Genomic DNA, 288,358 nt, shown 5'->3' on the forward strand with positions numbered 1-288,358 from the left:
GATACAACTGCTTTGCAATTTATTTAGTTACAATCAATTCACAGTTGGTATCAAAGCAGTTCACTAGAAAGAATTTATTAAAGAACAAAACTAGTGGATTTACTGATGTAAATCAAAGTAAAAAGGTCAACATAGAACAAGTTCAGTCCCTCTCGTGGATACCATGTCATGATTTCATTATTGGACTTAAGTGCTCAATCTCTCTCTCAGGGAAATTGCTTTAACTGACTTTGTATTAGCTAAAATGATATGAAAACATATTTCTTTGGTGCTTTTGCTTGTAATTTTTTGCTTATATTTTCAAAACTTCCTAGATGCTACTGCTGAGAGCTGTCAGAATGCAAAAGAAAAGCAATGAAAAGGTTTGCAAAGTTACTGGTAAAGATGCTCACTGTGCTAATATTATCCAGTCCCCAGTGATCCTATCCTTGATCAGAAATTGTATCAAGAGTCACTTTGTAAGAAAATCTCATGAAATAAATTTTTTTCATTGAGATTCTCACTGTATTACCCGATTGGGAAAGTAGCAGCAGTAGGTAGGAGTTTATAGCAGGAGTTAAAGAGCAATAGCTAATTTAAAAGCTGCTGCTTTGATCCATGAAAAATGGATCCATTATTACACTGAGAAGTACCCTTACTTTTTCTTGTATGCTTATGTGTCCAGAAGAAGAGTAACATGCTCATACACCTATAATAGTTGCCTACACTACCTCAAATTGTGGGTCTTAAAACTGAAGATCAAATCTGTTGCAGATGAACTAAACCTCAAAATGTTATAATTTCTCTACAGATGGATATTAGTCAGATTTTAATAGACAGTGGAAATAACATATAAAAGTTTAAAGGCCTATCTAATAAGAAAATGGGCAATGCTAGACCTCAGTAATTCTCTTGTAAAAGTCAACATTAGCATTCATGAATCTCTCTGTGAAGCCCTACCACCTCTTTAGAATGGTTTCATTGCTTGAAGGTCCCTCTGAAATAATCTGAACAATTAGAAATTCAAACTGAGTTGAGCAATATGTCCAAGACAAGATTTTTTGTAAGGCAAGAATATGCTGCCTGAGAAGATGGAACCATGTATGTGAAATGCTATTTGTGCTGACTGTGTTAGCCACAGTATAACAAAGAAATGGAAACATAGGGCAATGTGGGCAACAGAGTACTCAGTCTTGAGCTAAAAAATCAATAATTCTTTTAGGGAAACTAATCCTAGCTTATAACTCCTGACATGATTTTATTTTTCACATATTGAATATTTTAATAAAACAGTTTAAAAAGAATATTTTAGTATTTCCCATCCTTTCAAACCCATCTCCTTAGTTTTATCCTGGACTCATATTCAGAACAAACACAAGCACACAAAGCATCAGTTTTTAATAAGAATAAACAGAATAATAGATAAGCAGTCACAAAAAACTGTGGTGTTAGTCTGTCTCAGGATATGTTGACATAAATCATTAGCACTTTGTTTTTAAGTTTGGCTTATTTGTTTATTTCTTTAATATTTTAGATTCCTAAAATCTACATATAACCTTCAAATAACTACAAAAATAAAGACTGGTTTTACTTTGTTTTTCATCCTTGGTGATTATCAGCCTTCTTATTTTCTCATAACACTCTGTCCCATCTTCCTCTTGAGAATAATGCCCCTTTTTTTAACAGTTGGTTTTGTCCTAAGGGGACAAGCACTTCTGCAGATAGCAGTGGACACTGACATTTTACATCTGCTCACTCCAAGGGAACTGACTTCTCTTTTGTTTCCTTCTTATGCATTCCATCTTCAACCTAATAAAAAGTTTGGAAAGGATTGTTGCAACTACCTGTTCTAAGCTTCTCCTTCTTTTAGTAGCTGGGGATCCAAGACTCCAAGGATCAACTTGAATAAGATGCAGCATTGATTCACACAGGAAGAACTGTGAGAAAGTCTGCAGAGATATAAGAAAGGTCAGATTACAGAGTTGGGATTGTTAAAATGGCATTATTTGGTTCAGATGGATTCAGGAGAGAAAAGAACGTGCATAGAAGGTTATAAAATGTTAAAGAAAGGAAGGGTAGTTGAGCTAGTGCAGAAACAATGACTGGGGTCAAGTTATTGGTGTTAACAGATAGTGGACGATGCCAGATGAGCAATATTGAAGTCTTGGTCTGGTGTTTGCAAAGGCTGATGCTTCACCACTTAAAAGATGCCAGTCAGGGCAGCAAAGACCACTTGGATACCTGAGCAGGGTGAAAAAACCATTAATCCTAAATCCAACAGCTTCCTAAAGGGTGGAGTAATTCTCGGAAGAGGAATGAACACTTATGTTTTTATGATCTTTATGTGCTTTTTATCCCAAGATTTCAAAAGTGTTAAGTTATCCTACTATAAATACTGTGCCACTGAAATAGAGCTAAAATGTTCTAAAAAATATAGGAACTTACTAGAAATCAAGCAAACAGAAGAATCTCCAATTATTATGCTTAGGAGGTTGCTGGTTCTTTCCTAGTTTATCTTAGGGCATTTTTTTTGGGTTCATTTGCTTTGCTGATCCACCACAGTCTTTCATTTAACTAGGCAGTCTTCCTCCTGTAATTACTACCTTTTTCTGTCACATATTTTTCTATATTAATTGCTAGGCATACAGATAGCTTTACAGGGTTTCAGAAGGGGTCTAAAAACCCCAAATATTCCTTTACAGGATGAGGCTAGACCTGGAGGCATATATAGAAACTATTAGAGGTTCAACTTTCAAAACCTGAAAGTCTTCAGCTGTTCCTATGGTAACCAATTAGATCACTGGATTGAGAGGTACAGCTTGTTCTGAAAAGGGAAAGTTTTAAAACCAGGGATTTCATACCAGTTTAAATACTGAAATTGACTACTATCACAAACAGCAGGCAGGTACTCTGTGTTGCTTTCCTCTGCTTCTCCTGTTGAATTAGTTTTTTCTCTCTTTAGAGTTGTGGCTTTGTGTGATTTGATCATGCTTTTGTACTGGATTGGTCAGCCTTTGATATGCATATATAAAAATCCACAGATCAATTATATGAATTTCCTTAGGTAAGTCTTTCAACAATTCTAAATCTGAAGGAAATAGTTTTAATAACACCTTTGCATATAAATATGTACTAAATTTATTCTTATAATTCAGCTATACTATTGCAGTTTTTTTCTCCTCCATTGATTAATGAACTACTGCAAAATATTTCTCCACTTCAAACTTATCCAAATCCATAAACAATGTTAAGAGGGTTATTTTTGCAAAAAAAATCTATTTAGAACTGTAAAAGTATCTTTTAATACATAATTTATTATGAAAAAACCAATTAATAATTAAAATATAAGATTATATTTTAGAAAGATCAGAAGATTAATTTGTATTTTAAATACAGAAGTCTCTCTGTGTGTCTGCAATCAAATAGTCAGGCTTGTTCACCACATGTGTATGTGAGAGAGACAACATTCTCACCCGTATGGTACAATCTTAAATGGTCCATATTTATCAAGTAAACAGAACTGTTAAATCACACAGTACAACAGCAAAGCAAAGAATAACTCAGTTATATTGAACAGCATTTTTTTACTTCTTGCGTATGACCTTACATTTCTCTGTTCTGGTAATATACTTGAGGATGAGTATTCTCTCTGTGAAAGACTACATAATTTGCTCCCTTAACTTTCTTTTGTGCTGAGTGGCCCCACAAGATGTTCCTATGGCTAGTAATTTTAGGTGAAATCCAAAAATGGTTTTGGAAAAACACACAGAGTTGCTGTGGATGCTTCTCCTGAGATATCTGATGAACTCAGGTGGTTAGCAGGCACATGCAGTAAGCCTCTTTAGGGAAAATCAGTTGTCAGAGATGCAATGCATCTATGCTAGGGTGATGTACAGTTTAGTTAAGAATTAAGAAGACATTAAGAGTGAACAAAATTAGATTTTAAGAATATAGTCCATGTGCTCACTATCACTTCATTGGTCTTATTCCTTTCTTTGCACCATGGTTTTGATAAAGTGAAATGAGCAGAGCTACATAGGAGTGAAACTGGGTTTCACCATGAATTCTGGGAAACAGAATCACTTGCCCAGAGCCGTTGTGTTTTTCTGATTTCTTAAAAGGCAGGGCAGAAAAAAAAACGAGTCTGTACTACATGGGAAAACGTCCTGCTGTTTCTAAGTAGTGACCTTGTAGAGAGCTTCAGGACTTCTGTAAGAAATTCTGTTTAATGATTTTATACATTTTTTAAAATTCTTAATTGGGGTTTTTAAAATCCCTAAACGTTGTACATACGCTAACTCAATTTAGGAAAAAAACCCAAAAATCACAAATTAGAAAGCAGACTTTTTCCATCTATGACCAATTTGACAACTGATAAAAGCATATGCATATGAACATAGAAAAAGGAAACATTAATGAATATGCAGATTTCCTATTGGTACATTTTTCTATTCCTTACATAGCAGAAAAGGAAAGGGGAATGCAGTCTCCTTCTATTGTGGAATCTCTTTAGTGCAAAAGATAATCTACTGGGTACTGGAGTTCTCATAATATAAGCAACCCTTTTGTGACTTTCTTTTGCTGCAGGTTTGTAATGGTCCAAGGCATTTTAATAATTAGTCTACAGGGAGCCTTAATAGACTAGGGCAACTCTTAATTAATTTAATCCCCAGTACATGAGTTGACCAGGAGACATCAAACCACATTTTAGCTTGGAGGATATGTGAACTCAGAGGAAATCTCATTTTTTAGCTACTGTGGTGCTGCATTTTTTCCTTCTAGTATAGCGTGGTTGTAGCTAAACACTTTGTGCCTTCTGTCCTGTATTAACCAGAAGCTTTTATTTTCAGTAGAATTAATAATAAATGAAGATGGCAATTTCATCATATTTTTAAGGTGCAAAAATTATCATAGGATGATGTTCATATTTGGTTAGAACAGTAAGTGATTTTACTTAATTTTTGATATTTCTCCATTGTGTATTTCTGATGCTTAAAAACTATGGACCTGTTTAAAATACATGAAAATATACTGATCATCTCTTTAGCTACAATAGGTTTTAATTAGAAATACTCTGTACTCCTATGATTTGGTACTGAGGACAGTATTCTAGTATATGATTATGCTCCAACTATGCTTTATAAGTATTCAGTTTGTACTTGATATTCTATTCTTGCTTCTTATCAAGATTTGTGGTAAGTTTTAATAGCAGAAGAAAAAAAAATCTTCCTGAGGCAGCCTTTCTCCTTTCATTTCTATGTTACTATTCACATATGCAGTAACACTTTTAATGAAGTGAATATTGCTTTAGGAATATAATCCTGAGGTACCTAAAGCTGTGTAAAACTAATGATTATTACTGAATTGCATGTAGTGACACTGTGGGCAGCCTAGCAGTGATGAAAGAGAAAATGTCAATATAATCACATAGCACCCATGTGAAAGACAAAGCTATTCTATGAGGTACGTTTGCTTCTGAATAAACAGTGCTAGCAACAGAATCTATTAAACACACCTATTTTTATTCTTTCAAGTGAGTTGTTTTGGTATTGATATTTTTAGCATTTGCAGATGATTTTCAACTAAATGTATGAAAGACACATTTAAATTAAATTATTTAGGAGAAAAATCACTGGGTAAAGAATTTTAATCTAAGCTGTGACACTAAGATAGTGTTTAGCTCTTCAGGGATGCAATTTGTCTGTCCCAGTTGCTGAATGCTTTGGGGAACACACTTTCTTTAATATGCATTCCATTAGAATCTTAATCAACATCTCTAATGTTACAAATAACTTCACAAATAGTTGTAATCAGGTTAACCAAACCTTCAGCTGGACACTTACAGATCTCACTGTCAAGGAAAAGATACTAATTTAACAGCTGCACAGGATCTGTATCAGTGAGAGAACTGACAACATAAGTGCTTTTGTGATATATAAAATTATAAAGCATTAGGATATTTCCTGAAAATGGATTTTTTTAGCATTATGGAAAGAATTAGCTATATCTATGTGTATTGCACAGTGAAGCATTATAAGAACTCAAAATTTGTATCATTAGTAAAAATGCACACACATTTGTTCCTGCTATTGATGTCCAATTTAATTCACCTCATTAAAACACTTCCCTTCTATTTCAATAATGTTGCATGTATACAAAAGCACTGCATTTTACAGTGAATTCAATTTCTTATATTATTAATCCCCTCATACAAAGGAAAATTCAATCTCTTAAAAAATCTTGATGTAGTCAGTTTCATTTCCATAACTATAAATCTTTTACAACAAATGAGTTTTAATTAGTTGCTGTCCTTGGCCATGTACAAGAGGAAGGAATCATCTTTCAATTAATCTATTGTTAGGTTATAATGAATTTAAAAGTTCCATATGCTTAGAATACTGTCTTTCCAACTTAATAGACATTGACTCATAAATTTCTAATATTTTTCAAGTGTTTCCCTTTGTTGCTGTTTTAGGAGACAGACCAGTTTTTTTAACTTGATGGGTGGATGGGATAACACTAAAAAATAATTCCAAAATTTTCCCTAGATATACTCAGCTATAAACTGAATCGAAATCTTCAAACAAATATGCCCAAACTTAGATTGCTTGAAACTTTTCAATTTTCCAATTCCCTTTTATTTGGAGTATAAAATTAATGGGTGTTGGGTTGACATATGGTCCAACTGAATTCAGGAGTTAAGGAACAGGCTTGATTAATCCCCGTCTTTACTTCATTTTACATTTTACCATTCTAAGTTCGTCTGCAGTTTCATGGAGTAATGTGGGTTGTAAGATACCTCAGGAAGTCATCCAGTCCAGCCTTAGGCCCAAAAGAAGGCCAGACCAGGTCTCTCAGGTCATTGTGCAGTCACTCTTGCAAACCTCCATGCATGGAGGCATGGAGACTCCACAACCTCCCTGGCTATCTGTCTCACTCCCCATCCCTGGCAGTGTTCCGAGCCAGGCTGGATGGGCTTTGGGCACCCTGGTCTAGTGCAAGGTGTCCCTGACCATTGCCAAAGGGTTGGAAGGAGATGATCTTTAAGATCCATTTTGACCCAGGCTATTCTATGATACTGATCAGGAAATTCCTCCTTTCTCCCCAGTATTTATCTGAGATTTTATGTTTGGTTTTGTTGAGAGTACCAAGAAGGAAAGGGACAGGAAAGATATTACATGTAATTTATTCTTACAACACTGAAGGGAAAATAAAGGTTTTACAGTGGCATTTCAAGAAAGAGGTGTTTCAAATTACCTGGAAAAGAACAATTTAAAATTATCTAAAATTCTGTTTATCTAATCTTTCCTTTCACAGGTGGGGTCACTTTTTTTAGTGGAGGAACCAAAGACTATGTTTGATTTTTAATATAATAATATTGACCTAATTAAGCAATGATACAGCAGGAGTTATAATATTTGAGTAGGTGATTGTTGGGTTATTTTCTTCATGGAATTTCCAACAAGCTAGCTCAATTAGATAAGCTGTCTATGAGCTAGAAAATGTAACATAATGTGCTACAACTACAGTTTTTGTCAGGGTGGCAAGTGAGATACTGCATAATTAGAAAAGCAGCACAATTGTCACTCTTTCCTTAAAGGCAACAAGCTTTGTCTGCATGGTGCCAATGGGCCCCATGCAAATACTTGGTTCACAGCCACATCATTACCACAAAAATGTGTCTACATTACCGCAAAACGTGTCTGAGATGTGAAATAAGACAAGTAATGCTACAGGTTTTCTTCTTATGTGAAGAAGTGAAAAAGGATTAGTTATGTAACTTCTATTAAAAATTATTCAAAAGCTGAGACTAACTTACCCTAGATTGGCATCTCTGCATTATTCATCTTGCCACCTCTTGTGTGATCCTCCACACATTAAGCACAAAGGAACCTAGTAGAGCTGTGAATTTTATATATAAAGATCCCTAAATGTCTGAAGTACCTCTCCTCTGCTTGGACAGCATAAGTCACTTAAGAAACCAGGGCTCTCACCTATTCCCAGTTAGTACTGGAATGCAGTGCTTATTTTCAAGAGATTTCAAGTTGGCAGTGCAACCTTGTCACAATGAGGATAAGGCCATATGGGGCTCTATTAAAAAGAGTGCAGACAGATCTTCAAGAGACATGGTTATTCTTCTCTATTGTGCATCTTGAGAGGCCATGCCTGGGGCACTGTGTTTGTTTTTTGGCTCTTCAGTTGAAAAAAAAAAAAAAAATCACATCCTGGAGACAGTCCTTCAGAAGGTAAGCAAGATTGTGAAAGGGACTGGGCTACATAAAGAGTAAGAAGGTGCTAAGGTAGCTGGCTTAAGTAAAGGGGATCTTCTTGGTCTCTTTGGTTACCTAGTGGGAGATTACAGGGATGACAGAATAAGCTCCTTGTCAGAAGTACACAAAAATTGATTTTTTGAGTAATAGACAATAATTGAAAAAAAAGAAAATTCTAAGTAGGTATTAGGTGGAAAAGATTGCAGTGAAGGGAAAAAATACTGAATCGGGTTGTCCAGAGACATTAAGGAATATTTATCCCTGGAGATGATCAGAACTCAACTGGCCAACGCCCAGAACAAGCTGTTCTGACTTTTCAATTGGCTCTACCTTGAGGCAAGACCACCTTACAGGATCCTTCTCCAACATTTTTCTTTTCTTGTGAATGGTTATTATAACTCCAAGATTAAATTATTCTATTTTTAGCTGTGGTTTTAGCCATTACTGACCCTTCCTTATCCAGCTTAATAGGTTAGCAGTAAGGCTGCTCCAAAAGTTAAAAGGTTCCCACAAGATTTATAAATCTACTGGTTTCACGCAAACTTATTTGATCTGTTGAGTCAGCAAATAGTTAGCAAAAACTTTGAGAATGCAAAAGCCTTTTTCATGGGAACTTTAGATTAGATAGGTATGGACTAGCTGATGGAAAGAAATAGACCAAGGAGGGAACTCTAGAAATAAGGTAGAAATAAAGCTAGGAATGGTTTGAATTGGTATACAGGAAACAGGCAAGGAGCTAAGCTCATTTAAGTAAGGGATGGTCTAAAAAGCGTGGAGAGAGCACTGGGAAGACTTCCTCCACCACTTAGGTGAAGGCACTGCAGGATGGGCTGTCAGAATTGAAGGAAATCACAGACAAAACTTGAGGAAAGTCTCATAAAGCGTAGCAGCAAGAAACCAGGTTGTGTACTGAGTGACACTGAACTGTGAATAAAACATCAAGGCATCATACCCATTATCACCCTGCCACAGGCAGTTTTATCTACAAGGGACTAAAAAATAGCACAACTGTGTTTTGAGAACTATGCTAACAAGAACAAATAGCAACTACATGGAGATATTCTGTGTTAAATCACCTGAGCAGTTAGTCTAAAGTTAAAAAATTGTTCTGGTCACAGAGTAACATGACCTAAAGAGCTAGTAACACAGAATAAATCAATCAAAATCCCATTTATATAGAATTGTATTCATGTTGCATCTTTCTGTTGGTTAAATGCTGTGAGAAGGGAAAGATGATGCAGAAGAATCTTATAATACAACTTAAAAAGGTGGTAGATGGCATCCAAGGTATATAAATCAATAGTAATGAAATAAGTATCAAGTAATGTACTAAATTAAAAATAGAACCATATAATGATTGCGGTTTGATCATCCTGTCCAAACCCCTGATATAGACAGGGATTTTTCTACTAGACCAGGTTGCTCAAAGTGCCATCCTACCTGGCCTTGAACACTCCAAATGATGTCCACTACTTCCCTGTGCTCCCTGTTTCAGTATCTCACCACCCTCATGGCAACAAATTGCTCCCTAATGTCTAATCTAAATTAATCTCTTTGAGTTTAAAGCTATTCCCCCCATCCTATCTCTATATGATCTTGTAAAAAGTCCCTCTCCAGCTTCCTTGGATGCCCCCTTTAGGTACTGCAAAGCTGCTATTAGATCTCCCTGACCCCTCTTCTGCTGGCTGAACAGCCTCAACTCTCTCAGCCTGTCTGCATAGAAGAGGGGCACAAGTCCTCTGATCATCTTCTCTTAGTAGTGTCATTAAAATAACAAGTCTGGATACATTAATTAATTGGGGAGAAATAAAAAAAGAACAAGGATTACCTAGTGGGAGGTTACCTAGTGGAGTACGAGTCTCAGCTTTAGTGTAAGGGTAGAAAACCTTATATTTCTCATGTTATGTATGGACCACCCTCCAAACATTTTGATTAGCCAAATCTTCAGAATTAATGATTTAGATGCTTTGAGGCAATGGTAAATAAAAATGCATTCTTTTGTCTCATAATTCATAGCATAGATAGGAAAATAAGGAAAGAAATAATTTATTCAGCTGTAACTGGCATTAATGCTATTATGAATATATTTCAACCCAAACAAGAAAAAACTACAAATAAGTCAGAGCAGTCCATAAATCCACACACAAAATTCCTTTTTTCACTATGCTTAGCAAATCACCTGTTAGAAAGTAGCAGTTCTCATTATTATTCCAAGAGTTTTTGGGAATTAAACTATATTAAGTTTGGCAATGCTGATTTATTAAATAAGAAATCTATTTACTGCATTAAAATAGAGACACAGGAACAAAGGACTGCATTATGTGGAAAGAAGAGCAAATGAAAAAAATAGAAGAAAATTAAATTTCTCTGACAGATGCATGGAGAAAATACATGCTATCTACTGATATCAGTATTTGAGGTGAAAAAGCATTTAATAGATTGACTTAAACATATAAAGACCAGATTTTTTTAAAAGTCAGTATTTTTTTATTAAACATATTTTTGCTTTAACTTTGCTTTAAAATTGTTAAATCATTCTGATTTTAAGCATATATTTCAGGTTGAATCAATAATGATTAAATACATTTGTATTGGCAAGAATATAGTAACAATTAAGTTATTATCAGATTTTCACAGTATGAAATAAAAAGAGAATGTCCTTATTTGGTTTTGCCCATTTCTGTGCTTTGCAGTGCACATATTAGACTAAACACCATCAATAATCACCTGCCATACTCTATTCATGTCTTTAATATAATTTTTGGTCTGTAATTAAAGGTTAATGTACTTGTATAGTTAGTAGTGGAATTGTGGAATGGAAGAATTTTATTCTTGTAGTATATTTGTCTTTACTCTGGAGGTAAAATTCTAGATATATTTACATAAATGAAAATATTAGTTGGCAAATTTTGAAACATTTCAGCAAAATTCTTCAGCTAGTATTCTAGTTAGTTAGCAATTCACCAATATTCACCTTGATCTAATTGTGAAGTATATCTATGCATTTTACTATTAGTAATAAGATTTAGATTGCTTTTATTTCTATGAGAACTGTAGAAACAATAAAGTGAAAAGAAAATGAATGTAGACTTTTTCCTCTCTCTTACCCAGTCAATGAAGTGATTTAATTAAAATGTCTTTAGTCAAAATCCTCTTCTCAGCCAACTGAGAGCTGAACAGCTTCACTCCTCTTACAGAGTTAGGTCAGTTAAACTGATAGTGATAGTGACCAGCTGGATGGAAAGGAGTTTATTTCTCAGATTCAAAGAAATAAGAAATATTAACTGAGATAACGAATTAATCTAGTTTGTTCACTTTTGCTAATGAATGTGGTCTGTACAGCTTGGATCAAGACTAAGCTATTATGGATGAGCTGGATTGTGGAATAATGGCCATATTAAAACAATATTGAGGCAATAAAACAGAATTGCCATAACACTGTTAAATCTATGCTTTAGAGCATATAGGGAAAGTAAAGCAACTAGGAATTCAAAAGTCTGGTCTGTTATAGAGGATTCTATACTTCTGCAGTCCTAGTGGTAATCTCCCAGTTCATAGACCTCAGCTCTCTGATCCACTCTGAGCCATTAACATAAAGGTATCAGATTAATTTTACTTTTCTTCAGGAGGATTATTCAGTGGGAAATTATATTTCTGTGGCTCCTTCGTATCTTTTCTACACCTAATAGCTTTTCTTCAGATTATAGTATTAATCATTTCCATAAAATCATAAAGTCTATTATAACCTAAGTTATCTGAATTACTGAAGAAAAGCAGACTGGGTTTAATTTATATTCCTAAAGAAAAGAAAAACCTTCTCTTTCTGGAACAAAGTTTATGTTCTTTATAGAATTTAAGGAACTGTAAATAAATACATTCAAATAATTTCTAGTGTTAAAAGAAGTACTATAAAGATGCTTATTTTAAATTATTTTATTTACGAAATGCATTTTAATTTTTTTCAGCATTTTATAAGTCATGACTGTTAGTATTTCAATGTTTGGGGATTTCTCCCTCTAATTCAGCCATAAACCCTGTGTATCTGTTAACAAAGCTATGTGGAATGGATTTGAATACAGGGGCACTGACATATTTAGTAATGTACTAAGTATATCAGTACAAGTGAATACTGCCCTGAGCCTATCTCCATCTGACAAAGCACCACCCTGACAACAGCCATGGCTCAGCAGAATGCATGTTTGCTCTTGGGTCATCACACTGTGCAGGCAGAATATTAAATTAGCATTGGTCCTTCTTAGTCCACAAGCAGATTTATGTCAGCTTCATAATTTTTCATAAGTAGATTACATTAATATTCTAGACTCTAAACGTGTAAGGAGTGAACAAGTATCCCATTCTGGATGCATTCAAATATGTATTCAAGATAGATTCAGGATGTTTTTACATTTGGAAAAACAAAATTTGTCATATGGTCAAGGTAAAGAGCTAGGACTGATTACCATTTCAGTCATGCCAGATACATCTTGAGAAGAATTAGTACCTCTCTTTTCATAAGACATAACACCAGAAAATTCTGTAGTTCATGTTCAAAGTAACCAGAACCCCCTTAATGTCAAAACCACAGAATATTAAACCTGCAAATTAACTCTTAGGAACCTAAGTATACGTCATAGAGTCTAGTTCTGCACTAAGACCAAACCAAAAGTCAAGTCCCAAGGGAGTGAAAGACATGAGGTTCACAATCAAATTTAAATCACAAGCAACAAGATACCAATGAGGAGAGGAGCACTCACAAATGAGAATGATCATGCTATCAAACTATTCTTTCATCTCTGTGATTCAAGCTGGTTTGTTTGTAATACCACCCAATTTATTCTTTCATTCTTTCTTGTTTTGTCCTTTTCTGAAAATTAAAATTAAAAACTTTTTATCTCAAGAAGAAGATTCATTTATGGTTCTATTTGTCAGGGGGGGAACTAGAGAAGAGGAACAGGTAGAAAGAATAAAGTTTTATGGGAATGTAAGTGCCATCTTGTGAGTTTCTGTGAACACAGAGCAGGCAAACTTGTTATATTTTCATTACTTTGTAAGACAGTCAAGAATAAGTCCTAGAAGAAAGAAAAAATCAGAGTAGGTCAAAGTTTCTTAGTTAATCTTTTCATTTTCAGATGTACTGAGCCTTAAGTTATCTTCTAAGATCAACACAAACCTTAGTTGACTTAGTTATTGTGAATGATCCAAAGGTACATATACAAGCTTTAGTTTTATTTTGTTCTTTAATTCAAGTTGTCAAAACATGTAAAGTGGTAGTGGGATGCCAGGAGCAGATACAAGACCACAGGCCTTTTTTTTTACTTCATAACCTCTCATCTTCAGGTGACATCATAAATCCTTGTCACTGTCAGAAGGCTGCAGTGAGCAGTAACATTATTTCCCCAGCTACTGTAAAATACCAGCTGGTATCTTGCATAAACTACTCAGTAAATCATGGGAAAACTGCAATGTAATTTTACAATAGGGCTGTAAATAACCTGTGCCTTGATCATAAATCTGTATCACCAGCAACAGCCCCAGTCAACAACAGCAACTTTGAAACTGAAAGGATCTTTCTCTTTGCCTGTAAAACTGTTCTTGTTATTCTGGTTTTGCCTAGAGTCTAGCAACTATATACTCACCTGCTCTGTGAAAATGAGCTTTGAATAAATATTTGAGATGTGTAATTTAAATACATGGCAGCTTTTGTACTCAAGACTCACTATATTTTCTGATTCAAAAATGAATGTATGTAGGGGCATCTTCCTATACTGTTTTTTTATTATTGCTTAAGTGGATTCCAACAGTACAAAACCAACCATCCATTGAGCTTTGATACAAAAGCAAAAGCAAAATATATAGATTTCTCAGGTCTCGGTCACAATTTGTTTCTGAAGTTACTCAGAGTGTCAGAGGAATAAAAAGAGACAAAAAACTAAATGGATGGCCACAGATAGAGCATGTGAGTTTTTTCTATGCATTGTATTATGGCTCACTAGGGCACTAGCAGTCATATTGCCTATCTTTATAATCCTGCCCAGATTGCCAGTACTGGAAAATAATTACCTCTACACAAGATATGGTAACCAGGGGATATGACTTGCTCATATTTAGTATTCTGTTGTGTTTATTAAAATCCATATATAAAAAAAACCTTACACATTTTTAAGCAGGAGGAGTTTCAACTGTCTTGTTCAAAATTTAATGTGTTTTTCAATGTGCTCCTCAGAAAGCTGTTAAGGGAGTTATTAGAGCAATACCTGCCACTTTCTTACTGTCATTCTATTCAGTATCCCTTAAATACTATAAAAAGTATCTGCTAAAAATTCAGAACTGTGATAAAATTGGCATGTCACCTTCTTCTTTGCCCCTTTCCACCACTGTATATTTTATTCACAGTTGCTTCATCACTAGTCATCACAGAAAGAGTTAAATTTTAAAAAAATACAGAGATTTAAATTATTTCATGTTTCAATTTGCACATGAGATACCGACTTTAAAGATTCATGCATGCTTTTACTGAGTGGTTATATATTTTTTCCATTTTTTTACTTTCAGATTTAGCAAAGCCCTGCCAGAAGACATTTAATGCTGTCATCGATATTCACTCTACTGTCAGGGATATTAAACTGAGAAGAAAGACCTGGCACACTGACTTCCTCTTGAAGCTTTGATAGTATGTTGGCTACAGCTTAGCAGTGTGAAGAATAGTGTTGCACTGCAAGCAAAACCAGGGAATTTTCTTCTTGTCAATTTAGAAAAGTTGTGAGGAAAGTCAGCTTTAGACCACATAGGCTTTGCAGATTAGAAGGATTAGAGGTTTTGTTTCATTTGCTAAGTAAAAAATTACCTCATTTCTTTTGTCAACATTGACTATATTGTTACAGGGCACTGGACTTTAAGAGGCTATTTTAGTTCCCAGAATCCCAAGAGCTCTTGTCCAATTTCATCCCTTTGCCTACTCAGTAGTATTAATGAGAAAATGTGCAAAATATCTAATTTTAACATATTCAGTAGACAGCAATGAACCTGGAAGAAAGGAACTGATTTATAAGGAGTGTATATATGTGTAAGACTTCTAAGTATTAGAAACTGGAAAGATAGAGATTGAGACAGGTGATTTCATCTATTTATCCCTGGGAAGTCCCCACATGGAGTGCCGTGTCCAGTTCTGCAAGGGAGACTTGGATGCAAAGCAGTGAATCCAGTGTAGAACCAGAAAGGTGATTAAGGGATAGAAGAATGTGTCACATAAGGAGAGGCTGAGAGAGCTGGGATTCCAGCCTAGAGGAGACTCAAGAAGGGGTCTTATGAATGTGTATAAATACCTGATGAGACAGGTCAAAGAAGACAGAAGCAGACTCTTCTTAGTGATGCCCAGTGAAGGAATGAGAGGCAATAGGTATCAACTGAAACACAGGAAATCTGTTTAAGTAGTAAAAAATAAAAATAATCCCAAAAGTGATTAAGTACTTGGGCAGGTTGTCAAGAGAGGTTTGGGAGTCCCCATCCATGGAGATTTTAAAAACCTAGATGAATATGGTCCTAATCAATGTACTTTAGCACACCTTTGTGCAGAGGAATTCAGGTAGTTTATGTAGGTCCCCTTATGCTTTTGCCCTTTCTGCAATTCTTTGAAAAAGGGAGATGTTTGAGACTTGCTGAGTGACAGTTTTAAATCATTACTATTAGTGTGGATTGGCTGTAAGTAGGAATGAATGAGTTTAAGTACTGCAAGTCAGCAGAAAGAACTGAACCTTGGGTGGAGGGTAGGAATATTCCTTTAACAATCTGACAGATTTCCTTGACAATTTGAAAGATAAGATTCTAAAATTCTAACTAAATTGAGATGAAAAGTATGCTGGCTGTATCACCTAGCTAACCACTCAAAAATAGTTAAGAGTCACATTTAACCAGAAGCTGAAAGTCATGAAGATTGTAACAATTAACCAGATAAGTAACCTCCAGAAATCATTTTTCCTTAACCTATTATCAAGTTTCAAATACATCTGTGGTTTTCACACATACTGCTCAATGTTCCCACTGCCTCTCCTAACTTCACATTTCTATTAGACACTGGTTATTTTCTGTCTGGTGATAAAATTTGTGAAACCAGTCAGAAAGTTTCTCAATGTTTTGTTTCCCTGCTTGGAGTTCATGGGGGATATTTCCAGAACACTCGAGTTGTGCTGACTGGTGACTAGGAAATGCTTCTTTCCATGCTGCATTGTGTAGAATAAAGCATTCTCATATGCTTTATTGCTATCTCTTCACTCATTTATATTGTTTAAGATACTGACATCAAACTCTTTTTGTGGACTTTAAGTAACATTTAATAACATTGCAGTCACTTGTTTGACTTTTCACTCTCAGAAGCCAAATGGCTGGCTAATGTAAATTGCCATGGCTCCACAGTCTTCATTAGCAATCATAAAAGTTTGATCCTGAATTTTTTTACTACTTTAAAGCAGAAGAAATTTTGCAAGCTTTATATTTTTTTTAAATAAGAACTTTGAACTGCAGCTGGAAAACCTTAAGTTTGCACTGGCTTTGTAATTCTGAGTTTTAACTGAAAACTCTTGGAAATATGCTGCAGCTTCTAGGGTTCTATGATAATATATATCTTACCAATTTTATTGGAATGCTAATAATGTCACATATAGAAGCCTTCAGAAACTGAGAGTAAATATGGGTATTAGTCATCTTTAGCAGTTAATTATATAGTTTAAAAGCTACAGAATTAAAATTAGTTTGTTAAATTCATTACCTAATTGAGTTAATTTTTAAATGAAAGCTGTTAAAGTGTTTAGAAAGAACAGCAGGTTTGTAATATCACAATCATACCAGACTACAGAGGATTTCCTTTTTTTTTTTTTCAGTTTTGCCAGAAATAGGTGTGACATGATCTGACTGATCGAGGTCCTAAACAACCTGAGTTACATTTTGGGATTTGAGCAGATTATATTCAGAGATTCTAGCATCATTATTTGCTCTATTTAGTTTAGATTATTACTGAACACAAAGAATGAGCAAAGAATTGGCAAGCTGTGCAACACATTTTTTGCAGACACTTGTATAGAGATGGTTGTGGTAGTTAATGAGTTAATAACATTCAAAAATAGAGTTGTTTCATTTGGGATTTTTTTAATGTATTGTTCATATCTATTTCATATAAATGACAAATAAATTCTTTTACAGGGTGGGGCTCAGGGGAGCCAGATTCAGAGTGGCAAAATTATTTTGGGAGGCATTTGCATTCTAAAAGGGCTGTTTTTTGGAGAACAGTATTTGGAGTTCATGTGTATGCAACAGAAGTTGAAAGCTCAGAAAAAAGATAGACAGAAAAATTATTACCTTCTAGGGAGATAGTCTGAGCCACTATCTAATCAGGACATTTTAAGTTTCAGCTGAAGAAGCTGTTGGGAAAGTGGTAGAATTTACTTAGCTCTTTTCTACTACAGTGGGCTGAAATAGTTTGAAAGTATTTTTGATTTCTGTTAGGCTGAATTTTATAGTTAATATTTGAAGAAGAAAATGTGTACCGTTTCTTAAATCTCTTGAAAAATTAATTTTGGACAAGAAAAATTAATTTATCCGACAAGAGAGAATTAGTACAGAGTTTTATCTTTACAAACATCTTTTTCTCCTATGTCTTCATAGAGTCATTTCACCTGCATATGTACACCACCATAACTGAGAAATCACAAATGGATATCTACAGACTGGAAAACAGGCCAAGAATTATGCTAAAAAATCTGCCTCTCTGCCAGGGGTTAGAAAGCAATAGGGAAACAGAAAATATAGAAGCCTAGGATCTGGCTTAATTCAAATTAATACTGCAAAGGTTTAAATGCTCCCTCAGTTGATATCCACTCAGTTGTAGACACTCAACCATCTTCCCACAGGCACGTATAGAAGCTGGTGTTAGGTTGCAGAGTGAAAAGACAGAGTTCCCTTCTAACTACTTTGTTCAGGCAAGGGCTTTCTCTCTGCTGTAGTAAATCAGAGGGACAGTGATAATTAAGGAATTAAGAAACTGTCATTCCCTATAAAGGAAGTCAACCTATGGGAATGAGATAGTAACAAATGGGAACTGTAGGACACCACTTATTTAGAAAGTGTCTGAATGTTAAGGATCAGTGAGATATAGTTCCTAGTGTTCAGACAGAACTCTTGTTTCTCTTGTTGTTTCAGAGAGATGTTAAACTACAGAGGAAGGGAGAAAGCAAGGACAATAGAAATTATAATCCAAATTGTTTATGTCAGCCTAAGCCATGTTCAGTTATTGAATTTGTATAAGATCCTCACCAGGACATGAATAAACTGTAGATGGTACAAGTTTCCTGAGCACAAAAGATTCATAGCCATGACCAGAGAGCTTGAAGTTTGTGCATGGGCAAATATTCCTCCTTGTTTACAACCTGATAGTCTTTTCAATTAGATGCAGAAGTGCACTGAATGGGAGTGTGAGTCATATTTATTCTCCAATAAGTCATGAAAATAGCTTCAGTTCATCTGCAATAGTTCTATAAAAATATAGAAAGTTTTCAGCTATGGACAGATCATAACTTTTGGATTTCCATATGCTTTGGGTGACATACATTTTGATCACAATGAACTCATTGGGCACAGAAACAGAAGCTCTTCACCCAAAAATTACAAATTGAGATCCAGAAAAGGGGCCAGTTTTATGTATGTTCTTGAATTTTTCTTGCACACAGTGAAGCTGAAACTACTTTGCTTGTTACCCATCATCTCAAATCCCACAATATTTCATCGATGCATACCAACATCTCTCATCCAGAACTAGACCTAGAGAGTGGATCTGTTCTTATAGCATGCTATGCTCAACACTTAATGGTCCATAGCTGACAGTGACTGAAAGCCACTGAAAGCAAAATGACTCTAGTGTATGTGCACAGAATACTCCAGAGATGGCTACTGTAGGGCATTGCTGGGTTTTCAATACCAGGACATAAATAAATGTACAATTGTAATAAAATAATATTTAAAGGCAGAGGGAAGGGTGTCTAATTTGGCTTCGTTTCTGAGCCTTTAGTAATGTCAAGCATTAATTTCTCCACATATATCTGAACAGATATTTTACTAGATGATGGCAATGCCAATTATTTTTAAGGCAGTCTGATTCTTTTCATTACAAGGTTCTACTTTCATTTGTTCCAAACATCAATAAACTTCATCTATTTGGGTATATGTTTTTCCATTGCAAGTGATTGCTTCAGATTGATTTTCTTTGTGGCTTTTGTTTTTTGTTTCAGCTTTAATGTCACATAAAACAGCTCATTTATTTCTGAGAATTAAAGCAGAAAATAATATATTGTTTTCCAATGTTAAATAATTGCCAGACTTTCTTTAAAAACATCACAAAACATCACATTTTGGAACAGTTACATAGAAACTGGTTGGAAGGGGTCTTTGTTTAGAAGATAGTTCCTTAGTCTTCTATATGAATATCTGATCCACTAAAAATTTTTAAATCCAATGTTAATACGTAACATAAAGATGATTAACAACACATATATCTCTGCTTATGTAGAACATTCTCTGTTCTAGTGTAAAGGTGGACTTTTAAATTTGAAACTCCAGGACATTACTAAGTAGAAATTACAGATTGTTGATGGTATTCACTGGGAGATGTGACAGAAGGCAACTGACCAGTTTAAGTGAGATACAGTCCAGTAGAGGCCAGAAAGTGTAAATAGGAGAATAGAATGGAAATAAAAATGTGAAGTTAGCAGTGAAACATGCAGCCTGATAGGAAAACTCCCAGTCTTCAGTTTCAACTTAAAGCTGATCTTGAGTTTCAACAACTAATTGGTCATAGAGACTAAGGATAGAGATGGGAAAATTGTGGAAAGCCAAAGATATTTTTTCACAGGTAACTCTCCATTTAACATAAAACATACTGAACAAAAGACCCCTATTTTCTGCAAATAAAGTTATGCCTGATTGTCAATTCCCATTTTTATCCTTAGACCATGAAGGAAAGTGAAGTCATGGTGAAGTCTCTTTTAAAGTATAAACCGAAGCAGACCAAAATAAGATTAAGCCTGAAATTATCTATAACCACCTGGATATTGTGAGACGGGGTATGGTAGAAAATAGAAGGTTTCACTTGTAATACTAGGATACAAAACATCTAGGCACTTATAAAGGAGGAACATACTTTCTGTTCTCTGAGATAACACGCTGGTACTAATTTCCACACTGCCACTGATAGACTTTACAAGTCCTGTTTTTATATGTATGGCTGAGCAAAACTGTGGGGAGCATTTAGGATTAAGTAAGAGTCAATAAGTTAAAAGTTTAATACACCTAAAATTATATAATTACTTGAATTAGCAGCATAGGTTAATAGGACAATTCCGTCTAGGAGGAACCTGAAGAGTTTTCTAATCCAGCCTCCTGCTCAAACCAGGATCAGCTGATAGATCAGACCAGGCTATCCACGTGGGTCTGGAAAACTCTCAAGGATGGGTATTTCAGAACCTCTCTGGTCATTCCAAATGCTTGGCTCTCCTAATATGGAAAAAATTTGCTTTATATTCAGAACTTGACTTCAAATTATGACTTTTTTGTCATATTTTTAGACAATAGGTGATTAAAGAACAGAAACATTTTATAGAGATAATTGACATCTGGAAAACAGGAAAGATTTCAAATGTCTCAGAAAAACATGTTTAAAAGCAGAAAATAAGACGTTGGTCTCATATTACATGTAGATATTATCTATCTAGATGACAGCTATACTGCCTATATTTAATCTCTAGCACATTATTTGTTATAGTAAGCAGTGATTTGAAACAAAATTAGAGTATTTGGTGATAAGGTATGAGGGGGGAAACACATTATAGATTGTAAAATTTTGAAATGTTTCAAAATGTTTCACTATGTATTAATAAAGATGATAGAAAACTTGAGCAGAATATAATTCCTTTTTGTGTGGAAGAGTATCCTGCCCCAAGAAAAAACATCTTGCAGGAAATTCTTTTGACCTCAGGAAGATGTCTGAGATTACTAGATTGAGAAGATTTGGATCATTAGCTTCAGTGGTATAAGGCTCAGTTCTTCATGGACAAGGACACCTGCTTTTAGCCCTGAGAATGACCTCAAGACTTCTTCACTGAAGAATGGTGAATTTAGTAAAACTTGATGTTATCAACACTTACCTACAGATTTTATTATTTTCTTGTTCTTCCTGTTAGAAATATCTCAAAGAAAAATATGCCATGCTCTCTCCAACATGTACTGGTCAGCTGTGATGGTACCCATGCTTTATCATAATTGAAGGAAAGCAGAAAAGACCCTCAGGTTTCTAGAAATTGTTATAATTAGGATAAGTTTATACTTCTGATTCAGAAAAATAAAACAGAATTTCATAAAATGGAAATTATTAATGGATTCTATATTGCCATCTTACTGCTAATGATTTAAATAAATTATTGGTATAGAGATTCCCTTAGCTGTTTAAAAATAGCACAAGGATCTCCAATTATTCATGTTGAATGTTGCTCAGTGAATGAGAGTGAATCTTTGACCCTATTAATGCCTTGTTAGAAATGAGATGGATGTCTAGAATTCTGGGGATCATACAGTTCTATTACAGCAGCTATATAAGACTACTTAGGCAGCAAGAGTTATAGAACAATTAGAACCACTTAACGTGGAATTTTTACTGGTGCTCGACAAAAACTTTGAAATACTCTGTATGTGTCTATATGTGGATGCACATATATGTCCATGCATATAACACAAGAAAGGTTTAAAAAACACCACACAAAACAAGATCAGGGGAGTTTATTCAGTATCAAGGCAATACTAAAATACAGACAATTGTTTGTAGTGTGTTGGAAATGGAATAATCGCCTCCTTGTTGAAGGACCTTATAACTTGCTCCCAGACATCACTTTTTACACTGTGCCTGAATTATCAAATGCCTAATTCTGTTAACTTGGGTATAACCAGCAAAATCCCAGTGCTGGCCTATGGCACAGGCAAGTTTTTTCACATTTCATATGCATTGGGGTAATTTTAAATAAAACCTTATTTCCTAGATCCTGCACAATTTTTGAGTTTGATTCTCCTAATATTCTAATTCTATCAGGCTATCCCTCTCCAAGTTGTATCTTTTGGTAGAAGAGTAGTCAATGAAGTGGCTTGATATATAGAGTTGAATGAAGCTGTGAGAAAAGCCAGATCTGTTTTGTAGCTGCTACTTTAGGCTTTGAACTGAAGCTGTAACCTTTGTACTTTACATTTTGGAATCAGGGTTACAAAATCATTTATATCCTCTTTCCTCTATGCCTGTCCTGTCCTGTTTAATTATTTAAAACTCAGATATACATATATATATATAAATAAATATATATGTATGATAGATGAGTATTCATGAGAAATTGTGTGATGATACAGATATGTATTTAGGTGACTGAAGAGAATTACTAAATTACTTAACAGGAAAAAAGAACAATTAATTTGTCTTGTTTATTTTTTTAAAATTATTTACCATTCCTGATTATGACAACCAAATTCAGAGATGAAAATATTCTTTCCATGTTTGATATAACTGACATCTTAAATGTAAGAAAAAGAGTAAATAAACCTTGCACAGTATTGCTGGATTCACCAAGGAAATAAAGATATGTGACTTTCAGAATTGCAAAAGTTTTCTAACATTTTCTGTCTTCTCTCTACTCTTGATCCAGTTCCCGGGATGTTTAGGACTCCCAGGATTCACCTACATCACATGCTAGAATAGAAATCCCTCAGCAAGAATAAACTTTTTCTGCTGTAAAACCAAGTGGAAGCAATAGAACTATCATGACTCCCAAATCAGAGGGTGCTTCTTATTTCCCTATTTATGCATTATGCTACAAATGTTGACCCCCAATTTAACCAGTGTGAGAAAATGCACGTCTTCAGATTAAATCTAGTCAAATCCTAGTTTCATATTTTTTCCTGCTCCATAGCCATTTTAATGATAATCACAAAAAATTAAGGAATCACTTTCCTGTTAGGTTTTGTACAATTTTTGTGGAATTAACTGTGTCTCAAAGAATAACCTCCCAAAGAATATTAACTAGCTTTGTAACTACAAACAGTTTCAAAGAGAAAAGAGCTTAGAAGACATTTACCAGGTCTTTTAGATGGGGCTTATTTCTTTTTTTTTTAACTTACATGGAATAAGGCAGCATTCATTTATCTTCTTGACAGGTATAAAAAATATATCAAAAAGTTATCTGCAAAGGCTTACAAAATTTCTGAGCATCTGCATATTTCTAAAGCACTCCAATTCAACAAGTAATTAACACTCTTAGCAAAGAAACTTGTTGAAGGGTTAATAGCTTCTGCTACTGAAAGAATATCTAATGTGGCTTTAAACTATGAATGAAGAACTATCACAATTTGAGTACCTAATACTTTTCATGTTTTCATTATATTTTATGTACTTTTAACCATTACAGAATGATAGGAGGTTTTATTTCTTAAGGTATTAATATTTATGCACTTTCATTATTGCCAGAAAGCCAGCATCTTCTCAACGGTCAGATGAGGTTGTCTCCAAATTGTAAAACTACAACATTAGTTCATTTATTATTAATAGAGCTCATAAATACCCATGCCATCCAAAATAGCCTTAAACAATTTCACTTGAGCATGATCTGAATTATTTTTTCCCCCAGGGAGTTCTATTTTCTGGTGTATAATTATGTGTCATCAGCTGTGACTGGAAGAACTCTGCTCCACCCCATTTTTTACAGTAAATGACAGATATTATAGCCTACAGCTAGTAAAATATTTGACTAACTAGAAAACAAAAACAAGCAACATGGAGTGATTATTATTTTTTACACAAATATAACTAGCTCATTAATAAACTTTTAAAATCTGCTTTATATACAGTTTGAAAGACTGCTCTTGAAAGAGATGGAGTCCAACAAAACCCCACAGCAAATTTAAAGTCATTGGAGAGAAGAATGTGGTGAGTGACCTTTAAAAATATTTGAACAGTGAATTATACTAGCCCTTGTATATATGAACTAACAGATTTATAAATAACCAGAGAAAACATTTTCCACAGCTGTATACTCTGCTTCTAATTTGGAGATTTGCAATGAGAGCAAACTACAAACTCCTAGAAAGAAAGAAATTTTCACTGGGCTGTCTTTCCATAATGTACCAAACTCTGAAGTAAAGATATTTCATTATTTTTTGTTGACTGGCCTGTTTATGCATAAAGGAGACAGATCAAGGCAGGCCCCACAATGGGTTCAAGACTTTCTACAGCAACTCAAATACATTACCATGTTTGTGATTCAGTGTCCTAAGATGTGATCCACTGGAGAAACTTCAGTTTAACTCCAAACCCAGATTCCTAATTTTGCCCTCTATACCCTGTCTTGCTGCTTTAAAGTGACTGCCTTTCAAATTATGAGCCATGAATTAATAGTACAATGGGTCATACACATGGAATATTATCTGTTTGTTTGGTATTTAAAAACATATACATTGTGGCTAAGACAGGAACAAATGACATTCACAGAAAAAATTAAGTCAGACAAGATGAAAATAAAAATGGCTAAGATAGAGCTGAGGGGGTAAATATATCTCGACAAGGTGCTAAAAGGAATAGCACTGTGATGGGTTGATCTTGGCTGGATGCCAGGTGCCTACCAAGGTATCTGCCCACTTGTCACTCCCCACTTTTTATCTGGACAGAGAGAGAAAATAAAATGGAAAACCATTCATAGGTTGAAATATGGCAGTTTGCTAAAGCAAAGGTGAAAGGTCATGCATGCACAAGCAAAGAGAAAAAAAAAATTATTCTCTCCTTTCCATCTGCAAGCCATGTTCTGCCACTTCCCAAGAAGCAGGGCTTCAGCATACAGAAGCCAAACACTGTCAATAACAAATGCCACCTGTTCCTCATCCATTTGATAGATTTGTATCTGAACTGTGTCACATGGTATGGAATATCCCGTTGGTCAGTTCTGGTCAGCTGGCCTGGCTGTGTCCCCTCCCAGGTCTGGCCCACTCCCAGCCCTGTGATTGGGGTGAAATATTGAGAGACAGCTCTGCTGCTGTGCCAGCCCTGCCCAGCAGCACCCAAAGCACTGCTGTGCTAGCAGCACCTGTCCAGCTACCAATGCACAGCTCTGTGAGGGCTGCCGTGGCAAAAACTAACTTAATCTCAGCTAGACCAAATACAACCACATATGATACCGACTATTCAAAATAATATTTAAAACCAAATAGATTCCTGGAAGCAAAAGTGGCAACAAGCTCAGGAGTGGAATAATGACTTTCAAACCTGACATTGGAATAAATATATGAGCAGTTTTATTACAGAGTAATCATGAAGCCTGTTTTTAAGCACTTGAGATGGATGTACATAGTCCTGTAAAGTGGTAATTAAAACAATACCGAGGAAAACAAACGTCCTTTTACACGGGAATTTGACTTAATTCTGCTAATGTAACAATGAAAATTTATATTTACCTAAATAAAAAATGGTTGTCAGAAAATTTCTCCAATTTAGAAAAGGACGCAGTTAAATGACAAATGCCTGTAAAAAGCAATGTTATTTCAGAATTTTTCCTGGTCCTGTTGATGTTGATTTTTCTTTCAATTGGACTCTAGGATTATATTTCTTAAGCTGCATGTACACTGAGGTGCAAAATTACATGTGTTAATTTTCTGATATTTTTATATAAAATTAATTTTACATTAAAAAAAAAACAAGCTAAAAAAATCCCAACTTGTGAAAGAATGACAAATGAATAGGGCACTACTATATAGAAAAGTAGACATAGTTTTGTCTGATCATATTTTCAAAAAATTAAGTTGCCATGCAAATGGGAGAAGAAGGAGCCTGATGGAGAAAAAAATAACTGAAAAAGAGATGTACCTGGCATTGATTGAAAATGCTGAGGAAACTCAAACAAAAATAAATTAATAGTTTCTGTTACTGAGATTAAAAAGAGAAGATAGTTGAGATAGTACACTCACAATCTGCAGACTCCTTTGTGCACAATTATATTTGTTATTGTATTTCCCCTTGTAAAGCATTCAGTGACTAAATTTTAATTAAGAGAATCAATAACACTTTTATCTGTTTTTCTTTGGAAAGGATAAGATCTTAAAACTAAGATCTTAGAAGAACTTGGATTAGACCTTAAAAAAATAACTGCATCCATCTATTTTTCATAGGATCATAGAATCATGGAACACCAGGTTGGAAGAAACCAAGGCTCATCTGCTTCAACCTTTCTTGGCAAAAGCATGGGCTAGGCAAGACAGTCCAGCCTCCCATCCCACAAAAACCTAGGCGTTCAGTGTTGGGAAATCCACCTCTTCCCTGGGATGATTTTTCCAATGGCTGATTGTTCCTATTCTATAAACTTTTTTTCTTGTGTCTTGTTAGAATCTCCCAAGATACAACTCCTACCTCTCATCTTTTCCATGTGACTCTTGTAAAAAGGAGTCTCCATTTTCTCTGTAGCCACCCTTTAATACTGGAACAAGGTCTCCCCTAAGCCTCCAGTTCTCAAGGCTGAACAAACCCAGCTCTCTCAGCCTTTCCTTACATGTCAGTCTTCCCAGTTCTTTGAATATCTCTGTGGCTCCTTTCTGGAGCCTCTCCAGTCTGTCCACATCCTTTATTGTACAGTGGGGACCAAACCTGAACACAGTACTCCAGATGTGACCTGACATGTGTTAAGTAGAGCAGGACAATGACTTTATCTTTGCTGTTGATGCTCACACTGATGCAACCCAGTATCCTGCTGCCTTTCTTTGATGCAGCAGCACATTGTCCACTCATATAGAGCTCGTTGTCCACCAGGTGCTTCAGGTGCCTTTCCACAAAACTTCTGTCCAGCCAGGTAGATTACTACCTGTGTTTCACTCCTGGATTATTTTATCCTATGTTTGTCCCTTACATTTGTTCATAAGGCCCACTTTTCCAAACCATCAAGATCTTCTTACAGGGTGCCTCTCCCTTCTGAAGTGTCCACTTCCCCATTCAATTTGTTGGCAAATTCCATCAGGGTACACTTGATCCCATCCAATATGAACAGATTAAACACTTCAGGGCCCAATATTGATCCCTTGGGGGCAGCATTTGGGACGCGTTGACAGTTTGAAAAGCAGATGTGTTCCAGCATACTGTGGGTGTGTCTGGTCAGTTTCCCACCCACAGCACAGACCACTAGACCACAGTGCATCAGTTTCTTTAGGAAAAGGCAGTGGGAAACCACACTGAAGGTCTTGAAGAAATCTAGAAAAAGGTCTTGAAGAAATCTAGTCCAGTGCTTGGCTGAAGTGGGACACAGAAAGCAATCAGCTTTGTCAGGTGCAATTCACTCTTGGTAAATTTGTGTTGGGTTTTCCCAAACACATGCTTCATCTGGCTTGTGGCAGCCCTGCAGGGGTCAGGGCCTGAAGTAAGACTACATATTAGAAAGGTTTTATATTTTGACCACATACCATGCTGCATCAACCTAACATATCTTGATAAAAATGAAATAATGCAGTATAACCCAAAATACAGTTGAGAATTAACTTCTGGAATCTGTTGGGTTTAGCTATTAGTAAAAGAATTTTTCAGGTCACATTTTTCTTGTGAGAACAGAGGCTCCTGGTGAATCTATTATCCAGTTTGTGTGTATGTTCTGCAACTGATAAGTTATCAACGAAGCCCTTTCATATGCAAGAAATTCTATTAAAGACTTATTGAGGTTATTAAGGATCATGTTAAATCATGCCATAGGAATTCAAGAAGAAAAAAATAATAAGCACTCACAAGACACATACACACACAAATAAAATTGAAAATTGCATTACGATAGTTTCTACCTATTTATTTAAACATAGAAGGACAGCTTAATAATGTTTTCCTGGATAGAACAAGTAGCTGGAGTTAAAATAGGACTTTGTTTCTTATCTGCTGGGTTTCTGTACCTAAAAACCCAAATAAAATATGGTTAATATATTTATAATTATAAAAAAAAGAGAACAGGACGTGTACTACAAGTGTCAGGACTGCAAAAAAGTTAGTAATACACAATAGAAAAATCATTAACTAGCCGTTTCCAAACAGATTTTCCTTTTGACTTCTTCATATGTAGACACAACAGAAAAAGTAATTTTATTTAATGTATGTCTTTACCTGTATTTTGAAGAACATTAACACTTTTTTCAGTATTAGTTTGTCTTAAGGAGTTCGCAGCTCTTAGTGTAGTTCTTATGCCATTTTCTCAGTTAAGTTAGCACAACTGTTTGCAGATCTGGACTGTGAGATTGAGAAATTGATCCAGAGCAAAAATAAACCATTTTTCGTAGTTATTTTTAACAAAGGAAAGAGAGGATAAGGAACATCAGAAATGTAGGGACTGCCTGAGACAGTACAGATGCTGAAAGGAGTGTTTATTAAACTATAACCTTTCATGTCTTATTCTGCCACATAGGTGCAAATCCTTGAATTTAGAGGTAATTCACTTGCGAATCCTCACTGACTGCAGTGACTACATCATATCCTTTTATTTTTCTCCATTCTGTCTATTACCAGGGCATGAAGGAGGGTCTTAAAACAAATGTGGAGGTATCTAATTTTAAAATATATTTAGTAAAAATGTCATTTGGGCTGCAAAGCATTGTGATTCATTACTTCTTTAAACGGAAGGAGAGACAATAGAAATCCCACAAAACTACAGATACTATGATAAACAGAGCTGTCTCAGGGTAGTGTTACAGCAAACCTGACTATGTTTTCAATGTATCTGTTTGTCTGTTTTTCCAGAACTACAAATAGGTCTTGAAACGATGTCTTACACATTCTGAAGAATTTGACAAACCACCTTCCTTCTCTCAAGAAGTGTAATTATAACTCATACGGTATGAAATTGAGCATCAAAAATCCCTGAAGCAGAGCCCTGTGTCAGCCTCCCTTAATGCTAAATACATTCCAGGCTGTGGTGATGTGACAAAGCTAGCTCAAATACAAGAAGTGCACACTTCAATATTTGGTAGTCTTTCAACATAAAACTGCTTAAAAAAAAAACCGTGATAGAATTTTAAAGGTAGCATTTTTATGTATTTTGTACTACATGGACACAACATTGGTAGCTGCCAATGTCTCAAATAATCAGGAAAGTAATTAAGATTATTTTTTGCTATTTTATAACATGTAAACTTGGTGATTAAAAATACCTATTGCCTGAAATCTAATTTAACACAAAATAACACATGCTGTTCTCGTTGCATATTTTCAGCAAGGGATGCTAAACAGATTGCAGTAGTTTGCCTGAAACTAAATGAGGAATCTCAAAGACAGCATTACCAGTATATAGATAGCAATAAATAATGATTAGTAATCACAATAAAAGAATTAAAAATCCAGCAGGAGTGTATCTATAAAAGAAATTTCCAAGCCTTATTGTTTTGAATTTCTCAGAAACTTGGTTTCAAAACACTTTGTGGAGGATTAAATTATTATCAGGCTTTGCCATAAGCAAAGTCAATAACAATTTTGACCTTGCTGACTGATCAGTGTGATTGCTTTTGAAAATCCCATATAATTATATTATAATTACAGTTTATCAAAGTAATATCTGAAACACTTTTTTTCTAAATAAAATGAATACTCATGTTAAAAAATTTAAATAATTTTGAGACTAGAGAGGATATAGGGAAAATGGTGTCTCTTATTCAGCTTATATGCATAAAATACAGCATTTTTATTCCACCGATGTTTAAAATTTATTTCATAATTTTTTTAGGGGTCAAGTCATATACGCTCTGACAACAGGTTTTTGGGTTTTTTTACATTATTTCTATTATTCTTTATCCCCATAAATTTAGTTTTAATGTTGAAGAAAGAGATGAGAACGCTTGACATTTTCATAGATTCAAAAGAAGATTCAACCAACATCTCAAATTTTGAATCGGTCTGAACCAACAGTCTGTGCTCAGAGTCCCATGTTAGGAAAGCAAACATCAAAGCCTGGCAGTGACAGCAGCAGGTGCCTCCTTGAGGTTTCCTCTATGTCAGCCAGCATTGGTATTTAACCTGCACTGACTTTAGCACCTGAGCTATGGTCCTGACCACTTTGCTGTGCCAGGCAGCTACCCTGACTGGCTTGACTTTAGGTTGAACCAGGGTATAGAAACACCCACTGGCCCTAAAATGGTTGCTGGAAACATCTGTGAGATCCTTCTGGAGCTGTCCTCCCTTAGAGCCTCTTCTCCTGAGCCTCCCCGAACAGCTGGAGACTGCGTGGACAATTGGCACAAATTAGTCAGGCCCTACCTCCCAGAGACCAACGCAAGTGCTGGTTTGTCAGTGCTTTCATGCTTCCATTGATTTTTCTATTATGTTTTATTATGTAGAACAAAGTTATCATTTATTATTCAATAATTAAATCATGTCTTATAAATGGAAACATTTTTTGGAACTTAAAAAACTTGAAATACATTTTAATACTTAGTGTTATTTTTTTTCTTATTGTATATTCTATACTGCAAAGTATATTTCTTGCTTTGAGACACATTTCTTCTCAAACTCCTACATAATTGCAGTACTTAATGTACCATAGAACAGCATTGGAAAATATCTCTGTGTACATGACAGAGAAATCCATACTGAAAAGTCTAATGTGTCATTTCCATTTTAAGAGATTTTTCAAAAGAAACATGTTACTAAACAAAATATATTACCCATGGTGTCCAAGACCCAGCTGTAAATAATTGCAAATTTTATGAATCTACTATGTCTTTAAACTGTGGTTTTTTTCTAAAATAAATTTGGGATAATGAATTAAAAGCTCCATATAATCTTTCAAAAATGTGTATTTTTAATGTTACTATTTTTCAGTAGCTATTATTATGCCAAGTGCTGTCCAAATAAAAACTTATAAAGATTGTTAAATGGCTTTTTAAAGTATGAGGAAGTTGGTTGGGCATTATCTTTTCCTTTCTTTTTTTCCACTGAATGACAAAGGAGTGACCCTACTGCTCTTTGCAACTACATGAAAAGAGGTTGTAGCAAAGTGGAGGTTGGTCTCTTCTCCCAGGCAACCGGAGACAGGACAATAGGACATGGCCTCAACTCCACCAGGGAAGGTTTAGCTTGGACATCAGGAGGAATTTCACCACAGAAGGGGCTGCTCAGTATTGGAATGGGCTGACCAGGGAGCTGGAGGAGTCACCGTGCCTGAAGGTGCTCGAGGTGTGACAGGATGTGGCACCCAGTGGCGTGGTCCAGTTGACAAGGTGGTGATTAGTCAAAGGTTGGATTCGATGATCCCAGAGATCTTATCTAACCTAAATGCTTCTGTGATTCTGTGGCTACAAATAGATTTCATAGAATGTACTTCTTACACAACCTATTTAATTTTCAACAATTTAAAAAATTGGTATAATTTCAATTTATTGAATGTACAGTATAGAGTTGAATAACTTGGTTTTCACAATATTCACTAAAAATTCAATATATATTGATTAGTAATGATTGTTACAAAAGTATATTGTATTTTGGTCTCTTTTACTTATGATTTTAAAGAAAAATAATTTTATACCTGTTTATACATTGTTTCATAAAAAGGAGTAGGCAATTTTAACAAACATCAAATCTGTTCAATCCTTTAATATTGTAAGCCAGAGGCTTGGACCAGGCTACAGCAAGATACACTGGCCAGGATCACCACTTACATTTAATTGCATTTGTTGTGTTTCTACAGAGCAATTAATTTAATGTGGAAATATTGTATTCACAGAGAACTGTACACTCAGATCTCTTTCTGACTTATTTAATTGCCTAAGAGGAAAGTTAGGAGGTTGGAAATTCCTGTTCCTCACTTGTATTGTAAAGGAAAACTTAATTTTAATAAAGTTACAATTTCTTTTGTGAATAATCACTCAGATTAATAGTACTTTATTACATATTATATTCTCTCCATGTTTCTTATTATATATGTGAATAGGGACTGAATAATGTCATTATTTGTACCCCCATCAATAACACATCACATTCAGTGAATGGTAAATCCACCTGTATAATTTCCAACATCAAAAGGGGTAAAATACAATATTTATTCCCTTCAAAATATGTACTCATTGGGTATGTGCTGTCCAGATTGAGTTCAAGCAATAATCATAAAAACCAAATCCAAAATTAGGCTGCATTGGTATGACTTGGTCATTCTCAAGTGTCTGATTAATGCTAGAACCTGTTAAGATGGCAGGCACGTCTAAGGGACTCCCCAAAGAGTGAGGCAGTTTAATGAATTATTTTTCATTTTGATTTCCCTCAGAAATAAGTCGTGAGTTCACTAAAAAGTGTAGGGTAGTCTGCTCACTGTAAGGAACTTGACATTCACAATTAAGGCAGAACAGATCTCATCCTGGTGGAGGTGTCACATTGCAGGTCAATGTCAGGTGCATAGTTTGACAATGACTAATTGAGAGAAGTCAGAATAATAATGAAATTATGTCTGACTCTAAATATCCCACAAATACCAGGGATGGAATGATAAGCACAGCTAACTACACCTGAATGTAAAGAATATCGCACATTCCACTGTCATTATTAGGAATTATTTGATATTTATGTCATTATTAAAAGTTTTTTACAAAGTAAGAAATACTTTGCATTTTTTATATTTCTTTTTAACTGCTCAAAAATTGAACTATTTTTTTTTCATCTTGAACCCATGTGTAAAGAGTTCGTCTCCTCATGATTAAGTCACCAAAACAAAACCAAATTCATTTTACCTTCCCACAAATAGGTAATATTTTTTATTTTATTATTGCAACAAAACCACCTTTAAAAACACTGATTAATACTTTCAACCAAATCAGGGTTATACTGACCTTCAGATAAGTTTTTCCAACATTTTATCCATTCTGATAATCCTTAATTATTTAGTGACCAAAGGTTTTGATCAAAGACTTTTGTCTCTTTTGCACACAAGTTATCAAAAGTCAATTCCTGTCTCAGTGACCTTTAATATGTTTGGACACTGAAAAAAGTTATAAGTACAGGTAATGTGAAGGTTTTTCAACAAACCTCAAGATCCAGGTCACTCAGAAAAAACCTTTTACACTGAAGTATAAATAAATATATTAGAGAAGATATGCTGAAGTAATGATTGCTTTTGCTACATTTGCTATGCTGTAAGATTGCACCTTTCATTTAACACAGTGAGAAAAAAAAAACTTATTAAACTCTTTTACTGAGAACTTTTTTGCTATAGTATATGGAAAATATTCATTATACACATTGTTACACTAAATAACCAAGTAGAATAACTCTCATTTTTTTTATTATCAAGGATGTAAATTTTTAAAAGATATTTTGAAAGTAACTGTAATTTAATCATTATGAAATAATTTAAGCTGGAAAGACTTGTAGGATAGTTGAGTGCAATCTTAACCTACCACTTCAAAGTTGACTACTAAGCCACATCTGCAAGCACCACGTCTACAGCTCTTTCAAACACCTCCAGGAATGGTGACTCAATCTCTTCCCTTTGTAGCCTGTTCCAGTACTTGACAAACTTTTCTGCCATTAATTTTTTCCTAATATCCAATCTAAACCTTCACTAGCATGACTTTGAGGAAATTTTCACTTGCCCTGTAAGTCATTACTTGGGAGAAGAGGCTGACCCCCACAGCCTCCTTTCAGGTAGCTGTAGAGATGAAAAGGTCTCCCCTGAGCTTCCTATTCCCCAGATTAAACAACCCCAGCTTCCTCAGCCACTCCTCATAAGTGTTGTTTTCATTAATGCTATTCACAGTTCCACTGCCCTTCTCTGAATGCATTCCTGAAGGGAGTGACCCAGAACTGGACACGCACTCGAGGTATGGCTTCATCAGTACCACGAACAGGTGGATGATCAATGCCTTTGTCCTGCTGGCCACACTACTTCCTACACAAGCCAGGATGCCCTTGGCCTTCTTGGCCACGTGGGCACACACTGGCTCATGTTCAGCCAGCTGTCAAACAGCACCCCCATACAGCTTTCCAGCTACTCTCTCCCAAGGATGTAGCATTGCCTGCAGCTCTTCTGAGCCAGGTGCAGGATCCAGCACTTCAGCTTGAACTCATCAAACTGGACTTGGTTTACCTCCAAGAGGTTGAGATCCCTCTGCCAAGCCATCCTACTATTGATTCTATGCAGATCAATACTCTCACCCAAACTGATGTCATCTGCAAATTGGCTGAGGGTACACTTAATCCCATCATTCAGATCTTGATATAGATATTAAACAGAACTGGCCCCAGTACTGAGTCCTGAGGAGCACCAGCTGGATGTAATTCCACTCACCCCCACTCTCTAGGCCCAGCCATCCAGCCAGTTTTTTATTCAGTGAACAGCTCACCCATCCAAGCCACAAGCAATCAATTTCTCCAGGAAAATGCTGTGGGAAACAGTGTCAAAGGTTTTATTAAAGTCCAGATAGACTGAATAGGTAGGCAGACAGTCTACAACTGATTTAGGTAAGCTTCTCTTAATATAAAAGTGTTCAAAAAAAATACAACAAAAATCCCTCCCACTGCAACCAATTATTTTTGTTTTGTGTTTGGTGGCAGCACTGACAACAAACGATTGTTCTCCTTGCAACAATTTGTATGTTGGAAGATTGTTAACACATGACACCAAGGCTCTCTTTTCAAGATTAAATAAGAAAGGCTTTTAATATTTCTCACTCGTTCTCTGAGAGTGGTCATATTTTCCACATCTATTAACCTTTTCTTGCTTCTATCTCATCCCCTCCTTTCCTTAGGACTTAAAACTGCATTCAGTAATCCTCTTAATGCTTCACAAATGCTGACTGGAGTGAAATAGTTACTCCGTATGTCTCAGGACTTACATATTTTAAATCATACTTTTTCTGCTGGTTTTGCAATATTGGTTAATGTTCCATTTGCAACCCATTGTAATCCTGAGCCCTTTTTCAGCAGTGTATCTGCCTAGCAAGACATTCTGCATTTTACATTTTCCTTCCTAGGCAGTTTGCATGTCTTTGTTATATCCTATTTTATTGCTTTGTGCCATTTCTCCAGTTTATCGTGTTGAATATAATTCTACCTTCCAGAATTTCTATAACCTTACTGGTTAATGTAATCCACAAATACTGGTCCTTTGATTTTAATAAAAATATTGCATAATGCTGCACTCCAGTTATTTCTTTCAGACTGTCAGTGAGCAGATGCTAAGACGTTTCTACTAAGTGATTCCACTGACTTTACTGTAATTTCCAATGGGAACATATTACCATACTTCTAACAGTGTCATATGGAATTGTCACATGTCAGCAAAGAAAAAGTATGTAAATACTTTCCTGTTACTCACTTACTTGTGCTGCCATAGAATGGTATCAGATTGTCCTGTTGTGATTTGCAGCTCTTTTGTGATTTCAGTGACTCTCTTGTGGTTACTTTTAATCAACTTCAGATTTTCTAGGTGCTCAGAGAGAAAAATCACTGATTAATAATTTATTGTCTTAACATTCTAAGTGTAAGCTAGGGATGATACATAATATTGTTTTTCTTTTTAGTTTATGAGTTGTGTTTTTCCATTAGATGACCCCTCAGCCTTTTTCTGTTCTAAAAAGTTCTCAAAGGTGACTGCTAATGGTTCAAAGAAGATTTCAAATCATAAATACTTTAGGGAAAAATGTTGTTAAGTTGTGGTGGTCTAAGAACTTTTCTATCTGTTAACCAATTCTGGCTTAGAGTTCTAGCACTTAGTTGTTAATGCTAATTATTTTAAGCTTCTGGTCACAATTAACCTCTTTGGTGAAGAATGAAGAAAAAATATAGTGAAGATTTTACACTTCATTATGTCATCTATTATTTGGTCCTTATTTCTTTTAAATAATAGAAATTTTATTTCTTTCATATTTTCATTATTTTTATGAATTTGAGGAACTTTCTCATATTTCCTTTTACCCAAGTTTCATATGGTGTGTATTCGTTCCTTGGCTTCTTTTCTTTATAGTTATTTATTTATTTCTTCTTTATTGTTAGAGCACTATAATACCCATATATAGGAACAGACTCTAAAACAGGTCAAACTGAGTCCTGTTAAAGACAATAGGAATTGTCACCAGTGACTTACATGGAGAAGGAATTTTATCCTAAAAATGCAAATGTTTTTCTAGGGCTTGGATTTGGCTGGGATAAAGATAATTTTCTTCACAGTAGTTTGTATTGGGCTATGTTTTGGATTTTGTGCATAAAACATTGTTGATAATAGAGGGATATTTTCACTACAGCTGCTTGCACAGAGCCTTTTCTGCTTCTCCACAGCAGCAGTGGGGCTGGGAATGCACAAGAAGTTAAAGGGGACACGACTGGGACAGCTGATCCAAACTGACCCAAAGGGGTATTCTACACCACATATGCCCAGCATACAAAGCTAGGGAAAGAAGAGAGAGGAGGGGTGGTGACATTCAGAGTGATGTTTTTTGTCTTCTCAACTCGCCCTTCTGTGTGATAAGACCAGATTCTCCTGGAGATGCCTGAACACCTGCCTGCCAATGGAAAACAGTGAATTCCTTTTATTGTTTTCCTTGCCTGGACAACTTTTGCTTTACCTATTGCCTCAGTCCATGAGTTTTCTCACTTTTCCAACTCTCTTCCCCATTCCACTGCAGGGGGGTAAAAAAAGCCCCTGAGACCAGTTTAGTTGCCAGCAGGGGTTAAATCACAACAGCCCTTGGAGCAGAGAAGTGCCGTGCATAGGGTTCCAATCACACCCCAGAACTGAAGGTAGCTGTGGAGGATTGACCATGGTTGGATGTCAGGTGTCCACTAAAGCCACTCTATTACTGCTCTCCTCAACTGGACAGGGAAGAGAAAATATTTAAAAAGGCTTGTAGGTCAAGATAAGGACAGGAAGAAATCACTCAGCAATTACTGTCATAGGAAAAAGAGACTCAACTCGGGTAAATTAATACATTGACAGTCAAAACAAGAGTAGAGTAATGGGGAATAAACCCAAATGTTTAAAGCATCGTCCCCCCCACCCTTCCCTTCTTCCTAATCTCAACTTCAGTCCTGATTTCTCTGCCTCCTCCCCTACCAGCAGTGCTCAGGGAATGAGGGTTGTGGTCAGTTGAACACGTGCTGTTTCTGCCACTCCTTCCTCAACAGAGAGAGGATTCCTCATGCTCCTCCCCTGCTCCAGTGTGGGGTCCTTCTCACAAAAGACAGTCCTTCACCAACTTCTTCCATCTGAATCCTTCCCACAGGCTACAGTTCTTCACAAACTCTTCCAGTGTTGGTCCCTTCCGTGGGATAGAGTACTTCAGAAACCAGCTGCACTGTCATGGATCCCCCAAGGGCTCACAAGTCCTGTCAGCAAACCTCCTCCCATGTGGGTTCCTATCTCCAAGAGTCCACAGGTCCTGCTAAGGGCCTGGTCCAGTGTGGGATTCCCACAAGGTCACAGCCTTCTTTGGGAGTCCATGGGCTGTATGTGGATCTCTGCTCCACTATGGACTCCCATGTGCTGCAGAGGCACAACTGCCTCACCGTGGTCTTCACCGCAGGTTGCAGAGGAATCTCTGCTCCAGTCTGAAGCACCTCCTTCCCCTTCTTCACTGATCTGGGTGTCTGCAGAGTTCTTGCTGTCCTGTCTTCCTCATGCCTCTCTTCTTACTGCTGTTCCACTGCAGTTTTGTTTTTTTTTTCTCTGCTTAGATATGTTATCCCAGATGCCTTGGTCAGCAGTGGGTCCATCTTGGAGCTGGCTGGCATCAGTGCTGTTGAACATGGGGGAGCTTCTGGCAGCATCTCACAGCAGCCAACCCTGTAGACCCCCCACTACCAAACCTTGCCATGCAAACCCAATACAGCAGCACAGCCATGTTAGTGCAGCTCTCCACCTGTCTAATTAGGTTGCCTCTCAGTGGGAAACTGATTCATAGTTTGTCAGTGTCTCTGCATGAGGCTACTATATTTCACAAAACTTCTTAAAATTTGTTAACAGAAATTTTATTCACAGCTAATTAACTTTATTCAGAGCTAATTTCTGAAAGCAGTGCCACTGAGTAACACATTCTGAACATATTCAAAAATAATCACTTAGAGCCCTAAAAAACTTAATGCATATGATAAATACCCTTTATTATTACTTTCAGTCATGTTTTTCTGCTTGTAAATTTCAGTGATCCTTTTTTTCTTTTGAACACTTCAGACATCAAGATCACTGCTTATGTCCCACAAAGCTAGTCTTTCTTTAACATTTCTGTTCAGACTAACTCTTTTCCTGTTCAAATATTTCAATACCTAAGTTTTCTTTTTGTTTGTGAAAGGAGTCAGATAGGCATACATTAAACAAGCTAGAGTTTAAACCGTCCAGATGTTGTCTTAAGAGTACGGGTCCAGTTTTCAGGAAGACTCATTGAGAAGACTCACATCTCTTGGCCCCCAAAAATATGTTGATAGGAAAAGAATTTGCAGTTTTATATACTACAAACCTGGAATTTGCACCATATGATCAGGCAAGTTCCAATAAACCCTTTTGAGATGGTGATATTTAAATAAAAACCTTTATTTATTTACCCTGATGCTACTGGAAAATGAAGTATACATATAAAGTCCAGCTCCATAACTATTATAAATTTGCAAGCCCTCAGTGGCTCTGAGAGAATGAAATGTATTAATGACAGTTGCAATATTGCCCTAATAAGAATAAAAGTTTTTGGACTTTACACTGATTAACCATGTCCTATAAGGAAACATGGATAGTTAACATCTATCACTATCGTACAGCACTGCTGTAGAAAACACAGTACCCAAGAGTTAATATAATTATGAAAGAATAAAGTTTTCCCTCCTAAACTCTAATAATGCCAGGGCTTTGGTGCAACCGTCATGTATATATCTTTTCACTGTATCCTTATCCTTATCAACCTGTAAACAGCATCAGAATGCTATACATATACATGATGGATTATTGCTATTATGCTTATGAGAATGGCAGGCATGGAGTATAAGAGCAGAGTTCAGCCAGGAAGTATGACATAAATTATGTATAAGTAGCTTTTAGTGTCGAGCACTTTGCAAAGTTCAGTAAGTGCATGTAACTGAAGTTAATCACCCAATGTCAGCACAGGACTGTTCCTTTTGAGAGTGTATGTAAGGTTTCTTTCAACATGCTTAAAAAGTGTATCATTTTAAGAAAGTATCTAATTTTAATTATGTAAGCACAACACTTCTCTGGACATAGAAGGAGAAAGTTTACAAGATCTTTGCAAGTCCTGAGAACCTAATTACAACCAAAGTCTGATTTAAGGTCTAATCTAAGATTTTATGACTTGAATTAATGGGGTTCAAGTTTTGAGTATCAGCCCCATCTGTTTTCTGTACTGTTACTGTTAGATTGTACAGAGATCCTTTGCATGTTTTCCCTTAACTTGAATTTTGAGGATGTGCAACTTGAGACAGGGCACAGAACCAGGATTTTTTTCCCTCCTTCAATCACTGTGTCTGTGCATACTCATGTTGCATTTGTACATCCTTCAGAATCTACAGACTACTGTTAAGGTAGGAAGTGACAGGTTTGTACCGCCAAGATGATGAGATCTGACCGCTTCCTTCTTTAATTGTACCAACTCCTTTAGTGTATGGCCAACATTATACATTAAATAATTACAATCAAACATTTTTCCCAAGGTATTTTAAAACATTCAGGAAAATGAAGGGAGTACGGGTTCATTATTTGTTGAAAAATGAACAGAATTGCATTACACTTTTTTATGGTTTATTTTGCTTTTCTTGTTTTATTTTAATATAATATTTGATAACATTTTACTGTTGTTAATTATTTAGTATATAAGCAGGTTGACTGCCTAAAGTAACAGCATATAGATAACCTTTCTTGCAATCTTCATAGTGATTAAAAGTGAAAGGATCGCTCTAGCATACACACAGGCACAGGCACGCCAGCACACCCACACCCACAGAGCCCAGTGGGATTAAAAGCACTCGATCTGGTGGAAAATCAGGAACTACAGAGGAAAGTATTTTCTTGTTTGAAGATTTGAAAGAGCCATTCTAAGAGAAGAGGGAGGAGGCTTCTGATGTTAGGGATCTTGCCCCTTTCATGTTTCAAAAAGAGTAAAGGAAGTTCCTCTTTTATCAGCCTGAGGTAGAAAAGAAGTGGCTTTTCTAACTCTAAATATTTAAAGAAGCCCTCATAAAACTTGAAAAAGGTTTGAGCTGTTTCTTTGTAGGACTAAATTCCTAAGGGTATAGGAAGACATACATTGATATTTACCTCTTATGATATTTTACTTCTTCTACAATAGATGTATTATGGGACATTGGTATTATTTTCTATACTTCATAGTCATTTGCTTTTATATATTCTCAAGGAATCTATACAGTGTAAATTCTAAATAAAAAGATTTGTAATACTCTTTTCTGAGGGAACATAGATATTAAAAATCAAAGGTGAAAGGCTACCAAGATATATATTTACTGGCAGATTTCACTGTTGACCTGAGACAGCCAAGGTAAGGCTCATCATGTAGCAGAGCTCACAGAGCATGCCAGGTCACACGAGGGATTCCACTATTGGATTTGAATGGTTACAGAAATGGGTTGGAAATAGCTGAATTTGAGGGCTAGCTCATCTTTGAGCTGAAATCCATCAAACTAAACATCCCAGAGTTTAACTTAAAGAAGTCTTCTTTTTGTTGAAAATAAATCACTGAAAAATGAATCAGTTTGCAGTTCTTAAAAAGCAATTTAAAACATTATCATATGACTATTTAAAAATATCCGTTATTAGAAAACAATATAATTGCAGGATATTTTATAATATAATATTTAAATATTATAATTTTCTAAATTTTTAAGCAAATAATTCTGTCTTGACTTGCATAGATATTCTCTTCATGTGAATGTCAATTATTCTCAGAACAGTCAATATCTGTAAAATAAGAGAGTTCATTGCTTGAATACTGAGGAATATTCTCTCTTGCCCCTATATATTTAGTATAGCGTTATTTATTTGTAGTACAAGGGTACCTAAAGGCACCAAAAAGTGTCAGACATCCATTCTACAAAGCAGTGTACAAATACATGGGAGGACACCAGCGTATGTGCTGGTTCACAGGCCAGCTGACAGCCTCCAGTCCTTCAGGCACACACGACTATCAGCTCTGTCTGTGACACCCTTACATGCCTTGAGCAAGTGCTGAACTTTTAAGGCAGGCTCCTCAGCTGGCACAGCTGAGAAAATGGAAACAAAGCCATACTTTATTCCCCTGACTTTAGAATCAGCCAGGGGCAATCTAATCCATACTGCAATTTACAGCAGCCTGGCTGCCCAAGAAGTTATTCTGGCAGCTGAGAAGCACCAGAGCCTAAGGTCATTCTCCACTTCTCCCAAATGTGCCTGTATGCAAGGGCTAGAAAAGTGAACAATACTAAGCATTGCTTTTGCTTTTTCAGCTGAAGTGTCTCAAAGCAGCTAGAACAGAATTGATGGATGTCCTGTTAATATTGTTATTTCTCTTAGTTTCATTATTGGAAGAGAGTAGCCTTTCAGAAATAAAACAATGCTCTATTTTAATAGTTGATTTATTTTTCCTATATGTGTAAATGTCAGTCTGTGGTAATTCCACATATGGGTATTTGGGTTTTTTTTTTTTTTGTTGTTTTTTTTTTTTTTTGTTTTTTGTTTTTTGTGAAATGCAAACAAATTATTTCATTGGTTTTAAAAATCATATACTGCAGCCATTTTGTCTCATATTTACAAAATATTTTTATTGCTTGCTCCTGTGTGACAGTTTGGAAAATCTGTCTCATAAGAGGGGATGATTTTTGGTTGATGGCTGGGCATTCTTAGTCCTTGCATCAGGATACAGTTTACATTTAAATGAGGAATTTCATTTTCCACTCTTTCAAATTACAGTGTTATCAAAAAATGCCAGAGAAATTTAAAGTAGAAATCCTTTCAGCTCCAAAAATATTCCCTACTGTACTTTCAAAATGTTCAGAGGTAAAATAAGCTACTTTCTCAAAAATCTAACCACCCACAACCCCTTGTAGAGAGAAGAGTACATTTTGAATCAAGGTGATGCAGGTAAGTAGTGAATCACACATTTCAGGGGACTGTCAAAAAGCTCTCTCAATGGATACATTAGAATGAAGGAGCCTCAGGCCAAGCCCAGAGCAGAAGGCAGACAGTGGAAATAGTGGATGAGATAATATCTCTTGTTCATCTGATGAATATACTCTCCAGAGGAACCCTACTCCACATGAGACAATCTAAGCTGAAAAGACTAGAGAAACTTGTGAGATAGAAGTTCTAAAAATTTCTCTTAAATGTCCAGATTTGATTTACCAGCAGAAGCTAAGTTATTAGCTCATTAACCTGTATGGCATTAGCTGTCTTAGAGGCACAAATAATCTACAGGTTTGGCTGGGATAGGGTTAAGTTTTTTTGTAGTACTTTGTACAGGGCTATGCTGTGGGTTTGTGACTGTCCTGGTTGCAGAGAAGGGGAGAGGAGCTCAGTGCCGATGGGAACAGTGCTGATTACTCAGGTTTGGTTTAGTTTAGCACTGAGCAGTGCTGACACAGAGCCAAGAACTTCTCTGCCCCCAGCCCCACCCACCAGTGAGGAGGCTGGGGGTGCACAGTGACTTGGGAGGGGACACAGCCAGCACAGCTCACCCCAGCTGACCCAGGGGACATTCCATACCCTGTGGCATCATGCTCAGCACACACAGCTGGGGTGAGAAGGAGGAAATGGGGATATTTGGAGTGATGATGTTCGTCTTCCCAAGTCACTGTTAGGCATAATGGAACAATGCTCTCCCGGAGGTGGAAGAGTGCATCCATTGCCATGGGTAGTGGTGAATTAATTCTTTGCTTTACTTTCCATGCATTCAGTTTTGCTTTACTTATTAAATATCTTTATCTCAACGCATGAGTTTATTCTTTACTTTTACTCTTCTGATTGGTCCCATATCCCACTGGACAATACTGAGCAAGAGGCTGTGTGGTGCTTGGCTGCCTACCAGGGTTAAACCACAACAGCCCAAAAATGAAAAACTCTAGAAAAGACCAGGAATAAGCTACTGAAATGCTGTTTAAGTAAATGCCCCCCAGAGCTACATGAAAACTGAGCAGAATCCTTGCAGACATAGCTTAAAATTCAATACCTAAATCTAGAAGTAGGCTTCCAAAGACAGATTTTAGACCACCTGAGGGTCAATTATATTGAAAGCATAAAAACATCAGCTGGGCAACTGATATGACACACTGAAGTGAATTGGAAAGACATAAGATACTACTGCATGTATTCAGTTGCAGTTATGAAGTGGAATACAATGTAAAAGGCTTTTGGCCTTCTTTTTCTTTCTTTATCCCACCCATGCTTTACTTTTCAAGTTAAATATCATGGCCATTTTAATTTGGAGAAAGAGGAATTACTTTCTGCAAAATTTTCGTACAGAAACGCTCCTGGAATTTCAGTAGGGTTTCTTCTGCAAACTGGAGCTCATGTGGATTCTGTGCTTAGAGCAATTCTTCAAAACTGAATCTTTAAAGACTGCAAAAAGGAAGAAGATGTCAAGAGGAGGATGTGTGAGGTGTAAATGTAAGGTGTTCTTGTCTTCTTTACTGAGTGAAAGTAAGTAAGGGATAATGCTCTGTTATGAGGCAAGGCAGAATGTTGTCAGTGCAAGTCTGGAAACAAGGATGCCCTGATGTCGCCACATCACCATAACTGCAAGTCTATGATTTTTTTTTTTTTGCAAAAACTTTTTTGAATTAATTGATATAAATTTAAACTCTTCTAATATAATATCTTTCCCCTAAGAATAAACAAAAATAAATTTCCGCCACCTATAGTAAAAATTACTAACAAAACCACCAAGTTTGGTGAGTCAAAAACTAAGTGAAACGAAACTATAGAGTTCTTGTTGAAGTCTAGAGACCCAGCTTTCCTGCATCCCAAAACTGTTTGATTGTCTTTTAGTGAATGTCAGTGTATTTGACACAGAATATGTCAGAGTACTAGTGGGCAATTTACAATATTTCCAATGTAAAAACTTTATTTTCTGCAAGGAAAATACTACTGAATATTTCTAAGTAGAAAATGAAACCACTCTAAAACTTCTCCTTTTCTTAAATATTCCCAGACTCTATGCATTATTAAAAAAAATATTTACTTCATATCACGGGGGACAAATGTAGTAAATTATACTAAATCCATTAAATACAAGTATCTGCCTATGTAGGTATAGAATCAGAAGCATTACAGAAGTGTTCTCCCTATATTGAACCAAAGGGTGTTGTTTCAGTTGTTTTCTTGTTTGAGGAAAATGGTGGAGGAGCTAGAAGGCATGTCAGAATATCAATGAATTCAGATTTCTGTTGTTCCCATACAAAGTTATTATCCAAACAGAAAATCCTTATATTCATAGTCTGAAACACACATTTTACTCCTGTTCAGTTCTTGGCAGATCTGAGTAGGTTCTTGCATAATTTTCCAGGATGAATAAATCTCTGTGTTTAGGATCATGTTAGGATGAACAATCTCAGTTTTGGCTGCTGTCAGTTGTGCTCTAAGATAACAGAACCTCTGTGCTACGCCAAAAGACATTCATTAAAATGAAAAACACAAACAAGCAGTCTCTACCAGCTGATGAAACGCTACCCAAGGATGATGGTGGTGATTTACCTATGGTGAAATTAATCTTCCCTAGAATGTCTAATGATATCTAATACTAATCTAATGCAGGTTTTTTTATCATAGCAAATTGAATACATTGTTAATATTTCTACTTGAGTGGTTTGGTTACAACATGCATTATTGTACATTATAAAACTAACAATGAGAAGGGTTTTGTAGGGAGCAGAATGTGAACGAAGTCCAGACTGAGAATTACTTAAGAGTCTCACAGCAATGACAGCAGCCTCCAGACCTGTTTGGTGTCTGTCTTTCAAAGCCTTACTATAAATAACTTATACAATGATTTACTGCTTATGAATATGGTTTCTGGGATAATGCTGGAGGAAGCTGAGATACCCTACTCTTAGCTGAAGGATTGGGAATGAATATTATATCAGTTTGGCTGAGCTTGTTAAGGCCAGATCTCAGATATTCTCAGGATTTTCAATCTTTACTTTGTTTCCTGCAGTAGTTTTCATGGACTTGCTCTCATGGGAAAGAGAGGCCAACAACAGTACTTTTAGCACCTCAAATGGCAGCTTCAAGTGTGCGTGACAGGAAGATGAAAAAATCAGGTGTCCATAGCCTGCAATAAATAGTTACAATAACAACATTGCACATCTTTATTTGTACCAACCCCAACTAATATTAATATTAATACAAAACTGAGCAGTTACTAGACATATATTTAGTCTAGATAGCAGCAGCAGTTTGATCCTGTATCACTGCAAGTTCTCTCCAATTCATAATGATGCCATCAAGCAATAAGAGCAAGGTTTTTGCATAGTCCATAGAGTCTGATAATTAGCCCATAATTTCTGATGTGTGACTACCAAAAAAGCTGCATTTGCAATAGCCAGCAAACTTCCCTTCAGTTTTGTACTCTCTCTATGCTTGTTATTTCAAGAATTTTAATTACATTTTGTACAGCCACAAAAATATTCAAAATAATCTCTTTGAATGGTTGTCCCTCGCCAAGACTGGACTTCATTTAAAACAATCTAATGCCACTTTGAAAGCAAATAAGTGAACTGAGCCAGTTCCTGGTTTATAAGCCACTTCCAGTGATGTACTAAGTGATGTCCATGTAGAGTGGTGGAAGTTTGAGTTTTTAAATTCAATGCAGACTATCTCTTAAGCAGAAGCCTACCCCTTCTTTCTGATCCTCAACCAAGTACAAGCATTGGTATGCATAAAATGGACATTTTAATACAGGCTTGATATATTCTGCAAAATACCCTGTGTATAGAAGGAAGGATCATCTGCTCATCCTAAGGTCTTGCACTACATACTGAGGTACACAATACCTACCGGTCAGACCAAAAGCAATCAGTCAGTTCAAACCAAGATGCAAATATGTTCCTCCAGAAAGAAAGAAAGAAAGAAAGAAAGAAAAGAAAGAAAGAAAGAAAGAAAGAAAGAAAGAAAGAAAGAAAGAAAGAAAGAAAGAAAGAAAGAAAGAAAGAAAGAAAGAAAGAAAGAAAGAAAGAAAGAAAGGAAAGAAAGAAAGAAAGAAAGAAAAGAAAGAAAGATAGTTTACCTTTTCTTGTGTTATAATTCCCTAAGAATAGAAAGTTGAATCTCTCCATTTACTTCACAGTACATACATTCTGTTTGCTGTGTACAGAGAGGGAAACATTATTTCCTTGAGACCCTGTTCTTAATCTATACTTTGAAGAGGTTACTTTAAACATGTGTTAGTGTATGAATGAGGGGAAAGAAAAACAAATGAGTCAGATTTCTATTTTATATTTTAGCTCTATTCCTTGTTTTCCTATATGCCTCTATTAATATTGCAGGCATAGGTTTCCAGATTGCTTGCAGATTTAATATTTATTTTTCAAAGTTCTACTAGGTTATTTAAATTAAAGGAGAAAACAAAAAATTACCACAGCATTGCTGCAACTAGGAGATAATTTTTCCCTGATAATCAGAAGTGACCATCTTAATTTAATTAAGTTTTTCATTAGTTCCATGAAAACTGATTTTTAGTATCAGTTTTTATTTATTATCATGTATCTGTTCTTCCCTTTAATATACTACTCAGCTTTTTATTAATCTGACCTTTTTGTCTCTTAATATATCTTATTTTAAGCTTTAATTATTTGTAGAGTTTACATCTTGATGAGAATTATATCTGCACATTTTTTACTATCTATATGTGCAATAAGTCTGTAGGTTTTAAACATAAAAAATCTTTTAGAGAAACTGTCAATATGACACTTTTCTGCCTTTCATGTGGAGAGTCAACAGTTCAAATAGTAAATAAATTTAGTTTTCTCTTTAACATGATTAAAACATGCGTCTTAATAAAAGTTACAAAGATTTTTAAGTCTCTTATGAACTCTACATTAGAACACATCTTTACTTCAAGAGCCAAAGTAGTATTCAAAGGCTTGAGGAAGGTAAAGAGCTGTAGCTGCATCTTCATTTTAAAGAGAGGTAAAACTCCAGTGAAGATCAAAAGATAAGGACACATTGGACCAATGACTTCACTTGTTATCATACTATATAAGCTACAAGCAAATTAAATGCTAAATATAATGAATTGGCATGCTAAAGGCCAGTGTTCCCCTAAGATTAAAATGGGACAAGATTAATTAATTACATATTGAAGTTTACTTCCCTTCCTTGATATAGGAAAAAAATGCACAAATACTGCAGGTCAAGACAGAAAGCAAGATTTTGAATAAAACCTTGCAGATGGTGATATACAGTCCCAATATATTCCTATATATTTCCCCACTATGGTAGAACAATAATCACAGAGAGCTGAAGTGATTTTTGTGTTTGCACTCATTGTTCCATTGTAATGAATGGAGTATATTCCAAGTAACAAAATTACATTTTGAGACACAGGATATTAATGTATTTTTTCTTGAAACAAACTGAAATGCTCAAACTCATCTTGGCAGGGTCTAAGGAAAAATGAGAATTATTGATACAGATTATTATTTATACAGTGCATTTTTCTGTACACGTATGTAGATGCATGTGTATTGTATGTACAATATTTTGGACTTTAAAAGAAAACCCTTTCATTACCAGTGGTTGTGATCATGATGTTTCTTATGGGAGTATTCAGAGACAAACAAGAGGCAGTGAAAAATACTTTAAAGAAATGAAATGACTGAAGCAATAGAAGGTACTTCACCCTGCTTTGATGAAATAATACCTCTCTTCAGGTCTCTTTTACTGAAGAACATAAACCAAAAAAAGTATCATGAATACTGCTCAAGTCTCACGGAAAAGTGTATTTAGTCAAACAAAACTGGCAACTGTGTTGAGACAGCAATTTTAAACTTCTCTAAGGCTTTTGCAATTCTGTCACATGGCATTTTTAATTTTCTATAATGCAAGATTTTTAATCAAGAGGAAACACATTAGATGAATTAAAAAAGGTCTTATTGGCAGATATCAATGAGCAGGGCTATCCAAAGAAGGTCTCCTGAGAGAGATTCCTCGTCCAACACTATTCAGTACATTCTTAGAAACAATCTAGATGATGAAATAAAATCTTAACTGATTAAATTTGCATATGACACAAAGATTAATGGGATAGTAAAAAAAAGGAGGGCAGTTTACTGTTAGAATTTAATCTAAATCACTTGGTCAGATTGTTGGAATCCAACAAAATACAGGTACATACTAATACACTTTGCAACAAGATCCACAGGTTATACTATCAGCTAAGAATTTTTGTCCACAGAAAGCAGTAACTTATAAAATATTTGGAGGTCACCTTTTAAGGCTACTTCACTATGAGCTCACAGAGCAATGTTGCGGCAGGCATTACTGGAATGAAGGCCCTTGAGCATAATTTAACAACTTTAATCTTAAACAAAATATAATCATGAACAACTAATAAAGGAATAGCTCAGAAAGGATGGTAAGGGAACAAATGAACATTTATGGCAAGATGTAAAATATGTAAATATGTATATAGCTTCAGAATAATTTTACACTTTCTAAAATAGTTTGTTTATTCAAAAATTGTTTGTTTATTCAGTTACCATTATGATCTCTAGCAGCCTTTAGTCAATAAATCACTGTAGAAAATTCACTAGAATTTAACCTTTTTATGCCTTTTTCCTCTTTCATGGCTAAAGATATCTTTTTATTCATAACAAGCAAAGATACATTTATATCTGACATACAAAATATATTCTAGATATTGTGCAAATCTGTCCATTTATGAGTGTGCATATATATCTGTAGAGATATATTTTTGTGCATGTTCATATGCCTACACATCTTATTATTATTAGATTTTTTTACAAATGCAATATTTTTATACATTTTTAAGTCAGAAAATATTTTATTATATTCTAATACACAACCTGCAAATAGAAGATCTCTTTTTTCCTTAAGCAGAATATAGAGTCAAGAATTAATTTTAGAGAGAACCACAAGTGATGAATTAAACGTCTTGTGAAGCTTCAAGTAATTTTTCATTAATTATGTAAACAATTAAAATTAACAAACTTCTGGTTTAAACCTGCTATACTGGCTTCACCTTACTTCTGTAGTTTCACAGTCAATAATAAAAACAAATTTGTCTTTTCAAAGGGAAATACATTTTAATATTAACATGAAAAAGCTCTAACCTGTTCTGCTCCTTTTAGGACCCTTTTGGTACTGGAAAAAAGCACACTGTGGAATGTACATCCTTTCCAGCAGCAAGTCCTGTGAAGTGAATGCAGGATCCAGGCTGAAACATGGGAAAGAAGGAAGGAGATGTCATTCCACCCAATTTTACTATGGTTATATCAGAGTTTATATCAGAAAACCCACCAAGGAACTTTCCATGTCAGAGTCTAATGCATGATGTGTTGAGTTGTATTATAATAAGGCAGTAGAAATAGGCAACAGAAATCTGTGAACCAGAACTTAGGAATTTGCCAGCAATAATTCCTATCAACCCTTGGTGCGTGCCACACTGTATATTTAAACTACATGTGCTGTGCATTACAGGCAGCTATTATTTAAAGAATATTTTACATTTAGTTTAGTAAGTCTTGTTACCGTTTCTATTTTGGTTTACATGGGGGAGATTGGGTATTTGATTTTATATTTTCTATGAGGGCAGTCTTTGAATAAGTGATTGAGAACTATGTAATACATGTTAATGAATTAATGAATTAATATATAAATTTACTTTCAAGAGATTGACCAAAAATTTATATTTATACCATGTGAGTGAAAAAATATTCAACAAAAAATTATGTATCACTCAAAGAGGTGAAAGCTCTAGGGTTTTTTTAAAAAAAAAAACTTGTTTATTCAGAAAAAAAATATTATAACATTATTTTTCTCTGGATATTGTGAAAATGGACCTGATGTCTCAGTTTAACCTTAACTTTCAGTTTGTGTGCCAGAGAAATCTATAATAAATAACATAAACTGCCAGGTTTACATTTCATCCACTTATGAGATTATTTTTTCTCTGGAAGGGTAGATGGGTAAATCAGATTAAAACCATACCTGACTGTCATCCAGTAAACCCACTCTTCCAGTTATGTAGTTCATTTTTCTCTTACCTCTTTGAATGAGTTTCAATGTCTAATAAAACTTTATTTACTGGGAGTGCCAAGAAATGAGTCAATAAATTTATTGAGCAAGATATGAAATAGAAATGTCAAAGATGAATAAATTTTAGCACAGTGTTTACTTTATAATTGTATTTTTTCATGGAATTCAATTTCTCTGTAGACTCTGAAGCATAACAACAGCAGAAAATGAAGTCACAGTACCCAAGATGAGAAAATGTAAAATAGTAAACTTCTTTTTAGAGCAATAACTGAAAACATTATCAATGTTGTGAGTATTTAATAAAATACAGCATTTTCTGTATTACAGTCTAAATTCTAGTCTGTTCACCTCCATCTGTACTTTTCTGGGAGGACTTTGTTTCTTTCTTTTAATTTTTATATCTAAAAAATAATCTGGAATAGTCAGTTTATCCCTGTATGGCTTGAGTTTCTGTGGTACTTTTCAATTGTATTGTGCCATAGGCAGTAAGAGCCAAAACAGGAACATAAAGCCTTTAGCCCAAGCTACAAACAAAAGCATGTTTTATATACTGCTGTGAGAACTTTTATAGAATTTTTTAATTCTTGGTGATTTTGAAAAAACAATGGCTTCTGGGATACAAACTGATGTAATTTTAATCCCTATTTTAACCACAAAACCTCCTACTTCATTCAATAGAAACAAATTATCAATTCAGCTCTTCTCATCAGAGCTTCATCAGACTTCATATTACAATCTGGGATTCTTCTGCATGCATACTGTACACTACACACAGCTGAGCCAATGCTTTTCCAGACAGCTTGGACTCACATAGACAAGTCTCAAAATTTTCTTGGACAGCAGGAAGGATATGTATGAACCTTCATCACCAGTGACTGCAGTGTCTGCAATACAGCTGCTGTCATTGTAGTGAGGCCTAGACAAATTTGAGTTAACAGCCAAGCAAACCTGTCAAATGTAATGTTTGAGTCTGTAGCCTTGACTGGACTTTGATGATCTGAGGACTCAAGTCATCTAGCTAAAAATTAGTACAGGTTTTGCATTACAGAAATCATGGTGACAACTACAGACACACAATTTGTTACTGCTCAGTGCTTTTTACAGTTATAAATCTCAGCAATCCTCATTACAGTGCCCACATATTAAGTGCAATTTAGGATTAATGATGTCTCAGCTGAAAAAAAAGTCTCAGCCTCAAAACGATAACTGTTTGACGGCTTGTAAATAGACAAAATTGAAATTACATTATCTAACCCTCCAGCTCTTTTTGTTTATTTGGTCCAAAAATATAGAATATTAGAGAATGCAATAAGAGTATTTACAGGTCTTTCCTACAGGCTCAATGAAATTCCGTTCTTAACTGAGCTTTGTAAGGGCAATTACAACATTGTAGCTCACAAAAGTATTTAGGCAAAGATTTTTAATCAGTCACACATAAAACAAAAGGAAGAATTCAATGTTTTTAGCTGAGATTCAAATACACCAGCAGAGGTTATAGATAGATTCAGTACTGTGTCATTACTGATCAGCCTTACCACTTTTGCTACTCAGAACGAAGCCCATCTAGAAACAGCATAAAAATAAACATGACAATAATATTAATATAATTTAATTTCCAATTGCTTTAACAAAGAAAAGCATATCTCCTTTAAAGAATGAGGGAAAATCATGGAATTTTTATGAAAGGCTTCTCAAAGTAGACCAAAAAATACAGGATTTATTTTTTATGTGAATATGTGGCACCACAGAAGTACTGAGACAAAATTAATGCAAACCATTGCGTAGTGTAAATTTTAAATGCTTGCAAAGAAATATCAGGACCCAGATTTACTGCTGCTCAAATGGACCTATCAAGTGCTAAACTATTTCCGCTGAAAGCACTGCACAAAACAGGTGAGATCCTTATCCAAACAGGGAGGCTTGTCTGTCAACTATCTGAATTCCTGTCTTAGTTCCACAGGCGAAGATATGAACACACTTTAATAATTTGCAGGAAATTTGTGACCTCTTTATTATGACAGTTTTTATAGTGTAGCTAATATTTTTATTTAATGAATAAATAGTATTTCTTTCAAAAGTGCTTTAACTCTACTCTTATATTTTTATCAACAGTATAATAGTATATTATCTGATATAATTGCTTACAGACTATTTGCTCTTTGTGATCAACTGTTTCTGAACTGAGAGCAATTTTATTATAGTTAGCTTTAATCTCCCCTTGATCTCATTTTCCACATGCTCTACAGTACCTATAATCTTAAATCTTCTGTTCATTTGCAGTTTAATATTAGAATAATAACTTTGGATATCCAATACTGCTTCAGGCTTAGCCCCATGTTGACCCTTTTACAGCCAATATTTAAACATTTCAAGAATATTTTTATATGAATAAAATATTTAGGTTTCAAAAGTCAGTTACAGGGATGTAATCTTGCATTAAAAAATGTATTCCTCTTGAATACAGGGAAAACAAACAGTGGTGCTATCTTGCCCAGAAATCCACGCCTATGATTTCATCATCAATTTGGTCTCAAATATTTTTCTTTCTGCTTCTCTAATGGTTATGTTCACAAATCCATCTCTAGGATATATGCCATATAAAAAATCCTGTGTTAATAGCCAGAGAAATTTCTAGTCCACAGTTTTTGCTTCTGGTCAGCTCTGAGCAATGGTCGCTCATGATAACCTTTGCTGGTGTTTTTTTTTCCTCTGTTCACTTATGCTGACAGGCTTAAAAATGAGATAAATAGTTATTTATTTTACTTCCACTGTCCTGTTGCTACCAAATACAAAGGATAAATTCCATGTAGGACAATTTCACATTCTGCAATGGGACTGGGGATTATTTTAGGTGATGGTGGTGGATAATTTATTGAAGAACTTGAATGCTCATTTTGTTAGGCATGGCATGCTTTAAAGCCTTGTAATTTAAATTTTAATTCACACTCCATTTGCAGAAATTGTAACACTTCAGCATTCAAAAGTATTGAAGATCAAACAGGTGTTTTAGTATAAGGACATTCCTATTATTAAATCCATGCTACCAGAACTCTTTATGAGATCATTATTCTGTAATCACATACAGCTGTTAGTAGCCTGGTTATTTTTACTTGCATTTGACTAAGGCAGAATATCTCTTGGGTGCAACTTCCCTACTTAGCTCTGTGAAATGTTAGAACAAAAGAATACCAATTTCATAGTAGAATCATGGCACAAGTATTTAATTTTTCTATAGAAATCTGTATTAGGTCAGAAACAATATTTGTGATGGTAGACATTTAATAGTTTAAAATACAAATTTAAAAGAAATGAGGTCATTTGAACATCTCATTTTTGCACTCTGAAGAGCTTTCTAACAACTTTCTGACTGTTCAACCTATGATAATAATAATAAATTATATCTAAATTAGATATTTGCTGGCTGATTAATAAATGCTGAACTTTTTGTGGGTGTGTGACACTGTTATGCATCCATGAAACGAAAAATAACATTTGGAACTAGATAATTAAAACAGTTACATTTCCAGGCAAATGTTATGTTCCAGTGTAAATTAATCTTCTGCTACAGCACATTACCAAAATTGGTCTAGGCACTTTAATGAAAGCAGAGTGTTAACAGGCAAATATAGAGTCCCCTAAAAATCCAGTTCCCAAAATACGTAGTTACTGGCAAAAAAAATACCGAGAAGAAAAGTATTAAAATAATCTTTCTAAACTATGAAAGCCCCTTTTTTGAGATAGGAAGCTCAGTAGTGAGTTTTCACCAAAGTAATAAAGCCATTTCTCCAGTTTTACTGAGTCTGTTTTTACCTTTTTATCAGCAGGTGTGCAACATGGGAAGTTATTTTGAATATGAAAGGCATTAGACCTCTTGGTTTTGTTGCTTTATCTACTGCAAGTATAGAAGCCTGGATTCAATTTGATCCATTCTGATGCTGACAGATTTTTATAGCTCTTGTGTTCTGAATATACTCTCTGAGGTTCTCTCAAGTTCATCTCTTGAAAATTCACCTCTGAAAATCCTCAGAACAAAGTGAGCATCTAGATTCATTATAGTCCAATAAAAAACAGTAATTTCAATTCTCTGCATTTGAAAATGTGTGAGAAATCTATCTTTGATTACTAGGAAATATCCTGAAAGATAGAGTTTCCAATCTACTTGTAACTGGACAACAGTAATATTGCAATATTTCAAATGTACTCAGGTACATTCTCCAAAAGCTGAAATACAGGAAATAACTTAAGAAGAATGGATTTCCACCTTGCTGTGGATTGTATGGTCTAGTTAAATATGTGTGTTCAGAAAAAAAAAAAAAGTATATTGAAGTTTTAAAGGTTTTTTTCATCCTGCTAGAATTAAACAGCCTTCAGTATTTGTGATGTGTTGACCAGAAATATAATAATTTACTAATGAGGTTTTAGGTATTAAACAAACTTACGAATCTCTAAGATTAGGGACTTCAGGGTATCCATGTTAATGTTTTATTTCAGACTGAGAGAGTGTTTTAAAGCAAATCTTTCAATTTTACCCTCTTGCCATCCTCTAGTTTACGTTCTGACTGCAGAAATTTGGTGCCATTGGAGTACATATCACTGGGAGACTCATTCCACTTGCTGAAGCATAGCAGTAGACTGAAGTAAACCCCACAAAATTAGTAGTTTGTTGTTCTTAGGTCCTCAACACCAACCATTTCTCAATACAGCTCTAGTCCCACACTACCACACTAGTTGTGATCATCTTTTGGGATATTAGTTTTGAACAGTTACCACTTCCCAGCAGCCTGTCTGAAACAATGTTAAGACCACAGGACTTTGCCATGAGATAAGCACAGAGAAAAACAGGAGGATGGCAGTGGTTCCAGGCCTGGCGAAGTCTGGCTGGCACATCCTGGGTAATGCATCCAGGCAAGAGTTCCCACTGTGGCAAACTGCAAACTGCGCCGAGGGACTACTGCCTATATAAGCCTCAAGCATCCTGGTCAAACAAAGGTCCCCAAGTTATGAGTCAAGTGGCATCTGTGGCACTCATGTCACCCCTCCCTCTCCTCCACTCTAAATATGCTTCAATGGATTCCTGGAATTTGGGCTGTAAATCGTCTGATGGGAATTTAAGATAAAGGTGGTACTATTATCCAGATGTTATCTCAGACCTAGGGAGAGGTAAAAAAAGCTGGGGAGGCACTGAAAATGGACACAAAGAATCCGCAAAGAAAGCTAACTCAGCAACTGTGCTGAAATCAGGTCTGATGGAATAAAAGGTAACTCCAGCAGGGAAGGAATTCCAACAGGGGAGGAATTCCAGCACAATCCACTGACTCAAAGAAACCCACCAACTCAAAAGAAGAAAAAGAGAAGCATGGAAATAATTAACATTAGAAGTGAGGGAATAATTTAACCAACAGAATAAGAGAACTGTGCAGCCAAAGAGCATTAATGCCTTTGTTTGATAGCATGTATAAATAATTAAATATTTTGAACAACTTTGGGACCCCCATCATTGAGAAGCCCAGGATGGAAGAAGGACAAATGGGATGTTGGTGGATGCACAGGTGGTGACTATCTTCTGTTCTCCCTCCCTGCCCAATTTCTATTTCTTTCTATCTCTCTACTTTGAATTGTACTGTTAAATAAAATCTATGCTATTGTCTTTGGCATATGGTCTTGTTTGCACTTTAATTTGGGAAGAGGAATCTTGCAATAATCAGGTCTTAGCACATTCAAAGAATGTAAAGGATCCCTGGATTTCAGAAGAGAAGTTTTCAGACTATTCAGAGATGTGCTTGGAGCAGTCCAGAAGAGCTTGTTGATACCCAAGGATCAACTCCTGAAAACTCAGAATAGTCTATTCCAAGAAGTAGGAAATAAAGCAAAGGCAGCAGGTGGCCAGCATGGACAAGGAGTTCTAACTGAACTTGGACACTGAAAAGGAAGGTAGAAGAGGAGCAAGCAGCAGCAGGTGATCCAGGAGGGATATAAAGCTGCAGTCTGATTGTGTAGGGATGGGTTAGGAAATCAAAGGTCCACCTGGGACTGAATCCGACAAGGGATGTGAAGGGGCACAAGGAACAATTCTATAACTATATAAACAGTAAAAAGGGAAGCTAATGTAAATGAGGAACCAGTGCTGAATAGGGCCAGGGTCCTTGTGACAAAGGATGTGGAAAAGCTAGGTGCAAGTCCAGGAAGAAAGTCTGTAGTAAGATTTATCTTCAGTGAAGGGGAGCAAAGCAGGGAGAACATAATCAATCTGCACATACATAAATTCAAAGGCCTGATGTGTTACACCTAAAAGTGCTGAAGTCCAAACAGCGTGTGAAGGGACAAGAGCTTGAGATTAAAAAGAATAATAAAAATATTAGTCAGAATAGGTTGTTCTTCCAATATTTAAATGTTGTCTTGGAGTTTCTGAACTCCTGAAGTTCAAATGAATGACAAACTAAGGTCAACACTTAACAAGTTAGAACAAAAAAACCACTCCAGAGACATTTGTTCTCACTACATGGAAATGGAGGAAATTAATCTGTTCTAATGATCAAATCAGCTTGACCAGGAGAGGCAGGTAAAAAGCGTTTCTCAATTCTGATATCCATAGAAATGTGTAATATTCTCATCTTGAAGACCTGAGCCCAGTTATTGCAAATCAACCAAGCTCTCACTTTTCTGTAATATTGACATCAGTTATATTGATATCAATATTGACTATACTTAGATTGCCATGAAAATAAAAAACAAAAAAGGTATCCATTCCATTGATTGGAACTCAACAAATAATGGCATTTTAACACAAATTTATTTTGAGATAAATACCAAAGCTCTTAGCTACTTTACCTCTAAGAAAAACAAATTTGGTCCATGTTTAACATACATTTGAATGAAACAGGACTTTATTCTAAATTGATTGAAGATGGCAGAGTGACTTTTCATTGTTAAAACCAGAAAGAATTTTTGTTGGTTTGGTTTGGCTTTTTAGATAAAAAATTACTTAAGAAAATTAAAATATCTGAGAATTTTGTAGATTCGAAACAGCTACTATATATAGATTGTGTATCTATAATATTTTAAAAACTGAATTAAAGTTAAATAACTTTTCTTCAGTAATTTCCCTGTTCTGTATTGTTATATATTCAGCTACAGCTACCTCATGACACTTGAAATCCTTGAGTTGTGTGGAACGGAACATCAAGTCTAAAACCAATCTAAGCCATGCCTTTTGCATTTCAATGTGTTTTCTAGTCAGCATAATAAATGCAGAAAACAGGACTCATTAGTATTCCTGTCTGTTAAAGGTCATCGTGAAACACAAGCATTCCATTGGCAAATATAATATTGAATTTAACTGCTTTTTACATGGAAACTTTAAACATACTTAAGTTTTCTCTTATCACTTTTATTAATTTGTCCATGTATCTACACTAATATATCTCTGCCTATTTGTGTGATGGTGTGCCCAGCCCCTCAGCCTGACCTTTATTTCACGTGATTTTACTCCAGTGATACTCAGCAGTGGCAGTAATGGAGGTGTCTGTTCTGGTCACAATTGCTGCAACCAACTTGTGGTGGATTTGGGGGAGACAGATAAAAACACAGCAGCAAAGAGCTAATCTGAGCAATGTGCATCCCCTAAACATGTTGCTGGTCAAGAGCCCAGTCAAGCCAGGCTGAGAAGAAACTAATTCTGTAGTTGGTATGCAAATGTGACTGAAGCAATCATCTTAGTCCGTAGGTAATGGGCAGAGCCCATTGAGCTCTCCTGCACAGCAGTGGGCTGCAGACCAGGATGCCCCCTGGAGTAGTGGTGCCGCTAAAGGTTATTCCTTGAGGCTGACAGATTCCTTCCCAGAAGAGACTCTCATTAAATTGTCATGCTAAATTTTTAAATGTTAGCTAAGTGATATAAATAATTTACTGTCCACATAGAATCCTTTTGATATAAACAATTGATCAAGCTGTGGCACAAAGTCTGAATCCAAATACACCTAAACTCCCCTTTGAGAAGGACAAACAAGTGTTTAGAACACAAGGTGGCCCTTTCTGAACCTCATGACTCAAGAGGTCTCCCTGACAGTTTTGTTTGACCCAGTCCTCTGTGCAGTAAATAACTTAGTGTACCTTGTCATAAAATCTTGTTAAAGTGTTTCACTCGCCATCAAACTTTGTTAAATCGTTAATTTATATTAATAAATGTGTTGCTATTTCTATCTTACAAGTGAAATGTATCCCTCCATCTGCAAAAATTTGTCACATAATTTGTGTTTACAAATAATGTGGAGAAATATGTGAATAGGTAAATATTAACAAACTATCATGGCTTCTTATGGGAATTTTGTCCATGCAAACATGTCGAAATGTGCCCTGAGGCTTTCTGAAATTCAGACTTCTAGCCACCAGTGACTGCTTCAGCTGTTGTTTTTATACTTAAGAATAAATGTTCAACTTAAAAAGAGTCAATTCTCCCTAATATCTGGGCAAATATGTCCCCACTATTTATGGGCTTGCACAACATATAGCTTAGGTTAAATTGGCTCTGCTTTCAGATGTTTACTGCTGGAAGGTTAAGAGGAAAATACCTTAGAAATCCTTTCTTACTCCAAAATTCACAATAGATTGAAACTGCTTTGGAGTTTTCAAAAAATTTCTGTTACAAGTAACAAAGGCATAAGTGCTAACACTTTCAGATGAGCAAGCTCACAATAAACAGTTAGTTTCTTTTTCTGTATGGAACTTATCCTTCCCAGCCACTGTCTCAGGAAATTCAGAGACACACTGAATTTGAGTCTCATTGTCTCAAATAATTTTTTAAACTCACTCTGCTTAATATAGGAAGGAAGTAAAAAAAACAATGTGTGCAAAGAGTAATTAACAGAATTTTTTAAGTCATCCTTGGAAACCTTCAGCAAACTCTTCCTTCAGAGAAAGAATTTTGTATGTTCTGACGTGGAAGTTTCTTTGAACCAAATAAAAGATTAAAAGAGGACATACTGTGAAAGAGATTACACTAACTGTGCTGTGCAGCTATCGCTGCTTTCTATTAGACAGCGAGAGCACTTACTTGATTACAGTTTTCTAAAAGCAAGATTCATGTTTGCAAGCAAAATATCTAAAAAGGAAAGCACCTTATAAAATGATTTATCAGTAAGAACCAGCATATGGAGCCAAAGGCTGAGAGAGACTTGCCCTCTTATTTAGCCACTTCCAATGCCTCTCTAACCAGAAAATCAATTAAGTGACTTTAAACTAACATAAGCATATCTGCATAGCAGAACAGAATTTAGCCCAGAGGTATTGCTTTTCAGCCTCAAAGATGATGCTCATCTGAGAGTTTGTCTGAGGGAGAGAGGTCAGCAACACAGACGATCAGATGGTGGGCAGAAAAAAGGAAAACCAATAATAATAGTAATAATAAAAAATTTGGTTTAACATGAGAACTGAGAAAGTAAGAGCTAAAAATTTTATTCTAATATTCATTTCAAGGAACAGTGACTTTAGAAAAGAGACTATAAGAAAAATAATTTTAACTGTGTTTGAGTTTGTCTGTGTCTCAGACCATTAAACTGGAGTGTCTTCACTGTGAACTGAGGTGTGAACTGAGATAATTATATAATTCTTCTGTCTGGGAAAACTGATGGTAATGGGAGAAAAAGAGCAGCTTTTAGAGGGCATAGAAGAAGCCAGGTGACACAATTTTTTTCCACCTAAAAGGATGCCATATTTTATAATAGGAATTCAAACATGTGGAAGAACAGCAAAAAAGAGAAAGAGGAATGTTTCATCTTCCCTGCCTTCCACTGCAATTGTACAGCTTGTCCTGTCCTACAAGCATCAGGAGGCATTTGTAAACCTACTCAATATCTCTTCCTCCACTCTGTATTTATTTCCATCCAATACAGCTGGTCACTGTAGTTAATCAGTTACATTAGTCTGCCCTGACAACTCTACTTTCCCTGTTTCTGATGCATTGCATTCAGTACAAAAATGTGCTGGACAACAATGCACACTTGCCCAAAATTATCTTGAACCTACCACTTGAGGACTTAGCAAGGAAAGGATTCAAAGGAGACCAGAGAGATGGAGGAATGTAATGGCAATTCTGTGATTACTGTTGTGATCAGAGACTGTTATTCCACCACTTTGCTACAACTTTCAGTTAGCAATAGTGCTGAAATAAATTGTTCCACACATACCCATGCCTGTATATTTGCTATTAGCATTTGTAGAGCCATTGAAAGCAATTGGGTGGTGGAATTAATTTGGAATACAAATTAGCTTTTTCAATACTTTTGTATTACTTCCTTGATGATATTTTTTCATCAGTTTTCATTTCTTCACTGCTTTCAAAAGTATATACTGTACTATATATAAAGAAACTTATATATGGTGCTTCCATAAAATGTTATGGAGCTTGAGCTCCTCCAAAAGACCTCAGACCCTCTTGTTATTGACAGGAGAGACATGAAGAACCACACCTTTTGTTCCTCCCAGTACTGGATGAAAGGATAAATGGTGCCTAGACACTCATCAGGAGCTATCAACTCATATGCTTTGACCTTTCCTCAGCAGCAGCAAGTTAATGTTTCCAGGCAGTGGAGAGGATGAGTACTCACCTTACACCTAAATCTGCCTCAGAAACATCAGAGCTTCCCAGTCCTATTAACCATAGGAAAATTTTCGTGTTTTGCTATTTAAAAAAATCTAGTATTTATTCTCTTTCTTAGGATTTGGAAAAAGCATCCTATTTGAAGAATGTGAGCACAAGATCTGAAAAGATTGAAGGCTCAAAGATCCTATTTTGTTCTAAAAAATCTCACAATCTAAGTTTTACAAGCCTTACTAGATTATTACATCTGAAAAATGTAAATGGATATATTTTAATATCAAATGTTTATGCAATGCAATGATGAGTTGCAAAAGTTGGAACCTTTATTTCAACAAATCAGCCAACTAGTCAGAAAAAAATACCAGTTGATTTTTTTGCGATAGGCTAAATCACAATAAGAATTTTGTGCGCTGGAGCATGAGTAAATCCACTGCATTATGCAGAGGAATGTATAGGGATGAAATGAGGAAAGATTGGACAGTTCCTTCTCCACTCTACATTCAGAAAGATTTGGTAACTCTTTGAAAACCTTCTTACACTCAGCAATTTGAATGTCTTCCTTATGCTGCAGCCCAGAACAAAGAATATTTTAATGTGTCTATTGCTGATTTCACTCTTTCTTAACACATTTGGGGCCAGGGAAGGTGAATGACAGAAACCATGGAGATAACAGTGATAACTGCTAATCAGCCCTAGATATAGAGAAAGTCAAAGTGATTTGCCTCAGGCTGCTTGATTAACAAGGCCATTAGCAGCTTGTGCTGATGATCCACTTTACAATGTAATAGAGAAGACAATTACCCTATAGGAGGTGAGATCAGCACATCATGTGTGGGCCTCAGACTTACTATCAAAGACTGAGACCAAGATGAAACCCTTTTGCACAGGGGCCAGGCCATCAGTCAGAACAAGGACAAGGACACATCCAGCAGGAGTGTTCTGTGAACCTGGATCCTGCAGCCAGTCTAGCCCAGACCAGAGGGAAAGGGACTATAACTGGTGTATGATGTGTAAGAACAAACACTAGACTAGAAGTTGCACTCTATCTGCGCCATCCTGCTTAATAAATGAATTTGCAATCCACTGAGTGATGTGGTTCTCCACGTGAAGTGGAGAGGTGTGATTCTCTGTTTTTGTTCTCTACCCAAATCCAAAAGGAAATTATTATTTTCATAAAAATCAAAGGAGATATTGTTATCAAAACAATTTTCCTGAGGTGATTTTTTCCCAGGTAAATTATTAGCTTGTCTGTTTCCATGGGAGAAAATACATATGTATGTAAGTACCACCTATCTCTAAAATGTGGATGAAATTACCTAGGAAGGTAATATGTATTTTTCACTCAGTAATACGATTTTTCTTTTTTAGAATCCTTGCAAATGTTGCTTAGCAGAAGACATTCCAGTAGATCTGCTTCTGCCCCCTAGAGCAAAATTGTAGAGGTCATGGGCTAGAATGGCAGAAGAGATCAGTTCAGGCAAGGAGCAGCCAAAGCTATATCTTATTCCCTAAGAATTTATCTCTTATTTCACATAATGACAACAAATTCACTTGTCATCTATCCCTTTTTAATTCATATTAACCATATCAGTAGTCTATATTATCAAACACAGTTCTCTTGAGCACAACCCCTCTCCTTGCTTCCTTCCACCTTACACGTATCCACCATCCTCAAGGCTAGCAAAGAGAGTCTTTCAGCCCTGGTAACATTCCAATCATCTGATCTATCTTCAACTCCTACTCTAGCCTTTTATTTTTAGGCTCATAACCCTCACAAAACAGGGAGTCTAGGAGCACCACTCTAGTCTTGGGATCCCATCCATGTGTCACACATTCATATTAACTGGCAGGGTCTTATGGATATCATTAAAATTAGCATGCACATATATAGCAATACTGCACATTTATCAGATCTATTTCAGAAAAAGAAGGTGACACTTTGAGAGAAATATTTTATTCTTGTTTTATATAGCCATCCTTCTCCACTTATTGCAAGTGTAGCAGAGATGTCTGTGGTGTTGACACAGCAATTAAAAAACTACATATTTTGGTTAAGAATTACTTTCACATTAAAAGGGAAACCACACATATAATTTTGATTTTTTTTATTTTATTATGTTAGAAAAAATCTTGCATTGTTTTATTTTAATAGGGTTGTTCTGACAGTTTTCACTTGAAATAGCTAAAAGAGAGGACTAGAACTAGTCTCAGCATAAAGCTATCTGCCAGGGAATTTTTCTTCAACACCTGGAATGCCTTTGATAATATCCCAGACCTTGTGAAAACTTTTTCCCTGCTGAAATCAAAGAATAATAAAATCATTAAGTAGTATAGCGGTTGACTAATCAAAATTCTGTTTGCTTCAGGATTCCTTAGGCGCACAATGAGGCAGGAAATATTGTTGACCAAACATTACAGACAGAAGTAACTGATCTGGCTTTTCCCTTTGTTGGCTTTGAGTCAATAAAGATAGCATTTAATTACATGTCACAAATGGAAACATGAAAAAACTTTACTCTTTGGAATTGTCAAATTCATTACTCTGTGCTAATCATGTTTATTTTACATTGGATTTTTTGTAAATCCACCTATCCTGTATGATGTTTACTTTCTCAGTTACATTAATATCTGTGGAATTACATTTTGAGAATTACAAATGAGAACACATTTCAGCAAAGACTCTGGCTGTCAGAACGTGCCACAGTCTTCTGTGTTTTGGAATAGGCATATTCTGATGATTCAGAATCGCATGTAACCAAATCATCTGTCTGCTACAGATACACATTAATCGCACTTACTTGATAGATGTCAGTTTTACACTCTACTGCTCTTTCTTTAGCTACCAGCAGTTTGGATTCAGGCTTGTTCCTACCTTACCCCATAAAAATCAATAAATTTATAGTTATTTAAGAGTAAATATAATGCTTGGTTGCAGGCAGAAAGATTGACTGTGAAAATATGAAGCAGTTGAATGCAAGAAAATCATTACAATTACATTGTTAACACTGGCTAAACAAAATTAAAGTATTTGCTTTTGGCTATTTGAGTATGCTTGGGGTGTTTGAGGTTTGTACTGTTGGATAAAAATAAGGATAGTAAATAATATCTATTTAATTTTTGTGTACTTTTGTGATTTTTTTTTTTTGTGTTTTTAGTCTGTGTATACTCCAAAACCAAATTTCAAGTGCAGTCTATGGGCCAGAAATTCCATCATTGCCAGTGTGAGAACTGTATCTTCTTGAACAAAAATCTTAAAGATTCATAGCTACCACTGACCTAGCTAGAAACAAATAAGGATGGATTTCAATATTTCCAGATGTTAAATTCACTAATACAGAACAGAATAAACCCCAGGATAAGGTGTGGACTCTGGGATTTGCAGTGTTCATTATCACTGAAAAATATTGTTTACTTTATGGAATCCCATTGTACCTCTGTTGGGATATGGAGGAACAGGAACAGGCCTTTGGCCTACAATCATTGTCTCTAATTTTGTAGTTGGAGGACTGGCATATTCTCTGATATAATTTTACCAGCAAAATGTTAAGACTAAAGTCTCAAGCAAGGAGTTTTGACTGTTATATTGTGACTTTTTTACTATATAGGGCCTTTCCTCGGTCTACAGGAGTTTGTAGATATAAAGCAATTTTTTGTTATTAAAAATCTCCCAAAAAAAACCAAAATGCCAAACCTCAGTTTCTTTCTCTGACTGTTATATAATTCTGGAAAAATATGGTGCAAGTCAATAGACATTGACAGGAGGTAGGTGAAAAAAGAGGCAAAATTGTCGTGCATACTTTTTTATTCAATAAGTTAAACATAATATAAAATATTTTAAAGATTAGAGTAACAAATTGCAGTACCTTAGAGAATTGGTGTTTATAAAATATATTAATATATACATATATGATTGATATATTCGTGCAGTCTCTGTGGGAAGGGAACAAGAAAAGGAATAAACAATTCTGAAGGTGTGCCATAGAGGAAAAAAGGGTAGGATTTACCTAATCTTTCACTGTCCAGAAGTTAAACATGTAGTCTAAGGCACTTGACTTAACTTCTTTATATGTTGGAAAGGAAGGAGATAGGCTTCTCTAGAGGACAATTTATCTTACCTTACTTAAATGTTGGTCTTAAGAATGGATGAATCACTCTCAGACATCACCTTTTTTTGTTTCTTCACTTTGAAGAAAAAGTTGGCATGAAAGGCAAGTTTGGATTAGGCATCTAACTTTGAGGACTAAGTTAGGTCAATGGCATTTTACCTTTATTCAAGGCATAACTCTTATTCCAAGGAATACATGCATTAACTTGGTCTCCTAAAAGTGTAGTTTTCAAAGGTCTTTATTCTGCTGCAGATAGGCCTCTAACAGATTTAAAAACTATATAAATAACTAACAACCTCAACCTTGCAATTACTTTGGCCCAGAAGCACAAGGACTTTATACTCTTAACTCATGTATATGCACTTACTTCTTCCTATATTCTACTGAGAATTAAGTTTTTGAATGGAACTTTTTGGTTTTGCTGTTTATTTGGACTTGAATTAAATGGCCTTGAAAAGTTGGCCCTATATGTCTACAGAAAAACTGGATTGCAACGTGATATCAAATTTTTAGAGATACACTTAATTATTTTATTTCATGTTTTAAAAGGTTATTTTGGTAAAATATACACACTTCAGATAAAGTTGAGTTCACTTTTTCACTATGACAGTGCACCAGAACAGGTGATCCAGAGAAACTGTGCACGATTCATCCCTGGAAATGTTCAAGACCAGGTTGGATGGGCCTTTAAGCAATCCAGTAGAGTGAAAGTTGTCCCTGCTCAGAGAAGTTGAAAGTTTCAAGAGAAATTTCAAGATCCCTTCCAACCCAAACCATTCTATGATTCTATGAATCTATGATTCTACAAAGATGCTACAAAGATGTCCCCTTCCTTAGTACAAATTAGATGCAAAAAAAAAAAAAAAAAACCAAAAAAAAACCCCCAAAAAAAACCCTTCTGGAAGGATTAATCAACCCATACGGACTTTTGCGCCCCTTGGACTTTGGAATTTTATCTCATTCATTTAGAGCTAGAATATGTGTCTATACATCATACTGGTGAACAAAAAAATAAACACTACTAGTATTCTTAAGCCAAAACAAACTACTTTGAATACTTGCTGTTCTTGAATTGCAGATTCACAGTATTTCATCAAATTATGGTGAATAATATATAGTTGTGTAAATTGAAGCACAATACCCTTTATGCAACATGTTGCCATCTTTAAAAATCACGAGTCTTTGAAACCAAGTCTTAGAAAAAGCAGGCATACAGAGTTGGTAAATGTATTGTATTTCTTAGCAAGGAGTGTCGAGTTGCTCTCTTAGTATATACACAGAGAACATCAATCCACAAGCAAAAAAATGCATTGGAAAAATGCATTTGTTTGAATTTATTACAGATGGACAGATTGCAGTCTAAATTAAAAGTGCATATTGCAAAAAAGAGAAAGCTGTACATGAAGAAAAAATGCATTAGTGCATCTCATATATATATATATATGCACAAAAGAAACAAGGCAATTCAGTATCCTCATAAAGCAGGTATGTGGGGAAATAAATAATGAAGATTCCTAATACACTACAATACCAAAATTGTATTTTTTAAAAGAGTTTAATTTATCATTCAAACAGATGCTTCTGAGATTCTTTCCAGGAGCTACTCCTCAAATGCTAATGCTTATATGTGGCATTCTTTCCTGAAATCTATTAAAAGAAACTACCCACCCTTTCAACTTTGAAGAGTTTGCACATTTGGGGAAAAAATTATTGTTACTTTATGGTTTTTGATATTTTCTTCACAGATTATCCCAGACACAACATCAAAGAGATTACGGAAATGTCCGGCTCAAAGGAAAAGTGAAACTCAGTAAAATATTTCTTTATTTCAGGAAAACAGTTATTGAGAGAGAAAAAAAGTGCATCTAATTGTTTTGCAATTGGAGATGATAATGACACATTTGAAAACGAAAAATGGTAAAACTACTAGATGAATAAGTTGAGATCCACTCCGTATTACCTAAACATTCAATTCCTGTCTACTGATTTTCTGCATTCTGAGACAGTGAGTAGATATGTGTCTCTTAGTTTTTACAAAAGGAATTTTTGCTTTTTACCCAAGATATGGTAATTAAAGCAAGAAGAGAAATCTATTATTTTGATCTTCAAAGGTACTTTTCTCATTTCTTTAATTACAAAGAAATTCACACACTGTAGGCTTTATTCAGTCACTTTAAGATGAATTACTGATGGCTTCCTCATGTCTATTGAGATGGGAGTCAGTAACGAGGGCATATAACCAGTCCTCCAGCTGCTGAGAATGGTGGGTTCCTAAAAGTCTTTAGTATCTGATAGCCCCATGGCACAGCCTTACATATTGTAATATTGCAAAGAGTTTCAAATGGTGCTTGACCTATATCACTATTTCTGAGAAAGTGAATCAATATCTTGTTAGGTCGTTAGAATTTAAATATGAGTGTAAATCATATGCCTTAAGTCTATTGAAATTGTCCCTCAGTAAGTAACTAATAATTGGAATAAAAGTCTTACTGGAAGTGAGCATTAAATGAAAAAATACAGGTGATAGGTGTATCTTCTAATTTAAATTAGCAATTTGTTGGACCTTAGAGAAACTTACATGTAATTTCATTTCATCTGATATTAACTCTATCTGATTTTGTACATCAAAATCACCAAGGCACACTTTACAATGCAAACATATAGCACCAATCCACAATTTAATAGGCTTGCTTACATTTTATGGCCAATGAAATATAACATTCACTACCCTCTGTAACAACTTCCACAACTGAATTATATTTTGGCATACTGAAACTCCCTTTCTTTCCCTTAGATTTTTCTTTTGGAACCTTAATTTGACGGTGTTAAACTATAATAAACTAATCTCTTTAACAGAAAATCCTATAAATTATTCTACATACCAAAATGTATCAACATACCTAAATGTAATTTAGACAGAGGAAAGGGAAGAAAAATCCTGTCAGAGAGCTGTTAGGTGATGCTACAGACTTCATTCCATATAATATAAGAGATATTTCAGTTTTTTTCTCAGTAATAACCTCTATAGTAAAGTCAGATCATATGGATATAGCTAATTAGTCCTCAGTTTTATTTCACAAGTCAAATTTGTTTCAGATATTCAAAAATGTAGGCAAAGATGAACTCTCTGGCTGTAAGGAAAGAAAGTAGAAAGGAATATTAAACAAAAGGCTTTGAGAAAAAACAGTGTGAGCCTGAGAATGTATGAAAGGGTATATTGAGTTTCCAGGGGTACTTAGAAACTTTCAAAGATTCTGAAAAGCTGAAGACTTTGTTTGTATTGCTCTCTTTTCAGGATTATTTATTATTCTGTTTTAAGTATATTCTGTGTAAATAAGTTTTAGACATTGATTATTATCTCTAAGTTCCCTGGATTTTAAATTAAGTCAGTACTTGCCTCAAAAATGTCACAGTGCCCATTAATATTAGACTGACACTTATAGAGATGAGATTGTTAGTTGTCTGTTAAATTACTTTATTCCAAGAGCATCATGTTCATAATCTAATCAGTTGCCAGGCCACTGGTTTCTTCCTTAATGTCCAGGAAACTTGCAAAGGTGTCACCGAAAATACAATGAAAGAATCAAAACAAGTAGCAGTATAGAATATTTCTTTTCTTTCTTGAAAAGAAAGCAAAAGTAAAAATCCCCCTCTTTTATTTCTCCCCAGTCTGACTTATATTGAGAGATATTGAAAGTATGTGAGTACTTTGAGTATTATGAGTATTTTTGAGTACTTTTCTGGACATGGATAAGAGTGTGCTGAGCTTATGTTAAATAATAATTACTATATTGAGGACAATATTGTCTTCAATCAGTCACTTTTTTTAAATTCTATTATTTTATCATGTTATTTATCCATGACATATCTACAACGTTTAGGAATCAGTATCACATTGACATTCTTCAAGTAGATTTTTATATAGAAAAGTACATACACAGTTGACCTTCTCATGGAAAGAAAATAATTGTGAAAATGTCTGCTTGAAAATCTCTAGACTTGATCTAATATTTCTAATAAAATATAACAAAAAAAAAAAAGCGCCCAACCAGAGATAAAAAGGAATTAATACTGCATTATGAAATAATTTCATATTTTCAATGGGTAAAGATCACAGATAGAGTTCAGAAATTCAGAGAGGGAATACTTATAGGAAAATCATTGTGTCAGGAGTAAAAGCCCCTGTAGAATGCCTAGTCTGTAGAAACATCTTGAGCGTCTATCCTGTATGAAGGAATTTCTTAACATCACTACACAACACAATTTTTTGTATTATTGAAGACTGAACTATCACCTGATTTACAGTCTGCATATTTCAAGCTAAAGACTCAAACCAAACTGCCATCCCTTTCTTCAAATGTTTCAGCTGGGACTTATTCTAAGTATTCAAAATAATCACCAACTGTGTTCTACCAAAGCATAAAAAAAAAAAAAGAAGTAGAAAATATGTTTGTGTGCTCTCAGCAGAGAAAGCTGAGAGTGGAATGCTGTCACTTCCCTGTGGTACCATCCTTTAGCAATCATTTGAATTTGTTTTTCAACTTCTTAGCTGCACTCTCCCTTGCTTTCCTCCCCAGAAATGCTTGCCTCTGTCTGTGCCACTGGGCTCTCCTCAGCACACTGCAGAACTTGGATGTCATCCAGGGAAGAGCTGCAGAGTTTGCTCATGCCCTACCAGGGGGGAATCAAGATCTGCTGCATATGCAATGTGTCATCCAGTTTTCTCAGAACTTGTAAAAGATCCAGCTGTGCTGTTAATTTGATCAGGCCTCAGGCCTTCCACAGCACATCAGTTTTACTTGATTTATATTCTAGAGCCTACATTAGATTTCTAGGAATCAATGTGAGATAGATTCTTACCAAGGTCCTCACACTGAAAGAGAAAAATAAGGGTCAAGAAAAGGTAATGGATACAATGCATTCTGTAAACATGTTTTCTGTATGTTTGTTTGAGAAAGAATATTTCTTGCAGAGTATTTCACAACAAGAAGGATCAGAGAGAAAATAATTTTTTAACATTTATATTTTTAAATGTTTTACAAAACATAGGAACAGAGACTGGCTATTTGGCTACTTGGAAATTATTTTTTAATTGCTCTGAATACACATTATCCTTCATTTTGTCCTGTTATTTTAAAGTTATCATTATTATACTGAAATAATTTAGTTGTTTCCACCTTTTTCATATCTTGACAAGAAACGCCTTCTTGAAAGCAAAACAAATTAAAACAAGAAAATCTGAAAACACAAAGGCAGCAAATTCAGGTGGTCACTGCAGAAAATTTTTACTCAAATAGAAAAGTTACTAAGAGTATTTCAGTAGAGTGAAATGACAAATCATATGCATATACTGAAGGAGGATATTTTCAAAGTAAGAATCAGGTACAAAAATCCAATCCCTTCAATGGAAGAGAGCACTTTGTAAATGAAGCAAGTAAGGAATGTTTACTTTTCTTTAAAGTGGTTTCAGAGGGTTAATTTTTTTCTAAAAAGAATAATTGAACAATTGAGAAATACCTAATTAAGATAATTCTTATTATGTCTTTTGAACATTTTTTAGGGAAAACTTCCTGTCTGATGATTCAGGGGGCACAGTCCCACCACCTGAGGCTTTAACTCCTGGCATTGAAGTTCTGGATTGCTCCAGTGGCCTGAGGGGACCCACCTGAGTGCCTACCTCACCACATTCAGACAGTCAGACCAGGTTTTCCAACCAGCTCAACACCGGGTTGAGCTCTCCCATAGCAGAGTCTCAGGCTATTGGTTCCTTTAAGTAATTTTAGAATGGTGCAGCAACAGAATACCATCTCAAGCTGGTGTTTCTGAGGTGGGGCCCCTAACAAAGGAAACACTGAGCTTTTATATCCTTTCAGTCTAAGTGCATGACAGTCTGAGACAATTGGCTCCTGCATCTCTGAGTGTCTGGCCACCAGGCTGGTGCCACAAATGCTCTTTCTATTTGCAATGCAAAGATTGGTGCCAGTTTACAGACTCCTGCCTCTGGTTCACACCACCCAGAGCTCAACCTGCAATGGGCACTGTGGCATCACACTGAATGTATTCTTTGGCATATTTTTTTTGTTATTTGAATTAATATTCAAATTAAACAACTGGAAATCCGAGGGTTGAGGTTGGTGTTTATATACACATAGGTTTGGTAGCACTTGTTAAAGAATACTGCAGAAAACGGATGTTGAGAGTTTTTATTAAATTATGTAAGTGTAGCACCTTGTGACACAGAATCACAAAAGCACAGAGTGGGCCAAGTTGGAAGGGATCACAATGGATCATCTGGTCCAACCTCCCTGCTCAGGCAGGATTACCCTACAGCACATGGCACAGGATTGCATCTAGACAGTTCTTGAATATTTCCAATGACAGAGACTCCAAGACCTCTCTGGGTAACCTGTTCCAGTGCAGGGACACTTGGACAATAAAGAATTTCTTTCTCATATTCAGGTGAAGCTTCCTGTGCATCAATTTCCACCTACTGTCTCTTGTCCTGTTGCTTGGCTGCACTGAGCAGAGCCTGGCTCCATCCTCCTGCCACCCTCCCTTCAGGTTCTCACAGACATTGATGAGCTCCCCTCCCAGTTGTGTCTTCTCAAGGCTGAACAGACCCAACTCCCTCAGCCTGTCCTCCTAACAGAGATGCTCCAGTCCCTTCATCATCTTTGTCCCTCTCCTCTGGACCTGTTCTAGGAGCTCCATGTCTCTCTTGTACTGAGGAGCCCAGAACTGGACACAGAACTCCAGATGAGCCTCACCAGGGCTGAGTAGAGGGGCAGGATCACCTCCCTCAATCTGCTGGCAGTGCTCTCCCTAATGCACCCCAGGGTACCCCTGGCCCTCCTGGCCACAAGGGCACTGCTGGCTCATGGACACTTGGTGTCCACCAGGAGCCCCAGGTCCTTCCTACAGAGCTGCTTTGCAGCAGGTCAGCCCCCAGCCACTGGTACATGGGAGTTTTTCTCCCACAGGTGAAGGATCTACTTTTGTTGAACTCCAGAGAGTCTATCTCTGGAGTCCATCTTTCTGTCCATCTCTTTGACATCAAAATTGAACTCTATTAAAACTTAAAAACAGTTGACTGCCTCAAGATGCTAGCATATGTTTTAAATATAAGAAATAGTTAGTCATGCATGCACGTACAATATTTACAGTCTCGCAATAACATAGATATGAGAAATTAAATAATTCTTTGCAAACATGTGAGAAGCAACTGGAAGAAACAACAAACTATAAGAAGAATATTAAAAATATTGATAAGGATCTTAATATTTGAGCACTTCTGAAGGTTGATGGCAAATTTACTACAGTTTTATAGGGCAAAAAGTCTGAAAAAAGTTCCAAATATTTTTAGCTTACTACCAAAACAGTGTGTCCCTTACAAAATTTAAAAACGTTAAAAAAGGATTTGTGAAAATTTGTAGATGACATAATTATGCAAGTTTCTGAAATTTTGAATAGTCATTAGAACCCTACCTTTAATGTTATTATGCAGTGGTTGCATTTGTGGGTTTTTTCTTTGTTCAATATGGGCCTTTCTCACTGTCATCCACCAGCACCAATATTGGATGTTTTAGTCATCATTGACTACCCAGACATTCTGATTGAACCTGTAAAATAGTTTTGCTGGAAATTATGAAAAAAAAATTCATACCTTTTTCATAGGAATAAAGATGAGGTAACCAATTTTTATCTCCTGATGCATTTTTGAGGAATGTCTTAAAGAAAATAGGAGGCCAGATTCAGTCTTTATTTTATCCAACTGGATCTGAACCCAAATTTCCCAAGGAACAGAACTGATCCTATTTCTGTTTCTCCAGCTGTTGATTTTTCCCTTGGGGCATAATTAGGGTTTCCATATGCCCAGTTTCTACTTCATACCATATGTGTTTCCTTTATATCTGTACTTGATATCTCGGCATTCCGATATTTAAAGAACCTTGAGCTCATTTGACAAAGTATCAAAGAGGGGTAATAGGATTAAAGGAGAACTTCAGTTTAAAGTTTTCCAACTTGTAATAGGAATCTAAATACTCAGTTCTCATTAAAGTTGTTGATAACTGTATATGTAAATTATAAGAAAGTAAAATTATGTTATCTAAGATGAGAATCTTCCCTTTCCTTATTTCATTCCCATCTCTCTCACTGAAATAGAAGTTCTACTATTTGTTCTATTCCCATATGAAGAACTGTGACTAGGAGAGTTTTTGAGAAAGTTGCAAAGTCATCAAAATACATTATTGTGTTAAACAATATTATTTTTAACTAGAAAAATACTGAATTTGTCTACTATAAAGCAAAGTTCTCAGTATTAATTCATGTTCAGATAGTGATGGGGGAGATCCTGAAGAATAACCACTTAGTACCAACAAGCATCAGGGCCATTGAGGGTTGTTTGGAATGGAATGGACCCATTATATCTAGTTCCCATTCCCCTGACATAGACAGACACTCCCCCAGGCCAGATTGCCCTACCAAGCCTGGCTATGAACACTTCCAGGGATGAGGCATCCATAACTCCTCTAGGAAAGCTAGTCCAGTGCCTCATCACCCTCACAGTGAAGAATTTCTTTTTACTATCTAATCTATACCTACTTGCTTTCAGTTCAAAGCCATTAATCCCCCTCATCCTATCACTACATTCCCATGTCAATTTCTATGTCAGTACCCTTAGGTAAGGACAGGCTGCTATACTTCCTCTGCCAGATGCAGAGGAAGTATAGATGCATCTCATCAGGTCCCATGGACTTGTGCATCCTTGGGTTCTTTATGTGGTCTCAGACCTGATTTTATTCTACAGTGGGTAGTTCTTCATTCTCCCAAGCCCTACCTATGCCTCCTGCAACTTAGACAGTATGGCTGGAACACTTGCCACTGAAGCCCAGGGCAAAAAATTATTCAGTCTCTCAGTCTTCTCCATATTCCATGTCTTCCATTTCCTTCTGGGAGGGCCCTGTGAGAGACTGGAAGGATTGCTGGCTTGAAACATTTTGTGTGTGTGTGAGGGAAAGGTGCAGGTTGGACCTTGCCCTGGTGAGGTGATGCCCTGCTCTGCATCAGACCAGGGCACCTCCCAGACCTGTACCCCAGCCTGGCAGTGGCTGCTCATCCCTGGCACACTGGAGGCAATGCTCCAAACTCTACCACTGTAGCCCCAGTCTAGCCCCAGAGTGGCCAAATGCCCTGGGGGAAGGAAAGGAAAAGGGTACCTGATAGGCTTTCACATGATTATGGATTCAAACTTGTGTACATTTTCCTACCTCCTCAGAGCAAAGCAAGAAATTGCTGTTCCAAAGGAACATTACATTACCATTCCATTACCATTACATGTAGTAATGGTTAGTGATGTGTAAAGCATGACTCTGCAGAGGAAAGGGATGTAGAACTATTGGTTGCCCCTGCAAGGAGGGAGAAAAAAGCCTGACAGAGAAGCAGGGGTGGCAGCTGGAAAGTTCTCTCCAGCTGTAAACAAAGTGGTCAAATGAACAAATTGAAAAATTTTGGATTTGAAAACCAATGAAGGGTTTGATAAAGCTGGAAAGGTATTTGGTCTGAACCTGTGACTCTGACTGAAATAATACACTGAGGAGGTTGGAGAAACACAAGTTCTGTAATAATCAATAAATACATACTAAATTTTCCTGTCCAAACCAAAAAATAAAAAATAAACCAAAACAAACAAACAAACAAACAAAAAAATCACAAGATGAAGACATCCTCATAGCACATCTCCAATCTCCAATGATAATAAAATCAAACTCTTGCAGACTAAAGGCTTAAAATATACCTTTCTGAAACCCATAGAAAATTTCTAGTGAATCTAAAGCTATCAAGTTCCTCTCAATAAATAAATTTAACAGGTTGATTTCCTCATATTCTATTCCATTGGAAATTTGGGACATTTTCTGTATTTGTTGGACTTATGGTATAAAGGATTTTTTACCTAATGTGGAAGAGTTTGGGTATGCACACATATATATGTGCATATGATCACACAACATGCATATATATGACTGTGTATTGATGGTCACAATTAATGTTCCCAGAGGCAATAATATTCATGGAAAAGGAAGATTCTTGTTCATCTGTTTTAGAGCAAAGATGTGAATAACACTGGAAAGCAGAAACATCCAATTTAAACAATGGTAATCTTTACTGAGGAAAGGGTTTGCAGGATTGGTTTTCAAAGCATGTAATACAATGGACTTGAAACTATGTGGTATACAAAAGGGGAACACAAATTGCCAACAAGGAGTTAGGAAGGTGGGAGTACCAAGTCAGTGCTAGTGACAGTGCTTTACTTATAGCTCATATCAAAGTACTATTGCTTTACTATTATCATGTCCCAAATAAATTATACTTTTTGGTTGTTATAGCTGTTTCATTTTTATTTCTTCTATCTGGTTTTACATATTTCCTTATTATAAAAGTCAGGACCGACCACTGATTAGTAGGGGGGAGAGGCTCCTTGAGCTGGGAAGATATTGGAAAGGAAGAACCTAAAGAAACAAGGACGAGAATAGGACATGAGCTTTTGATGTTTTGTTCACTGAAAAACAGATCACCTGCATATTTAGGCATGTTCATCACTGTTGCTGACAAAATGCAGGAGAATAATTAGCCATGTATAATTATTATGTGACTGAAGAATTAACTTATTTAATTAATGCAGTTCTCTACACAAGCTTATGGGGTAAGGGGTGTCTTTTGCTACATTTTGATGGGAAGCAGTAGAGGGCTGTTGTAAGCTATTGTTGCTTGAAGGATGAACAGAGATAATGATTTTATTCAGTTCAAGTCTTTGATCAAGATATAAGTAGAACTTCTATCCTTATAATGTGCTTTTGAGGCTGATGTGTAATGGTTTTTCTTCACTGATACTTTAGATAATTCATCTCACATGTATTTCTGGGTCATGCAGTGCACCTGTAGCTGCTCCTGATGGTCTTATGAAGACTCAGTATTTTAAACTCGAGGTCTAATGACCAAAACAGCTTTTAAAATTGAGCACAGTGTGATTATTCCAACTTGTGGAGAGATACTAGGGAACCTCCAGCTGCTTTGGGGCTTGTTAAAGTCACTGGTGCTAACACAGCCTGAATTTACAAGATTTTATGCATTCAATTTAAAAGAGAACATTCTGATTTCAGCTGGAGTTAATTTGCTCGTCAAAGTAGCACAACTATGAGTTTTACTCATTTGAGATTGTTACCATGAAGTTTCCTTCCACTTCAGAAAGGTTTAATGAAGTGAATAATAGTTTGAGAAATTCAAGCGTTTAGAATATAATGTCAAAATTATCTCAAAAGTGTGGATGTTTATAAACTAGTGAAAAAAACTACACCATCTCTGGGTTAAAACTAGAGGGAAAAAAAAAACCCAAAAACCCACCAAAACCCAAAAGAAAGAACTTGACTATTTGTCTTCTCACAGTCAGCTCCCTCTCCCTTGGGAGTTGTCCACAGCAAATGTACAGTAAAGAGTGAGACTAGCACAATAAAAGCAATATTGAAAAAATCCCACATAACTGAATATCAGTGTTTTGATTTGTTTCATGTGCATCTTGTCTGCAGTGTGACAACGTAAATGTTGTAGCATAGCTAAAGTTTCTTTGTATGAAGAAAGACTCTAAGTATTTGAAAGCAGGAAGATTTGAAGCACATTTAATTTTAGATAGAGCAAAGCTGAAACATTTAGTAGTTATGCTAGGGAGAAAATTAAATTTATACCCCAATGTATGAATTCCTTTAGTTTCTTCAAAATAGGCTTTGAGATCTGCTACTATCTAGTGATTCATCATGCTCCTCTTCATAGCTATTTCCAGAACACAAATCAGTGCCTGACAACGTTTGAGTCTTTAGAGCTATGAAAATGTAAAATATATAGAGATATATAGGTATAGATTCAGCGATTTTGTTCCCCAACTGTATCTAAAAAGAAGGGTTAAACTAACACTGAAATCTGCATTTTATTTTAAGAACATATAAAGTGATTAGGGCTGACTGCTAGCATCAATGCCATGGAACAGTGTTGATGCAAGTGCTTGTATTGCTTGCTTTTCTCCAGGAAAGGAATACAGGCTGATTTGAAAACTGGAGGAGAGAAAGAAAAAGATGTTTTGAATTTATTTGTAAAACATATATTTTCATATTAAATGACTGGATTGTTCTATATTTTTACCATTGTTTAATTTTTTTATGATTCAAAACCATGGCAGAAATAAGTTATTTTTATCAAGCTAAAATCTCAGGGTTAAAGTATTTGGATGAGTTGAGTAGATCTCACAAAGATGGTAAGAAATAACAGGTGGGAATGCATCAGGATGGGATACAACCACCCTATATCTATACTTAGAGTAGATACAAATTCTTAATGGTGGAAATTCATACCTCTGAAAGTACTAAGATTTTTGTGTAATTTTGTCCTTGTACAAGAATGAGAGACCCATACATTAGTATACTACACCCAAATTATGTTTTGCTGGAAATCATTACTGTTTAAAGCAGAGTGGATTTGGCCATCAGTAGGCAATAAAAAAAAGTGTTATGTAGTCTATTCAAAAATAAAGTTTTATCTTATGAAACTGAGATACTAAGATATATTTTCTATTTTTCAAATATAATTTTTGAGTACAAAGTCATTATTATCAGCACGAAAATAATACATTAATTGAATACTTTGGATGTGAAGTAGAATATCTGAAATAAAATCAAGGACTGTTTAAAGGTCAGACAGAACTGATGGGAAGAAATAAACCAATTCATTGAAATGTTACAAGCTACAGAGCTAACTTGGATAAAGCTGAACAAGGATTAGGAAGAAATCGAGGTAGAGGAAGAATTAAAATACATTGAGGTGGGAGCAAAATTTGCAAGATATTTAGCAATCCACTGCATTTTTCAGTAAGAGCACTTTGGTTTTTTATCATATCCTTTTTGTGCAACTTGCATGAGAGCAGTATTTTGGGAAGAGATTGCAATGTTTGAAGTGACACATAGTAAAGAACGATACATTAGGGAAAACAGTGCAGAGAATCACAGAGCACAGCCCATATTTAGCAAATATTACCTACTTCAGTAGCTGTGTCTAAAGAGAATGCTTATTGGTAAGCTTGATTTATCATCTTAAGTTTATTTTGCTTTCAAAATCTTGGGAATCAAGCAGGCAGTTTGAGCTTTATACCTATGCGAGAGTAAATTACGTGTTCATGCTTGGGTATGTAAGTCAACTATTTGTTGTAGGTTTTATTCATAAACACCTCTCATCTCTACTTTTAAAACTTTATTACCCTGGAACACAGCATTTGTTACCAACATGCTACTTTAGCCCTGTCTTCAACTCTGTCATACACCCCTATAAGATAAACATCTAGCATTTCTTCTACTTGTTGGCTGCAAACGTACAATAGCAAAACAATTCAAGCAAAATGCAGATGGGCATGGAAGATTGCAGATCCCTGAGAATGACCACCACAATTCAGTCAGGAAACTGTGCTTCTTGATGAGAAAATTACCTTGAAGAACACAGGTGCATTGTATATATGTTGTTTCTAAAGGCAGGTTAAGGGTTAAAAAATTTACTTAACAAAACATGAGGATGACAATTACTATTACTTTTTTTATGAAGGTTTAAAAACAGTGTTCTAATCGGCCTTGCTGTATCTAATGAAATATTTCTTTTTCATCCTTAATTGTGCTTAGTATATTTACAAATAAGTCAACTCTGCATCTGATATACAGATGTTCAATGCACCCTTCTCACATTGTAAATTTTCCATGATTATTCTTGCGTAGGCAGTTTTAGTTGGAATAATGAACTCTGAAGATGGTCTTGTATGAAAGACTTGGATACTTTTCTGTTAGTTTTTCTTAATGTATAGATATGAATTATGTATAAAGAAAACTTAGTTATTTAAAGGACCAGGATAAGCACATAAAAAATAAAAAAAGTATTACAAACCTCACAAAGACTGCATGAGAACTATGGTAAAGGTGAAATCACTGATTTTACATAAGATCAGCAGATTGCTCTAGCAAAACTCACTACTGTGCAAGCAGCCCTATCAAGAAGGGCACATGAAAGGTTGGTAGAAATTCTGTGCAGAATTTAGATTAGCTACTTTAGTGTACTAATATAAGTTTTAATATCTTCCTTAATAATAAAATTCATTTATATCCCAGACGTCAGGTTATTGGTCTCTTGGCCCCTTCAAGGAAGTAATTGAGCACCTCTATGGGGACAATGTGAATTGAGGAGTTCTGATTAGTTTTCTCTAGTTATAAATTATTTATCACCTCATTCCATTTTCCTCTTACACCTATTGGGACGTTTTCACAGTCTTGTTGCATAATAAGAAAGTGAACATCAGGATTCTATTTGCTACGGTTCACCCTCATGAGCCATTTAGCATTTTATAATTCCACAGAAAAAGCTATCAGATCAGCGGAAATGAAGTGAGAGTTTTATAGATGTTTTCTGTTATATGATTTCTTTTTTAAAAAGGTAATGACTGACATATTTAAAAATGAGTGAATTGGCTGGCAAGTCTTAACCTGTGATGTTATACAGGACATATACTGCTGAAAGAGCAAATATCTGTCCTACTTCCAAAATACATACATCATAAAATACATACAAAATGCTTATATATATTCATGTTGAAAGCTAATACTAGGTTTTAACACAGCTTAATACATTTAAAGTGCATTTCTGCATTTTCCATTTTGGAAAATGGCTTTCTTAGAGTGGAATGTTATAAAACAGTAGTCTTTACAGTCATGTGATCTTTCACACCCACTTCCTTCTGTACACCTTTTATCTTAAAGGAATAGATCACAGTTTTTTTCCTTCCTTCTGCAAGTGAGACAAGATGGTGATGTAAAATCTGAGTAAACATTTAGTCCTATGAATAGAAGAGAGCCTTTTGTACTCATTGACTCCAGTCCATCAGTTTGGATGAGAAAATGTAGATTAGTGCCTTCTCAGACCTATTATTAACACATAAAATATAATAACATAAAATATGGTGTCATGCATTTGGGTTTGCGTATGAGAGATCATACAGAAACCAAAACAACAATAATCAAGAATTTGTTAGTTGGAACGGACTCATCGGCTGTAATACTTGTTCATATCACATTATGATCTGCCACTCTGTCATAATTAAAGGCCAATACAACAGCAATAGTTTACTAAAAGTATTGAGTAAAGTTGTGAAGAGATCATAAGCTGAATAGTGTGTATGCTTCCATAAGTCCATGTTGCAGAAGGGTGTAATTAAATATGACCAGAGGAAAGACATGGTAAAAAAAATATCACCAACTTTGGGGCCTGCTTCTGAGAAGAGGCTAATTTGGCTGTTCAAGCTCCAGGTTCTGCAGCAGCTTTCCAAGGTGGGAAAGACCAAATTCCCTCTAACTGCAAGTTACAAGATGGGGGATGAACACCTATAATAGCACACAACTTGATCTGGGGGCCCTCTCAACTCAATCTTCAGCATTATTGCAATGAATTGCTGCTGCTGCATGCTGCGAATACTGGATATGCCTACATTCCTCGCATGATTCCTGTCCACTGGACTCAACCCTTCCCTGTGTGACCTGGAGAAGGTAACTGGTTTCCCCCAAAGCACAGACTTGTCTGAGACCTAAGAAAGGCAATTTAGCTACATCTTGTGTCATGTGAGTTTCAGTTTAGTACTATTTAGAAAAAAAACCAAAAAACTACTGCAATTCTGCAGTTGGAAAATTTACAATGGCCTTAGGCTTGTAATTAGGCCATAGCCTGTAATTAGGCCAGGCTATGGCACAGACTCACATGGTTATTATGGTTCTATTTTAAGGGTGACAGGAACTCCTCAGAGATGGAAGTCTCATCTCAAAAGAGTATATGAATGACAGTATGTTCCTCACCTCCTGAAGAGACAATGCCTCCCTGAGGCTCACCACCCACTCCTTTATGGCTCTTTATAACAGTATTTGTAGGAGGCAGTATAGCATATGTTGACATCCATTTGGCTTATTGTAACTGATTTGAATAATTTGATGCTTTGAACAAAACTTTCCTCTTCTGTGTTGCCAATAATATATATATTCAGGGAAAATAATAAATTTCTTGTTAAGAAGCTACCAAATCCAGTTTTATGGACAAAGACTGGGTGGAAAGCACTGATGATGTGTGATGTATTCAGTAACTGATCACTAGAAAAAAAAAAAAAACAAATTGAATAATTCTACACCTAATTTAATTTGTCAGAACATATTAATCATATAGAGCCAATGCTGCCCTCTGACTAATAAATTATTTTTCAACTGGTGTAATAGGGATTGTGATCAAATGTCTGAAGGCAAAATTAAACCCCCAATTTGGATATTTCCTGAACCTGGATAGCTCTTTGACTGTCCTATTCTTTCCATTATTCAATGGGAAAATAATTATTTTTGGTGAATTGCGTAAGGAACCATCTCATTTGTTTTGCAGAAAGAACAGACACACAATTTGCAACGTCAAAAGGCAGCTCTTCAGAGGGAAAACGGCAGGTCAAATCTTCACTTAATGCACTGCAATACAGCCAGGTAGATAAAACCTGACACAATATTTTTCAGTACTCCTGTTTTTCATTACCTCAAATTCAGGTTTATGAGCTAATAAAATTCCAGGCAGGAACTGTAAATTCTGAAAGAAAAGGAGATTCAGGTAATTTCTAAAGAACAGGCCAGAAAATGCTTTGTTTTAAGAAATTACTAAATAATAATAATACTGAATACTAATAATACATCTAAAAAAGTTCAATGTGCTTCTACTTTATAGATTGGGTTGATGAAATGCATCTGGAAGGAAGAATGTTGAGTAATAGAGAGATTTAATTAAGTATTATATTCACTGTGAGATGAAGATAGTTGAAGACTGATGAAATAAAGGTATTAGCTGTGTATCTATATTAATGGTTTACTCAAAGTATTTAGAGATAATGCTAGTCCTCATTCTGAAACTAGAAATGAACTTATTCACATGGAATTGAATGATAATTGAGAAATGCTGTTGAAAGATAAATTCCACAAGCTTTTTTCTGGTGGAGATTTTGTGGAGGTTGTTTGTTGTGGTGGTTTTTCATTTTTTTTCTTTTTTCTTCTTTCTTTTTTTTTTCTTCCTTTTTTTTTCTGCAGGTAAAATTTGGATTATGAGGCAATTTTGAAAATAAAAGGGATTGTTTAAATTGTTTAAATTGATTGAATCTTAAACAATATAATTCAATTCAACATTCTACTCAGATTTTTTTTTGTCACAGATGGTAACAGAACCCCATTTGACCAGAAAAAAACGCCTTATTTTTTTTGTTTGTTTTGTTTTTAAAATAAGCAGCCAAGAAAGAAAATGCATCTGCTTTCCATTTTTATCCAATTTTGTCTGCTTCTAATACTGAACTAGTTTCTTATGGCAACTGCATGCCAAACTGTCTGGAGCACCTTGACAAAAAAAGTGGTTTTGCTCTCAGGAAAACCCAAAGCCTCTCATAAAAAGATACATAATAATTTCTGTTCTAGAATGAAATGCATTATCATTAATTGTGTTCACAAGCATTAATTGAGCCATAACTGTGGCTCACAGCATAACTATGGCTCACATGGTATGACACTGAGGTGTATGATTGTCACTGAGATAACCTTCCAGTCCTGTGCAGATGACATGCCTCTTGTATCTGCAATCAATTATGATCCCTTTGTGTTCTCTCCATTCAAAGGAAACAAAGGTGAATAAAAATACTTTTCAAGTTTTGTCAACATTTTAATTTCTGGTTTCCCAATTTTAAATAAAAAGTTGTTGATATTTTCTGCATATTTTGGATTTGTTTCTTTGATTTTTTTCACTTCAACACTTCAGTTTGACCATTAAACTGATAAATGAAAATTTTAATCAACTCCATTCAGCCACATCCACTGCATCCCGAAATTAGAATGGAGTCATCCAATGGTGAAGGCAATATTGGCAGGGAACTGATTCCTCAGTACATTAATTCCATCTGTTAAATCATTGTATAATATATTGGGTAGACTCAATGATCTCAGAGGTCTTTTCCAACATAAATGAATCTGTTATTCTCTGATTCTGTGACATGAATGTAATGCTAATTTTTAAAACTGTGTATCCATAAAGTATGTTAGTAGATTCATGGTTCATATACAATTCCAACTCTAAGTATAGAAGACAAGGATCTAGTTCTAAAACTCTTATTTCTTATGTGGGTTTTGTTTTGTTTATTTTTACTTATTTTCACCATATTCTTCTAGTCTGCCATATTTCAGATAAAAAGTACAGACTAAATTAAATTTCTCTCATTGGTTTTCTTTGTGCAGACTATAATTATGTGGACCACCACAAGAAATTCTTTTTTTCCAAAGGATTGCCCTGAGAATTACTTTCACTGTTATGGTTATTACTCTGAGTAGCAAACACTCTGTGTAGAAGGAGACTTCTTGGATTCAAATTGCTTATTTGTCAGACTATGCTATAAAAAAGCATGAAAACAATTTTTTATAAAAGCATTTCACTCTTCATAAAAAACATATTTAACAGCAATTAAAAATCTGATATTTCTCTGTGCCCTCAGAGAGCAGATGAATAGGATCACTAGAGAAATATTAGAAGCTTTACTAGTTTCATATTTTAATTAACATTGATTAAAACAACATTTCCTATAAACCAAAACATTATTACCCTCACCAGATATACTAAAAAAAAAAAGAAAATTGTTGCATTACAATAACTATGAAAAATAACAATAGTTTATTGTAGAATTGGGCAATGTTAACAAATTCACTTTATGTCCTCACTGATGATTCCTCCTTGCTCTGTTTTTCCTGATCCATTTGTTTTTTCTGTGACTTCTTATCCTAAGTATGGTAAATTTTGGAATTATGCTACAACTTGAACCAGAAGACTTCAGTATAAATCTGGGGTTTTTCCCTCCTTAAGGTCTGTGCTATGAGTTTATATTAAAGTAGTAATGAATGAGGAAAAAGCTATAGTTAAGGATGGTTTCCTAAATAATAAATTGATGTGTAATTTGCTTTCTCTCTTTAGATAAAATTATTTTGTTTTCAAGGAAAATATTAATGACATTTGTTTTATTTAAACTTTACTGGTTAAGTTAAGAATAAAAGAATGGTAATGAAAAGCTGAACATTGAAACATTTCAACTTTAGATTTTGATATAATGTATCATTTTGATGTTTTACAAAATAAAATTATCACTATAACTATTAAAAATAAACAAAAAAATAGACAAAAAAGTTTAACTGCTAATGAAAAAAGAGTGGTTTCAGGTAAATTTTGTTTTGAAGAGTGATCCAGAAATCCTAAGGAACTCTAAGGAATCCACATTTGTGTTTCAGTTCACATCAAGAGTGTAGTTTCAAAGCAACTCTCCTGAGCACCCCAATGTTAGGCAGTGTGCTCTGTTTAACATTAGATAAGATGCCTCGTGGCCATCCTGATTTCCTTCCAAGCACCCTAAGCCAGAGGACAAACATTAGGAGTGTACCTGAGGTACCAGGAAACCTAACAAGCCTTTGAACGACCGAAATACTGGAAAGCCGGAACCCACAAATAGAGTAAATATTGCACACCCAGCACCCTAAAGATGCATCTCCTAGTGCCACACTTATTTGCTGATACAGACACCAGCTTTGAGATCTTATCTTAAGATGAAATGGAAGGAAAGCAGATGTCAGTGATATCTAAACAAAGGTTAGAGAGGAATTCTACCCAGAGGCTGACACCTTCTCCCTCCCCAAAAAGATATTGGGTGCTCACAGAAATAGTAAATTCTAAGAGAAAATAATGGAAGAAAGACAATACAATACTAGTTTCTAGATTGAGTATTCCTCAAAAAGAGCAAATAAAAATGATGCCTGATAAGATAACCAGTAGAATATGCCCATGTTCAATATACCAAGTACATAGGTGACAGGAATTTTGGAATAGCGCCTTTTTTTGACTGAAAATTGCAATAGATTTAAACAAATGGCAGTAGTCACTCAAAATACATAGAAAATGCTATATTGTGAGCAAATAAAAGACCCACAAGAAACCCCCAAAACACCTTAAGGTGTATTTTTCTTGGAAAACAACTGAGAACTGATTTTGTTGCACTGTGTAAGCAGTTACACGAGAAGAAAATCCATTCTATTACAGGGCTGTGTAATCTGGAAGGGGAAGCTTCACATACTAAAAAATTATATATGGAAGCAAAACTTAACTATATTCAGACAAGAAATAATGCACACAGATTTAACAGTATGTCTAATTCACTGCTGAAACAAATCATTAGAAGAGTGGTAGATTTTCTGTCTCCTTATATCTATAAAGTACAACTTTTAAATGCTCTACTGTTTTGTCCTTTGGGATGATTGATGCCTCTTTCCTGTACTTTGTCAAAACTGTGAACTATTTTGTCTCATTTCAGTATAAATAGATCACGTATGATGTGTGAAACTTGGTGAACAAAATCAGTACATTCTTAGGCAATTCTTTTCAATTTTGAGCTTGCCTGTATATGTCTAGTTTTATCCTCTGTAGGAGTTTTTCCAAAAGTTATTTAAGAAAAAAATTCTGCACAGCTTTTTGAGAGATATATAACTATGGAACTAAGAAAAAGGAGTACCAGAAACACAGTTTAAGCCTTAAGATTTGTTGGCTTGTGCGGACAAAAACTCTTGAGCTCTACATTGATGAAGTGGGAAGATTAAACATATGTTTTACTTGCTACCATATTTATTTGCATATGCTGCCTTCAAGATGATCATATGGTCCTTTTACCTTTTGGCAAGATGACATATTCCAAAGAAATACGACAATGTGATCAAAGTTTATGAAATGCAACTATCCCATATTATGCTTTCTTCATCTGTTTATTGTATAGAACTGCAAAAATTATTCACAGACGGTTAAATACATTGCAATTAGTTTTCCAGCAATGTCAGATCAGGCGTGCTCATATGGATTTTATAGTATGTCAAGCCCTAGATAAACAAATGGAATGGGATCCTTTGAAACAATACTTTTGTTTCAGAATATAGACTAACCAGTATCTTTAGACCTGTGTCTTTAGGAAGATAATTACTTTCCAAGCCTGCTGGCTTTAAATTAACAAAGAGATTAGGAATGGTCAGCTAGGACCCAAGACAACTGGATAGAGCCAACTAAGTCTTGTCCTGTCATCTTTGGCCGGGAGAGAAGGGAACTAACTCAGACTGGCATTAGCAGAAGACATGTTCCCTGGTTATTCATGCATGTGAACACAACAATAGCTCATTTAATATATTGCACTATGTTCTCAGCAATGTGTTCAATTCGCACAAGACAGTATTACATTTGCCAAGTAAAAGGAGCAGTTCATATTTTCATTTTTCAGTTTAATTTGCTTTTGTATAAATGAGAAAATTAAAATAGCCTTTCTGAGAAAACCTTCTGTGTCTCTTTTCTATTATTATATCTTCCTGAAAAAGGGCAATTGCACTGGATCATAAAACACAATCCCACAAAGAACATAAGTTAAAGAAATACTAGGGCTCATTTTTTATACAGATTGGTTTGTCATTAGATCAAAACCATAACATAAGGACTGCAGTAGCCCAGATCAAGGATTCATTTAGACAACCACTCTGTCTGTTAGGTAACTATTTGATGTTCTCTTGTTCCAGGAGAGACTGTGAAAGACTGGTACCATTTACTTGCTCCTCGGCCTTCAGAAAATAACATAAATCTTCCTTCTGCTCCCTGCTATCTCTGTTGTAACATTAAGAGAATGGGTCTTTGTTTAGTGTTGTGGGTTTCCCCTCTCCTTTTATGACAATTGTCCCACATTATAATTTTTATCAACCTTCTATCAGTCTTTTCAAGTTTTTTGTTGCCTTATTTTTAGGCTTTAAACAATAGTCACATTTACACAGAGACATAAATATACTTTCTATTTTATTTTCTATTCTACTCCTAATAAACTGCAATATTTGGGGCATTTTTTTTTCTTTTGAGACAACACTCTCGCAGTACTATCATAGCACCATTTTATTTTCTATTCTACTCCTAATAAACTGCAATATTTGGGGCATTTTTTTTTCTTTTGAGACAACACTCTCACAGTACTATCATAACACCAAGATTTCACTTCTGACAAGTCTGTTCAGAGTTCATCAAATTAGGTAAAAACAAGGATATGAGTTGCTATGGTTGAGGGTTTGAGGTGAAATATTCAATCAAACTAAGTATAGATTATTCACTAAGATTCCTGCACACAGTCAATGGAGAAAGTCTGTTTCATAGATGATTCAGGCCAGAAGCCTGTATAAGCTGCCTTCCTTTTTCTAGCAATGTTATTGCTTAAGACACAAATCTGGCTTAATAATGGGTCTGCCTGAGGCTGTCTTATTTTTAAGGAATGATAGTTTACAAAACATATTTTGTTGAGACAGAATCCTATTGAATGAATGAGCAATGAAGCCCCAGCCATATACTTAAATTCTTTTGAACATTTTCTCTAAATATTGTTACTAATATGTAGATGTAGTTCTGCTGGTTCTGAAGGACAGGAAGCTTTTCCATTCACAGGGCTGCCTGAGGAATGGAGTGTTCAGGTGACATGAAGCTCTGCAGAGGGCTTTTGAGCTCCCACCATGGCTGGATTGAGCCCACTCTGAACCACAGTGCCAATTTGTTACTTTCATCAAGTAGTGTCATATGTCAGTAATGAGTTGTGTCAAGCAACTTACTTCTCAGTTGAGAAAAAGGATATTCTGAAATTTATCATTTGTTATTGTCAGGTTCTCCTATGAAAACAAGTTGTCTCAACAAAGTGGGAAACAAAACATAAAACAACTTTGGTAATGTTCATTTTGTGGAAGGTTTAAAAGCTATCTAGCCTCTATTGTCAATAAAAATATAAATCAATATGCTGAAGTAGCTGGGCAAGAGGCAAATGCTTGATGCTGTATCTGATTTGCAAGTTCATAATGTTACACTGTTGCTTATGGATACAGTTAATGACCTCTCTAGTTTCTTGTGGGATATTTTTGTTTTATTTTATTTTGTTTTTTAATATTATTCAAATTACTATGCTTTAAAAAAAATAAGAAATCTGAAATAAAAGCAATCTTCCATGGAAGATGCTGGTTTAGGAAACAAAAATGGCAATGAACTGCCAGAACTCTATCACTAGAGTGATACAAAATAATGCAAAATTTCATGTTATCTGTTTCAGCAACCAGACTATGCCTTTAAATACATTAGACCAGAACAGACAATAATAAATGAATATAATGGTACCTATACATACTAATTTCCAAAAGAACAGCAGAACAAATAATGGCCTTAGTGACAATAATATTATAGTGATTTTGCTTAGGGGAAGAAAATCTTAGGTGTGTCTTGAACAACATTTGTTTCAGTTCTATTTAGGTGATCACAGTAGCATTATGCCGCAAATAGAGTGGTCTCTGACTGTCAATAAAACAGAACCTGAAATGGCTCCTAAACAAACCCCCAGATTCTGTGATAAAATAGCAACATTTTGATAAGAATTAGAAGTGATTATTTTATTATTTTCTTCATGACTGCCACAAATTTGGTTTATATGTGCCTTTTTGTTCTGGAAATATTTTTATCAATAGCAAATTTCTCAGATTCCCATGGAAGACAAATACAAAGACTACTTTAAAAAAATGTTCCTAAGGTCAACTACAGTTAGAAATGAATGTGCATTCTCTCTCTGGTTCTTCTGTCTGTAATAATTCAGAGTAAATTATAATGTATTATGTTGTAAGTCCACAACCTTAGAAAATAAGAGCCCAGTTGATGCTTGACTTACAAGAACAAAACAAGCTTACAGAGCACAGGTCTGTGTTGTTTGGCAAGTAGTCAATAAAACTGTACCTTATGAATTTCTTTCCTAAAGGTTCTAATCAAAACAATTTATTTCAGGCATGTAAACTCTGCTGTTCAGACTTCAGCTACTGTCAGTGTAGGATATCAGCAACCGCAGGAGCTTCAGCCACGTTAAACTGAGTCCCAGAGCTCCCCCATCTGTCTCAGTAACAGACAGATTTCCTGCTGGATCAATGTAGTGTGTCAGCTACAGTAAAAGAGATGTGGCTTTTTTCCAGCTTTTACTAGCTTTTACAATAACTACTTGAATAACTGAAATCTTCCCCATTCCAAGGACTATATTTCAGACAGTTATATGGAAAATAATTAAAAGCATTATTCCACGTGAGTAAACTACAATGAGGAAGGAATGCAAACTAAAAGCCCAACTTCACATAATGAATTTGGACAGAAAATTGTAGACAAATATTTAGCAAATTAGAAATCCTTAAAGTGAATGTAAGCAGTCACAGGGAATTGTGTTTTGCTGTTAATCTCTTTCTGGTAAGTCTCTGAACTAGGTTTATTTAGGGCTGAAGCACAGTATATAAACAGTACATAAAACCTATAAACTGTATAGGTTCGCTATTTTTCTTGAACCTTATGGTCATTTTATTTTACAAAATTAACTGAATGCTTTTTTCATACTAGAGATTAGGCCCAGATGGCATATATTTTAAATTTACTGATGTCTGAAGTTACATTTTGATGCATCTTCCTTGATAAAACCAGCAAGCAGATTCCAGTCTCAGCAACCTTTTTTTTTTTCCTAAAAACAAAAGAAAGTATATATCCTGTTTTTCTGAAGACCCCCTAAGGGAAACATACTCAAAGAAAATGAAGTCTCCTATTTTAGATTCTTGTTGTGCAAACACAGTGGGTTTCCACCTGCCCCGACACGCTGTCAAGCTTCAGAGGATGATATCACTTTTCTAAATGAGTTCAGTTCTGATTTCTCCTAGATTAACAGCAAATATCTTTCAGGTGAGATAACTTTTATTGAAGATTAAAAGGAAAAACAAACAAAGTAAAGCATAAAGTACATATGTAAGAACACCTAATATATGGCTTTTGATATCACCAACTGTGTCAGCCTAGCTGCTAACTCATGGCTCTGCTCTTCCAACAGGGCTCACTTCACTCTTAAAGGGTAGTCAAAAAAAGAAAATAGCCTCATTCTTCTTTCATATTGACTGACCTTTTCTAGTTAGTCTCCTGCTATGAATAAACAAGAATCATATTATTGTTGGACACCAACTGTTTTCACAGGAACATGGTAGCTTGTATAAAAGGTTTTAAATTATTTAAACAGTTATGTGGTACATCTAAAAATAACATTACTAACAAAATTATTCAATTACTTGATGTTTTGTACTTTGTTAGGGACACAGCAATCATGAATTGGTAAAAATGTGTGCAAGACTTTGTAGATTTCAAGAATAGGAATATTTTTTATAGGAATATCATACTAATGAGGCAAGTGAGTACTCATGTCTGGTGTTCTAAGGTAGTCATTAAGATCAGAGGGTACTTGTGTACTTAAAAATCTTGTTTTCTTCAAATAAATTCATTCCATTTTTTCAGAACAGACAAACTGATGTATGATATTGATCCACTGTTTGGTTTTTGCAGTGCCTGGCTTTGGTCATCACTATCCAGTGGTGCACCTTGTGTCAGAAATGACAAGGACTGATGCTACCCATGTCACCAGGAGCCTGCCAGAAAGCAGGCATGTATTTACCTTCCCACTTCATCTCTTCTAACTGTATTTTATCCTCGTTTGAATTTTCTTCTGGAAGCTCTGCTCTTCAACAAGGTGAGCAAGAAGATTGCTGTAGAACTCCAACAGTGTTAATTAAGGAAAGGTATATGTAATTATTTAACACTTTTCATGAAAATGTGCTTCATTAAATTTTCTGTATAAAAGAAAGCAGATTTTTTTTTTCCAAAAAATATGTGGTTGACTATTGAGGGCATAATTGTGTATTTCTATAATTAGAGTTAGATTGAAACTGGTCAAAAATGTTATTGCAGTCAACATGAATCAGTTTAACACATCCATATTATCTCATGAGTAACCCTTAGAAAGGCTACCTTTATTTTATTTCTGACTTATGAAACAATTTCACACTTTAAATTTGTGCTAAAGTGATAACTTCTAGTATAGAATCATTATGACTTCACTGAAAAAGCTACCTCGGCTTATATGTTATTTAATACTGTTCTTTTTACATTAATAAGTGTAAAAATCTCCGTCTAAAATTATTTCAGCAAGTCACATCATTATACTTCATCTTTTTCCAGACTCTTCTTTCAGAAGGTGCTCTTTGCTTTATACAATGCAAGTGATCACAGTATGTTAAGCTCAGGTTTGATGATGAGATGTCCATTATTTCAAATGCATTAAGAAGAAAACAAACAAGTAAAACTATTAGTAGGAATGCTATGCAATAAATGGAGTTTTTCCTCTACATCTCAGGTGCAACTGAGATGAACATTGCTATGCCAAAAAATCATAGCATCATAGCATAATTCAAATTAGGAAGGGACTTGTGGAGGCCATTTAGTACAAACCCCTGTTCAAAAAAAGTCCAGCTAGATCATGTCTAGGCAGTTCTAGGGTTTACCAATTTCAGTGATAAGGGAATAAGAAATACCTCAGTCTGAGCAAGCAATACAAATTTTAGAAAAATGCATGCTTAGGTAAGCCAAAACCCCCAATATTATATTCTCTTCTTTTTTTAACAGAAGCAAGCAGGTAAAATTATGTCAAATTTAGGAACATATCTTATTTGGCAAAATCTATGGAAAAATATAAAGTAGCTAGTTATTTATGTTGTTTAATTTATTTTAAAAACAGATTTATCTTTCAGATGCTTTAGGAAAGCAAGTATTAAAGTAAGAAAAACCCCCAAACAGGTTGGATCACTAAACTGAGACAGCTAATGATGACAAGTACTCATTTGTGGCGGTAGGGAAGGGCCAGAGTAAGAGACATGAGAGTTTTCCTAGACCTTCATACGTTCACTTTACCATAGCATGTGTATTTATTTTGTTAATGGTGGAATTGTTGCAGAAAACAAAAAAATCTGATCAGGAATTTTGAAATGTTATTTCCACCCTAACACCTAGTTGAAGCAAGTTTCAAGGACAAAAACAAGTGAAATTGAGGACAGGGCACCTATACTAAATGTATCTCAAAAGGTTTATTTTAAACTAGGTCTAGTCAAATCTTATCTAATATCTATTAGCAATTTCAGGCTCACTGGGTACTCTGCTTGGAAGTGCAGCTGAGTTTCATTCCAAGGGAATTTATCTTGTGTGCTCTGAAGATGCTCTGCAGTGCAAACAGAGGGGTAGCACCTGGGAACAACACTTTTGCTTTAAAAAATAATTCCTTATATATCTAAAACCCTGATATACGAGGACCAAAAGAATCAGAATTACAAATATGGCTTCTTATATGGAGAATTAGCAATTAAATTTCTTCTAGATCTGGGAGGGTAACCTTAGAAAACCATTTAAATCTTAGCATCTGTATTTCCTCTTATGTTGGCACCTAAATTCATTATGTGGTTTGGAGTGCCGGCCAGTGCTGTGCCGGTCTCAGCAGGGTCCTTATCCCACACTCATTAGCCTTCTCAGATCCAAAATCTCAATGTGATCCGATTCACCCGTTCATGTGACTTCCATGTTAGAAACTGACACCATGAGTGCTCTCATTCAAAATCCAGGGGTGGCATTGAATAAAACAATTGGGATGTTAAAACTGAGAAGATCCTTAAATCCACAATCCTTTCTTACTGATACTTTAGCATGGCAGTTGTTTTTACTGGATTTAATCAATTTGCTACATCTATTTTACAAAGAGAGACTAGATGCAGCCTTTCTGTTGTGGTTTGGGCTGTTGTTTGCCTATGTTGTGATTTCTATAAAATCAAACTATTTTTAATATATTCAATGAATGTATTGTATTTAATATTAGAGTATAACTCTCAAATTTTGCAAAAATATATCTGATATTAAGAACAGTATTATGATACCTGTGGCAATGATGTTTGCACTGATTATGTGATGCAAAAGACAGGAATTAGTTTAGGAGTAATACCTTTCTCCCTCTGGGTGAGCATCTGAATCAGAAAATTATACAGACAAGTTGCTATTATTCTTCTGCAAGGTAGGATAACATTAATAAGAGACAGATGAAGACTCTCTCATGGTCTCAAAAAGAAATTAAAAACCAGACCAGCCCAAAACCTTGATCAAATTCAGTGACTCTTCCTGAAGGAATAGTGGACATAAAGCATTTATTTTAGAACAGGAGCACATAGCTATTTTTCCTGACTCATGACTGGCCATTCTCACTACTTTTCAATTAATTGAAAGAGGTCAAATAAAGACTATCTTTTGTCCTGTATTTAAAGAGTAAGTTAAACTTTCGCTGTTAAAACAAAAACAAAAAACAAACAAACCCCCCCCCCAAAAAAAAAAAATCCTGAAAACAAACAAACAAACAAACAAAAAACACTGAACAAAGGAAGCAGTTATCTAACATAGCTAAAAGACGGACACTGGTACAGGGAAAGTATCTGGTTTTCCCCACTGCATTTCTTTTTCACTAGTTTATTGATTCTGTTACCTTTCTTGTTGCTTTTCCTCTTGTTCTGTGGTATCTGAATTCTTTAATCCCTATTTAGGAGAACTGGGCAGAATTATGGACTATAAACCTAGAGGAAATATGATAGTGGCTGGCATATTCATGTTCATCATTACAATCTATAAATCCTGTTGTTAAATCAAATTTACCTTTCATTCTTCAGTATAAAATTTAGTGAGTCTAACAAACAAACAATACATATCTCCCTCTCTCAATTTTTTCCCTATTCTTCTTATTTCTATTGATAAAAACACAGTAAATCACCTTATTTTACACATTTTTACTCCAGAAATTTCATTGTAGTGGAATGTTATACTGCTGAGAGTCAACATCAAAGTAATGCTCTCTGCCTTGTACTGCAAGAGTTTCACATTGTAAGTTCATTAGTTAATAAAAAAAAAAACTGTCTAGTAAAATCGAGCTTAAGAATTATAACAGCTTCATTAAATCGGTCTCTGTCATTGCAAAAAGTGGCCTTGTAAGCCCTGTAGGATTAAACAGCAGATCTCTTCCAAGCACTTTGTCCTTCCCACCACTGTTGTAACTCCTTAATTCCATGGAGAAACATGGGTATTCAATGTGTTGGCTCATACACACAGGAACAGGACAGACTTTACGGCCAACTCTGCAGCCTTTCCAGAAACAGAAGCAGACCATACATGCTGTGCATGTATGTCTTTAAACTCAAACGTTTCCTCTCTGATGCACTGTATGTACAGCTATGCTGAACTGTTCACTGCTATTCATGTGATCAAATGGGAACTTTTGCAAATCAGTCACAGAAAAAATGGATTTTTTTTTTTAACCCTACACTTTTAATGTAGCTGTGCTTTGCTCAGTGATGTAGAACTCTCTCCGTCTCTCCCAAACTCCCCAACATATATATATATATATATATATATATATATATATATATATATATATATATATATATATATATATATATATATGCATATATTTTGGACATTTTTGCCATTATTTATCTATGAGGCTGGCAAGTAGGAAACAGTGAGGAAAATTTTCCTCTTATATTAGCATCTTCTTGTCAATACAGGCTTTGTTATTTTTGACAGAAGGAGTAGCATTTACACAATAAATCTGTAGGCAACCAAGAAGATTAAAACTGTTTTTGTTTTTCACAAATAGGTAGCAAAGCTGGTTTTCATCTGATTCTTCATTTTGGTTGCACTGTCTTGTAAAGGTTATAGGTGCTGGACCTATATTGCCACCTTCCCTTGTAGTTCCAGAGACAGGATAGCTTGCAAAAGAGCTTCATTATTGTCAAATCCATTATGATTGTATCAGTTTTTGTACACCTTATAGTAGGAAACAGAATTAGACTCAATGATATATACATATGTGTGTGTGTGTGTAGAGACACAAATGAAAGCAGAAGGAGAGGCATAAAAATATTTGTCAAAATTATATAATTACATTCTATTACTGAATGCAAAACCTGCTCAGAAAGCCACCTAAGGTACAAAATGTTAATTATCAGTAAAAGTACAGTTAAAAAGGTGTAATACTTCCCACCCATCCTTGAGAAAACAGGTCATTCTTTTGTCATTGCATGCTTCTTTAATTGCTCATGTTATTAGTCGACAGAACCTGTTAACCCTAATAATGTTGAATTATTTTATTTAAAGGCAGAAAAGAAAAGGAGGACAGCAAAAGAGGGTAGAGATGTAAAATTAATTACAATAATTAAAGGATGCTTGCAATAGGGGCATTAAACATTTGGAAACTTGAATCTTTGGAAGTTACTTGGCTGGGAAATTAAAAGAAAGAAAGAAACAAACAGAGCCTCTCCTTGATCTTTAAAGCAAAGAGAATCTCAGAATTTTCATCCATCTTGCTACTTGGAATGAAAGAAGTGAAAGAAGCAGGCTCATTTCTTATCTGGCACGAACTAAATGACCAACAGTGAAATAATGTAAAAATAATTGTGTTTTTACAAGTCAAAATTCCTTTTGGAAACTGATCTGGTAGTTTGCTTGTTTAAGAAGAAAAAAACTAGTTGGAGTCAGTGAGCTGTTGGACTGAAAAATCTCATCTCCAGGATTCTTCTTTGACTTTGCTTTACTAAGCATTCTTGGACAGCTCCAAGGAACTTTGTCCTGCACAGAAAAAAAGATTACTTTATTCTCAAGCTGCAATTATCTTCCCCAAACCTCAGATGGCTTTGACACAGCTCATTAACATGTCATGCCTACCAGTTTCATTCTGTCACCCACTCCTACTTCTTCTTTCCCTGAGGAGCTTTTCTGCCCAGCTCAGCTATGCACAATACTTGCCAGCTCACTGTGGGTTCTTCACACCACGAGTGCTGGGACAACACTTTTGCTGTGGCTGTGTGCATGAAGCTTTGCACATGTGCCTTTTCGTTCTCTGCTAATTGCTCAGATACAGAAGACTAGCAACTCCATCACAGCAGACTCTGGATTAAGATTGATTTAGGTCACTGAGTAGTGATGATGGGATATACACTCTTCAGAAGCCTTCCACAGTGTCCTGATGTGTTGTGTTTAATGAAGAGTAGTAATTAACCATGACCAACCTGGTAATAATTAAAATGCTATTGTTAATGAGACTATAACTTCAGCTAGCATTTTATGAACACCAACGTAAACCATAAAAAAAGAAATTAAAATATGATGAAAAATATAGGCACAATTATCATCACAATATTTATTATGAAATTACCAGTCTTTGGTAAAAATTAAGTTTGAAGCAAATTGACTTTGTTGATGCACTGAAATTTTAACTCATGGCAATAGTTGTTTCAATTGTTTTGCACATGTAGGTAATATTTTTAAAGCATATTTGTCCTTTGTTAAACCTTCTTAGCTTTCACATTTGAAGTTTATCTGTTTAGATGTTGACCTTGACTGTTCTGTTCTCTTTTTGGGTTTAAGTCAGTTACTCATCCGAAAAGAAGTAAAATTCCTCAATTTTTATCTGAACTAACTGGATAGATACCTACCAAAAAAAAAAAAAAAAAAAAAAAAACAAAAACAAAAACACAGAAGGTTTTGATTTGGGATTCAAATTTTGCTTTTTTAAATTCATTTTCCCCTAAGCCTTGTTTTTTGACTTCCTCTTCTATTTTTGCTAATGATAAGCAGTGCACTTCAAAGAGCTTCCCTATAGACGAAATCTATATGGGTTATTTTTCAATATCACATCTATTTACACATTGACCCCAGTAACTATTCCATCCAAGCATCTATTAATGGCCTGCTCATCTTGGAAGAAAAAGTATTATTTTTAAAATTATTGTTTACTCCATTTCAAAAGTAGAATTAGAAGAGGGGAAAAAAAGCAATCTTAATGAGATATAGCAGGAAAGAGAATTAACAAAGACAGGTGCCTACAGTGGTATTCTGGGCCTTTTTCTAATATATACATGTCCAAAATCTAGCAAAGGGCAATGCAGAGGCCTAACAGAGCAGCTCTGATTTTGAAAGTACATAGTACCAAAGAATATCAGAATTATTTACTGGGACCACTTCAGCTGTTCTATTTCATCTATAGTATTCACTTACAGCCTGCTTTCTGCTGCCTGGTCTTGCTCTTTGTAAGTTCTCTCACTATCAGGAATTCAAATTGTAAGTACTTCCCTTGTTACTACATGTGGGTCTGCTTATTATTGTGCTTTCTGGGGGTACAATAGGAAATTCAATTTCTGAGTTAAGCTATGCCAAAGATATATCTGACACCGATTTACTGGAATTTTTTGTAAACCTAGTTTGACATTGTCTGTGTTCCCAAAGAGAAGAAAAATCACTGACATTTAGAAATTGTTCCCTGTTACAAGATAATGTTCTTTCTCATCAGAAAAAAATAAACAAGACACAGGATGTCAAACAGATCTTTCAAAATGCCACTCAGAATTTTCATTTCAATTTTACTTATTCTTAACTTGAAACTAAATATTAGCCCCACTGAAGTCAGCATTGAACTCCCTTTTTATAAGGTCTGTCACAGAACAGCATGTGGGTGGTTTATGCTTCTTAATGTCTTTTCCAAATATCTGTCTCACCAAGTGCTGTTATGTTGTCACAGAGGCTCTCTGAGACTGACCACAGTTGACTATGTGCTTCTATTAAGAGAAAAGGATTTAAAATCTTCTCTTGTAATGTCTTTCTCAAAATTCATGATCTGCAGAATATGCTCATTAACCACAAACCCAAGAAGTCAGATTTACTATTTGTAAACTTTCAGTAATAGCACTTTAGTAAAAAAGAAAATCCATTATGTTCATTTATATAGCTTTTCAAAGGGATGCTATGAAATTACTTCACTGCAGCCTACAAGGATTGACAAAAAGCATCTTTGCAAGTAACTGGTTAATTTGTTTAGCTAGCAAAAGCAACAGCTGAAAACTGAAGCCAATCAAGTTCTGAGAGGAAGATATATTCTTTAAAATAAAGAAGCAATGACATTGCAACCATTTTGCTCAAATACTTTTTTCTTCTTTGAAGCCTTGTTGAAGTCCATGCTTGTCAAATTTTTTTCAAGTTTCTCTGCTGGTTAATAAAACCTATTGTTTCTTCCCTGAAGCCCTGCTTCCTTTATGTCTATATTCAGATGTCTTTCTTACATATACACTACATTTCATTGGAATAAAGACAACTTCTTTTCATAAACCACTGAGCGAAGCACTGTGAACTTGCAAGGATTATCAAACCATGACCTTACGTGTCTTCCTGAGCTTGATTTCTGTCAATTACATGGTTTTTTTACAAAAATTTAAAATTAAAAACAATTTAATAAATCAGCCAAAAATGTCTTCATAGTAAGAAAACCAAGAATGGGACAATCTATGTGAGAAACTGATTTCCTAGTCTATCATAAAAAGGTTATGTGAAGGGATTTTTTTCCTAAAGTAGCTTTAATTAAAAGAATCATTGTATGCCAGACAGCTCATGGCTCATGTCTCATGTCTCCATTCTTTGTGAAATAAGATCTCTGAAATCTAAGGGAGTTCAGATTTCCAAAAAATGCACACTGTGCTCCTTATATTTTTAAAATTTAAAATTTATTTTTTTTTTAATCCCAGTATTTTGCAATTTCTTTGGAAATAACAAATAAAGAAAAATTTTCTATGAGGTGTCCTCATGTCCTTCAAGAGTTACACATTTCACAGAATCACAGAATCACAGAATCACAGAATTTCTAGGTTGGAAGGGACCTTTAAGATCATCGAGTCCAACCCATGTTCTAACACCTCAACTAGGTCATGGCACCAAGTGCCACATCCAGTCTTTTTTTAAACACATCCAGGGATGGTGACTCCACCACCTCCCTGGGCAGATGATTCCAGTATTTGACCACTATTTGTATAACAAGAATTAGAAATAAAAATGATCTCAGACTATTTTTGTACTTTATTGTAGTTTTCAAACACCTCACTTTTTAAGGTGGGAAATAAAACCCAACATTCAAAATTTAGAGTTCAAATTTTTAAGTGTCTCACAACTGCAGATGAAGAAAAACAAGAACTTATATGGGGTACCTTCTATTCTCCCAGAGATGGAAGTACTGAAGCTTATACTAGTGTAATACCAGTAAACTGGAATTTGAGGTCTAGGTTGTGCCGTTCCAAAGCTGCTCCTGAAGCGAGGGCTTGCAGACGCCTAAACAGCTGCATGCAGCATGCCAGCTGCAGTTCTGTTGAACTCTTGCGTAACCAAATGGCAGGGAAGACACTACACTGTCAACTGGTAAGCCACCTAGCAGCCCTTGAAGACAATGTGGAATGGATGTGTCTGCCTCTGCATTCAGCACCATCAACAGTTTCCATCCCTATCAAAGAAAGAGTGAGAGTTCACCTGCAAAAATGAAAAATTATTCCTAATTCAGTAGATAACTAAGGCTGGCTGAGTTGGGAGTAAAAGGGAAGGCCATAATGCACTGAATTTTCTGCACTTTTTCCAGAGCTTAAATTGTACCCCCAAAACACTGAACTATGGCTCTATTTTACATCCTAGTTTGAATACAATCTCTGATACTACTCTTGAGCACAAGTAGTGACTCAAAGACCCTGAAACTGAGGGAATCATTGTCTTTGGTTTCTTCCACAGCTTTGGCAGACCTGCATGGAGGCCCTTTCAGGGGAAATATTAGTACTAATATTAGATTAGAATGAATCACAGTGGTTGAGGTTGAAGTGAGGTTTGCATTTAAAATTATAGATTGTTAGGAAGACGTCTTCATGGTGCTAAATGTCTGAAGCCAGAATGGGATGTGTGGGCAACCTCTCACTGGGTTTTTGCCAGAAAATGACTACTAAGAACAGAGACAGACCTGGTTTAAGAATAGATGTGCATACACACAACGGCATGAAAATTGTCAGTTCATCATTATGCAATAGCCAGAACTCAAAACTGGTAAGGAGTGGCTCAAGATTTTCTCCACCATGAGCCACTGATGCTATAGTTAGTATTGACAGTACAATTGCATTTAGTCTTGGGAGAAAGAGAATAGGTTTGTTGCCAAATTAGCAAAGGCAAATTAAATTTAGGACTGCTGTTTGACATTACAACAGCTTTATTGTGGGCTATATTTTGGCTGTGACAGTAGGTTATTATAAAAAGTATTTTAAAGGTTAGAAACAGCATACATTTTGGGACAAAGACCTCCATTTACTCCTGTGTTCTGCAAAGCCCACAAAACTAATCTAGACATTCAAGTCACAAGGAATATTTTAGTATTTAGAGGCTACAGATAGAATCACAGCTGGACTAGACAAAAGTTAGGTATAGAGGTCTAGTCATTGAGAGAAGGAGGGTTTGCTACATTTCCAAATTCTGTGAGGTCTATGAGGATATTGAAAGATAACTGCTCCAAATCAAAAAATCAAAAATTTATGAATCACCACCTTACAGCTTGGTACAGAAATAAAATTAGGCCTAGAGCCATTTGTGACTGAAGAGTTCAGATTAATGTCCTCACAGGGCTCAAGATGTATGAGCGAATACATCCCACTATAACATATCATATTACTTTTTCTTAGAATTTTTCTGGCATGTATATTATAATATGTTTCTGTAAAAAATTGTAAATATAGTACCGAGAACAAGAAAAACCTCACTGTTATGAATTTTTCTGTATAAGTCTATAGTAAATCATCTGCACCAGAGCTGATGGAAAAAAATGTCTCTCAGAATAAGGAAAAAGAATTCAGAATAAATTAATTCAACATATGTTGAATATGTCTCACAGTTTGATTACTGAGTTCATTTAACACATATTTCTGAGTTCATCTTGGCTTTCTTCATTGCTTTTCAATTTTGTTTTACAAATTTTGTGCTTGACACTTTATGTAAGATGGGAATCACACTCCAAGACTTACAGTAATACCAGTGTAAATTGGGCATAGAAGCACAGAGTAAAATGGTATATCTGAATATATACTGATGCCCCTGAGATGAAAATATATCCCACTTTCTTGGACAGAATTATGAAAAAGACTGAGCTGAGAATAACCTAGGGTACACACAACCGTCTGCTCTTCAGAACACATTCTTCCTAAATCCTATATATTCTGACAGATCCACTAAACAACTGTTTTCCAGTGATATCACTGGAAATATTTTCTTTCATTTTTTAGGCAGGTATTTGCCTTTTTATTTTCATCTAGATGTACATTATGTTTTTGAGATAGAAAATGAGATACCAAACATTATATTACCTGTTAATAGTTTTGAATATTTAAATGGGAGCTATCCACTTGTCTATGACCTTCCAAATTTAAAATAACCTTAGTATGTGCTTGAGACTTAGTGTTGTTTGCACATATTCAGAACTGTGATTCTGAAATGAAATTTTCATGAATTTCACCACTGTGGTTTGTTTAAAGAGTAATTAAAATTCATTAAAGGCTGCTTAATATTATTTTCTTGCTTAAAACTACTTTTTCATTTAAATTGATGAAGGAAACCAATAAATAAAATGTCTAGACACACAACATATATGATGTCTAGTCAAGGCAAAAAGTTCATAATTTCCTTCCTATTGGAGGAAATATAATTGTCAAAGTGGCTTAAAAATTCACATGGCTTATATATTTGCAGACACTGGCTTTGTAGGCATAAACATTCATGCAATGAAGGTTTCCATTCACTATACAAACTGAAAACAGCACTCTACAGAATGCATTATCAAGTGTAAACAACCACAACGAAGACTAAGAGCCAAGTATGTGCCATGGAGTGTGAGAGCCTCAGTGCCAGCCTAGAAGAGGCCCTGATGCCAAGGATGATGGCTCTAGATACAGCTCTGTCTGTACTAGTCAACCCAAGAGAAGAGTATGCCCCAGTATATTATTTCTTCAAGCTTGTTCTTCCTCAATGTCTATTACATTTTAACCCTTTACAAGCTCCAATTTTTAAAATTTGCATTTTCATGCTTATATTAATATAAATTGAAGTAAAGAAATGCTAGCAAAAATGTTACCTTGTACTTGTAACATGTCCAGAAACACTGAAATTCTTTCTAGAGCTGAGAGAATGTACATTTGATGATTTTTTTTCTTTGTTTGTGCTGTCTGAAACCATACAAACTGGTTGTGAATAATTTACCTTGTGTACTAAAATCACGCTGGTTATTTGTAATTGAGCACAGAACTCAAATTTTTCTGTTTCAGGTTTCTAACTAGATAGGTGTATGTCACAAAGAGGGAGAAATATCAAAAAGTGACGCCATTACTGATTTACTTTAGGCTCCAAATAGGGTTTCTTAAATGGAACTCTTTTACTTGCCCATATTTTTCATATGTGATTTTTCTTGGGGGAAAGAAAAATGAAGGATTTACCATGACAACCATTTATTATTTACCCTTAATATATATTAATCCAGACTTATCCTGTAGACAGCATTTTCCTAATTATTTTGAACAGAGTTAGAACACTTTGGACTAAGATTACACAATTCTTATGTTCTAAAGGATTCAAAATATTTTTTTAATAACCTCAGTCCCCTTTTGCCTCATACATTCATGTATGCCACTGAAATATTCTAAACGGATTACTTTTTTTGAGATGCAGTAATTGCAGGTTAAGAAGTAGGTCTGCTTTTGAAGAAAGATGAACCAGAACTTTCTCTGTGATCCCTAGATTCTCAGAAAAATATAGGAGACTATGCACTTAATTTTTCTCTGGAAATATTACAGTAATGAATGAATAAAAAAGATGAAAAACATAGTGCAAGAAAGACCTATGTCTTATCATAATGAAATTATTTCTGGATATTTTTTTCTTTAAGAAAAAGTTAAAAATTACTTGGCAAGAGTGCAAAGTCACCCTTAACTCACCCAAAAAGTCATGGATGAACTCCAAAATCTCCTTAGTGATTAAAAAAAAACCTGATAAAAAAATTATAACTCTTTTTCTCCCTATACATGCAGCTAGCACTGATGATACTCCTTGCTTTTGATACAGTGAAATTCCTGTGGTAGCTCTTTGAATGCTTGTTTGTTTGCTTCTGTATCCCAAGTTATTCCTCATATCCTAAGGGGAAGAATATTAAATGACATCCTGGTTATGACAAATGTAAAAAGGCACAATTTATTCATACCAGCTAGAAGAGATAATAGAGTAATAAATTTTATAAAGACACAGATGAATAAACTAAAGGGAAAAATCACATTTAATTTGAGCATGTCAAGATTACCTCATAAGAATATTTCTTCTCAAACAGCTGATTTGACACCTGCTTCTTACAAGATGGCAGTCAGGATTTCATGCTTCATGCTGCATTTCTATTTTGAGATTCCGATAAAAGCACCCATCCATGAGAAATAATGTCCTTTCTTTCACAGAACACATTTCAGGACTGGACTCTCAGCGACTACCCCCAGATATTCATCGTGGACAATCCTGTTAACTCAGTTAACTTGTTCTCCCTTCAGTTCTTCTGGGGAGTTCAGGCAGTTTTACTGTCTTGTCCCAAAGCTGATTTTATTAACTTTTATCCAGGAGTTACTCTGGCTGTACTTAGATATGTATCTGTTTTCTTCAGATATACAAATGATACTGTCTAGACTTGATAAAACATCCCATGATTTACTAAAAAATCCACTGACTCAACAGAGGTTAAAACTCTTCCTGACAGAGTCCAGAATGCATGTCCAGTTCCATAAGTTTAGTTAAGATAAATGAAGGACTTCAGCTGGCCAAAGCCAATGTCAGCTTCCTCACTAAGAGCTTTTGGGAAGTGAGATAGAAACAAGGTTTTTAATTGCTTTTTCCATAGGAGCCTTGTTTAGTCAGCGTCTCTGCAGCTTGATCCTGAGCTGCACCACAGCTGGAATGTTTACACCTGAACCTGGTACTTTACCTCCCTGACCCAGACATGGACATGACTTCCTGATATGACTTTGACTCATCACAATAGACGTGCTGAATTACCACTGGCCTCAGACTGGTCCTGATACCTCTTTCCAGACTTAAGTGTGACCCTGACTTTCCTTGTTCAACATGTTGACACCTTGCAGGTGAGGCAACTACTCCAGCTGCCTTGCTGCCAACCTCGCTTCCTTTGGGGCACAACCTTCCCTGAGAGTCCCTCCCAACAGTGACTGAATGACATGTTTTGCTGTGGATTGTATCAGGACATTTTTGTCCACATGAATCTGTGAACTAGTACCTTCGATAGAAACTTCAGATGCAAGTGGTTCCACACTACTTCTTAACTAAGACCAGGCTTTGGCTCTCCATCTTTGTGGTTTCAGTGTGTTTGAAATGACTGCTTCCCAATGCTTTCCCTATAACCACAAGCAGTGCTGTGTTCTCCATCCCATCCTCTAAGCACCAACTGAGGCTTGGTCCCTAAATGCCTTTAGGCATGAGAATATGCATTATTTCTTGTAGTACAGCAACTGGCATTAAGTTTTTCCCAGTTTTCCATATCTGAACATTTTGAACAGACAAAAGAGAGATGTTACAGGCCATGTTCACAAGAAGATGTTAGTCTAGATTTGCATCTAACCTCAGAGATGTACATAATGCTATTCATGTTAGCCTGAGGACAGCATGGCACAGGAGTAGAGAGAAGTACAATGACACAGTAGGGAATAGCATAGATTAAAATAGCAAATGAGGGAAGAATTTTCAGAAATTATGGAACTAGCAAAATGCATAAAAATAAAAATGCTAGAAACATAAGCCATTTTCATGAAGGGAAATTATATTAACCCAGAAAAGATTGATAATCATTACCACCAATATCTAGAAGAGCTGCAAGGGGACAGTTTAATAATTTATTATTACAAAGCAGAGTTCAGCTTCTCAGTCTTCTCTGCAGTGAGTGCTAGTGTGCTTCATCAAGTTCAAGAATGAAGGACGTGGTTGTAATTTCAGATTTTAGATAAAGTCTTCTAATTACATCTCTTTCTAATTACACTGTTTATAAAATATAAAAAAAATGCTTAAAATAACTCTACTTTTGAATATCTGTGCACATTTAAGAGACAGTAAAGTGAAATTTTAAAAATGTATGTACATAAGAAGGCTAAATAGGAAGAGATAGTATTATATCCTACCTTATAATAGCTCCACCACAGGCCCTAACAATTGCTACAGAAAAATCTGTATTTTCCCACCTTTTATTCCTTCTATATTTTAACAACATTTCCCAAAATTTCTCTGCCCTACTTTTTTCCCTGAACCAGCTTTATGAAGGTAAGGCCAAGATCTGTGCTTCTATTCCTGCTCTGCTACATACACTTAAATACATGCCTATAAATGAGTGAAGAAATCTACTTATTCAAGTATCATATCCATGCTGCCAATTCAGAGTTGAAAGAAAGTCACTGATGAATCAGACACTGGTTTTCTACTCTGACTTCTAGAGAAAGACTACAATTTCCTTCTGCAAACCACTTTATGGGTCCTTAGATTCATCTATGAACATTTCTGAGAGGAATTCTCTTTGTTTTCAGTAGTACTTCAGATTAAATATATCTTAAAGAGATTTGCAGGCCTCTGCTGTATAATCAGCTAAAATTTCTACTTTATATTTATATTTAGACAATTCCTGCATTAATGACTTATGGAAATTCAGCCTCATGGCTCTCAAGGAAATCCAAATTTTAAGAAATCATGTTTCTTGGTTCATTAAAGTTGAGTAGGAAGGACTTTTTGCTGAGGTTTTTTTTTTTTTTTTCGGTTTGGGCTTGAGGTCCCTAGAGGATTTTCTTGCCAAAGAGCAACTCCTCAAGGACATCACATTAGAACTGCCTACCTGTGTGCAACGTATCTGTCATTTTTAATGATAGGGGATCACAAAAGGGCATTTTGCCAGTCATATATTTCCTGGAAACACTTGCATACTGTGTGCATCACCAGGTTTTATGGCATGCAGTCAGGACATTGCAATTCTTTCCTCACTGCTGGCAGCTCTACATCTGCTGCTGGATTGGGGAGAACCTAAGCATGGGAGAGACTTGGCCTTAGGCCATCTCAGTATCCTCGAACCTTTACAGGCAATTAAACAGGAAACAACAAGGATACTTCTTATCTACACAGTGTAGGAAGGAAGCTATAGTTAAATGCAACTTCTTCTGTTCCTAAGTAGTGTGCAGTACCATTTAAAATCTGATTTAGAATGGCAGATTCCTTTTGTCTTCCAGAGGTGAAAAAAAATGATGAACAAAAGATACGTGTAGTCTGAGTATAATTACCAGGACATAAGCTATGTATTTTTATTTTTTCTTTCTGGATGGTTCTTCAAAACAAAGCTTAAAAATGAAAAAAGCTGAAATTGTAGGAATAGCTCTTTGAAGATTACTTTTACATATGCCTCAGAAAAAATATAGAATGGAAGATAAATAAAAATAACTCACTGCAACACAGTATAAAATCTGACACTTCAAAACAGTAGGTTCTTTTATCCCCAGGGAGATAAACAGAAGAGTTGAAAACTACATTAAGGATACTTTATGGCATAGTCTTAACATCTAGGAAAGAAGTTTGGCTGTCTGCCACCACCTTCTGAATTAGACAAGCAACTTAGAGCAAGAAAATTCATGCTTATTCAGCAGCACTTTAGGGATGTTCTTCTTTAATATTTTAGCTTGCAATGAAAGTTTTCTTCGAGATGTTAATAAAGTCAGATGTGGTTTTAAAACTTTTGAGTAGAAAACAAAATTGATGTATAGTGTCTTTTCAGTTTAAACTAGTTTCTTATTTCCTATGCACCACATCTTGTCTTTCAGGTTCTACCTTTCAGGTCTTGAATGTGAATTACAAACACATTTCAGCCTAAATTTCTACAGATTTTATGAAAATTCTCATTTGGTAACTGGATGAGAGATGCACAAAATATTTCCTTTGAGGTAAAGGCTTTAGCATGATTGTACTGCACTACTATTGTTGTTATTCTTGTTGTTGTATAATAATAAATGCATGAGGATATGCAAAAGAAAGATGTTATAATCTCCACAGCAACTGAAAATATTAAAGCTTCTTCAGTGTAGGTGAATGCAAATAGAAAGCACAGAATCAATTAAACAAAAGTTGACAATTTGCATTGCTCATGAAAAGACTTGTATATATGTAAATTTCCTTGGAACCACATTTTCAGATTTTTTCCATTTTTTCCCATTTTTATATGAATTCACAAATTGCATGATGAGGTTTGCAAATCAATGCAGAATCAAGAAGGTAAAGTGGAGGTTATGTCTTCATACAAGTTACACAAATGTTGGCTCTCTGGAATATGAGAATTTAAACAAACTTTAAACAAGCTGGTCCAGGCACCACAACTAGTGCAGACACAGAACAGACACAGTCCCAGAACACACTGCAGGTTTTGTTGCTCTCATTCCCTCTGTATGCCACCGTAAATTAGCAGTCATGCTAGAAACTGAGTGAGCATAAAATTTGTACGTAAATAACAAACACAAACACATCTGCCATGATCCATGAAGAATTTTAGAGCGTTTGAAATGGTTACCATCCAAGTAAAATCTACAAGCAAGGTAACCCAGGCTTTTTATCCTCATTCCCTAACATAAGGTTTTATCCAGTTATGACAAAGGACGCAAGCACTCTCACTGATTTGTTCTTCCATGTTACAAACAAAGCATGTGAGATAATATTAAATGACTGCTTCCACTATGTTAGCAATCTTATATGAAAGAGAGGTTGATTATTGTTGGTGCCTATAATTTCCCAAAGAGGGAAGAGACTTCAGTATGCAAAATGCCTTTCTTGTACAAATACTATACTCCCCACCCTACGGTGTAATGGATGTCTGCAAGAATGTCTGGTTATTTAAAACAACTTTTTTTCTTTTGTTGTTTCTATCTTTTTCTCTTTTTTTGTGTGTGTGGTGGATAGCTGTCCATTTTATCCATCTGCAGGTGTTTTTTTTAATGGGTTTATTGCTCTTGCAAGGACAGAGCTGAGTGGGCTGCAGCATAATTGCAGATGGGAAGCACACTGTGAAAAAGCTGATGTTTTAAATGTCAAGTCAGTTTTAAGGGGAAAATGGCCCAGAAAAAATATAGATCTATGATTTAGGGACACTATTTTTAAACAGCTGATTGCTGGTAACTGAAATAATGTTCTAACTTCAAGCAATTATGAAGTAACTCTATGATTTTGAAATTCAAATTGGTACCTTTTAAGGGAGAGTCAACTTTTCTTTTTAATATTGTCAGATGACTGACAAGAAACTATGAAAAATACTTTAGTAAATAATAATTTTAATGGAATTATATTTTATTTAATTCTATTAAACCATGTAAAAAGCTTTATTTACTTTCTTCATACTTACATACTAATTTAAATTACTTGGTTCTATTTTGTGAGAATGTTAAAGTTGAATTTGAGCTGTAAACAGGTAAAACCAGATAAATTCTTAACACAGTTTTAAGTTTTTCCACCTGTGTTAATTAAATATAATTATTGTTTTTCCCACTGCATATACTATATTTTTTTTGTTATCTTTTTGTCTGGTTTTTCAAGATTTTTTAAACTGGACCTTATTTACCATTTATTAATCAAAACTACATTTCATATAAAAGTAATTAATTTGTAGTATTTTTATAAAAATCTTTTTAAAAACTGCTATTATAACATCAAAACATTTCCTAGATTTACAAACGCATTTCCACAAAGACCCTTGAAATTAGGTTGCAATAGTTTTTCCCTTTCTTGTGTTTTTAAGTAGAGATGTAAACCAAAATTAAGAAAAAAAATTGTCAGTTTTGTTTGTCAAGCATGCAAAAGAATGAACTTGGTTTTTATCTCTCTAAACATTTTAATACATTAAGATACATTCAAAGCACAAGTTCAATCAATTTAAAATGAAATTAAAGAACCAAGAAATTCTGAAAATATGGCTTCAAGTTTCTTCTCTATGGTAAATGAAAAGCATTGCAAATATTGTGAGATAGAACTTTGTTCAGAAGAGAATTACAAGGTAGGAAAATAATATACATCTCCCTCATTTTGTTTTGTTTTGTGTTACTTTTCTTACTGTAATCCTAAGAACTTTACCTCACTTTCTCTGATTTCAACATAAATGCTTAAAATTTCTGCAACCATAACCACTGCATGTAGCAGGGACCCTAAGTTTCTGGTCAGGTCTTAGGTAGTACTTAAGTATCACTTAAGTATCACTCTGCATGTATACAAGCAGGTGAATTATATTATAGAAATTTTTTTAAATTCTAAAAATCCTATATTTTACCTATTTGATTTTTTGTTTTAATTATATGGTAAAATTCACATTATAATTATTGAATTGCAAAATTTATTTACAGAAGTAGTTGTTTCTCCCGATTTCTGTGGAAATACATTTAATGTAGTGATATTTGAAGTTCTTTGTGGTTTCTAGACTTCATGTCTCTGACTTTAGACAAGTTGGATGTACACACAGTCGCGGTTTATGCACATTTATGCAGCATAAGATGCTGAAGATAGAGCGGAAGAAGAATACGATGTGCCATTGTCAACTTCCTTGATTGGGTTTGCTCTCCACTCCAGGTTGTCAGGGGCCATTGAGCCCCCCTGGGGGCAGGCTGGACAGGCTTGTTGTGGATCTGGAAAGCAGCATCCTACCTCATCCTGTGTCAGAAACCCCAGGCTGGTAGCTGGCATGCATCTCCCAGTGGGCTGGAATGGAAAAATTCCTCTTGCATGGAACAATTTCTCCTATTCCTTCTTTTCTTGTTTAAGAATTTTCTCAGTGTGTCTGCATTTATGCAACAGAAGTTGTTTTCAGCCCTGTGCAGATGTTTTATGTTCAGCGAAATAGCAGTTTTAAACACAGGGTACCAAGTTTGCAAACTACAAAAGATCGGCTGGTCAGAAGCAGAAAACATATGTTGCATGTGTTCTTAGAACTGCTTTTGAAATAATAATAACATGTACAAATAAGTTAGAGGAAATATGACTTATGTTCATGCATTCTGGAATATTTAGGGGAATTAAAATATATACAACTAAAATCAGGAACAATTTAATAACATTTATTAGCTAAGTAGTAATTTCCTTTCCAAGTATCCCAAAGCATATTATGTATTCCTGTCTACTAATGAAATCCTAGTATTTGTTAGATGAAATTTGGCATCTGATCTGCCATAGCCTGATAAACCAGTTTGCACAAAAAGAAATGGAGAAACATTTCTTTCTTTGCAAGGTCAAAAGTTTGCATCTGTAGAATATAAAAGGAAAATGTAAATTTGGATCTGACCAGAACTAGAGTATAAACATTTATATTCTACTGAAAAATTTCATAGAATCTCTTTCCTGGCTAGGAGTGGTCTCAGTGTAGTACCCTCGGTGCCCACTTGAATGATGCACTTAGAATGACTAATGTCTAAACAATGCGTTGCAACGGCTAAAATATTATTTTTTTTCTTTTAATGCAAGTATCAAAAATATTATAAAAACACTTAATTTACTTTTATTTTATAACACAATTTTTTATGCACAATAAAGAAAACTTGTCTATAGGTTCCTTGTGTTTCACTGATTCCTTTTAAAGTTATGTATGTCTTTTGCAAGTGCTTTCATTTCAGAACCAAGATTTTCTTTGGAAACTGATGTATTTCTAAACAGTCTATGTCTCGAAACAATTTGAAACTGTGCAAAGTAATACCGAAGGATATAACTTTACAGTCATTGCAAAAGAATGCATTGATTTCTCAATTTTAAAAATCCTTTTTTATATTTATCCTTTTGTAAGGATATGTCATTTGAAGTACATTATCTCAGAACATTTTTTCCACATTTATCCTTCACCATTTTGAGCTGGTAGAAGTTTAACAAATTATTTTGAAGATTAGAGAATTAATTCTGGCTTCTCTGCTGTTGAGATAGATAGTATTCAAAATATCACTTTCTATTACACTCCAGTTCATTTCTTTAAACTTGGTCTTTGAAAAGAGTAACAAACACTGCATATTTTACAGTGCTTTGGACAATACAAGGAACTGACATGGAATACCATCAAATTTCAAGTGGTTTTATGTTTAATTTTTTTATGATTATCAGAAATTACTGCAAAGTTGCATACTACCATTTCCTATGCGAGCATGTGAACAATTACTATTTCTGAGAGGAACTTACAAATAAACCAGAAAACCTATTTCACATAAAACTAAAATTTAGACATATGTAAGAGGACAAATACAATTTGTCCAGGATCTTTTCTAAACTCTACTTCTCCTTTTGGCCTAGTTTGAATTTAATTTAAAAAAAAGGTGCTACCAGTGTCATGGGAAAAAGAAAAAAAACCTAAACAATAACACTCTTGTTCTTCATTGGCCACTCTTGTTCTTCATTGACTAGTTTTTCTTTTTGCTGATGAAGTTAAGGAAGACTACCAAATTATTTCCAGCAGCCAAATGTTCTGCAAGCCTAAAGGTCTTTCCTCCATGACCCCTACAGTAGCTGAAGAAAAGGAACAGTTATGAGGCACTGGTACTCAAAGATTCACAGCCAAATTTGTTTCTAAGGAGACTGTACTAAATAAAGTTTGACACTCTTTCATCAGGGCTACTGTGTCAGTCTGTCCTGGGGAGACAAATTTAGTTTCACATTTTTCATTCCATCAGGATGGTAATAGCAGCAGTTTAGAGTCATTTTAACATCCTCTCTATGTCACTTTTCACTGACTTCTTAAAACTGCTTTGGGGATTATTTTTTCTTTGTCTGCTGGTGGTTAATTTCCTTTAATTCCAAATCTTTCAACCCCTGAAACACGACAGATGTACAGAATTAGCCTCTCTTTCTAAATTACTCTTCACACCTTCATATTCTGTCACTCTGTATATTTCACAAAAATATATTTCATTCCAGAAGCATACATTTCCACATTTCACACCTTTTATATATATGAAAGTGCTCAGACCCTAACCTGTCTATGTGCAATTTCAGTGTACAAGGTATTGACACAATAGGTTCAGTTCATTTGCTCCTTGCTGACTCCTTGTTGACAGGAAGTCAGCATCCATTTGAATTGCTTTAGGATGTCCTGTCTGATGTCCATCTCTAAGTCCAGAGTGGCACATATCTCCTGTAGGCTCTTTGTCAGATATGTCAGCCACATTTAAATCTCTCAGGTCATCTCAGATGGCACTAGACACCTTTGTTTACAAGGCAGAATCAAACACTGCACTTCAGCACATCATTTTTCTGTGGGACCTAGATAACTGTTTAAAGTTAAACACAGCTTCAGGGCACCTCTGAATATGGAAGGTATCCCTGCACTGCTGGAGTCTGTTCAGTAAAACCCATGATTTGCTTTCACACAAATGGTAAATGAGCCCCAAAATAGCCACTTGAAATTTTTTCCAGGTAATACAACAAACATTGTTGTAATTATATATGTATAAATCTACAATACAGCAATAAAATATACAAACCACAGGAAAAAGCATTCAAAAATAAGAAAAGAGATTGCATGGTCTAATAAACAGGAACACACTATGCAGAAAGGGTGATTGGTTTTGTACATTACAAAGTGACAGTATAAGTAAGTAGATAGGTATTCTACTTTTAGAAGTTCACTCATTTTCTGTAATTGCTTAGAGGGTGGTGTTCTCTATTGTTTTTTTCTGTTGGCACTTTTGTTGGTTTTTTTGTTGTTTTTTTTTCTTTTTTAAATGTTTTTCAGGTTTTTTTTGTTGTTATTTGGTTGGTTTTGGTTTGCTTTTTGTTTGGTTTTTTTTTGATTCATTGCTTTACTGCCCTGATGGTGGAGGAGGCTTGCTCCAAACTAGAAAAAAGCCTTCAGGTGTATTTCACTCACACTTTGTCTTCAAAGAATTACCTATTCCTGTACACACGTTGATCTCACTTTGTAGTGCAGGAAATGTCAATAACTTTCAGTGAGATTGGGGAGATACCGCCTCAGAATTTCTAACTTTGCTAATGCAAACTTGTAAAGGTCTGCACATGAGCAGCAACACTAAGTACTTGGTATGCTGATGACCTAAATATATTTGATTTACACCAGCAGTTAGAAACTCTTGCTCCTGTGTTCTGCAGAAAAATTTTCAAGGAGCACCTGTTGGCATTTTCACCAGGGAGTCCTAATAAGTCAGAAGCACAGGAGAAAATAAATTAAAAATACCAAAAAAAAAGAAAGAGAGAATATTTTCCTCTGCAGATAATTTACAAAAAGTGCTTCCTGGAAGGTTAGCTCAGACAATAAAAAGATAAGGACTCGCAGAAACTGATTCTTGTCTAAAAAATTTTAGATGGGCAGTATATTTATGTAGAAGTTTAAGTCATACTATATTTTAAATGGGAAAACTGAAGCCCAAAAATTAAAATCAGAGTCCAGCTTTACCAAATGAGTCTGTAGTAAGATCTTGCTGACTCTGCTGCACAATAAGGGGCAGTGAGTGTCAGGCTGTTTGGTACTTCACTGCCAGCCAGAACTGAACCATGACATAGAACAACAGGTGCTTTTTAAAGCTATACATATAGACCATAGTTATACATCTAGAGCTATTGGAATTTCAGTGCAGTTTTGCTTATACCGTGCCCTACAGTATCCTGTATAACATGTTTTGTTTGTTCATCTAAATGAGAAAACCTCAGAATTTTAGTGCAGTAATTTGATATTTCATCATTTCTAGGAGATTTAAATGTTCTGAAGTGCAGACAAAAGCTTTCTATTCATTTGCCCTTTTGGCACGATTTTATGGTATTTCTAATATTTGCAGTAAGCTACATCAGACAAATCACTGTGCTTGTCTAATTATCACCTTTAGGATTTTAATTTTGTTTTCCCCAGATGTCCTAGGAAAAGTGTTTAACTTATTAAAGACTGCAATAAGAGCTTCACAGATTTCATCTTTACAAAAAAGAAAAAAGATGTGAAGCATTTATGCAATTATGTTATTCTCAAAAATTAAAAGCAACCACTGATTTAAAATTATTACAGTTTTTTCTCAGATTACGACTCTGACATGTGCCTGTAATACAGTTATTAATTACACATATGATTAATAAATCATTTTATTAGAATTCCTGTTTGCTTGTCTCCATTTCACTGCTTCCTTCCTTTCTCTTTATTTCATAAAACATTCTCCTTGAGTTTTTTTCTTTTTACTATGTTTTATTTAGAAACTTTTTTTCCCATTTACCCTATTTATTTATGTGCTTGTCTTCTTCTTTTTAATTGGGATCAACTTTTCATATTGTCTCCCACAGGATTTGCACTGGAACAGAGGAAAGGTTTGAGGAGGAAGGAATGACAGGGAGAAACTACCACAAATGGATCATAATCCCCTCTTCCCCCACCACTGATTACTTGCTGAAAAGGGAAATGGCAACAATATGGGGGGATCACAGGAGACTGGAGTGAAGGACTGAAGATGAGATTGGGAAAAAGGAGACAACAGGAAAAGACTTAATATTTGTCTTTTTGTTTCCCATTACCCAAATCTAGAACTAAATATTTATTTTAATTGACAATAAATATAGTCAATTTTCCTGAAGCCAGTTCTGCTTTTCCTGCCATGCCAAGGTGTAATAGATCTCCCCATCTTTGTTCCAAACCCTGAGATTCCTGCTCTCCCTGTTTTAGAATAGAAGACTACTACTGTCTTCTTTCCCAGAGGTGGGTGGAGGGCAGCTGAGTGGGAGCTTGGCTGTTAGCCAAGACTAAGCAACCACACGAAATCAGATCAAGGTGTGCATAAGGTTTTTTCGCACCCTGCAGAAGAAATCATAGTAAACCTTCATCTCAGTTACAATCTTCAAACTCAAGGGTTATCCTTCACTGTTTCTAAAAAAACCTGGGGGATATACCTCTACTGTAAATGTTTGACCGTAAACCAGATAGGAACTGATCAAAATTCAAAATTTTATTTATTTCAAATTCTTATTTTTCTCCTTTCTGTCTTCTTTCTTTCCTGCCACAGTCTCTTATAATTTAGTTTTTTTCTGCTAGTCTCTCTCCCCATTTTCCTGTGTCTTCAGTACCATAAAGGAATTAAATTTTACCCTCATGTACTATTATGGTCAATACTTTAGTCATATGCGCAATAAATTGCATTTTTTAACAATGTGTGTCACTGAATGTCTATTAGGGTTACTGTATCTATGATATTAAGGAGCAACTAAGATCTAGTCCAGAATTCCTTATGGTACTTAATGGAGACATTCTCTTTTTATGTAATCAACTGATAAATTAAATTATTGTGTTCAGACTGAGGGCCTCTGAATAATAAATACCCACTGGCTTGGGTTTTTTTAATCTCATTATGCAATTTAATAAAATCACTGTTATGGGTTTTTCATGTCGAGATTATTGTAGCTAACTTAAGGTATAGTTCTTTAGATAATTTTTAAAGTAATAACAAAAAAATGAAAACTTACCTTTGCTGATGACCATAGTCAAGATTTTTTCCTTCCATTTTTTCCTTGTGATATGCGCTGCAACATATGAAATTATTCATTTCTACTATTAACATCGTAAACACAAGGAAATGTAACATATATTAACATAGAACATCAGATGCTCTTTTACAGATTACTGAAACAGATGACATTTTATTGTCAATGACATTACCTGAATTGGCTGTGCCATTGCACGAACAGTATGGTTTGAGCATGCCTTGGAATAAAGTACTGGCAGTTCTCAGAACAGCAGTTTTCATAAACCCCAATTAGAGATGACAATGCCAAATAATCATAAATCTTGATGAAGACTGGGAGACAATGATTTGTGTTCTAACAGCAGTATGACAAAAAAAATTACAATTAGTATTCATTGAATTCCATGAAAATGAGCCAGAAATCTTTTGAAGAGCAATAAATCTATTCAGAGGTGCCCATCTCAGATGATTTGGAAGAAACACAGGGTCCTACAAAATGAAATTTGTCACAAATCAATCAATGGAATATTTTCTGGGCCTGTAATTATTCAGGATAGATTTTTGAAATAAAGATACATTTCAGTCATTTTTTATTGTTCTTTCATGAACATGTTCTTTCTTTTGGTTTTCATTGTGTTATGTTTGTAACATGAATTTGTTTAGTCCTGAGATCTCACTATAGAAAAATGTAAGCAGATACCTCTAAGGAATAATAAACTGAAACACAGTTGGCATAAACACATTTGGTACTGACACCCAAATGAGTAGTGTGTGGGCAGCAGTTTAAACACCAGCTTGCAAAGCAAAATGGCAGTATAACAGAGCAGGAAGGTGATCATCTTTCTCCATATGGCTCTGCTGAGACCACACATACAACCCTGAATGCTGAAACTTCCTGGGTGTTTCAGTATGAGGGTGATACTGACTAATTGTGTCTCAATTCTCAAACATATTCACTGATATAACATCAGGTATTCTGGAACCTTTCATGAGATATGCTCTTCTTTATTTCTGTCACTGACATTCCACAGTATTATCCTTGTGCTTGTATTTCTATATGGTTGTTTTTAATATTCCTCTGAAGACTACATAGTGAACGTGTGTCCAAACAATTCAAGCATTGTTTTCTTTTAGAAATTAATAAATTATATATTTTTAATTAAATAAAATGTATTTTTAATTAAAATAAGAACTGAAATTTAAACAGAATTCATATAAAGCTCTTCACAAAAAAAAAGTCTCTCTATCCGTTGTCCAGCATGAAAACATAAAGGTTACACTTCAATCAATATTTTTCTCTAAGCACTATATTTTCCAAAATAAGGGAAAATTAGAGAAAGTAATTTGCCTATAGCATTCTTTATTTTCAGAGTTCCGGAGCTGGGTTTAGTATATATATAACTATTTTTGAGGTTTTTTACCTAACTACAGTTGCTGTAATTTTTCTTCCTAATGTAAGGTTATGAAAATGGAAGAGTGAACTAAGACCTTTTCTGTTCTTTTCTGTTCTGATCTACTTGTATTCTATCTTAGTCTAATTGAATTTCTATTCTTTTCTCAGGTCAAGAGCATGTATGGCCAGCACTTTAGAATCTTATCAACTCCTTGATGATTTGTTTATGTCAGGATGCTTTGTACCATGAGAACAAAATAAGAAGTCACACTTCTAGGTTTCCTCAGATAATAATGAGTGCATTATTGTAGATAATTAAAGTAATAGTGTTGATATTATACCATTATCTGAACAATAGTGAAATAAAACAGGCTTCTGTATTTTAGCTTTTACTTGAAATTGTTTAATTAGAGTCTAGTCACTTAACCAGGTGGAATGGATCTGTGCTTCTACCAGAAAGTACAATTTCCTATTGTGCTTGGACATATTTTTAGTCTAGCATTTCATTTCATCATTCATTCCTGCTCTTATTGGTACTTCACATTATTACTAACAATTCATTGATTTAGAATGGCTTGATTTTTTGGGGGGGTTAGGTCTTTTTTTTTTTTTTTGGTGAGGAATATTCACTTTTAGAAATAATTGCCTCAGTATAAAATATATTAATAATTTTCTTTTCTAATAGTAACTAAATCATCATGATGATTTATCATCAAAATCTCATAATTAGCCTTGTCCTGATTAAGCTATTATTAAGGACTAAATTGAAAGTTGATGCACCCCTCTTAAATGCTAGTAGAAAATATAAAAATAAAAAATGCTGTTTGCAAATGGAACACATTGATAGCATCTGTCTCAACCATCTAGTGTTGTGCAAATCCACTATGTAGATGAAGTGATCCCAGAATGTAGCTTGGAGGACATTGACTCAGGGCACAAATTTATGTAAATTAATCCTGTACTTGATCAGTCAATATCAAGATCCATAGAAAAACTCTTCAAAGACCTAGGCCACGCAAATAACTTGTCCAACTTTTATGAAAATTTTATTGGAAATTAAGCACTAAATTAGAAAATGTCATTATATAGTGCCAATGACATAATTTGACAAGGGTGTAAGCCAGTGGGAGCAAGTCTCCACCATTCAGTACCCTTTGGACTAGACCGGATCATCATCTAGTTACTAAGTATAAAGTTCAATGCATTTGGAAAGAAAATTACATTGCAGAAACATTGAAGTACCACATAACACATAAATTCAAATTTATGACTAAGATATCTTTTGGTTATGCCAGAAGTTTTTCTACAGCTGCCCTGATGCAAAAGCACAAGTGCACACAAGGTCAATGTTGTAGTACAAAAATCCCTGAAGGAACAATTTCAATTGTATAATGTCACTATACAGGACAAGAAGAGATTTACGTACTAGATATTTGTAAAATTAGGTTGACCCATGCAACATGGAAAGAACTCTAAATCTCTGTTATGGCAAGTCAAAACTGTGTCTTGGGGTGAGATAGAAAGGTAGAATCATGTGCACCACCAGCAGCTTTGTAACACAGTGGTCATCCTTGTGAGTCTGCTTACAACAAAAACACAGTTACCCAAACACAAAACCAATTAAACACAGACACAAACACAAATACAATTAAATTAGCTCAGGCTATGAGCAACCCAGGCAAGTCCTGAAACCTGCACTGCCACATCAATGCAAGTTTACGGATTTCTGTTAGCAAGTCAAAATCATACATACCAAGTTAAACACAGAACAGTATTTTAGCAAGAGAGAGAATAATCAAATAGATTCTTCACTGAGATTGTAGTCAATCACTGGAACAGTCTTCCCAGGGAAGTGGTCAAGCCTGTCAGTGTTCAAGCAGTGTCTGGACTACACTCTTTGTCATACGTTTTAATTTTAAGGAGTCCTGCAAGAAGCAGAGAGTTCCTTGATGATGCCAATCGATCACTTCCAATTAGACATATTCTATAAATGTATGAAAATAATTTTAATTAGAAAATTGGAAATTTTCACTGTTCTATTAAATATTTTAAGCTCTTCATGGGAAGTAAATTTTTCAGGTATTCAGACTCCAGCTAAAGCAGATAACTTTTAAAGAACACTATCTAGCATCATTCCACTTTTGTCTCCTATGAAGTAAAGCTGAGTACATCTTCCTTTGTAACCTAAAAGCCTGTTCCTCTTCTTGCTGCTTAAGGTTGCTCAGACCATTTCCTTTTTGAAAGAATATTGCTTTTCCTTAGGTAACATTTCACATTAGAGGCTCTTTAGCTTTGTTCCCTATCATTTGTCTCCATTTTGCTCATTCAGAAATGATATTTACTACAGTTGGTTGTAGTGGGTTTACATGATTTTGAAAGTGCACCAATAGCTAGAATATCTATACTCAGACAAATTTTAATAAGTAACAACAAAACTAATATGTTGGTTGTTGTCAGTATCTCCATTATGGCATATATTAGATTGCACTTACAATGTGCTTACCTGAGGATTAGAGGCAGGCAAGCAAAAAAATTAATTTGAAATATTACTCATGGTTATGCTTTAGATGGTGATGCAGTGATTACAATATTGGGCAAACAGCCAAAACACTATGTTCCCTTCCTTGGTCAGGTATTTCATGATAAATATATTCCAGTTAATTCAATATAATTTTTTTTCCTATAAATCTGGGGGTTTATGTCTACACTACCAGTAAGTGCAGTGACATCAAAGATGTCTAATATTTAATTTGGTAATTGTTGCAAGAGAAGTAAACTAAATTATCTAGAACTGATTGGAAGGATCTCTACATTACATAAATTACAGGAATATTAAAAAAAAATTACTTTTCTTTATTATCTGTTCTACATCATTATTTTAAAACTCTTATTATTTCATCATGCATATGTGATTTTGGGTAGGACTGATATCTTCTGGATTAGTAGAAATAATAAGTAACAACATCACAGAACAGATCCAAAAATTAGATAGTGGTTTTCATCATTTTGAAGGCCAGAAACACTTTGTAAGTCATAAAATTTCATCCAGTGATTTCCACGGTATTTCTGGGATTTAAAGCCTGACTTCAAACACTTTAAATGGTATCTTTTAAAAGAGACACATACTTTGAATTAAACATTTTGAGTAAGACCAAGCTCGTCATACAAGTTTTGTTCCAGCAATTAATTCTGTGTGCTAAAATGTTCATCTTTATTTGGTAAATCTGTCAATAGTTCTTAAACTGTGAATTTTGATCTGTTGCACCTATGTATCATCATAATATGAATGGTCTGTGATAATATATTGTTGAATTCCTGTTAATGAATTAAATAAATATCTCAAGCTTCCCAAAATTCATGTATTTGGATAGTTCCTTTCTTTTTACATCCCCCAGTTTTCCGAATTCTTTATGAAGTCTGGGATACAATACGCTATTCCATTAATGGCCTTACTACAATGAAAAAAGCAGAGGTTTTACTATTTAACATCAGCATAAATGTTACTAATTTCCTGCCTGATTTATTATTTTCCAGTTCATATTTTAAAGTACCTCAAAATTTCCTCATGATTTTGAAGTGAAAACTCACATTCAGTTATTGCTCTCCTTGATACAGCTTGCCATTCCATGATCTCATTCTTTTCTTTTCATTCTTTAATCCCAGTAGCAATTTGTCTTTTCTCCAATTATTTCAGTTTATTGAATGGTGTTGATTGTTCCACTAGCCCTTAATGATTGATCTGTTCACATTGCTATCCTTCATTTTGCTATTTACTCATTTAGATAAACAACTCCTTAATACTTAGGCAGGGATAGTTTGTGCTCAAGGTGAAGGAACAGAATGCTCTCTAAGTTCTGAAGACAATGGCTTTGGAATATACTGACAGACAATGGAGATGTTGTTTACTCTGGAACTGAATAATATTAGCCCACAGATATTCTCTTTCGGATATATGCAGGCATAAATGACCCTAAAATATTGAAGGCAAGCATGGAATTAGACATTTTCTATTTTATGTCATCTCTAATACAGCTATATATTTTTTTTCTTTAAAAATCACATAAGTCAGAAAAATTACTAGAATTTTTTAATAGCAAAACTCTTATTGTATTCACAAGCTGATGTGGAAGTATCATCCTTATGAAGTATTTATAGACATGTTTTATTTATAGAATGCTCTGACAGTTATATCATGCAGAGCACTGAAAAACTGGCAAGGAATTTTTATATTTTATAAAAATGTAGCCCTTAAGAAAAAGTCATTATGCCTTTCTAAAATTGATAAAGAACATCATAAACTCTAGCACCTGCTCATTTTCTAAAAGAAACATCAATTAATCTCAATATTATCTATTTATACAAGTGAGAAATATGCATGTGGAGGACACAAGGCAATCCTGACTACATCGAACAGATGCTTCATACTTTAGTGTTTTAAATTATGTATGATGCATGAATGTTTTTTTTTTCATTAATGTGCAAATTGGAACTAAAATTTTGCACAAGTTTTGTGTGTCCTGCCTCCCAAGGAATATAGCCAATTAAAATGTGGGGGTTTTTTAATCCATATTAAAAAAAATATGCATTGGATACTGTTCATTAGAATGCCAGTGCTTTCAGTACATCACACTTCCACACACAGCAGATACTTTTAATGTGGCCATTCCTAATTTCTGTCTGAAATGCTGCTGTCTACTCACTTATAACCTAGGGCGATATTTAGTTTTTTAGAGCATCAACATCAAGTTCCCTTCCTTCTCCCATTTTAAAATCTGAGCCCATTAAATATTTGTTCCCCAGCAGAAAAAAGAGAGAAATAACAGCAAAAGAAAGAAACAAAACAAACCAAAAAAAGCCCCTCCACACTAATTTTGTTAAAAGCAGTTTTTCTGAGCAACATTCACAAAGGATGATAAAATTTCATCCTGTGGTCTTGAACCCGCCTAGGTCAGTGTTAATGGCATCTGTTAGTAACAGATCATTCACACCTGCAATTGCTATCATGTAAGTAATTAAAAAATGACAAGTGGTCCAATTATTATGAAGCTATCATGCATATTTTCAACTAATAGAACATTTCAGCATGTAGGCAGACATTTCTTAAATGACTAAATAATTAGTTTGTGAAAAGGAAAACAGTTACCAAAAGCCAATTCTTATCAACAAGAAAACCTTTAACACTAGTTTAACATTATTTCACAGTTCTTTACCGTTGCAAATTTTTGTAAAATTTAGTAGCACCTCTACAACTTTCTAAAACATGTTGAAGGCATGCCTCATGGTGACAGTTCTATTTTCACTGAAACTGTAGTTATGAAATGAGAACTACTAAATAATTGCTGTTTTGGTCAGTGGTGAAAGTTTAGTACATATCTACATCCAGTCATGTACTCATTTCTAGAAAATATCTTTAATGTAACGGCTGTTCTCTAACATAAGTTTTATTTTTAGAAAGATAAAATATAATAATTTTCTTTAAAAGTAATAGCAAGCTGACAAAATTTGTTACAATATTTTAATTGACTTTAATCTTAAAGATCTTGAAGAAAAATAATTGTTAAAAACATTTTTTTCTTAGCATCCGTAGTCCCCATAACAAAATATGTAATACCAATATGTTTCAGGACTAGAATTTTAATTTGATATTACATTCTTAGTCAATATACACTATTTCACTTTTAGATCTCAAAAGCTTGCTCTCTGGTTGGTGAGAACTCACAGATACTGATTTCACGATTGTAGTGTCACAGGTAAGGTCCCTGATCCCATTTAGGATAGTTTGGGCAACTCCTACCTTGTGAATCCTTCTCATCTGTTGAATGTTGGGACACGGAAATATTAGGCATGGTCAATTCCTGGAATTTTTTCTGTGACAATCCAGCACAGTCATAGGCACCAAAAGAGTTTTCTAGCAACATGGATGATATTTTTTTTTCTATCAATTGTTAACATATTTGCTTAAACTAAATATATGATGACAGTTACTTAAACATTTAAATACAGAAGAACATATACAAACCCAACTAATTCAAGAATCTCTCTCCTCCAACAATTAAATTTTTCTTCCTATGATTTTTCTTGGCTTTTATGTGTTTAAGGGAGAGGATAAAGAATTCTATCTATGAATTCATAAAATCACTGTACTGGTGTCATCTAGGATAGAGTTCATTTCTTCACAGTGGCAGGTATGGGGCTACATTTTGGATTTCTGCTGAACACAAACTATTTTTATGAACAGTATCATCCAGAAAAAAAAAAAGTGGCTTAGAAAAGTGGTTTTTAATACACAGACATTTTGTATAGGAAAACAGTTTTCTGTGCTAAAATCCAGCAAATCACTTCAGTTTTGAATACAATTTACTTAATTTTCGGACTACACTAAAACTGAGCATTCATGCATGTTGGAAATGAAGATGGCAGGCACGACAGCAGGCTGAAGCACTGCACAGCATGCTTTATCTAAAAGAGTATACAGAACTTACTCTCACTTTATGTAATCAGCAGTCCAGGATGTCCTGTAAAGGTCATGTAAGTACATGTGGACAAAAAGCAGGCACTTCCAAAATACAGTTATGAAAATGTGAAATTAGAAATAAGGCAGCAGGCTGATGGGCTTTAACTTGTCATATACAATAGCTGCAGACAGCTAAGACTAAGCCATGTCATGCTGAAACTTCCTCTGAAAATAGCACCTGTGTTTGCTCTAAATTTTTCACTAGTTGTTAGATGTTCCATAGGTACAATGGTAACAACATTTATTTTGGATGCAGGACTATATGCTAACAAATTTTGACAGCAGACATAAACAAAATGTGTTAGACATTTTATTGAAGACTTCAATAAGAAAGTGTTATAGGACCTTTTCTTAAAAAATAATAAAAAATGGACATTTAAACATTGAATTGAACTTGAACCCATATCCAACGGAATCATCCTAAAAATTGAGAAGGTGGGAAGATTTGAGGGTTGCTAAAATCTATTTTGCTTTCTGTGTAGTGATCTGGTTACAACTTTCCTATAATACTGACTGGAGCAGTCCAAGCAAGTAAAAAGGAAGTCTGTCCTAAATCTGCCATTCCCAATAAAAATTGTAGTGCACTGGATACTTCACCTCTTATTGCTGTTAATGCCCCCTTTAGGTGAGCAGTGAGCATGATGCAGAGCACTGATGGTCTCCAGTTCGAGATATTTTATGCGTCTCAAATGCTGGGCAGAACCTGAATAAGAGTTCTTATTATCCAAATTTTAAAATTGATTGGAAATGAAAACATTCATTCACAAAGTATTTTGGGACATAACAACACATGTATTTCAATAGGACTGAGTCACTATATATTTCAGGCATATTCTTCAGATTTTTTTCTCATTAGGGTAGCAAAATATCTAAGAAAGAAACACCTATTGCTTAATTTGGCCCTCTTCACTGAGCTTTTATTTCTGGCCATTGCTAAATAGGCCTGAGACTAAATGGCTCTAAACCAACCTTCAATATTTTTTCTCCAGGGATTTGAATTGCTTCTATTAAATACTAGCATCTACATCTTAATCTACAATTGAGTGTGCTGTATTTTTTTTCTATTAGTATATAATCTTTGAACTAATAAATCAATATTTTAATAGATTTTATTATATATATCTAATCTCCAAAACTTGAGCAAATTTATGAGAAATTACTATGGTTCATTTATGAAAGGAACATCTATGCAGGGCACTCAGCTATTGTTTTTCAGCACAGCTCCTCAAAAAGCACATTTTTTTATAATAACTACTTCAATGATTTTATATATTTACACTAGTGTCATGAGATTTTAATATTAGGAAATGCACAAAGAGTTTATAAAATGTTTGGGGAGGAGGTTCTAATACACAGATTCCCCAAATACTGTAAAAAGCTGTTGTGGAAAATGAAATAAGAAAAACATGCAGTGAAAACATCTGGCCTAACTGTAAGGAAGAACTCCAAAAAACTCCCTGAAGGACTTCTGTGGTGGCTTACAGACTTCCAGTTAAATTATGTACTGTGATAAAATACACTCACAAAAAAATTTTACTCAAAAATCTCTGCAGAAAACATAGCATGTTAACATAAAATAGGTAAGTTATTAATCTTATTTTGTTTTTATTAATATCTCTTCAAAGAGAAAAAATATATGTCATGCCCAGTGCATTCATCCTGCAACTCTCCAGACTATACCCAAATGTACAAATTTGGCAAAGACATTAAATTCAAGCATATAATGAATATGCAACCAATTATTTGCAAAGGAACTTTGTCATAAATTCATGTTGAGACAGCCTTCAAAGATGACTACAAACTTAATGTAGGTTTGAGGTCATTCTAGTTCAAGATGATACATTTGAGATAATTTGCTTTATCTCCTTGTAAGACACATTTCTTTTCCAGAACATGCTAATGGTGCTATAATTTTAATTCTGCAGGCATTCAAATTTACCTCTATGTAAAGGACTCAGCAAAATAATAATGCACTTGAATTAAGTTTTATGTGTCATTTAAAAGGTTTTCATGTTATCTCTCAGAACAATATTCACTCTTTTCTGTGTGTTCTGGTTAGTGTGTATATTCATAATTGCTATGGGCATTTGCAGTGATTATAATACTCATTAAAACAAAGGCTACTTAACATTTAACATAAAATGGTGGATTTAAGTAATTTTTTTTTTATTAGGAGTCCTATACCCTTGCAACGACATTCTTCTTTTTTTTATTCTGGTATGCAACAGAACTATGCTCTTCACAAGGTTATTCTTTCCTCTTTTTCTATGTTTCCATTTCTTCAACTTGACATGAGCCTCCTTGCAGAATACTGCATAGTGGAAGTGTTAGAATGAAATTTGACACATGGCATCACATAATAAGTGTCTTCATGAGCATCAGGCACTTGAAAGCTCTATCCTCCTAGAAATGTTGAGTTTTATCACAAGAACAATTATCTGCAACATGGCAGCTTTGAGGTAGTTACATGACCTGAAGCTTGCTCTCTTAAAGATTGCCTTCTACTGTGTTTCATCATAATCAAGTTTTACAAAAAAAGTGATCAGTGGAACAAAAGCTAAAATACACAAGTACGAAATTCAGGCATGCGAAGAAAGGGAAAAGGAATGTTTCAGCTACAGCTCTGTTTATATATGTCAGTGAGGTTAACTGAACACTTGTGGTTACAGCTAAAACAAGGTTAATTTTTGCAGTAGGTGGGAGCAAGTGTGGCTAAAGCCCAGATGTTATTCCATATCATCTCACATCATTGCCGGGGGCAGCAGAAAAGGGAATCTTCCCTTCCAAGGAGAAGGAATTCCTTCCAGTCAAGGCGTGGCAGATAGAACAGTGGGGTAACACTGGTTCAGGTTGTATGGCAGCAGCTGGGTCAAGCACCACACTCTATTTTGCACAATTTTGTTATTAATATTGTTGCCGTTGCTGTTTGTTTTCTTATCTCAATGTCTCCAGTAAATTTTTTTTTTTTATCACAGCCTGTGATCTCTGTCTTTTGTGCCTCCAATTCTCTCCAATGCACTGCAGCAGGGATGGGAAGGGAAAGGGAGGGCAAGGGAGCAAGTGGCATGTGATTTGGAAAATCTTAGTGGGAGCACTGAGGGAAACCATTCCTAAACCACAACAATTGTAAAAGTCAGAAAGTAATTTCTGAATTGCATTTAGGAAGCCAGAAGGCAAAGATTTAAATAAAATAACTTCTACTTCGGTGTCACATTTTAGTATGGAAAGTCTTTAAAATAATATTATTCAAATATTTTTTTGATTCAAATTTTTACTGAGTTTTCATGTCTCATCTTTATCAGCACAGACTTCAATGTATCTGCTGGATAGGTAAAGCTGTACCATAAGACAGAATGAAACATACATTATCAGAAAAAAGATTTATTACTATGATACCAGATAAGGTGTAATTTGCATATGAAAGGAAAAAACAAAGCAAGTTTAATGTTACTTACTGTTTGTTTTCTTTTTGAATGCCCATGGTGAGTGGATTTTCAGATCTTTATCATTTATGTCAGTTGTAACCAGCGTAAAATTACACTAAATTACACTAAAGTCAGTGTAAATGGTAAGGTGGCTCAGACTAAGACATAAAACTGCCGTGTTACTTGAGTAAGAGAAGAGCAATTTGTTAAGTGTAACATCACCCTTCAAGGGAATCTTTATTTATATGAAAGACTTATGCTTATTCATTGAGTGTAGTAAAATAGTTTTAATATAGAAGTGGGAAACATCTTTAAAGGACATAGGAAAAAGCACAATGAAAAAATATAGATCAGGAAGTGTGTCAGGTGTGTCCATTTAAATTCAACTGAAAGGGAAGGTATGATTTTCTTATAACAATATGGAACTTCCTACTCATTCCATCTGATGAAAGTAAAAGTAAACATATAGACACAAGCTACACAAATCAAGATTTTTTTTGGTTTATTTCAAACCTTGGTTTAACTCAAGGAATATTTGGCCCATCAGGGGATAATGGTGAGAGCTGTAATGGCAGTCTGTGAATTGCAATGCTTTTACTTTTCAACAAGGCTTCTAATTTTGCTGCAAAAAAATTTTGCAGTTCTACAATAAAAAAAATTTCTACTGCATTTCAAGTACCAAATCATGATGTCCACCTACCTCGGAAGTCATGGCATCCCAACAACGAAGATATAAAGGAGCACATAAAGTGACTCTGTGCCATGAGCAGACACCATACTTACTCCTTTTGCTACAAAAAAATATTCCTGGACACCTCTGTATGACTTTACTTGTGTATCAAAACCAGATGGACAGAGGACCACACTTTTTCTGTATATTAGAAAATGTTACCCTCAGTAGAATGTTCTGCAAGAAAAAAATGCTAATAAAGAAAAATGTGCAGCATACAGCCTTACTTTTGAGAATGATTGTTTCTGCAGCACTAACTTTCTGCTTATTTTTCAATCAGCTTACACAGACAACAATAGCAGCAATAGCATGGGACAGAAGTTAAACTGTAATCCAACCAAAAAATAAGTATAAAAGAGAAGCATGTTTAATCAGCTGAGAAGAAGGAAAGTTAATGCTTAAAATATCCTGTGAATAACCAGAAAATTATATATATCTTACAACACTGATCTTAACAACTGTTTCACTGAGATACCAGGTCGCTAAGGGAACTTGGGGCAAAGGCCAAGAAAAGATAACTAGGAAGACGGAGAGTATTGGCAAAAATATGTTCCAGACTCAGTAAATTCAGTATCAGGCTAGGCTGGTGAGTGAACAGGAGTCTGACAATATGAAGAAAAGGCTACTCTGAAACAAAAGACTTTCAACATTACAGCTCAGAGTTTAAAAGAAAGAAAAAAAGGAAATCTTGGATTTACAGTGATTGCCACCACAGTGTATTGACAATAGATGCAAGAAATGCAATGGATTCCACAATCTTGCAAGAGTTTGCAAATCCTCAAAGTGTGTGTGAAGCAGGGATTATGAAAATAGGTTATGCTTTGAGTGCACTCAGCAAGCATAAGCCAAAGGGACTGTGAATGTACTTATAAATCATTAGGGATTTCCATAGGAATCCTTGCAGAAGGTTAGTAATAAAGCGTGCTTAACATCACTCTTGTTGTTTTACAGTGTAAGCTTGCAATATTTCCTTTTATAATTTTAATGTGACTTTTAAGAAGGCTTAATCCAATTAAAAAGCATGCATTTAATGACCTGTCTTTCTCTCATATTAAGCAAAAGAAATAGAATTTGAAATGTTATTTAGAAACTCAAGAAATCAATAAAATGAAGTAAAATAAAGGCAAAAATAAAATTATTAGCACAGTCCAGGAGAAAAATCACATACAAAGATAGTAAAACTGAAATATTTTGTATGTCATATGTACTGAAAAAAGACTGAGGAAAGACATGGAAAATTACTCTTAGAATCTGCATCACCTGTATAGTGACTTAGGGCAACAGTCATTTTAGTGGGATTTGACAGAGGTGTAAAATGTAAGGTGCAGATGGTAATTATTCTGCTCTACTTGGCACTGGTGAGGTTTCAGCTGGAATGCTGCTTTTTTGGTCACTGAACTATAAGAAAAACTGTAGACAAAATTGGAATCCAGAATATGGTGACAGAAATATTTAGAAGCTTTGAAAATTATCCACAAAGCAAACACAAACCAAAAAAAACTGCCTTAATTTGGTCTTAAAATGATTGCTAGAAAACAGATAACAGCCTTCAGATATTTAGAGGAAGTATATCTTTGTCCACAGAGAGTACACAGAGACTAGCATGCCGAAATGACAAAGATGTTCTGACAAGGTATTCAATATGTCCAAAAAATATTTCACATGGGTCAAAAATGTTTAGGTCTGTTGATAAGATATTTGATAGGACAATAAAAGAAGTTGTGATTCCACATGTCTACCATTATACCTATATATCAGTTCTAAAGAGAGGCTTGAAATTCAAAGTGAGTGAAGGTTCAAAAAGATCAATGTCTATCTCCAACGGTGTTCCTCCAGGCTATATCAATATTTCACTTCCATTGCTAGTAAGGCTGAAACAGTGAACTAATGACTATAAAGTGATATTGGCTTGAAAGTTACTCTGGTCTTATCTGCTGACCTGTGACAAGAGCATTTTGCTTTTTTTAAATCATAATAAAACAAGATTCCTACATAAATTCCAGTGCTATTCACCATCAGATTGTCTTTTAACTTCTTTCTTAGCTTCTAAATTTTAATCAACATTCCAAGATTTTGCAAATGGTTTTCATAACCACTCATTCTGTGATTCATTACAATAATGAAAACCACAGTGAAATATTTGCTTCAGCTTTTTACATGACTGTAGAGTGCCAATATTTTTCAACCACAATGTTTGAAATGTCTGAGATGTGTCAAAGCAGTTTCAAAGCTATTTTCTCTTTCAACATAGAGTTGAAGCTTATGCACAAAGCTATTTTTTCAGCTGTATTATAAACCATTGCACTTTTTTCTTGCTCTACTAGATCAAGATTATTAAGTCGCAAAAAAACACCCAAGAAGTAAGTAACCTGTTAAGCGGGGTTTCACTTTCATACAATGTTTTAATAAAACACTAATATGATCATTTTAATAAAAGTTACAGAAAATTACTTGCATTTCTGAACACTTTGGAAAAATTGACAAGTATTTTTGATAGCTAACTCTTATTAGAATGCAAAGCAAACCACCATGTTCACAACCAGATCATCACAGAAAGTTGAAAATATGTGTGACTTCATCTGTCAAGCTTTAATAAGGCAAATTTCTTTTCATGGCTGCATTCAAAACACTTTTTAGGTGAAGCCTGTTGTTTTCTGGTTGCCTTGAGTGGATTTGCTTGTGAATGCAACAAAGCTCTAAGGCAACATTAGTGACAATCTTTCTAATACAAAAATACTTCTTTTCAGTGACTCTTAGTCCATATAATTTTTCTGTACAAAAGTTATCCACATTGTATATAAATATATATCTGCAGGACAAGGGTATCAAAACAAACAACTTCCAATGGTTCATATGCTAATTCTTATTTAAAATAATGTAGAAAATTATTGGAAGTTAAACCTCTCTACTCTCATCTAGCTGCAAACTAAAGTAGAGATTATTTTAACAGTAACTAATGTCAATATGTTTTTTGTCCAAGTCTTGAATATATTTTATATTTGCATATTTGCAAAATCTATTCATTTAGCTTGCTTGAATACAGTTCTTCATCCACCAAGGGAATTTCCTCTTTTCTTATGCAAGGTAGTTTCTGGTTTCCTGTGCTTTTGTGATTTTTTTTCCTAATATTCATAATTTGGTGGCTCATACAAAGAGATAGTTTGAGCACATCTGTAGTCACAGGAGCAGTTGAATGGAAAATTTTATTTCCTGTTTTCATTTTTTCCTGTTAATTTATGCTTGAAGGAATTTCCCCATTGACTTTGAAATGAAGGTGCCTTCTTTCAAGGTGGTGTCAAAGATTAAATGGTTTCATTTTTCCATTAGCAAATATTCTGTAACACAGCTTTGAAATTATTGTTCATCAGGTGACACAGTCTAAGTAAAGCCCATTAAAACATAATTTGGTCTATATGAACTAGTTTTGTTTTAGAGTTCTCATACCATTCATCCTTTTGCTTTTAATGATAATAGAATTTAAAACATGATTTCAGGTTTTTGTTCTTTTTCTGATTGGTACTTACAGCTAAGAATTCAGTACTTACTGCTAAAATATAATAAAAGTGATTTTTTTTTTCCTGCACTGTTCCTTTCCTTAGGCATAGGCCCACTGTTAGTCACAAGTTGCACCAGCAGAGTTTTTGGTAACTAAGCTACTGGACATGACTCAAATTTGACAGCCTTGTTATCATAAGAGGATTTTTATAATTATATATTGGAATAAAAAGAATTATGTCCATTATGTCATTGGTGCCAGACAAATAAAAAAATAAATAGCTGAAGGTGTGGAAAACCATGGCTATGGACTCTTTGGTCTTAAGCAATTCCTTAACTGATGCTCTTACCTGGAGCAAAATAGTTGTCTAAGCTCAAAGCTGCAGCAAGTGTGACAAAAGAAGGGACTCCTTCTCTCATCATTACTGGAATTGAGCTGTTCCACTGACTTCCTCCTCATTTATCCTAACGGTTGTCTTTTTCTTAAACCAAAAATTAACATCTCTTCTAAACCATAGAGGCACATAAAGGGAAATTTTAAAAATTGCAGGAGATACACAAATTATAGACGTAACTGAACAGCAGAAGTACAGAACACCTTGTACAGTTTTAGATACTTAAATTTTTATTGATCTACTACATATTCAAAACAAATAACCAATGGATTTTTTAGATTCATTAACAACAATTTGAAAACTACAGAATTGTGTAAACCTTTAAAGTACTCTCCATGTCTATTGTTTTATAACTCTATTTTAAATGTTCCCCTAAGTTAGTTTTATTGGAGAATGTTATAGCAAAAAACCATGACTGCCTGCAAATCAAATCTGGTTTTGCATTATATGATGGTTTTAATATAGTAATGTCTAAGAATAAGCTGTAGATTACTCCACACAACTTCAAATAATATGCCATGAAATCTGAGCTTAGACATAAAACCTACATAGTATGCGCCACCCGAAATCAGCATCAAAATAACAAACATATATTGAAAGCCTTCAGGGTGAAGTAGTAAGGTAGGGTTTATCATTGCCTTGCAGGAAGAGTACCAAAGAATCACTGATTGACACCTACAGATATTTTATTTAACAGACTTTAGAGATCAAGAATACCTGTAATGTGAGAATTGAGTTAGCTGGACTGGAAATTTACAGATGTTTGAAAACACAACTGAAGACAAACAGAAGCGTTATTATAATGTGGACTGCCACAAGCTGTCACACACATGATTTATAGTCAGTATAAGGCCCAATATCAGTATTGCCATATGAAGTTGCCCAGCTGCCTTATGAAATGGCTACCAAAAAAAAAAATCACATAATAAGGAGAAATAGAGTGTGCTGAGTGGCCGTACTGTGTGCCCCTCATTTTTGGGGGGTTTTAGCTTTCTCTCCCTTTTATATGTATGACCATTTTTTAAACATTTTTCCTATTGTTACATAGCTCTTATGTCAACATATGAGGTTTTTGTTGTTGTTGGTTTTTTTTTTTTTTTTTTTTTGTTTTGTTTTGTTTTGTTTTTTTTGGGGTTTTTTTTTTTGCCTGATTCTCTATCCTGGCCCACCAGGGTAGGGAATAAGCAAGCAAGGCAGCTGCATGGTACTTAGTTGCCAGTTGGGGTTAAGCCACAACAGTGCTTCAGTTTCCAAGAAGCAGGAAAAATGTTCCTGGGTAATGGCAATATCACATCTGCTGCTATATATTCTTATAGCAATCCATAAAAATAATACACTTTGTACTATGCAAGTGGCTGTTATTCCACAATATAGCAGAAATCTATTAAATATTTCTATGATTGATATATATTGCACAAATCATGGCTACACAGTCAATTATATAGTTTCATATATGGAAGAAACTCTTATGTGGGACTAACACTTCCTTCTGCACTTCTAATTCATAGATTACCAAAATACTGTTAAAAAATTAAGTAATTACTATTTGTATAAAATAAGCTCTGATTTCTCGGGACTTCTCAGTATAAAAAAAATTTGAACTATTTTATTACCAAATTATGTATGTGTGAAGATCTCATTGCAAGCATCAAACTATGTGAAATCCCAGGCACCATACCTATGCATAAATATCTATGTTTACCTATAAAACATATAGGTAAATATAGATATTTATGCACAGATATGGTGCCTGGGATTATATGTATATATGTGTGTATACATATATACATAGCTGACAAAACTATGTGTGTATATATATATATATATATATATATATATATATGGTGTATCTCATGTATATATTTTTATACCTAAAGTATAATTTTATTTTAATTTTTCAGTTAATAAGAAACAATAAGGGAATTAAATTATTTTGATCTGAAATTTCTAACTTCTCTATGTCATGCAATGTACAGACATGATATGTCTGTGGCACCCAGAATACTTTCCATTCACTGCAAAGTAGCCATCCTTATGATTTTTTATACAAATAAGGTCAAGCACAAATTTGAACCTATCAAGTCATAAGCTAGTTATACTGGGGTGATGGCAACTTGAGAATTCTTACTTGCTTCAGTAGTTTAAGAAACATCATTTATATACTGTAGAAAATAATAGGTATGCCCCATCTCTAAGAAAGAGCCACGGTGAGGAAAATGCCTTAAATTTCATAGGTTAGGACATTTTAGGAGTAATGGAGAAGGGGGAATGGCAGGGAGATGCAATTTTGTCACTGGTTAACCAAAACTCAATAAAATTTTTATTTTCTTGGGACTCATCCCTTATCATTTCAGGTCTGTGCTCTGCTATTCTTCATACTGTGCTTTGTTTCTCAAGGCCTCTGGTATCAAACAAGGCATATATTTGTCATAGCTGCATCAATATTTTACAGTCATAAATATCCAATTTTATATAGAATAACCACTTTATCTTTACAGAACTATGGTTGGACCATAAAAAGAAAGATAAAAGAAAAATAAATTAGCTGTGGACCTTGTAAATTAGATAAATTGCTTTCACAAAAAAATCAAGTAAAAAAAAAACTACAGGCAGGTCAAGAGAAGTTCAGACAGAGCAAGTCTGGCAAGACTCAGCCCTAAAATATCTGAAATATCAGTAAAAAGTTTATAGTCCATTTCTAGGAATGACAATATGGCCCTGGATTCTACAACACAGAATTTTTTTCTACTCTCTGCTTGTTTATTTCTGTTTCTACCCATTTGCCAAGTCTGTTTTATCTGATCCTTTTTCTCATGAATCATACATTGAGTAGGGGTAGCAATTTGCAGAAAGAATGTCATAGTGTATAAATATTTGTTTTTATCAACAAAGCTTATGGGTGTAACAATGTCAATCCAACATTCATTATGTTTGGTAGCACACTTCTAAAGCTATGTGCCATATGTTCCTTTCCATTAAGAGACAGGGAAATTCCACTAATTCAATGCAAATCAGAGTAGGGTACAATCATAGCTGCCTGGAAAAGGAAGCAAGTGACACCAGGTGAGAAGTGATTGCCATGAATATGTTGTATCTGTACCAGTACTCATCCCATGGTAATAGCTCCTGGTGGTTGGTCTAAAGAAGAAAATGTGAATAGCTGGAGAAGGAAAAAAAGGCATAAAATAACACATAGGGGGCCAGAGTCTGTTAGCTAGTGTTACTGACCATATTGGAAATACAGGGAAGGGTAGAAAGTCAGAGATTTTTCAAAGGTTAAGCAAACAATACAGGAAACTCTTTTGTTTATTTCCTCACAACTCATTTCTTGAATATGTTTCCTGCTACGGGGCCCTTTAGCCGTAGATGTACTACAGTGGGATTCCAAGAGGATTCCACACAGCAGTTCTTAGTCTGGACTCAAATTATACAAAACTTCAATTTGACTTTGAAGTACAGAAATTTGCATGTGCTTTCACTGAAATTTTCTTGAAATCAATAAAATACATTTTACCTGTAATTAATCACTTTATTAGAAGTTTTAAGTGCTAACTTCATAAATTAGATACTTAAAGGGTATTCCTAATATACCATTATAACATATGTACTTTAGTTTCATTTTTTTCTTATGTTATTTTTGTGGACATTGAGAAGGTCATTCCTCTCTATCATGTTTTCTATTTCCATTTTGCAGTCATATCTTATCTCATTTTTGTCTTATCTAGACTCAACAAATGAAATTCTTCCTTTCATTCTTATAAATCCAAGGTTCTTTCCATCCCTCCTACACTACTGTAGGTTATTGTTTTTTGCTAGTGCACTGGTAATAAATTAAATGGCATTCTATAAAAAGTATCATTTACACTTAAAACAGTAAAATAATATCTTCCTGCTATTGTATATAAGATTGTCTTTCTCCAAGATATTTCATATTGTGAAGAATATGTGTAGTTTCACAGGAAAACCTGCTCAGATAATATGGTTTAAATCAAATTTACAGATCCATCTGTTCCTATGTGCTGAAAGACAAGCTGATGTGAGGCAGGCTAGCCTGGCTGACAGAGATTTAACTGGAACTCAGGTTAAAAAAAAAGGAGAGTTTCTGACCTATGAAAGAAGAGGCAGGATGACTCAGGAGAACTAAGAAGGGCTCACAAAGATGTTGTGAAGTTGCACAGGGAAAAGCTTACAAGGGTAAAAGCCCACCTAGAATTTAATCTGGATACTGCTAGAAAAGACAATAAAAATGTTACTCTAATTAGATTTAAAATGAAAAGGGGGGATCAGGATAATCTCCATTCTTTGTGGAATGGGGAAGGAAATGTTGTGACAGATGAGGAAAAGGCTGAGGTACTCAGTGCCTTTTTTGCCTCAGCCTTTAATACTAAGACTAGTTGTCATCAAGGTAACCAACACTTTGAGCTGGAAGACAGGGACAGGGAGCAGGGTGGAGTGCCTGTTATTTAGGATGGAGTGCTGGGTGACCCGCTACACCACTTAGACACAAGTCCATAGAACCAGATGGGATGCAGCAAGGGTGCCAAGGAGCTGCTTGCACGTGCTCAGAGTCACTTTCAGTGCCCAGAAGGAGAATGAAGGGAACTGCAGGCCTATCAGCATGATCCTCAGTGTTGGGGAAGGTCATGGAGCAGAACCCCTTGAATACAATCACATAACACATGCAGGTAAACCCAGGTGTCAGGCCCAGCCAGCATGGGTTTAGGAAAGACAGGTTCTCTTTGATCAACCTGGTCTGCTTCTATGGCAGTGACCCACTTAGCAGGCAAGGGAAAGGCTGTGCATATTGTTTACCTGGACTTTGCTAATGCCTTTGACACCGCTTCCCATAGCATTCTCGTGGGGAAATTGGCTGTTCTTGGCTTGGACGGGTGCAGCAGCTAAAAAATTGTCTGGGTGTCCAGGCCCAGCGAGTGGTGGTAAATGGAGTTAAATCCTGTTGGTGGCCAGTTGCTAGTGGTGTCCCTCATGGACCCGTATTGGGTCTAGTCATGTCTAATATCTTAATCAATTATATGGATGAGGGAATTGAATATACCCTCAGATGGTAGATGAGACCAAATGGGTGGAGCTGTTGATCTGCTGGAGGGTCGGAAGGTTCCACAGAGGGATCTGGACAGGCTGGATCAGTGGGCTGAGGCCAAGTGTGTGAGCTTTAATACATCAAAGTGCCAGCCTTGCACTTTGGTCACAAAACCCCCAAGCATGTCTAGAGGCAGAGTGATCAGAAGGCTGATCAGTGGAAAAGGATCTGGGTGCTGGCTGTCAGACAGCTGAACCTGAGCAGAGGCCATGATGACCCAGCAAGACTCTGACAGAACCAAAACGTGTTCCTAATGCTCCTCTGGTTTTCATCCTCTCTCTTGACTCTACTAAACATTTTTCTGGTTCTATTTGGCTTCTTTTTGAATTTTCTTAGCTGAATCCTTCATTATTTATAAAGTCCCCTGATAACCCCTTGTTAGTGTATCCTTATGTCATAGTAGTTTATAGCTTCTTTTTTAGCATATTCACTTTTGGCAAAAACCATAATAAGAGAATTCTTTGGCTGGTATACAAATGCAATCTGTAGAATTGTATTCCCATTGTATCATCTATTGTTTTCCAGGCCACTTTACCAAGTGTGCCAGCAGCATGAGCAGTATGAGCTGTTGTTCCACAGGTGGCTCATAGTCATTTTCAGGCCTGTTTTTCTCCAGCTCATACTCTTAATTTTATTTGTCTTGAAGTATTGCTCTTTTTAGTACTGTCATTATTTTTTTGTTTTAATTTTAAAACCAGACTTTTCATTTGTCAAGGTCATTGTGCATTTTGATCTTGCCCTGCTTCTTTCCTTGGTGTATGAAGTGACACAGCTAGCTTAGTGTCATCCACAAATTTTATACAGAGGCTCCAAAGCACCCTTTCTGAAATGCCTAACTCACTTAATCAGGAAATGTTAAAAAAGAAACAAATTTTCAACCAAAAGTATATAATTCTCCTATCAGCTTTACTTCTAGCTCTATTTTCCATAGTTTCAGGCAATTAACAGATAATTTTTTAACCAGTTGCTATATTTGCATCCATGCAGATTTTCAGAGAACTCTTATTTCATACATTAATTTGCTTCAATGCTACTTTTGCAAACAATGTAAAAAAGAATTTATACTGAAATAATTGACTGATTATAAAGTGCATATTTTGTTTGGCCTCTAACTGTACCAGTGCATGAATTAGAACAGCCTTTTTCACTAGCAGAAGATCTCATTACTTCTCTTAATATTTTCCCATTAATCAGTATGTGCAATTGATGCTGATATGAAAGCAGAGATTGAGTCTCATTAAAACTCTTGCTAAAAAATATTGGAAGAGTTTAATTATTTTCATTTAGGTTCCCTGAATAATAAAATCTCTCCAGATCATATTTCTCTTAAAAAATCAAACTCTGAGAAATGGACCTCCTGTAATTTTTAGCCCTAATTAGTAATTGGGGGATATTTTACTGCGTTCCTGGCTCAAATATATTATTTTAGTTATAAAAAGGAATTAATTTTTCTTTTTTCCCTACATGTATGTGGAAAGCTACAAAATATTAGAGTAAATATAAAAGGGTCACTGATTCTATAAAATTAGGATCAGTATTGTGTTATCATTCAAAATACCATTTGTTATTCTGATGTTCAAATTCCATAAAAAGAATGGAGCTGAACAATAAATTAAAGCTTTTACTAATAATCTGTTACCTACATTATGAAGTAGATATGAATCTTCATATTTTTTTAAAAATAAGACTTTTCAAACATTCATAAATAAAAAATAATAACATTATAATGTATTTCACTTGTATCTGAATGCACTACAAGAAAAAAGAGATGAAGACATAGCCAATAATCTAAGACTAGAAAAATAGATATTCTAAAATTGGGATAGCAATTTTCTGAATCAAACTAAATAGTGATGTATATAGCACACCTTCATATCTCTAACTGGCATTTCATTTGTTTCAGTGGGATATGGATAAAATTACTATTCATATAATAATATAAAGAATAGAGTTTATATGCCTAGTTTTTACAAAACTAGGCTTATATAAAATATAAGCCTAGTTCTGTAAAAATTGCTGTGTATATTTTAATATTTATCTATCATCGTAATCACATTGTGTTAACATCTATTTTTTTATACTTTGTAATTGTTTCTTTGTATAGCTTTCATTCTTAAATGTCAGGTATATTGAGAAGAATAATACAAAAGAAGATACACAAACCAAGTTTGTATTAGAAGTCATAGAAGAATAAGAGGTGAATAACAAGTTATTATATACCATATAATATATATGGTATATTATATACCAATAGTCTAGATGAGTAGCATTTATTACCTGAGATTTTCAGAAACCAGATGATGTAAAAACACTTATCTTTTTAGGCTAACTCAATTTCTTATTTCTTCTGGTATTTTAAATCTCATTGTTAGCTATTTCATCTCCAAGAAATTTCAACCTGTAAAATGATTGTACTTTGAGTTGTGATTTGCACCGAACCTATAGAAAACATTATATTCAATGCAAGTTTAATTAGTTGAACTGCATAAGGGCAGAAAGAGTCAGAAACATTGCCACTGAATGAATCTGAGAGTCATCCACTGAGATACTTCACTTGTGAAAAAGAGTTTACACAAGTAAACTCTTGTGTAAGAGTTCCAGTATGTAAACTGGGGGAGTTGCTGCTGCAGTGGGACAGTATTGGTTCAGGGATGGGTTTGACACTGATCAGCAGTTGGGGTGCAACTCTACTATGCATCGCTTGTTTTTCTTGTGTTTTGTCTTTCTCTCCTTCTTCTTCTTATCTTTTATTTTAATTAATTAAACTCTGCTTATCCCAACCCACAACTTATACTTTGTATTCTCCTCCCAAACCCACCAGTGTTCTAGGTAAGTGAGCAAGAAGCTGCATGCTGCTTAGTTGCCAGCTGAGCTTAAACCACAACAGGAACCTACTTTCTAAAGCACCCAAATACTTAAATCAGTCAACTCATAATTTATTTTGATATTTACTATTGATTTGGAAAAGGATTTATTACCTTTTCCCATTCAACACTTTTAATTTTGGACTGTAAAGAAATAGATAACCTCTCCTTGCTTTTGTCTTCAACTAAACATGCCCCCCAAATTGCTTAAAATTCTCTTCTTCTGGTATTTCTCGTATGAGAAAAATTAGGTTTGTGGAAAGTAGTTGTTTTAAAGAATAATGTATATTGTTTCAGGGAGTGACATGAGGAGGTGCAGAAAAAACATGTTTGGAAATGTTTTTTTAAGACATGTGACAAAAACCAAGACTATCTTGTTTTGTAAATAAACCTAAAGCATTTTAAAAAAATAGATGCTTCAAAAGAAAGGTGGTTTTTCAAATTTAATATTGGAACTGTGTTAAGGCCACCAGATTGACTTAAATATCATTGTTTTGAAACCCTCTTATTGTATTGTAAATGAGAACTAAAAAATTCTATTCTGCTTTCAAAAATGATGAGTTTTTTCTAAACTTGGTGAACTGAGGCTTGAGTTTGTCACTGGCCTTGATGAGAATATGACTGGAAATACTGTTTGAAAGGGAAGAGAAAATAAGTCCATACTGACAGAGAAAGTGTTGAAATTTATCAGAACTTTGACTGAGAGGGTAAACTTTTGAAGACTTTTATTAAACACATTATTTTCACTAGTTCCAGATTATGTTGTCCTCATCAAATATATTGTAAATAGATAATCTTCTTTCAGAGGAAGCTGGAAAAACTCTTCAAACTTTCTCCCTTTTCCGTAACTTGGTTTTGCATATGCTTAAAAGATATATGCAGTAGAGAGCAAGAGACTGAAGAAATACGAGGGAACAGCAATTTTTTTTGTTTCAATGAGAAATGTCATGAATATTTTTTGCATTTTTTCCATGTTGAAATATGTACTAAATCATTAATTTTACATTCTTCTTTCTTTATGGCAAATTACCCAATGGTGTAACCGACTGCAAATTACACTATGTATTTGCAACACATAGCAAATTTTACTAAACTGAGAATTAGATTGAGAATAATAAACTGAGATGTAGATCGTTGCAAAGAAATAAACTGTGAGAACTCAACCTCTGATTTCCCATTTACCCTACAAAATTATGTTTAAAAATTGGCTGAATATATCTATCTGAAACAAAATTTCTAATATGTGTAAGAAAGAGGGTAGAGGAAAGAATAAGATTAATTACTAACTGTGCATTTTGAAAACTAGCCTTAAGTTTGGTATTGAGCAGATTTTGGGTTAACCTCCCAATCATGTTGGATATTGCTGCAATAGCCTTCAAATCATAACAAGCGACCACCAGTCAAACCTTTTCAGTGGTTACTGGCCTGGGATTTGTTTCTGGGGTTTTTTTTGTTTAATCTCAGGTAGAAACTGAGTAATCAACATGTGAACATATTAGCCTTTTATTTTTTGTAAACGGTTTTAAGAATGCTTATGTTGCACTGTAATCTTCATATGAATAAATGTAATGAAAACAACACAGGATTTTGCAAATAGCTTTCATATTAGACATTTTGGACCATATTGAATTTTAACTAACTTTTTGTCTCACCCTATTACTTAGGCAGGACTTTATTGTAATCAAAGTAGCCCAAAAAAGGCAGGAATGATGCATCTGACTCCATGATCTCAGAATACTAATTTATTACTTTATTATACTATATTATATTAAATAATATTATACTATATTTATACTGAAGAATACAGAAAAGATACTTACTCAATGCTAAAAAAAATAATAACGAAAACTTGTGACTCTTTCCAGAGTCCCGACACAGCTTGGCCATAATTGGCCAATGAGTCAAAACTACTCACACCAGAAAACAAAAAGGTAATCACCTTTGGGTAAACAATTTCCAAACACATTCCACACAAGCAAAACACAGGAGAAGCAAATTAGATAAGAATTGTTTTGTTTTTCTCTGTGGCCTCTCTCACTGCCTTTCAGCTTCCCAGGACAAAAAACCTGGGCGAAGGATTTTTTCCAGAGATTATGAATGCCACAAGAATTGAGTGACCTATGGTTGATTTTAAATTGTTCCTTGTGCTATGGACACTGTTCTGTCAGGTAAGCATAATTTCTTTTTCTAAAACTTTGGTAACACTTAGTAAATGTTAGATATCTGGAGAGGAAGTAGAAAATAATTAGTGCAGAAATAACCAGGAATAATTGAGTAAATTTGGCATACCACTGCATAATAATTTCCAAGAAGGAGCACCCTGAGAAAAAATCTCTTGTCAAGGTACTTATTTTCCTGTTTTCACTCATACACATGAAAATTCAGTTCCTTGGCATCCTGAAAACCTTGAAGTGCTTTTTAATGTTTTTGTTCTTTACCTCTGTTCACTCATTCCTTTCCAACTGCTCTGAAGTGTAGGATGTGGTTTGCAGTGTCTTTGTAACAATTTCTGCTAAATTCCAAAATTTAAATATCTGTTCCTAGGTACTCAATGGGGTATTTTTCTCCTATTTATCTCTCTGTCCACTACATTGCAGATGTGATTGCAGAGTTCCCTTTTATGCACACAAATTAATAAATGTTCATTTATTAAGGCGGATAATTCAGAGGTTTCATATAGGATGTGTAGATTTAACAGATTAAATTATTGTAGTACAATAATATACAATACAATATCTGGATACACTCATGGGAGAAGAGAATTTAGAGGTCTTTAGTTCATCTTTAGTCTCTCTCCTATTTCCCTACTATTGTATTTGTACTTTTCGAGGAATAGAAGTGAGAGTGTATCTGTTCAACAGCCGTGCTGCCACTCTATTTTAGCAGTCCTTCAGCCCACCCCGTTCTGATTTTGCCCTGCAGTACAGAGGGAAGACTATCCTATTCCAAATCATATTTGTGCTGCATTAGGTCTTGAAGACATTTTTCTTAGCACAGGTGTACCTGTGCTAAGAAATGTTTTACTCTTATAAGCTTTCCCTTTTGAACAATTAAAACTGCATAGATTGGCAGTTTTGTTGAAAGAACAAAAAATAGTTGAAAGAACTCCCAGACTGAGTGCATAGAATACCCAGAAAAGAAATCTTGGAGCAAAATAGAAAGAAGTTCATGACTGATATCCACTGTCAGCAAATGGTAGTAGAAAGGAAAATGTTTCAGTTGAAATTCACTAAGTGAATTTCAACTGAAGATCACTTAGTGCTGTCTATGTCAAAACCAATTATTTGAACTTCATTCTGTAGTACATAGCTGGCACAAATGGTTCCGTAACAATATAATGTACAAATGTGGCGAGCAAAAAGTCCACTTTTAAGGCAGATAGTGCAGCCAGTATAATTGCAGTTACCTAATTGATGCCCTGGTGTACATATGCTTTCTATCCAAAATTCATATGATGATACTCTTAGGCACCACCATACAGCAGTTCATTGTACAGTATCACAATCAAAAAGAGAGAACTGAAAATAAAAAAAACACCTGTCTTATTGAAGTACTGTAAAAAAGAACAGATGTAGAAGGTTCTTTTTATTACAGATCTTTGCCACTACAATGAATCTGTAAAGGGATATGTAAGAGTGTTTTCTTAATCTTTCAGGAAACTTTTAGATTTAATGGCAATAAGTAAAATAATTTACCCTGCAAATAAATAAAGCAAAAATTATAAATTTTATAATTTTTCTGTCAGCAATAGGAAGATGACTAGCATCTTCAGATGTTTTGATTATACTGTCCTCCCATTCTGAACTTTATTAAAAGTCTATTGTACAAAACAATCCTTCATAGACACATAAGACCAGCAAGAATTATAGAACTGAACAGACAAATATTTGATAAAGATGTAGAATGGCAAAAATATACTTATCATTTATTAAGATACATTTTTCCAACAGCTTGCTATTCTTCTCCCTATATTTTCTTTGATCTTAGTGAGTACAAAATAACTAATCTTAAAACCATTAAATTTAAATATCTAATAATTCAAATATGGAGGTAATTTTATAGCTTCTCTCTGGAGAAAATTTTAGTTACTATTAGCAATTACTCAGAAAAAACCCCGTAGACCTGTAATATCATATATCTAAAAAACGTAGCTATAATATCATATCTCTTTCATGCTGAATTCAAATAAAAGCACTGTTTAGTACATTGATTTAAGCATCTAACTTAATTATATCTCAGAGTATAAGAGACAACAGAAGACAATAAGAAGTGTGACAGTTGGATGTTACACTTAAAAAAAAGATTTTGATAGATATGGTGCGCTGGTTTCAGCTGTGGTAGAGGTAATTTCATTCACAGTGACTGGAATGTGTCTGTGTTTTGGATTTGAGCTGAACACAGGACTGATATTATGGAGATGTGTTTGTTCCTGCTGAGCAGGATTTACACAGAGCCAAGGCCTTTTCTGCTTTTTGTACTGCCATGGAAGTTGGGGGTACAATGGGAGGCTGGGCGGAGACAAAGCCAGGACAGATAACCCAAACTGACCAAAGGGACATTCCAGACCATGTGACATCATACTCCATGTATAAAGTGGGGAGAAGAAAGAGGAAGGAGGGGACATTTGTTCTTTGTCTTCCCAAGTCACCATTCCCTGTGACAGAGCCCTGCTCTTCCAGGGATGGTTGAGCACCTGACTGCCCATGGGAAGCAGTGAATTAATTCCTTGTTTTGCTTTGCTTGTGTGTGTGTGTGTGTGTGGCTTTTACTTTCCCATTAACCTGTCTTTATCTCAACCCACAACCCTTTGTCTTTACCTTTTTGATTTTCCCCCTAATCTCACCGGTGAGGGAGTGAGTGAGTGGCTGTGTGGGTCTTGGCTGCTGACTGGGGTTAAGCCATGATATATAGGAACTGAAAAGATGTATTTTATTAATTTCTATGGCGACTCATGAATAGAGAAAGCAGAAGGGTAGACACTAATTCAAATCTGATTGTGTAGTAAGACAGGACCTAGCAAATTTCCAGTAAGTGTTTCTGCTGCAGGAATGTAGCACGGATAAAATTGCAAGCAAATAAAAAGAGACACCAGTAGCACTTCACAGTAGAGAAGCTAAAGGCATTGCATCAACAAACTGACGTGGATCTTCCATGGTGGGTAACTGCACTATAAACAAAGCATTAAAATATGCTATACATTCAGGAATGTTATATGTTAGGAACAGATTTTATTGTCATTAAACAAAAAATACAGAACTGGGTTTGGGACAGAGATATACAGCAGTCTGATAGACCTTCCTTTGAAAAAAGAGTATGGCCATTTCTATTCTTAAGGTTTCTTGGATTAGATACACAGCAAAGTGTGAATAGAGATGGCCAGTATCAAATGTAATGCACATAAACTTATATCAGCATTACAAAAATGCTGATTACAAAGAGAGTAGACGATACACCTGGAGTTGTTTTCTACCAGTTTTATGTCTCTCTCAGTGAAACAACGGCCAAGACAAAAAAAACCCATCAATTATGAGAAGCCACAGTGGAGCAGCATTGTGAAGCAGAGGAAAATCAAGTATTTCTGTTCCATAATTGGCAGCAGAAAACAGGATGCTTGTGAGGCCTCCACGCTCTTCTTATGTGGGTAACTATAGGTCTGTGACATACTACAAGAGCATATTTAGAAAAATTAGTAGGGATAGTGATGTATATAAGAGCAAATAAAGAGATAATGGGAATAAGAATTAACTGGAGGGATCCTTTAAAAATATAAAATTTAAATAAAACTACTCTCCACAAACCTTTTCTGATAGAGAATATCATAGAATCATACAATGCTTTGAGTTGGAAAGGACATTAAGGATCATACTGTTCTAATCTCCCAGACACTTTTCACTAGACCAAGCTGATCAGATATGTGGAAGTTTAGTTCATCACTTGGTTTTGATATAAGAATAGATGATACAGAACATCTTACAAACTTGTTTGTAATGTACCATAACATTTTTTTTTATGCACACTTGAACACAGAGGTGTAATAGAGCCATTTGAAACAGTCTTGTGACACACACAGATAAACTAGAATTGCAATAGCTCTCCTAGTCCATATACCTTATGACAAAAACACTGCTCGTGATGCATTACTCTGTATTTAAAAATGTATTAGAGTACAAAGGAGCAAGAAGTATATACCTGAGTCCTAAATAGTTCATCTTTGATTTAAAATGTTTACTAGGACTGTCTTTTATAAATACACATTAGGGGAGCTTGTGGTAGAAAGGGTTGTGGTCTCAGTGCTGCCTGCTTGAAGGCCCTCACAACTGCTGACTAGGAGCAAGAAAATAAGTCTTATGAATATTTTTAAATAATTTAATCTGAAGACTTATAGATATAAATCAGATCAGCAAAATCACGTTATTTTCTTCTTTCTGAATTATATTTTTTTTAATTCAGGCTATGCTCAGTTATAACCTGTAGCAATTCTAAGTAAACACTATAATGAAAGAATATAGATAAGGTCTTTGTTTTAAGCCTGATTAAAATACATACTTAAAGATATTGCCTCAATATATCTTGCTAAAAAAATTTTAAAATGGACTTTCTATTCTTTATTTTCCCTAAATCTTAGGCTCCTTATTTGTCTTTAAATTCTACATAATTAATGTAATCTCTGATATTATTCTTCCATTGATATTTTGGATAACATTTTGTAGGTATAAATGGATATAAAATTAAATTTAGACTGGAAAACCTAAGCTCAGTAGGAAATATTTCTATGTTAATAAAAAACCCCTCCAAACTACCTCAAAAATACTTAACCAGGGCTGTATTAAATTTCTTTAAAAGTGAATTAAAGTTTAAGCTCTGTTTACTCAGAAAATTTGCAAAGTGGCTGCAGTTATAAATGCAGTCACTTAAACAGACAAAGGGATTGAGTGCACTCTCATCAAGTTTGCAGAAGACTCCAAGCTGAGGGTGCAGTTGGCACACCTGAAGAAGGGGATGCCACCCAGAGGAATCCGGACAAGCTCAAGAATTGGGCCCATGCGAGTCTCATGCAGTTTAACAAGAACAAGCACCAGGTGCTGCACCTGAGTGAGGACAACTCCTGGCATCAATGCAGGCTGAGGGATGAAGAGATGAAGAGCAGCCCTGTCGAGAAGGAGCTGGGATCACAGGTGGGTGAGAGGCTGGACATGACCCGGCCAGGTGCACACACAGCCCAGGGAGCCAAACGCATCCTGGGCTGCCTCAGACCAGTGTGGGCAGCCGGGCCAGGGAGGGGATTCTGCCTCTCTGCTCCACTCTCCTGGGACCTCACTGGAGTAACTGCATCCAGCTCTGGGGTCCTCAGCACAGGAAGGAGATGGACACACTGGAGTAAGTCCAGAGGAGTACCACAAAGCTGATCAGAGGGATAGAGCACCTCTCCTATAAAGACAGGCTGAGAAAGTTGGGGTTGTTCAGCCTGAAGAAGGCTCTAGTGAGATCTTATAGCAGCAGCCTTTCAGTACTGAAAGGGAGGCCACAATAAAGCTGGGGAGGGCTTTTGACTAAGGCAAGTAGCAGTAGGATATGGAATGATGGCTTTAAACTGAAAGAGAGTAGGTTTAGATTTATATGTTTTCTGTGAGGGTGGTGAGGCACTGGAACAGGCTGCCCAGAGAAATTGCAGATTCCCTATCCCTGAAGGCTGTGTTCTGCCACTGTAACTCACACTGAGTGGAAAACTTTTCCTTTTGTTTTGCTAACCATAAAACCTATAACAACCATGAAATGAAAATTTGTATTTGATGGACATGTGCAATGGCTAATTCACAATCTGTTTTAATGGCATATAAATTGTGGATTCGCGACACAGGGATTTTACCAGTTATATATCTAAATGCAGAAAAAAAATAGTTTATTTTTATTTTATTTAGACAATGTTAATTCTCTTTTGTATTTAAAAGGCCCAAAAGAAAATTTCTCCTGTTTATATAATGCAGAGAGAAAAGACAATATAATGCTCTTGTTTGATATTATTATGGATGAATCTGTATAACTATAGGTTTAAATCTGTCAGTCCTACACTAATGAGACAAAAGTCTGTTTGCAATGAAATGCTGTTAAAAGCAAAATGAATGTGCAATGGTCTTTTAGCTCTAATTGTATTGTGTTGACATTTGGTATAATTATATACAGTTGAGTATAATTTTCATGCCACTCTAAGAAATTCTGGAGTAAATTGAGGTAGCTATCTGTTTTCAGATGAGTTTGATCACTTTATTTTACCCCAGTCTCAGAACTTAGTTAGAGAGGTCTGAAACCCTGTATTTATCATAATCTGCTTCATTTGTTCAGTCCCCATGTGGCAATTCCAATTAGAATTTTATCAAAGTCGTCCTTACAGCAATAATGATAATCCTTTAGCATCTATCTGGATTAGGTCTCTGTTTTATTCCACTAATGAATACTCTAGAGGGGTCTGGGCAATTTTACAGAACAAATTAACCTTAGAGCATAGCCATTTAAAGTGTTCATTATACTGGACACCTGCAAAGTGTACTGGGCTTAAATGCAGTTTAATAGACCCTTCTAGGCCTGTACTAAAGTATCCTGAAGAGAGTATGAATAAGATGATATTGAAATTATGATGATTAGAATGGGGTTTTTTTCTAGTACTTTCAATAAATATCAGATGTCCTATATATGAAACATCATTTCTGGAATATATCAAATATCATCATGTAATTGCAGCTTTTGAAATCTAAAATGAAAAGTTTCAAAACACTAAAATCTGAAATGAATGTCTCTTTAATTCCACCTTTGTGTATAGCATGCTCAAAAATGAATGTCCTACATGTGATACATTTTGTTTCTGATTCAAGTACTCCTATTATTGCAAAAATTCATGAACTGTAATTCTTAAATAGGATATAATGGAAAGGGATTGGGAAGAAAGGGCAAAAGAGCAGAGGGAAATGGAAAAGCTAATTGATATTCTCTGTTTTCAACTGTTCGTATCCCCAAGACTACCACTTTTATTTTTTTTTTAATTTAAAGTCAGAGTCTCTTTGTTATCTCATCACACTACAATTATAACATATTCCAGTGCCAAGGACCAGAATGACTCATGTGCATCGTTCATCAATCAGAACATTGCCACTAGAACTAAATGCAAGCTCAATCTGAACATGTCAGACTCTGCTTGCATGAGCATTGTTATCATACTAATTCAATAGGCAAATAATTTGGTCTTTACTAATGGTTATGAGAGTTAAATAAATAGACTTTATATTTTAATACATTAAGCTAATTTCTGAAAACATGAACATCTTTTCTATATATGGCCAAAGTTTTTAATTCCATATTATAAATCTTGCTGGCAACACTACAGGAAAACTTGCTGCATCCTCGGCTAGAATGAGACAAAAAAAAAAAAAAAAAAAAAAAAAAAAAAAAAAAAAAAAAAAAAAAAAAACCCAAAAGCATTCAGCTTTGCATATCTGCTTTTTTTATTTTTTTAAATTTATTTTGGAGCAGAAAATCTTAAGCAAATCCAAAAGTATATACTTAGTGTGTGGAAGCATATGTGTAAAATCAAGCCAATAAATGCTCTCCACGCTGAAACCCCAAATAACCTACTGTGGTAGAAGACACTGACAAAACTGAAAGCACATATTAGGCTAGATTTTCCTAATTCAGAAGGCACTGGTGGAAAAACAGCAGAGTTCCAGGACTGAGAATTTCTGGAGTAAACTTACAGTTATCCTAAAATCACTGCTGGCAATTTTGCTTAGGCCTGAAAAAAACCTACTGTCATCTCAAAAAGGTTTTTTTTCACTCATAACAAATCATCAAACTTTGGTTTATATAAACAAAATAAATTTTCCCAGTGTTATCTTTTGCCCTTTTTAATAATACGTATTTGTAATTATATTTTAACTACTCATTGATGTCTATTAATCTGTTTCTAGTATTTACAGTGTTTTTTCCAATGTCTTCTAAAAGATTATTTGCATCCTCTGCTGCTGCTGAAGTAATGAAACAGTTTATACAACTTTCATTCACCTGCTCACAGTGATACAACAGCCACTGTTCTGCAAAGTACTGTACTAAAATCTATCGCTAAGAAAATCTGAGTTGCAGTCAAAGATTATAGTTATTTTGGTAAGTACTTTGGTTTTTTGACTGAGGTGATATACTTGTAAAGTCCTAATATAAACACAGCTGAGTTAGCTCAGGTACTGTGACATATAAATGAAGATGTGACAGCTGTGTAGACATGACACAGAGGGGATTTAGAGCAGGTTTACAGAAAAAAAAGAGCCACATGTCTCAGTGACATAACTTGAAATTTATTTTTTAGGTAGCATGGGATTAGCAGGTGAATATCAATCTCTATTATAAAGCTTCTGGTATAAGATTTCTATGCTATGGCACTCACAACATGACAAGGATCGTGTTTCCCCAGCCCAGTTTAGATAGCCAGGACAGACCATGTAAAGAGCTCTTACTGATCAATATGTTCAAGTCCTGGAGACCATTCTGGCCTGTACATGTTGCCCATGCCCATGCCCAGAGCCCTTTTCCCCCCACTCACAAAGGTTATTGTCATAACAGTATATTTCTTTAAAATTAGATAATTAGACAAAGTCATGTATGATATTGCTAGTTTTATAACTCAAGGCAAATTTCTCTGTCTTTCTGTGTATTTAAAACCAATTAGTGGTTGTTTCCAAAATTAGTGTCACCTTCTGGTTTCCTATTCCAGATGTGCTAAAAGATGTTAAGTCCTTGCTTCAATGCCATCTCAGTTCATACCAGAGTACTTTAGAGTTAGAAATCAGCAAAGGATAAGAGGACATCTTGGCCTAATTTTATTACATTAAAGTTCTGGAAGTTTTTAGTTCTTAACAATCCATAACAAAGATATAATCAAAAATGAAAAGCAACTAAACCCACCTTTATAGCACAGTTCTTTATATTTTCTTCAATAGAGGTAGTCTCATGCACATACAGAGAGGAATGTGTGAAGTCAACACAGCTGCGAGTTCCTTCTCTTTCTAGGAAAAATACTAAGACTTTGTCCTACTTGAGCGTGCAAGATGCTGTGTCAGGGCCTCATTATCATGCCACAACAACAGTGATCAGAGTAAGCTACAAAATTTTAGCTAAGATTAGACACAATATTTGAATTTTTCCAGGCTAAGGTTGTACTCCTCTTGACTGTTTTTCATTTTATTTAATTAAAGCTATCATAATTTCCGTGTTAATTTTACCAAACAATCTTTCCTAATTTTTTTCAGTCAGAAACTATTTAAAAAACCCTAAAAACCCAAAAGACCACACTACTGCTTTCACAGCTGCAGATAATACCTTATGTATTAAATTCTATGAAAATATTGTATAAATCTGACTGACAGCATTCTAAAGGTATTAAATATTCATGTTCTGATTTTCTGAGGAGTCTACAATTAGAGGGAAGTCATGTACCTTATCTTCCTTAGTTCTGATCTTAGTACACTCTAGAAGTACATTCAGCCCACTCAGATAACTAATGTAATAGCTACAACAGCAGTACAAAATTAGGCATATCTCTGTTTTCTCGCACATTTGTTTTCTTTCTCTTTGTACCAAATGTTGCTTCTTTTATGTTCCACAAGTTTCATCAGATTGTTATCCTTATGAATTTTTCCTGAAGGTGAACATGTTCCATCACCTTGTGATAGTTTCTTAGTGATACTTTTATGGAATACCATGGCTTTAACAATATTAGAACTTGTCCAATTCCCACTGTTTCTCTAGGTGGCAAATAGATTCTATGTTTTCCTTCTGATTTCAAACAACTTACTCATTGTCTCTGGGCTGTGACTTGACCATAAATCTTTGTTCCCCAGTGCAGCATAGAGAAAATAAATAAAATAAAATAAATTAAATAAATAAATTTAAAAAAAGATATTTTGGAAGGACTTCTATTCTGTGGCCTCTTTTCAGCAAAAGTGTAGCTTTCAACTGGAGGACACTGAATGTAGAATTAATTGTGTAAATGTAGACTACGTGAAATGCTCTAGGGTATCTGAAATGAGGTCAGTAAGTATGACACAAGACCACAGGAAACCATACCTTAGTAAGGTAACAGGTGAAGGACTAATGGATCTGAAACCTCTGAGGCTGCAGTAGTTACCTGTGTTTAGACAGCTGGCTGCCACACTCAGATGATTTGAAAAGCCAGTGCTTGACAGCTGTCCTGAGCTGAGTTGTAAATAGTCAGGAATAACCACTTCTTAGTATTCCAACCAGACTTTTATTTAGTTTTTCTTTTTCTTTAATTAAGGAAATAATATAACATATAAAAAACACAGAAAATGTACCTTTGTTATGAGTATGCTGGAACAGTATTTCTTTCAAATTTATTCATTTACACCTTCAGTTTTCTTAAACATTCTAGCAGGTACACCACTAAGATCCTCTGTCACTACATTTCATCAGAGACTTATTTAATAATCCCATCTGCCTGAAGCAATAACTACTACAGGAATAAAGCGATTATCTACTGTTACCTGATTTACACTTTCTCTAAATCTAATGAATTTAAACACACTTGGTGTAAAATATCACCATAACATTAAGAAGCTTTCATTTAAATATGTTCATACAATATTTACAATTCAAACAAATATGTTTTTTGATATAAAAACTGGTCATTTAATACAGCATGGATAAACAATTTGAATGAAAATGAGAAAAAAAATTAAAACTATTTTAAAATTACTTGAAAGTAGAGAGTGTAGGTAACAAATGACAACATACTTGCTGCTGGTCTAAAAGCTGTTTCACATTGTGCATATATAAGGGCCTAAAGCACAGACAAAACCATCATTAAAATCATATAGGAAGAAATAGGCAATTAGATTGGAGCTTGAAGCCTACAATACTGAGAAGTCTAAGTTCTCAGAAATTTCACAAGACAATTGTCATTTCAGTCACCCAACTTGCAGCTGCATGAGAGTGGAGTTTATTCAGGCATTGGATTGCAAGTTCATTTCAGAGGCCAGTTTGAAAATCCAAGATTTTTTAAAAAATTTTTCTTGCCCTGTGGTAGAGAAAAATAAGTAATTTTCCTAGAGTACAGAGTGCTTGGTTCTGCTCACATAATTTCTTGGTTGACACATGAGATAGGCCCAGTTCCACCCATATTCTCCTACTTCTGCATACACATTTTTTGATACAGCAAGAATCACTGTGCTTTTGTCCAAAGATGACTTTTAGAAGGAGCAGTGAAAGTACATGTCCATATCCCAAGGCTGTAGAGTGGAAAAGTGCATTCACACTGCAGAAGTGCACATGAAGGGCAGTACTAATGCATGTTTGACAGTGTCCATATGAGAGAGACAAGGGATGCATATCAGACCTCTGTAGGACAAGAGTGAGATGGGGCAGAAAATTGGTCATGATTTTACACTACTTTCACTCTTGTTCTATATGAATGAATAATTTTAAGTTTTGAAAACAATGTTCACCATAGTGAATTAACATTTAATACTGAAAAGCTGCTTAGTTAACCACAAACTCTATTCAACAGCAACTAAAGTTGGGGTAAACCATTGTGATCAATTCCAGTAAATTGAATATGTGCACAAAATACTTAATAAGCAAAAATGCAAAAGGAATGCAAGAGTCTTTTTCTTCACATAACTGAACACTATAGATGAACACAGGATTAAAAGCTGTAGGCGTCAGTAAAATAGTTCACACATCAAAATACAGCAGAAAATTTATTAAACACTCCTGGATCTATACTCTGGAAAACACCAGTACCAAAATCCCTATTTTTTATTAGGGGCAAGGGGATTGCATCTGACCTGCCCTGCTCTGGCATACTTATAAGACTACTACTAGTAATGAGCACACCTCAAAAAACAGAAAAAACCCACTGCGTATAATGGCTTCAGAAGCTAACATAAAAAAAACAAGGAAGAGGTGAATAGTATTAGTGATCTGGCACAGAATTTCACAGGAAGATTTTCAGATCCTGACATCATTTACAATAGAATAGGCTACATAGATAACAAGTTAACTAAACAAGTTGATTTGTTATCTATGTAGCCTATTCTACTGTTCATTCTGAAGACAAATCTTTGGGTGACTCATGAAGTCCTAGAGATTTGACATGTCTGTCTGTTCCTATTTGAATGGACAACTTTCATCTCTATGTTAATTTGGGCTGAGACATTCTTACTATTTGTTGTAATGCTGATTCAAGGGCTACACAGGAGTAGTCCACAGCAGGGTAAAAAAGAAAATGTTCAGAACAAATTACACAACGCTATATTGTTTTTCTGCACCCACCTGTGAACTTTTGCCTAGTAGTCTCTCCAATATTATTCCAGAAGTTTTATAACTACATTTCAGTCAATGCTCCAAGCAGTGCCTGGAAACAATCATTTATATTTTCTTACCACTGGTTTTGGGTTTTGGTTTTACTTAATTCTTCCCTATCAGCTGATGCACTGTTGAAGTCAGAATAACATTTCTGACCAAAACAAAAACATCTTCAAAGCTATTTAATACAGGAGAGAACTTTGTCAGTCCTAGAGAGAATGACGAACCTTGGATTTGAGAAGAGCTTAATATTTAAGGAAAACGGTCTATCACTATCAATCCAATGAAATATTATTTATTTGGTGCACATTCCATTTTCAAAAATAAATGGTGTTCAAAAGATGAAGTAGATAAATGCTTTATTTATAAGATAACATTTTGTTTTTCAGCAGCTGCTTTTCTTACATTGTCCTCTGAAGTTGGTGAAAACAGCAATGTTACAGCATAAATAAAATTGCTTAAACCTCCAGAGAACTTGAAATAGCATTTTTTTGGCTTAACAATGGGACACATGATAATATTACTTGCAGAAAATGAACTTGCAGAAAATGAACTCCAAGTGCAGTTGAATCTCAGATGCCAATCGTCACAAAAGGGCGAGAAGGGAAAAAACTTAATATGTATTTTCATTGTATGCATAGAAAAATAGACAAAGAGGAGCCAAGATGAGACAGTTAAAATTACACATTGAAAAATATGCATTATTTTCACAACCATATTTTTCAGTGAACGCTGGACTAAACTAGTCTGGCACTGCCAGAAGCTAATATTTAGTGCCAACTTTTGTGGCTGTCTTGGTCCAGCATAACTGCAGTTTCTGTTCCTTTTAAATTTCATGTGCATTAATATCAGATGCTTTACAGTTTCTTTCTTCTGCTTTCCTCAAATCATCATCTTTTTGCTCACTTGACTGCACACATTGTGGCTTGGCATGGCCAATTGCAGTTGACATTTCCAGTCGCCCAGGGTTAGTCCAATATTAATTAAAACATCCTTCTAGACTATTATAATTTTTCTTCATCATTGTAATGCATTTTATGCTATTTTTAAAATTCTGCTTCTTTCAGATAGAAATAAATCCTAATCTTACATTTCTAAGCAGAAATAGCAGGTTGAATTAGCAATCTTAGTGCCACTTAATGAAGTCCTAACATTAATCTTCCCTCTCCAGTTCCATTTTCAAAACACCTAAAGCTAACATCTATACAGAAATAGCTTTTGCAAATCTAAGTCTGATTAAAACCCTAGTTGATCATTCAGTGCACTCAGAATGGCTATTATTTCTCACAAGCTCATGGGTCTCATTACCAACCAACATATACTTCTAATAAAATTCCCATGTTAAGGAGTAGATTTACTACAAAAAGCCACTTTCAAGGATTGTACATTCAGATACACCTCACTAATTCCCGAGCCATATCAGATCAAGGTCATACTTGCTTATCTTCATGAGAATAATTAGAGTTAATTGCTTACTGCCTCAATTACAACACCAAACCACCTGAGAGCAAGTATTGGAACTTATTCCATCTGGTACCTCAGTCCCTTGACTGTGCCTGCATGGAAACAGGGGAGATGTTTTCACATGCGTCAGTCATGCCATGATTTGAAGTAGCTGAACCAAATCCCCTTAACTTTATATCAGTATAGTCTGAATTTCTTCATTATTAGTGAAAATCCATTATCTTATAAAACAAATGTGTCTGACACGTTTAGTGGGCCAAAACTCAAGGCAGACTATTGCACTGATGTCTAGATTTCAAAAGGTAAGTATGTATTTCTTTTTGTGTTCAGAGTAAGTAAAAATCTCTTGGAGAATGAAACCCTAGAGCCTAATCTCATGTACTCAACAAGCTATATTTTTTCTACTAGTTCTAATAAATTTTGCAATATTCCACACACAACAAAACACAAAAATTCTTATTTTAATGTCAGCTTTCTACAGTACTGCTTCACATTCTGGGTTTCTGCTTTTAACATGTTTCATTTTTCCTAAACTAACAATAATGGTACTAAGCACTAATGGTACTTTTTTCTTTTTCCTAATGAAAAATTACTTGCTTAAGAGTTCAATTATTTTCATAAATACAAATAAATAATATTTTTTATTTCTCCTGATTCTAAATTTGTATAATCCTAATAGTTAGTAGTTACGCTTGGAAATGTAAAACTTTTCAATAGATATTAATTAGAACTAATTAGTTTTATTACCTGACAGTAATGTTTTCAACTTCTAGTGTAAAAATGAGTTTGCATTCATTCTGGTTGCCATGACAACAATATGGATTAGTTGTTCTCCATCAGAACATTCTCAGTGCTTTTCATCATTTTGCAGCTCAAGTTTATTTGATTGAACGGGTCAGCATTTAAAATTCCTTAGTTCTTTTATTTGGTTTTGAAGATACTATTTTTTATATCCTCTTGGGAAGATGTAGTTTGATGGGAACAGCCAACTGAAAGATGGAGACAATTTATGACACACAAAGCATAAACAGAAATTTTGTGATCTTAAACAATTGAGTTCTAGTAATCTTGCATAATTATGGCTGTATCTTTTAAATTGTGTCAAAAGAGGCATGCTCACTGTCATACTCATTTTAATAAGATTTGTTAGAGAAGTTAGACCTCAAACATGGTAATGATCTTAATTGAAGCAACCAGAACAGAACATTACATAGGCATCAAGAGAAGTGCTCATACAAATTTGACCAAAATAGAAAATATAACAAAAGACAAAATTGCAATGAGTGTCTTTAACTTAGAGACTTAGTGTCATACATAATTTAAAAGGATTTAATAAATTAATTAAAAAATATAAAAGTTTTTACTTTCAGTTTTGCTTAGTCTGTACTGAAAAGGCCAGATTAGATGCATTGACTGTACTGGTATTAAGAAATTTTAGAATCAAGAAGTAGATCCACAAAAGTGTTGACATGGTATTGTTAGAAATTGTGCAGAATATGCTGCATGCTGAAGGGTAAATATTAAATATATTACATGCAAGTTTTAAACATCACATTAGGGATTTACAACAGATCCCATCTTGAACTGGTCAACAGAAAATGAGAAATCAGAGTTCACCCAAAACCCTGTATATTTCAGGGTCTATAAATTTAATTCTGAGCTATAAGAAGAGGTTATTTTCAGATTAGTATTACATCTTAAGATCCCCTTCTCAGGTTAGATGTGCAACCTTTTCTTTCTGTAAAATGAGAAGCCACTGTCTTTTTAATTATGTTGGTAGTTGTGCCAGTCTTTTTATGTATCATGTCAGAGATACAAGACCAGTGATAGAAGAAGTAAAAAGACTACATTCTGTACAATCATCAAATTTAGAGAATTTTTAGCCATTGTTCTCAAATTCTTGAAAAGGATTTAGCCTACTCATGGTGTCTTCCCTGTGCTGCTGAACTCAGCCATCATGGGATGCACTTCAAAACTTGAGGGATAAGAGAGAGGAAAGCATGGGAATGAAAGAGTGTAGGGATCTGAGACAGACTGGGCAGAATGGATCCTCTGGCTCCACCTCTGTCAAGGGTTACTACAAGAAAGACGCAGAGGGACTTTTTACAAAGGCATGTAATGATAGGACAAGGGCTAATGGCTTAAAACTGAAAGAGGGTAGATTGAGATGAGACATTAGGATGAAATTCTTCCTAATGAGGGTGGTGAGACCCTGAAAAATATTGGTCAGAAAAGCTTCTGATGCCCCATCCATAAAAGTATCCAAGGTCAGGTTAGGTGGTATTTTGAGCAACCTGATGCAGTGGACGGTATTCCTGCCTATGGCATGGAGGTTGGAACTAGATGACCTTTAAGGTCCCTTTCAGCTCAAACTATTCTGAGATTCCATAATTTAATGTATTTCCTTTAATAACTGCTTAGTGTCAATGGCATTATCTGAAACTTCTGTTCTCATGAATAGTTTACACAAGAAGCTATCATAACATGGTTTTTACTGTTACTTAGGGTCCAGATAAAAAATATCAGAATTAATTTTTAGCAAGAACAATAACAAATATAAGTACAGAATACAAATACTGTAAAAAGAAAAAGGGAGAAAAAAGAGAAAATAAAAAGAAGGGAAGGGAAGGGAAGGGAAGGGAAGGGAAGGGAAGGGAAGGGAAGGGAAGGGAAGGGAAGGGAAGGGAAGGGAAGGGAAGGGAAGGGAAGGGAAGGGAAGGGAAGGGAAGGGAAGGGAAGGGAAGGGAAGGGAAGGGAAGGGAAGGGAAGGGAAGGGAAGGGAAGGGAAGGGAAGGGAAGGGAAGGGAAGGGAAGGGAAGGGAAGGGAAGGGAAGGGAAGGGAAGGGAAGGGAAGGGAAGGGAAGGGAAGGGAAGGGAAGGGAAGGGACACATGTTGCTTTTCATCAGGATGGAGAGTTGCCTTGTCAGCATGCAGTACTGCAGTCTCTACTGGCTTGAAAGTAAGTATTTTCCCCCATTCATAGGAATCCTCTATTTGAACTGACAAGCTACTTTTAGACTCCTAAATCTAATCCATATTGAACATGTTAGTTATATACAGCTCACATACCATGTTTTACAACTCAATTATACTGAAGGTAAGAACCCCCACCTCTAATCTAATTAGGATTCCTTTATTTTCCTCCAAGATTACCATCTCCATCTCTACCCTACAGATATGCAGCAGTTGTGGCATTCTGTTGCAACATGCTGTGGATGCAACATTCAAGGCAAATTTATTAAATAATCTCAGGGTAATATATCTGAATAGCAAAAACTTATCTGAAGTGTTATAGATGTATATGCAACACCTGGTTTTAGTGAATGTGTCATTTCCATCATATGCTTATTTTTTAAAGGTGGAATTACACAAAACTTGTTACTGCGGTATAATCAATCAGTCTTGATGTGTGAGTGCAGTTGAACTAAATTATTCCCTCACAGAACTGGAACTGTGGCCATTAGCTGAACTACAGCTACAAATGTGGAAGCACTTCACATTTTAGTTAAAAGAACTACAACAAAATGTTTTAGGCAATTAATTTCTTACTCTCATTCTACATCATCAAGATTTCCACAATTTAAAAACCATTTGTTGGCATGGAAACCTCAGCTTAATTAAATATGGATTAAACTAATTAACCTAAAACATATCATACTATAGACTGTTTGATTTAGAATATATTAAAGGAAACAGAACATTTTTCATAATTTCGTGCCTTTTATCTACTGAAAATGTTTTGCTTTCATGAGAATTTACATACTTGATCTTGAGGCTATCTCCTGAAGGTAAGTATACCATTGACAAGTAGTGTTAAAAATCCCTGTTCCAACAACTTTGGACCATGTGTGTATACATGTTGTCTATACCTCATGACAGTTTTGCATTATAATTGTCTGTCAGACACCACCATGTGTCCGGTACAAATTTTATTTCAGATTTGATGTGCAGACACACCAGAAATGGATTCAATTAAATAGAAAATGAAGATACAAAATAGCAAAAATATCCATATTTTCTATCAATTGGTTAGATTTCAAGATGACAGAAGAAATGAGTTATGTATTTAGTTAAAAACCTTGCCTGAAAAAAGAAGACTTAAAGATTCAGTTTCTTTCCTGTAACGAGCTTCTCCCCCTAGAATCACATTATTGCTGTATGATCTTCTACATGTATTAAGGTCAGTAAGCAGTTGTTTCTCATGTAAATTTTCCTTTTCATTTGAATGGTTTTGAAGCAGGAGTAGTAGTCACAGTTTTCAAAGGAAATATTAATAATTTCATTCAGTGTCTGGCATTACATCAGTGATTACATCATCATTACTTCATGGATCTACAAATATTACTCAGTGAAATTCTGGCTAGATGCTTGGTTACTCACTATTAACTTCAATAGGAAGGTCAACTCTTCAAGAAGTCTCTAGGCTTCCTTCAAGCAGACTCCTTTTGCAAGTTGCAATGACATGGAGGTCAGGCTGAGAGATAGAAGTACAAGTATCAGTCTTGTGAGTTTCATTGTTTTTATACAATTTAAATTGAAATAAGAGTGTATTTGAAGATATTTTTCTGCTGTGAAGCAACAGTTCCTCATAATAGAAATCTTGTAGTCCACCAAGCAGCTGCTGCTTCGCTCAAATGCAGAGTTTAGGTAATGTCAAAACGTCATATCTGTGGTATGTAACATGATTATAAATGTGGAGTAAAAAAATCCAACTATCCCAATGCTGCTTGATTTCTTGGATTTCACTGCTCAGTTCTTCTTACTCTTCTTATTCCCAGCTGAGGGTTGAGGGAGATAGAAGGCTGAAATTCCATTTAAAAATTATAAATATTGCAGTGTTCTCTTGGGTGGTTATAGATGCTTGTCCTGAAACGCTAGGGTTTCATTTCTTGCAGGATGTGAAAGATCTATTTTATCGAGCAGCTCAGTGTCAACCTTGCCATTCAGCCTTTAGTATGGCACACAGTGAATGCTGCTATGCCTAGCAGGTGGCCTGAGGCTTCCCTGTCAACATTTTTGTCATGCACTGCAGGAACAGTAAAACCATTCATAGAATTCTGAGAACTCCAAACACTTTACTATTGCTCTGAGTTTGTACTTAAAATATAAATATCAGTGACCTTTCAGACTTTGGATTTCAAAAAAATATTTTAATCTTTAAAATATCTAATTTGCATTACTGGTTGGTGAAGTGGCATCCATGCTCAAAGTAATTTAATGCTGGTTTCCTCTTTGCTGGAATAAGCTTGTTGGCTAAAGCATCATAATAATACATCAGGGTCAGAAGTAATATACAAGTTCAAAGGCATAGCATAAGAATTTGACGAAGAAACACATAGGAAAATCCAATGTGCCTGAGCCTTAGGGTGGTTCAGATGAGACTTCCAACAAGCAGAGAAAATCTCTCTATACAAAAAGGTAGCAAGGTGGAAAACATTTTAGACACTTAATAGTGATTTTATCTTCCATGCTCAGGTCAAATTTGGATTATGGCCCACTGAGGAAATACTGAAAGCTTCTGAGTCTCTACTTTGAAAGGAAGTTCCAAAATGGAAAATACTAGATGAGACTCAGTTCTAAATCTCTTGAGATTTAGGGCAAAATACTGATATCTATGTGACCTGAAACTATGACTATGATTCTAAGTAGAGAAGTTTATAGAACCTGAAGTAAAAAAAGAATTTAAGCATCTAAGGTTATAGATGTAACTTTGTGGGGTTTCACAAGCATATTGAGCACCTGGTATTTAATTCCCACATGGAGGTGCCTAAATTCTGTATCATACTAGCACATTTTTATAATATGACTTAAGCTTTTATATCTCAGCAACCCATGATAAAATATCTGAGAAAAAAATATTTATATACTAAACCCTTTCTTCAAATACAACATGAACCATTTAGGAGAAAAACTGCCAAAACTGATACTAATTGTGAAAGGGAAGCATTAAGGATATGGCAATGCTTTGTCCAGCATCTGTATCCTTCAGAAAGAACTACATATTTTTAAAATGTCATTGCACACACTTATGTTACTCTGTATATTTCTAAGACTTTGTCCCTCAGGGTAAGAAAATAATTAGTATCTTTTGTGGCCTGAGAGGTATCTGATAAATAGTTAAGTATCTGTTGCTTTCACTACAATGTGTCCCCCCAGGTAATGGGGACCACAATTTCATGAACAAAATTTATGTCTGTGTAACCAGCTGCTTCTGCAGGTGGTTTGATTCTAAGCCATACTTTTCTGTGGCACAGTACCAAGCAATTTCCTTCGTGCAGACCTTTCCTTTCCTTACCAACCAACTTGGAACGAAATTTCATAAATACTGAAGTAAAAATGGCATAAATTAAGAGTACATGCAGAAAAAAAAGGAAAAGTAGCCTATTTTGGCTAGGGTTTTACCATTTCAGAAGCTTTGAGATTTGACAGAAACAAAAATACCTCTATTTTTTAATTAAAGAATTGGTTTCATTTCACTCACAAATTGTAATTCAATAAGGGAAACCGGAATACCTAACCATAATGTCTATATTTACTTTACAATTTAAGAAGGTTTCAATTTTTTACAGATACACCCACTTTGGCATGCCATGTTGAAGATACCTAAGGTCATGTTCTTGACTTTAGAGAAATAACTGAGATTACCTTGGGGATATAGTACATTCTGTCCAAGATGCAGAGCACATCTTATTTTGAATCAGAGAGGCAGAAAAGCAGACACGTAGAGAGACTGTGCTAGAACCAGAGTATGCATGATGAAATGTGGTACCATAAAGACAAGCAAGATGCAATTTACTGCTATATAAAGCATATTGCAACATTCCTTTAAGTTCTCACAGCTTTTAAGGTCTTTGTAAGAAGATATTACTGGTTTCAATAGCTCTCTTATCAGCTCAGTGCAAGAACACTTTCCTCGGGTTTTTGCTAAACATCTACAAAAAAAAAAGCCAGAACTCCTGGTCTCATTTACACCAAAATTATTGTTACTGGAAAGATCTTTTCCTTCAATGAAATATACTCAAAATCTTGAGGTGGGATAAAAGGCACAGTTATTGTAAGTGCACAATAAAAAAATGTTTTCTAGAGGGGAGTATTCCACACTTATCATACTTAGCAGAAAAAAGAAGGGAAGGATCATGTCTCCTCCAGATATGTTCCTTTAATTTTTTTCTTTCAGTGCTCAGCATTTAGGCACAATAGCTTATTTAGGAAAGATGGACATTTCATTCAGTTATTACCAAAGCTGGTAATAGTTTTTGACAAAGCATTTCTCCTAGAAAATAAATTGACAGTTATAAATGAAAATATAAGGTGGAGGTTAATGTTCCTACTCTTTCAAAAATCTTCCAAGAACATTATTTCACAGATTAAGTAAAACCACATGCATAAGAAGGAACAGGCTCTGATAGTCATGAAGAATCAAACTTTCAGAGAAACCCATGAGAATATAATTTAATTCTGAGTCACTTAGTTACAGACAGGAAACAGGACACAACAAACTTAAAACTACATTACTAATCGGTAGTATCTAGTAAAAATCTGGCTATAATGCACAATTCATTGAGGTGAATGATTTGCAAAGACAATCAGGAGAAAAAGACACAATTTTACCTGAAGCCCATTACCAAATGTCAAAGAAAACTTTATATTTCTGGCTGTGGCTTACAATGTTCTGGTTTTTGATGAAAAGGCTGCATTTCCTACTGCCTCTAATAAAATTTCATTTTGCAGAAGAAAGAGAAACCAATTTAGAGTCTTTGTAAGGGTTCAGACTATTATTAAAATAAGTTTAAACACGACTATTTTTAAAATAAGTTTAAATACAGCACTGAACATGGAATTGTTTTTTGTCAGCTTGCTTGCTTCTTTGCTTTGCTTGTTCAATAATAACTCCAGTATTTGTTGCATGCCCACACCCATAATTATTGTATACACTCATATTTTTGAGGAAGACAATGAGATGAAGAAAAAAATACCCTAAGGTAAGTGTAAAAGATCACACAACCTTCATATTGGCTTTGTTATTTGCTGACTTATATCTGACCCTTATACTTTCATTCTGACCTCACCATAATTTTTCATTGTTTAGACTTCAGTAGCATTATACAAAATTTCTAAAGATCTGAGAAAAAAAAAATATTATTTTGTCTTTTCAAAGATTATTAAAAGAAGCACTTGCTGTAAAAAAGTAAGAATTTTATGCTCCAAAATTTGGAATTGCATATCTCTCACAAGAAATACTTAATTTCAATTAAGCATTGACTTTATTAAAATTGTTGAGGTTTTATTATACAAAGAAGGACAGGTAGATATTTGGGTTTCTCCCATAATATAATTCTCAGATTACTGAAATTAAAAAGCAGTAACTTTCAAAAGGATAAAATTATGTCTCTACAGTTCACTATAAATCTTTAGTGTTAAAAAAAAAGTCAGTATGGTATCTATGCAGTGTTTTGCCAATACACACTATGTAGGCTGGAGTTCAAAGGCACATCTGTTTTTCATGTCTTGAGCATTTACATTCTGATACTGATTTTTGCTAAGTAGTTAATAACTATAAAGTAGCACTACAGTCACATACTCCTATTTCCTACATATTTGAGCTTTCAAGGGAAAAATTACTCATACACAGGAGTAAGTATTTAGGAAACTGAGACTATATCTACATTATCAAGTAGTTTTCCATGAAAGGAACAGTTTTGCAGAGTGGCACAACAAAACTGCCTTATGTTTTGGAGTATTCTTATTTTCTAGTTGGGCCAGGAGGCCAAAATGCTCAAAACAAAATGTTCAAAACAACTTAAAATGCTTAAAACCTGTTTCATCAAAATGCTTCTTAAAACGACTTTTTTTTTGGCCAACTGCTATACATCTTAATCATGCAAAAAAAGAAGCACCTTAATATTGCTGATGTACAGACAAGTGAATAATACATAAAATCAGTGATATCATCTTCCAACAAGTCTTTTGAAAACCAATGCAGAATTTGCTTTGTTTACTATTGTCTATAGTAATATAGCAATATAAAAGCATAAAAAAATATTACTTAGGAAAATGTAGAAAGGAAAAGAAAGAAAGATAAAGAAACAATAAGAGTGAAAATATATGACCACCTATAGATCTTACACTGAGACTTGACTATTGCAATTTAGCTGTCCCTTGGTAGAAGTGGTGATCTGCATCTGTTAGGGGTGAGTGACGAAGTCCAAGAAAATACACTCAGGCTTGGTGGTAACACCTAGGAATCTTCCCTGGGAGGGGGAGCTTTCAGTCCTCTGAGAGCACGTTGGGGCTCTTTGTTTATGATCCCTTCTCAGCTGCCCCTCAGCATAGTTGAGCCAGTAATACCTCATTAGACCCTCTCAGAGGAGGAGGAGAGGGGGGACTTTTACAACTGAATGAGTTCTGTAGGGGAGGGCAATCAGCATGATAAGAAACACCAATTTTTCTTCCTTGATAGTTCACCTCCTCTATGCTGTTCAGACTGGTGATCACACACACCCAAAAACCCACCTACTCCTTTGGGGGGCACAAACCTGGCCTCAGCAAGGCACTCTAGCACTTCCACAAATGTTTTGAGTCATTAATCACTAATAGTCCAGTCTCTCACAACAAGTCAACAGATCTGAAACTTGCTCTGTCAATTCCACATCTCTGCAGTGCCACATGGATGACTTCCATACCATTAAAAGACAGAAAGGGAAGAGTCCTTACAAAATGTTGAATACAATAGCAACTTTAATAGTTTCGTGTCACTGAGATTTACTAGATATAAGCAAAATTTATGTGAGTTTTCTGCATTCAGCACAATGGGTCAGTCTCCTTCTTGCCTTTCATGATATGCTTTCTGCAGTTACCAAAATTTTTGAAAAATAGCATTCTACTTAAGCTATTAGTGTATCTTTAAAATCACAAATAGATGAGATAATTAACTTGCCTGCCATGTCTATAACGTTTTTAATTCAGTTTGTTCAAGATTGCTTCTTTTTAATTAGTTCTTGGCAGACACTGCAACTTTGATAGTAATTCTAAGCCATATTCCCATGAAGTATTTCAGCAAGATTCTATATCTTAAAGCTGCAATATAAAACCTCCAGTAAAATCCATTGTCTTGGTTCTGCAAAACCTTCTCTAGTGGCTAATCCCCCAAAAATGTGGATCATTTGTATGTGCAGAATGATGCAGGATCATGCTTGTAATATCAGTACTAATTTCAGGCACTGAGATGCTTTGTTACATTATTTCTTCAGTTTTAGCCACAACTCACAGCAGAAAATATAAAGTGCAAAAGTGCAATAGTCAGTGTGCATAATTTCATTTGGTTTTGTTGTTGGTTTTGTTTAGTTTTGTTTGTATGTTTGTTTTATTTTGGTTTAGTTTGGGTTTGGGGATTGTTTTTTGCTTTGGTTTTGGGTTTTGTTGTTGTTTTGGGATAGCTCTGTTGGGGTTTTTTTTGTTGTTTTGGGATAGCTCTTTTTCTTTTTCTTTTTTTTTTCTTTTTTTTTTTTCTGCAGTTGATTTTTGTAGGAAGCAAGCATACTACTAGTATCTTACACTGGAAATTTTTCTGCTCTCCAACAGCAAGATCAAATCAGTTTTAGCATAAATGCTTGATTTTGCTTGTCAGAAGCATAGATCTGTATTTTTAACAGTATTTGTTTTGTACATCTTTACCATAATAAAACAGGAGTCAATTCATAATGAATGTCTAGAGAAAGCATAGAAGATTTCTACACCCTAACCCAGCTGTGAGGTACAGACTGCTTAGACAGGAATTTGCAAGGTCTAAAATAGAATGGTAAGCTGCACAGAGCAGAATAAAGCATCAGCCTGTACGAACTACTGTGTTCTTTAGGCAGTGATAAAACATCATTGGGATTTGATTATGTCTTAGTTTAAAGGATTTCTATGCTGAATTAATGGACTTTAAAAAGGCCTTCTCATTGTGCAGACAGTCTCTACATTACTGGGCAAACCCACAAGGGTATGAGACACAGAAAGCTGACTCATTTTGCTAATGTTTGGGCTTCTACTAGTGGTATCCCCTGCCTCTTCAACCAGAAAAAGATAAAGATAACAATTCATCGTTTCATTAATTTAAATTCCATTTCATAGGCAGACAAGAAAATTCAGTAGCAAATGGAAGCTTTCACCTATGTGGTTATACTTAGTGTAAAAAAGGCTAAATAGTAGGCTTGAGTTGCACCTGGATAAAAACATTCCTGTCTTTCAGGAGCATGTACACATGCAATTTTTGCAGTTTTCTGGCATGGATAAATGCTTTCCTGTATGCTTCAAGCCATATGTTAATGAAAATACACTAATTTGCTAGTAAACATCAATCAAAATAGCTAACAGTCATTTTGTACTTCTACTGCAATCAAAATAGACTGTCATTGGTCCTTTTTCTATTCTCATGCTTTGATTGCCTTTTCACAAGAGAACCAACAATACAAAGAGTTATTGTTAGCTTTAGCATTGATCTTAGCAGAGAATGTTTATATCAATGAAACTTGACAAGTTTCATCAGTTTTTTTCAGTGTTTTCATTCTATTTGTATGACCCAATTTTAGTTCATTGATGATAACATGCTTTGATTTAAACTCACTTTGATGTCAAGTCAGTTTGATTCAAAAATCCTGTTGTATTTAACTCATTTCAGTTTTCCTGATGTAATATTCTTGTACATCAGTAAGTAAGGATTATCTTTACATTTTTTTGAACTAGCAGAGAATGCTTGCCTATAAGATTACCAACCCAAAAATTATAACATTTTTATTTAGCCATTTCTTTCTCAATGAGGAATAATAAGCTTGTACTCTCCCTTGAAATTTCCAAACAATTTTAACCTCATTCTTGACTTACCAAATATATTCTTTAGTTCTCACTTTCATTTTAATACATTCCAACACTATCTCCTGACAAGATGCCATATTATTTAGACACCAATTTTTTAACAAGCAGAAGGAGAACATGCAAACATTATGTGCCAAGAATGTATGTCAGCATCCTAAAAACTGCCAAGTTTCATCGATGATGATTTGCCTTCTTGATTATTTTGACAAGACTATCCATCGTAATAACCTTGCCACTATTTTTTCACTTTCTTAGATATCCTTAAAGCCCTCCCCTAATATTTTCAAATAAGTTTCAAACTCTCTTCTGTTTTCTACTGGCAGAAATATGTGAAGCCTCAGGCTCTAGGATTGGCAGTGAATTAGATAAAAAGAGTTTTAGTGCTGCAAGTGTTAGCTGTAACCTTTTGTCTGAAAATAATCAAAACAATTTCTCAGGAAGAAAATATTCTGCACGAAAAGTCATGTTAGACTCAGTCAATAATAATTTTTAATTTTTTTCTAATGTATATAACATATTCAAGGTTCTAATTTAATAGAAAATGCAACTCAAGGTAATATGAAGGATATAAAACATTTAGAAGATATAAAAGCCTTCTAAAATTAATAAGTTCTAGAAAAAATGATAATGCATATCCTTGATTTTAAATCAGAACCTGTGTGGGGTTTTCAACATCACAAATTTATCAATCTTATTTTTTTAACAGCTCAGAGTTTTATATCTGGTCTGGGATAAGATAGTCTACCCTTTAGATCAAATATTTGATATCTGTTATTATTTATTATAATATATCTGTTTCGGTACAGAAACAGCTGGAAATTAAGCTGCAAGTGTCTGCAGCTTCTCTGCCTCCACACTCATGAGAAAAGGACAAAGAGGCAGAGATAATAAGTTGAGATAACATTTAACTGCGAAAAACAGCAATAAGGTGAGGAAGACAAACAATAACAGCAACAATACTAACAGCAACAGTGTAGAAGAGAGGGTGACTAAATTCCAAAAAGGTTTGAGGAAGACCTGAGCAAGTCAATGCTACCACAGCCAGTGACACAGAGCTTCCTGAGAGAAGGGAGAAAATGGCAGGCACTACTGCAGCCATTCTCCCCTGAGCTGGAGACAACAACAAACAATGATGGACAAATCGTTTGCACCATGCTTCTCCCCAGACTTGAAACAGAACAGGACTGGACATAGCCTACAAGTTGGACCATGTTGCCCCACCTTCCCTGTGGCTTTGCTCCCCTGGAAAAAGGAACAAAAATGGTGTACATTCTGCTGTGCATTTCTGTGTTTCTTCCAGACAAATCCACATCCCCAAGAAATTATGTGAACAGTATAAAATAACCTACATGTGCCCTCATGGCTCCAGGATCCATCCCCCACACAGCAAGAGTGAGAAAATAACTGTCTTCTGGTTGAAACTAGGACAGTTATGGAGCCAGTTCACTTAAAACAGAAGTTACTGGGCATTTTAGGGGGAATCAGAGGTGAAGGCTTTACAAATCACAATCCTCACTGGATTAATCAGGAGATTTTATATTCAAAAGTGATTACTCTCATTTAGTCTGACAGCTTTTGTTATGGAATTGTAGGACTGCTTCAAATGCAATTGCGGGGGTTGAACTAAAATTACACATTTTATAAAGTCTGCCCTGTTAAGACACTTTTTATGATAAAATTAACCCATAACCCCTGAAGGTACCTCTCAGTGTTTTATGCATCTTCCTAGTTTTTCTACCTATAGGACCTCATTCTACAGTTTTTATTGGTTTTGAACAAACTAGGTTATTCCAGTTTGTTCCCTACAAGGTATGTAAATAATTCAGTTACATAGATATATTCTTCTACTTACCTTCAAGATGTTTTATATATTCCCTATGGAATACAGTCCAAGGCACAGTGTTATTTCAGAGGGCATAATCTGTCACAGATTCTATGACATATCTGTCAGTACTGTGTGGATCTCTTGAACATCCTCAAATATCTCAAGGAAACGGTTGAGTCCTTGTATATAGTGATAAAAGCATATCTTAACCCCCAAAGTAATGGTATTTTCTTAACAAGCTAAATACTTTGAGGTTTTGAAGTCTTCATTAGAAGGAATATTTTTCAATATTCTAATAATTCTTTTTGACCTTTGATACATAAAGTCCCAGTTGATGCATTTATTCAAGTTCCAATCAATATGGTTTACTTTTCTAGTGCAAACTGTGTAAGTGTATTTTTACTCTTATTGTTTGTACCTTTTAATTAAAAAAAAATGGTTTGTCACAGTTAAGAATGTAGAATAACACTCACAGAATGTTCTGAGTTAGAAGGGGCCCAGGAGGATCAAGTCCAATTCTTATGTGAATGGCCCATACAGGGATCAAACCTGCAAATTTGGCTTTATTAGATACACATGCTTTAGCCAGCTGAGTTAGCTTGTTCAAGGTGGTTAAATAATGTATTTTTTGCTTCATATTCATTTGGGTGTTTTTGACGGTGATTTCTTCAGGCTTAAATAATGGCATTAAGGTACAGATTTGAACTGTTTTAACCTTTGAGCCTTACACTACAATCCCTTGTTTCTTGAAATGTAGTTGCAACCTTGATCATAGGTAAATATGCTGTTCTTTCTACCTCCAAAGCTGAAATTATTCTCAAGGCATAACACGAGTTATAAGACAAAATCTTTAATCAAGGCTCAGTGCCCAGGATAATGTTTGTTTCTAGACTTATCTGTGTAATGCATTTGTTGTGCCAGTAGTCTCCCTTTGAAGGTTTAAATGGATGTGTTAACATGCAATGAATTTAGAGTGTGTGATTGCCACTTATATTTTTTTCAGTGTCAATTTGTAGGGAAAAAAATCAATGTAGTAGTACTTCACTTACTATTTTAAGTATGAAATTTTAGAATTAAACTCATTAATTAAAGCATGACTATTAGTATATTTTTAAACAGATATTAAAAATGCTGTGTTTTAAATATGACATGCTTACAATATACTGGATGAAAATATATTTAGGTAATTTTTATTTAAAGTGCACAAAATCCCTTTTCTCTGATTAGGTATTGCTGCAAAAGCATTTTCTTCCAGGATTTAAGCTCAGAAGGCACATCACCTGAAAAAAAGTCCTATGACCTGCTTCAAAACACTCCAAAGCTTCTTGTTGAAACTTGTAGTTAAACTCACCTTCCACTTTAGTTAATGAGGAAAGAGTAATGCAGCAAAACACCGAGAAACCATTTAATCTGAAGAAGAATATTGGTACAGACACTCCAATTCCTCTCTGTCCTCCATCAATATAGGATAATACAGTGCATTCAGGATTCCACTATCCTTAGCATAACTCCACTGGCATTAGTGGATTTCTAGCAGCAGAGTAGCATTTTACAGTAAGTCTGTGCAACTGGGGAATTAGTTACATTTATTGACCATTTGTTTGTGCAGCTGTTTCAGCTGCTAATCATTAGTTGTATGAGTGATCTGAATATAGTTTTGTGCTGTTAACTCTGACACTCTTATTTGATAGTTTGTTTTTGATCTGTAGGATTTAAGATATGGCTGTGTATTGACCACTTACCATCCTGATTAAAAAAACTCGTAGCATTCTTTGATATGTCTGTCAAGTGAATTGATTTGCCTTTATTGCTTTTCTTCCTAAGATGCCAGGTTCACTGTGAACACAAGCCAATTTTTATACCTCTTTTATGTGTTTTTGACAACACGATTTTGCTTTTTTTTCTGAAATTTCCCTCAATGTAGCATTTGGTTTAATGGGTTTCTAGAGTAGGAACCTAAACCTCACCACAAAAGAACACACTAATATATGAAGTTAGGGACTCTGAAAAAAATCTACAAGTCACAGCTGAGACTAAAGTCAACTAAACCTCAGGATTTTTTCTGGAATTATGACTTTTTCTAGAATTAAAAGAATCAGAAATAGTTGTGCAAACATTTGATAGGTGGTCAACCAATGAGAAACCTCTAGTTTGTGTATACATAGGGTATAGTGACACCCAGAGGAAAACAAGCAAAGCCAGATTTTCAGAATCCTGCAGCCAAATTCTCTGAATTATTGAAAATAAAATGGTAATGGTACAACATAAAATAATTTTAAAAAGTGTTATAAAATAATTTATCCAAGGGGGAAAATTAGGACATGTACTTTTCTCCCTATCAGTGCAGGGCTGTTCCTTAATGCCCTTTCTTAACAATTCTGCTATAATCAGGAGACATAATGGTTGTCACTCTGACAGAAACCATTGCCACTTATCTTCAAGACATAAAAAGCTATGGCAGAAATTTCAAACATGTAAGATTACTTATGCTTAAGGAGAAACCCACCTTAGAATATTAGCAGTAAAAGTCATTAAAGTCTTACAATTGTATCAGACTCTTTCAGTAAGGGCAACAGTTCACTTGCCTATTACAAGTTAATCACGTTATTCTTGAGAACTTTTTTGACCTAAAATCTATAAGCAGAATGACTGGAATTCTTTATATAATACATTTCTCACTGTCAACAAGTTATGTTTCTGAAAAAAAAGTAAAGGAATTAAGATAATTCACTTTAAACATGGGGTTTTTTTGAATGTATAGGACATGAAAAACAAAATTATTGCAGTGAAACTGCAGAAAGTTTATAATTCTGCATCTCTAAGCTTGGATCATGTTTCACACATATTTCTTATGAGCCCAGCTTTCGGTGTGCATAAATGCTGATTCTGTTTCAATTCTTGCAGCTTGAATGTAGAAAAGCGTGTCATTTGGATAGCAAATATCAACATTTCTTCTCTCCAGTTCTTCAAGGAAACAAATGGATAAACACAAGCAGCAGAAATTAGTCAAGCAAGTGATCTATTAACCTAATGGATATAGAATGGGGAGCTCATGTACTGCAGTTTAAATCTCTGGGGTAAAGCTCTTTGCAGCTCTAATTTACCAATTTGTTAAATTTCAAACACAACTAAGAAACATTACAGCCAATTAGTTCCAGTAAGACTATAAGGCTGTATATTTAAATACCCCACTTGTACTGCTGTCCTGATAAACTGAAATATCTCTCATTTCTTTCCAGACTGTTCCACGGTAGCAGTTGTGCATAAAAATCCCATTTGGGACAAAAGTGAAAAGTCCTTGAAAATTAAATTGAATTTGTTCAATTAGGCTGAAGAAATATCTAAACCAAGTACTAGTAGGAAGAATTTTATTTAGTTTATTTCTGTCAGATTGGAACTTTAAAGGGACTTCAAATGATCAAAACTGTTTCTATTTGAACTTAAATGGCAACTCTAAATCTGTGTTTATATAGCATGCAGAAATATGAGTTTCATATGAATCTGGAAAAAATAATTTAAAAAATAAACAGCACAAGGTTGCTTAAGGACGGTAAAGTTACCAAGTCACAGTGAGGCTTTTATGACTGTATGTTCTTTTGTCTAATATTGTTTATATTTTCTGCAATTTTAAATTTTAATGATCAGCAGTCTTGCCCTTTTTTTAAGTTTCTAATGTGTGTTTATTTCTTTGTCCCTCTGAAATATACCTTACTGTGTTGTACCTCAAGAACTTTACATTTCAAATGAAAGCATGACATAGATATACTCAACATACCAAATGAAAGCATGACAGAGATGCTTGGCAGAACGCACAGCTGTCTTCTATCAAGCATAGAAAAAGGAGATGATGAAAGCATATTAAAATTAATAAGTTTTTTTAAGACCCTGACCCCAAAAATTCAAAATGTGACCCCAGTCACATTCTTGAGTATATTTCCTCTTTGTTACTACAGTCAAAGGTATTATATTCTGATTCAAGCCAAGCATGAATTTTCATCTGTATTTTACATTTTTACTAGATTAGTATCACTTACCATAAAACATAGGTTGCATATTGTATATATCTATACAATATGTATATATGTGCATTTACCAAAAATGTATATTATAAAAATTTATATCTATTAATAGATACACATGCAAACAAACAAATGCACATATACACACAAACACAAATATATATGTACATGTATGTATCTATTGAGCCATAGCATCAAATGAGGTATCATTACTTGCTAGTATAGGTAGAGAATTTAAAGATTAAAACCTGCACCTTCAGGAACATTTAGTACACTGGCTACACTTGATTTGAAATCTTCAAAAGTTATCTTTCCAAACTGCTTGATGGATTTGAGATGTTGTTTTGCACAAGATGATTAATTTTCTTAACTCATTCTCAGGAAATTGTTTGATATAAAACAAAAGCAATTTCTAAAAGTCCACCCTGACAATTGCATCAGGGTTGGAGTTTCTTTACATCAGACCGTAGCTTTTAATAGATCCCTTTCCAAAACAAAAAAAAAAACAAAAAAAACAAAAACAAAACAAAAAAACAACAAAAAAAACTAGAGAGAGGTAATTCATATGTTTTCATTTACTAGAGATTCCTTAGTTCAAACCATTTTGTCAGGTCCAAATTAATACAGACTAAAAGGGAGAATATAAAGATTAAGATGAAGGAGAAATCTTCTGCCTTGTAATGCCATCAGACCTTGAAGAAAGAAAAAAAATGAACACCCAAGAATAGACCTAAAATTTGTATATCTGACAAACATGTCCAGTGTAACAACTGCATTTCACATCTAACTAGAGAGATTAATTTAGTTTTGCTTTTACTGCTCTTGGACCACCATTCCACAATCTGGATCTATTGTTCTCATAAGAACTGTGATAATTTATACATTCTCACCTAGCTGATCAAGGGAAGCCGGTTGATGCAATGTTTTTGGATTTCAGTACAGCTTTTGATACTGTCTCTCACAGGATCCTTCTGGACAAAGTGTCCAACACAGCTGGATAAAAACATCATGGTGTGATGGGTGAGCAGCTGGTTCACGGGTCAGGCACAAAGGGTTACAGTGAATGGGGTGACATCAGTGACCTGTCACTAGTGGGGTTCCACAGGGCTCCATCCTTGGCCCTGTGCTCTCTAACATCTTCATAATTGGCTTGGATACAGGACTGGATGGGACTGAGCAAGTTTGTAGATGATGGAAAGGGAGGAGCTGTTGACTCCTTCAAAGGCAGGGAGGTTCTACAGAGAGACCTCAAAAAATCAGAGGGCTGAGCAATCACCAACCAGATCAAGTTCATCAAGTGAAAGTGCTGGATTCTGTACCTGGGATGGGGTTACCTTGGAGGTATGGACAAACTGGGGAATGAGAAGCTGGAAGGGATGTGAGGGTCCTGGTCTATGGAAAGTTGAACATGAGTCCACAGTGCCCTGGCAATGAGGAGGGTCAGTGTGGGGGGCATCAGGCACAGCATGGCCAGCCGGGCAAGGAAGGGGATTGTCCTGCTCTGCTCTGAGCTGAGACAGCCTCATCTCAAGTGCTGGGGGCAGTTTTGGGCACCACAATGTAATAAAGGTATTAAACTATTAGAGAGTGTCCAGACAAGGGCAAGATAATGAAGGGCCTTAGGGGAAGCCATATGAGGAGCAGCTGAGATCCCTTTGTCTGTTCACTCAGGAGAAGAGGAGACTGAGTGGAGGCCTCATTGCAGTTACAACTTCCTCATAAGGGGAAGAGGAGGGCAGGCACTGATCTCTTCTGTGTGGTCAACAGTGAGAGGACCCGAGGGAATGGCCTGAAGTTATATCAGTTTAGACTGGATATTAGAATAAGGTTCTTCACCCAGAGGGAGGCTGGCCACTGTAACAGGCTCCCCAGGGAAGTGGTCACAGCACCAAGCCTGACAGAGTTCAAAAAGTGTTTGCAAAAAACTCCCGGGCACATGGTGTGACTCTTGGGAATGGTACTGCACAGGACCAGAAGTTGGACTCAGTGATCCTAATGGGTCCCTTCCAACTCAGCTTATTCTGTAATTCCATGATTCTCCACACCTCACAGTACAGCAGGGGCTCGCAACTTCTTGGCCCAGGGAGCTGGAGGCATCAGGGGCTCCCTGGGGGGTGGCAAGGCAGGGTGTTACCAACCAGGTCCATCCTACTGCTCCAGCTGGGGAGCAGGGAAGGCATAAAGGCAACTAGGGACAATCCTGGGGGTGGGATTGATGGAGATGGTATATTAGCCCACAGGTGGGGGTCAGACTCAGGCCTAGTGGGCAAAACCAGGGTCAGGCATAGATCAAGATAGCCAGGTAGCCTGGGCCTGGAGCAAGGAGCGTGGCTGGGCACAGACCAGGCTGCAGCGTGGCTGCTCTGCTGCTCCAGCAGAGCCAGGCACTGCTGCCCCAGCAAAGTCAGACTCCATGGGCAGGGGATGGTCAGGTTAGTGCTGAGCTTTAGGGTGTGCTGCATGGGTCAGCTGCAGTTGTTTATTTTCTACAGACAGTAGCTTGATCTGAAACATTATGTAGTACAAATGATATACAGGTTGCTACCAGAGTATATAACTCCTTTTTTGACCTGGAAAACTTATTGACCTTAAACATTAAAAAAAACTTCACAAATTTTTTTTTTTGTTTCCAGATGGCATACTTATGAAAAACAGTAACTGATAATCATGATACAAATTTCTAATACTCAATTTTTTAATCTTGAGAAATTTGGTTCTCAGTTTATTTCAAAATTTACAAAATTATCCTTGGTTCCTTTGATCTTCTCCAACCATGCATGAAGGCAGTGCTTTGCTGCAAATCAAAGAACAAAGCAAGCAGTAGCATCTGCTTCTGTAACCACTGATTCCTACCTGCAGAAGAGAGGAAAGAACTTCCTCTGACAGAGCTTGTTTGCAACTCAGCCTCAGATAGGCTGGGGACTATGCCTGCCTGATGCAATTACACGCCAGCTGACAGTAGTTACATGCATGTCTTGTAACTGAAAAAAAGGAGCTTATGAGTTATTTTTATCTCTTCTTATCTTTTATCGCTCTTTTCTTATTTCTTCATTTAAAGGAGAAATTTTACTTGATTGTCAAAATCCCTGTAAGTAAGGTGACTGGCAAATGGTGGAAAAAATAATGAACAGAGGTGAGTTTCTATTAAAGAGGAAAGGACTGTGATGATAGGGGCTGGAAAGAACTACGGGGGTCCAAGTGACAAGTTCCAGCCAGCAGTGTGCCCTTGTGGCCAAGAAGGCCAATGGGATCCTGGGGTGCATTAGGAAGGGTATCCAGCAGGTTGTGGAAGGTTATCCTCCCTGCCTTCCCTGCCTTCCCTGCCCTGGTGAGGCAGCATCTGGTGTATTGTGTTGAGTTTTGGGTCCACCAGTTCGAGAAAGACAAGGACCTACTGGAAAGGGTTCAGTGCAGTGATATGGAATGATTAGGGCACTGGAACCTACCTCTTAGTAGGTAAGGCTAAGAGAGCTGGGCTTGTTTAGCCTGGAGAAGAGACAACTGAGAGGGCATTTTATCAATATGTACAAATATCTTAAGAGCAAGTTACAAGTGGATGGGGCCAGACTATTTTCAGTGGTGTACAGTGGCAAGATAAAAGCCAACAGGCACAAATGGAGACACAAGAAGTTCCATTTGAGTAGAAGGAAAAGCTTCTTTACTTTGAGGGCCACCCTATGGAACCTCCTCTAGGTGTACCTACCTTAGTAGTGGAGCTGGACTAGATCATCTCCATGATCCTCCAACCACAACTATTCTGTTATTCTGTGGTAAGGAGAAGTGAAATAGTCTCTAAATTTTGTACTAGTTGTTGTTTTCCATGCACTGTTGAGGTTATCAAATTTTGAGGGGAAAAAGTCCTGTGAGAAATATGCCTTAGCAGAAAAATGTCAATTATAACAAATCTTTCTGGACCATTTTCTACTTAATAAAAGGAGAGGGATTATTTCGGGTGTAACTAATAAAAGAGTGAATAATGAAGAACAAATAATGACATATTTGAAAGAGATTATCAGATGCACTAAACAGAATTATGTAAAGCATGACTTAAGTGCTCCAAGTATTTTGATTTTTTTTTTTAATATCTGAAATATATTCAAAGACTATTGAGACGGTGTAGGTTTGGTTTTTGGTTTTGTTTGGTTGGTTGGGGGCTTTTTGTGAACTTGCATGTTTAGGACAGTCTTAAAATATTTATTTTAAAAATCACTGATAATATACTCAGGTTTTCAGTTTTTCAGATTTTCAGTTTTTCAGCCTTCTAACTTCAATGTTCAGCATGATAAATGGTTAGATTAACAAAATGTTAATGAATGAGCAACAGACAAAATGTTACGGTAATTAGGTGCTTGGTAATATGTATGGAATATTTTTGTTTGAATTGGCCTTATTGTGGACATTAAATGTGTGCTCAAAGAGGAAATGAATGCTATGAGTTTATGTGCAGGCATAATATAAACTAACCATTACAAAAATCCATAGCTGCAAACAAAGAATTATAGGAAACCATTAACAAAAAACAGTGTTCTGTAATGGAGTTGTAGCTTAGATATAAATTGAGCTTAATGGAATCACGTTATTCTGGTGTTGCTTTATCTCCATGACAGATGAATTGGGAATTCTCCTTTTCAGTCTTATTTTTTCCCTAGTAAGAAAACCTTGTTCTTACAATTTTTATGCCTAGGTCACTTCTACAAAATTTTAATCATTGGTATTACTGTATTTTGTCTTCTATCTAGTTTGTCTTAATGTTTTCTATAGTGTGCTGGTCAAAGCTAAATAGTCTATTCTCACTGTTATGATAGTACTACAGGGCAGGACTCAAGAATAATCTCTGTATCTTGTATGACACTGGTGTTAAAAGCATCCCTTATATAATTCCTTCCTACAAGAGCATCACCAATTTTTGATCATTAAAAAAAAATTCTATTTGAATGTTAGAAATATTCCTTATATGCAAATAGTCCTTATTTTATATTTCTATCTGTGGTGTTTGCAAGCAAAGTGGAGCTGTTTACTTTGTCCTTATTACATTTCACAGTCTTTATTTCAGATTGTTTCTCCGATTTATGAAGAGAATTCTGTCCTCTCAAGTGTTTTGAAAATCTCATGTTTTGTATCATCCATCTACTTTGTACTTTTATGCTCTATGCCATCAACTAAGTCTTTCATAAAAATACAAATCATGCTAGTTCAGATTTCTGTGATCTATGGCATTTATAATGAAATTTGGCAACACAGTAATAACTACAGGTCTTTGTGTAGCTTTGGAGTTTTGTCTCATTTTGTTTGAAATACGGTTTAAAATATAACACAAATTTAAAGAAAGCAGAGATGTACCTCACATGGTATTGCTCTACAGAGAATTCATTCTCTCAGGAAAAGGCTTTGCTTACACACACCAGGAAATGTCTTAGCTATATATTAATGCAAGGATCTCAGAATGATCCCTTGGCAATAATGGATTATAATGTAGTAGTAAAAGGGAAGCATTTCTCACATACTATAAGAATTAAATATTCCATATAATGTTCTAAAAAGATTTATCTTGAATTTATGATTCCAGAACCCATCATAATGCTACAGCTTATAAATTTGAACTGAGAAAAGAGAGCACCTAGTAATGGAATACATTCAGAACATGATAGGTAGAAAATTAACCTTATTCTGCTCTTAAGTTGGTCATAGCTTTCACAAATACCATAAAATATCTCTGATTTTCAATCTGCATTTCCTTAAAATTAACATCTAGAATAAATTGGGTTTTTATTACTATTATTGCAGGGTACCCTCTCCTTGAAATTACTGTTAAGGTCACATAGAATAAAATTATATCTTTAAGTACAAAATTATTTTGATAAGGAATGTAAAAGCCAGAAGATACTGGCTCCAGATAAACCAGCATTTGAAATATGTTTGATATGCCAATAAATTGTCTGGATAGTTCAGAAACTGCAAGTGCTAGGGAAGTATTTCATAGTTCAAATTCATGGCCTTTTTTCTTGTTGAAATAGAATTAATGACAATCCTATAGATCAGATACACATTGTTAATTTCACAAAGAGGCTAATAGTTTCTTCATTTATGAAAATAGGTTGCTTTAGTACGCACAGCCTGAGCCTCATTTTACACCCACAGGTTCTCAGGATCCATTCTCTTTCACTCAACTTTAGGCATTTTTTCAATGAAAGACACAGAACTACATCAATTAAAGAGTAATTTAAATATATACGCACACAATAGAGAGAGAAAAGGAGAGAAGAATCAACTGTGAACAGAATGGAGTCTTTTCATCAGTAAAGTACAATACATTATTTCTTATAGGATAAAATTCACTTTACCCTGAAAACCCAAGTAATCATTGTGTGAGAGAAAATGTGTGAATGGGATGAAAAGATAAAAATCAGACACTTCTCAAAGTAAGCTAGGGTAGGGGGCTGTAGCAGAACTTCCCTGTGATGACTATAACAACTAATCCAACAGAGGAATTAGGGCATCGTTCATACTATGGCATTTAGAGAGCTTGTTGCATTTCCCTATGTTTTATTGCATGGGTTTTTGGCAGATCTACTCAGACCACCTAGGCTGCTTTTCTTCACAACTTAGGCATGAGATATCATAATCTATCTCTTTTGCTCTGGGCCCCCTACTACTTCTTTGAGCCATGATTACAACACCATTACACCATTACACTATTGCATATTACAAAGGGTTTCCAATTTTTTAAGTTATGTTTCTCTCTACCCAGTTATAAAACTAGAAGTTCAGGTTAGATTAGATTTTGAGAGATTATTCTCAAGAAATTGGGATTCTCTCTCAAATTAAAAAAGTTGATTTTGATCATATATAAATATATACATTCTATATAATTGATACAAGATGACATTGGTAAACGTGCTAATTTACAAGCCAGATTTTGTCTTGGAGTTATGAAAAGAAAGTCTAACTTTTTCATGTCTCATTTTGTCATGACTTTTTTTATATAGATGGAAATATCACTGTTATTCAGTGAAATGCTTTTTTATGTTTTACCTATTAATTCCTGTTAATAAATTTATGTTTTTAATAATCATGGATTTTGGTCCTTTAGGACATATCAGACAACCTTCTGAAAAGGAGTTTAATCACCAGATTAATATGGCACATAATACATGTGAAGAATCAGTCTTGCAACAAATACTGAAAGCTCCTCCACTCATCACTCCAGTTCTAATTTTTTTCTCCTTAATTTTCTTTTTGCTTCCTCAAACATGCAATTCTGAAGAAATCAGTAGTACACAGCTACCAGGCATCACCTAGGCAAGGCTACTCCATGTTTTCTTGATCCTTAGAGCTTTTGATGCGTATCTGCTAGTGAGTATGTGTAATTATCATGAATACATTTAGAAGTAAATTTCAGTTGCTTTCTCATAATCTCAGGAAACGCTTCTGAGAAGAGTTTAAATGTAGATGTTTGAAACCTGTCATCAAAGCCAAGAGAAAAGACAAGCAAGTTTTAAGAAAGGTAACAGGCTGATTTTTCTTTTGCGTGTTTAGAAGATTTTGATTTGGTTTTGAGAGTACTTCTGTCTCTATATTTCAGAAGCCATGCATGCCAAACCCAGGCTTTTGACCTATGTGAATTGTACTATAAATTGTAGACACATATTGGCCAATGAGTGTTCAATCCCTGCATGCTCACTTGATTTCTTGTTCTGGTAGAAATGAAAGATATTATAAAGTCATAATAATGTTTTTTTCTAAAGTTTATATTTAATGAGCAGGTTGGATTGGGTTTCAAGTTTTATTCTCAAAAGGACACAAGCTGCTGTGAATTTGCCATAAAGTATTTGATAAATATCTGGCAAGATATGTCAGGAGTAAACAAAAAGTCAAACAGGAACTGGAATGTGAAGTTGCATATGTTATCTGAGCAGACATTTCTTTATTAAACAACCAAAGATGATACATTAGACAGTGTCTCTGACATGAGACTGAGATCTAAAATGTCTTGTTTCTCACCAAAAATATTCTGAGAAATACAGATGCAATAGATGACACTGGTAGACCTCTACCAGTCTCTATGTTGAGAACTTGCTGCAGGAGGTCTGTCCATGGCTCTGAGGCAGCACACAGGACTTCAGTAATTTCTGTGCCTTCCAATACCCATAATCATTCTGTAGTGGAAGGACCTGAGTCTGTGGAAGATATTTCCTGCAAAATCCATTGCACTTCAAAGAGCACCTGATATGAAAATGACGTGTACAGCCAAATATACTACTATTTGCTACTTTTGTCTTTTGTGCATTTATATTTATTTTACCTGTTAGCACTTTGAAAATTATGTCCCATGATTCATTTTTCTTTAATGTACCACATCCTGTCTTGCCAGACTTAAGATCTAATATATAGGTTTGCTGATTCATTGGTTTCCATGTACCAGCTTGTTGGTTTGCTGGCTTGCTTGTTGTTGATGACATTGAAAGAATCTATAGGATAAGCTGTTTCTACAAAATCCTTCCAAACATACATTAAATAATTTGCTCTCGGTGGTCTGTGCTGTGAGAATGCTAATGAAGTTACATTTTACTGTAATAGTGAAATAAAGAGAATTGTTGAAACTTGACCTTACTAATTCAGGACACTAGCTATTATAGAGAAGGGTAGTTCAGAGGTTTAGGCAAATTCCCTGTGAGAATTGAATGTAGGAAATTTTCTCATGTGATAGCCCTCAACGGACTTCTTTTCATTAACTTTGTACAGACAGCAATGCAACACCCAAGAGGTATTTGACAGTCTAATTTGGAACCATAAATGCTGCTACCATGTGACTAATTTTCTTCACCTACTGATTATGTCTGACACAGCATACTTCAAAAAGTCACAGTGCATGCAAATAACATGACAGCATAACTGTACTTACAGTATTGTGCTTACTTTGATTAATTATGGTGTAACTTACTGGAAAAAATTATCAGCAAATGCAGCAAAAGGACACTGCTGTTGTAATAAACACAATCTAAACTGAATCAGCAAACAAGATACATTACTATTGTCCTTATTACACAGAAAAATACTTCTTTTAGTTGAACTATATAAAAAAGCTTTGACATTTGCTTGTATTTGTTTTTTGTTACCACTTATTAGGATTTTTTCCTTTCCTTTAATGAAAGATCAACACCAGATGCATACTGAGAGAAAGAAAAGTATTAACTATAATGCCTAACATTTTTTTTCACTAATTGTAGATAATTGCAGATATTTTTTGGTTCCTGTGATTTTCATTTTTCTTCATTACCGGGACAAACCCTAGGGATCTTTAAAATAAAATAGGAGCAATACCACTGAGCATACCCAGCCAATTATATACAGCATATCCACTGATCTGACGCACAGAAAAATAAATTCCAATATATATCATGTAACTGAATAATTATACAAGCAATAGGATTTAAGAATTAATTCATTAATGTATGCCATTGTGGAAAAATAAGTATCATATAAATCACACACATTCTGTGTCACAACATTTCTCATAATATTAGAGTTACTACTCAAATGGTTTTCAACACATTCTACAGTTTTTAGCATACATTCAAGAGGCCCAAGGAAAGGAAGCAATAAGTGAAAGAAAGAGTGGCATGTGAGAGAAAAACTGAAAAACTCACATATCAAAAAGCTTTATGTAGGTAAATTTCTATCTAGATATCTAATAATATCAGTAAATTCAATATCCTTCTTTCCAAATGTCAACTGCTGCTGAAAAGAAATTATGAAAAAATTTCAAAGAATAATGATAAAAAACGTCAAGAATAATGCCATAAATTAATTAGTACATATTTTTGTATTGTTAATAATACCAGCTATAATGTGAGGGTTTGTTGTTTTGGCTTGATTTTCTAATCAGTTAACTCTTTTTTGAAGAGAGAATGAAAGAATGTGCTCTCTTTTAAAGACTGAGTTCTGTTAGTGTTTCTTTACAATACAGACAAAGGCATTTCTTGCTCTGATAGTTAAAGCTGAGAATGAACCAGCAGTTTGGAAGACAAAAAAAACCAAAAACCAAACTCTTTACAGCGAACGTCTTAGACTTAGTGCATAACAGGTCTTCATCTTCCAGAACATCATTTGACAAGATAAAAATATTTTGCTGCTGCTGGGACAATAGTTCTAAATATTTAATGATTTTAATTAACCTCCATATAGTTGAAAGTTTAAATTTTTTTCATGGTATGTTATGTACCTAAAAACACCATGGTAAGCATAATCTTTTTTACAAAACTGGTAATTTGAAGTACATTGAGACATGAGGGGAAAGTTCCAGATAACAAATTCATACAAAGTAAACTTCAGCACTGTAAAAGTGTGTTTAACTCTTCTCAAATTCCCTGCTGATTTTATGACCATCTTTTGAAGAAGGAATGATACTTGATGGTGGTTGCAGTGGCAGAGTGTACTGTTTTATGACAGTTTTGACGCTTACAGAAGTAGTTTTCTCTAAAGTTCCAAGAGTTCATCCCACACTAAAATCCAGCTATTTCAATAACTCTAACAGTATTTCTTGCAGCTATCTTGTATTGTTACATAAGTTCTTTAATACAATAACTGTACAAGCACTCTCAGATATTCCCAGTGAACAAACATCTCCTGAGAACATAATTGTTGTCTGAAAAAACATAAGTTCCAGCCTTTTACTTTAAAGAGTAATAGACAGAGATTTCTTACTCAAGAAAGAAAACAATTTTTTCAGAATTCATCTTTCTGCTTCCATAGTTTTTATCCTTATGCTTGTACATTTCAATCAATCAATTAGATCTGAAAACACAGCTATTCAAAGAAAGCTATCACATTGCTGATGGAGGTATGGTTTAGGGGTGATTATGATTGTGCTGGGTCAGTAGCTGGGTTAGATGACCTTTAAGGTCTCTTACAACATTGATGATTCCATGATTGTGGGAATAATGTACATGCAAAATTTCCAATATCAATAAAATATACATCCCTAACAGCATGGCAACAGGAAAAATCCTTCATTTAAGTCCAAATCTGGAGATCAGTTTAACTGTGTGGACACTAACACTGTTACAATACACTGACTGGCTACTCTGGCATATTTTAATATGATTTATAGATCAGGTCACTCCTGTACCTATTCCTATACACTATCTCTATGTGTCAGCTGTCCTCAGAAATGCCTACAGACAGCAGTGGCCCTGAAGTTCCTCATGACCCTAAAATTCGCCCTCCATATGTACTTTCTGGTGTTTAGAATCTAATTTGCCCTGAAGATCATCAGAAGTCATAAAAAAGGCATTTTTCTTCCTGTCTTCTTTTAACAGGGTCTGATCTGATGAAAACGCTCTGAGAATATCTCAATTTAGAGCTTATGAAAATATAGGACATACTTTAAACATGTTGTGATTCTTGTTTCTTCCAAGTATTTTAGCTTCACAAGGTTTCTGTAGAGTTTAAAAGATGGCATTTCAGTCTCTGTGTCTGAGAGTTTCAAAAAAATATGTCCAGTTATTCAATATGTCCAACTGTAAACCTTAAGATGAAATAAATTCAGAGCAACAATAACTCAGATTTATAGCTTAGTGTATTCCTTTGGGATATGCAGTTCAGTCTTTTCACAAACCATAGTGGATTCAAGTCCTGAAGATGAATAAGAATTTAAGTAATGCTCTGTTTTTGGGGAGGGGTATGTACTTTTAGTGGGCCCCTATTGATTTTATCATAGTTTTAAGCATCTAATTTCTACAAGCAGATCAGTCTGGATAAGTGCTTAATCTAGATGCTGATTATCTAGTCTGAAGCACCATGACATTAAGAAAGAGCTATCATAAATGCAGGGGACGTTTAATATTAATCTTCAGGAAATAAATGAAAAGGTGGTGTTAAGAACCAATGTCACTGTTGAAGTAGGATTTGTTTTCATTTTGTTTTCTCATCATCATTAATGTTTCTGGGGTTCCTTCCTATTTGAGAACCTTAATAAAATATGACATTTTTAATAATTCATGACACAGGGTATGCAGTGGAACAAATTCTATAATAAAATGCAGTCATACTGTACCAAGTTGAACACAGCAAATTTTCCCTTTACTAGTAATGGGAGATGAAAAGTGAGAAGGAAGCACAGAACAGATCAGGTTGAAAAGAACCACAGTGGGTCATTTGGTCCAACCTCCTTGCTCAAGCAAGGTCATTCTAGAACACATTGCACAGAATTGTGTCCAGAAAGTTCTTGAATATTTCAGAGACAGAGATTGCACTTGGCAGCCTGTTCCAGATTCCAGAGGATCTCTGGGCAGCCTGTTCCAGTGTTTGATCATTCACACAGTAAAGAAATTATTCTGCATATCTAGGTGTAACTGTCAGTCAGTCCATCCATTTCTGTCCATTGCCTCTCGTCCTGTTGGTAGGCACCACTGAATAGAGCCTGGCTCCATCCTCTTGAAGCCGTCCTTTCAGACACAGATAGACATTGATGAGGTCCTCTCTCTGATATCTCTTCTTGAAACTGACCAGACCCAGCTCCCTCAGTCTTTGCTTGTGAGAGATGCTCCAGATTGTAAATTTGGTTTGTTGCCCTCTGCTGGAACTGGACACAACACTTGCATTTTGGATAGTTCTTCTCCCCCAGCTCTCCAATCCATGGACGTCCTTCTGAGGCTTCTGCACAACACTCTGGGTTGTTGGCCACTCCTCCCAGCTTTATGTCACCAGTAAACTTGCTGTGGAGGCATCTGGACCTTCATTGAAGACATTGATGAATAAGTTACACAACACTGGGCCCAGTGTTGAACTCACGACAGGTCTTGTACAAGACCCTGTGTCACTTATTATAACCTTCTGTGATCTGCTGTTCAGCCAGATGGGAATATCAGAAGAAACCAGAGGTGATATTCAAAAGTAAAAAAATAAATATCCAAAGTAAAAATAATTTGTGACCTTGAATCCTAATTGGGTATTTTCATGGAGGGAGTGCCAGGCATTTTTTCACAGAGGCAAAAGATAGTTTAAAAAATCAACAAAACAAACTGTGATTTAGAAAGGCATTCATGAGCTTTTCTTATCCTGGGTTGGTTTTATCAAATATGATATTGAAATCTTTTACTAATCAAACTTAAAGACATTTTTAACACCGTTCACTGGATATTGTCCTAAAATAAGCAGCACAGACTCCTTTTTGGTTGATATAAATTGGCCATTCGTGCAAATTGTACATAATTTATACAGTTTTCCTTTTACTTCATGTCAGCTTCTTAGGTTTGATGAATCTCATAATGTTTTTTTGTTTGTTTTATCAGGAAACCCTAAATCCCCAACACCCAGAGATACAGAACCTCTGATACAGGACCTTTAGGTCCTATAAATAACTGTTAGATGTTTGAACAGTCACACGAAAGAAGCAACAGAGTTGTTTCAAGTTAGTATCTGCAATTAGATTTGTATTTTATATAGAATTTTCCAGACCTCTACTTATCTGTCTTATATTCACAAAAAACTTTTCACTCTGATAAAAGCAGACAAAGGAGGAGGGAAGAAAAAGGACAGAAAAGTATGTATTATTCCCTTCTATAATACCTCAAAATTGTCTGCTGAATTAGTTAAGATTGGTTCAAAATCAGATTTCAAAAACTGAAGTTATATCTGATCTCTCTGACACACCCTATTCATACAGCATTTATGCAACACTTACAAGGTTACTGTCATAGAACATTTGAACAAAATCTCATTTTGTCCTGACAGGTTTCTGTTCAACAGGTAATAGATGGCAATGTGCCCTCCTAGCCATACGGTTTTGTAAGCTTAATTACCTTCTGCCTCCTCTCATCTTGCACAATCAGTCCTACTACATTCATTCTGAGAACTGATTTGCTATTCCTTTTATTTGTACCTAGAATTTGGTCTGTGGAACAAGCACAGCTGCTTGTATCCTGTGCCAGCTTCAGAGGTTATGAATACATATCTCTGCATGTCCATTCCAGAGTCCAAAAATCTCACAGAAATCAGAACTGTGAGGTTTACCCCAATCCAGATAGAAAAGGAAATTATATTCTTACTTCTTTATTATGAGGACTCTGTACCTCATAAAGCTGTCTTCTGTAAAAGATATGACCCTCTAATCATGTGTAACTTTGGAAGTATTTCTGGTGGGTCCAGATTCTTTTGGTATGCACTAGCTTTTTCATCTTTTGTCAAAAAAATAAGAAAAAGTCTTCACATTTTAATGAAAGTGAGACAATGAGCTAAACAGGCTAAAGCAGTTCTGGATCTGCACAGGAGAAGTGCTGTAAAAAGCAACAGCTTTTTAAAATGAAAGATGGAAGTTGCTAATGTGTCTATGCAGCAGCTAAAAAGATGTTGAGGGACACTGAATTATGACTCAGATTCAGATTATTCAGTTATCACTGCAGATATATAGAATCCTGCTGGTTACCTAATTTTTCCATTGAAATACCCCCCTTCAAAGAGCAAGTTTGCTACTGTGCAGAGCAACATGACAATTTTTAATGATTAAAGATAATTTCTGGCTCTAAGTAACACCATATTCCATTTGTATATGGTAAATTAGCTTCTAAAAACTTCTTGGGTCTGTTTTGTGGATTAAATATTAATTTTGAAACTGCTGAAACTGAGGCTTTATTCATTTAGCCACACGTATCTGCATGGGGTGACGTATATTACAATGCCTGTAGGAAACTTATACACTTCTAAGGTTGAATCTGGGGCTCAGAGAGTTTCCATGTTGTCAAACAGTATTAGACATCTATATATGACCAACTGACTCAAGTCCTTAGTCCTTAGATAATGCTCTTTTATCCCATGCAAAACAGTCAGTCAGAAATCCTGTTATTCCAAAAGATTAACTTGAAGTCTTTGCTTAGTAGTAGTTCATGATGAACAGCTGCTATTTTACTTCTAGCATGAATAAACTATTCCACGTATGATGTATGATATATATAGTCTTATTAAAATCTTATGCATCTTTACATTGAATGAATATGGAAATGCTGTTTATGAGTATAAAATTAGTTGAAATAAACTGACTATGCTTTGAATAATTACACTATATATTTGTAATGAAGAAAATTTCCTTTCCTTTTATATTTGGGATTTATATGTGGACTTCTTCCTTGACTACAAGGAAAGAAGAGTTCTCCACAAGATTCTCCAGAGACCTCTGTCTAGATCAAAGAATGGCATTGACACTAACAGGGAACACTGCCTGTTGAAGAACGTATTTTCTGACAAGCTTAACCATATAGAAGTTTCAGAACCATTTTGTCAGGGACCAGTGGTTCAAGTTATACTTAGACTGAATTGCTGTCATTCACTTGACTGGTTTATGTTAAATATAACAAAAAGAAAACTCAGTGCTTTGAAGGGCTATGTAGCATATACAGTTTCTCATTATTATGAATATATGGTCTTACCATTATTTGATCAATTGAGGTCCTGTAGATATCTTTTAGTGTGGAGTATGAAACGCCCTCAGAGAGAAAGGTCCTCTTTATTCAGTGAACCTGCATATGGAATTCAGCACCACACACTCAGAAGGAAAAAAAACCAGAGATGTCTCTGTATAGTATAAGCCTGAGTAAATACCACCTTTCCAAAATGATGACAAGTGCTTAACTGTAATTACATACATTTCTAATGTATTTTTTTTATCTGCTGAAAACCCTGGTGCAAGATTTTTATTTTTTTACTTATTGTAAATCTTGGGCTGAACTTTTCTCCTTTTTACAGTGTGATAACTTCAAACTTATCCTCAGTGCCTTGCTGATATCAATTCTGACCCAACTGCATCCTGCTGAATTGCATGAGGCCCTGCAAAGTAGCTTTTATGTTTTAAGGTACAACTACCATAATCTTCTAAACTATCTGATAAAATTTTAATCTCTCTGCCCTCCTTTTTAGAAGTCAGCCAAGGAAAGATGCATTGACAGCATCTTATTTTATTTACTTCTCACAAATCCCTATGTCTGCCATGTTTAATCGTTTATCTTCTTCCTCCAGTTTTCCTTCCCCCTCCCTCTTACTTTAATCTTTTCTTTCCATTTGGCTTACTGTGGCTGAAGTCCAGTTTTGCTCTATTCTAATTATTGTGCAGACTATATTCTTTTATCTAAACACACTCTTTGTTTCCTGAAATGCTCCTGTACTTTATCATTAGATTCTCTCAATGTCATCACTACTTGTGCTTTTCCTGTCTTCATTATTTGATCATTGATGACAGAAAGGATGAACTGCAGTTTATTAGATTTATTCTGTGGGGCTTGTTGCTAGGTGATACCCCTTAGCCACTGCTATAAATACTTAATAATCTTAAGATTAAATTTTCTTGTTACTTTACATTTAAACAGTGTAAGGTACCTGAACTTTGATGATTTAAAGTGCATTAGAAAACTATTTGGATTAAGAGAGAATTCTGATTGGCTACAAGATTATTGCTAAGGGATGGATTAATTTGTATGAAGCACACGGTTCTGCACTGCTGTTCAGTATTTCAAACTGCAAAACTCATCTTGTTCCAACAGTTTGACATACCTTTTTTAGACTGGAACTATTAGGAGAGAAAAAAACACAACTAAGCAAGCTATTTAGTAATTATGAGGTAACATTCTAGAAGGACTGAAAGTTTGAGGCTCTGCTGGGTTGTACGATTGTCCTATGCTGATCACATACCTTATGCTGATTAATATTTTTCCAACTAAACCTTGCTGTTTAATATTTATCCAACTAAAATTAACTATTTAACTCATGTATGATCTTGAAAAAAATACATTAATACAGAAATATAGTACCATGAGTGTACTATGGCTGTTGTTATAAGAGTGTCTGCAAAAAGTCATTTTAGCATCTGAATATTTTTGTAATTATGCTTTCAAATAAGATTTTAACCAGACACTGGAATCAGAATGGAAAATTTGCATTTGCTGTCATTTTTATCAGTCAAGAGAAGTTCAAACATATTTTCCTTAGGCCTGTGCCCTTATTTAGGTTAAATCATTGGTTCATAACCCTGTCAGTATATAGGAACCATAAACTAAACCTATTTTAACCTATTTTCCTATTTTGTTGCAATAGGAAAATAAATTAGCCTTTTAATCTAAATTATTAGTGGGCCTCATGACTCTTGTTTCATCGAGACCACTCACTTCAAAGATTTTTTTCTTCCTTTCACTTTGTATTATGTTCTTGCTTAGTCCACTTCAGGGTTTTGAAATATTACTGAAATGAGTTTGAGCCACAAAGAAATTAGGCAGATATTACACCAACTGATAATTTAGGTAGGATGTATAGCTTTACAAAAGTAATTTCTGAATGCTTAATCCTTATAAAAGGTGCAAATGTAGATAAAATTACAGAAAAAAAAACCCCAGTCATGTAATTGAAAAATGGAGAGAAATTAAACTGGAAGTAAATGTGTAAATGAATGAAATTCGAAACTTAGTATTGCTTAACAGTACAATGAACGAAAATATAAGGTAGGAGCCTGCATGATGAAGGAAAACATCTTCCCAAAATGAAGACGATCTAGAAAAAACAAAGCACAAGATCAAAATATAACAAGAGATCAAAATATCTCCATATTTTTATTTTGGTTTATTAAAGAGAGGGACCAGCATTCATTTTATTATAGCGCATAAGTATTTCCATGCAGGAGAAATAACTGTTAAGGTGCTCTTAAGGTGATCAATATAACCAATATAAAAGCCAGAAACATTCAAATAAGAAACCTAGGAAAATTCTTTAAAATTCACAAAAAATTCTATCCCTGGAAAAGTTTGCTAAGAGAAGTGTTGCATTTTCTGTCTCTTGAAAATTTTCTATATTTGTGTAATATTAGTCTCAATGCAGTGTAACAGTAATATGCAGGGGTCTGTCTTAAAGGTCAAACGATGTGATCTAGTCATCATAGGCATACAGACACACATACATATATAAATGTACTATATATATATGTGGTCAGGGGAGCCATTAAAAAATTCCCCCATCAAAGTGAAGAAAGTAATTAGATAAATACCAGCCAAACCCCCAAAACCTTTAAGTAACTAAACACAACAACAACAAAATGCAAATGGGATAAGTCCAAAATTCAGCAAAAAATGTATTCTTTGGTCAGTGCTTAATATTTTCTGTCAAGGATTATAATCCCACTGTACTGAAAACAATAAAAAGAAATAAAAGTGGCTTATATTCTAAACTGGCAAAACACAACACTGAATAAACAGGGTCTGCAGGGTAAGATAAGGTTACTGTCCAGGCAGGCATGTGTGGATAAATTAGATGTGACAATGGCCCAGTCATCACATGTGGTCATCAATCTAATCAATGATAACAGAGCAATTATTCATGCGAGTATTTTAGTACATATTTTCCCTTACATTTTAGACAGTTTACTTAATTGCATTTGTTTATAGCCTATGAAAAGCAAAAGTCATAGTCATACCTACTTATTATTTTCAAACTTACTAATGTAAATTAAAATTCACAAATCAAAGGACATCTGTGATTTCCACCAATATATTTCATTGTGTCACTACTTTAATATTTCAGGTAAAGAAATCAGCTGATCACCAATACTTCCCTAGATTTGCTGACCATGACTTTAACATTACAAACCCTAAATCCTGAAGCATCAATTCAGTAACCAAGCCTTGCCTTCACTATTCATATTCTCACTACAGAATGTGAATGTCAACTTCAAAGCCATCGCTTCATTATGCCAAAATATTTCACCTAAAATGTGCAACATAATTTAATAATACTGAGGTCTGCTTGTGGTGGGATAAAGTTTTCACCAAGGCACATGAGAGAAGACACATAAAACGTCTGACCAGCATTTTCATTAAATAACCCCAATGATAACTGCTAATCTGAACAGATTTATAGTAGCTAAGTAGCATGAAGGATGAGAAGTTATAAAACTTTAAATAAATATAATAATATTTATTAATGTTTTGAGAATTTCAGTTTTGTTTTTCAGTAGTAATTATACCCCAAATTGACAAAACTTCCCGAGTTTTGTTTTGGGGTTTACTTGGTAAAGAAGAGAGTTATAACCTCATAAACAGGCAGGAAGCATTCTTAGCCCATTACCAAACACATTACATGTCTAAGGGGAAATTTCAGACAGAAAACCAACTAGTATTTTCAGCATTTACCTACTTCATATCCACTCAGTAGGTTACCATTTTCCTCAAAATTTTTACTCATGACCAGCTATAAAAGCCTGTTAAGAATTCCTAGCATTCATGGTGTGACATCAGTGTAAGACTGAAAATTATATTTGTTCATTTGAGTGCAATTGTGTAAGTCTGTAGAAAATAATCTCTTTGTTATTTCCTCATATTTATTGTGATTTATCAATATGCATCCACAGGCACTGTCCAAATCCACTGAAGCTAGAAGTAATTCTAGGCCTTAGACTTATCATTACAAGGCCTTAGACTTATCATTAGTGAAGCCATAAACTGAACCTCTGAAGGACACAGTGATGATTTGAGTACACACTTTGATTTTATATAATAATAATCTAAACCTGTTGCAGTTATTTCAGATATCATGTTTATTGATTTATTGTTTCTGAAAAAATGGTGAGTACTTTTTAATATATAAGGCTTTAGTTTTTAATAAGTAGGGTGTTAAGACACCAGAAAAATATATATAAAGAATAAAATATATTCTGTTACCAGACATTTACTCATGTAAGAAAAGAAATTCCTGGATGAACTGTATATACTAATCAAAAAACTCTACAATTTACTGAGTGCCGTATTCAACACTCTACTTAGTAAAAATGTTATGGTGTATAATTAAAATATTTATGACATTTTTCAGAGCCAGAGGCATTGATATTCATATTTTCAGATTATGTTAACATGGTCTTTTTCATCATAGTGTATTTGTAGAAAATAATCATAGATTTAAATTTTTATTCCTCTATATACAAGATCACATTAGCTTTGTATTGGGGAGCTTGACTTGTCTTACTGGTTTTATGTTAAAATATTTTCAAAGCATTAGCACTAAGGATATATTTAGAGTAACATAACACAGCATAGCATAACATGGAGAAGTAATCTATGTCCCTTTTTTATGAATTCTTGACTGAATCCTTATAAGTGATATTCCTAGAACTGCCAGACAAGATAGGTGTCATTGGGAAGCTTCTTCTGAGGAAACATATTTTATTTCTCACAACTCTTGACAATCGTGGGAGTTAATATTTCGTCCACTGAAATGGCATTTTAAGAAAATCTATGTCACATTATCTCTTTAGAAACTTAGAAAAGCATGTGTATGGTGAAGTAAACCCATACCCAGTTCTTGTAGTTCAGGTGGAAAGAACATTCAGCCTGTTTCTGGTTCCCTTTTCCCCCTCTCTTTTCAAGCATGAATAATCAGTATGAAAAAGGGGATTTACTTTTCATTCTTGACATGTGTATTTTCACATCCACTCAAAGATTAGCAAAATATAAAAAGGACAAAAAAAACCATTGGAAAACTGCTGAGGAAATAGTCATAAACATTAGGAAACATTCCTTCCCACACTTTACTGTCTGAAAACATATTTGGAAACTTATATTCTAGGTCACCCACCCCCTCAACATAGAAAAGTACTATGAAATCAAAAAATGATTCACTTAAAGACTATTAAAGAAAGTACTACACAATAATAGATTTTATAATGATGCTATTAAAATTATTTGTTTCAGGTATGAAATGCATCTTATGTGTTGCTGATGACAAAATTAATATAATAACATTTATTTTAATATATTTTTCATGTTGAATAGTGTCATTAACATCCATAGGACAACCTGAGTGGATAAGGTAAGCTAGATTTGTCCCCAGTCTATTTTCTACTCTGTCTCATTTGAATGCAAACATCTTTGAAGATTTTGTATAACAACTTCAAAAATTTAAACAGAACCTCAAGAGAGGTTGTGCAATTTTCAGTTCACTGAACCAGAGAATAGTCTCTCAAAGCTGTTTCAGTGTTGTCATTACTTCCACCTACAAAGGAAACAGCAATGACTCAAAGTTGGAAACAAGAATAAATAATCGAATACCTTCATAACAGATACCTTTCAGAAACTGCCTATTCAACATTTTTCTTGAAAGTTGTACCTATGGTAGATAACTGGAACTTTAATTTCAGTATCTGAAATACCCTGAGTGTATTTTAATACATTTCATCACTTTGATAAAGTAATAATCAGACAACTTAATTTCAGCCCTAAACTTTCCTGTTAAAGAACCAATCATAGCAAACAATTTGCTGAACACCATAAATTTAAATTAGGACTGAAGTGCCCTTTCCAAGCCTACATAAATTAATGATGTACTGAAGAAAACAGTAGGTTTGATGACTCCTTGTGTGCATGATTTCAAATAGGAATACAAATAGACATTTTTTCCTTAGAGAATAAGGTCTTCTGAATCTCTGTCTTACTGACCTAAGGCTGCACACATCCTGAAGGATGGTTTCATGAAAATTACATTAAAGAGGAACTTATGTTTCATGAAAATTGTGCTTTGACCAAAAATTACTAACAAGCTGCTGTTATATTTGACTAAATCAAATTTGGGACATCTTATTTTCTGTAAACAAGAAATCTTTGGAAATAATCTATACAAGGAAAAAATACTAGCACTTTGAATTATGAATTCTGTAGAAGTTTGAAAATATTCTACTTTTCATATCTGTGTGCACATTGTGAATGAGGGTGATTCCATACACTAATGCAAAGTAACACTAATTCAAAGTAACTAGTCATATCTCCATACCAAATTACAAAATCACAGAATATGATGCATTGGAAGCATCCCATGATGCCATAAATACTTGCATATATATGTATATGATATGTGAGTGTGTATGCTCACATAATAAATGCTGCTTATGTTATATGGAAATGTGTGAACTACTTTACTACAGCTATTCATGTTAGTAAATTCAGTGGAAGTTAATTACATTTATTACATTAACAAATGCAGCAAAAAATTAATTTAATAATTGTGACAGTTCTCATATTATCTTTTAGGAAGGTTTTCCTAGAAATTAGATTCTCTTTGTTAGAAATTGTTACTAATAATCTAATAATCACAGTGTATCTGAAATGCTTTACTAATATTTCTGTGGGTCACATAGAATCCTATTATGAAAATCTTAGATCCATTGTAGTAATTATTATATAGCCAAACTAAAATCTTTGAAGTATTAAAAGATCAGTAAGATGAGGGAAATTGTCACCTTGATAGACTTGACCAGCAGGGGCTAAAGGAGTCAGGTTTGTTCAGTGTGGAGAAGAGGCAACTTTGGGAGGATCTAAGAGCAGCCCCACAGCACCTGTGGGGATGTCATTGGAAATACAAAGGCTTTTCAATTTGGTGCATGAAAGAAGAATAAGATAAAACAGGTGTAAGTTAAATTAAGAATGGTTAAGACAGGATATTAAGGAAAAAATCTAATATTTAGCATTGAAGCTGATTTCCAAGAAATGTAGTAATTTCTTTTCTCTCGGTTTTTAAGGCATGGACAAAGTGGGAAAACCAGGTTATACTTACCTGATGATGCTTTGGGCAGGGAACTGGATTAGTGATCTCTCAAGGGGCCTTTTGAAAATATATACCGCAACTTTTCTGCTCCACGATTTCATGCATCTGTCAGTGAAATTAAAAATTAAATTTTTTTAATCAAACTGATAGAGTATGTAAGTGGTTCATGATTCCTTTCTTTTAAGGTAATTTTTGAAAGCAAGTATAATGACTTCTTATCATCTCATCATATGTAGGTATTTTAGATCACCTTTTTCCTCATGCGTTAAGTCCTTTATTACTAAGCTTTAATTTAATTTTATTATGTCATTCTAATATTTAAAATATTTTTCATGTCTTTCCATTATTTTTCCCAATTCTATGCAGAAAATGTTTAAATAAAGATTCTCTTAAGGCAATGAGTTGAGGTAAGAAGTTTTCAGCATGGGCTACCAATGAAATACATTATTGTCTCTTTTAGAAGTGCTGCCATGAAAACATTCATACTGGAAAGGGAGTAAATAGTGAAATGGAAAATTTTGCTAGTGAGTCAAAACAAAATTTTAAGAAATGAACATTGGCTGAAAATCATTGCACAAATTTGTTTTGTAGTAATGGTTATTAAATAAGGCAGGAACTGAAAATTTTCAGTAGATTGAAAGCGAGGCAAATAGGCAAAAAGATAACCGCGACCTCTACCCTGTCAGGTAAATCATCTGGCTCCACGCAGCAAAAACACCTTACATTATTATAAGCTGCTCTATAAAAATATCAGATTCATGTCAAGAGCAATGAAAAAGAGAGGAAGAATGTTAAGTATTATTAGCAAAAGAATTTAGAAACCCACAATATCTGATTACATTGTTGTATAAACCTATGGTACATACATATCTTGAGTGCTTCATGCTGTTCTAATCATCCTATCTCAGAAAAGTACAGCCTGTGAAAGTAAAAAGATGACAAGCATGATCAAAGAAATGGAACAGATTTAATAATAAGAAATATTTAATAAACTAGGACTATTCAGCCTGCAAAACAGACAGCAGGAGATAGATGGGTAGTGTTGCTCAGCATTGTGTAGGCTATGAAAAAATGGATTAAGGAACAATTATTCACTCTCTATCAGTGCCCAGGAAATAGGAACATCCAATAAAGTTATCAGGCCAAAGGAGGTACATTTCCACACAGAATGAAATTAAGTTTTGGATCACTTTATTGTCAAGAGCTGTGGAGACAAGTATAAGGAGGTTCAACATGTGATTAAGCAATTGCGAAAAGTCTATCAAACCCTATCCAATACAAGAAAACAGGAGCATCCTATCAATGGTTTTTTGTTTTTTTTCAAATACAACACCAAATAATATTAATTCAGCAGTGGAAAACTCAGTATTATTGCTCTTGTTGTGTGGGCTTTGAATCACTTTGATTATTTATAGTAGTTTAAAAATTTGAATATAGATTTTAGATGGTGATTTTAAGTTTCTGATTGCATTCATCTCTTCAGCTCTTTCTCATTTCAGTACTCAAGGTTTTCAAAATTGTAAAGGAAAAATAACCTGATGTACAAATCCAATAATGCAAAAACTAGTAATACTTAATGAAACAAGAAAGAAGTAGATTTAAAACAGATGTAAGTACTTATTTCTTTCTTGAAATTTCATCCACAGAAAATTTGGAAAACAGAACCTGTAGATTCAGAAAGGGATTAGAAAAACTGGTGAATGAGACAAATAAATGGCTACTAGTTTTGGATGTATGCTGCAGCATTCCTCATAAACAAATTACGGGCACTGAGAGAATGAAAGGGAAGTGAAAGCTGTGCGCAGCATCTTCTATTGCTCTGTTGGTAACAGAAAACTATGCTGAAAGTACTGACTTTATTTGGCAAGATATTTCTTATATTGTTACTACAGGTGGAACACTTCATGCTAAAGTGTCAGAGTGATTTTTTTTTTTGACTAAAATGAAATCATTCAGAGAAAGGGATACCCAAGAAACCAGATCACAGAATTATCCCAGAACTGAAAGGGATCTTGACCTGGAATTCAGTGGTTTTTCAGCAGTGGTCCAGAAAACTGTATCTAAAATATTCTTTTTTTTTTTTTTCTGGCAGAGTGGCTATGGCAATATAATTTAGAAAGTTTATTATAATGTGTGATTTTGTGTTATTTGTGTGCAGTATCTATGCAATATTATCTTTTTCTACTCTTTGCCTCTCTCTTGCATGCTAAATTGTGCCTAGGACGAGTAGAATCAAATATGGAAGTAAATATTCATAGAAACAAGATAAAACATTTGTCCAGAGAAGGACCCTCGTGGAAGGTCTACGAAATGTGTCTTAGGAAGAGTGGCTGAGGGTACTAGGTTTATTTAGTCTGGAGAAGAGGAGGCTCAGGGTGGACTTCATCACTCTCTATTGAAAAAAATTGTAATGAGGTGGGGGCAGTCTCTTCTGCCGTGCCTGTAGTGAGAGAAGAAGAAATGGAGTTAAGGTGAGACAGGAAATTCAGATTACATATAAGAACAACATGTTTCACTGTTAGGATGCTCAGGCACTGGAATAAGCTGCCCAGGGAGGTCATAAAGTCACCATCCCTGGAAGCATTCAGGAGGCATCTGGATCTGGTGCTGGGTGATGTGCTTCAGTGTTTACAGTGGTAGTGCTGGGTGGAAAGTTGCACTGGATGATCTTGAAGGTCTCTTCCAACTTAATGATTTTATGATTCTACTTGACACATCCCAAAAGAGCACACACAATCTCATGAATCTGTCCTGGTGCTTATGGTAGTGCATTGAACAGCATCTGTGCAGTATGGTCTGTCCACAGTCCTGAGCTAATTGGCAAAAAGATTGACCAAATGTGTATAGCAAGAAAAATAGAAGACTGACTGCTCATATATTGCAGTGCTAAGTGTTTTAATAGATTCCCCACACACACACCAACAAAAGCAATGCCTGTAAATAATTTTGCTTTATTAGCACAAAAACATAAATACAGATGTGAGGGTTTGGATTCAAAACTTGAATTTCAAACTTAAATTATTCCATAAACTATGAGAGATGAAGAAAACTCTAGGTTTGAATTTTTTTTCCTATATTTTTTCAATGGGCCAAAAGGGGAAAATCAAGCATAGACATGTGCTTCCTCTATCTACGTTCCAAGAAACTGTGAAGGGAGTCACAAGTATTTCTACTTCAGCAAATTTCTGTGAAGAATGCAGCAAATAAAAACCATAATATTTACCTTGTAATTGTTTGTCACTCTTTTAAAGCTGAGGTAAAGGATGTTTCTCAAAATTTGTAGAAAACAAAGGGGAAATTTGAGTTTTGGTGGCTGTGTCTGAAGCCTTGACGTGTTTTTGCAAATGTAAGGTCTGTGCTTCTGTGCTTTCATGATTAAATAGAAGAATATTGAGATTTATATTCTTTACTTCAAAACTATAGTTGCTACATCAAATGCAGTAAACTCATAAGCCAAAGGTGGGGAAAAAATTATCTTGTGCATTTGCCGAGGAATTTTCTAAAGGAGGCCTTTCTTTCTCAACTCGTGTGTTTCTACCCGAAATCCTCTAACCGTCCTAAAATAGAGGTAGCGATTTCTAAATATAACATTTGTGATTGTTTCTGGTTTTCTAACCTCTATTTTGCAACAGCTTTTAAGTTTGGACAGGATGCTTGTTGAGGGTTTTGTGGTGAATGGGACAGAGATACGGGGAGAGAGCAAAGTCAGAAGAAACAGAGCTGAAGTGTCGAAGACTATTCACTTGGCGGGTTGGAGGCAAAAAGATAGAAAGTCTCTGAAATATTTAGCCCCATATCATATTCCTGGGACCAGTTCACTATAGTACAGCCATGTACAAGCCTTCCAGGTCTGTAGGGATTTGTAACTGGGCAAGTCTCCTCTTGGGAGGAGAAACTGAATTAGTAATGCTAATGTTCATGGTAGACTGAACTTCTAGTTATGAAATAGAATAGTAGCTTTGCAGCAGTTGCTCTCTGTCTTAGGTTTTAGGACAGTTTTGGGATTCTAGGTGATTGAAGTTAGTGTGTCACAGATGTTACTAAAATTCCTTGTTTTTTTCTCTCCCTTCTCTCGTTTAACCTATAATGACCCCAGAGAGACAATTTTTGTTGTTTCCAGTCATTCTATTGTGGACTAAATTAGAATCTTGTGATATATTTATGACTGTCAAGAAATTATACCTCTTCAAGTGTACAAGATGCCTGCAGTACAAAAGAATGGTGTGCCATCAAAGGAATTGATGGTCTCCAGATAAGCAGTTGTGCAAGCTATGTGCAGGACCTACAGGTCAGTCTTGGACTTGTTTCTGGTCTATTTGATGGTTTTCCAGTAAAGCAATGAAAGGAAACATTTTTCTTCCCTGTAATAATATGGTTTGTTTAAAGAGAGGTCTGTACTTGCTTTAAGATGAGACTTCACTGCAATGCATGTGAGTGGACAGGTAATTGTTTATTTTTAGCTAAACAGCTGTCTTTTTTATCTTAGAAGCCTGCATTGTCTGAAATCATAGGCACTGGCAAAGATATTCAATTTGTTGGACATAACATTGTGTTAACAATTTTCTCCAGACTGAAGACTTTAGAAAGCAACACAAAGTATGATGTTAAAGGTCTTGCTTTATTGAGAAATACATCTTTCTGTAGATTAGTTGTCTGTACACACTAGACATGTTACATATATATTTCTAGTTGGACACCCAGTTGAAAGATGCAGTGTCAAGTGGTTTTTTTAAGTCTTGGTGGCAAGATGGGTGAAAGTTTTGGTTGTCAGCTTCTAAAACAAGGAGGTGTTTGTGGTGTAGAAGGTAGGGAAGAATTATGGCTTCCAGTGCAAAGTTGCCAAATACTCTCTCAGAAAGCTGCTCCCAGCATGTCTTCTTAGAATAAAGAATCTGAATTTGGAAAATACCAGTGTGTGATACTAGCCATGTGTAGGAAAGAGCCCTGCTTCTCTGCAAGTAGCTGGTGTAATAATTATTCCTTCCTTCTGCCTCAACAGCACAATGACAACTAGCAGCCTGCAGTAAAGATGCTAGGGGAGGTACATACATGAAAACATAAGTAACAACCACACTTTTAGTTTTGTATATTTAACTGGAATGATTCCAAAATGTGATTTGCTGGTTTTACCTGATCTAGCACAATAGTCTTTCAGATAGTGATTTGACAGTGGCATTTATTAAATGTGAAAATAGCGACATTGGATGTTATAAATTTACAGGACTAGCAGTTTTTGATCAGAAGGATTGTTTTAGCAGAGAACAAAAATAACATGTATAGATAACATTGAAACTGCACATTTGTACTGTTGCAGAAAAGTTTCTGCACTCAAGCAGTGCCAGCACACATCATACGTTGCCAAGTGAACTTCTCAGATTGGATTTAGGTCTTGAAATATTTGAGATGGTTTCTGAGTGGTCTTGGAAGCAGCTGTAGGGAATGTGTAAATACGTGTCCTCCTTTCACTAGGTTTAAAGTGCTCTACATCCAGGGGGATCAGGGTTGCTTGCCTCTGATAAAGGAGAATGGTTACACTAAATCCCCAATATTATGTCAGCTATGAAACAGAAGATTTTTGCAAAAGTTTCTTATATGAAAGACATAACTAGATGATTCCTCTGGTGTCACCCTAAGGAATAAATTAAATCTGTGAAAGTGGCACTTCAGTTCCTTGTGGAATTGCATAGTTTTGTAAAAGGTTTGGATGCAGCTTCTGGGAAACTGAACTATCACATGCTACACGAGGCTAAAGCAGAGCAAAGAAGCTGATGACTGTTGGATGAAAATGAATTTATTTTTTCTGTGCACTAAAGTTCAGTAGCAGATAATTATCCCATCAATTGTGTTGATCCTTGCTACGATTAGATATTTAAAGTAAACTGGTAGATGTCTGTAAGGTGCTGTCTTGATTTATTGTTTCATACTGGCATACAATATTTTACTAGCCCTAAATTTAATATTAGGATTTCTCTGTCTTGTAAAATATTTCTCATATTGTTTACAGTTTCATCTTACAGTTTCAGTTACATCTGAATACCACAATTTCAAGGGGTCTATCTGTATATGGTGCACAGTAGTTTAAGTCTGGGCTTTAATTGAATATCAAGTTTTCAAATAGAATTATGGTTTCCATAGTGTATGTAGTAAGAGAAAGAGAAGAGCTACAGGAGGAGATGCAGTTTTCACCAATTTTTTTCAAGAGGAGATTGTGTTTATGTTGTCAGCCATGGTCCTATGCATCAGTTTTATGCAGCAGGAGAAGAATAAGTGGGAATGGAATTGGAGAATTGAAACAAATGTGGATGAAAGAAAGTAAGGTCTCTCCAATCTTCCCCTCCTGAGTAATACAGGAATCACCCCCAGGAAAAGAATGGAGAAAACTGCAGTGCACGAAGTCCAAACACAGACTTGATGCTTTTGTGCAAGCAAACAGTTGTTTTTCTTTATTCTCATTACCTGCAACAAATCAAATAACAAATAAGCAGGATTTTTTTCCATCATTTCAAAAATCAAAGGGTCCAAATTTAAAGAAGTTCTAAAACTCCAGCTAAAATTTGTGGCTAGTGTTCAAACACAGGCATGCTCAGTTATACCTTTCTCTGTCACTATTACTGGTCTTTCAAAATACTGCACAAGAATATGTATATCCATAGCAATTTGTCAGACAGCACTGTAATATATGGTATTGCATATGTAAGAATTGGTATTAGTATTGTTATGTAAGAATTAGCGTTCAGTTTTGTGTTTATGTTGCTAAGTTTAGGTATTCAATATGTTTTTCAATAAATGAGTTGCAGGATTATCTGAGTTATTCTCTTCATATGACCTCAACAAAAATATGTTCAGAAATTGGTGTTAAATAACGCATGAATTTGTATAAGACCTCTACAAGGTCATTGTGTGCTCTTCTCAGAGAGAGAAAACAAAGTGAAAACAAATATGATGAAGGTGATTTGAGCAACAAAGGATTTGTGAAGTTCAGAAAGCAGGAATCATAGTTCCAGAAACTAAAAGTTTTCTGAGGTAATCAGAAATAGTTTAGAAAACAATTTAAGATGTAGATAGGATGTGCTATTAAATGATGAGATGAGCACTAGACAGAAAATTTTGGTTTGGTAAGAAAAAAAGGAAGGAAAACAAAGAATCAAAGGAAACCCCCCTCCCAAGCTACAAGACAATGCTTAATAAATCTGGTAGTTGAACTGTGGTGTCCTTTCTCTCACAAGGTAACAGCTCTTCATGGGAGTCGTTCTATTGGTTTTTAGCTGTTTTCCTTATAAGGATGTGTTCAATATGACCTGGAAAAAAGCAATTTGGTCCATAACAGGATTTCTCTTCTGTTGTGTATTGTTCTCCTTTCATTGTACATTACAGACGTGCCTAAAGCCACACTCAGGATAACTTCTGTGAATCACTTCTCTCTTGGGTGGAATTCAACAAAACAGAAAATAGCAGAAAAGAATGGTTTAAATTCAAAAGCAGCTGTACAAGATCTTAAGACTAAGGAAGGAACTGAGAAACATTTTGATGGTTGGCTGCACTTCAGTTTCAAGAGTGATCCTCAGGTGGGTGGAATTGTTTCCATTGCTGATGCAGTGGGCTTTTATAAATGTAATCTTGGAAAACCAAACCATACTAAATATTGAGCTTTCCTGTGTAATGTATTGTCGGTAAAGAGGAATTCAAACCAATTAGCCTTGGGTTGAATTTTCTTAATGCAAAGCTGTGCAATTTCACATTATGATTATGTTTCAAGTATTGCTTGCGAAGCAATGTGTCCTCTTCTAGGCCTATGTTTATGCAAGAGCATATTTGAAATCTTGATTGTAGTCATACTAAAAGTCTGCAGTGGGTAGCTTTGAAGAGCAGGGAAGAACAGGAAATTATTTTATGTAAAGGCATGTATATATCCAAAGACTACTCGCATTAGAAACTCTGCCACTAAATTTAGCTGATTTACAAACACTGTGTTCATAGAGCAAGTTGGTGTTATACATTTTTAAATCTCTTCACACAATTTTAATCCAAAATTATAAAATGCACAACACGTGCATAAGTTGTAATGCATCTGGCTGCACCTATATGTGTTTGCTTGGTTCTTTCTCAACAATTAATACCAATTAGTCTCCATGTCAGGCTGGTTTCCAAGTCCCAGGGTATATTTTGTGCTTGTGCAAACCATAGAACTGCTCTCTATGACAACCATGAAGAAGTAGGAATAGGATACATATGTCAAATATAAAAACAAGGAATTCTATAAGCAATGAAAACATATTTCTGCTTGCCTTCACCAAAGCTGCTTTTACATTTGCTAAGTCACTTCTCTCTTGACTGTTACTGAAGAATACTCAGAAACGCTTAACAAAAGTGTCTTTAAGCACTCAAACTCAACCTGGAAATGAGTGTTAATTAAAAGCACTTTAAAAAATTGCTCTGTTCAACAAAAGCATTTCCTTTGACATGTTATAGCCCTTGATACTGAAAAACATACAGAGAAATGACAGAGACACTTCAATTAGCTCTGAAATCTTTCTGAAATAGTTAGAATGAGGGTATTGGTTTATAGATTTGTAACACACAGTTAAATGTCAGAAGCACAACTTTGAATTCAAAAAAATGACAAACAATTTTGCGCTAATGTGTAAACAGTGCAAGTGATGCAGGGTTTAGATACTCAGGTTTTTGGGGTTTTTTAACAACCATTTTCTGTTTCCACTTCCAACATTATCTGAGCTTACAAAGTGGGGTATAGTTTGCTGTTGTGGTCATAAAAGACAGGCTGCTACAGTCTTATTTATATGTTCAAATTTTATGTACATTTATACTACAAGTGGAGGATCTTAATGCAATTTCCGATTTAATTTCATTTTATTTCTCCATCATATTACTACTATAGCAAAAGAAAGTGTAATGCAATCCAACTAAATAACTAAAATGTCTTTTCTGTTTTATTTTACAGTGGTAAAAGTAGCACTTTTGTCTTTCTTCTTTTTTGTGCTGTGAGAGGAATGATTTTCAATCAAAGAGATGAACTAATATTTGAGAAAATTAGTTTTCTCACATATAGGCTCAGTCTCTAAGGGGTTAACAGTTTCTTGACATGGTTAAAACAAATATTGGAGGCATACTTGGTTAGGCTGAGGATGGCATTAACTAAACTGCTTCTTGTTCTGGGAGTCTGAGCCAAACAAGTTAGAGAAACAAGTTATTTCTCCCAGGATAAATAAAAAAGCTTGCAAAACACTGAGTGGACACCTTCAAGGAAACCATTTCCCCTTTCTTCTTCCCCAGGCAGTATGATGTCAAGCCTTTTATGAAGATATCAGACCTTCCTTCTATGCTGGCATATCATGAAAATCTGCTCAAATGAAACAAATTAACTGGAAAGAATAGGGTTCTCCCAAAGTACCCCACTTTTTTAAAGGGTAAATAAGGTCTACATCTCTCCTCCCACATGAGCTCTCACACTGAGGGCAGCTATAGGATGTCACCAGCATACTGCTGGTCTTCCCTAGAGCTTACCAGTACTCCCAGGGGGTGTGTGCACTGGGTTACTCACTTTTTCATGTGCCACCCTGTCTTGTTTTGGAATAGATATATTATACACAAAAACAATAAAATAGAGATTTTTTCCCTTTCTGTTTTGTAGTCACAGGGCTAATGTAGGTACAAATGTATTAAGTAATTTCAATATACAACCCAACTAGGCAACACTTCAAATAGTTTCACATTTTCAGCATAGTGCACCCTTTCTACGTGAAAAGTCATTATTAGAGATCCTCAAAGTAAGAGGTGAATAAAACAGTGAATAGTTTTAGTTGATTTCTTTTTTTATTTTAGTTTTTGACTGGCTTATTACCTTACTGGGCCAATTGGCCCAGCAGGTGTTGCCACATGTTGTTCCTGAGGAGACTTCCTGCTGGCAAATTGGTTTGAAATCAAGAATTGCATTTATAATCTTGACAATAATAACTATGAGAAAATGCTTGTGAAGGCTGGATGAAAGGTAGATCATCTTTTCTTCTAAAGCTTAGGCATAAGTTTTCAAACTATGTTCTCTCTTATTTTTAGCAAAGAACTTTTGATGTACAATAAAAAAAGCCAAATTTAAGCCTTAGATACATTTTAACTATTGAATATGTACATAAATTTGATAAATCAGATAGTCAGATTCATGGTTTTAAGTTCTGAGTAAACACTATGAGACCTTGTTATGTACATCAGTATAGCAGAGGAGGTTTGAGATTCCAGTCATTTTATGGATTTTGAAATTAACCTGTTCCTTGTGATTTTTTTATTGGTTATACAAATAGTACACTTTTAACTATTTTTTTTTCTTTATCTTTAAATATATAATTTTCTAGTCAACACCTGTCACCACCATGTACTCAGGTGAAATTCCTTCTGAAATTAAAAAAAAAAATCTTGTGCCTGCGCAGGAAGTTTGAGTACTTACTGCAAAATAAACTAAGTTTACCTTAAAACAGGAATTTCAGTTCACTTCAGTGAACTGTCAGTGAGTTGTTCCAGTTTAAAGCATTTAGTTTCTTGAAAAAAGTAATGCCTGTAAACCCCAAACAAGGCACTAACCATTAGTAAAGAGGAAGGAAAAGCTGTGTGGTTTGGCCTGCTCTCTGATCACATCCAGATGGGCAGAATAATCTTTTCAGTAGGATTAATTTTCCCTTACTTTGAATGTGTACAGTCTAACTACCTTAAGATACTTACAGGATATGGGATGGCATCCTTTTGCCTAAACATGCACTTGACAGTGTGGTTACTAACTCAGATGCAGAAAATTGTATTTAATGTAAGAATTCTACCCTTACGGACCATTTATGCCAATTCTGTTAATCTGAGCCAATGTAAGGCAGACAATGTAGCCAGACTTTTTGCTTTCTTTTCCATTGTCACTATGCTACTATGCAAGTAACAGGTCATAACAGAGACACTTATCCTTTAGTTAGAGTATTGATTCAAATTTCTTTCTGACCTTTGTGGACAGATAGCTCAAAATGATGTTTCCATATCAACAAATGTGAAGATGAACAGAATTTCAAAACTAAATTGGTACTTGCTTCCCTACTGCCTTGAGCAACAGTGTTTCTTAGTTGTTTTTAAAACAAGGTTACCTCTGTATGTACTGAACCTTTTTCCTTTTCTACTGTAGCCATTATCATAGCAGTCTACCAGGAGTCAACAACCACTTGACTGAAACTATGCATAAGTATATTCATAGAAGTGCTGTCAATCTTATAGGTACTGATATATATAATAAACCTTTCTTAGTATTGAAAGGAAATGAGATTACAATCTTGACATTAAGGATGGAACAGTACAAAGAAACAGGCACTGGAAAAAAAAAATTCTTATATGCCGGTGACAACATGATGGGCTTTGAAGAAAACAATCATGATCACACTGTTAAATGATATTAAGACAGACAATATACAGTGATAGCAAAATAGACTGAGAATATTAAATAAGCAGTGCAAGAAAAAGGGGGGAAAATTTAAGTTTTGGGTTTATTCCCTTAAAATCTGGTTTACACATAGTAGTCTAGGCCTTCATCTGAAAGATGAACAATTCTGCAGAATACAAGTTTGCAATATGAAGATTCAGTCCCATTGATTACCCACGTAGTATATTTCACATGCCCCATTTAATATGCTGCTCTAAAACAGTTCTCAAATTGTGTAGGCAAGTTAAAGTGCTCAGCAGAATCCATTGCAAAAAGCCAAAATTGCATGCATGAATTGGCAGGAACTCAAATAGATCTATATATGTTCTTATTAGCTTTCTAGACACTGCATTTATGTAATTGAAATACTAAAACTAAAAGATCGATGTGTTTTAAACTCCTCTGCAATGCACTGTTGAAAACTAAGTCCAAAAATGAGACCAGATATGGTTAAATGTTACAACAGATACTCTGAAGAACTAGAATGTCCCCACAGATTTCTTTGTGGATGAGATTTGCTTAAAACAAACTAGATTTGAGAGGACAAAGCTTGCTGTTGACTCTACTTATTGAACAGAGCTCTACAGGAGGGCAAGATTAGGCCCCTGACTGCACCAGTATCATCCTCCTCAATCTCTTTGTGGCTCCCATCCACACACCCTCTTCCCTTTGGGCCCATAGCAGCATTTGAGCTCAGATTCTGCTCCATGGCCCCTGTTTAACTGCACTGTAAGTATGCTGTGTCCAAACTTGTCTTGGTTTGACTGACTCAGCACTGCTGACCCATTTGGTAATCAGTGGACCTTTGGCTGGCACAAAGTATGGCCACCAGACCTACTCTGCTCTGCATGGTTGGGTCTGTTCCCCTGCCTTGCAGTCATCCCTGGCTCTCACCTTCCCTTGTGAATACTCCAATTTCTCCTTGAAATAAACAAGACAATCACTTGATTTGTAATAAGTACACTGAAAGGGAAAATACATGTTATCCAGATTTTAGCTATATTTTACTGACGAGCTGGTCAGAGTGTTCTGAAAAAAAGACCAAAACAAACAAACCAAACCAAACCAAACCGATCAAACACACAAAAACCCCAAAACCAAAAACAAAATGAAAAAAAAATTAAAAAAAAAAACCCAAAACCAAAAAAAAATTAAAAAAAAAAAAAAAACACTACCCAGGGCTAATTCTTCAGTTTCGGAGGAATAGACACAATACCTTTAGTCAGTACTGAACTGTAAGATACACTTATTCCACAGGCCCCAAATCGTCCAAAAATAAGACTGCATTATGCCACAGGCAAAATGGGTTCAGCCATGGCAGAAAATGACTGGAAAGCAGTTTCTGTGCCCTTTAGGAGCTAAGGCTGAGTCCCTGATTGAATACCTATATGCCATTCACTATGGGGCAGGCAACCAGCCCTGAGGCTTTGCTGGGTTACCTCTGCAAGCAGCCTAGGTGTCTGGAGAGAGTTTAATTTAAGGCAACTCTAAAGAAACAGCCCTTTACATGCAATAGTCCAGAGATCCTACTCTCTTTTGCTAATGAGCAACAGAGTGCTAAAATTTTAGCACACCATGACAACTACATGTAAGAAAGCGTCTAATGTTAGTTGGTCATCAACTTATTGCTTATTTACAGACAGGAGGGAAAGATTAAATTAGGTGGGAAAACATCATAGGTAGTAAGAGTTTTACCCAATCTTTGAAAATCCAGTTTTTCAAAGTGTTCATACATCATTCTCCCCCATCACCAATTAAAACTGGGATATTTTTAAACTCTGGAGTCAGAATATATGAATAAAATCTTTCCAAAATCTTCAGACTATTAGTCCAGTAAGACTATTTAAGATGGGAAACAAAGTCCCCAAAACAATTAAATTTGAGACTTTATGTAGTCCAACAAGTTGGCAAAAGAATATTTCAAGAGAACTGAATATTATATTTTATCAAACAGATAAAATTCTATTTTCTCAATAACAGATATTGGAATACAAGGAACAAGAAGTTAATAGCAGAGACAGTTTTCATACTGGCCAAGCTCTTTCACCTGTGTTTACTGGGAGTACTTTGCTAGACATAAGCAAACAGGAAATTTTATTTCATACGACAAGTTGCACACCTTGCAGAAATCCTTGTAACATGTCCTCTGACCCCCCAGGCCCACATGTCAGATTTGTGCACAGCGTATGAGGTCTTCCTAAATGAATTCCTACTCATGCAGACAGTGTTTTGCTCAACACTCCAAAGGAGACAGTGAAGAACTGGCTTCGGGAGCAAAGCTGGCACAAGAAGGCCTGTGCAATCAGCTCACTTACATGCCTGTTTTGACAGATCAGCCCTGGCAGGAACACTGGCTTGCCTAGCTAAATTGGCTCCTAGCCAAATGCAGTGATAGATAGAAAATAAATAGTATAGGAGGTGAATGTATTGCCAAGGTACTGAGCAGTCTTCTCTGCCCTTTGACACCCAGCATCTTTGGAAAAGGTGACCTCCAAATAGAAAAGAAGGGGAAGGGAAAAGAAGCAATATTTACTCTTCCTGGTAAATAAAGATAATGGAACACAGATGTGCCATATGCCTGTGCAAACAGCAATTTGAACAGAATAAAGCAGAGCTTAAATTTAGCTGCTTCTTATTGGAAATGCCTTATGTTTATTATGACTTTTTATAATAACATTTAATTTAATTGAACAATTAGAACCTTTTTTTTAATTTGTCTTTATCCTAGGAATGACTTGATTTAATTTGCATTAATGTTTTGTTTGCAAACAGCAAATATTTGAACTTCATTTGACTCTGCTCTGTACCAAGTTGTCATTTTTTCTCCGTTCTACAGTTTGGCTACAAACAGATCACGTTAAAATCTGGAAACCAAAGTAACTAAATGGGCTCAAAGTTTCCTACTAACAGAACCTGAAGTCAGATTCTCCCAATTTTATTACCAAGAAACATTAAAGTAACAACTGCAACTCATTTCAGCTACTCCTCAAAATCATCTGAGAACTTCTTCAAATTTATTACATAGTGAACTACAGAAATTCAAATGGATTTTTTTCTCAGGACTCAGACATCACTGAGTTAATGTGGTTTAATGAGTTACTTTTCCTTAGCTGTTCTACGTCATAAACAGTTAATGAAAATGTTTAAGTCAGTGTATTTTAACCCCTGATTGCAATGGTTTGACAGAGCATGCACAGATCTGTTACTAATGCAAGTAACAGATGTCTAAGTAGTATCTGGCAATAACTTTATTTCATTGGGGTAAACCATGAGGGTTGATTGAATTTAAATAACTTTTGGAGGCAGCACTATGGGAGAATTGTGGATCCAAAGCATGTCTATTGAGTTTTAGGGTTAAAAGGTCATATTAAAATTTTTGTTTAGTTTTCTAGAAAATAATAAATGTATTTTGTGCTAGGAGAGATGTTTGGGTGAGCTGGCAAGGACAGAAGCAGCATGCACTTTCCCATTCTGCAAGATACTATTCCCCTTCTCAGAACTTGAAGATGAGGAACTGGTATGCAAAACTGTACAAGTGACAATTACTTTCAGCTAAAATTCACCCATGATGGAAATAAGGCTGTTAATCTCAACAGAAGATATTTGTTGGGGGTTTTTTTTATGTAATTGAACACTAAGCAGTCCAGTTAGAATTAGAAATTCCCATTAAGAATCTGAAAAGTGAAACATCAAAAGTCACAATATGATGAAATTTATGTCAGATTTCTTAATTTTTTTCTCTTCATCACTGTATCTTTTCCCACTGTTTACTCTCTTCAGCATGCATATGTCAGACAGTAAAAATTATAATTTTCTGAATGCAAACGCAGGTGACTAACAGCTATGCTGTGCAGTCACACAGAAAAAGCAGCATGTGAGACAAATCTTTGGATGCATTTCATATTTGCATGCAGTGATTATGAGGTATATATCTACTATTATTGCTTAAAATCTCAGAATCTGCCAATTTCCCTATATTGTGGCTTTTTCCACTACTATTTAGTTTCATAACAATTCCATGCTGATATTCCCCCATGAAGAATTTTTTGTTTATTTTTTCTGTACACCAGACTGTACCCATTTCTTATGGTGGGACAAATAGCCCATTAGTCACCTATAAATCTGGGTGGGATTAGGAAGTGGGTGGTAAGCAGCACAGATAAGATACAACTGTAGAGAAAAATTTGTTCTAATAAGCATCACAAAGTATTTGTGTTGCACACACTGCTCTATTATTTGAAGCTATCCAGTGACTACCTACATAAATCTTCTATGGATAATTTTTTCTCTAGACAGAGTAAAATCCTGATTCTGCTAAAGTCCTCCAGGTCTTCCCACAGGGACTTCTCAGTTTTTGAGCTGTTATTCCTATTCTCCTCTCTCCTCTGAGCTATAATGCACCAGTCTTCACAAAACTGCTGAAGGTTCTTGGGCATTGTGTAGCTGGTATTTGCTAACACTAAAGGTCTGTGTCTGGATCAGGTGGGAACAAAGAACCTGCTGGGCTCATTTTGGTTGCCCATTGTATTTTGAATCTGAAGTCCAAGTGCCAAGCCATAAGAAAATTTTCTTTATCATGTATTTCTCTGCTGCAATGGTTGCCAGTTAGATCTTCTACCTTTTTTATTGATGGTAAATCCATCTTTCATTCCTCTAAGTTTACTACTTAAAGCAGGGTCTTGAAGGACATGCAGGAATGAATTAATGGATGAACACTGATAATTCAGAAAAAGAGGAGCAGTTATGCTTATTTTGCTTCTTAGGAACATAAAATCCTATAAAATTCAAAACATTCAAGCTAAAGACCAAACACTACATAAAATCTTTGCAGATTTCTAACCATTTTCTTAGGATAAAAAAACCAACCAAACTCATAAAACTGGTGATTGCTTCACAATAATGCCCTTTTTCCTACTTTTCATCTGCCCCTCCAATTTATGTCAGCAATGGGAAGCATTGGATTAAGGGGCCCTCATTTTTCGGTATAATGGTCTTTTTGATTTCTTCTTCCAGGACTTAATCCAAGTATTTATATCTGTATTCCAAACATCATTCCCTTTCTTGAACGTAATATGAGGTGAGAAAAAATTGTTTACAAAATCCCTTCCTGTCTTTATTAATTTCTTGCCACTTTTGATTACAAATGTGTTTTACCTGAGGCTTAAAAAAAACAAAGCAAAGTGCAATGAGAGAATCCCTGTGTACAAGACCCATACAGAAGATTTCAGAAGCTAAAAGGACATCCAAACCAAATATGTGCTCTGAATATGAAAAGTCCCTAAGTTGGGATTTGTTCTCAAAAAGTATTAGACAGTTTAGCTAACATTTGAATCATAGGTATTTACTTAATCTTTTCAAGCACAATTTTCAAAATAGATAGGAGCTACAAATAAATTTTATGAGTGTAGTAGAATAATTCTGTGTAAATTTTAAGATTTTTAATTATACTGTTGTTTTGGATTTACAGATTATTTGTGAAGAAACCAAAATTTTGTGAGCATGTTTGTCATTCAAACCAGTGTGGCAGTATTGCATGCAAAGTTTTAGTGCCTTGAAAGCCGCTGATATTTTATCAGTTCCAGATTTTGTGGGTCCTTATTCAAGTTTGAAACCAACCATTTATGTTGCACACACTTTTCTTTCCTTTCTGAATCCATGCAAGAAAGCTCAAAAAACATAAATAGCTCCAGTGTGAATAGATGAAATTCCATGACTAGGGAAGGACAGTGAAGCTACTCAGTCCTTTTGTAATGGGTGTGGGACCAAAGATATGAGGCATGAACACCCCTTTAGACCTAAAGAGAATGATAGGTGTGTTGGTATTTATTGTTAGTATTTAGTGAGACAGCGATCTCTTCTTTCTTCTGTAGAACATGTGTGTAACTGAAACAAAATACTATGTAAAGATAACCAAAAAAGTAATGTGAGATAAAAGTGCAATTCAGAGGGGCAAGAATGCTTATCCATGTACTCAAAAAGTTCAAAATTTGTTCATAGGGTGACGAATTTCAAACAGTCCATTACTTTAAAATAATATTTTCCAATGTCATAAATGCTTAGAATTAAAGGTCCCCTCTGCTATTAGTTGTTTTACAGCAGAAAAAGATAGGTTTAAAAGTTCCTGGCATTGTGTTATTTGATTTCTTCACACTGGTAATCTTGTCTGATTTTCAGACATGCTAAAATATCAGAAAGAAAGCCACAAAAAAAAAACAAAACATTGTATTCAAGACCACTGGCACATTTCATTCAGTATCATGTTTCTAATAGTGGGCTATATATCAGATGTTCCAACAGATGACAAAAATAAGCAACTCATATTTTTGCCCACATTGCCAAAGCCATTTGGATGCCTAAATCGTATTGATATTAACCTCTGTGAATTTAAGTTCTAAGGAATAAATTGCCGTGAGCATCTCAGATGGCTTGACATAGCAACAGAATAAAATAGAAGTTTATTCCTAACCTGTGGCAATGACTAGTTGGCTTATTCACTGGAGCATTAGGGATAATGCTTTTTCTGAGATCATTTGTGAATTACCTGGTCTACCATGTACAAGAAAGACTTATATCCTTTGCTTCTCTGCACAAGAAAATATAAATAGGGTACTGGCATACCCATACCCTCTGCCTAGTTACTGTATTTGTGCAGATGTTATGTTTTTTTACAATTCTCAAGTATGATGTAATTGAAACCATTCTTCACAAATTTGGTTAAAATTGGCCAAAACCTTCAGAAATTACAAGGGACTATACTTTTACATAATTCTCTCCCACACAGGGTTATGTACTTGCCATCAAGATTTTAGACCTTATAAAACTGAAATCAAGACTGATATCTTCAGTGCTTCAAGCAGTGAGAGAGCATATTTCTGATAGTGGATTTGCACACAACATGAACAAAGGCTCTAAATCAAAACCATGAGCTGAATGCCAGAGAATACTGCTGTTTTGCCTTCTTACATGTTCTTCTGAGAGATAATAATAACCTTAAGCCATTTTTTATTAGAAAGACTCAGATCCATTTTGCCAGTTTTCTCAGTCTAGCCTCACAGTCCCCATATATACAAAAAATTAACTTGTTATGAATTGCAAGCCCAGTTCCCATTACTCAAAAAATGAGAAAATACCCTAATTCATCTTTGGTTAAGTATATGGAACTCATCAGCTCTGGTGATTTTCACTACACCATAGGGGTATTACTTGTAATCAACTGTCATACACTTATCTACTTGTGGATTTTGGATGCTGGCAACAGAATATGTTATGAAATTGATGTTTTTGTATACTGTGGTTTATCAGTCTGCATGAAAGTTAGCCTCCAAGGAAGCAGAAAAAGACTTATAGTGAATGTTTGAGCAGCACTAAAATAAGAAAATATAAATGAAAAGAGATGTTTAAAATGCTAATACTTCCTTCAACAGTTCTAGAAAGACCATCAGAGAAGAGAAAATGCTTTCATATTATACCCAGTAAACAGAGAGGCTCTCTTACTATAAGGAGCAGGGAAGCTGTGTGTGTGAAGTCAAGGGGCTCCACAAGAACATAGGAGATCTCTGGTAAAGACCCAGTTACATCATTCAGATTCCACATGAGCTGCCAAAACTCTGATTTCAGGTAAAAACTTTACTAAAAATGAATTTTCCTCCTGTTCAGTTCTCTCCAGGAAAACTGCAAAGGACACCACATTTTCTTGTCATTTACAGTTCTTCACTGGATTATTTTAGCATTGGGAACACATGCCTTGTGTGTTTATGTTGTTTTTTTCTTATTTTGCTATTTTTGGTTTTGTTGTTTCTTTTTGTTATCTTTTTCACATTGGTGGGGTGGGGATTGGCTGTTATTAATTTTGGGTGTTATTTTGTTAGGATATTTTTTATTATTGTCTTTTTTTCTTTGTCCTTTCTATTCTGCCTGTCTCATCTCTTCTTCTTCATTAACATCATTCCTTCAAGAAATTAGTATTGGGCTCAGACTTGCAGTTGTTAATAGCACTTGCAAAAAGAAATTGAGTATTTTAAATTCTTTATTCATCCTTTGCATATACATACTGCCTAGAGACTCAAATAATTAGAAGATAAATAAATGTTTTCAATACAACCAGTGATAATTAGGGAATTTCTTTTAGTATCAAGTAGGAGGAGACAAAAAATACCTCAGATTTCCCTACCTGGCTAGATTTTTCTGATTTTGGTTGTCTATTTTCCAGTTAGAGAAATAAGGAATGGTTTTATTGTTGTTGTGCTCCAGATAGATAGTTTTCCAAAGTCTTCAAATGCTATTTACTTTTGTATTGAGAATTTCTCTCCTCAAAAATGTAGTCTATAAGCAGTTTTCTCTAAATTTGTAATAAATGTCTAGGCAAGTCACTATCCTGTCAGTCAGAGGCAGCACAACTTTCAGTGATTTGCAGTGGTTATTTTCATGAAAAGTACTGTCAGAAAATACTCATACTTTGTAAAGTGGTTACAGATTTGAAACAGAAAGTTTACATCAAACTCAACTATTATTTGTCAAGTCATTTAATAAATAAACTAACTAATCCAGCCAGCACCTAGCTACCATTCAACCAAATATAAACTACTTATAATCCTTCCACACACACAAGTATGTATATCTGCTGATGGCAGTTCAGTCAGTAGAGGTTGTTTAAATTAGATCATAACTACTGATATAACTTTTTAGGCAAAAAATACAGTCAATTGCTGCGGTTCCAATCTCCTTTGATTGCAAAGGTATATAAAACAGGACTGACCCTTGTCTACAAGACTAAAGGTATTTGTTAGTAACACAGTATTCATGTCTTCTATTTAGAGAAATGAAAATGTCTGTTTTCCCTGAAAGCAGCACACATTTTATCTTCCTTTGGGTATATTTTCATGATTATTGCTTATTAGATTCTCATCCTTTTAATTTGAACATTTATTGAAAAATAGAACAACTGACCAGAAGGAAAAAAGCTTAACTTGGACTAATATGGAAAAAAAATAACTTTAAGCTGTTAACACAGGAAAAAAAGTCCTGATTTTCTTAACTATCTATCTGGAAAGGTCCTTTTTACAAAGCTGGAATTGAAGTGTTCAGACCAAACACCTTAAATACCCAGAACTGGATCAACATCAATAGAAGGAATTATGAAAAATATTTTACTTGGCAGCATAGCAAGTTTCTTTCAGAAAATATATGTGCCAAAATCCTACATAACTTAAAGGATTTTGCATTTATATCTTCATATATACAGGATGAGGACATAGCTGGCGCAAACTGGATTAGCTCCATGAATTCCAGGACTGCTAAACCAAATATTCTTCTTTGTGAATAATTTCTTAATTTCTGTCCTGATGGACTAAGGTACAATCAGAAAAGGGATTTTGGGAAAAAAAAAATCTAACATATCTTTCAAAGTATCTCCTCCTTAGAAGAAAAAAAATTGCTTGATTTTGTTCTAAGGATTACTTCTGATTTGAGGCAAGTTTGTTTCACTATGTGTTCCTGACATACTTTCTGTCTCCCCAGCACTGAAAGTCAAAGTAATTCACTGTAAGCTTGCAGTGGGTTGGCATTGGCTGATGTCAGGTGCCCACCAAAGCCACTATGTCACTGCCCTCCTCAGATGTAGAGTGGAGAGAAAATACAACAAAAGGCTTTTGGATCAAGAGAAGGATAAAGAAAGATCACTCGCCACAGGCAAATCAGACTTGACTTGAGGAAATTAATTGATTTTATTATCAATCACATCCAAGCAGAGTAATGAGAAGTAAAACCAAATCTTAAAAATACCTTGCTCTCACCCTTCCCTTCTTCTCAGGCTTAAATTTATTCCTGAATTCTACCTTCTCCCCACAATGATGCAGGTGGGTGGGGGATGGGGGTTACCATAGCTCATGACACTGTCTCTGCTGCTACTTTCTCCTCAGAAGCAGGACTCCTCACAGTCTGCCACTGCTCCAGCATGGGGTCCATTCCAGGGAAGCCAGTCCTCCATAAACTTCTTTAATGTGAGTCATTCCTACAGGCTACAGTCCTTCACAAAATGCTGCAACATTCTTCAGGGTGCAGTTCTTCAGGAACCAGCTGCTCTGGTGTGGGTCTTCAGGGGTCACAAGTCTTGCCAGAAAATCTGCTCGAGTGTGGGCTTTACTCTGCATGGGTCTACAGGTCCTGCTAGGAACCTGCTCCAGCATGGGTTTCCCTGGAGGTCCCAGACTTCTTTGGGCATCCACCTACTCGAGCATGTAGTTGCAGGCAGATCTCTGCTCCACAGTGAACCACCTTGAGCTGCAGAGGAACAGCCTGCCCTCACCACAATCTTCAGCACAGCCTGCAGGGGACCCTCTATGATGCCTGAAACATCTTCTCCTCCACTTCTTCACTGACCTTAGTGTATGCAGAGCTCTATCTCTCGTGTTTTCACTCCTTGCTTCTCTGAAATAACTACATTTCCTTTTTGGTCATCTTATCCCAGAGGTGGTACAAATGCCACTGATGGCTCAACCTTGGCCAGCAGTAGATCTATCTTGGAGCCTGTTGGCACTGGTTCTCTCAGACATGGGGGAAGCTTTTGGTGAATTCTCACAGTAGCCACATCTGTAGCCCCTCTGCTACCTAAACCTTGCCATGGAAAACCATTGCTAAGGTTTATATAATGAATCATAGAATTAAAGAACCATAAAATGATCTGGGTTGTGAAGGAACTAAAAGGCCATGGCAGTCTTGACTCAGTAGACCAGGTTTCTCAGGATGCCTTGAACTCCATGGATGGGGCATCCACAATTTCTCTTGGAAACCTGTTCAGGGCCTCACTACCATAATAGTCTCTCTTAAAACCATTATCACTTGTTCCTGTGATGCCCTTGCAAAAAGTCCACTCCGGCTTTCTTGAAGCCCTCTTCAGGTACTGGAAGACTGCTCCAAAGTCTCCTCAGAGCTTTTTTTCTCTGGGCTGAACAACTTCAACTTTTTGGTTTTCTTCACAGAAGAGGAGCTCCAGCCCTCCGATCATCTTCATGGCACTTCTCTGGACTCAGTCCAACACATCCATATCTTTCTTGTGTTGGGCAACTCAGAGATGGATGCAATATTCCAGGTGGGTTCTTATGAGAACAGAGAGACAGGAAGAATTACCTTCCTCTACCTGCTGGCCACATTGCCAGCTCATGTCCAGTCTCTCACCCACCAGTATCCTCAAGTCCTTCTTGGCAGGGCTGCTCTCAATTAGTTCTTCTCTCCATCTATGCTCATATCTAGGATTACCATGACCCAGTGTAGTACTTTGCCCTTGGACTTGTTAAAATTTGTTATGTTCTCATTGGCCCATTTCTCAAGCTTGTCCAAGTCTCTCTAAATGGCAACCTGTCCTCTTGTGTCAACTGCAGCACTCAGTTTCATGTCACCTTCAAACCTGCTGGGAGTGAACTAGATCTCACTGCCTATATCATTGAAAAAGAGATTGAAGAGCACCAGTTCCAAGACAGAGCCCTGAGGGGCGCTACATGTCTTGTGTCTCCACTTGGACATCAAACCATTGACTGCAACTCTGACAGTGTCCACACAGCCAATTCCTCAGCCACTGAATAGTCCACCTTTCATATCCATGTGTCTTCAATCTGGGGATAAGAATGTCCTATGTAACTATGTCAAAGGCCTTACTGAAGTCTAGATGAATGACATCAATTTGTCTTCCCTTGTTGACTGTTGCAGCTGCTCTATCACAGAAGAGTTAGAAGAACATTGAAAGTCGGGGTGGGTAATTACTACTATAGAGGACCCAGTTATATATATTGACTTCTCAAGGACGAGAACAATATACATTGATTTGGTGTATTTACAAATGGTAAAAGATATTTGCCAGTCTTCATCCTGCACCATTTGAAAGTAAGAATCCAAGAAGAAGAAAAACACACATTTTTCATAGTCAAAATACTAGCTTTGAGTGGGGAAAGTAGCTGCTGAAGAATAAGGTGATGTGTTGCATGATGTATGAGTGTCTTAAACAACAAAAGATTCCTTAACAGTCTTTCCAGGCTTTGGATCAAGACAAAGAGCATGTAATATATTTTTTATTTTCCTTTTTTCTCCTTTGTGCAGGCATTTAGACATGATGAAAGAAAGAAACTTGATATCACTGGCTTGAGTAAGCCATTGTGTGGGTAGTTAAGAAAAGTTTTTTCATTTCATTTCTGTAGAACTTTTTTTCTCTTCTCTATCAAACTGAGGCATTTAGTTTTCTATGTTCAAAGTGGGCAGCTTCAAAATAGGTACTGTTATTTCTTTTGCAGAGAATTGTAATAATATGGATCAAAAGGATTTAACTTTTATGAGGTAAAACATGGCAGAAAAATCAGAAAAAAATGTGCAGTACATATACATGTGAGGAAAAATCCTAGGGAGAGCCACTGAGGAAGAGAATAACAGAGTACAAGAAAGACATTGGGTCGAGGGCAAGATCAAACTATACATATCAGAGCAATAGTAGACCAGGTATAAGTTATTTTGAAAATCCCACCGCTGACTTTTTTTTTCTTTTCTTTTCTCCTGGAACCTAGAGACTCAATACACTGAGCAGATTTTTAACCACCAAAGTGACTAGCTGACCATTTGACCAAGATCCAGGTATCAGCTGGAGTATCCCTCCTACCCTTGGGTGGTTTTCTTTCATTGACTCTAGGCTGAACTCACCTTTTAGCTGCCAGCCTTAGGAGAAACACCCAAGGCTACCTGGTGCATCAGGTGAATGCATGGCATAAAGTCTCTGTCCAGGCCAGCTCATGATACATCTGAGTGGTGCATCAGGGACTGTGTTGCCCTTTCTGCTTTGTGGTTCCAGACTTGTCAGGGCATCAGTGACAGCAGTGAAAAAAACCTGACACTTTCTGACACTATGAAGACCAAAGCAAAGCAGTCAGAAAATTGGAGCTTCCCAGACCACAAGGAGAAATTGAAAAATTCTCAGCTTTTAGATACTGGGCTTTTGTGATACAAGCCAGTTATGGTGTAAACAACAGATGTGTACACCTGCCAAACTTGAACTAAATCATACCGAACGTTATATTTTATTACTCAGTGATTTTCTAAACATTTATTTTAGTATTAAGTTTCCTTTAAAATATAGTCTGATGCCTAGTCTTTTGCTAGTCCTCCTTTTACTGAAATCTAGAACAAGTATTATAACAATTTATGAGGAAGGAACACAAAAATGAGTGTGTTCTTATGTGCTCACTTATATGATTCTCTTTTTCACACAGTTACCACATTTTTGGGGCATTTACAAACAGCTTACTGCCAGATGTTACGAACGCTACAGGGAAGTGGATTATTTTTTTGTAATACCTTTCCCAAATACCAGACCCAGTATTGGAATGGAGTATTGAGATTAGCCACTAGGATTCTTTTAACAATATAGAGCTGCCATTAGGCAGTACGCCTGTGTCCAGCTCACCAGCACTGTGATTCACAGCTTCCCCCATCTTTCCAGCCAATTAAGGAAGATGTAAAAGGCTAATCAACGCTAATTTGTGATCTTGCTTAGTATCAGGAAAAAAAATATTATTTTCTTCCTTTTTCTCTTCTTCAACAGCAGAATATGAGCTTTACAGAAGAATTAAAGACATATCTTGCTAACATACTGACCCTGTGTGACACTTCCAAGAAAACACAGTCTGTGGGTTGAGCTAGAATGATCCTGGCAGCTAATGTATCCAATTCAGCAGCAGTCACCATCCAAGAATAGGCAGGGCTGCTGTGTCCTGGGGTCTTGGAGTTGGCATGCTGCTACACTCACTCCTTTCCAAACAGATAAAAGCATACACTGATGCTTCTGCCATTCTCTCTCTGTCTATATCCAGTACCCCCCACATATTTTTCTTATTTAGTTACATAAAAATGCCAGGATTTGACATATTCATACACACTCGCACCACTTTACAGGGGCACTCCTAAGCCTGTAATTGAAAGTTATCTAAAACCTGCCAACAGGCCCTATTTTCAACCTCCATTTCAGCTATGGCATAGCCAAAGTGCATGTTTTACTAATCTGTGGTTTTTTACACCTTGCAAACAGGTTTGGCAATGCCTTTTGAATGCTTTTCTGAACATGATTTCATCTCTTGTAACCTTCACCTGTACTCACTGCTTAGGTTTATAACCAGGCTCTGGACACCTCCTTGGTTTTTTGACAAGTTACAGTAATAGCAAAAAATTTCAAGCCTCTGGTTTAAAAATGAAATGTCAGTCCACAAAGTTGCTGGCAGGGAGAGCTGGTGACAGAAAACCCCAGGGTGTGAGTGAGAGCAACCTCCTACTTTGACAACTGCACAGACTCCAGCCTATTAATTACATTGACCTTAAAATCAAAGCACTTTTTGGTAAGAGAGTTAACAGCAGCAACACTGTAAACTTACTGCTTTTGGTGTTATTGTAACAGTTTATACAAATAATGAACTTTAAAAAAAAAAAAAACCCAAGAAGATACATTAATTTCCTCATTCATTCACTCATTCACAGTAGCTTGCATTCCTTCCCCTTGACCTCATCACAGCCACCAATTTCCCATGAAGACAGCAGGCACATGGCATACTTTGTTAAAAACAGAATATCTATGAGTTGATTTGAGCCTTTACATTACATATAAATATCAGCCTACTTCTTGAAGGGTTCTGTGTGTTTTAGCTGTACCCACCAGAACTGGTGGTCCTTCAAACACCTGCACTGGCTGCTTACTGCAGGACTTCAATTGTGTAAAGCTGTGTGGTAGGTAAGTGACTCAGGAGAGACACAGATCACAATTTGTTAGAACACTTTTTATTAATTTTGTGATTTAACTCCATCCAACAACCCACAGAGCTGCTTGCTCACTCCCCTAGCAGGAGGATCAAGGAGAGAATTGGAAAGGTAAAAGCTGGAAAATTCATGAGTTCAGATGAGAGAGTTTAATAGGGAATGCAAAAGTTGTGCACACAAGGAAAGCAAAGAAAAGCAAAGCAAGAAATTCATGCAGTTCTCCCCACAAGCAGGCAGGTGTTCAACTATCCCTAGGAGAGCAGGCCTCCTTCTCCCATAGCAGTGACTTGAATCATGACCAATGCCACGTCTCCAAATGCCCCTCCCTTCCTCCTTCTTCCCCCCACTTTATACACTGAGCATGATGTCACATGTCTGGAACATCCCTGGGGTCAGTTTGCATTGCCTGTCCTGGCTGTGTCTCCTCCCAGCCTCCTGTGCCCTCCCAGTCCCTTAGCCAGTGTGGCAGCACAAAAAGCAGGAGGCCTCGTCTCTGTGTAAGACCTGCTCAGCAATACCAAAACATTTCTGTATTCTGAGCCCTCTGTTCAGCACAAATCTGAAATACAGCCCCAGGCCAGACACTGTAAAGAAAATCAACTCTATCCCAGCCCAAACCAGTGTAATTAATTATTTCTTTATTAAGATTTTATTATTAACAGCAGATAAATATTGCAATGGTTCATTCAATTACTTTGTCACACAAACTCATATGAATGCAGCTGCAGTGACAGAAAGTCAGTTCTTTACCAAGAAGGGAAGTCATACTGATTTGCCAATGTATGATTGAACTCCTCTTCATCTGGACAAAGAAGAGAAAATGTGATAAAAAGCTTGTGGGTCAAGATAAGGACAGGGAAATATCGCTCACTCATTCCTATCATGGGAAAATAAGATTATAAACATATATTTAATATATTACTAATCAAATCAGAGTAGAAAAATGAGAAGTAAAAACCAATTCTTAAAACCAGTTTGCCATCAGGTCTGCTTTCATCCTAGGCACAACTTCACTCCTGATGTTTTTTACCTCCTCCCCCAGCTGCACATGTGGAAATGGGGATTGCAGTCAGTTCATCAAAATTGTCTCCGTCACTTCCTCCTCCTCACACTCCTTCCTAGGTCCAGCAAGGGGATGCTCCCATGGGAAATGATTCTCCATGAACCTCTCCAATGTTCACTGGCTAGAATTCTCCACAAACTGCTCCAGTGTGCATCCCTCCCACAGGGTGCAGCACTTCTGGAACAGGCTGCTGCAGCCTGAGGCCCCCAGAGGGTCACAAGTGCTGCCAGAAAACCTGATCCAGTATGGGCTTCACCCTGCATTGGTACACAGGTCCTGCCAGAAGCCTGCTCCAGCATGGGCTTCCCACAGCGTAACAGCTTCCTTTAGGCATCCTCGTGCTCTGGCAGGAGTCCTACACAGGCTGCAGGTGGCTGCATCTCTGTACACCCATGGCTGGATCTCTGTACACCCATGGGCTTCCATGGGCTGCAGGAGCACAGCAGCTTCACCACAGTCTTCACCATGGGGTGCTGGGGAATCTCTGCTCTGGTGCCTAGGCCACCTCCTGCCCCCCTTTTTCACTCACTTTGGTGTCTGCAGAGCTCTTTCTCTCACAGTTTTTCTCATTTCTCTCTCCTGGCAGCTTTTTCTCCCCTCCTATACACGTTATCCCAGAGACACCACTGCCAGCACTGATGGGCTCAGCCTTGGCCCGTGGCAGGTCTGTTTTGGAGCCAGCAGCTTTGACTCTGTTGGACATGGCAAAAACATCTGGCAGCTTCTCAGAGGGAGAAACCCTGTATCCCTGTTACCAAAAGCTTGCCATCCAAACCCAAAACACTATCCCTTGGTAGTGGAAATACATCTGTAAAGTTGACTCAATGTTTTGTTGTCTCAGATGCATATAGAAAACTCTGCAGGCTTGCATGTGGCCTGAGTTATACAACCTGTTGTTGGCACTAGTGTGTGTGAGTGGCCCCAGGTGGACACTGTGTCCTGAGTCAAACAGTTCTTGCAGATTCAGTAGAACCACTGCACTCCAAAACTTCTCTTTTCTGGTGATACATTTGAGCAACAGCTCCCAGCAAATGCTTTCACTCTAATTGTCCTGCTATTTTCTGATAAGTACTTCTGCATCCATACCTGTAGATTGCTTGCAGGTCTTATTCACAACCTCTCATACAGAAACACACCTTTGTGGCATGTCAAAGTTAACACACTTCTGAGAACATACTGTGGAATATTTCTACTTAGTGTACATTATCAAAAAATTTCACAGCTTTTTCCATTTTCCTGGCATATTCAGCTTCAGACACTTAAAACCCTTAAAAACCAAGGATAACCACCAATTAGAAGCAAGAAGATGTGCAATATTAGGCTGCTTTTATTTCCTCTTTAACAGCCCTCAGTGCCCAGTGCTCTATGTAACAATATCCACATGTTATTCTGGGCAAGGTTTTGGTAATGATGAGTCCCAACTAGTTTGTTCTCAGAAGCAGTGAATTGTATAATTTTAAGTCCAACCTAATCTTACTATTATAAAAGACTAGATACTACCTTCTTTAGTAAATATGCAAAGTGTTGGGAATGTATTTCAGATCAGAAAATAACTGCACTGTGGTAAAAGTGCTGTATGCTGAAACTTGAACTGAAGCTCTCTATATTGGTCACTTTATGATCTGATGAAGATGGAGATCGTCATTTTGAAAGATGATGATCCATTTTACCTTCTGAAATTCTACTCATAGAGCTTGTGTGATATAGTTTAATTCCTGACAGTAGCTTCTTCATTCTCCATTCAGTATTCTCACACTGCACTGTATCCCTTCACAGAAACTGTCAAACAGCACAGCTGGAGTTAATAAACTGAGGAAGGATGCCCATTACCAGTTACAGACATCCCTGTTGTTTGATGCTTTCAGTATTTCATTATCTCTGCATCAGCACTGGTACTCCTGCAACTGAAAAGCCATCAAAATAACACAGCTTGAAATGATAAATGAAAGCAACAGAACAACTGCAGCACAGAGCATGCACTTCTGTGGGCTTTTCTAGGTGAACAGATATTTGTATCTGTGCTGTGGCAGTCTTTTACTAGCACAGCAAAGGTTTATCCAGATGTACTTGCTGGCTTAAAGCCACTGAACTCATTTAACATAGACAATTTTCTATAACTGCTAGGACACCTAAGAAATTATATTTGATTGTTCTTCCTGAGAAATAGACTTTAGAAATGTACAAAATTATTTTTTTTCCTCTATCACTAAGGAGAGATATACATACAGTGAGATCCAGGAACAGACCTTATTGACCACAAATAATTTTACTGCAAAATTGTTGTCAATTAGTTGGAATAAGTCAAATTAATTGGTACATTCACTGCTGAACTGAGGTTAGGTGTGTGACTCAAGAAGGTATTAAATTCTCAATGAAGAGTTAACATAATGGATCAGAATTCTCTGACCCAGTTTAACAATTAGCTGGAGGTAGTGTCATGTGAAATTTAAATGTACACTCCAGAGCAGGGAGTTCTTTCATCCTTTTCACAAAATTTCACATGAATTCTTTCATCCCAAATAAATATGGCTAAATTCAAAACAGGAATGTATATTTCATTTTATTGTTATAAGCACTATCTGCTTAGTGCCAACAGCATATTTCCAGAAACTAAAAGTGTGTTTCTCTCACTATTTTTCAGATTGCAATGCATTCATGTAACTACTGTATATAATTAAACATGTAAAGCAGAAGACTGAAATTGGTAATTAGCCCTCAAGATTTTGTAGTAGTGTCTGGGAATTAAGACACACAGTTCCCATTATATTCCAGAAATATCATTCAACTAAAATTCTTTCACTACTTAGGAAAACAGAGGCCGGCTTCTAAAATATTTTTACTCATGGGAGTGTAATTTGCACTTTCTGATTTCATGTGTTCAATATCTTTCCATTATACAGCTTTGTGTTTCAATCTGTATGTGTTTTTATATAAATTAGAAGTTATGTATTGTAATTTCAGGTGTCCATCCTTGAAAACATGATTCATCACAGTCCTTTACTATTCTTTAAATTAAAAAAAAAAAAAGACAAAAAACTAACAAAAGAAAACCACTTTAAAATAAATGCAAATTGCAACACAGGGAGACAGACAAATAGCCCAGACCAAAGAGCCCACCATTATGATGTAAAACCTCCTGTTCTCTTATTAATGTACGCAAATATTTTCTTTTGGTCTATTTTGTTAAATATCAAGTGCAGCTTGAAATACAGCAGCTAGTGAGATGGTTTTTCAGTATTGTGGTTCAACACCAGCCAGCAGCTAAGCCCTAGACAGCTGCTTGCTCACTCCCCTGGTGGGAAGGGGGAGAGAATCAGAAAAGTAAAAGTGAGGAAATGCATGGGCTGAGATAAAGGCAATTTAAAAGGAAAAGCAAAAGCCTTGTGCAAGAGCAAAGTAAAACAATTAATTTATTCACCCCTTCCCATGGGCAGGGAGATGTTCAGCCATATCTGGTAAAGCAGGGCTCCATCATGCCAAACAGAAGACAAACACCATCACTCCAAACATCCCCATTTCCTCCATCTCCCCAAGCTGTGTGTGCTGAGCATGATGCCACAGGGTATGGAATGTCCCCTGGGTCACCTGGGGTCAGCTGTGCTGGCTGTGTCCCCTCCCAGCTCACTGTGCACCCCCAGCCTCCTCACTGGTGGGTGCGGTGAGAACAGAAGGCCCTGATTGTGTCAGTGCTGCTCAGCACCTGTTAAAATATCCCTTTGTTATCAAAACAAAAAATCCAAAACATAGCCCCATAACATCTAACATGAAGGAAATGAACTGTGCATCAGTCAAATTCTGCTCATCTAGTTTTAGATGCCCATTAGTACAATGATAGGGAATTTCAGAAATTCTTAGAGCTTCATGAAGATTCGGCTTACTTTGACATTTTTTGAGCCATACATTTCCACAAGTGTCATACATTTCCATTGCAGAGAATGAAATTATAATTTAAAAGTATGAGGGGAAGAAAAGAATATTTCTTCTCACAATTTTACATTTGGGCACTTGCAGTATATGCATTCAGGGTCTAACTAAAAAAACACCTATAATTTTTAATTTTTTTTTCTTTCCCTAACAGATCCTTTAGCCATATGTATATAATATACCTGGCATATGAAAACTCAATAAGTTGCTAAGCCTAAGTATACAGACCTAGTCATGTTTCTACTTTAACTTAGCTGCTTTTTAAAATTTTATTTCATTTTAAATACTGGAAAAGAAATTACTATTGTTTGGTTTGATACTCAAATACCGTTCTGAATTTGGGAAAACTTGGGAAAACCACTTGGGATTAATGCAAGTAATCAACTCTTGTCTTCCTGATCAAATACATGTGAACAAATTAGCTGTAGAGTTCCAGACACTTTTATTCATATTTTATTTGTCTGCACAGATGTCTTGTTTTTCAATAAAGGTTTGATTGAAACTTCAGTGTTATGAGTTGCATGTTTCTTATGAAGAAAAAAAGGGAAAAGGAAGGAAGGAGGGAAGGAGGGAGGGAGGGAGGGAGGGAGGGAGGGAGGGAGGGAGGGAAGGAAGGAAGGAAGGAAGGAAGGAAGGAAGGAAGGAAGGAAGGAAGGAAGGAAGGAAGGAAGGAAGGAAGGAAGGAAGGAAGGAAGGAAGGAAGGAAGGAAGGAAGGAAGGAAGGAAGGAAGGAAGGAAGGAAGGAAGGAAGGAAGGAAGGAAGGAAGGAAGGAAGGAAGGAAGGAAGGAAGGAAGGAAGGAAGGAAGGAAGGAAGGAAGGAAGGAAGGAAGGAAGGAAGGAAGGAAGGAAGGAAGGAAGGAAGGAAGGAAGGAAGGAAGGAAGGAAGGAAGGAAGGAAGGAAGGAAGGAAGGAAGGAAGGAAGGAAGGAAGGAAGGAAGGAAGGAAGGAAGGAAGGAAGGAAGGAAGGAAGGAAGGAAGGAAGGAAGGAAGGAAGGAAGGAAGGAAGGAAGGAAGGAAGGAAGGAAGGAAGGAAGGAAGGAAGGAAGGAAGGAAGGAAGGAAGGAAGGAAGGAAGGAAGGAAGGAAGGAAGGAAGGAAGGAAGGAAGGAAGGAAGGAAGGAAGGAAGGAAGGAAGGAAGGAAAACTCTTTCAGCCTATAGTCAGAATTCCAGAAACAGAAAAAAAGACTGTGCCCTAATTCACACTGACAAGTACTTCTTTCCCACTGACAAATAACTGGTTCTTCAGGTTTCCCTATTGGAAAGTCAATGAACTGACTCGTGTGAGACTGACTGCAAGCTGCACACAGACACCTTTTATTTTCTCTTTTCCAAAGTTATTTTGAGGTAATTATTTTCTTGTACCTGAACTGATTACTGAAATACTTTTTCTTTCCCTACTCTACCCTCAGTCTTTTTTTTTTCTGTTAATCCCCTGCAGGTATTTAGAATTAGCTTTCATGTTGTGCCTTAGTCCTACTTTCCCCAGGCTTTGCAAATTCTCTTTTCTTAATAAACATTTTTTTATCATTTTTGTTATCCTTTTTTGGAGTCTTTCCAATTCAGCAAAATCTTTTTTGTATTATAGAGCCCAAAACAGTGTAAAGCACTCAAATACAGTTTCACCAATTCTGCACTGAGATAAAAAATTAATTACCTGCCCCCCTTCTCCTGACCTAATTCCTCTCATTATACTGTACATGCTCAATATGGTATTTGCCATTCTGCAGCATGTCACTCTGTATTCTTCTGCAGAGTTTATGGTTGGCTCTGAGTCTGGTTTTGGTTTTTTTTCCTGTAGCCATGGAAATTTCTAAATTAGTCTTTCTCCATGTTACACATTAGAGTCTTTCACACTTCACATTTAGCATGACAAAAGGTCAATTTTGCAGCACTTAGACCCTGATCACAGTAGGGCATATTTGGGTCTTTGCTATATTCTAAGGCTGCAGAAAACAGAAGAAATGATGTAGCTGGCTGCAGCAAATTCTTCCAACCCTAACACTATGCTGAAAATGCAAATCTCTCTTTTCCGTTACAACATGTTGCCAGTGCTTTGAAGAATTACCTGTGTTTTCCTAAGAAGTGGGGCTATAACTTTTTTTTTTTTAATTATTATTTCAATATCTACACTGGCCTACTTAGCTATATATATCATGTCATCAATTCCCATACTGCTTTCCTGCATTCTGCTAGTTATATTACTTGTTCACCTCCACTTTTATTTTTTCTTAATTGAAACAAGGATTTATTTTTGCAGAAATTTCCTTTTAATCACATGGATTACATCATCTTGGTTGAGAAAAGAGAATGACTGGCATTGTATTCAGGGAATATCAGTATCCTTCTGTCTTCCTTTACCAGTTGGGCAGACAGACCTTAAGCAGTAGTATAAATGCTTCCTATTCCCATGCTGTTACTCATAAAGCCTCCAGGACCATAACCAACATGCAAAGATCTTTCCTCAGCATTGTGCAGCAGACAAAACTCTTTGTTTGTGCAGTTAAGGAAAAATCAAATGTTTGGATTAATAGCAGTTATGGACTTGACCCAATGACTTGACTCAAGTACAGCATCAGATACAGGGAAACATGATTAAATATTTCTACATAGATCTTTCCATCCCTGTTTTATTATCTCTAGTTAACACATTCCAGTCACATGTGTTAGCAGTATAGAAGAGTCTAAATAGGTACATAAATTTAACTTTGGATAGGAAAATAAAATCAAACTGTGTCACAGTCACTTATAGCACAGAATTTGTTGCCTAAAAAGCAGTGTATTGTACAGCTTCATAGTGTACAATGCAAACTGCAAGGAGTGCCTGATGAATAGCATTGCATCAGAAATGGTGGGATCTTTAACCTGTAAAAGGTGCACAGCCACATCATTCCATTAGACCTGACAGATATCCAGTGACAAAGCACTGCAGACAGGTCCTTGCTAACCCAGGAGACATTAGAGCCTACCAGTTTTATTAGTTCAGTTTTATATTGATGCTGTTGCTCTTGGCCTTACAGTCATATCTCAAGTAACACAGACTTCTAAAAGGTTGGTGAATAGCCTCAGCTCTATGTTATCTAGTCTTTATTGCTCTTTAGGCAACAGAAAGAGAGAAGCATCTCCCAAGGGGCAACTCATTTTTTCATACACCCTTACATTATTGTTGATTAAATATTTCTGAGAAGCAATTTTCTCTGATGATTCAAGGGGAAGAGTAGATAGGCTAATTTGAGCCAGTTGACTAACTTTTAGAGAGAGAAAGGGATGTGCAATGAGTGACACCAAGAATCACTCCAGCGAGCGGTGTGAACTGCTGCTGTGGGACTGGAATTTTGCTATCTTACATCTGCTTCAGCCATGCAAAATGTTGCATGATTTACCCTTGGTTGGGTGTTGGCTGGGCTGTGTTAATGATGTGACCACCACCAATTACAGAAGTGAATCTGAGCAGATGATGACCCTGGCAGAACTGCTGCTGAGTACTGATTAGTCAGCAGACACCTAGAGCAATTTAAGCTTATGGCTGAAGATCAGCTCTGTATTCAGGTGTCAGCCTCTCAGCCATAGCTAATAAGTCTGTCACTGATGAAGCCAGGGACACTAAAACTCATCTGCAGTCTTATGATCAGCGAAGTGTTCATATTCACATCAGTTTTCTTCTGATGTGGTACTTTGTCACTTTGAAATCTTAGCACCAATGGACAGTGATATTGCTTCTTGCCTGTAATGAAGCACATTATGTTGCTGTGAGTGCCTTCTCAATACAGAATGGAATGTTTGCATAGATTATCCTGCTAGCTGATGGTCCTTGACTGCTTTAATTTCAAACACACTACTTCCCATTGATATGCCATACAGGTTTGTATATTTATTTATTACATTGCATCACTAGAAGATGCACAAATTCTTTGAACAGACTCAGGAGGCAATTTGTTTCTTTCCAGATGAAAAACTCTGTCCTTCTTTGTAAGGAGGTAAGTGTATGTTGAACAATATAGAGGTATCTGAAAGCAGTGGAAATTATGAAGCAAAGAACAAACGCTATTTTTCACATTGCTGTTGACTGACCTTGTGATACTGTTACTACTGTTTTAGGTTTTTAGCTCATCTCTGATAAATTCTGTGATAAGGATACCTGCAAGACAACAAGTATAACCTGCTCTTCATAACGTATCTGGTAAAATGATGGATGACTGGACACATGGTTGACCCCTTGATTTCTACTATTCAGTAAGATAAACTGCAATCAGAAAGAGTTAGTATTCAACTCTTAAAATCCCAAAGGTATTCTAAGTGAAACAGAGGCATAGATCTTCAATCTCCAAAAATTATTTGGAATTTTATAGATGAAGTAAAAATACTTCCCAGCTTCTACTTTGTGCATATATTTTTGATTATAGTGACTATAGACACAACTATTATACATCTAAGAATAATAATGTAAATATGTAAATGAATGCATGAAATAAACTTCATGAGCCATAACTGCTACTAACCACTACCAATACCAGTGAGTTTTCAGACTCTGTGAGCAATTTCCAGTACTCCCACTCTAATCTTTCAAGTAGTCTCAGATAGAAGATATATTACCCAATCGTCTTAGCCTATAAAGGTTCAGAGAATCAAAAAATCTAAAATCAGGAAGATAGAATTTGTCATTATTCCAAATTTCTGCCAGCACAGAATACACCTTCATATTACATTTACAATCATATTAAATTATTTCATTATTTTATTGATTTGATAGGTAATTTTCAATAAGCCTTCTCCTTCTCTTTTTTATATGGCCCTGTTTAACATTGCTCCCTTAAATATTCATAGACCTGTCATTATAAGTCCTTGTAAACTTTATTTGGTGAAGATGATGTGTGTTTAACTCTTTTCATGATTTTTCCCAGAACTCTAGTGCCTGAAATTCTCCAATCAATTACCATATTATAATTTTCTCCTTCCTTTCTATCAGGCAAAAAATTTAGTCATAAATAACCTGGAGTGAAAGTGCCATTTCACGTCTTTACCTGTTGAAATCTGGTATTACAGAGAACAAAATCTGTTCCCTCCAGGGTGGCAAAAATAAAAAAAAAAATGTTATGTACAACATCTGGATGATGATATGTAAAGTTATGTTTCTCAAAAGGAAAGATACTTTACCTTTTATATAATTTACCGAGCTCTATTTTTGTTGCCTTCTGCTGGTATGTTCATGAAGTTGCTCATTGAGATTTGGACAACACTGGGATATGTACATCATTAGTAACACTACTGTGACAAGTAAAAACAGTCTGATCAGAGATTATTCATAATGAAAAATAATGCCATTATTTATTTTTTTCAAGCTCTCATTCTACACATTGCTATAGATACTGCATTTCTTATTATTTCTTGAAAAATATTTCAAATTCACCCTTGATTCTATAGGTTTGATTTTTACTGAAGTCAGAAGAAGTAAACAGTGCCTATTATGCTCAATGCATTAAACCTACCTTCTGTAGAAAACTGTTGAATTTTCTTTCATAGCAAGTTAATTTAACATGATTTCTTGCTTATGAACTCTTGCTGCATGCAACTTTCCTCAAGGTACTAAAGGATTTATTGAAGTATTTCTCTGATCTCATATATAGCACTTACTTAAGAGAGTTATAAAAACAAATTCTATGAATTACCCAGCCTACTTCCTAAATTTTCAAAGATGACGTTTGATAGATCTATTTCTGATGTTATGCATTTATACAATTTGGCCATGCCGATTGCTTCATGTATATAACATTTAAAAGATGTATTCTTTGTGATGATTTCATTCCTTACACATTTTTCTGTAGGACCTGAATCTACTATCCATTACTAGAATTTTTACCTTCCTTTTCAAACCAAAACCAAAACCAACATGTATGAAATACATTTTTTTTAAAAAAAATTTGTACTCAAAACTCCAGCTAGTGACAGTTCCATCTATCTGAAGTGCAGCTATAGACTATGGAAACTGTGTAGAAGTCCAGTGTCAGAGATTATGTATTAAACTTGAATTTACTGGAAAATAAGAGAGAAAACAAATCAATGTTCAATATTTAGAGACTAAGAAAATTCAATCATGTTCTCAGACCCAGCAAAGGGAAATTACTAGGTGTGTTGATCATTCCTCCCAAGTCCATCAGACAACAGTGTTTTATAAACAATTTTATTCAATGACTATATACAGAGGGAAAAAAGGATACAGAAATAAAACAAAAGTAATGTAATATGGTCTCAGTTTTAACTGAAGTTATAATGTATTTAACATCTGACATGGCACAATAAAGAAAGACTCTTTCAGAGACTGTGTATACTTAAGTTCAATTATAGCTTTCAAGTATGTTTTATACTGTTTCTGTGTGTTTCCTCCCTTCTGTGTGTCCATCTGATCATACAAGAAAACAATTTGATCACAGCTGTCAACATACAAATGTCAAAGTTATTTTCTACTGCTTCACATAAGTGTTATAAAATGCTGTGGAATTAAGATGGTAGTAGGTGGCAGTAACAGATATTGATACAAGACTTTACAATTCAAAATGTCTGTCTGAGGACTATACAAATCTTCTCAGTATGATATTTCAACATCTCAGGCATCTGGTGCTTTATCAGCTCCTGTAAAAGATTCCTAAAGAAACCACCATGAGAGAATGCCTACAGTATGAAAATGCTTTGTAGACTCAGGTTCCTGGCCCCTGGCTCTCACCATCATTACTAGCACCAATTATCCACTGAATTGAGACATTCAAATTGCAATTAATCATTTTCTTCACATTCAATTGATAGTTAAGGTGTGCAGAGATTTCTTTAAAACTTTCAAGTCAGTGGTGACAAGTAAATATAGTTTTATCTTTAGTATTTGAGTTCTATCTAAAAATGTAAAGCAGTTCAAAATCAAACAGAATCAAAATCCTTTATTCCATCCATGTCACCCTGTATTATTCCCCAAGTCAGTATTTCAAATGTGAGGCATACCCAGTTTGAAGAGTCACATTGTGTTATGGTACTGTGTGTAACACAATATGATGAGTGTAATAGGCATGAAGCATCAAAGAAATAGTGTATCTGCTGAAAGTTCATACAATTTTCATTTGACAATAAATGCAATTAATTTTAACCTGTTACTATGAGAGTTATTGATACTTTCATATTATTAATGTGCTGAAAAATGAATTACATTGTTATGTGAATAGGAGTACAATTATAATGTGACTCAGTTCCAGTGGGAATGATGAAATTTCCTAAAAATAATCGTGTAATTTCCTTTTCTTCCTGTGCTGTCCCTTCCCTGTCAGAGTGCCATTATGTCACAAGAACTTCAGGTGCTTGAGTTCGGTATAAGCAGAAACAAATTAATGAAACTTTACCACAGTGTGGGATTTGAAGCTATTTATTATGGGTCCACTGAATTATTAAGTAACTCATCTGTCTATACTACATGGGAAAGAACCTTTTGATTAAAATATGCATTGAAAGATGGTTTTAGTAAACTTTCATTTATAAATACAAATCACATTGGTGTCTTACAATTATAAATCTGTGTTATGTTTGTATATATGTTAGGTCTGCATCATCAAAATATTTAATTTAAATAAATGTGTTTATATTATAAGGATATGAGTGTATATAAAACACAAAATGTAGAGGTTTGTACGTGTTTTTATAGGCACATGTAATACACACATACACACACACATTTATAGATATGTATATATGCAGAAAAGAGAGGGAGAAAGATGAGATGACTATTAATGTGGCCACAACTTTATTAACATAGTGTGAATGTATATTTTTAAGTCAGATGGTATCTAACCCTTCAGCAAACTGATAAGTAGGAACAAAAGGTCCTGTTTTGCATGAGTGTGGGCATTAATACTGTTGGATAGCTGAGAAAAAAATAATGAACACCTGCATCTGTTTCCAAGTAGTCATTGAGCAGCAGCAGTGAAAATGAACTCTAAAGAATCCATGTTGATGATCATATTTTCCCTAGGTTATCCTGGCTACACCTAACTGGTTGAGGACATAACAATTAATAGAAGCCTGATGTGATTCTTCAGAAATGCAGATTTTAAATATCTATTAACAAGGAATAATAAGGCTACTAAAAGAGTAAAAATATTTTGAAAGCAACACTTACATCAATTCATGTCTGAATGATACCCTGCCTTGTCTACTGAAGTCCTGCTTAAGCAATTTTTTCACTCTTAGATTTTATAGACATCTTTATTTATTAGGCCATTAGGTTTCAATGCAATCTGAGAAATTTCTTATAGTATTCAACAAAGTTCATTAAAACATTTTAGTTGCTTCATCAGTAAATATTACAAAAAATACTTTGGGGTTTGGTAATTTCTCTATTGAGCTGGCTAGGATGATATGGTAAATTTACTCCTTTGAATTTTCAGAATTACAAAGACTCACGTTTTATTCTTCCTGTCCAAGAGTTCCATTAGCAAATTATTTTGCAATTTTCCTCCCTCTTTCTTATTTTTGTTTTGCTTGGTATTTTGGTTTGTGTTGGGTTTGGTTTCAGTAGTAAAACAAGAAAGCAGCAACATCTAAGTTTGTATTGTCATCAATATGCGAAGTAATTTTGGTGTCTTGGCTAAAAGAGTATAAAAAGCAGAGCCATTTCACCCTAGCAAGGCAGGTATGGGATTTCCCAATATTTGACTTCCCTACAGAACAGAAATGATAGTGAGGACCAAAGACAGAATCTGCACAACTTTGTTGGTGATGTATTTTTTACAGAGTAAATTTAACTGACCTCTGTCAATACATTTTACTGTCACAGTTTTGTAAGACATCTTTAGCCTTCCGAATGGTAAATATGCCTTTTCTCTCTCACTATCTTATTTCCCTGTACAGCTTGAGCATTCTCTGAGATTGAACTGAAAGCAGGGACATATACCCATGCAGTCCAAACTGTACTGAAACTGGTTATCCTACTATGTTAGAGAAACACCTGGCAAGAAAACTTAATCTACTGCTAACAGGAGTAATTCATCTTTGGAGTCAACTGAGTCATTGTGAGGAACACATTTAATGATTGCTCTCTGCCCTGCAGCAGTTACATTTTTATTTCAGGGTACAATTCACTATGTTGTTTATTCTGCATACAGCCTCAAGTCATCTAAGGCTCTCAGATCAGGAACAGAGCGAGTATTGAACTCTCTAGGACAGAAAACCTTTTTCAATACAAGACTGTGATTACTATTTGACCTATTTCACTTTGTTTTGAGAGGTTGTATGAAATATGCTCATTAGAGGAACCTGAATTTGGCTTCTTTCGATAGCTCCACAGTCAGCTTAAATCAAGCTAAATCAGGCAGCTATTAGAAAGGGTAATTCTGTCCATAATTACCCTCACCTTCTCACCAGGGCTTCCTTGCTATTTTCTTGCATTAACTTTACTTATTTTGATCTATGGCATGAATCATATATATAAAAAACCCAAACAACTGCTGAGCTATATAACCACTCTGGCTGTCTGTCATGATTTAATATCAAGCAGCAACCAAGCCCCATGCAGTTGCTTGCTGAGTCCCACACCAGCAGGATGAAGGAGGAAATCAGAAGGGAAAAAGCCAGAAAACTCATGGGTTGAGATAAAGACAGTTTAACGGGGAAAGTAAAAGCAGTGCGCACAAAGTCAAACAAGAAATTAATTCACTGCTTTCCATAGGCAGGCAGGTGGTCAGCCATCTCCAGGAGAGCAGGACACGTTCACATGTAATGGTAACTTGGGAAGACAAACACCATCATTCCAACTGCCCCACTCTTCCTCCTTCTTCCCCCCACTTTATACACTGAGCCTGATGTCACGTGGTTTGGACTATCCCTTGGGTCAGTTTGGGTTTCCTCTCCCGGCTTTGTCTCCTCCCAACTTCTCATGCACCCCAAATTTCTTCGTCAGCACAGCAGTAAAAAATGCAGAAAAGGCCTTGGCTCTGTGTAAACCCTGCTCAGCAATAATAAAAACATCTCTACATTATCAACCCTGTGTTCTGCTCATGTCTAATACACAGCCACATACCAGCCACTGTGAAGAAAATTAACTCTACCCCAGCCAAACCAGCACATTGTCAAAAAATGGAAACGGAACATGCAAAGAGGTATAAGAAAAATTGATCTTAGGGTGCATTTTCACTAAGCATAATCCTGTTCAAAATTGATCTCCTACCCACAGTTTTTTCCAGTGCCTGGCTATTATCAGATATAACATGTAAGGAACTGCAAAACAAGCTACATCAGAAAGTTCAGTCAAACAAACAGACAAAAAGATTTAAGAAGGGCAGGATCATATGAAGAAGGATAACAGAAGGAGAGCAGAACCACCAGCGTTAGGTCCTCAATTATATTAGACTGAACATTACACAAAACTTCTCCCTTTGATCAGCCTAACTTGATTGTGAAGCCTCAAGGCTAAAAGTTTGATTATGTTTTGATTCAAAGCAGCTTTGAATTAAAGTCAGCTATGAAAACAGCAGTTCTAATGGCTTTAATTTATTTCCTATTAACACAATTTGCAGTGAGCACCAACAGAAGGTGTCATTCAAGTCGTCAGTGATACATGTAGTCTCAGGTGATAGCAAGTAATGGATACATTGGAGAAATGTGATGTAGGTAGAGGTGGAATAATGCCTTCTGACCCTTGTTTCCAAAAGGTCTGGATTTGGTCTCTGTTGGTCAACATAGCCTTAAATATTGAAGTATGAGATATTTACAGCCACAGAGATGTGCTGGCAATGAGTTTTTAAATTAATTTACTACCTTTAGGAAATGTCTCCTATTTCTGAGACATAGGGCATAGACAACAAATGTTCCTGATCTCCTGGTTTTTACTATTTGGGCTTTTTTTTGTGCTTTTACCATATAAACACCCTTGTAGAAATTTTTTCCCCATCCTACTAATAGGTGAGATTTCCCCCATATTCCCTTTTCATCTTTCATCAGTGATGAAATACTATTCTTGAAATGGAATGAAGAGTGTTACCTAGAGTATTCAGGACCCAAATATAGCACTGACTTTCTTGAAGGCATTACTTTATTTCCTTATTTACAAATCCTTAAGAATCATCAAGATTTAAAGCATTTTTAAATGTAAATGCAGATTCAGTGAAGTTTGTTTTTTGAAGTATCTACAGGAAAAACTCATCCAGCTCCAGTTAGGCTCTCTACATAGACTTGTACTTTATAAGCATGATTTCGGATTTGTATTTGCACTTTAGATTTGGATTATGGTTGGCAAGCAAACAATTCGTAATATCTGGTAAGGTTCTGTGACAGTGATGGCAAGTACTGAGAGTTTAACTCTGAAGTTAATGCCATTTATTTATAATAGAAATCACATTCAATATAGCCCAGGCTTCAAACAGGATATTCAGTGAAGCTAGGAAAAAAAGTTTCAAATTATGTAGTACATACACCATGTAATACATGGAAATTATATGCATTCTTCCAGTGCTGGATGTAAAAATCAATCCTTTTATCGAGTGCTTCTATTGTAGACTGCCATGTTGGAGACCTACATTCAAACAAAGGACTTGGAGGGTTGGGCACTTAGCTTCCAGGGAGAGGAGCCTTCTGTCATTCAATAACTCTCCTCAGTCGCAGACGACAAATGAGCTGCTGTAGATAAGACACTTTAGACAAGCTTCTGAAAACCCTTTTGATAAAGTCTCACATCTGAGGTTAATGACAATAGCTAAGGTGTGGGAGTCATGTAATAAGCGTAAATCTGACTTGGAAAATTAAAAACAAAGAGCATGAAACAAAGAAAAAAGTAACATTAGTTTGAAGAGAATGGCATTACAGTCAGAAGGAGTAAATAATGAGGAACAATGCAGTATGATACATGAGAACTGAGATGATTTAAATACTAAAAGATGAAAGCCAGTTCAAAGCAGCTAAATAGAGAGCAGTGACAGGTTCCTAGGGAAAAAAAGGATATCAAACAATTGGGTGTGTCATTAAATATAAGAAATCAAAAGGTAAAAAGAGTCTAAAAGATAATTCTGTGTGCAGCATTAAATATGAAAGATAAGTAATAAGATGAGAAAAGAAAAATCTATGTCTAACATTAAAAACAAAGGAACATTACCAACTATGCCTAAGTAGGGCAAAAAGGAGTCAGGTACAATTTATTAATATAAACAAAATCTAGAAGAAACAGACTAACTAAGAAGTAAGCAAAGGAAAAGGAATTCACTTTCGGTTAAAAAACCTAGAAGGTTATTCAATCCTAGGAAATAGGAGTGTTAAATACTTTTTGCTGTACAGTTAAAAGCTCTTCTAGGCTGTAGCTTTTGCTCACTGTGTCCATAGCTCCGCTAAACTATCACCACTGTGAGCTCAAAAGCCATGTCTAGGGCTTGCCCAGCACATGTACTTATTTACAGGAGACATTTGAGGCCCAGATGATAATTCTCTAAGAAAAGTCAAAGCAAGAGAGACTGGATTTGAAAAAAATACTTGAGGCATCAAAAGTTATAGAAGCACCCCTAAATCTAATAATGAGGTCCACAAATACATGTGAAGCTTTGGATCCCAGCTGATGTTAGCAGAAACCTCGGTGCTGTGAATTCTTAAGGATTAAGTCTATTAATAGTAAATCCCATCAGTGTTAAATCCCACTGCTCCTGTTATTCCTAATTATGATATAACAACAAGAAGAAATTGATATTTTATTTTCTTCCTTTGTCAACATGTATAGTCTTTTTTCATGCTAGTTTGCCCATAATAAATATTTTCTGATATAACTGATTACCATAACAATTCACTCAGGAGTTAATTTTTGTCAAAAATCGTGGCTAATTAAGAAAAACAAGGTTGTTGTTAGGTTTTTTTAATTAAAAAGTTGAAAATTTTCTTGGTTTTATCACTTTTCCATTTCTAAATAAAAAAATTTAAACATTCAAAAGTGGAGAAATTCTGGATGGAATAACTGAACTAACTGAACTGACTGTAATAACAGTAACTGCATGAAATACTACTAAAAGGACAGTGAAGCTCAGAAACTGGTTTGTTCCATTTTATAGAGGCAGGAGGATTCACTGCAGATTTAGTGTGGCATTTCAGCTCAGTGCAGCCAGTTCTGTGAGATTCCTGGTGCCCATCTTTTAGCAAGGTTGGTCCAGATTACTGTGCCAAATTAAGATGCTCTATGCCTACACTGGTCATTCAGCCTAGCTTGGCTACCCACCCATGGGTGTCATGTGAGACACACTGCTAATGGCTAGATTGTATCTTGCCCCAGTCAAGAGTGTGGGAATATTATAAATTCTAACTGAAAAGAATATATGATTTTCTTACAGCAGGCAAGGCAATATGCTTTTCTCCAGAAGGGAAAAAAAAAAAGGTGGAACAATTTCTTTAAAGTTAAAAAGTAAACAAAATTCCCTCTACCTCCCCTCTCCCCCTGGAATAGCCTTTCAGACTTCTTTAATTGCTAAAACTGAAATTCCAGTATTACAAAAATGAAGAATTAGAATTTTCAGGGTGGGTCTAGGGAGATCACGTCTGGATTGTTTTTGGAGGTTTTTTAATCTGAAAAGCTTGTAAATCAATAAAAATAAACCTACCATACAAAACTGTTTAGTAACCTCACCAAAGGTCAGTTCTAACCAGATAAAGCTTTAAAATTAAAGAATGTCTTGTATGAGAATGAGAGAAACAGGCAACATATCTTGCAGAAACACAAGAGAAAGAATATCGACACTGTTAAAGTGTCTAGGAGTACTGCTGTTGATCACACCTCCACCTTCCAGATGAAGGAGAATGGTAGTTGGTCACCAGTTCCATCTTGGATTAGTTTGGATCAACCAATTTACAACAGCTCCTTGACAATGGAGGAGTGGCTTACTGTGGAAAGGAGGAAGAAGCTCTTAGACTAAAAGTAAGACTTTTTTTAAAAAATCATTTTTGCTACATTATGTAATTAAGGGGGAGCAGAAGTTGGCAAAGACTAAAAAGCAAGAGTTCACAAGGTCAGACTTTCTAGGACAATTGAGAGAGACATAGATATCTGACATCTTTACATTTTATGCCATTTTAGTTCTTTTACAGATCTGTAATCTGTTAAGAGTTCAGTAGAAGGGGTCCAATAAACATATTGCATAATAAGCAACAACACAATGTACAATTTAGACTTGAGAATGCGGGCCTTGTGGGATAAAAACAAAAGAGATGGTATAATAACAGAATGAAAGAAGAGAGAACACTTTTTTGATCAGACATGAAGCATACCAGACTTTTATCTCTGGGCTATCTGTACCTATGTATGGGTAGCACAGACCAGAATGCTTCAAAGTCAGGACATCTTTAGTTATCACCAGAACAGGTGCTGGAACTGATGCTTGTATCTATGCTAGCAAACTGAACTATGCAATGCTGTCTGTTTGTTAGCATGGTGCCTGGCACAGATTTTTGTCTTTGCCAATTAGCATATTCTATTGAATACATATGCTTCATTTATATTATCAAAGCATGTTTACAAATCTGTAGTAGCTGTCATGTCATTACAACCAGATTGACCTCATTATGTGCCACAAGGCTAGCTATGTTATTGTAGCTTGCCGATACAGGCCTCACAGAACTGAATTTTCTTTATTTAGTCACCTCAGTGGTACAAAATGTGAGACCAAATGATGACTTTTATACCCAGATGCTTCTATTTTTAGTCATAAAAAAGACACAACTGACTCCCAGCATTCATCTGTAATAATTTAGTTTAGCAAAAATCTTTTTAATGTCCTCTTTCCTTTGGTATTCATGTCTCAAAAGCACAATGTGTTTTATTTCATACTTTATGAGAAAAACTGCATTTTGGAATCTTCCCACAAGCTAGAAGCAGTTGTAATTCCAGATCTCTATAGATTCCCTCAGTTCTATTTCAAATCACTTAAAAAAACTACTACTACTACTTTACCGTTTCATTACATTGCATCTTCATATTTAAATGATAACAATTTCATCATTTCAGTTGTTGCCACTTTTTCTCTCAGCAAAAAATTACTGCTTACCATCCTAGTCCTTCTAATTTTTCTTAGTTTTTCTAAAATTATGCAATTGTTCTACAACATAAGAAATGCTGTGTTGATTTTTTATTTCTGAACATACATACTGTCTAATTTTCTAACAATAACTTTTGTATTTTGAGAGATTATTTTTTTTCCTTAATAGGTAAACACAGCTAATAATGATGCACAGTTCTGCCCAGTGTCTGTTGCAAAGTTAAATCAATCATTATATTCCCTCCACACATCAAACCTCTCCCACTTCAAAGGAGGTAATTTTTAATGTTATAAATCTACAGCTTCTGATGTAACCATCTAGATGTGATTTAACATTTTAGGAAAATATGAAGAACTCTAGACCTAGCATTGTCACAGAGAGGCACACATTATTCATTGTTCATAAAATGATTCTGTGTCCCACTGTTTGTTTCATATCTAAGTCCAGCTTATTAATTTGACAACAATTTTTGTACAGTATGTATATATTCTTCTGTATAATGCATGACAGCATTTTGAGAGATCAGGAGAGAATGAGAATGAGCAAAAAAGATATTTTTTAGATCTTTTAATCTTTTAATGAATAAGAATTATCTGGAACTCTCAAGATTTCACATACTATTCCAGGTATAGGGAACTGGACAGCAACACAGTGCAAAGCAACCTGGGGTTCCTGATCAGTGGAAAGTTGAACATGAGCCAGCAGTGCTGTGGCAGCCAGGAGGGTCGAGCGTGTCCTGGGGTGCATCAGGCACAGCATCACCAGACGGGCAGGGCAGAGGATTATCCTGCTCTGCTCTGGGGCAGCCTCATATTGAACATCGTGTGCAGTTTTGGGCACTGCAATATAAGATATTAAGCTCTCAGAGAGCTCTCAGAGTGTTGAAAGGAGGACAACAAAGATGGTGGAAGAGCCTTGAGGGGAAACCATATGAGGAGCAGCTGACATCACTTGGACTGTTCACTCTGAAGGAGACTGAGAGACCTCATTGCAGTTACAGCTTCCTTGTTGGGGAAAGAGAAGGGTTAGGTACTCTTCTCTTCTCTGTGATCAGTAACAGGACCCAAGAGAATGGCAAGCTCTATCAGGGAGGTTTAGGTTGGATATCAGGAAAAGGTTCTTCACCAAGAGGGAGATCAGGCACTGGAACAGGCTCCTCAGGGAAGTAATCACAGCACCAAGCCTGACAGAGTTTAGAAAATGCTGTCCAATGCTGGACATGGTGTGACTCTTGGGATGTCCTGCACAGGACCAGGAGTTGGACTCAATGATCCTAATGAGTCCCTTCTAACTCAGCTTATTTTGTAAGTCTATGCTAAACAGTTCAATTGCATACTTGGAGAAGTGCGTATCTGACATTTTAAATTAATTCTGCTTATTGGATATTTTTTTAGAGAATTCTTTAATTCTTTACTTTCTTTCTCAACTAAAATATGGAAAGATCTTCACCACAATATCACAGAATGTCTGAAGTGGGAAGGCACCTCTGAAAATCACGTAGTCCAGCTCCCACATTAAGGTGTGGTTTGTTAGAGTGGGTTGATGAGATCTGGGTCCATCCGGGTTTAAAGTATCTCAAAGAATGAACAATTCATAGGCTTTCTGGGTAACCTGTGCTAGTGGCTTACCCTCTCACAGCAAATGTGTTTTTCTGATGTTTAAACTAAATTGCCTGTATCTTAGTTTGTGGTCATTGCCTCTTGTCCTTTCCTTGGCTACTACTGAGAAAAGTCTAGCTCATATTTAAACCATGCAAACAGGAACATATACACATTGATATTGCTCCCCCAGGGCATTCTCTTCTGGCAGAACAGTCATATCTCTCTGAACCTCTCCTCATACAACAGACACTCCCATTCTTTGATGGCGTTTGTGACCCTTTGCTGGGCTAGATCCAGAATGTCCATTTCTCTCTTCCAGAGAAGACAGCATGTCAAACGTGTCTCAGCAGTGCTTACTAGAGGAGAAGGGTGACATCCCTTGAGCAGCTGATAGCCCTCCTACCTACATGGCCCAGGACACTGCTGTCCTTCAGTGCTGCAAGTACACTAAGGTTAAGATATCTAAAGTTATCTCCTGTCTGAATAACCATCGTACAGACAGGAGACTGAGGCTGATATCTTTTAAATATTCTTAGCTGTAGATGACTAACTGATTTCAATGACAAATCGGCACTTAGTGTTTCAGAGAATGTGAACCAGCAGACATTTCTTTATTATCAGGCAGAAAGCTACAGCAAAGAAGAAAAACGGGTCATATCTCTAAAAATCCCTATTCCTAGACTTGTGTTCCTACTTTACTAGATATATGTGACATTAATATAATAGATTTCAAGCTTCTGACATTATAATAGATATATAAAGCTGACATTAATTCAGATGTACTTTTAATCTTAGTAAATCTGAAAGCAGAGGCATGATAAATTCCAGATAAAATAAAATACAAAGAAAAACAAAACCTCTGTTTTTCTAGCAAACATTTACATTGAGAGCTATGCAGAAGCAGGAGCTCTGACCAAGAAAACACAAAATATAAAAGCTGTCACCTCTTTAAACATTTTTCTTTCATCTTGATTTCACAGAAGAAACTACATATGATTAAGGTAATACCTTTTTTATTAACTTGTAAGAATACCATTTTCAGAAACATTGCTTGTATGAAGAAATCTGGACAAAAACTAAAAGGTGGCACTACAAACATTGCAGTGAGAAAAATAATTAGCAAATTTTTGTGATGCTTTATCTAAAGGAAGGTACAATAAAGTGGCAGAAAAAAAGCGGTAAATTTTAACCTGTACATATTGGAAATCCCTTCTCTATATTAACCACAATGTTAACATAGTAGTGAATAGTACTTGTAGAAAAGATCATTGTTAGCACAATTTACAAACATCAGAAGAGTCATTAGAATGATATGGCTACTCTAAGGAAGTATTCATATGTTACTCAAAGAAAAATAAATTGCTATAGAAATATTCATGTGCTGTAGTGAGTTTTGAGGATTGATTTCTTTGTTTCTAAACTCTCATTTTCTAGACACGCAAGAAATATATATGTAGTATGTATATGTAAGATTATATATGTTTAACAATAATTGCAGGATTGCAACCAATTTGTGCCATCACAATTTTTGTCCAAGGACTTGATCCACTGAGGATTAGATCTTCAACTCCCAGTGGAGAAGAAGGCATTTTTCCCAAAGGAGAATACTGTGTTGAGACAACAAGATGCAAGGTCGTGTACAATTCTTATATTTGAAAGAAAACAATTTCAGAAGTTACAACATGAAGGACTAAATAATTATTTCAAATATCATATTGTCATGACTGACTTTAACTCAAGTAGCAAATTCAAGATTCAGCAGCTTTTGTAAACCTGCATCCCATCTAGGGGTCTCAGGTGACTTGGGTATGCTATTAGAAGTGCATAAGTGTAAAATAAACATCACATCCTGTTATTGCGGTTATACATGCAACATAATAAAGGCAGAGGTGAAACAAAGTAGAAGAAAAAGGTGAGAAACAATGGTCAGTAACAGTCAGGAGATCAGATTAATTTTGTAACCTGAACAGCAGTAAAAGAAGGAAAGTAATACAGGTCCCATTTATAGTGTCTGCTACCTCTTTCATGTTTCCCTCCCTCCTGGAGGAAGCACTATCCACCTCACCTCTTCAGTCTCTGGAAATGGGTGGCAGTGCTGCAGTTCCATGGGAGATGGCAGGACAGTGTTTTCAGCCCTCTCTGCTCCTCGATCTTTTCTACTCCACTACAAATTCAGTCAGAAAGAGTACACCAGTTTTTCTGTAACTTTGGTTTGGGATATGAGAGCTAATTAGATAAAAGAGGCACTAGGAATACTCAGGTGACAAGAAGATTTCCAATACCTGCAGTGGCAAAGCTCAGCTGGAACTACTCAGGTTCATTTTCAAGCTGAATGTATTAGTCTTGCATGTCAATGATGAGCAGCTGCCTCCCTCTGAGAGAACCTGCTTTAAGAGACTACTAAAAATCTTAAAGCTGAATCCACTACTAAGCTATTAATTAGTTTGGTCCAAAATATTAGTCTGTCTTAATTAAGCCAATTCCATACGGACCAAAATACGTTTGTTAACAGAATTTCAGCCTAAATGGAAGCATTATATCTAGGAGTATGATATTAATGAGACTCATTTAATGAAGGTGGTGACTTACTCAAAAGATAAAGAATGGGAGAAAGATACCCAATACCTAGAAACAGATTCCTGTATGTTTCTTTTTTTTTTTTTTACTTATATAGTTTTAACCATGAAAATGTTTTTAAAACATTTTTTTACCAATATGAGCCACTAACATTTATCTATTGTGTAATGACAGAAAATTTGTATTTATTAATACTATGCTCACTCAATCTTTCTCTCAAAATTATCCCTTTATGAAGTAAAGATGTAGACAGGTAGGATGTTTTCTAATTGTATTTCCACTGCAGGAAATACAATTAGAAATACAACTAGAGTTCCTGCTATATTTAATGGTATTAAAAAGTGATTGGCAAAAATCAGTAAAAAATAACAATTTTCTCTCCAGCAAAAGTGGGGCAGTAAAATGCCACAGAATTTGCAGGGTGCTGAGTCTCCATCTCTCTGTGTATTTTCTGATTAATAATAGAAAGTTCATGGGTACCTTCAGAGCACCCATCTAGGGCAGGAGCATAGCCAAAATCCATTACATTTGGGTGAAAATCTTCTGAATAGGATTTACAGTTCTCCTGACAGACTGAGGAGGCTGCATTAGCTCACAGTCTGAACTGATTCTCCATCTGCACATTTTCCTTACCTGAGAGAATACAATTGCATTTATGACTTATCAAGTTCTTGCTTTCTTAAGCAAAGCAGTTCATTTGAGGAAGAGGAAGAAGGAATTTTCACTTTGAAAGGAATGTCCTAGGTTTGTTAAAACTTTGAAAATTCACCTTTGTTCAATTGAAAAATTGATCTAACAACCCTTGAGATACTATTAAAATCTAGCACATTGGTGCTATACACCTAATTATTATGATATACCTACTGTTTTAATAAGATACTTCCCCTCTATTTTGTGTTTGTTTCTTTGCAAAAAGAAATACACACATTTATAGTGCCAGCATGGGTTCCAATTTAAGATGATCTTGCAAGCACAAATTGTAAGCAAACAGGAAAAAGAAGGAGTCTTTCTAACCAAAACCTATGGACTTATGTGCAGAAAATATATTCAAAATGAAACTGGAAACCACTGGGAAGCGGTTTAACATATCCTCTCTCTTCAGTCCTTGTAGATTTTAGGAAGAATACACATTATGCTTTGGGACTGCCTGACCCAAACAATTTCCATCATTGTTCATCCTGGAGGAATATTCTGATCCATTGCATTAGGTGTTAAAATTCCTCACCTGCATTGCAGACAACTCTGCACAACACTGTTGAAATAGCACAATTTTGTGTGACGATACTGGTCATATCAAACCTCTAAAGGACTTTTTTATTTTTTAAATAGCTCTATGAGTTATTTATGTTTTAAACTTCTGAATATTTCTCATTTCCTAAAGCAAAAGGAAAAGAAAGAATAATAATATTTAAAGGTATTCTCATTCTGTCATTCATCAAACTTGCAATCAAAACTCTTTATCTTTAGAAAAAAAAAGGATTTTTCTTGATCCACAGTAAAGGAGAAAAATCCCTAGCTCTGCTAGTATGAAATAATTTTTGAAAGAATTACTGAAAGGAAAAGGCTATGCATTTGAAATTTCCAGCCAAAATGAATGGAATGGAGAGAGAAATCACAGCTTGGTATGAAAGGGGAAAGAAAATATATTAACTAAATAGACTAAATATACTAAATAGATTTATCTGAAAATAGTCATCTTTCCATATATAAACTATCTTACTATTAAACAGTAAGAGAATCTAAAAATTACATAAATAAGCAGATATCATAAAGGAAGTATTACAGTATATTATGGTGATATCCTCCATTTTTCCTGCTTCCTTGACACGTTTTTTTGTTTTTGTTTTTTTTTTTTTTGTGATAGATGAAGAAAAAGGCAGACAAATAGATAATTTTTTTCACCGTGTCTTGCTGCTGATGCTCAAGTGAATGTTTTTCGAAAGAATGTAACCTTTTTCAGAGAGGACATATCTATAGAAAGATGTAAAGATAAAAGCAAGAAAGTTTGTTAGAAGGGGATTCCTCTCTGTTTTCAGAAAATACTGGTTTATATTCTGTGTATTCTGGCATCTAATTGTAAATGTCTATGAAGTAGTGAGGAAGAGACATTTTTATAGAACCCATGGAATGGTTTTTCTCTTGAAAATCATGGGTTTGGGTTTTTTGTCCCTTAGCTCTGTGCTGTGTTCAGATTCAGTGATATAGTTCTTATATTGTTTGTTTCCACTGGGCAATGTCCAGAGCAGTTTTTTTCTTCTGTCTTTTTCTTTTTTAATTTTTTTCCTCTCCCTCTGGTTAAGTCTTAAGTTATACAATTTATTTTTAGATTTTAAGTGACTGGTTCCAGGACTGTTATCTCTATGTGAAGCTTGTCATGTACGTAGCACAGCAGGACACCAAGTAAGTAAGTTTCCAAATACTGTAAGTAAAAATTAAAAAAGAAAAAACATTTTGGAAGAAAAATACATGTATACACCCTGCAGATAGTCAACCCTGTTTCCCGGTGTCTTAGGGTAATTTTTAAAAATAGGAATTGACCACTTCTTAAAATAAAATTGTTTTGAATTAAAGATTACAATAAAGTATATCACTGACTGTCATTAAGCAGCATTTGTAATAATTAAGTACTAACATAGTTACATATTTAGCTTTTTGCACTATTTCCATAACAACAAACAGTGTAGTGCTAGAAAGCGAAGAAAAGCCATCACCTACATTCATGATAAGAATCTCAGGGGCACAGTTTTGGTCTTTCCTCCTACTACTCCCCTGGAAAAATCCAGTATGATACATAAGCACAAGGATTTTCACGGCTGAGAATTTAATGATAAGGACGTAGCAACAGGTCTTTGACACTGGCCAAAAAAATACATTCTATTACTAATTAGTTCACTATTGCAGGAGTAGCCTTTGGATTTATGTCCAGCTAATATCTCTCTTACACCCATATTAATAAATATTATAATTTTGGTGTCATTTTGTCTTTTTATTTATTTTTTTAAATTTCATGCTTTTTTTGCATAGACTTCTCCACAAGCATGCAGCCTTCACAAGGGCTGCATATTTGATGGCTAAGTTGCAGCTTTAATTGTGACTGATGCATCAGAGTGCACACCTGTATTCTTTCCTTGATAAATGTTTGCAAATTTCAGATAAGAATATTCACTGCATATGTTTAAGACAATAGATTTTACCTGCACAGAGTGAAACACATTTTCTGATGAAAATTCATGAGACTAAATGTCACCTTCAGAAAGCTTGTGAAAAACGATTCACAGTGTGAATCTTTCTGTCAGAATTCAAGTTTACATTGTTCCACTGGTGTACCCAGCCCACTTCAAATGACAAGGAATGTACAATGATATGTGTACCTTTCCTGAACCTATTACGTGCTGCATCTCTGCACTGGCTTTTTGCTGCTGGGAATAAGGGCTTGGAGCACAGAAACAGTAAAATGCCTGGATACTGTATTTGTTACTTTAAAAATATGTATTTGTAGCTTCTGTATGATATCTGAGTTCATGATTTTAAGTGATGGTTCTCAGAAATATAAAATCCCTGAGGTGTTGCTTGTGGCAATGTCTAGAAATAATTTTTATTTCATTTTAGAGCACACCAAGTCTTAAAATGGAGATTAGGTTTTTATTCTAATGGCAAATTGGTTTCATATATTAATGGCAAAAACTAGTGGTGTTGCAGGAGAACAGACTGTAAAACACAAGAGACACATCACCTTGGTAGGTCTGTTTGGGAATTCCAAATGCAGACATGCTGTGGAGTTTGCTAGATCTTTTGTTTCTGATGGCCTTTGAATTATATTGTTCATGACAGATCATGAAAGGACATGAATGCTGGAATTTTGAACGTTCACTTTTGTTTTTCCACTTCTTTCATGAAGATAAAAGTACTTATTTTTGAGACCGACAACTACATTAAGAGCTTTATTGGATCTTTATCTGTCTTGTATTTTAAAAAAGTATCAATTACCTTATAATGGTATTTCTTTTCAGAACAAAATGGTATTTCTTATAGAAGAACAAAGCTTATTCTGATATTCCAACTTTCTTGGAACTGATGTTTGCAGTTTGCATTTGCCTGCAATATTTCAGTCAAGCAGCTAGCACTGCTCTTTCTTCAAAGGTATGAATTGAGCAATTGCCATTACATCAAGGTTTTATATTTCCCAAGGCTTTATCTACAATGGTCACATAATTCATTGTCATATTATTAGGTCAAATTCAGTTATCTTTATTCAAGTTTTCTGACAAAAATAATGGACTAAAGGGTCCATCATGTGGCCAGTTGTTATTGTTAAAACAGTTTTCTTGTGATATCATAGGAGGACCATTCTGGATGGGATATTACCATTAATTGTTCCCATACGCTATTGTAATTCCTGAAGATGCACGCACACACACACATACAAATGCATGTACATACACAAGACAAAACAGACTCAAAACTCAAAACAGTCTTGACTAATAAAGCGTTCCAATAAAGATGGATCTCCTAGCTGTGACTCAAAAGAACCTTTTAATTTGTACATTTCATTTTAACACATATAGTAGGAAATTAAAAATGGAACTGTATGTTGCAAAAACCGGTGTTTATCACTGTTTGTGATAGAAGAATGTTAAGATCCCATGCAGTGCTTCAGCCTGACTGTACTGCACACAGCCAGGTCCATGGAATAAAGAACTTGTTATAAAACAGAAACACTATGTGTGAACAGAAATAATATGGTAGCAGTAACAAAACCAAGCAATGGGATGTGCAATGGCATAACAGGGTCATTATGAATAACTGTTACTCTTGCTGACTCTAGATATATAAATCAACAATCATTTAGGGTAAAATATGAATAGACACAAAAGGGAGACAGATTCCCCTAGAGACTATAGATTTTTCTGTTCAGACTGGTGAAGTTTGGCAGTTCCATCAGCTTTTCCCTTTAAAGTAGGGTTCCTCAAGTGGTGAGACCAAGTCCACTGGCTACAGTTCAGCTGCACACCAGGTGATTAGAAAATGGGGTGGGAAAATGTCTGTAGGACGGAGGAGTCCAAGTAGGAGTTCAAGAAGGGAATACAAATGCACTGGAAAATATGTGAGCTGATTCCTGTGTTTCTTCCCATCTTCAATGAGGAATGCATAGTAAGTTTTGGGAATCCTTGCCTTTTCCACTGCTTTCTCTGTGCTCCTTTCTTAAAGTCTAAGAATGTCTAGAATAGGAACTGGGCCAGGAAAGAGAAGTAGTAATATTCTAACTTGAAATGTTTTGTAGTTGGTTGGTTTGGAGTTTTTTATGACAGACATGTATTTTTTATTTTTTGAAATTTTGCTGTATTTTGTAGATGAACACAGTAGAAACAAAATTGATTTTTCCAACACCATTCACATGCAAACACACTCAATGCTATACACACACAAACACACACTCATGTAAGTGTGCATTTATGATAGACACATGTAAATATATCTAATGCCATAGATAGAGAAATTAAGATGTGGTTTCCTAAATCAAATACTTAATTTTGCGATATCTGACCATTATTCTAACAAACATTCTCAGTCCATATTCTTCTGCAAAACTCTTCAGCAAATGCTATGACTTACCATAGCAAACATTCAAAAAAAGCAGGAAATAAATTAATTGGTGCTGATTCTATTGCATGCATTGATAACAGTTTTACTCCTCTTGAAGACTTTCAGGTTCCTTCCTCCCACAATAAAATCATGTGGCTTTGTTCAGTAAAAAACCTTATTTCTGCATTCCTTTAGAGCATAGAGAAAGAAGATTTCTCAACAGAAAATGAAAGTCTATCTTTAACATATTCCTTATGTGTGGATTTCAGCATTTTTGTATTCATACATACTCATGTGATGGATTCTTTTATTTTATTTGAAACCTTTTCCTTAAAGCAAGCATTTGTATTTTTAACTTTAGGTAAGGTTCTAAACATTAGCATTTGTGTGCATTTCATTCAGCCTACCTCATCATTTTCTTGTTTCATGCCCAGGGCTTAGCAGTTGGAGTTTAAAAACAGCCAGCTTTAATGTCTATGACTGACATGTAATTTCTGCTTACTTTAAAGCTTTTTTTTTGCTAACTTTGCCTTTTTTAAAATTCTTTCCTGTCCATAATCACAAAGCTACATAAGCTCTTTTGTGGCTTAATAAATATTGTCAGTTTTCTAAGACTCAGTGTGGTGTGTATTCTTCTTCAAAGATAGTTATTAAGCATATAAAAAGAAGCTTGTTAAATTTGTAGATTCATTTTTTTATTATTCCTACTTCTTATATTTAAATGAGGAAAGATAATCCATTAAAGAGGTTGAACTGTCAAAAACACTGCCATATCTATAATTAAGTATAACCTGTCTGGGTTTAAATAACATTATCAACAAAAGCCTCTAAATTTGAAATTAAATGCTCTACCTTCCATTAACATTATTGTTTTTCTAGGAAACTCAGAGATGTGAATGCAAAGGAGGTATTTAGCTCACAGCTATGACATATCTCCCATTTTTAAAAGTAAACAATAATGAGAGGCATTCTATTTTGGAATATATATGCCTTAGATTACATGTTTAATGACAAGCATATATCTTAGTTCTGCAGAATTATTACTGAGAAGGGGAGTTAAAGGACCCAGCAACACTCTATGCACTCAACTTTGCTTCTCATTTTGTGATCAAGTAAACAATTCTGGAAGATACAGTGGAAGCAGTATTCCATGTCATAGCTCTTAAAAAGAATCATATCATTACAGGTGGAGAGATTTGCCTCATTCCCAAAAGTTTGTTCTTTTTTTAAGAAAAGTGTTTCTCATATCACCTTAGAAGTTTCTGTAAAATAGAAGACACACATAACTGAATTATTTATTGCATAGATTTTGCCATTATTCATTTGGAGTGTCTGGCAGAGCTCATTCATTATTTGCAATGTATCTGAGTTTTAGATTAATATGAACATGATTTTAATGAATCTGTTATAATTTTTCCTGCCATGACCCTTACCACTTCACTGCATGACAGAAAATGTGTGTGAATAGCTACCTGCTGAGATATACACATCTCAAGGCAAACAAAATATAAAGGCCAGCACCTGGGAGCTTCAAAACTCATCCTTCCTACACTGCAGATACCTGATAATGGATCCTCAAAACTATTTGATTTGAGGTCTTCATACATCCTTTCTTCTCTTTCCTACACAATCCATTTGCTTAGTATATGTTTATAGCTGTTTTTTTTTTTCCTATTTGCAAACTATTACACATAGAGTAAAAATCATTAATATTGACTTGCATTATGACTGATAAGGGATCATTTAATCTGGAAATTTGAAACAAAATATTTCAAACAAGAAAATGGTGGAGGACAAAAAATAAATTTGTTGCAAAGTATTTCAACTGAGGCTCAAAAGAAATTTATTAGAAAACTCATTGTCTATTAAGATTTTCCTCAAAGCCCATCCTGCCTTCACTGTGTATTTAAATGAGGTTGTTCAAGTCAGAGGAATAGTGACGCAAGACCTGCTAACACAGTAAATTGTCCCTTCCAATTTGAATTTCCCTTACTGCATGAGGAGTTCCATGTCCTTTCTGATTTACGTGCTATCTTAAAAGAAAGAGTGGAAATGAACCTTCATAAATTTAACTTTCATTTTGTGTTTAAGTCCATTTAAAATGTATTTCATGGGTAATACCATGCACTTATCTGACTAGATATCCTTTGAAATTCTCCGTGTTGTGCTTTGCTTTTCTTTTAAAGTAGCTGTAGGGCTTATAATGGTGTATAATGAGAACATGTTGTTTATTTGTTAGAATACAGTAGAATACAGTGCTATAAGTAGTTGGTGTAAAAAGATAATTTCCATAAGCCTTTATACTCTCAGTATAGTTAATATATCATATTCATGTCAAATTGTAGCAAATTTTGAATTAAAATAACAATATTTAGGGGTAGGAAAAAAGAAACAATTTAATTTAAACTCAGTCTTAAATTATAAAATTATCAAACCATCTACTAAAACACTAAATATTAAATACTTAATTCTAAATACTAAAACACCATCAAATATACTTCTCACAACTTAAAGAGCTCAGTTGCCTGTCTCAAACACTGTCAAGGCCACAGAAGGATCTTGTCACAAGATAAGCCATCACAGCAGGTATTTGAGATAAGTACAGAAGGGAGGCATTTGCAACAGAAAGGTGCTAATTCCAGGCCTGGAAGAGGCAGTTTGCATAGCATATCCTACTTAATGCATCCAGACAAAAATTCCCACTGTGACAAAGTGTGGGAAAGGAAGCAATTGACCAGACATGTATCATCCCAAGTTATGGGAACGGCATCTGTGACCACCCCATGGATACCAAAACCTGGACTGTATAAAGGTGGTACCCACAGAAGAAATGCTCTAGGATTCCCAGCACTGGGAAATCCAGGGTGAGGAAAGACCAAGGGACACTGCTGGACCTGCAGCTGTTCTTCTGCTTGGTCTCTCTCTCTCTCCCTAGCCCCCTTTTCTATTTCTTTCCATTGGTCTACCTCACATTCATTGTTAAACAAGATCCATATTATTGACTGTGGCATATGGTCTGTCTGCACTTAGTTTCTGCAGAGGCATCACCCACTAATCGGATTGTAACACAACTGAAAATAAAATACATTTTAAAATCCAGGAAAAACCTTCAAACTCACACTTCAGAGCACACCTTCATACTACAAACTGGGAAAGTACAGAAAAAGCTGTTTTCCTTACTACACTGATTCATCACATCTAAGGCCACTGCTACTGTGGGTTTTTTTTATCTAGATTGAGCATTTAAGCTGCTTCTACAGCTCTTAATAATCTGTTTAACTGGCTTTTTGGCAGCAGCATTAAACCCAGGCACAGTGCTGCTCTCTCCATTCTGCAAAGGTGAATAGGATGGTTCATCTTTAGGCACATGCATAATAATGTTCACTCTAGGCTGTTCATGTACATCAAGATAAAATCATCTACAATTTTTTTGTGTATTTGGATTGTTAAATCATAAAGAAAACTTTCCTCTCTGAAGTCCAGTGCTCTGATTTAGGAAAAAAAATAGACTGGGATGTTATTGCTGTACAAAATATTTCACAAGCACACAGCTGGGTGAGTGCACATGTACATGTGTGTCTCAGATGAAGGTCAGCCTGCCAAAGCACCTTGTTCTCAAGGATCTTCTGAAGTCCATCCAGCAGTCAGGTTTATCTAGAACATCTAACTTGATTCTGAAGTTTTGATAATGATCTCTAAAGTCCTGAATAATTAGTCTTGATCATTTGAGATAACATTCATTTTTCTTCCAAGGTTACAATTTAAATCTATTGAGACTCTTTTGTTCATGTTTTTAAGTGACTTTTCCCAAACTGATAGCATGCTAGCTAAGAAAATGAACTTATTCCTTACTACAAGTTTTGAAACTTCACTGATAAGGAGCTTGCAAGTATTTTGAAAAGTCAAGATAAGCTGGAAAACAGAAATACAAATATAGATGTGGCAGTCTTCAAAAAAGGTTATGAAAACAGTTTCTGTCAGTTACTAGTCCATAGCAGAATGGCTGTATTACTAATCCCACAGCATGACCTACAGCATGAAGCAGGAAAATCACAGCACATCAAAATGAATAAGACCAAATATAAGAAGAAGCACTGATTTCATACAGAAAAATTATTTATGGAGAAGTCAAACATATTGTACTGAAGATTTTTTTATGTAGTGTGTTCCTAAGAATTGGACACTTCTTATGTTTCAAAAAAGAAAAGATATATTCAGAATAGTCTTTGATGGACAAAAATTTTTAAAAGATTGAAGAATAGTGGATGAAATCCCAGACAAAAACCTGATGCAGCTTTGAGTAAGGGAGAAGGCTCCACCTTTTTCTCATTTCCCAGGGTCTGTACTTCAGCCTGTTCTAAAATATTTCTTTGGAAAAAAACAAAGAAAAATACTTCATTTATTATATTACATTGATAATGTAATCCTAGCAAAACTAGATCTTTACCCTTCCACTAAAATGCAAGGGATAACTACTACTTATTTATGCAATGAAGCCAAAATCAAATAAATAATGCCTGTTATTGCTCCCCCAAAAAATAAAACAGTTTTAATATCTGATGTTAGAGTTCCTGCTGTGTTTCTCTGAGGCTTTTTCATAGCAGAAAATGAACAAAATTCTATTATGGAATCAAAGTAAATAACATCCCAGATATTACTTGTTGTCCCCCCAAAACAAGAGGTTATTGTAGCACAAAATAATACAATTTATTTTAAATAACAGAAGATGTAAGTGAAGGAGAAGTGGAATAAAGTTCACTGACCTTTTTCCACAATTTTCATAGTTCTTCTGATTTACGGTAAAGATTAATGGTAAACCACATGTGGTTTAGTTACATCCTCTGAAATTGTTTGAATCTGTAGGAGATAAACAAAAAAAAAATCAAGCTCAGAACTGTGAAGTGTTCACTTTGTCTAAAGATCATTTCCATATTTAATCAGACTGCAGGGATTATTTCTAAAATGTCATGGATTTTTCAGACTGAAAGGTTTCTTCACATTAGAATGTCTTCCCTTTTAGAGTGAAAAATCTGTTGTTTTCTATTCTTCAGCTTATCTCCTATAGCTTGATTTATTATTCAGCATTAGCTGCCAAAGCAGTACAAGAGCTTTGGCAGCTAATGATCTCTTTGGAAGGGAGCTGAGTATGGATGTGACAAAGTTTCCTGTTCCCATTGTTTTGCCTGAAGAAGTCCTGGAAAGTTCCAAATTCTTTGTTCATCGGCTCTTGAGGCTCCAAACCCACACACATGGACAGGCAGAAAAACTCTATGCTCTACTGAGAGCATAGAAATGAAACACATTTGAAAAAGCAACCAAACTTCCACTGACAGGATGAGCCTTACAGCTTATTCTAAGTGGGGATTGTTTAACTTCTGAGGAGGTGTTTCTCTTTCCCTCTTTTTCAAATAAGGAAAGGAAATTTTTCCAGTAAGTTAATGGAAAATGTCTGGAAGCCAACTGTAATGGTTGATTTCTCAAATTTTGACTTTCATAATGTGAGGAAGGGGGTGAATATGTATTACATTCCTGACTCCCTGTAAATTAATTACAATAAAAATCATATCACCTTTGTTTAAATTTTACTCTAAGTAATTTCAATCTGAGCATTAATGGCTTTAAGAATTAACTATTATATGCTGGTTTATATTCTCTATGGTTTGATAACAAACTTTATGGTTTCCAAAAGTATGTAACCGAAAGAGGGAAGATGAGAGTAACAAGTCATACATGAACAGAAGTGTGATGGTTTTGCCCTCATCAATAATGGGCCTCTGTTGATGTTTTAAACAATGATTTAATTGGTGAAATTAAACATTTTAAACACAAGAAAATGTTAATGCTAATGAAACATGCTAACATGAAAATGCTTATGAACATGCAAACGAAACAGTCTAGAAAATTTCATGGTTAGATTCATATTTGCCCTTGTGTTCAAGTGTATTCAAACTGAAATTATCCAAGGGTTCCAGCTTTCAAGCTCTTTGTTTTCTGTCCAGCTTTAGAAGCATCCAAAATTTTGTTGCATCTGGAACCTGCAAAGGTTTTCATTTTTTTTCCCCTAAGAAAAGTTGTCTGCATTAAAACATTTAATGGAATTTATCAACTGCTCTAGCCCATAAAACCCAAGTGTGTGTTCTTTTATTAGAGAATCATAAATGTTGATAGCATTCACCTACAGAATAATATAAAAGCAATAAACTGCAGTTATTCTTTCCCCTTTCAGCTATTTCCAGGAGACCATAATAAACAGAAAAACAGCATTAGTAAGTTCTAATACCCTGCTTTATTTTTTTATTCAAATCAAATTTATCTTAATATAGAAATATTTTATTTACCTTTTTTTTCCCAGCTACTTTGAGTAAAAAAACATTTTTGGAAGTAGACGTCTCATGAGTTCTCCAGAATTAGTTTAAGAAATGTGAAGCTGGATAAAAGTGAGGGTTTCTCCCATTCACTGTGTTTTTAATATGCAATTCTTCTCAAACTGTCTGAAGAATGATCTATCAAATTGAATAGCTGATGCACTTTGAACATTTAGCTCCAAAAGATAGATGACATTTTTTTCATTAGTTTAAAATTTATATGCTACAGTATCTGTCACAATAATAATAGAATCTGACAGTGCAGATCATATGGGTATTCCACACAGCAGAGGTAATGTGTTCTTTGGAAGATAAAATGACAATTTGTTCAAATCATAGATTTTTAAATTTTAGACAAACAAGGTAGCTCTCACTCTATGTAAGCCATTCTTTTAGAATAATTTCTCTGCTAACAATACTATAGCAGGATCCAGACCACCCACCTTTTGTCTCTGTGGGAATTTAACAGACTGTAGATGTCCAGGAATATCATCAGGAAAACCTGCTCCACAGTGCTGTTTACCCCAGAGACACAGAATCCTCCCTAGGTGCTGCTCTGAGCAGCCCTCGAGTTCCCATGATCTCTAAACATCAGCTTCAGCCTGTGCCCAAAATCACCCTCTGTCTGCAAAGGCCCCTGGCTCCTCCAGGGGGCCCAGCATGATATGAATGCTAAATACCTTCACCTCCTTCACAGAGACAGGGCGTTACTCAGTGCAAAGCCCAGCAGTCATAACTATGTTATTTTTTAAAAGCCCCCCAAAATATTGATGGAAGAAGAGCAAGGTGTTTTTCCTTTGAATAGCACGTAAAAGGAAGGTCAGGCTGCCAGGAGCTGCAGGAAGGACCTTAACTATAACTCCTATTTCCACTTGGTGCCTCATCAAATTATTATTGTTGTTGTTGTTGTTGTTGTTGTTGTTGTTGTTGTTGCTGTTGTTGTTGTTGTTGTAGTTGTATAGCCAGGAGCACAAAAATCCCTGAAACAATATTAAAACAAAAATAAAAGAGTTTTTTTCTCCATTATCTAGAATTTAAGACATTTGGTTATTAAATTATGACAGGCTGATTAGCTCTACTGCTATACCTTAATGCAACATATTCCCTCTGCAACCTGAGCTGAAATCTGTGCAGAATATTTTCATCCATTTACAAAAGCTGTCCTGTTTGGACACACCCAAACATCATAATTACCTCATTTCCTGTACTTCCAAAATTACGTGTGTTCTCCATCCAGCTATGTCTTTTAAAAACAAAATGAAACAATAAACTAAATTTGTGGTTTTAAAACTGCAAAAAGAGAGAAAAATAAAGTTTTTTGCAGAATAAACTCAAATTTCTCTTCTTGTTATTTTCTTTCTTAGGACTTACACTGTGTCAGTGTGCACCTGTGAGGAGTGACACAAATGTCCAAGGCACACCCTTAGGCAAAGAACCATTTTCCTAGCATGATCAAAATTAATCACAGATCAATCTAAGACAAATCAATAGTATTTATGACACAATTTAACTTTTACAAAAGAGATAAAACCCAGGAACTTTTGGAAAGGAAATACAAGCAGATGAATCATGCTTGCATTTGCAGAAACCTCTGAGATCACCTCTTAAAGTCTTTAAATTCAGAGCAGCCACCACCTCTTTCTTTTTGAGCAAGATCTAAGTGGGTGTTTGCAACCATTCTTATTTCTATTGCAACCTCCATAATGAAAAGCTACTGTAAAAAACTATTCTCATTCCACTATTTTTGCCTCTTATCCAAGCTTTTAGAATATGGAGCTAAAATCCAAAAACAATAGGACCCCTGAATATCAGAATGGTAATTTTAACTTCTAACCTATTTCTTTATTCCAAATTATTTTTATGAAATAGAATCCTTCACCCATGTTGGCTCTTCATTTTCAGAGTTATGAAAGTAATTACAGACAATGATTCAATACTTTATAAGGCACCATGTGAATATCTGGTATTGCATAGATAATATTTTGAACTCTTTAAACCAATTCCACCAAAAAAAATTTAAAAAGAGGAATAAAAGGCATCTAAGGCCTTTCTCAGGCACTATCTTTGGAAGTTTTCAAGCAAGCTGCCTATTAAAGGAAGGATATTATAAGGTTTATAAGGAAAGAACTTTTTCCTTACATTGACAGTTTATCAGTCACCAATTACTGTAGAATACCTGTTAGGGTTTCCACACTCTGTATTCTCTTATCTAAAATGTCTGCAAAGTAATATTATTCTAATAATTTTTAAATTAAAATCTCATTTTGTTGTTCTTCTCCCTGCTGCATCTGTCACATCTGCCCCCAGCAAGATACACTGAGCTTGGTAAGAACCAGGTGTGTCTGTGAAAGGTTCTTCTCTGAAGGTCTGCACCATTTTGTCCACAAACAAAATGGTACCCATGGCAGCTCTTAATGCAAATATATAAAGGCAACTTCTGATTCAATAGTGATGGAAATTAAAGAAAACCTTGAATTTCAACAGAGGATTTCTGTAGCTACCTGGGAGTTTTGAAAACTATACCGTGCTGCATCATACTCTCTGGTTGCTACTAATTTAATTTGGACTTGTGCTATGTCAAATTTCCAGAAAAGGACAATTGCTCTACTTAAATCAAAATATCTTCCCCAACTGGACATTTTTCCCTGACATTTTGCTAAATTTATTTCTGATGAATTTGTAGTCATGAGCCAAATAGTTGATATCACTCTTTTTAAAAAAATACACATGATTGTTAGGCAATAATTTTAACTTCACAGCAGGATATTTTATGGATACGAAATAAGCCCCTGCTGTGCTCTAAAATTCACAGGGTGAGAGTCTCAGTTCCTGTAAGCCCAGATGTACTTTTGAAAATGATGGATCTGTACTATCTTAAATTACTTACAGATCTATCCTAATACAACAAAGACAGAGAAATCTTCAAGGAAGCTGTACTTGCCAACTCAGTTTGAAAGACTTTTCCAAATATTTATAAATACCTTCTTTCTTTGCTTTCCAGCTAAGACTGGCATGTGACTTTAATCAATTGGACTTCAGTAAACTTCACACCTCTGTTCTGTAGTGGTCTGTTAAGCTGTTAAGACTTGTGAAGCTTTGTAGGTTTTCAGATAGGCTGTTTTTGCTGACAGCAGCTGTTTCCAGTGTGCAGTACCTCCACATAAAGGAATAACTCAGGCCTGAGGGATTTAGGTAGACAAGTAGATTTTATTAATGCTGTGCAGAGTCTTAAAGATAATGGAATTGTTTAAATGTGAACATGGCTTTCATATTTAGCAAAGGCTCCAAATATTTCCATGGCTAATGTTATACAACAACCTACAGGAGATTTTGGTGATCTAAGTTGCCCTCTAGATCCCTAAATCACTTGAATGGGAAGAACTGTCCATGTTTAGACAATCTATACAACTAGATAGTACTTCAGAAGACATCTAAGCCAAACCCCATTATATGCAGAAGAAAAGTGAATGGGTGATATCCTGCCCTCTTCTGGGTTTAAAACTAAATGAGACTTAGATTCACGGTCCAATATTGCTTGATTATTTACAAACCAGTCTTGTTGGCAGCAAGAACCTTATTTTTTTTTAATTAATTTTTTTTTTTTTCATATATTTCATTGTACCTTTAGGTGTTCCTCCAGGATGTAAGCAATGTCTATTCTAGTCCCCCATCAGTTTCAGAGGGGTTTCAAAATATCAACTCAAATACCCCAGGAAAGATGTTCTGTCCACAAAATCATGGCCTATTTGAACAGCAGCAACTCACATGACAGGGAGATCTTTCTCAATCTCTATTGCTGAGACTGTACCACCAGTTAGAAATGATTTATAAGGATTCCTAAAGCAGAAAGGCTACATAAGGATACATAAGCCAAGCAGTCAGCAGATGTACAAGAGAAAATTGAATATTGTCATTAAGCTGTTCTCAGACAGGAAGGGGGAACAAGGCTCTATTGTTCTTTTGGGGATGGCTTATTTATCCTTCTGCATTAAGAATCAATAAATAAAATCACAAGTGGTCCAGAACTTGGGATTCCTTGTCCCCTGGGAATATCAACACTCAGAGTAGAAGGTTTCTAATCTTACAACTCCCTTTTATGTCCAAAAGATAGGTCTCTGGAGCTTTGTTAGACTACAGTTGCATTAGCAAACTGATAGGTCTAGGAGATGAGCTATAGGGCTGGCTTTATTTACTGTATGGACAAATGTATGTATCGACAAATAGCAATCTTTCAAAAAATGCCAGTGAAATGCTCAGGGAACAGCATGGACTGAGGACTGTTCCTAGCAGAGGGAATTTTCCCAGTATGAATGATGGCAACCCTGTTTTAGAAAGTGATTTGGACAGCATTTATTGACATTATTATAACCTGAATCATATAAGTTTTAAGGAGGGAAAGGAGTTCTGTGTCATCACTTTCTGTGTCAAAGTGCATAAAGCAAGGTTGTGGAGGTAGTGGTAATGCACCTAGTCTAATTTTCACATAAATTATCCTTCAATTACATAAGTGTCTCAAAAGTACCTAGCATTGTGTCTCAAAAGCATATTTGCGAGCCTGCAATTAATAAAACTTCTTCAGTAGGAATGAGAAGACCTTTACACACTGTGTTATAAAGTGTCTGTGGTTTGAAAGTTTTCATGAATTATGACCTTATTCTCAAAATATTTTAAAACAGTATGTCCAATAAGTTTTCCTAGTATGCACATTTTATACATATTTTAGAGATAATAAGTTCAGCTTGAATTTTCTGCTACTGTTTTGAAAATACAAGTAGTCATGCAGGTCATGATCTCTGGGTTTAATTAGGTGACCATACTGAAAACATTTTATAAAAAGATGTAGATAAATAAAACAAGGTCAAAACACTAACTCATTTTCCAGAGGAGAAATGTCCTCTGTGTAATTTTTGCTAGCAAGGCACTAAGGTTACAATAACTTTTACCAAAAGGAGTTACAACAGAAGACTATGATATGGAAAAAAAATCTTACAAATGTGATATACAATTCTAAAGAGAAAAATCTAAATTGCTTGTAATTTGGCTATCTGGAAATGTTTGTATATGATTTATATTTTTCTTGCAGCTGGAATCAACTGTGAAGGTAAATTGCTGAAGAAGCAGTTTACTAACCTAGTTTATTCCCATTAGACAACACTGCCTTATAATGAGTAATGGGAAAACAAGTATCATTTTTTATGCATGATGTATCCATTTATGTAGCCTACAAATCCAAAAAAATAGATTTTCATCTATGAATACTGTACAGCCAATTCTGTTTTTATTTTTATTAAAGCTCTTATGTTTAAAATAAGTGTTACTGGTAGTTTTTATAGTAAATCTTTGAAATATGGCCTAAATTTACTAAACCTCACATTAAAATATCCTCTTTAAAAATTAAATTTCATGCTTTGTTTGTTGGACAAGTCTTAAGTAAACACTTCATCATGCAAAATATTGCAAAATTTTCTATTAAGCTGTCAAGTGAAAAAAGGAACAGCAGAAAGCTCAGAATTATCTGTCCCTAGGAACAACTTGGCTTTTGGAAATGTTCAAAAGTTTGAGGACTTTCTAAACTAGAAACTGTGTCTCTGTCTTGTTTACTAGCTACGTGTATACTATCCTGCCTAAATCTGTCTAATCTTTTCTCTAATATAATTCCTTTTGATATTCACAATATCCCAGCACAATAAGTTCTACAATTTCAACACTAGAGATAAAAATTGTACAGAAATGTGCACAACTTGTGAAATATGAAGACTTTTTATTCTTTATTTAGAAGTACAAGAACTGTTCAGAAGGTCTACACAAGGCTTAGTGCACATGTTCACTTTCTGTGATAAAGGACAGGATGCTCAGACAAGAACTGGGAAAGGAAAGCAGAGAGACCAGCAATAAATATTTAGATATAGAAGGTGATCTGTAAAAAGATAAAATCTTGTAGGATGATTCAAAAGCTTTACTTGCATTTAAAGAGACTTGTTGAACCAGTCTGTCAAGCAGGCTGTCTAAATGTCCTTGTCATAATTCCAGCCTGGAGGCTGGAATATCGCCCACAGGGCATGTGTTTGCACCTCTTGCCTCCCCCCAGGCTCTTACACAAGAGAGTTATGTAAGGATTTAAAGGAAAGTCTGTTTATCCTCTTTTTCATACCATAAGTGAGAATATTTTGCTACACAAGATAGAGTTACAGAGCTGGGTGATAGCAGGATGAGGAATGTAACAGCAAAATATGGGCTGTTGAAAATGGTTCAGCTGAGATCCCATAAATGCAGGCAATGAATAGAGTATATGTCAGAAGGCTGCCAAAAATGGCAGAATTTTAGAGAGGAAAGGTCTGTCTCACACAATCTGCCTAGGGGACATGTCAAGAAGCAAAAAAATTGTGAAGGAAGGGGCAGTGTGATAAGTTCACGTGGCTTCTTCTGTTCTAAAATAGAATGGCGTTCCCTGAGAGATAAATGCATTATTCAGAAGCCATTTCAGGTCTTGGCCAAGGCTGGACTTGAGGATGCTTATAGAAGTTTGCACACAGAAGTAACCATTTCATTGTTAGTTGCTTGCATTTGCAGAACATATTAATGGCAGTTAGGGAGGTTTTTTAGCATTTCCAATTTCAGTGGCATTTTTTGAAAAGGAAATGTGGGAGCTATCATGTACTTGAGCCTTTTTAGTGAGGGTATGGGAAAGTGTCGAAGCAAAAGGGAGAAAAAACCCTTTTTATCCCTGCACATAGACAAGGCAAAACAAAACTGAAATTGGAGACTGAATCAGAAAATACCAATGCATTATGGTACCTCTTCATTTGGTTTTCAGGCCAAAAATAGACTGAGATACAGACCCTGAAATGCAATTGCAAAATACAAAAGCATTGTGGCTTACAATGGTAAGCTTAATTGTAGACAATAGGATATATAAAGTGAAGATGTAAAGCAGATGGTGAGCAATGTTCAGTGGGGAGATCAATTTTTTGTGGATACTAACATTTTAGGGTTTGTTAGTATTTAACATACATGTTAAGAAAATAGCTGAGTGGTAGAGCTTTTATACTTTATAAGGAAAAATATTTTGCACACTCTGTGAAATCCACGATGTTGAAAGTTTAGTTCAGTCTTCTAAACAGTACAGCTCTTGCTTCTTCTAGATATTTTGTACCTTATCTCAAGTTTTCTTCAGCTTGTTTACCGATTTTTCAGTCTGCTTGCTCAGGAGATTCTTAAGCCAGAGCAAGCAGACTAAAAATTCTGCAAATAAACTGAAGAAAATGCAAGATAAGGGCTAGTGTGTTAAAAAAGAGAGAAAAGCTGCAAATACCTTGGTAAGGAATTAACTCTTCACAATATCTACACACATGCACAATATGCTGTGTGTATGTGTGCTTCCATCATGTGCATTAAGCAGATTTTATACACAGTGGCAGGTGTGGTTTGTCCTACATACCATGCATAGCAGTGCATCAGCCACTCACTGTTTCCTATTTAATTAACTAGGAAAGACATAAGTAAACTGCTGACAAAGACACAGTATCACAGACAGGCTTAGTGGCCTGCCACTGTATTTAATTAATTTAAAAATAATACAACTAGTTGAGAAGAGAGAGCAAAATCTGTGCAATTTTGAACCAATTTATTCTCATACATGTACAAACATAATAACATCCTCATAAAATCAGATTAAGAAAATACAGATAGAGTTGTACAGAAATACATTTTAAATGTTCTGTTACTGTTCTTTTAGAAGAATGTAATGTTCATTCACTGAAATTGGCTTTTGTGAGGACTTAAGGAATAAAAAGCTCCCTCATGCACTGCTTTCAATTCTCTCTTCATCTGTAAAAACAAGCCACGTAGTGGTTTAATTTACTGTTGATCACTGGGGAGAAAAAAAAAAGGAATGCAAAATTTAAATGACATTCACACACAAAGTTAATAGCTTTTATCACTCTCAGAAGGCAAGTGTAGAGGAAGTATTACTTCATATAATATACAACCTGGTTTCAGTTTTATTGTCTTTAATAGTTAAAGGACAGCTGCAAATGTGCATGGACTTAAGACATAGACTTGTCTTACCAAGGCAATAGCAGTGGGTCTTACAATGTACTGGATTTTACTATTAATTAGTATGGAGTTATTTAGTACTTTGCATTTATAGATTTCAAATTCCTGAACTGAAAGAGTTACCATCATAACAGCCAGCAAGGAAAAAGTGCAGAAATGTTGGGATTGTGTCCGGGAATTAAGAGTCTTACACCTTGAAAGTCTCACAAAAAGTAGGGGACTGATATCCAGAGTCCTAGTCTAGAGCATCTACTTACACATTGCTTCCTTCAAGGGAAAAAGGAAAAGAAAAGCAGAAAAAACCCAGCAAACTGAAGTAACAGGCAGATGTGAAATAAAATAAAACCTTCACATTTCTATCACAACCTGATTCATAATACAAAACAGAGGGGGTTTTTTTACATTTCAATTCCTATCAAGGTAAAACCTGGGCAATTACTTGTCAGAGTTCATGAACAGTGCAAGTTGCACAGGTGAAAGACCCATGCTAGACTGCAGTTTATCTCCATAATCAGGGCACACTTTTCTGGAAGTTAAGAGAACTTAAATCCCTCTGATGCATCAAATGCTGGAGTTTGGCTTTGGTCAGCTCTAGAAAGAATATAAGGAAAAATTACTCATAAAATTTAGCTTTTATCTGTTACTTATAATGGGTTTCAGTCAGAAAAAGTATTTAATTTTTGATCTAACAAAGAAATAAAGTCTAGCAGAGTAATTTATCTCAGTTACTAAATTTTTGGTTTTTTAATTTCTTTTTTGGAGTAACCCCACAAGATAAACAATAACAGCTATGACAAGCATTAATATTTTTTGAAACACTTGTGCAGTAGCTACTTATATTAATATATTTTACTGAGGAAGTGAACTATCTAGTATCTGCCAGCATAAATTCTATGTAGGTATTCATAGATACTCCTGCATATGGTACTTTTTTTTTTTTTTTTACTTCTGTTGTGTGCTTCAGAAGGTAGGTTTTGCCTTTAGATTGAATGTTTCACTCAGTTTCACTGAACTGTAAATATAAGTCTGCAGCTAAAGTAACTTGATTTCAAGGAGGTTTTTCCCTCGTCATCATCTCAGGATAGAAGATGCAATTAATACAATGGGACCATAGCAGGTATCCAGTAATGCTGTTACCAATTGGCTAGGTCAGCAGGATGTTTTCAGCATTTTTATGGCACAGCAAACATGGGAGAGATCCCTTTCTGTCAGACCAAATCAGCTGCATAATGCAAAGAACAGCAGTAAGAACACACACAGCACCAGCAGAGCTTATGCTACTATCAACATGCTTTTCAGTTTTCCCATCAAACAACACACAGTTCTCGCCATATACAAAAAAATCTTTCCCTGTTTTTATTTATTACTATAGAAAATAAAAAAATAATTTTCCTGCTGATGTATTCCTCTAGTAAAAAAAATATCTCTTAGGAAAAGATGAGTAGTAGGACATCATCATTAATACCAGCTGAATCAATTAAAATCCAGTGAATATCAGATGTAGTAATGACAATGTGTGAACAGCAAAGAGAGCTGATTGCTGCTTACACCAAATAGTGCTTATTTATATATGTTTCTATAAAACAGCCTTATCAGAATATGACCCAAAAGAATGAATTTATGCCTTCCAGCTCATCAGCACCATCTACTGTGACCTGACATAACAACAGTCTTTGCCAAAATAAGCACAATTTCACTTGGTTTTTTTTCTTTACATTTGTCTTTCTTGGGATTTCCTTTTTTTCCTACTTATTGCTCCAGGACAGCTTATAAAAAAAGGGATTTTCAGAAAATTGACATTTCTGAAATTTTTTCTGAAAATGTGACTATTTCTTCTTCAGAAGAAATCAACCTGCAGACTTCAACTGGTTGAATAATGGTAGAGTTTTGAAAATATGTACGGTTAAAAACCATATGTTTAGTTTTCCTTGCTTTTAATTGCCAAAGTGGAGAGAAATAAGGGAAATAATAAAATTTTTTAAAAAATTAAATTCAGCATAAACTAAGTCCCTAGAATCCATTCCTAAAAATGAAACGATAGTCCTCTCATGCCTGGTCAGTATTGAATGGGACAGATCTGGCAGCATTTCATGAGGTTATCAAGTGGATGCCAGACTTTCAACATAATCCTCCCACACAATGCATTCATAATTTTGCTCCTAAGGCAGAGAGTTTTCTTTATAGCCTAAATACCATCAAGAAAGAAGTTTAAACTATTTGATAAAGGCTAGAGATTTGCTATCTGTCATCGTATCTAATTTTAGCTATATAACTTTCTCTTTTGTCTGCTTCCTTTCTTCCTTTAATTCAAAGACAGATGAATCTGCAAATCTCTCTGAGATTTGTGTTAGACTAATGGACTCACTGCCTTAAAAAACCTTCAGTTAAATCTTATCATTTTATTCAGATTCATTCTGGCACAATACCAATGGCTGCAGTGACTGTTCTGACTCCAGAATAATGCTTGGGCAAATGAAAAGAAAAAAGCTCTCTGACAGGTTTCAATAGGGCCTGTCCCATTCTTGGTTACATAGTGCATAACATTTATGAACTCATGATAAGAAAAAGAGACACTGTGATGAAACAAAACAAATCATTACTGTTTCTCATAGAAATTGATGCAAATCCTAAATTTCCCTCTTTAATTTTCTCCAAAATGAATACTCTGACACAAGTGACATTGGCCCCTCAGACAACCTTGTCAATCGGCTTATTTGTGCCATTTATGAAAGATATGCTTACACATGCTTGCCTTCATGGATGGAATAAACTTTATATGCTTTATTTTCCAGACATTAAATAATTTAAAACTGATTTGCCACCCTGGTACATAAGATTTTTTAAAAAATATGTTAAGTAGTGAGGTATAGAAAGAAATAAGGTCCTCAGCATGCTGCATGTAACAGAACAGTAACCTTTCAGAGAGAAGGGAGTGAAAAACTCCTCAATTGTAAATTGACCATGTTCCTTCCTTTTCCCACTCATTCAGGGATAAGGTGATTTCTAAAACTCTTTCCTTACTTTCTTTTAGTGATTTGAAATGACAAATTTCTAACATTATGTGACTTGCTGTGTGCCATTCTGGGTTATAGAATGACTACTTCTTTCTCAGGCAGGCAGGCAAATCTAGGAGAACTCAGGAAATAGAAATACATAATTGCATCCTTCAAATATATAAGCAAAACAAACTAATATTTTATATGACCTCTTCGTTCTTAAGAGCCATATATTTATTTTTGTTACAATCACAAAGTATTGGTGCAGGAACATTTTCTTTTTGGTATGTCCTTCACATTCTCCCCTGCAGTCTCTTGATACTTAATATATTCTTTTCTTTTAGCTTCCAACTCCTCTTTTACCTGTCCATCAACTCTCCATTCCATAGATCCAAGCATGCTTTTCAGTCTTTTTTTCTTTTTTTTTTCCTAGACAAAAGGAGGTTGTGTTTTTGATTCTTTTCACTGCAGTAAGAGGAGATGGAACTTTAATGGCTTTAATAAAACTTTTCTCCTGTACTCCAGTGTTAAGTTACCCTTTCCACATACTGTATTTTGCTGTGTAAAAATTATTCTCTACTAAAGGTAAAGTTTTCCTACTTCAGTAATTGATTACATTTTTAATATTCACTAATTCATTCATATTGGATATTTTCAGTGTAGCACAGACATTAAATTACCATTATGAGGCAGGAGTTTAAATGAGCTAGTCATAATCTTGAGATTAAGGACATTCACACAATAAAAACTCAGAACACAATAGTGCAACACTTACTCAAGCACTGACTGTTTTACATAGCTAAAAATGGCAAACATAAATGTATTCATATTATATTTATACTGAATCTTTTATAATACTGAATTTGTGGTATATATTATGAACAAAATCTCAGATCATTGTCTAGTTTGAAATCAGTGGACTTACTACAATACATTTAATTCAATGGATTGTGGCTAATTTAAATCACTGTAGGATAATATTTTAAGCAAGACTACAGTTAGCGAGGTGGGCAGGATCTGGAGCAGGTAATGTTTTAAAAGACATTAGTCTTTTAATAACTGACAGAGGGTTGGATTTTCATTCAGGTAGTCTCTGATGAGTTTAAAGAATAAATTCTAAAAATGTTATCATGTGATGTCATGAAGGAAGAGTCCTTCAATATTTGAAAGAATCAGTCAGCACTGGTTGAGCAATAAAATAAAAAAGATTTGTCAGCATTAGTTCATGGGTTAAAATACCTCAGATATAATTGACAAAGGCATTTGAAGTGACAGCTGATATGTAAAAGCTTCAGACAAGAATGCTCAAAGATATTATTCAGCTTCTGTGCAAGAAATTACTAAGCAGACTAAGGACTCTTCAATCTGAAAAAAGAGATTAATTACGGTACAGATTGAAGAGAATATAAAGTACGGTATATGGGATAAGACTTTCATGAGCTGACTGGATAGGTTGCTCTCCAGCTTGTACAATAAAAGAGCTATGAAAAATCAAAGAAAGGCAGCAGATTCAACAATAATAATAAAAATAACAATTAAAGCTAAAGCTAATAATTCACACAGCAGGTAGCCAGGGACATTGTTGTCAAAGGTTCTTATTTGTGCTGGAAGCCTATATGAGATCCAGGGGGAAAAAAATCAAAGAAAACAATCCACTGGGAAATAATAAATATTTCAAAGTCCCCTGTGTTGCAAAGTGGAAACTGAAAAATAGAAGGAAGATACTCTTTTCCAGGAATCCTCTTACAGACATTCTTGGAAAGGGTAAGGATTAAAGATAACTGTGAGAAATTAGAGACTTGAAATTGTGCTGAAAATCTGAATGTTCCCAAAACTCAATATAATAACAAAAGGTCTTGCATTAATCTTGGGTGTGATGCATTCCTGGTGTTCTTATGCTCAAAGTCTGAGTCCTTTATTTCTCCCTGATGTTTCAGGGATTATTTTCGCTTTTACCACCAGCTTTTATCCACTGTCAGACCTGTTAGGTGCAGCCAAGTTCATTTAAGCTTTCACTGCAGATAGAATTGACCCATGTGAATTACTGAAAGCCAAACACATACCCTTATGTCCCAATAAGATTCTACATGAATGATTACCCATCTTGTAATACATGCTTTAGCTTAATGTATTAAAGTGATTTAGTATTAATGAAAAGTGATAACTTTTGAGTAATTGATCATGGACATACAACCTTAGGCCACTTAATACCTTATTACTGGTTTTTGTAAGTCAGTGTTACTGAACCTCATGCTTGGGAATGGGGCCAGTTATAATTAAATGAGACGATTTTCGGATTAGCAAAGACTTCAGGTGTATTTTTTTGTTTAGTTTTGATTTTTTTAATCTAGTGAAAGAGAATGTCTTCTTGTAGGACAAGACTTTATATATACATGTAAGCTTGTTTTGATGTTCCTGCAACTATTTAAAGTAAATTATATTGAAATATGCCTTGCTTTTCCCGAATTCACTATGCTGGGTTTGAAGAGATGTCCGTAAGTGAAAGTAAAGGCAAATCCCAAGATCTTTCTAGTTGTACTACAGGGCACTTGCTCCAGAAAGCAAAATGAACAAAAAGCCTAACAACTTTTCTGCCATGTCCCTGGGAAGGTTGCTCTGTGAATGGCTGCTCTCACTACAAAAAATAAATCCTTTCTTATGTCAAGATGAAATCTCTCCTGTGCAAATTATATCTGCTGCCCCTTGTCATCCCCATGTAGCTCTTCCAAAGAGATAGCCTCCATCCTCTTTGTAGCCGCCGTTTAAATACTGGAATACTGTGAAGAGAATCCCGCTTGAGCCTTTTCTTCTCCAGTCAGAAAAGGTCTAACTCTTTCAGCCTTTTCTCACAGGGCAGATCTTTGATCATCTTCATGGCCCTTCTTTGGATCCTCTTGTTTTCTCCCTGTCTTTCTTGGATTGTAGGGACCAGCTCTGCACACATGAGTCCAGATGTAGCCCAACCAGCACTGAACAGAGTGGAATGACCATGTCTGTACCTCTACTAGCAATGCTCCAGGGTCTGATTTGCCAGCACTGCAGCAGTGCTCTGCTGACTTCTGCTCAGCTCATTGCCCACCAGGGCCCCCAGGTTCCTTTCAGCAAAGCTTCTCCCCAGCCACACAGAGCTGAGCCAGTACTGGGCTATTTGTCGCAGGTGCAGGACCGTGCTCTTGTCTTTGCTAAACTTCATGCTGCTGCTTCTAGCCCTCTCTACCAGCCTGTCCAGGTCTCTAATGACCTGGCTGTCTCTTCAGACACATTGTCATGGATTGAGGCTAGCCAGATGCCAGGCACCCACAGAAGCTGCTCACTCACTTCCTGCTGCAACCAGACAGAGGAGAGAAAATTTAATGAACAGTTTGTGGGTAGAGATAAGGGACAGAGACAGTTCACTCATCAAATACCATCAAGGACAAAACAGACTTAGAGATATGAAGTGAATTTATTACTAAGAAAATCAGAGCAAGATAATGATTCAAAACACCTTTTTGTCCCGTTCTTTCCAGCTCTACCTCTTACCCCAGTGGTGCAAGGAGGCAGAGGATGGGAGTTATGGTCAGTTCATCACCTGTAGTTTCTCCCACTGCTCAGGGAAAGGAGTCGCTCCCCTGCTGCACTGTGGTGTAAAACAGGGGGAAAAACATGGAAAATAGGTCTCTGTGAACTTCTCCATCACGGCTCTACTCTCACAAGCAGCAGCTGCCTGTGATCTGCTGCAATGTGAGTCCCTCCCACAGGCCACAGTCCCCCTCAAGCTGCTGCAGCGTGGGTCACTCTTTCACAGGGTGCAGTCCTTCAGGGGCAGGCTATTCCAGTCTGGAAGCAGCACTTCTCTCTCCATGGGTCTCCCACAGGACCACAACCTCCTCCAGGCATCCACCCTATCCAACATGCCCAGCCTGCCATGGTCTGCAGGTGGATCTCTTCATCACCTGTGTATCCATGGGCTGTGGGGGCACAGCTGCCTCACCATGGGCTGCAGAGGAATCTTTGCTCTGGTGCCTGGAGCACCTCCTCCCCCTCTTCTTCCATTGACCTTGGTGTTTGCAGAGTTGTTTCTCTGTGTTCCCACTCCAGTCTTCTCTGGTTTAAATTAAAACTGTGTAACAACTTTTTGTTTGATTTCTTCTTAAATATGTGATTACAGAGCCATTACCACCATTCCTAATTGGCCCAGGCATGGCCATCAGCACATCCATCTGTTCGAGCCGTGAGGGATTGGCTCTGCCAGACATGCTAGAACCTTCCAGCAGCTTCTCACAGAACCCACTCCTGTAGCTGCCTGTTTCAAAAACCAGGCCATGCAAAACCAATACCCACGTCCACCTTACCACCCAGTGTGGTGTTAACAGCAAACTTGGTAAGGGTGCTTCCTATCCCATCATACAAATTATTTGTGAAGATGTTGAACAGCATGGGACCTGGGACAACCACTGGTGCCAGGCTGAGTAAAACCCACTCTCTGAGTGCAGCCTGACAGTCAATTTCTTGGCCTTGCAGATTACCTATCCAGTATCATCTCAGTTTTACCAGAAGGTTGTGAGAAACAATGGCAGACTGAAGTCCAGGTAAACAACATCTACAGTTCTACTCATGCTAACATTAACAGATTTTTTTTTTTTTTCATTTGCGCTTGGTAAATCAATCCTAGCTTTTCCCAATCATCTGCTTCATTTGTTTTTCAACAGTTTCCAGGAGTACTCACTATTATTTTTCCAGGGACTTAGAGAATACTAATGGCCCTGTATATTCCTCAGTACTCTTCTTCTAAGTGGGTATGACTTTCACTTTCTTCCACGCATCAGTGATATCCCCTGGATAGAGTTTGGAACTGGACATTTAAGGTTCTTTCCAAACCATTCTGTAACTGTGTGATTCTATGGTCTGTGCTACAACAAAACTTACAGCTGTTTATACAATTTAAAGCACATATATTACTAAATTATAGAGTAGGAAGGAATATGCATCTGTCAGTCTTTATCTGATGAGCTTATTGCACATTAGACTGCAGATTTTTGCAAGCAACAGGCAGTAAGGTATAGTGAAGAGCTTCAAATACCTGATAAAATTACAAAGTAATTCCAGAAACTTTCAAACCTAACAACCTTCACAGCAGGAAAGTAATCAAAGCATGGATACCCCCTGTAAGCCTGATCTACTGACACTCAGCTGGTTTATAGTATTCCATTTTACCACAAAATTTCAAGGTCTTAAAAGCTGTAATTAAGTGGATAATTACAAGTATTGTGTAACCAGAAGAAACATGGGGTCTTGTGAGCATGCCAAAATTCCAGTGGAAGCTGACTTAGCAGTATTTCTGCAAAATGATTATTTGCAGGATATAACTACTTACAGTTAAAAATAGTAGTAAATACCTTCAGAAGTTACAGGTGGTGGCAATTCTGTTGGGTTCATGGGCAGTCAGTAATGATAAAAAACAACTTCAGTAACCATATGAACAAATATTTTTGTTTACTTTTTTTCACTCTGGTCTAAGAATCTATTTATCTGTCTTTTGGAAAATGAAATAAAGAGCTGCAGTGAGTAATGTATTTGTGGATACCAAGTTTTAATAGTTGAAAATACTAAAACACTATCATGCACACCTTGGAGCACACCTAATATAATATGACATTTTTCATATAATCTTTTTGCATTCTACATTATATTCTACCATCATTCTACTCAAGCAATGATTGAGAACATTGCTTGTATCACATAAGAGAAAGCTACGTAAAAAATAAAACAAGCATCATAAAGCCTATTTCAGATACTCTTCCACCACGAAAAAAATTAGGTTTTTTCCTAAGGAACTACAAGAAAACATTTGATAAATTTTACTATGTTGCAATAGTAATCTTTTACAAAGTATTTCTGTACCACATTGATTCAGGAAAATCATGGGAAAAAAATTGAAAGCCTTACAAAATGTGAGGTTTATGAAAAAGTTCCATTTGTAATGAATATCTGGGGGAAAAAAATCCTGATATTAAAAATAAAATTGTGGGTGACATTTTCTTTGGAAATACAAAAGTTCTGCATGCTTCTGCCTGGGAAAGAAACAAATACCAAAACCAATTGTAATTCTTAATTGCATTGTAGAATTTTTTTCATGTTGTTCTGCTTAGGCTTAATAGAACTCATTTAGCTGTGTTTCAGCTTTCATTCTCTAGCAAATTTAGTTTGTACTCATTAATAATGACTATCATTGAAGAAATACAGCCATTAACAATGTCAAAATCCCAATACATGTATATGCACAAGCTTGGGATGTGACACAAATTGTTATGGAAGCTTTAGCACAATCCTCTCTTGAATCCATGAAAGTTATTACCTCAAAATATTGTTACTGGAAAAAGATTTTATAGCTACCTCTACCAAGTGAGCAGTAGGAGACCAAATGATTTCAAAACAGGTTAAGGAGTTATAATAATTACTCCTATTGTCTCACAAACTGGAAGAAACTTTCCCCAGGGTAATTCTCTTCTTACACTATGAACTTTGAAATTGGAGCTGGGCTTGAAAAAATTGGGTAATACTAATGCATCTGATATAAGCATCAAAGTTTAGTTCATTACATCTAGATTTAAGAGAAAAATACAGAATGGTTTACAATGCCCTGCATATTTATTTTTCATTACATAGATGCAAAATAGCTGCAAGCATGCCTAACCTAAGATGGTGACAGGCAGTATTTGATAGTGAAAATGAAGATGAAAAGGCAAAAAGAAACCCTGTGGCAGACAGTGTATTTTTATTCATATGTATTGGCATAAGAAACAGATGTTAAAAGAGGTTAATTCAATATTTATATCAACCTCCAGGAGCAGCAAAACAGTAAAACTGATAGTCGCTAAAAGGAGAAGTGCTTTAAAACCAGCTAAAGCCAGACTACAAAGTTCTACCTTAGTAAAGACAGCACCTAGTGGTCACATATATGGCACCAAATTGTCAGACTAGGCTTCCTAGAGCAGATGTGAGATGTAAGAGGCAGAATAGCAACAAGTACCCAGAGACAATATATATAATGTGAAAAAACACGATATTCAAATCAATAAGGGAGAATATCAAGCAAGATGCAAGAAATCCTGCAAACTAATAAGCATTTATCTTGGCAATTTCTCCCCACACTTGTTCAGGTAAACAAATTCCTAAGGATGGTGCTCATTTTGTATTGTAGTGAATAGAAGCCCCTCCATGTCAATTGACAGGATGTAGGCCTCTAGTTCAGACACAGCAACCACAGAACCGTAGAACTGTTTATGTTGGAAAAGACCTTTTAGGTCATCCAATCATTATCCTAGCACTGACAAGTTGTCACTGAATCATGTCCATAAGTTCCATACCTACACATCTTTCAGACACCGCTAGGCATGATGATTCCATCACTTCCTTGGGCAACCTGGTCCAATGCTTGACAACTCTTTTCATAAAGAAATTTTTCTTAATATCCTATCTAAACCATCTCTGGTACAGCTTCAGGCCATTTCCTCTTGTCCCATTTCTTGCTGCTTGGGAAGAGAGACTGAGACCACCTCACTACAGCTTCCTTTCAGGTAGGTATAAGGAAAAATGAGTCTCAGCCTCCTTTACTCCAGACATAATGAAATAGAAAACATAAGTTGAAAAGACACAAAGACATGTGAAGGTAGTAGAAGGTTAGTGCTCAGTGATTTAGGCATCAGAAATGAGACTCTCCCTGTCATACATTCAGGCAAACACTGTGGCTCTCACAGCTCTTATTAAATGGTGAATGAAAGCGTCCCAGGCTGAAGCAGTGATTAGGAAGTCAGCTTCTACCAAAAAAAAAGATACTATGCAAAATATAGGTAGTTCTGTACCAACATTTGTATCTATACTTCTGTGGATGGACTGAAACTTTTAAATATCATTATGCTATTATTCCTCACTTTATTATCACAGCCATCCTCAAGATTGTGTCATTCTTAATTTATAAGCAGTGGGAAAGCATTTCTGTTCTTTCAAGTTACCAGTGAAATAGCTGGAGAACACAGGTTTCTCAGGAATTAGGAAATCATGAAGACTAGGTTGCTTATATAATTCTACAAGGGCCTGGTTCAGGCTCCATTAAAATTGATGGAAAGCTGTTCACCGATTTCAGAAGTGCAATGAATCACTGGGAAGTGCTGTCCTGCCTAATAAGTATTTTGATCTTCACAGTCAACACCCATTTATTTAGGTTTTAGATGCCATTGATACTAGTGCAGATATACTAATTTCAGCCTGTCTAGTTAATTCTAAATGGGAAGAAAAATACAATTAAATTGCACATCCAACTTCAAAACAAAATGTTTCATTATATTATTTAAATCCAATTAGCTTCAATTACTTCAGCATAGTAACTTTCAACTTACACTAAAGGATTTTTTAAAATACTTTTCCAAAGGGGATACCAGCTGTCATGAACGGTACCAGGTATCAAGCCTTAGTTTTGGGTAAATAATTCATGAAGAGAAGATTTCATGGAAACAATCTGAAATGCTTCACTAACCAGAATAATTTGTACCTCACATAGCACACTCTCTAGTTCATACCTTATGACCATGTAGGCCAGCTAAAGTTCCTATGGAAGAAACTAAAGGTACTAAATAAAATAGATTTCGTGACATTCAAACAAAAATTGCACTTTAAATTAATTCCTTGAGTGAATGATATTTTATTGTGTGTTAAGCTCACAGATGTTGAAGAATATTATCATTTATAAAGAATAACTTCTTTCCATCTTATGCTCTTTCATCTGACCTCATCTGCTGTGTCTGTGGTGGTAAGCTAGCTCTGTGGATCAGTTCATGATAAGATACTCAGAATTAGACTGCAGTTCCATTCACCTTTTCTTGGTGGTGAAGCTGATTTAAGAAGTCTGTGATGAGTTGTAAGTCATCAGTTACAATCTGCCACCAGTTCAGTTGTACAAGTATTGCTACTTATTATCATAGTGAATACATATAAATATATACAGTATGTATATATTATCATTACATCTCTATATGTTATTTACATAATTTTTATGTTATGTAAATAACATATAGAAATGTAATTGCGTTTATGTTTGTGTGTATATGTTATAAAAACATTGTATACTAAGTAAAAGTCATGATCTTGGCTTAAGAAAAAAACGACAGAAAGGGGAGGGAGAGGGATGTGAGGGGGAATGAATAGCCAAAATAGAAAATGGCTCATGCTATCTGTCAGCAGAACAAGGTGTGCAAAACCTTGTATGCCTCTACATTACCTAGATGTTGACAAACATAACTTGACAACTAACTGAGATATAGGAAGAGATTTAGGGCCCAGCCCTAGGAAAGAATATACTATAACAGGAACAGTCACTCTCTTTCCCTTTTTAATCTTTCCCCAGTGTTGAATCTTTCTCTCATTTTCACAATCATTTTTTATATAAATTCCATTCTTCTTTAACTACTTCCCATACTTTTCCCTTAGATTTAACAACCCATTTTTAGGCATTTTGAGCCATTATACCTACAGTGTGTTAGCACTGTAGAACCCAAAGTAGCAGAAAAATATTTGAACTCTTCATTAACAGCCTGTAGTATCTTTACAGGACTTACCTAGCCCGTGCTACCATGCCCAAACTGTGCCAGGGAACTGAGTTAACTCATTAACAATACCAGTTAAGTCAGACAAACAAAACTGGTTTTTGATCTAATGGTTAGAGTAGCATATACTTTTAAACCACTCAGTCAATCCTGATATCATTTATTTAGAATAACATCAATATGATAACCTAATATTCCTCCTGGGTGTCTATCCATACAAATAAACCCCTTTATAGAAACACCCCACAGCTAGATCAGAACACAGTCAGATTCTGTAGTTTCAGAGTGAACAAATGGCTGTTGTCTTATGGAAGGGAGAATATTTCTAATGGATAAATCAAGAACATTTTGACAGAAATGATCTGCTTGTTGTGTGCAGCTGTTCCATGTAAGTTTCCAGATGAATAAAACTTGGGTGCTATTTTTGTAGACTCAGTATGATCTGTAAGGTGACAGGAAAAAATATGCATACCTTTAATATGCAACAACAGATTAAATCCCCATGAGCTTTCAGAAAACATTATTGGGGCTAATGTGTTATTGTTAATGATCCCATGGCTCACCATATGTCCAGACAGTAAAGTAAGTTAATGCATTCTTAGTTTTTTCAACTTCAATTCCTTCATAAAACATGCTGATAATAAAATGGCATTAACACAAAAGAATGAAATTACTGAGAAAAACACACTTAGTTTTGTTCCAGGGTATCAGTATTCAGACTGCATTACATTTGTTAGTATATACAAAATTTACTTCCTGACAGTAGCTGTTTGTATAAATTCTGACCTCTGTTGACCCACATGAATATGCTAGAAGGTGACATTGGAGATTGCTCATTTCCTATAACAAAAGGACATGGGATTAATAAATTGTCAAATACTGTGTAATATATTCAATTAAATTTTCACAAGTAGCAAAGAAAATTAAAAAAAAGCCCAAACATGATGAATGCAAGAAAATGTGGAAGACAAACACAAACGAATAATGATGAATATGCCCAGTAGCCACTTCACAGTAATTTCTGAGCAGTAGCAAATGTCACACGATTTTTGTTCTAGAAGCAATAACTTCAGAGAAAAAGTCTAGAGACAAAATTTGACTCATTCACATTAATACAAAGACAGAGGAACACCAGTGTCAGTGGAATTATCCTAGAAGTACTTTGGGTACGACTGGGCTCAATATCTAAATTCAGAAAATGAAAAATGTAGAAAATAATTTTCAGAAAATGTTTGGATTACTTATTTGGTTTTGGACTTCTGTGTTCTGCATTTTCAGATCAATTTTTTTTTTCTCATTTTCCCTTATTTCACAGTAAGGGAATATATGTACATGTGAGCAGGCCCACAACCAGTCATATTCATATGAAAGTTAGTTGTGAATATTCAAAAGGAAAAATGGCAACTTCAGAAAAGCAAACACCATTTTCTACCTTGAAAGTCAAAATTAGAAATTCCTCAGAGCTGTTTTGGAAAAACATATTAATTTTAAAATGTTGAATGTTTCTATTAAAGTGAATTAAAGCGCCTATTAAAAATTTAATTTTTACTTTTGCCTGAATGTTCTATAGATTAAAAAAATAATTCTTTCTGGCCTGAGTAAACTAAAACCTCTTCTGGGTAACAGAAAACCCCAACAACTTATAGGTATTTGTATAATATCACCATGCAATTAAGTTTATAACTAATTACTCCTCTCATGGTCTAATTTCCCACTTTGCCTTCCTGACAATCCAAACCAATGAGACATGCCATAAAAACATTAAATTAATGTGGTTTTCACTGTAGTGGAGCAGTTAAGGAGGTCATGTAAACAGGTACCCATCTCTCCTGATAGCCTTAGGTAGTTGTCATGCTCTTTACAGCTGTTGGGCAGCACCTTAAAGCTGAGATTAGTACTGCACTGGAGAGTTATTCCTCTGCTTAATTCTACTGTTATGATGAATAGTTTAATTTAACCCTTTCATAGCTTTCGCTGGAAAAAATACATTTTCAGGCATCTTTATTACAGAAGGAGATCATTTGAAAGCTAAGTAAGGAAGTCTACTTAGATAAAACTCTGCATAGCTCCATTCAGAGCAAACAGCTGGAAGCTTAGGCTTCAATATTGCACTGACATAAAGTCAAGAAGCTTTCCTTCAGTCAGGCATTGCTCTGACAAGAGGGATATCTCACAGTAGTTTCACAGCTGTTGGTGCCTGCTTTCCAGCTGAGATCATGGCTCAAGGTGTGAGTGTTTTTTTCTTCTGTTCCCTATCCCAGCAAAGTTAAATTGCATAGCTAGTACAAGGAACAGTCACCTCAAAAGGGTTGCTACTGTCTTTCAGTTCAAATACATCAAATGTGGATGAATTTTGCATGTTAGCAGGGGTACTACGTATGAGTTTGGGATGAGAAGGCTGTTCCTAACCATCAAGGCTTATAAAATATTTTTCACAAGAAGATAGACTGATCTTGAATACCAGGCTTGTTTGCCAAACTCCCTTTTATTTTCTCAGGATTTTTCTCTCTAATTTTAAACAGTAATTTTTATAAGAGAAGGAGAAAATATTGTAATAGGAATGAGGCAGTACTCTTTTCTATAGCATCCATGCATACAACAATTATAAGTTCATCTTCAGTCAACCACTTTTCAGCCAAGAAGGAAAACATTGCTGTTTTTACACATTACCCAACAAGTGATCATATCTATTTCAAATACTATGACAAACAACTTTCAGTTTCATATGGAGCTTTGCTTAAACCTTTTTGAAACTTTCAAGAGTTTAAAGAGATACTACTATAGAGTTGTTTTAATTAAAATTTGTTAGAAAAGCAGCCCATTCACAAATTTAATCACAATATTAATATAGCTTTAAAACTCTATAATAATTATCTCTTTAGGAGGATCTCATCACACAGCCCCTTTATTGGGCCTGGGAATGCTCATATCTTCTAAATTTATGCAAAATGCCATTATGACTAGTACAGAGTCTTCAAGAGATGCAGAAAAATATATATAAAGTAGTCAAAAAGTCTCTGTAATGAACTAAAGTACCACAAGAAATATATTGCTTCACACGTGTCAGCAGTTTTGCCTTCCTGTTCATTCAGATAACTAAACTAGAAATACCCCTCACTTTGCAATTACTTATACATCTTATTTATTTTGTTTTCTGTCCATATGATTAGTTTTTTATTCACAAGACTGGAGTCTACATTTGTTCATTTCATGCACTGTGGCATGTTGTGGTGTCAGTGTACACTATTTTTAGTTCCCACACACATTAAATTATATATTTTGTTCCAACTCAGAGGTGATTTATGGCCATATCTTCTTTTTCCACTCCTTATCAGACAATATGGATAATGCAGATATGTCAGTTTGTTTGAATTTATTCCTGACACTCTCTTCTACAGCTTCTTGTTTTAATACCATATACAAGTGGGCAAAGTAGTACTATGCCTAATCCAAATATGCATGGAAGAGCTACTTGTCATCTCAGCAGCTTTTCTCCTGTTGTTCATGCAAACTTCTTATTCACTTCAACATTTTATTACACATTTCTTCCATCAACAGCAAATCTATTTGTAATTCAGAAATTTATAAAAGGAAAAAAAAAAGAGTGAGCACAACTAGAGGACTGAGCATTCAGGTTTAATATACTTACATTGCTTATCTGGTACTCAGATTGCAGAATCTTCAGAATGAAAGGCAGGGCGTAGAAAATGTATTTTTCGTCCTCTTGGTACAGCTCTGGCAGAGTCTAATTTATAATAGCTGGAGATAAATTCAGAACATTTAAGCCTTTTTATATAGGTCTCTAGTGTTAACTCAAAATCTGGTTACTACTTTTCACTCACAATGAACATAATTTTGATTTATTTTTGTTTCTCCTCAACTTTTGTATTATGCTGATAGGAGTGTTTACTTACAGATACCATCTTGAAACTGACAGAGTTATCTTTCAGTAACTTTTAATAAATATTTCCATTACTATTTTCCTTTTAAAATCTTCATAATCATTAATCATTTTAAATATCAGATTTAAATGCTGCAATGGATTTGGCAATATATTTGTAGTGCTGTATTATTTTTAAGTTTAATGCTTATATTGTATATTTGAGCACATTTTATAAACCCACCTGTGTACTTTTGAAACAAAGTTTAAGATTTGCTGATGAAATATATCCATGACCTGGAAATCTATAATGTATCTTCTTCAGTTTTGTGATAGAGTCTGCAAGACTGTATATAAACATATTTTTTTAGTAGATTTCATTGATTTGTCTATCACAATCTCATGTCATAATGAATGGACAAGGTTTCCTCCTCTATTTGTAGAATGCCCAAGAAAAGCAAAAGTTTTGCTGTAAAATCAGAAGTTTGATCTTTTTGCGTTTAAAGGGAAGTGCAGCTCCTGGTTCTATACTTTACTAAACTCATATCAAAAACCAAACAAACAAAACCACAAAAAGCTGGAAAAGGAGTTATAGCAAAGTTTTGTTCAAGAACAGAAAAAAAAAAAAGCCTTTTGTAATTTATCTTTTATTTCCACAAAAATAAATATTTTCTTGTTCTCTAAGCTTTGATATTTCCACATTTAGGTATTCTGGAATTTTACAAGGCAAAAATGTTTTTTCAATAGTGTAAGAACAAAAACATACCTTTATTATCTGAATTTCCAGCTGAAGAAAAGTATTATTTTATATTGAGTACTAGGAAATATCAGAGTTATTTAAAGAAAAACATTTCAGTGATTTCTCTTCCTATATTTTTATGAAGCTCTATTAGGAATAAAATCAAAAGGTGTAAGATGACATATTTTGTAACTGCAAAGCTGTAGTATCTTACAGGAATATTTATGATCATTCTAAAGGAATATGGGTCTGAAATGTCACAAAATACAACTCAAATAATTAATTGGCTATTTCTTGTGTTGCATTTATTCAGTTACTTTCGCAGCTTTGCCTGAGAGAATGTTTTCATTTACTTTTAAAATCTGATTGTTTTGTTTACACTAAATATATTGACTATGATCTGTGCTCAGCCCTTGACAGTGCTAAATATTTAATGCTTTTCCTTAGAGCAATTATTAGTTTCTCATTAATCAATGCTTTTAAATATCTGTCTTCATTATAGCACTTAAGAACTTTACAGCATGAGCTGCTTTTTCTCTGACTGTCTTACAAATCTGCATCTCAATTAGCTCATGCTGACATGCTCTGTTCCCTTCAACTTCTGTAGAAACTGGAAATACTCAGAAGCTCAGAAAAGATATCTAGAAAACTGTAAAAATCGAGCCCAACTTCCTACTGCTCGTGAGGTGCTCATGCATTCAGTACACCCTCTTTGTAAGTATTAATTTTATTTGGCTCTCTCTTCTGGTGATAAAAGATGGGACACAAAAACTAACAGAAAGAAGATGTGACAAATAGGGAAATTTGCTTCTCAAGGGGTTCTGCAAGGTAACATACATGTGCATTAACATGCATCAATATGGTGCAACCCTAGTTTTCCATTCTGATCCCTATCATGTTTCCATTTAGAATTAAGAGCTAAATTGATCTAAAAATAGAAATTGTAAATCCTTCTTACTCTGAAAATTAATGACTTCCCTTTTTTTTTCTTCCTAATTTATATATATATAGACACTTTTTCAGGACTCCAGAATTTCCTGGAATTTCCTGAAAGACACACACTGAAAATATTTCAGGGGCAAATATAAAGGGTATTATTACCACACAAAAAAGTTAATTTCTCTGTACCTCTTTTCATTTTTTTCTGAAATCATATCATGTCTCTTCTGATTCCTTTTCTGAATACATTTTTATTCATTCAGGGGTTTTTTTTCCCCTCACCCAGAACTATGTGTCTTGAAACTTTTGAACAGCTTTGCAGTTCAGGAAGTAATTATTGTTTCCATTTAACACACAGGAAAAAAATAAGAAAATGTTCTTACCTGAAGCCACCAGAGAGTTGTTCCAGAACATGAAAAGACATCTCTTAATTTGAAGGCTACCCTTCTAACTAAAAGATGATTTCTCAATTAGTTAATGATTTAGCGTTAAGGGAATACATTCAAAGCACAATAGATGATTCCAGTATCTAAATGAGCTCTAAATGTGTCTATATTTTATCTTGGCAAGGGTGAATACCTTCAAACCCACCATCCATACAGGCTGCTTACAAGTCCTCCTCAGGTTTCCTATTTCCTTTGGTAGATCCCCCACTCAAAGGACTGGCTCTACATTAGGATGCTCATTGCTGCTCAGGCAGATATTCACCTCATAGTGTCATGAATGCTTCAAAGACCCACAGATTCAAATTTTTGAGTGCTTTTATTTATTTCTGATCAGCATGTTCAGAGTAGTTAGAGTTCTGATGGACATAGTTCATGTACTTTCTTCAGCTGGTTTTCTTTCTGCTAAGTTCAGCTATTAGACTCAGTCAAAACAGGTTTCAAAAAGGCATCCCCTCCTAATTTAAATAAGCATCATTATTTTCAGACTTGTTTTTTAAAAATGTATTAGATTGTTGGCCTATATTTACTGTGCCTTTACCATCAGAAAACTCTTCATATGGTTATTTACAACAAATTTTCAGGCTGGCCACTTTATTTGAAAGTTAAATCTATTAAGTTTATAACTTCAAAATACAATTTTAAATATTTAAATTATTCTTAAATAATTTTTGGCCCTTTTTTCCCAAATATACCCACCAATTTTGCACCCCAACACTGGCATAATATATTGTTATTGGTCTCAGAAATTCTGTGTGTATAACATTATTCTTCTACATTTATTGACTACTTTTTTATTATTCCTGTTTAGTCTTTAGATACAAAAATGCCATTATAACAAAAATAATAAAATTATATTGTTTATTATATGTTTTTGAAGGGTTAAAGTTAGAGGGTTACCTATGTTTGGAGAAAGAGCTCCTACAAGCAGCATAAATTATTATGCTTTTGCAGCAGTATAATGCAACACATTTCTTTACAATATTCTAAGAAACTATCTGTATTTGAATATTTGTCACTCTGAATTACTCCACATCACATAGGCTTTTTCTAAGAATGATATCACATAAATGACCATAATTTGCTGTATCAGTTTTAAATAGAGTACATCACACCTACAGCCAAACATCTTTAGAGATTTAGTCTCAAATTTGCCTTCAAATATAATTATTAAGTAGAGCCAATATCTCCAAATGGGCAATCTATACAAGAGGATCTGCAGTCTAGCTGAGAAGTTGACAGTGAGCTCTTAAATGCATTACTGCAATGTGTTGACTTTCTTGTCTTTGCTGTAGTTGCAGTTTTGCAGCCACACTCAATGTAAATTGATGAGTTTCATATAAGATATTATAAAAATACCCATTCCGATGTCTGGACTGCTGGCCAAGCGATTCCTTCCAGTTCAGTATCACTCATGTAATGTTCTTTTTCTTATGAATTTCTATTTTTATGAGTTTTTGAAGGAAACCTGCCTGGAAAATGCAATATGGAGCTGCTCAAACAAGTCTGATAACAATGGGTGTTTTGATTTGATCAGAGGTATTCATGCTGATACAAAAGAAGTTGGCATGGTCTCCTCAGCACAATGCCCCATCAGCTTTTGTTGTGTAGGCAGAAAAACTGTGGGGAAAAGAAAACTCACTTTTCAAGACATTCCCCGCTTCTTTCACTCAGCAGAAAAAAAAAGCTTGGAAAAAAAGCACCCATGTATAAAATGCCCACTTGCCTAACAACCAAAACACAAATAAAAATATAATAGAAACATTTAATCAACAGTTTGTATCCTCCTTATAAATGCATATGATTGCTATGTGATTATCTTCACATACACACAGCTTGGAATTATAATTAAGGTTGAGAAATGAAAATAATATAGCAGAATAAAATCCTGCAAACCTGCAGGCAAACTACTTGCCAGTTTTAAGTATGAATGAAAGAATAGTATACAATACAAAATGATAAAGAGAGGACATGAGAAACACCCTGAAAAGTAGTATTTCATTCTGCTAGGCACTGACTGCAGACATAACCCCTAATCAAACACTTTGGAGGAGTGCCAGCGACAGGGTGAGAGAAAGCAGAAAATTCCTTCACAGAAGACTGTGTAGCTGAAATCATCACTAAATGAATTCTGAGAGTACTAAGAGAAAGTAGCTTCATGTTACAAACCTCCCTCATTCTTGGTCCAGTTCAAAGATAAAGTTTAAAGGTAGCTCCTGTCACACAGATACAGCTTAGTGGTTGATACCAAAGCTAGCTGACCCAGTGATAGAGTTTGACGGTGGCCAGAGCGAAGGCACATGGAAGCTTAAGAACAGGGCAAGCACAGAAGAATCCATTTTGTCCAAACATCCTTCCAGTATTCAGCTATGGTGCCTTTGTCTACTCCTTTTTTGACCCTGGGTTAACAGCTAACAAGTGAAATACCTAGGTGTTATCCATTGCTCTTCAGGGCAGTAAGGGCAAAGGCTTTCTGCCACACTGAGAACAGATTTTATCCCTAACACAGAATTTTGAAGGCATAGAAGGAGAAACAATGGTTCAAATAGTAATAAAAATGAAGAGTAGTCAAGAGACCATTCAGAGACCAAGCAGGACAACAAAGGTGTCAGAACCAGGTGTAGATCAGAGAACTAGTAACACAGCTGGATAAAGCCCAGCAGTTCCTGTGAAAAGAAATGCTCTCACTAAGGCAAGGCATTGAAGGAATTCAGCTCACAACATGCCCATTGTGACCTGGGTGAACCATGGGCTGGAGGAGAAGAAAAGCACGTTCTTTCCAATACTCACCCGAGAAGGATCACCATATCAGCTTCTGCCCCATCAGAGTCTTTGAAAAATCCTGACTAATACTGAAAGCTTTGCCCATTCCCAAACTGTGATACAGTATTATACAATGGTGTTCTAATGTTCTTCTGATTTCAAATGCAAAGTTTGGTTTGACAGTAAAATTAATTTTAAAAATAATAAAGGCAAAACAGATGTATGGGAGGGAGAATGATATGGTCATTATCATGAGTGGTTGGCAAGAAAGTGAAACACAATTTTTATTCATTTATTTCATAGACAGTAAGAAAGCCTGGCACTATTCATTTGAATCTGTGGTGATTTCAAAGGCAGAACTCATATCTCTAGACTCTGAAATTCCTGATTTTTTTAAAAATCATTATATTATTATCTCCAGAATAGCTTCTGAATTGAGTATTGTTCTTTAAAGGATAAAGAAGTAAAATAATCAGAACCTGATTAGAAGGCCAAATAGCAGACTTTGAAAAGTTTCCCTCTTGTTTTAATGAGCTTTAGACAACTCTTTTATTGTATAAGCAATTTACTATCCAAATATTTTTAAATATTTTAAAAATTATTATATACCTATAGCATTTCTAAAATGAAAGCACACCAAGGTAAAACAGAGTGAAAGCTACGTGGGAAGAAGAACACAGCCACATGGAAAAGAAAATTTATTTCTAGAAAACTGAAATATCTTCCAAATATTATTCATTCTCTCTCTTTTTTTCTCAGCTCAGCAAGGAAATGGAAGTGGACAATAATGTCTTCATTCTCAATATTTCTCCGAATGACAATACAAAACTACAAAGAGAGTGAGTTCATTGAAAGTAGAATTGTCAACTTCAGGAAAATAATCAATCAAATCAATCATGTGTGAATCTGAGCTTCCAGGGATCTTGAGATATTAGATCTGATA

At 35.4% G+C, this 288,358-nt stretch overlaps 4 long non-coding RNA genes across 18 annotated transcripts; 2 read left to right on the top strand and 2 right to left on the bottom strand.

Moving 5' to 3' along the window:
- Window positions 1-111,254: 111,254 nt before the first annotated feature.
- LOC135299426 (uncharacterized) lies at window positions 111,255-136,827 on the bottom strand. Of its 2 annotated transcripts, none has more exons than XR_010361424.1 (3): window positions 136,397-136,827; window positions 115,634-115,690; window positions 111,255-111,691 (listed from the first exon to the last, which is right to left on the bottom strand). It is a non-coding gene; the product is annotated as an uncharacterized LOC135299426 (long non-coding RNA). The 2 variants fall into 2 exon arrangements; XR_010361425.1 differs by lacking the exon at window positions 111,255-111,691 and adding an exon at window positions 114,391-114,471.
- LOC135299425 (uncharacterized) lies at window positions 136,132-153,562 on the top strand. Its single transcript, XR_010361423.1, has 5 exons — window positions 136,132-136,269; window positions 141,415-141,480; window positions 141,598-141,717; window positions 145,023-146,724; window positions 149,506-153,562. It is a non-coding gene; the product is annotated as an uncharacterized LOC135299425 (long non-coding RNA).
- On the bottom strand, window positions 152,767-175,276 carry LOC135299424 (uncharacterized). Of its 2 annotated transcripts, XR_010361422.1 has the most exons (4): window positions 173,969-175,276; window positions 159,759-159,852; window positions 156,125-156,366; window positions 152,767-152,944 (listed from the first exon to the last, which is right to left on the bottom strand). It is a non-coding gene; the product is annotated as an uncharacterized LOC135299424 (long non-coding RNA). The 2 variants fall into 2 exon arrangements; XR_010361421.1 differs by lacking the exon at window positions 156,125-156,366.
- On the top strand, window positions 174,150-227,346 carry LOC135299423 (uncharacterized). Of its 13 annotated transcripts, none has more exons than XR_010361412.1 (12): window positions 174,150-174,419; window positions 176,137-176,211; window positions 180,498-180,582; window positions 186,371-186,489; window positions 188,817-188,923; window positions 193,874-193,910; window positions 196,005-196,045; window positions 197,122-197,247; window positions 199,735-199,926; window positions 203,013-203,203; window positions 214,524-214,716; window positions 219,645-227,346. It is a non-coding gene; the product is annotated as an uncharacterized LOC135299423 (long non-coding RNA). The 13 variants fall into 13 exon arrangements; XR_010361416.1 differs by lacking the exon at window positions 176,137-176,211 and having other exon boundaries at window positions 219,645-219,711; window positions 224,717-227,346; XR_010361411.1 differs by lacking the exon at window positions 174,150-174,419 and adding an exon at window positions 174,547-174,647.
- Window positions 227,347-288,358: the final 61,012 nt, after the last annotated feature.

Source organism: Passer domesticus, chromosome 4 (genome assembly GCF_036417665.1).
Source record: "Passer domesticus isolate bPasDom1 chromosome 4, bPasDom1.hap1, whole genome shotgun sequence".
Lineage (NCBI taxonomy): Eukaryota > Metazoa > Chordata > Aves > Passeriformes > Passeridae > Passer > Passer domesticus.